General features: G+C 42.7%; 2 protein-coding genes across 2 annotated transcripts; one reads left to right on the top strand and one right to left on the bottom strand.

Moving 5' to 3' along the window:
• Nucleotides 1–117,138: 117,138 nt before the first annotated feature.
• Nucleotides 117,139–239,914, bottom strand: ARAP2 (ArfGAP with RhoGAP domain, ankyrin repeat and PH domain 2). The gene is made up of 33 exons (XM_033159986.1): nucleotides 239,531–239,914; nucleotides 228,480–229,533; nucleotides 220,188–220,258; nucleotides 215,283–215,359; nucleotides 210,522–210,610; nucleotides 206,761–207,108; nucleotides 205,467–205,536; nucleotides 202,452–202,572; nucleotides 197,446–197,624; nucleotides 185,111–185,226; nucleotides 183,737–183,936; nucleotides 180,227–180,312; nucleotides 178,867–179,049; nucleotides 174,605–174,779; nucleotides 173,688–173,816; nucleotides 166,061–166,205; nucleotides 163,121–163,223; nucleotides 159,592–159,790; nucleotides 158,302–158,365; nucleotides 152,981–153,144; nucleotides 149,926–150,138; nucleotides 148,679–148,784; nucleotides 145,713–145,860; nucleotides 141,161–141,229; nucleotides 138,291–138,365; nucleotides 137,282–137,399; nucleotides 134,131–134,259; nucleotides 131,262–131,401; nucleotides 125,917–125,999; nucleotides 123,685–123,720; nucleotides 123,212–123,275; nucleotides 121,342–121,476; nucleotides 117,139–118,454 (listed from the first exon to the last, which is right to left on the bottom strand). Exons 2-33 carry the CDS (start codon nucleotides 229,367–229,369, stop codon nucleotides 118,125–118,127), a joined length of 5,055 nt encoding a protein of 1,684 aa, XP_033015877.1. The 5' UTR covers nucleotides 229,370–229,533; nucleotides 239,531–239,914; the 3' UTR covers nucleotides 117,139–118,124.
• An 8,900-nt stretch (nucleotides 239,915–248,814) lies between these two features.
• On the top strand, nucleotides 248,815–276,950 carry DTHD1 (death domain containing 1). The gene is made up of 10 exons (XM_033160709.1): nucleotides 248,815–249,073; nucleotides 253,314–254,106; nucleotides 254,594–254,927; nucleotides 257,186–257,365; nucleotides 263,538–263,782; nucleotides 269,929–270,093; nucleotides 271,039–271,328; nucleotides 273,025–273,269; nucleotides 274,406–274,463; nucleotides 276,601–276,950. The coding sequence occupies exons 1-10, from the start codon at nucleotides 248,815–248,817 to the stop codon at nucleotides 276,948–276,950; spliced, it is 2,919 nt and encodes a 972-aa protein (XP_033016600.1).
• The last annotated feature ends 11,408 nt before the right edge of the window (nucleotides 276,951–288,358 follow it).

The following is a 288,358-nucleotide window of genomic DNA, read 5'->3' on the forward strand; positions in this document are numbered from 1 at the left end:
AACGTCTGGAACTTTGAGGCTCCAGCAATTATGGACAAACCATATTGAATAATAAAATGCAATGTGTTACTTTAAAAAAAAAAGTGGGAGAAAGCTCAGATGCATAAGCTGCTTTCATTTGTTAGGCAACAAATATGTCAATTAGTATTATAAATGAGGAGAAGGTTAGCCATTTATGTTTAGTGCTGTGCTGTGCAAACCGAGATCATTGAAAAAGCAGCAAAATGCAAACAGATTAACCTAAAAACAATGCGGGGAATCAGTACAGATGCTTCAATGACTGTATTTTCCTAATGGAGCTAGTAGACTAGTCCCAGGGTGAGTTACAGCTATTTAAAATACGATATTATACTCAGTGGTGGGTCTTAAAATATATACATCTCAGATGTCAAAAGGACAGGGAAAGGGGGTGGATCTTCAGTGTGAGAAGAAACTCCATTACGAAGGCGACAGACACAAGTTAAAACTCTTCTTCTTCTTCCTCGCTGCCCATCTGACTGGGCTGCCCCAGCCAATTTGGGCGGCTTCCAACAAATTAAAACACCGTAAGACATCAAATATAAAAACCTCCCTAAACAGGGCGGCCTTCAGCTGTCTTCTAAAAGTCAGATAGTTGTTTATTTCCTTGACATCTGATGGGAGAGCGTTCCACAGGGTGGGCGTCACTACTGAGAAGACCTTCTGCCTGGTTCCCTGTAAACTCACTTCTCACAATGAAGGAACTGGTGGAAGGCCCTCAGAACTGAATCTGAGTGTCCAGGCTGAACGATGGAGGTGGTGACACTCCTTCAGGTATGCAGGGCCAAAGTCCTTTAGGGTTTTAAAGGTCAGCACTAACATGTACTCGGAAACTTACTGCGTACAAAGCCATGCCAGTGAGGGATATGGCCTGGGAGAAAGGGGTGTGGAAATAGGGAAACCTGTAGAACAGGGGTAGGCAACCTACGGCCCATGGGCCAGATGTGGCCCAATCGCCTTCTAAACCCGACCCGCGGATGGTCCGGGAATCAGCGTGTTTTTACATGAGTAGAATGTGTCCTTTTATTTCAAATGCATCTCTAGGTTATTTGTGGGGCCTGCCTAGTGTTTTTACATGAGTAGAATGTGTGCTTTTATTTAAAATGCAACTCTGAGTTATTTATGGGGCATAGGAATTTGTTCATCCCCCCCCCCCCAAAAAATAGTCCGGCCCACCACATGGTCTGAGGGATGGTGGACTGGCCCACGGCTGAAAAAGGTTGCTGACCACAGCTGTAGAACCACATGTAGCATCCAGGCCTGAGGTTCCCCACCTCCTACTTTAAGGAGATAGAAGTTAACAGACCTGATGTCCATTTGAATGCACATCTCCATCTGCCTTGTGGTGCTCACTTGAGCCCCCTGAATGTATATTTTGATGCAAGTGATGTCATACCCTCCAACATTTCTCCAATGAAAATAGGGACGGCCCATTCCATAATGATAATTTTACTATTTATACCCCACACAACTGTTAGGATCGTCCTACTCGTGTGTAGGACCCTGGCAGAGACACATGCCAGTTCTTTCCCTTCTGGTCGTTCGTTCAGGAGCTTCAAAAGCTTTCTCCAGCCCAAACATCACAGTGACTGATACCAAAAGACATCAGCACACTTAGGAACCTGCAGAGTATTAGCAGTTCGCATAACAAACTCAGTAGCACAGCATTTTGGCTAATCTACTTTATTTACATATAATACACTCGGAGCATTTTGACTTAGCTCCTTCCTCTTTCTCATCCGACAGCAAAGAGAAAACAAAGGACAATAGTCCTACATCACGGAACACAGTAATACCAAAACATCCTGTCTCCGTCACTTCCCACTATGTGGAATGAAAACGTACATCGTCATGTGATAGACAACAATCCCATGACAGCAAGCACAGAGCAGGAATCCTAACAACAAGCTTCCAACATATATAAAGACATAATAAACATTAACCATTTTTTTTAAAAAAAGCTTCCCCATACAAGATTGCATTCAGACTGCTTGGGGGTATGATAACTCCATACCCTCCAACATTTCTCCAATGAAAATAGTGATAGCCTAAGGAAAAGTGGGACATTCCAAGATCAAATCAGAAATCTGAATGGCTTCTCTAAATCAGGGACGTCCCAGGAAAATAGGGACACTTGGAGGGTCTGTGATGTGCATTTGGGGCCTCCAGCCCTTACGCATGACTAGTTGGTCACAGTGATGGCTGAAGCAAGAATGTTGTTCTTGCTTCTTTTTTCAAAATAGAGACCCACACTAATTTTCTTTGACCCCCAAAGGGTCTTCTTTAATTAGCTGATATTTTTAGCCTTGCAATGCCTTACATATATACATATGTAAGCCTTTGCACTGGAATTCTTTATTCAAATTAATTAATTCAAAGCAACCCTCTTTAGTTATTTTTGCTGCAAAGCCAAGGACTGCACTAATGACTCTTTCTAGGGCAATGTATCAGCTTTAAAGTCCATTAACTTTCTATGACTTTTCTGCATGCTAATGCTAATTATTATATTATTCCCACTGTTCTTGGAAAGCAATTGAAATTCGAGCCCTGAAATGCTGGGGGTGTAACATTGCGTTTAATTGTTCTATCTTTACTGTGCTGATTTGGTTGCTGCAGGTCTGAGATAAAACAGATATGAAAGTCGATTGTTGGTGGTGGGGTTTTTTTCCCTTCGTTTTCTTGTTTTTGTTTACACAAGCACAATACATTCCAATAGTGCTAGGATGTTCTTGAAACTGGCCCAGAGTTCAATCCTGCTTCTGCCATAGCATTTGAAAATACATAAGAAAGTATCCAGAACAGTTATCATTGGAATTGACTGTTGGCAAGGCCAGATGAGAATATGAAATGAACATTTTTCAAGTGCACGGCATGTTTTCCAAGGTTATATATATATATATATATATATATATATATATATATATATATATATATTTCTGGGTTACATCTGACCACTCTGAAATTGCTCAGACCAACGTTTCCTTTGCCATTTTCTGGATGCTTCCCATAAAATCCTTTCAAAGCACTGCTACCCATGAGAAAGGGTAGAGGGGTTTTACAGTCAGTCTCACATTTTTGTTCAAAGGTATTGTTGATAACGTTTGTTCAAAGCTACTACGGGGAATCTGCTTGCAGAAGGAGAAGATGAAAACTTTTTTTTTTTTTGCACAGAGTTTGTAATATACTAAGATTTGATTGCAAGAAAAGCATAACTGGGTTTCCAATCCTCAAGGCAGCTGTGAGAAATTGGCAATTTAAGCTCCATGATTGATTAGCAGCCGTCAACGTTACAAAAAAAAAAAACACAAAAAAACCCAGTCCATTTGGCTATAATGAGTTCCTTGTTGGCAATCTCAGAAGAGTGGTTTGGGTATGGAGATTGAGGCATGTATTTCATCATGGGATTTTGTCTTTTCTCTCTTTTCTTTGAGATTCATTAATTGAATGGGGGAGGAAATAAGCCATCAGCTGTAATTACACCTTCAGAACCAACTGTCCAGTTGATATTAAAAACAAATCATGTTACTCTGGATGAAATTCCGGGATTTCTGAACTCCGAGACCAGAGGGAGGAAGTGGTGCAAGAAGATTAGAAGAAATTCAGAGACTATATGAAAAAAACGTGAAAAGATAGATATTTGAACTGGAAATCAGTTGAATTAATGCCGACAGCATAAATTGTTTTTAGAAAAAGTAGGATATAATTGATAGAATTGTTGATTTGTATAGGCATGATATAAGTTTATAAAGGTAGAGATAAGATGATATATAAGGAATAGATTAATCGTTTATGATGATTTAAAGGTGTTATAAAGTTACTAAAGTAAATTTGAAATGAACGCAGCACAGAGGATGGGAGGAAGTCCATTAAGTAAGAATCAAACAAGTTTGAGGATGCTAAAGAATTTATTTGTTGTATTTTTGATGTTTTGATTTTTGTTGTTTAGTCAAGTGTTTTTATATGTATTTTTTCTTTTTTCTTTTCTTTTTTGGTTTGTAGTATGTGTAGTTTTTGTATTTTGTTCTTTTCTATATGAAATATAATAAATTTTCTTAAAAAAAGAAAAGAAAGAAATTCCGGAATTTCTGGAATCAGTGAGGAGCTATCATGAAGCTTTCTACCCCCCCCCCCCCAAAAAAAATGTATACCGCCTATTTTGATTCATATAAAAACATTTGTAGCCCACCTCTCCATAAGATGAAGAGGTGTCACAACAATCATAGAATCATTGAGTTGGAAGGAACCACGAGGGTCATCAAGCCCGGTCCCCTGCAATGCTCTAACAACTGAGCTATCCCAATGGCAATGCAAATCAGTGGTTTTTTAATGAGAGGCATCACATGATCAGAGCAATAAGACGGGTGAATGACTTTGGCAGCAAGTTGGATGTGGGTAGATAAAGCTGAGATAATGAAAATCCAAAGTCTTGTTGATAGCAGAGGAAGAAAAATAAGGATGGCGGGTTGAAGATCTGCATGCAAAATCTGTGGTTTTGCTCACCATGGTTAACTCAATCCACAGTCTACGAACCTGCTTCTAAGCCTGGTTGCTTTGGAGTTGCTCACAGTTACCCAAAACGAAGGTGCATACTAACCAGAGTTAGAGGCAAGAATGAAGCTGGGGGAATTGCTCACAAAGGCAATAGATCTGTATAAGCCTATGTGGCGTTGCAGGAAACAGAGATTCCCAGCTTGGATCCCCTTACCATAGTTAGGAAATCAGACTGTGCTACATCTTGCCAAAACACTGCTGAGGTCATTTCCAGCTTAGATGGTAATTTTTTTAATTTATTTTTTTACAATGCTGTGTCATCTTTCTTTTAATTAAATTCTCGAACTGCTGCTCTGAAATTAAAGCTGGAAAAATATTATCTAAATATGTCGGTTGCTATTAAAGTTGCAAGGCAGCACCACAATCAGATTCACTTCAGGGTGAGAATCGCTAAGGACAATGTTCTGCAACAGCATAGGTTTGCTAGTAGATGGAGCCCTATCAACTGTCAGCCCTTTCACCTTTCTTTTTAATAATGATAATAATTTATTATTTATACCCTGCCCATCTGGCTGGGTTTCCCCAGCCACTCTGGGCGGCTTCCAACAGAATGTTAAAATACAACAATCTATTAAATATTAAAAGCTTCCCTAAACAGGGCTGCTTTCAGAAGTCTCCTAAAAGTCTGGTAGTTGGTTTTCTCTTTGACATCTGGTGGGAGGGTGTTCCACAGGGTGGGTGCCACTACTGAGAAGGCCCTCTGCCTGGTTCCCTGTAGCTTGGCTTCTCGCAGTGAGGGAACCGCCAGAAGGCCCTTGGCACTGGACCTCAGTGTCCAGGCAGAATGATGGGGGTGGAAACGCTCCTTCAGGCATACAGGACCGAGGCCGTTTAGGGCTTTAAAGGTCAGCACCAACACTTTGAATTGTGCTCGGAAATGCACTGGGAGCCAATGTAGGTCTTTCAAGACCGGTGTTATGTGGTCTCGGCGGCCGCTTCCAGTCACTGGTCTTGCTGCTGCATTCTGGATTAGTTGTAGTTTCCGGGTCACCTTCAAAGGTAGCCCCACATGGAGCGCATTGCAGTAATCCAAGTGAGAGATAACTAGAGCATGCACCACTCTGGCAAGACAGTTAGTGGGCAGGTAGGGTCTCAGCCTGCATACCAGATGGAGCTGGTAGACAGCTGCCCTGGACACAGAATTAACCTGAGCCTCCATGGACAGCTGTGAGTCCAAAATGACTCCCAGGCTGAACACCTGGTCCTTCAGGGGCACAGTTATGCCATTCAGGACCAGGGAATCCTCCACACCTGCCCGCCTCCTGTCCCCCAAGAACAGTACTTCTGTCTTGTCAGGATTCAACCTCAATCTCAGAGGTTGTACTCAGATGACACATTTTAAGCTGGATGAAGTTTTTGGGTTCTTTCTTCTCCTTAAAACTCCTTGTATCCCCTGACAAGCTGCTATGGAAGGTTGAGTGGGAAGTAGGAGTCTCTCAGGGTGCTTCCAAATGGAGGTCATTCCAAATGGATGTTGAGGGTGTGACCGGCGTTCCTCAGGCATGCAAGCTTTTTGCAGTATCCACATGGCAGCACCTCACTTTACAAAGGTTACCGTAGAGCTGGGGATGGTTCAGAAAAGGGCAACAAAAGTGTTTAAGGGGGTGGAGCAACTTCCCTATGAAGAAAGGTTATGAGCTTTGGGGCTTTTTAGTTTAGGGAAAAGGTAAGCGGGGACAGAATAAGAGGCGCATAAAATTATGTGTGATGTGAGAAATGTGGATAAAGAACTCAGAGACATCCAACGAAGGTGAATATGAGGCAAAAGCAGGCAAAAGGAGGTCCTTCTTCTCACAGCACATAGTTCAGGCATGGCCAGACTTGGCCTTCCAGATGTTTTGGGACTACAGTCCCCATCATCCCTGACCACTGGTCCTGTTAGCTAGGTATGATGGGAGTTGTAGTCCCAAAACAGCTGGAGGGCCTGGAGGGCCAAGTTTGCCCATGCCTGAGATAGTTAAACTATGGAATTCACTCACACAAGAGGTTGTGATGGCCACCAACATGTATTAGGATTAGATTTAAAAGAAGGCTGGACAAATTTATGGAGGATATCATTGGCCACTATCCAAGATAGATGTATTCCACTGCTGGTGTGCAGGATTCCCCTGAAGACCAGTTGTTGGGAACTGCAGCAAGGAAGGGCTTAGTTGTGCTTGGGTTCTGTTTTCAGGCTTCATATGGGCATCTGGTTGAACACTATGAGAAAAGAATGCAGGATGGGATGGGTCTGTGGACTGATCCAGCAGAGCTCTATGTTCTTATGCTGTTATCAAATTGCCAGCCGTTAGGCCCATTTAATCTGGATTTACACTTCCCATGGGAAATTAGATAAATTAACCAAGCAACATCTTGCCAATGACCCCTTTGTGATATCTCAATGACCCTTTAATGGCGTTAAGCCTCTGTCTGGAAGCTTCTTCAATCCTTCCCACAACTGGAAGGCAGCCTCTTGAGCCAACAGATGGAGTGTTAGAGACAAATAGATATGGATATAGAGGCATTGCTTGTTGAACTGTAAGGTGATCATTTCTCAAGATGTACTTCTGTGGTTTATTTTAACAAGCATTTCATAGTTTAGGCGAAAAGAGTGCTTATTTTAAACAAGTTCACACTTTCCTTACAGCAGCCTCATTAAAAAGGAAGAAAATGGAAGTGGTTTCAGTAATGGGGCTTAAGTGTTAGATAATACTATCAATTATTGAAATTCATTAATTAAGCAAAATATTTGCTGGAAGTTGCTACATAGCTCTCTCATTCTGAAGGTTTTGCTATCAAAACAGAGTCTCATTAAAATTTTACATGCTAATCAGCATGTTTACAATTTCCTTTCTCCCAGCTACAGTTCTTTTGCACCGTGGGTTGAATTTTATTGCCTTCTACCAATTAACTCACAGGAGGAAATGTAATTTACAGGTTGTCCAGATGCTCAGATGGAAGAGAGGCCAGGGCAGAAAAAAGGACATTGGGTTTGGAAACCTTATTGTTTTTAACAGTGTGGGTGATTGATATTTGTCAGATGGCCTGGTTATTATTTTTATAACAAAATTAAAAAAAAAATCCTTCCAGTAGCACCTTAGAGACCAACTAAGTTTGTTATTGGTATGGGCTTTCGTGTGCATGCAAACTTCTTCAGATACCTTATTTTTATAGCACTGATTTTGAAAGTGGGTTTTGATGGACACGTAAGTCTGGAAATAATTATGGGTATGGGTTGTGCCCAGTTATCCTAACACAATAACTGGGTGTGTAATTATTCATTGCTGGATCTGGCACCAATACACCAAACGTAACTGGCTGAAAAAAGTATCAATATTGCATCATTTTTATCGTAACCTACATATATTTACTCACACCAATAATATAATCTAGAATGAAACAAAATGAATCTGCAAAACATGCAGGAGGATACTCCTTCTACTAGAAGTCCATAACACAAGAGTTCAGCAAGTCCTGTGTAGATCATATGATTCAGATGTGGTCGTGGATAACCTTGTCTACTGTTGGGAGTGGTGAAACTACTCTCTATCGCCAGACTCCTTAGTGTTTCGTACACCCGTCGAGACAACAACATCCCTACATATTTAATTGGCACGACCACAGCAACCATCTCCATATCCAGCACTGCCGGTCTTTGGGATCTTCATCTGAATCATATGGTCTACACAGGACTTGCAGAACTCTTGTGTTATGGACTTCTAGTAGAAGGAGTATCCTCCTGCATGTTTTGAAAGATTCATTTTGTTTCATTCTAGATTATATTATTGGTGTGAGTAAATATATGTAGGTTACGATAAAAATGATGCAATATTGATACTATTTTCAGATACTATTTATGTTTGGTGTATGGTTATTATGTGTAATACGTAACCTAGGTTTTTTTGGTGTTTGATATTGGATCTGGCACCAATACAGTATAATTTCAACTACAGAATCACATGGGTCAAGCAAATTCTGTTGGATTTAGGGAATGGGCCATAGCTCAGTAGGGCCATAGCTCAGTAAGGATCTTGCATCCAAAGGATTGTAGTCATTGTGTTTTAAGATATGGGTGCACATAAATGACACATCAGTGTATGTGATGGCGCTTGTGGTATCTACCGGTATGTAGGTATGAAGGATGGGACCAGGTGAGTGCATGGGTATCTGTGCGGGCATGGCTTTTTTGGATGCAAAGAACAGATATAAGACCGTAAGAAGCTGTTTATACATTGGTCCATTGCTTCCTCTAGCTCAGCATTACCTTCACTTACTGACACAGGTCTCTGGGGTTTCAAACATGAATTGTTTCCCAGCCCTACCTGGAACTTTCTGCATGCACTGAGCTATGGCCGTTCACCAGGTAACAGTCCATTCTGATGATTTCAGAATCCATCATTGTCTTTAGGCACTTCAAGTTTTTATACTTACTTATTTTGGTTCAGGTCTTCGTCACCTAACATTGAAGACCAAACAGACAAATAAACCCAACTACCCAGACCTGCAGGAGCTTACTTTATCCTTCCTGTCATCATTTAATTGAAGAAATATTTCAGCTCATACATCTTTTTCTCCTCTCCAGCTTTTCTCTTTTCTCTCCTTTCCTTGTTCAGCTCTGGAATATAGATAAAGCGAAGTGTTTTATTTCGCCCAGACTCTAAGAAGATCTACACCTCCTGATCCTTTTTTTCAGATGTGATGTGATTGTTCAAAATGAAATAAGCACCAGTACCCATACAGAACTTTGTCTTGACTTTCCTTCCCTAATCCAATTTGCTAATCTTTTCCTCTGTGTCATATTAAAAGTGGTACACCCATTGAACATTTTGGTGTTCTTCACAAGGAAATGGTTTTAAAATCAGGCAACACTGAAATAATCAGAGCTACACTAAATGGATATTTCTTACTGTTTTTCTCTGTGCTTTAGTTTCCTCATCTACTAAAACTCTTCAGTATGTTTTCTGTTTTACTTTGGAATACATACGAACATGTCCGATAGAATCAGACTATTTGTCCACCTAGATCAGTAGTGGAGATCCTTATACAGTCTGAGGGCCACATTCCTTTATTTGCAACTTTCCCGAGACCACTTGCCAGGGCTCACATTCAAAAGGAGGTTTCTTCACATACATCTCTACCCTTCATCAGAGGCATTATCACGGTTCAAGTGCACATTCCAGCTGGGGAAAAACACTCATTGAGAGTACACAACAGGGCTAGCAAGAAACATAGCCTGGGGAAAAAGGGCATAGCCTGTACAAATTCCAACAGCCAGATAGAGAGATTTGGACCCTGGACCTGAGGTTCCCCATCTTGATCTAGATTCTAGGCATTATCTACTCTGAAGGGTAGCAGTTTTTTAAAAACTTCAGAACAAGCAGTTCCCTAGCCCTTCTGCTTGAGGACACTTTCAATGGAAATGCCAGGAATTCACTTTTGCAAGGAAAAGCATACAGTCTACCTCCTAAGTGATAGTTTCTCCCTATTGCCATAACCCATAGAAGCTATATGGTGTCAGGGACTGGCGGGATGAGGAAGAGTGGTGGAATCCATCTAACCAAGAGCCCCCACCCCACCCCCCTGGGAAGGCACAGAGAAAGAGGATTTTGAGCCTGGGGACTCTGGCTACACCTCAGAGGAGTGGATGAATTGGGAAATGCTAGAAACAGGGAGCTTGAGGGATAGCCAAGAGACAGAACAGGGTGAGGAGATTTCCAGGCTGGATGTGGGTGCCGACAGCGATGACAGAGGGGGACAGAGCCCCTCTGACAGCTTCTCTGTTGGCAGCTTGCAGCCCCCCCCCCAAGGTGTTTATTGCATGGTGCCAAGCAGCAAGCCAGGCAGACACAGAGGGAGTCCCTTGGGGTGGAAAAGCACACAGGGAGGGTCCTGAGAGAGAGGGCTAGGGAGTGAAGGAGAGGCTACAAGACAGTTCAGCCAACTACTTCATCAAGACAGGATTGCCCTTTAAAAGTCTCTGTGCATTCTTTGTTTTGCTTTCCTTAATAAAGAAACTAACTGCAAATTAGCCAAGCCTCTCTCTCACACACACCTGTGAATGACCTGCTCTCCCTGACATGACATATGGTCAATCATGGCTAGTGCCCTTTGGAACTGGTAGGGCAGAAGACACAGAGACCAAGAGTAGGTGGTGCCAGAGCTAATGACAGATGGAGTCAACTAATTCTCGAGTTCTACAAGTGGCAACACTGAGACAAAGGAGGAGGAAGCTGACAAGCATTGCCACCCTCTAGACAGGTTATGAGTAAGGAGGCAGGCAGGTGGAGACTGACAAAGATCAACTGAGGTCGGTGGGCAGCAGTGCCCCATTCACTCAAATGGACTTGCCTCCACTGGATGTGCTGCAACATATTAAGCTAAGGCTGAGTTCATAGCTTTGCATCATGTGGATAATTTCCAGGAACCCAAGCCCTGATACCTCTCAGCCTTGCAAGGCTACAGCCCCATGATTATCCCATTGCTACTTTCTTATTTAGGTCTTTTATTTTTCAAGTAAATAAATAAGGCCAAGTTAGTTACTTCCTTGTTCTTGCTAGCAACTACTGCACTGCCACAAGGCCAGCTGTAAATGCAGTGGCATCTGGGACCAACACCTTGGGTTGGCACTTCTGGGCACTTTCCAAGGCCCATGCCCAAGCAGGGCAACCACAGCGAACTCCCTGGCCCATGCTGTTCTTCCTCCTTGCTGTTGCTGCCTGTTCACCTTCAAGTATATGAGTGTGAGAAGAAAGGAGCAGTAGCTTCTCTTTCCGGGCCAATGTAAAGACTGGGTCCCAATGGAAGGGGCAATTGACAGAGGCAAGGAAGATGGGGACCATTCGGGGATGGCAGCCAACTGAGGGCATCTTGCTTGATGGCCCACAAAATCTGCAGCTGACACTGGAGCTAACTGGCTGAATGGAGGACTAGCAGCCAACATAGTCCCTGGGGAGTTCTTTCCAGAACACTACACCCAGAACCAATTGTATGAATTGGGGCTTAGTTGTCAGACAAACGGTTCCACTCAAGGAATCCTGCTTTAAAACGAGATGTGGGCTACACACACACACACACACACACACACACACCATACAATCCTCGTTTCAAAAAATGAATCACAATTTCCTCCTAATGTGTAATTACGGTTTGTAGTCTGGACAGTAAAGCCCTGATTGCCATTGTAAATGTTTTGAATCCTAGTGTCACTTAGCAACCAACATAATTTTGTTTTAAGGGTTTCAATCAGTAGTTGGTGGCAGGATCTGAAGTCTGGAATTTTAATGAGAGAAAGATCAATAGCTGTATTTTGGCACTGCCAGTGAGTTTAAGTTTATCTGTACTAAGTGGATTTTTCTATTGCTTTGAAAAATTAAATTATGGTGTTTGGGAGCAAAGGTTATCTCTTTAAAAGAAGTCAAGGGGCAGGATGGGTCACAAAGGCCAATATGGATAGACTCGAACGTGACTGGCTGCTATGAATGCCACAGGTTGCACAGGCAGTGAAATGTTGTAGTACTCCCTGACATGAACAAAGGGCTGTATTGTTTTAACACTTGATTGGGAGCCGCCCAGAGTGGCTGGGAAAACTCAGCCAGATGGGCGGGGTATTAATAATAATAATAATAATAATAATAATAATAATAATAATAATAATTATTATTATTATTATTATTATTCTTTCTAGATCCATCCAGGATGTGGGAAAGGGATCCCTGTCTTCCGATTCCCAGCAACAAAGAAACAACACATGTGACACAAAGATAGTCTTCCTGGAAAAGCACTGAAGATGAAGTGAGTTCTGAAAGCGAAGAAAAGACAAGTGTGTCGGTTTGTCAGCCAGTCACTGCAGCAGGACATGTGTGCCTTTGGCAGGTAGAATCCAGAAAACAGAGTAGTAGTAGCCTCAGCTCCATGCCTGGCACGTTGTCTCCTGGTGCACAGTTGCCTGTTATGGAGTCTGCAAGGACTTCTGTCATGTGCCCCTACCTATATAGAGCATACATCTTGGGATCTTTAATCATGAGTCACAAAGCGCCATAGCGGAAGCTGGTACTTTTAGGAGGGTGAATGAGCATCAAGGCAACCAGCTGAAGCATAGAATACTCAAATATGTGGTTTTCTTACAAATAAATTAATAATAAACAGGCAGCACTCATATTGGCCAGGCAACTGTTTGGTTAGTTAGCAGGATATGGGGAAGATCGGGGCTTTTTAGTTTAGAGAAAAGGTGAGTAAATGGTGACACCATAGATGCACCCCACCATAGATGGGGTTCTTCAACTGTTAGAACCCCAGGTTATCCAATGCAGCTGAATGTTGGTAGATTCAGGAGTGATAAAAGGAGCTGTGAACCAATCTGAGTGACTAGTTCTACCTGTGGTGAGACACAACTCTTCAGTCAAAAGGATTAGCCTAACAGAAGAAGTGAAACTATGGTCTCCTTGGACTTGGGCTGAAGTCCTCAGAGTCAGGGGAGGGCAAGGTAACCTCTTCAGTCCAGCAGGGGTTTTTCTTGGAGTTCCTCAAGAGGAAAATGGCTTTCTCTTACACTGGAGCTTCCAGGGCAAAGAGACATCTGGGGCTTGCTCTCAGGGCAGTTTCCTCTTCCACTCCAAAACCCAATCACACCCAGTGCAAAGATGCAGAAAAATTGCCCCCCTTCCACATCAAAAGCTAGGAAAGAGACAAGGCTGGCACACTGAATCATGCAAGCACATAGCAGGGAGCAAAATGAACTTGGGGTTCACAGGAGCTTTTAATTAATTTCTAGCAGCACATTTGGGATTCTCTCCTGGCACACAGTTTGGTATTCCTTTTCTACCTTATTGAAGATCTAGGAGTATATATGCACCCGTGTTGCACTACACCAGGAAAAACAACAACTATCCTTTGGTTTTAGAAGTTGAATGCATATATATATTACTTTCCAGTGTTTGGTTTGTTTTTTTTCTTGTTCTTAAAGTTTTCAGAAGATATCAAAGAGGAGAAAGATTGAGTTTCTCGCTGCTGGAAATGGCAAGCCCAAATACATCAATTGAATTGATCACAAACTCCAGGGTATAAACAAATTGATTGTAGCTCTGATGGTCTAGGCTGGGATCTATTGAAGAAGATGAAATGAGACTATTATTCAGGTAAATCAGTTGCTTGGCCTCTGTTAGTAAGAAAAGAGAATACTGGATTTAGAATCAAAGGGAATAACAGAGAAGCTCTGCACAGAAGGATAACCAGGGAGCTTTATTAGCCGAATTTGCACTCCCAGGTCATTTACACTTCATGAGCCTCCTGAACCAACAGAGAAATATTCCTAAAGTTATCCTGGCTCTGATGAACCTTGTAGGAGTTTACACAAAACTGTGTGATATCCAGTACTATGTGTGGACTTCGGCTTGAAAATATAGATACAGAAAGTTCACCTGTACATATAAATGAGCATATAAACTTTATGCCAACTCAGTTGCACTAAGCATAAGTTTTTACATGCTTGTTCCTCACCCAACTCCTTGAACATATGACTCTGTGAATATTGATTCCATGCCGTGTGCAGAATGCCCACACTGCTGTGCACCAGCTCCAACAAAATGCATTTACGTTGCATGAGTTTGTGAGACCAGGACACATCTAGAATGGTAGGCTTCAATATGGGCCTCCAGAATTTCTGTCAGAAGTGCTGAATCCTGAAACCTGGATCTGTTATATCAGGGGTGGTGACAGTAGATTGCTAGTTATTTTATTGATTCCTATTGTATTTTTACTGCCAAGGAGTGGGAGAGGTATTTGCAGGAGTTTCTGCCTCAGGTGCCAACTTAACTTGCACAGCGTTGTGTGCTTGGGAAATGCAGGGCACTAGTTGCTCCTCTGAGGCAGCAAAATGTTTATACCAACCTTGCAGCTAGGCCTATGCTCCTGCTTGTGCATCCCATAATGCACTTTCTTTGGTGATATACTAGAGGGGAAACTAGAGGCTGTGTGTGTGCTGCAGCATGCCCCAGAAGGCCATTATATCATATTTTGGCCTTGACTTATGACACATTTGTCACACACACAAAAAGGATTGGCAATCACTATTATAGATACATATATCAGGCTGACAGTCTGAACAGCTGAGCTTCCAGTGTATTTGAAAGGGAAATGGATCTGTAGCTCTCTTTTCAAAAGACTTGATCGACTTTTCCACTTCCTTTGATGCAAACTTCATTGTACTCCATCACTTTATAGCAAGTTGCTACAGCTCTAACCTCTCCCCCCTCCTTGCAAAATCCAGTTGTTTGTTCTAAAATCTTTCCTCTTTCAGAACTTTGACAGCACATCAACCAACAAATCTCACTCATGACAAGCCCTAATGATTGGATCACGCCTCTTGATTTCTCCCAGTATCTCAATCTGTTTCTGATTCAATACAGACTTTAGCATTATTAGCTTGCCTTGCTTTTTACTGTCTCCTTTCATCCATCAAGCACAAAATACATGTCACCTTTAGAGGCATCTGAACTGAAAAAGTTCAGGGAAGAAAGGGGGATAAAAATGAAAATAGCAAACAGAAAAAGAGCGTTTCATCTCAGGACTCTGCATACACAAAATCAACTTCTGCTGATTGACTGGAAAATGGTCAGTTAGCTGTCCAAAAGAGACAGTGCTAATTTTATTATCTGTACCTTTAAAAGTAATAATAATGAGGTCATGGCCTTTGGGGAGAAAAACCATCAAAGGAGCCTTAGCAATACGGAGCCTAGGCAAGGTGTGATCATCAAAATATTGAAACTGAGAGAATAAAACACTTGTTGTGCCTATCAAAGTGACCTTACATTATGATCTTGTTTGGTGCCATAGGTTGTCAAAGTTTCTTTCTTTCTTTCTTTCTTTCTTTCTTTCTTTCTTTCTTTCTTTCTTTCTTTCTTTCCTTCCTTCCTTCCTTCCTTCCTTCCTTCCTTCCTTCCTTCTTTCGCAGGGTTCCTTTTGCTTTGTTTTTGGTAGAAAACAAGTATGCGTCATCACTGAGACAAAACTACTTAAAAACAAAAATCGCTATTCAAATAGTTACTGCAGATGGTTGCAGTTTATCTACTCACATCTGAATTCCACACGTGTGTGTGTGTGTGTGTGTGTACACACAACACACAGACATATATGACCAATAGGTAGGTAGATAATATAGATTAATAGAGTTGACAAAGTACAGTCAACATTTAAAAAATTCACTCATAATTCACACAAAGGCCTAACACAGAAATACAAAAGAATGGTCCAAAGAGCAGCAGTCCAAACCTAAATGTGGATCTCAGCAACCAACTGATATAATATCTCATTCTGATGTTCTCTAGGTGCCTTGAGTAGCAGAATTCTGACCTTGTCTGAAATGAACTACACCAGAGCTTTCCAAACTGTGTGTTGTGACACGTTAGTGTGTCGGCTGCAGTGTGTAGGTGTGTCATGTGAATGCTCCGTGTGCCCCTCCTGGGGCAGGAATGAGGTTAGTTTAATCTCCAGTTTACTAGTAAAACTGAATTACTGTTTCAAAAATGATGCATGTCTAAAACGTGTCATCAACACAGTGCTGGATTTACGTATAAGCTAAACAAGCTATAGCTTAGGGCCCCACTCTCTTGCCCCCCCCCCAAAAAAAAAACTAAGGAAAAGAGCCTGGATGTACATTTCCAAAATATAAGATGAAAAACAAATAAAATAAAACCTACATAAAGCAAGTGTTTTGTGTTGTGTAGGCTCCTATTTGTTATGTGCAAATGGCTTTAGATATCTATTAGGTTCATAAATTACCATATAGCATATATTCAACACAAAAAACAGCGACAATTTGTTGTTGACAAAGGACCGCTGGACATAAAAGGGCCCCATTACCTTCAGTAGCTTGGGGCCTCATCAAACCTAAATCCAGCCCTGCATCAACGTGAACAGTTTGGAAAGCTCTGAACTAAACAGAGAGCATGGATGAGGTCTGTTGCAATTTGTACCTAGACAGACTACCAAAAATGTGTTCCACTGTTCACATAGATGGGAGTATTTGGAGTCATTAAAAAAGCCGTGGGCTGTACTGTGCAGATTCACCCGCGCCTCCAGGAAAACTCAGTGGGAGTGGCTTTGAGGGCCCAATCCATGCAGCACCATTCTTAAGTATCAAAAGACTTTACTGTAGTGAGCTTTTCTGCACAATATATATTCATTTTGTTTTACCAACAGCATCCATTCACTTCTAATATGACCCGCAGAAGTGCTGCTTATATTAATTAAAAATAGTAAGCCGGTTTTAAGGACCCAGCCTTGGCAAATAAAATCTACTTGAAATGTAACACTCCTGCTCAGGCCGTTATTTACATTCACTAAAAGACGATAAAAATTAGACATTATAATGGGATTTAAATATGCAATAGTTCCTCAGCCCACAATTTAACTAGTTTGGGAATTATTATTTTTTTCTCAATTATTTAACCATAAGTCTTCTAAATTTCTCTTTTTTAGGGCTGCTTGGTTCCTTATAAATATTTCAAGGGCATGAATGGGGTGCTATAAAATTCATGTAGTTCACTCAAGAGACTGGAAGAGCTCTGTCAGCATCCTGGCATTCTGTTGGGAAGTCGGTATTTACACATTCTTGATAAAATGTGTATTATATTCCAATGCCTGGGCTATGTCTTTGCTGTAAATACAGAACACAAAGCAGTTCAGCTGCTCATTATATTTAGCACTGTAAGTAGATATGGCTGCTACATACACAGAACTCTATACAAAGCACAATGGATTAAAAAAGGGGGGCAATTTGTTTGTTTTTCCTGTAATCTCGTTTGAATGTTCAGTGGCTTCCATATTAGGTGTGTTGGTCCACCTGGGCTATTGTTTGACTCATCCCCTGACATCCAAATGGAATAAGGGTGACATATTCTGTGCATCTGCATCAAATAAAGAGGTCATAATGTTCAGTTGTAATATAGGGTATCAATTATGGAAACTCACAGGGCTAGTTGTCATCATCTAATTTTCAGAAGGACAGCCAAAGTGTATACATCCTACAGGACATTAGGAACTAATTCATATTGTTGTTGTTCAGTCGTTCAGTCGTGTCCGACTCTTCGTGACCCCATGGACCAGAGCACGCCAGGCACGCCTATCCTTCACTGCCTCTCGCAGTTTGGCCAAACTCATGTTAGTAGCTTTGAGAACACTGTCCAACCATCTCATCCTCTGTCGTCCCCTTCTCCTTGTGCCCTCCATCTTTCCCAACATCAGGGTCTTTTCTAGGGAGTCTTCTCTTCTCTTGAGGTGGCCAAAGTACTGGAGCCTCAACTTCAGGATCTGTCCTTCTAGTGAGCACTCAGGGCTGATTTCTTTGAGAATGGATAGGTTTGATCTTCTTGCAGTCCATGGGACTCTCAAGAGTCTCCTCCAGCACCATAATTCAAAAGCATCAATTCTTCGGCGATCAGCCTTCTTTATGGTCCAGCTCTCACTTCCGTACATTACTACTGGGAAAACCATAGCTTTAACTATACGGACCTTTGTCGGCAAGGTGATGTCTTTGCTTTTTAAGATGCTGTCTAGGTTTGTCATTGCTTTTCTCCCAAGAAGCAGGCGTCTTCTAATTTCGTGACTGCTGTCACCATCTGCAGTGATCATGGAATCTAATTCATAGAATCATAGAATTGTAGAGTTCGAAGGGACCCCAAGGATCATCAAGTCCAACCTCCTGCAATACAGGAATATGCAGCTGTCCCATATGGGGATCAAACCTGCAACCTTGGCATTATAAAATGCTCAAAATAACTGAAGGGATGCGGGTTGCGCTGTGGTCTAAACCACTGAGCCTCTTAGGCTTGCTGATCAGAAGCATAGCTGTCAAGTTTCGGATTTGAAAATAAGGGATCAGCAGCCTCGCCTATCCCGGGGACAGTCACATGGCAGTGGTGGGAGGAGCCAGAAGCAAAAGTGGGCGGCACTGGTGTGAACGCGCGCAGTAGGCTTACTGTATTTTGGAAACGCTGCCCGTGGACTATGACGCCTGTAAGCACAGGAAATGGCTCCTGCTTGCTTTGAGGCTGCAAGTAGGCGAGGTCTTCCCAGTCCCTGGCCAGCAGGGGGAGGGAGAGGAGCTGCTTCCTTTGAAAAAACGGGAAATTAAAGGGATATAAAAAATAAGGGATAGCAGTGGGAAACTGCTTGAAATAAGGGAGATTCCCGGGGGAAATGGGATACTTGACAGCAGTGATCAGAAGGTCGGCGGTTCGAATCCCCGCAATGGGGTGAGCTCCCTTTGCTCTGTCCCAGCTCCTGCCAACCTAGCAGTTTGAAAGCACACCGGTGTAGGTAGATAAATAGATACCACTGTGGCGGGAAGGTAAACAGTGTTTCCATGCGCTCTGGTTTCTGTCAAGGTGTTCCATTGTGCCAGAAGCGGTTTAGTCACATGACCCATAAAGCTGGCTGTGGACAAACACCAGCTCCCTTGGCTTGAAAGCGAGATGAGTGCCACAATACTATAGTTTTTATTTATTTATTTTTATTTTTACCAAATAACTGAACTATCAAAGCACAATGCCATTACTCAGTATTTGGTGGTTGAGCGGCATTTTAATCTGATGTAAGATCCATTATCTGAATAGGACACAAGAGTGATGGAAAATGGCTCTCGTGGAAAAATGCAGGTGGGTCACTTGCCTCATGCTGGCAGTTATTTTGTAGGTGAAGTTACATTGGTGGGACTGCTAAATTAGGGTGGAATCATGAGCAGGATGCGTGCAGAAGAAGTGTACATTTATTCCAAATCATAGACAGGACCATTCCCTTCCCATGGCCCAATAAATTGCCCTCCCATTTATGTAAATGGGAGAGAAGATAAGCTTGCAAATGATACTGCCTCCTGTGGTGGAATTTCACCGAAACTAGCTGTGAGAATGACAGTTGTAAAGTTTCTCAGCTAAAACAATTCAGAAACGATGAAGCAAAGGCAATGTGAGATCGGATTCCGATCTGCTTTGCCGTGACTGCACAAAGGCAAACTCAGACATGGAGATGAGGAGCCTTATTGTCCCCTAGAGTAAGAGTAGGGTGGCATGAATGTCAGATGCCTTTTACACAAGCACGCTTGGATTCACATGAGTTAGACTCTGCAGTGTAGGGACAACCTTTTTGACAAGTTGTTTCTAGTCATTTTGTCAAGGCCAGTACTCTCACAAGGTAAATGACTGAAGATTTTGCAGCGCCAGCCAAGAGCCCCCCGGAGATATTGCTCTCTTGTACCACACATCCAGAAGTTTAATTTCAATTATTATAACTTCATAATTCCAAGTTAATATGAACCTTTCAGCCTTTGCCAAACAGTTGCAAAATCTGTTTAAAGCCAACATGGTACCCTACAGGTGTAGACCCCCAACTCCAACTGTCCCAACCAGCATGACCAATGGACAGGAAACATGAAAGCTTGTTATCCATAACATCTGGATGGCACAACATTGGTTAACCCTTTTTAAAAAGAAGTTACAGATCCAACAGCATTAGCATCAATTGCATTGCATGACCAGGCGGCGACAGCCCCAGCCCTCAGGGATCCATAAGGAAAGAATAAAGACTCTGACAACGTTATATGGAATTAAAATTAGGCCACAACTTTATTAAACTTCTAAATGTAGGAAGACCTTGGCTTAGGCCTTGGGCGTGTATTCCTCCCAGCCGCCCAGCTGGGGGAACTGGGGCTCATCAGGGTAAATGGGATATGGGGGTGCACTGTGAGATGTAAGTGTAGCAAGAAGCCCAGCCCATAACCCCGCATGCAGGGTAGTTCACTGATGACCTTTAAGTGTATGGCCAGTGACACCCATTATATAACCCCTTTTAAGAGGGGACCCTGGAATCACCACTGCAGGGGGGGGTGAGTCACCACTTCACGCCCCCCATAGGGAAGAAAAGACTAAAGGATTCCACCCAAGACCATAACCGCCAAAGTTGCGCCGAATTGCTACGGGGAAGACAAAACCTGCCAATGCAGGGAAATTTCTTCCCGGTCCTTCAACCGCAACCAGCCATAGACCGTAGCAGCGTCCTCTAAACAGGTAGAAAAAGTTAACCTGCAAACAAGAAACATTAAACAAAGGGAAGGTGGGGAGGGTGAATCTCCTAAGACGACTGCCTGGATACTGTTGGCTCCACCCCCTATATATAATTGGGACTGGCCCCACCTCCCAGCAATGAAACTTGATTACTGAGGCTGGGCGTGAACCTCCAAAAATTAACACTGAGAGGCAAGCCAGCCCTTGTTTGCCAGTAAGCCCCTGGGAACTGTAGCACCGCGCGTGATCCCGCAAAGGGCACCCACAATGTAAAGTGTGAGTGCTCCCATGAAGCTCAATAGAAATCTGTTTACGAGAATACCTTGAATGTTGCAGAAACGAAGGACTGGAGAAATACGTAAGACCTGCAATTCCCTCTCAAGCTTCCTGAGCAGGTAGGAGAATCATGCATGAGCCAGTACAGGAAAGGGAAACAGAGCTCTGTGTAATCTCCCGCATGCAAGTGCTATGGCCATACTTGGGCTTGATCAAATCCATGGCTAGAAGTCTGATTGGTTTCTGATTATAAGGCCAAATGTGGCTAGGCAATAAGTCTCATGTGCCCGTTTCTTTCTGATGGCAATTCAATTTCATGCAAGAGCTTTTGAACTGAAGATACTATTCTTTTCCAGCTCTATTCGTATGTAGCCCCAATCAGATACACTGAACGAAGTTAATCAGCTCCTCATAGAGAAGGGTAAATGGTATGGCTCAATCCAGCCCATGTTGAACAGCTGAACTAGCTCACAGAGCAATGTGCACAAGGTGGGAACGAATGAAACTTGCAAGATTACCAGATGTGAACTTTGCATCCCCTATTCATCAAGAGACCATGGGGATCTTGAGTTATGGGGTTGCCTGAGATAAGAATGAAGAATGAATCAGAATGCTGCTTTTGTCAAATGATAATTGTTTCAGCGAATGGCCCGAAACTCATTTCCGAAGGACTGTGCAAATATTCATCACATTTGCAAAGGCTGAAATTATTCTTCCTCATGCATATTGATACATGCAGATGCACATTGAAGCCTCATTAAAGCAGATTGCAAAGGTTTTCACAACAAACACCACACTTCCAATGTTTTTAACAAATGCTAAGCACAACTTATTAAAGGATTCTAACAGCACAAACCCCAATGAAATGAAGAGAAGACTATCAATGGCTACTGTTTGTAAGGGCCATGTTTCACCTTCACTGTCAGAGCCAGTATACCAGTTGCTGTAGATCGCAAGCAGGAAAGGGACATTGCACTTAGATTGTGTTTGGGGGTTTCCCATAAGTATCTGGCTGGCCACGGAGTGTTGGACAGGATGTTCCTTTGCCTTGATCCAGCAGGGCTCTTCCTATCTTCTTACAGTATGTGCAAGAAGTTTTTTTTCCTGGGGCAGACTTCTGATGTTGCAGCCCTGCTAACATCAGAATTGATCTCACAAACTATTTATGATGCACCCAAGATAAGTAACATCAAACAAGGTGTGGGTGCAAGGAACCAGGCTGTACTGCAAGCTTGTACATCTTGTGATCTACAAAGATGAATGTCGTCCACCAACCATGTACTGTAATCTAGTTATGTTTGCTGAAATCCTAAGGTGTTTTTTAAAAAAAGGTAAAGAGATTATGTCACTGCACAGAATATGATGTTAGTTTAAATCTATTTTTGAATAAATGCTGGAAACTAATCACAGCATAGAGGTAAGGAAATTCCCCTGAACTGTGACAAGAAGAAGAAGAAGAAGAAGAAGAAGAAGAAGAAGAAGAAGAAGAAGAAGAAGAAGTGAGAGCAGAACATAGGAAACTCTGGAGGTCTGAGGGGAAAGAAAGCAACAGAGCCTCCATGCTTCTCCAATCCAAATGGTTTATAACTCAATCAAAAGCCTTTTATATAATCTTTGTTATATATTATCTGTTTCAGGGAACTTGTAGGCATCTAGAAGTTATACAACCATAGAATTGTAGAGTTGGAAGGGACCCTTAGGGTCATCTAGATCAGGGATATCCAACAGGTAGATTGTGATCTACTGGTAGATCGCGGTGTGTCCCTGGTAGATCTGCCCCCCCCTCCCCACCAGTGGGAGTAGATCTCAGTCTCTTGAAAGTTAGGCACACATGCCTGATCTAGATCAACCCCCTGCAATGCAGGAATCTCAACGAAAGTGTCAAAGACAGTTGATCCAAGTTGCTGGACTCCTATCAGCCTCAGTCAGCATCACAAATATTCAGAGATGATGGAAATTGGAGTCCAACAACATATTGGGGGGCGGCGCAAGTTTTGTACCCCTGTTTGGATGAAATTCACATTAAGAGTCAATTTAGACTCCTTGAGAACACTTAGATATTAATGTATTTACGGTATTCATTGTTAGGATTTTCCAAGATGGAGCAGATTCTATTCATTAACAGAAATCGGAAGGGTATGACAGACTGATGCTTGACCCTTTATTTGGTTGGTGTTGAACCCCTTTGGCAGTGGTAAAGCCTTACAAAGCCTAAAACTTTCAGTGGAGCAACATTTTTGAATGATATCATTGAATGATATCAGAATATTAAAGACTGCTCCTAAATATAAATGTGCTTTGCTCCTGAGAGAATCACTAGTTATATACCTATATATTGATTTCCTTTTAATATATAATATGGTGTTAGGACAAAAAAAAGGAAAAAAGTTTCTGCACCTTTAATAGTTGTGTAGAAGGGAGGATTTTAGCAGGCACAGCTGGATACGCACCTACCCTTTTCTGACATTGTCTCCTCAAAATGGTTTTCGGAGCCACCATAATACAGAAAGCAATGGCTGAGTTCAATCAATGCACTTAAACAGTAATGGTAGATCAGAACCTTACAGCAGAAAGTACCACTTTAATATGATGCCTTCTGGTTTAGGGAGGTGTCTTCCTACTTAGAGATGGGTGGTGAATTCAATTCGATTCATGTTTAAAGGTAGAGCTACCTAAAGCACACTTTCTGAACCAAAACACAGCCATCCTCCAAAATTCACGCTTCTGCAGATCTTGTAATGCAGTTCTCCAACCAAATAATGTGCCTACAAATGCATATGCTAGGATAAAATGCATAGAAATTGTGTATATTTGTGGAAATAGAATTCCAAAATGCATTATATACGAGAAGATCGCTTTGCAAAAAATGTGCATATTAAGTGAAATTGCATACAAATGCACACCAGAATGCTGATTTTTTTTTTTTTAAATGCAAACTGATGAGGAAATGTAGAAAACTGAGCTTACGATTGGAAAGAAGAAAAACCATATGGAACTCGCAGAACTGACCAGGAAACTCCGAGACCAGAGGGACGAGGCGGTACAGAAAGACTGGAAGAAATTTAAAGAATATTTGAAAACTTATGCTAAGATTAGTATTTAAGAATTGAACTAGAAGACTAGATAGGCTACAGATATGGAAAGTAGATAAGACAAAGAAAGACAGAAGTATGATAATGAAAATAGATTTAGAATAAGATTAGATACAAATGATGATTATATAATGTTAAGAATTTACTAACGATGAAATACAGTGAACGCAGAAGGAGAGGATGTGAGGAAGTCAATTAACAATGTTAAGGAATATGATGGTTATTGCTATTTTTGGTATTTTTCTTTTTTGTGTTTTGTGTTTTGTATTTTTTGTATTTTGTATTGTTTTTGTATTTTTTTGTCATTGTGTGTAGTGTTTATTTGTAATGTTTGTGTTTTTTATTGTTTGAAAATTGAATAAAAATTCTTTTTTTAAAAAAAAAGGAAAGATGAAAAACCGAGAGAAACTGAAATTGACATATTTGCCCATCCTTACTTCTTCCTCATATCACCCCTAGCTTCATCAGGACTGACGCACAGCCAGAGATCTGAACAAACCTCAATAATTTGTCAGAAGCCAGTGTATCTTGATAGTAGCTTTACTGGAAATGTTCGAGTGTCAGACTTGACTCTTGTTCTGCAAAGTGGAACATGGTGATTAGTGAGAAGTTGCTCAGCAGTCAAACTGAGATTGCTGTTATTACCTTGTAGATCATCAGCAGATTAATTATGCATAACAAAGAGAAAGTGCACCTTATAAATAAAATATTAATAAACAAAATACTGCAGCATTTTATTGATAGAAGCGACAAGGGAAATTTCATCATTTAGATTCAAGCAGTAATCAAACCCATCAAAGATTAACGGTACTATATTGGATTAAAATATTAAAGACTGCTAAATATAAATGCTTTCCCCCCCCTCCCAAGAGAACAATGTCTTGACTTCTGTCAGGGTAGAAGTGACTTTGAAAGATAACAGAAGTTACAGAACATAAGCTGTTAAGATATTTGTCTCTCTTTCTCTAAGAGATTATGAATTTCAAATCAAGTTTGCTTCCACAAATTGCACTCTCTAGAAAGACTTATTTGATTAATAGAAGAAAAACACCTGGATCTTTCTATCTTGCTTTTTTCCCTTGCTTGCTCCCCCCTCCCCCCCCCACATGTATGCTCAGATATTGGGGGGGGGAATAAAAAATGTTTTGAAAAGGGGAAAGTCTTTAAATTTGTAACATTTTAACATTTTAAAATTTGTAAGATGGCTGGACGGGTTCCTCCTCAAATGGGGGACAACACAGAGTATTTCTCCTTCGGGGGGCATTTGGGGGCAAGGACTGCACCCCTATGAAAATTCAAGATACGTATGTGGTGGAGTGAGGTTAAGACAAGTGGAGCTCTCCAAGGTGAAAGACTGGGAGAGGAAAAGAAAGGAAAGCTCCCAGGTGAGAGCTGAGAAGACCTGCCATTTTCTGTGTGCAAGAAGTGGAAGGGGATATGCAGTAGTACACACTTTTTCCACTTTAGATATACTGCCGCTCATTGCTCTTCCCTTTGTTGTTTGTTATTAGAACTTTAAGGTCTTATATATATAAAATAGATCTTCATAAACGTGCCAAGCAAACACATACAAATATGTAAACCACATCTCAGAAACCCACAGAAAAGTCATGAAACCATTTTCTCTCTCCCAAAATGATCTCAAATATTTCTCTGCAAGGTGGAAGGAAATGGGAAATCTCCCCATTGTCTCTTTCACAAATCATGTCTTAAGGGCACATTTAAGAGATGAATAGGGTGTGAGCCTGTGACCTGTGACCTGTGACCTGGATTTAGGAATTAAGTAGTTATCATAACAAAAGAGTGGCCAGGATGCCCAGGTAATCCAATCAGGTAACCTGGCAGACAGGAAGAAACAACACACCCAGATTTCTGCCCCTTCTCTGGTGTATTAAGGGGGTAGTCTTGGGCCACACCCCTTCTGTGATGTATGTATGATGTTTCTGGGGGTGGTCTTGGACTCCAGGGCGGGCAATTTAAAATGTCTATATAAGGTAAGGGCTTGTGCTTAAATAAAGATCAGGCTTACTAGCTGCTTTGCTTCTCAATATTCTCTGGTTGGCCTCTGTTATTTTCTCCTACCAATAGGAAACCCGCTTGAGGACTCTATATGGGCTCTTGGGTACCCCATAAGGGGAAAGGAGCAGTTTCCCCCCCTCATAACATGTTATTATGCTCTATAGACACACCCTAGATAAGTAGGTAACAACCTGCTATGAGACTATGGTGGAATCTACAAACATATATAAAAAAAAAAACTCTGTGAAAATGCCTTTAAAAAAATGTTTTGAAAAATACATTGAATTTGGCATAGCTAACTGTGAATATAGTGACCAAGCCACAGTTCTATCTTCTGAAATGTTCTCTCAGCCTCTGTCCTGAGAGCTAACCCCAGAGTCCAGCAGGCTTCTAGACTGAATTGGGTCAGAAGCAAAACAAAAGCCTCTAATGCCCCGCATTAACTGAAAACTGAACTCTAGTGTTATTAATCCTAAAGGATTGCATTTACTTTGTCTATGAAATTTTGCAACCAAAAAGGAATAAACACATTTCATACACACAGCCTTTGTTCTTAGCAAAGGCAAACTCTCTGTACTCAGCCATTAAAGCACAAAGATGGGGAGAAAATAATTTCTAAAGTAAAACCTCCTAAGGCAGCAATAGTTATACTCCACATCTTTTTTTTTTTTTTTAAAGGAAAAAATCTGGATAATGATTGAAATATACACATAGCCATTTTTGGTCCTTCCAGAATGATTCTAATTAAAACTTTTATTAACTACTTTATATTCTGTTGAATGCAAATGTGGTGGCCAAACATCCACCACAGAGAAGCATCTATTGTGCTGTTTCCAAAGCCTTTTTCAAACAATTTATCTTCTCAGTTAGAAACATGAAACAAAGTGATTTGTAATCTCCCCGTATTTTAGTGATTTATCGAGATCCTCATTGCTATTAATTACAGATGGGTCTTAAGTTCACATTTTAAGTATCTCATTTAATTTTTCAAAGCCAGAAACCTCGGAGATGTTTGGATCCGTTACCATAGCATACTGGTATTGCTATCCTGGTGATTATGAACTTTCAGTACCTTTCGCTATGGTTTTGCGTAGCCTAGCCCCAAGTGGTAGACAAAATAGATTTTAATGGCTGGAAATCTCTCTTTTGCCTATTGAATGCCATACACTTTAGAGTGTATAAATGTTGCACTCATATCCCATGGTTCCTTCAAGGAGGTGAATGTGGTCCACATCCCCATTTCACCTTGTGACATGAATCCACACCTTTGATCTAAAGTGCTTCAACCCGGGCTCATTCTTCTTAACCTTATCTCCTTTGTTTTCTCTTGTTCTGGCAAAAAGCACCTACCGGTAGCTCTCTGAAGTGAGTTTTCCCCTCCTTTGAAAGTTTTCTGTCACCTTCGTTTTGAGATCAGCACACAAATTGTCTAACTTCATTTTTTTATTGTCCTTACAGTAAGTAGAAGCTGACTGGGTGGCGAAGAAGATCCACTCTGAAACTAACAGCCCAGTCCATTTTGGTTATTACAGACACAGCAGGCTCTCACTCTGCTGCTGACATTTATTTTGAGACCTGTTCCATTTTGGCATGGACTTAGCAGGGCATTGACATTTACTAACACCAGCAGTGCATTGTTTAAAAAATTGTGTGGAAATTGGTTGAAGGAAGCAAAAAAATAAACAACAAAGACCTCAAAACACAATTGGTCCATTTGCAAAATGCAATAGTTAAAATGAATAGGAAAATGAGTTTTGCTTGAAAGATTTCTTCCTTTTCTTCCAAATTTACTTCTCCAAGCCATTGCCTAAGGAACATTCCAGTTTGCTTTCTCACAAATGATGAGGATCCTGCTTCCCATATACAAGAAATCACTTTTATTTTTTATGCGGCTTAGGTATGCGGATTAGGACCCTCATACCTAAGGGACCGCCTCTCCTGGTATGTCCCGGGTAGGACCTTAAGGTCCTCAAATAATAATTTGTTGGAGGTCCCGAGCCACAAGGATGCTAGGTTGGCTTCAACTAGGGCCAGGGCCTTCTCAGTACTGGCCCCGACTTGGTGGAACAGTCTGGCACAAGAGACCAGGGCCCTGCGGGATTTGGCATCTTTCCGCAGGGCCTGCAAGACGGAGCTGTCCCACCAGGCCTTTGGGTTGGTTTCAGTTTAACCCTGATGTTTCATTCCTTTGGTGTGATTGGTGGGCTACTTAAAAATGAGGCTGCAGTTTAGATTTAATTTTAAATTGTATTTTAATCTGTATTTTAATGAATTGTTTTATGTTTTTGTTGTGATTTTATTGGTGTTAGCCGACCTGAGCCCGGTTTGGCGGGGAAGGGTGGGGTATAAATAAAAAAAATATTATTATTTATATTATTATTATAAAAAAACTGCTCAATTCTTCTCATTTATGGAACTGGTTTACATAGACTTGTCTACAAATGCTGGGTTCCTTTCATTTCCTGGTTTGGGGATTAAAGTGCTGGGTCATGTTATTTCAGTATGGAGAATGGAGATGACTCAAAACCAATATACCTGGGTGTAGCAGCAGCTGTACCCTGACACTGGGTTTCACCAGAATTCTTCCTCCACCTGACAGTACAGGCTGCCACACCCACCTCAATCTTAATTCCTCCAAACCCACCTGTCTTGTTATTTACAACCGGTCCCAGGCTATCAGCTTCCTTCTCCTTAGTCTTGGTGTTGCCCTTGTTGAACTCAGCAGGGAGAAGGATGGGGACGAGAATAGAATTAGCTTCCTCTATCTGTCATTGGCTCTACCAAATAAAATAATAATAATAATAATAATAATAATAATAATAATAATAATAATCATATACTATTTATACCTCGCCCATCTGGCTGGGTTTCCCCAGCCACTCTGGGCGGCTCCCAACAGAATATATAAAACATCAAACATTAAAAACTTCTCTGAACAGAGCTGCCTTCAGATGTCTTCAAAAAGTCAGATACAGTGGTACCTCGGGTTAAGAACTTAATTCGTTCTGGGGGTCCATTCTTAACCTGACACTGTTCTTAACCTGAGGTACCACTTTAGCTAATGGGGCCTCCTGCTGCCACCGCACCGCCGCTGCACGATTTCTGTTCTCATCCTGAAGCAAAGATCTTAACCTGAGGTACTATTTCTGGGTTAGCGGAGTCTGTAACCTGAAGTGTCTGTAACCTGTGGTACCACTGTAGTTGTTTATTTCCTTGACATCTGATGGGAGGGCGTTCCACAGGGTGGGCACCACTACCGAGAAGTCCCTCTGCCTGGTTCCCTGTAACATCACTTCTTGCAGTGAGGGAACCGCCAGAAGGCCCACAGGGCTGGACCTCAGGCTGAACGATGGGGTTGAAATGCTGCTTCAGATATACTGAAGGTTCGTCTACCTGCAGTTGGTCACTCTACCAGTCCTAATGGGTGCCATTGGCTATGAGCCTGAAAATCTTTGGTTCAATTTTCACCTGCTTCCCCAAATACATTGATAAATGTAGGGCACAAGAGCTTCTCCAAAGGCACCCACAAATGCGATGTGTTCAAAGAGGAGCCATGGGATGAGAATTTCAAATCCCAGTCTCTGAAATTGCTTCTCTCTGTGCAAAGAAAGTATACTGCAAATGTTGCATTTCCAAAACATCTCTCTCTCTCTCTCTCTCTCTCTCTCTCTCTCTCTCTCTCTCTCTCGTGTTTTGTTTTTTTTAAAGTACAAAAAAGCAAAGGAAAAGAAACATATTTAACACCTTGGAAAGGTTAGCCAGCTATTTTGTCAAGTGCATTCCTCCGAGCCCTCCAAAACAACTGGGCCAATTCAGCGTGGAAACAAGGCACAGATGATATAAAGGGAAGAGACTCCTTTGAACCAGCAGCTGCACTGACTGCTGTTCTCTGTGACGAGCAGGCCAATTCCATGTGGAAAGGGAATGAGCACAAGGTATAAAAAGGATCAAAACTGTTTGAACCAGCAGCTGTGCTACCTGCAGCCCTTAATCTTTCCTGGCAATCTGTCTGAGACACACATTCCTTCAGTTAAGAGGACTAAGAGGCTTTTGCTGACTGCTGATCCTATGAGAGAAGCCGGTCCAATTCTCCCACCATATTTATTGGAATGCTCAGATATATTTGGAATGAGGAGGGGTGGTGGTGGAGAGAAGTAACTTTTCTTTTGGTTGGGATGAAACCGAAATTGGATTTGGATCAGCTGGCTTGGATGAGCAACACATAGGTAGCTTGTACTGAACCGGACTCTAGTATAGAGTCTTTCTTTTCTTTTCAGTTACCAAGTGGTGAAAAGGCTTGTGTAGTTCATGGTAATGAGAGAGAACTATACTGAAATCTGGCACTTCAGGCCAGAAGGAAAGACAATCTCTGCAGAGAGAAGAAGGGGGGCTGCTGAATACTGCCAAGGAAAAAGATTGCAATTTATCCTTGAGTAGAAAAACAGGTGTATTGTTCCATTTCAAGCTGCAATCCGTCTCACACTCTCCATAGGCAAGCTATCTCAGTAACCACCCCTTTTTTTTGCTTTCTATCACAAATGCCCCCTCCTATAACCCTAACATTCTTATCTTCTGTAGTCCTCTCACCGCTTGTCCAGACTTGCATGCAAGTGACTTTTCCCACGTTTTCAAGGGTGGGGAACCATTTCTAAGTCTAAGTCTCTATTCCCTTGGGGGCAAATGACTGAGGCCACATGCCAGAGGTGGTCAGAGGCAGAGCTGTGGGTGGATGGTTAGGGTCAAAGCCAAAAATACCATATTGGCCCGAATATAAGCCACACTCGTTTCCAAATTCTGATTGTGAAAAGTTAAAGTGTGGTTTATATTCGTGACCTTACACCACCAGCAAAGTGGCGTGGTTCCCCCCCCCCCGGGAAGCAGCCCAGGAGCATGGAGCAACGGCGCCCAGCCCAGCCACCGCTCCCAAGCCTCCCCTGAGCCATCGGAAAAAAGGGAGAAGGAGGGAGGCCGGCAGCAAAGTGGCATGGCTCCCGCCCCCAGAACAGCCCAGGAGCACGGGGCAATGACGCCCATCCCGTCCCAAGCCTCCCTCCCCCAAGCCGCCAGATTTTAAAGGTGCACCTTATTTGCAGGTGTGCCTTATATTTGGGCCAATACGATAGGTGGAGATATCCCTTTTCTCACAGACACTTTCTATTACCTCAATCACTGCCACCCATTCTTTCTCCTCTTCATTGCCATTCATTCTCTGGTGCTCACAAACTGCATATCAAGCCACCCCCATACACACACAAACAAGGGTTCATCCGTCCATCCATCATCTGTTCATTCTTTCATTCCCTCTCACCAATCAACTCTTAGCACGCCACTTCCAGCTATGTGCTGAAAACTTCTGCCTTTGCCACCAGCAGTGATCCCAGCCTATACTCTCCTGCCCTTGGGGCGAACCAGGATGTCTGCCACTACACAATGAGCAAGGGGTCCATTTAACTGTCTGCCTCCCATAGGTTACACCAAAGCTTAAAATTATGGCACACCGAACTTCCGGCGGCGACGCCATTGCGGAGCGGTCGTGGGTTGCCTCGGCTGCGAGGCGACCCAGTCCGTCCCGGGGGTTGGAGCCCCGCTACCGCAAAGCGGGGCTCCGGTGGGGTGCGGGAAGAGCGTCCCGCACCCTGGGCTCCCTGGCTGTGCCCATTAGTGCTCCAAACCCTTCCCTCGCTCCCCCTGTAAAGGGGGAGTGGGGGTGAAGGGACAACGGAGCCGGGCTATAGGGGACATGCCCCAACCGGGATGTAAATGCGGCGGTCACCCCCGCGACGAGCGTCAAAGTTCTACCTGTGATTTTTGGAATTAAAGAAACCCGGTGGTCGTGAGTATTCGATTGGATTAGATTTTATGCTTTTCGGACGATCCGGGGGGAAGTGGAAAGGAAGCCTGCCTCCCTCCCTTCGGGGGAAAGAAATTAACCAGCTTAAGTGACTGCTGCTACAAAATTGGCTACAAAGTATTCGAACTTTGATAAATGAGGCTGTTAAAATCTCCCTTTGGGGAGTAAGTTTGCGGAAAATATCTCCGTTTAAAGTTTTGGTCTTTGCGCTCTGGCTTCAGGAAAAATGGCGATGAAAAGTCTGAATCGACGTGGAAAATAACTGCTATAAAAGGAAGAACATAGAGATAGGAACTGAAATTTGATATCCATCCCCTCTCTCAATATGCTGGACTTTGTGTTTGAACTTGTTTTGAACTCTGGACTAACGGATGAACAAAGGCTTATTGTTTTGAAGCTGGAACTGCTTAATCGGAAAGTGAAAGTCTTGAGTGGGAGTATGAAAAAAAAATTACTTCCCACAGAGGAGGCTTTTCAAATCTTTGATACGATGGAAGGAAACCTTGGCAAAGAGCTGAAAGGGATGTTTGAAGGATGGAGAGAAATGACAGGGCGACTCCGGGAAAAGGATCCGTTCTTTGGGGGTGGCAGCCCCGGGACGGTAAGATTTGCTATATCCAGACCCCGAGGTGTGAGCTCGGGGGTAAGGGACAAAGAATTAAGATATTTACAAAAAGAAGAAGAATGGTACAAAGAAGAGGAGCAGCCGAAAGAAGATGAGATGGGTACCCTGAAGCTCGATGCAAGGTCTGTTGCGAACTGTGCCTGGATCTGTGGACATATGGGAAAAGAGGACAATTGGAAGATGGGTTCCGGTGATAGACGGAGAAGGATAATGGACAGAGGGGGAGTAGGGTGAAGTATTAAGTTTAAAATTTAAATGGTCTGTTATGATATTCTGAAATCGGAGGGTGAAGATTGTTAGTTTTATTTGGTTTTTTTTATATAAGAAAGGAGATATTTGAAATTTTATAGTATTAGCAGCAGGATAAAGGACAGAAGAAGTTAGTATAGATTTGATAAGAATAATTTGTTATGATTATGGTGTATTATTAGTCAATATAGACTAAGATGATTAAGATGATTGTTTTCTTTTTAACTGAGTTTAATCTTTAGAGGGAAGTTGTTAAAAAAGTAGATTATGGATATGAAACCGAAGGTGAAAAGGCAGGGGAAGTCAACCGTCAAGATTCGGAAATAGGAATTTTTTTTTTTTATGTATATAAACAAGAAGAAGAATCCTGGCAATATTTGTATTTGTTCTATAATTGTATTTGTTTATAATTGTATAATTGTAGGTGTGGGTGTGGGTGTATGTTTTGTTATAAAAATGCCAATAAATTCTTTATAAAAAAAATAAAAAAATTATGGCACACCGTATCCTAGATCATCCCTAACAGGTGAGGCATTGCTCAGTGGTAGAGCATCTGGATTCTGGATTCAGTCCCTGGCATCTCCTGGTAGTCCTAGGGATGAGATAGATAGATAGATAGATAGATAGATAGATAGATAGATAGATAGATAGATAAGACTTATTGCCCACCATTCACCACAAGGTCCCAGTGCAGGTTAAAAAAATAGAAACTACAACAATGAAACCGTTACAATTATACAATACAGTGGTACCTCAGTTTAAGAACAGCCTTTTTACGAACTATTTGGTATACGAATGCCGCAAAACTGGAAGTAGTGTTCTGGTTAGCGAACTTTACCTCAGTCTATGAACAGAAGCTGAATGGTGGAAGGGCACCGGCAGTGGGAGGCCTCATTAGGGAAAGTGCGCCTTTAAGAACGGTTTAAGAACGGACTTCTGGAATGGATTAAGTTCGTAAACCGAGGTACCACTGTACATAAAACTATTCAAAACGGAACAAACAGTCTACTCCCCTGCCTGAAGCTCTTGAGATTGTCCACCAGTCAATGCAGACTTGGGATGCTTAACATCTGAGGGAAGTAGCAGATCTGGCTTTGCATGCCAGAGATCCTGGGTTCAATCCCAAGCATCTGCAGATAGGGCTGGGAGAGTCATCCTTCTTAAACCCTGGAGAGATGCTCCAAGTCAGTGAAGACAAGACCAAGCTAGATGTACTAATGGCCTGGCTCAACATAAGGTAGCTGCCTATGTTCCTGTCCCTTTTCTAAGCTTGCTGTACTGCTCAACTCCTCTTACAAGTGTTCAATTTTATATCTATATATTTTGAGAGATGCAAGCGGAGTAACAATAGAGAACTACCACCTATGGTGATAGGAATGCTGGATAATTCTACAGCATTCATAATGTTTATTGTGCCGAATTTCTCATTCATATATATATATATATATATATATATATATATATATATATATATGGGGGGGGGGGTCCAGAAAGACTGAGGGGATAAAGCTTATTCTATTTCGCTGACACCATTAATCTATTTCAAGCTTTAAAAAATAGCTTCTGCTTCAGCCTCACATGATAGTGCTGCTCTCTCAGCAGAACCCAAGAGAATATTCAGCCCTTCAATTTGTGGTGCTTAAATATTGATTTTAGTAATCAAAGAAACAAATTTTACTATTAACAAACATAAATTCTTCATTTTTGAAGGAGAGGGGGTGGTAAAATCAGCTGCCAAGATTACCTGTTTCACAGCCATTCCCTCTAAGCCTGTTATTCAGGTGGACTTTGCTGTCACTTCATTGGTACAAACTTCATCAATGACTAAGTGCAATTTCTCTCAAGAGATGAATGCACAGAATAAAGTAATACCATGGCCCTTCTCATCAAGAGTATGCCGCAGAGAAGCTCAGATTAGAGTGTGGGGACCACAGACCATTTTTGGCTAGTGTACAAACTGCATTGTCTTCCAGGCAGAGATAGTTTGGCTAGGGCAAATCACACTCCAGGAACATCCTGTGACACTGCAGATGTGTGATTCCAATGAGAATTTTGATTGGCACAGGCCACTCATATGTCACCAGTCTTGAAAGAACCTTACTGGTTGTCCATTTACTCCAGGGCTTAACTCGAAGTTTTGGTGCCTACGCTCAAAACAATCACTGGTTGGAGCCCAAGCAAATGATCATATGCTAAGGCCATCATCTGATGCCTTTCTCCACATATTAACTTGGTTTGAAGTTTGCATCTGCTACATTTGATACAGTATATGACCTAGATGCAGTGACACCAAAAAGTGTGTGTGTATTCTTCTTGACCACATCCTTTGCTAGCTGCCCATGATAATCCCTTCTTTATTGTCCATAATTCAAAGAGTGCTTTAAGTTTCAGGTACTGGACATTTGTGAAGTGCTAATCTTACATTATTGGACCAGACATTAAACTGGCATTTAGATGAAACATTAAGCATTTTCACCAAAAAGAAAGCATTTGTAGTGTGTCTTCTCTTTTCAGGGAACAAAGACCATGTTGTTTGAATTTACCCAGTTCCATCAATAAATACAGTTAATCAAGCCAGTTAACAAATGGTAACAGGCAAGAAGCAAGATAGAAATTATTCATTAATATGCAAGCTAGGGATGCCGCATTTCAAAAAGTAAAAACCATGACACCCTTAAAGGTGTTGATCTTTTTTATATAGAAAGGCCCCCAAATTGTTGAGCTTGCTTTCTTTCTTTTTATGAAAACACCACCAAAAAACGTGATTTTTCTATTGACTGTCCATAAATATTCGGACACATGGCAGCTCTAATGTAAGCAATTTCTTTTTCTTAAGAGAGAGAGAGAGAGAGTCCAAATAAATTGTTGGTTTTACAGTTTATGGGATTTGTAGTTCCTATGTGAATTACTAGAACCGTGGAAGGGGTGCAATCAGATCAGAGCCATAACGGGGGACAGACTGTTAAGGACTTTTGCTCCTTTGCTCATGAAAACCCAAAATGATGTGCAGGGCCCTCAAGCAACACCAGGAACAAAGCAGGAGTTGAAATACTACTGACTTTTCTAAAATCCCCCCCCTCCCTAATACGATGCCACTGACAAATCTTTGGTGATGGGGAGGAGAAACAAAGGCCTATGTGGCCTGTGAGCCATGGAATATTCCTCCCCCAATATATTCAGGGAAGATAGAGAACTATCTTTCTTTTAGAAAGTAGACAGAAGCAGGGGTAAAATATCAAAGTCACAGATGATGAATATGACTCAATGACTAACTATTGTATCAAAAAGCCTGCAGTAACCAAAAAAAAAAAAAAAATCAAATAGTGACATATTTAACTGGTTTATGGTAGTAACATTAGATGCAATGAGTCAAAAGAGCTAAGAGTTCAAGTCATATATAGCTATAATCATACATACAAAAAAAAAATCCAGAAGGTTGTTAGCTCTCCAGCCGAGAATTTGCTGAGGGATATCTCATGCCATTTTTCAAATCCTAGCACTGTGAAGTTGCAATGATCTGAGTGAAATCTGTGGGGATAGGTGAATCTGTCTGTTTCAGTTTCCCTCTGTTCCTCATTTTTCCAGTATTAAAATCAGTTCAACACATCGTATTGTGCTCTCTCTCTCTTTCCCTCCCTGCTTCTCTCTCCCTCTCTATGAAAACCTTTATGAAAAGTTGTCAGCATTTTAGTGCAAAATTCTCCTAATCTACACAAGTTTGTATGCAATTTAGCCTGACAAAATGCATTTTTGTATGTTATTTTCATTTCTATCAACATTTTAGCCTGGCAAATGCATTCTTGTACACATCATATGGCCGGAGAACTGCATTGCAAGATTCGGAGAATTGCAAATTCAAGGGAAGCTGTGTTTCAGTTTTTGTATTGTTATGGAAAGTGAAAATTAGGTAGGTTTGCCTTGAAATGTAACGTCGATCCCCCATCCCTCGTAATCTGGTCCAGTTCCTGGCTTCAAGTGAGTATTCCTTCTCATCAAGCACTCCAAATCAGTGAATTAGTTCATACCATTCCGAATATGAAGAAAGGAAGCAACTGAATCTAATATGGTGAACATTTGCCAGAGGTGCTGTAGGGCATATAATGTTAGTAAAATCCATCTGTTGATTCAAAGAAAGAAGCAGTGCCTCGGGGACTTGCAGAACTCCTAGGGGAATTTCGCTTGAGGGAACTTGGTTCTCAAACCAACTTACACTCCCAAACGAAAGAAAAGCCCAGGAGGATTGAGATAACTAAACAATGCATCTGATATAAATATTTTGAGGGTTAAGGTAGATATAGCCTAATGCAAATGGATCTCTGCAGGGTGACGAGTGTCATCTATTGTATTTTCTATAAATAGCCCTGCCTACAATATGAACATTAAAAGGAGGGATGCTATTTTGCTAGACTATTTGTAAGCCCTTAATATCAGAGGATTATCAGGTTTCTAAATCAGTTTTCAACTGCAGGGAGAACAGTAATTACTGTAATTATGAACTGCTGATAAATGCCACATTTTCATTTAAATAGTTCAAACTCACCAAGGTAATCTGCATGCATAATTCGACCTCATCAGCACCTGTACTTGTTTCTGATTAACTGAGATCAGTGACTCTCTCTCTCTCCCCCCCCCCTCTATATAATGGTTGCATTCTTTTGTATAATACTATAGCATGGCCTTTGGATGCAACATCACAAAAATGGCAGGAGGGAATTCAAACTGAGCTTAAATTATGATTGAAATCTCATTGGTAGGACAAGTGCATGGATTTGATTAAATAGAGATATGCCAGCCCTTACTTTTTCACCCTTTGCTCACTGAAAGGCAAAGATGCTTTGAGTATAAAGGAATTCCTCATTTGTCCCCTCACCACCCCCCAGGATTATTGTTTATAAATCCACTCTGCCTTCTCTCCATTTTATCAAGCTTCAGAGAGTAGCTTAAATCCTGAACCAAACAATAGGCCCCTGGGGCCAACTTGCTCACATAATTGTCTTCATCTCTTGGTCTCAGACAAATCTCGAGAGAGAGAGAGAGAGATAAGCAAAAAAGTAATATGGAGTATTTCCCAAATTAATAAACAAATTTCAATGTGAAAAATGGCCAGGTATTTTGTCGGAGCAGTATATAAACAAAGTTAACAGGATCACATACCAGATTCAAATGCTTTCGATTGCCAATGTAGAATGAATTACCCATGGAAAAATCACCATTAGAACATCCACTGTAGTGTCGTAGTTACAGTGCTGGACTAGGACCTCAGAGACCAGGGTTCAAGTCTCCACCTTGCCATGAATCTCACCCAAGTGACCTTGGGCTATTCATTGCCTTTCAATCTGACCTATCTTACACCATTGTGAGAATAAAATGGGAGAAGAGAAAAACCGCATGTGTCATAGAATCATAGAGTTGGAAGAGACCACAAGGGCCATCCAGTCCAACCCCCCAACCACCTTGAGCTCTTTGGGGGAAATGGTGGGATATAAATACAACAAACAAACAAACATGTCCCCCCAAAAAAACAGACTCTGTCAACTACTGCCTTATGACTTATTCACAGAGGATAGGAATATCAATTACCGTAGATCTTATAATGTGAAGGGAAACAAAAGGTACTTTAATCACCATGGACAGCTAAAGTGCTACTGAGACTTTTAAAGGTGCCTTTGCCTCTAATTAAATACCACCTGTTTGAAGGGTCATTGTTTTATTGCTTAATGAGTGCAGGTGGAGGATTAGTGATGCGCATCTCGTCAATTGCCCCTTGAACACCTTCTCTTAATTGTACCCCCATCAATTTCTGCTCCCGTGGAGCAAGAGGTTTAATCAATGGGTTCCTCTTATTCTATAAAAAAATTAAATAAATGCAAATCAGTGTTATTTCCCTACTTCAAAAATAAGAAAGAAGTCAGTGCCCTCTTTGGGGACAGAAACTGGCATTGCAACAATTATCAGGAAGGACTAAAATGGGTCAGAACTAGCAAGGAAGAAACTTCTGTTAAGCTGTTGGGAACTGCTACAGAACAGAACTTGTGTGTGTTTAAACATGCTTGTTAGCAAACTCTATACCGTTAGCTAATACAGCTCTGTATTAATTGATTGCATGGAACTTCCATTTTAATTCTGCTTCCAATTAATGTGGAAAAGCAATGCTTCTGCAGAACATTAAAGATCTAATGTGAAAAGAAGTACCAGGTCCCCATGTATGAACTCTGGGGCAAGGCAGAATGGAGCAATAAAGGAGACCCTTTCTCTGGGGTGCAGCTGTTTGTCTGTCTGCACAGAGGCTGCAAGGCAACACTGTGACTCAGGCCCTGCCCCAGAAGCCAATCAGACTAGCCAAGTGCCTTCTGGAGTATGGGAGATCTTTTTTTCCTCTGGTCCACTCCTAGGGTATACAGCATTAAATCCTGCACACCACAGAATTTATAACAACCGAATTCTAGCCTTGCATTTGGATCAGTGATTTAAGCACTTTGAGTTTATGGAATAAACTATTATACTTCAAATTGCCCCTTGCTGTTGCTGGTGACTGATTTGAAAAGTGTCATTTAATCTCCGGTAGCATTATTCTGTCACTTTCCAGAAATCTCCTTTTATTAATGAAATCTATACAGCCCATTTCAGCAGACCAAGAGGCCATGTGTATTTCAAAAAGACACCACACAGCTCTTTAGTGTCAGATACAAAGCACTAATAATAGGATCCATTTGCCTATTCAGTGCACCAGACTCTTAATACTAGAAGGTATTATCTTCAAATATCTAACAAATCTCCATGGAGCATAAAATAAACCAGGCCAGCACAATTTGTGACTCATCAAGCTACTTCCCCCACTCCAGACTTTACACAGCCATTTTAATTATTTTACATTGATGTTTACTCTCTTACTTTTAACTGCCCTGTGATCATCTTTGGTGAAAGGCAGTGGTGTGAGGTGACATTATTTGTAGGGGAACAGTTGGTGAGAGAAGAAGAAGAAGAAGAAGAGTTTGGATTTGATATCCCGCTTTTCACTACCCGAAGGAGTCTCAAAGCGGCTAACATTCTCCTTTCCCTTCCTCCCCCACAACAAACACTCTGTGAGGTGAGTGGGGCTGAGAGACTTCAAAGAAGTGTGACTAGCCCAAGGTCACCCAGCAGCTGCATGTGGAGGAGTGGAGACACGAACCCGGTTCCCCAGATTACGAGTCTACCGCTCTTAACCACTACACCACACTGGCTCTCACCACACTGCAGCGGTGTAGCTTGCGCCAGAGTTGTTGAGCTTTTCTTAGAAAGACCCCCCCCCAATTGTTTACTTTTTAAATACCTTTTTTTTAAAAAAAAAAAGAGATCGCTTTCTTCTGCTACCCTTTGACCAAAAAAAAGAGGACGGAGGAGGGCTGGTGCGGTGGTGGTACAGGAGAAATTGAGCACGTCAGAGATACCACACATTCCCATTGAAACGAAAGACCCTGGATTCTGAGTAAATATGGTTAAGATTGCAAGGCACCTTCCTGAATTTGCACCATGCATTTGAGGGGAGTCCTAACCAAGCCCCCCACCCCCTGGTTCAATGGGGCTGAAACTCTACCCCCCACCCCCAGTCCGGTTTCCTTTCCCCACTTTCAGCTATTCTACAGCATACAGTACACAGGAAATCACAGGGAGAGATGTTTCAAACATCCCCTCCCATGATCCCAGTTTACCTTATCCCGGATTTTCGCTGGTCAGAAACATCTTCTATATTCACAAAACCTTTCCTAAACTGGTTAACTCTTCCCCCCACTGTGATCCTGATTATAATTAACCCCATGCTGCTATAAAGCCCCCTCCATCTCCCTAAGATTAATAGTGGCAGAGAGAGGGGCAATTTCCATCTGATTGGTGAGTGGGATCATGATGCTGAGAAAGTTTGGGAAGCAGGAGTATCACACAGGAGCCAAGCCATTTACCACCCACCTGAGTTCACCATTTGGTGACCAATTCTGACAGAACTTCCTGTGGTATTTTCTTCCATTTCCATAGCAAGGGCCAATGTGATAACCTTCCCAAGATGGTTTTGTACAGTTGTTTCGAGTCGGAGTAAAATGCAAAAGCTTTCAAAATAAGTGATATGGATAAGTGACATGAATCCGTATCTTCACATGATATGGCGTGTTGTCCACATGTAAGCTTCCCTCACATCTTTAAGAGCAGCTTGGTTTGGAGATGATAACATTGATTTCCATGTTTTGAAAAGCCTCATCTGCTAATTTCCATATTTCAAGCTTCCTGTTTAGAGGACAAGAGCAAGTCAGGTATGTTTTGTTTCTAAGCAGTTTGCAATTTTAACTGCAAGTGGAAGACACCTTACATAAGTTTCACAGTATTCTGGCCTTCATTTCTTTACCAGTAATGAGCCCCAGTTCAAGGAAAGCCCAAGCTAATCATATAATAAGATACCATTTAGTAGGGTTATAGACCCAGTCCAAGCTTAGCCTCCATTACAGAATTATTTTATTTCAAGATTACATATTAGTGCCCCTAATTAATGGGAAAGCTAATAGATAGGAGCAAATTGATATTAAACATCGGATGCAACATTACTAAACATATCAGAAAATGTGATAGCAATTATCAGAGATTGTTTAATCTCTTCCTGATTATTTTAGTTATTTGTCTATATGATAGCTAAAATCACTTCACCCTAATGCATTTTCTCTCCCTGCACTTTACATCATTAATATTTACAAGCTAACGGAACATGATAGGCGAGGAAGAGAAAACAAGATGTGGTTGAATCTAATTTTAATAGATTTAATAATGAAGAGTTACATAGGAAATGTTGGTGAGTTTCTGCGTGTTCACACCTGCTGCTTCTTGCACTCAAATTTACTCTGTTGAGAATTGATCAGAGAAAAATTCCTGTCCCGTATATTGTGCACCATATATTGTGTTCATAGGATAAGTCATAGGAACTTGCCTTACACTGAGTTAGAATCATCATCATCACCATCATAAATTTTATTTATATCCCGCCTTCCCCGGCCAGAACCAAGCTCAGGACGGCGAACATCAAAGTATATAATACATTAAAACATAAAATCAAACAAACAATTAAAATACAGCTTAAAATCAAATTAAGATCAAAATAAAATCTGATGGCAACCCACGAACCATAACTATAGGGGTTGGGAACATTGAGTGCTCACCAGGCCCAATTATTTGTACTGGTCTTAAATGAGCTGGTGGGAAGAGTTAGCGAGGCCACCTACATGCAGGGTCTTGTAGAAAGAGTGGGGTCAGACTGGGCCCTGACCAAATGCCTAGAAAACTAGTCCATTTAGTGCGATATATTGACTGAAAATGTCTAGTAAACAAGATCAGTAGTTGGGTTCCTCTTTGGTGAGCCAATATGACAGTGATGTAGGACTGAGGATTGGAGCGGTCATTCTGTGATACTATGGCAGTGGACAAAGCTGTATTGTAACTATCAAATAAATGTGTGTTTTTGTCAGAGACTGGGCAGAGGAGGAGCGGTGGGGACTGCCTCCCCTTCCAGAGAAGAAGGAGACAGTTCAGAATTACAACAGGGGTTTGAGGGAGGTCCCAGCTCAGAGGCAGATGAGGGGGGAAACTGGGAAATAATTGGAAATAATGGGAGAGGGGGGGAGGAAGAAGAAGCACTAGGAGGGCAACAGCTGATGGACTCAGTGTTTTTAGAAAGCATTCCAGACCCCCCCCCCCTCTCCCAGAACCCGGTGAGCATTGAAAGTAGGAGAGGCAGAGAGGAGCTCAGAGGCAGAAGGCCACTGTAGTGATGGTGAATAATGGGAGAGACGGAGGGAGTAGGGTTTCACTTGGAGCAACACCATTACTCCAAGAGGCTGCATTTCTAAGCCTCTCTCTGTAAATATTGAATAAAAGCATCGATAAGAACTTTCCTTGTCTTTTTAAGTGTGTGTGTGTGTGTGTGTAATAGATTTTCCCCAGCCCTACATGGAGATGTGGAGATTGAAACACAGAGCTTCTACATGCAGAGCATTTCCTCTACCACCGAGCAATGGTGGTACCACCTTTTAGCACAAAGCATCTTCAACACAATATTTGTAAACATCTTAAAAACAGCAGAAAATATATCTCAAAAATGATCATATAATACAAGAAGATAAAAATAATCACACAGCCATAATAAAACACCTAATTAAACCAGCATAGACCCATTTATACCCAGATGATCTTTTAAAAAATCCTCTCCAGGATTTGTAGAGGGGTTCATTTCCAGGACTACCTAGACATCTCAAGGACTAAACAAAAGCCAACTCCATATTTTGCTTCCACTATGTTTGCCTTGGAGCGTATGGAGGTGGGGATTGTATTTCAGAATCCTGTTAATGTTAGTTGCTATAGCTCTCATACTTCAAGCTTCTGGTCCTTGGTTCTGTAGAAGGTAAGCAGCTTTTGTGAAATTGTGGGAGGGGGAAAGTTCTGCCATTTGTTGACGATTATTTTGAGTTCTTCAGAATATTTTTCACAAAAATCTTTTCCCTCACTCTCCTCGATTTATTTGCCTATGCATCCATGAAAAACATGGTTGGTTGTGGCAACTCTTTTTATTTAGTTTGCAAGCGTCAGAGAAATCCCCATGTCAATGAGGGCATCATCAACACATTGCCACTCACAAAACTATCCACAACTTGCCAACGCCAACCAAATGAAATGTCATTCTCGGTCCTGAATGAAGGAGCGTCTCCACCCCCATCATTCAGCCCGGACACTGAGATCCAGCGCCGAGGACCTTCTGGCGGTTCCCTCACTGCGAGAAGCAAAGCTACAGGGAACCAGGCAGAGGGCCTTCTCGGTAGTGGCGCCCGTCCTGTGGAACTCCCTCCCTTCAGATGTCAAAGAGATAGACAACTACCAGACATTTAGAGGACATATGAAGGCAGCCCTGTTTAGGGAAGCTTTTAATGTGTGATATTTTAATGTATTTGATTTTTGTTGGAAGCCGCCCAGAGTGGCTGGGGAAATCCAGCCAGATGGGCGGGGTACAAATAATAAATATTATTATTATTATTTATTCTGGTCCAGTGAGTCTGTGGACCACAAGGAAACAGTGGAGAGAAAGCAAAGAGGCATAAAATGAGTTCTTGAAATTAGGGGGAACAGAAGGTACTTTTTGAAATACACAGTGGCTCTCAGCTTTTGATAGAACCTACATTAGGAAAGCAGAAAGAGATTGAAAGAGATCTTAAAATCTCAATATTAAAGATGTTGCAAAAAAAAAAAAAAAACTTCAAGTGAGCCTTCTGTTCATACATCTAGAGATGGGAACCTTTCTATTTTCTTGTGAGGGAAGCATTTCCTCAACAAAGGGGGTGGTGCCCCATGCTAGTGATAGGTAGGAACAGAACCAGAGGTTGGGGGGGGACTGCAGCAGAAAATGGGTGAGAAAGGTCATTCACTCTCTCATATCCTCTCCAACCTTATCTTGCCATCCACATTAATTTAGGCCAATAACATTCGATTCTGCCATGTCCTAGATAAAATGAGGACTTTCAATATCACAATCCTACACATGTTTTCCTGGGAGTAAGCCCCACTGTTTCTGGGTAAACATGGCACAGGTTTGTTCCGCATGTCTCCTCTTAACTTTCTGCTTGGGAGGAGGTCCGTTTAATTGCTCACAAAGTGTCTCAGAGGGCACAAAGTTTGACAGTGAATTAGAAGCAGCGAAAGGATGTTTCACTGATGCTGAGAAGGGGGAATAATGTTTAAGCTAGACGTGTTCTCATTCCTAATTGAGAAGATGTCAACCTCACTCCTGACCCCTTAATTCCTGAGAGAATGGGATGTGACTTGGCCACAGAAATGGTTCTATGTAGGGGGTTTTTTCTTCTCCTCGGTCACCTACAGCTGACCTAGCAATATGGAGAACAGACAGAACTTTTTAAAAGTGGGTTTTGTCTAGCTTTGGCTTAGTTCCTCTTGAACGCACTTCCTTTTGCTTCACTGTGAATATTCGCCAGTGTCACTGCATCTGGATTGTAGACTCGGCTTGTTTTTAATTAACTCCTCAAGATGATTTAAAAAAATAAAAATAAGTAAAATCTTTAGAACAAGGTATAAAGGCTACAATCCTTATCCTTCCTACTCATGAATAAGCAATGTGCATTGATGGCACAGTGTTAATAATTAATTAAAAAAATAAGTCCTCTTGATGCTTGTGAGGGTTGCTCTTGAGGAAGCACGTTGAGGAGCTCATCAAAACTTGTTCAAAAGGATACCAAAGCCCCAGAGAGACTTCTGCCAACTTTGAGACTCTTTCTATTTGGCCCTAAAAAATAATAAGATCTCATTAAGCTGACTGATGGGGATCATTTTTCTGTATTTCATGTTGCTCATTTCTATTGCTTTGTTATTTCTTAAGTGGGCCTAGCACAATTCCAAGTCCAAGGAGGATGCATCGCATCCTGAGAGCACTATTTCACTGCAACCCCTGTTTAAAAGACTACAAAATGAATGCAGTCAGTGGGTTCCTTGACAACACGAGCTTCTTGCTCAAGACGTTGCAGCAAAATGTTTATCCATCTTTGAGATATGCCAGAATGTACCGTTGCAACATTCGGGCTTTAAATGTCTAATCCAAACATGCATTTGGTATGACAGATTTTAGTTTCAAAATTAAAATTCTTTAGACTTATTTGGTTTGGATGTTGTTGTTTTTTTTGGGGGGGGAGGCAGAATCTGTTAAGAAATATCAGCACTTCTTAACTGTAGTATAATAATGGCAATTGGTAGTTATCTTATTAGTTGCTGTCATCTACTGAACGCCACCCCCTGCAAACTATCAAATATGATCAAATGTTAAATGATGTCATATGTCACCTATCAGCAGCTGTCAGTTACTAAAATCATTGCTTGCCAGCTATGAAACACAGTCAACTTACAGTGCAATTCTATTTGTGTCTGCTTGGAAATAAGTCCCACTGACTTTACACTGAAATTAATTCAAATGAAATGAGTAGTATTTCATATCTCATTTCAGTTTAGATGCACATATTGTAGATTTTAGATACATTATTGTAAGTATTAGATATATTAAAAAATCATGCCATCAAATTTATAATTGCCTATTTAATTTTTCCCAAAGTTGAAAAGTGGATGAGAATTCTTTCTCATGAAATGAAAATTCTGTACATGTTACAAGCAAAGCTACAACTGGTTACAAGCAAAGGGAAGGAAGGGAAGAAACCATCAGGCTCTTCCCTCTGTCACCTGTCACTTGATACCATCCATCACAACAGACTACAAGAAGAGAGAGGGAGGGAAAGCAGGGTTACTCCTTTTGACTCTGCTGAGAGTCCAGCGGCTTCTGACTCCTCCTTTCCTTGAGCAGATTCCATTCCAGCTGATCATTCTTTGAAGTTCATAACCAAGAAGTAGCGTCTGAGTTTTTTTTCCTTCTTCCTCCCAATCCTTTTTTGTTAATTGTGTGTCATGTATTTTAGATTGGCATTACAAACTTCTTATAGATATTCATCATTTGCTCTGAGACCTGAGGTCAAAATGCTTTGAATAAATAAATACTACCGGTAAAGCAGTTTTGAACCCAATATCAAACATCTTGGACCCTGTGATTTGAAGAACCCTACAATCTTGATGATGATGCCACCGGGGGCTGCCCAGTTGGCATTTGATCCCCTGACAGGGCCTACTCAGTGGTGGTTCCCAATTTGTGTAATGCCATTCCTGGTGAGGTGCATCCACCTCCCCTCTTTACAGGCTCCCAGGAAGAATGTTAAAACATCCCTGTTTCCCCAGGCATTTGATGGCTGACAGATGTCCTGAAAACATTGGCTGAGGAAATGTGGATTAGAACATTTTTAATGGTATTGTTATTGATCTGTTTGCTGCCCTGAACTCCTTTGAGAGGAAGGGTGGGTTGTAAATTTAATAATAATAATAATAATAATAATAATAATAATAATAATAATAATTTATTTAAGCACCATCAGTGTACGTGGTGGTTAAAACAAGAAAGACAGATCCCTTGTGGCTTATGTTTAAACTACATACAACTAAATAAATCAGGTTACTCAACTGTTAATAAAATGCAGTGCCAAAGATGGTGACAAAATACCATGAGCATTTCATGGTCCACTTTGTTTCCTGGTGGTCTGAGCAGCTGACGTATGTCAGGAAAGTTTCCTGCTGTTAAAATTCTCTATCTACTTGAGCGTTCCACTTCTCTCCCCATACACCATCTGTCTCCTTCCCTTCCTTTCAAGATTCAAAGTGTAAACACTGAGAGCTAAAGAGCAGGGAAACCAAGAATAGAAGATGTGAAACCTAAGCAGTTTCTGAGCTCTTTGAAGGGTCCCCATAGATATCCACGTACAGGGAGCCCCCAATGGAGAACTTCATCGAAAAGGCGATCCTCCACCTTGAGCCTCTCCACCAACACAAACAAGTGGAAGCAGCATGCCATTCTTTCCACAGTGAGAGATGAAAGTGATGGCTGAATACAAAAAGAAGATGCATATGCTACTAAGGCAACTAAATCATAAGTAAGCAGACAAATGGGCTCTAAAAAACGCTACCATAGGAGGCACAGCTGCTCGACAAGACAGAGAGAGCATCTTCCAACACAGATTAAATTCTGTGTTGCAAATCACATTCATATTCAAAACATTAAGACCAAAAAGAAGAGAGAGAGAGAGAGAGAGAGAGAGAGAGAGAGAGAGAGAGAGAGAGAGAGAGAGAAGTGATGGAAAGCATTGCTTTCATAAGTGCACACAAACCAATTAAATGAAAACATAATTTTGAGGGAAAGCAGTGGCAGTTTTGCCTCCCAAACAATTTTGATTGGCTGCCTTTTGATGTGCAAATCAATGGTGCTGGGTTAGCTACCCGCAGGGCAGAAATGACCAAAATGTTTTGCTGTTTGAGGCAGGACAGTAGGTGGAGTTCTCTTCCCCTGCACCCCAATTTCAAGAGACTAAACACTCAAGAGGAGAGAAGTAATCAGATGGTGTGTGTGTGTTCACGGTACCCAGTCAAAATTCCAAATGTGCCAAGGAGACTCAAATCGTTGGTGACCCTTGCTCTAGGATTTGGGCAACACTTACCGTATATTGCAGTGTATGAGACGACTGGGCATATAAGACGACCCCCAACTTTTCCAGTTAAAATACAGAGTTTGAGATATACTCAACCACAGATTTTCCACCCGGCATATAAGACGACCCCCGACTTTTGAGAAGATTTTCCTGGATTAAAAAGTAGTCTTATACGCCAGAATATAATGTATTCAAACTTTATTCAGGACCATTTCCACATGGACACATGGAATCCCGAGGCATTGGAGAATATGTTTGGATGCACTGTAGTGTATGCTGCCATTCTGTGTGAGGTGTTTGTCAGACCAGATGTGCTTAATTATTGTCTGTCCAAATAGAGGGTTTCCGAGAAGGTTCTCGGCATTCCCATGTGGCACATCTCAGGGCAAAATTAGGACATCAGGTTTTCAAAATAATAAAAAAAAACCTCCACAGTAGTTTGAGGGATCCCACAATCCATTCCAACTTCTAAGTTGCCTTCATGTTTGCACAGAGGCACATAAGGCAACAATGTGGAGTGTTTTGGCAGATCATGAATGACAACATTCCCTTCAGGGCCAATGTCATTGGTGGGCAAGACCAGGGACAAAAGTGGTTGGAGCAACAAATGTAAATTTACCTTTGTACAATAGGCTCGTTTCTACACACACTCATGACACCCTTCTCTCTATCCTCTATGCAGGAAAGGAAGAACTACCCAAGTTCGGGGACAAATTCTACCTGTGTATAGTAGGCTAGTTTCACTGTCTCCCATTAACTCTCCCTCCCATATACAGGCAAGCAAGAAACATTATCAGGGTTCAAGGGCACATTCTAGCCAATCATAATAATAATAATAATTAATAATAATTTATTATTTATACCCTGCCCATTTGGCTGGGTTTCCCCAGCCATTCTAGGTGGCTCCCAATGGAATACTAAAACATGATAAAACATTAAACATTAAAAACATCCCTAAACAGGGCTGCCGTCAGATATCTTCTGAAAGTCAGATAGTTGTTTACTTCTTTGACATCTGATGGGAGGGCATTTCACAGGCAGGTGCCACTACCGAGAAGGCCCTCCTCTGCCTGGTTCCCTGCAAACTCACTTCTCGCAGGGAGGGAACCTGCAGAAGGCCCTCAGAGCTGGACCTCAGTGTCCAGGTGAACGATGGGGCTGGGGACACTCCTTCAGGTATACTGGGCTGAGGCTGTTAATGCCTTTAAATGTCAGCACCAACCCTTTGAATTGTGCTTGGAAACATACTGGGAGTGTTATGTGGTCTCGGCAGCCACCCCCAGTCACCAGTCTAGCTGCCACATTCTGGATTGGTTGTCGTTTCCGAGTCACCTTCAAAGGTAGCCCCTCACAGAGCACATTGCAGTAGCCAATCCAACACACTTCAGGAGGACTGATTAAGGATGCAGCCTGGGGAGAGACTAGCAGAGAGGTATAGTCAGGGTAAGAGGCCTAGAGACCAACACGCATCCCTTCTCCCTGATGTGCTACTAGTCTTGTATGCATGGGTTTGTTGTATAGCTATGGAAGAATATCCAAATCTGCAGCTGAAGTGTTACAGCTCAGGACAAAAAGCTTTGCCCCCGTATCTACCGTTTGTGTGGACTTAAGGTAACATTCTGTCATGTTTTTTCTTTTTGCACCGAGATCCAGTAGAATAAATTCTACCGTACTTTATGAGCTTGTACTGTGTACTACCGGCAACTGGAAATACGGCTCTTAAGGTACACATGTACAATCTAAATGATTGTAGCTCGGATATCCTCACCTGTGCAGTTGTATTTATAGGACGAAAAAGCTTCAAATAAATTGTGTGCATTTCTACTGTGGGAAGTAGCCGCAGGATGTGAAGTTCAATAGATCACCAGGCCAATCCCCCGAACATGCCAAAATCTATTATACTGCTGTCTCTTTTAACAATTCCCAAAGTTCTTGTGCTATATTTAACAGGCTTAAAAAAAAAAAAAATCCTCAAATATACGGCCAAGATCCATGTGCACAGAAAAAGCATTTCCTTTGTTTATGACTTTTGGAGGTGGGTGAGGGAAACATACCCGATGGATCTGCTTTGATTCATTTCCTTCCAAACCTCCACCACCCCCAAAGCTGTTTCAAAATCATTATCCTCCCGTTTAGCTCGATTTTAAGCTCTGCCCTTGATCTATTTTTAAGTGGCCGTGATTTTTCTGGAGTTTAACTCACCACATCAATTTTAAGAAACAAGCATTCCTTCTGGTTTCCCTTAGAGATTTCAGAATCTCAAAGCAATTTGTCCCCCAAATTATTATGAACTCTCCCTCTCCTACTCCTCTACTACAGTGCCCCCAATTGAGTTTCAGCTTTTAAGACGCAGAGCCTGTTTCATCTTGTAGAAACTTTTATTCCCTCAGCTCTGTGTCAGAGGCTCATCTTCCTGGACATTTTAAAGGGTTTTCTCTCCCCTGCCTCTCGTTGTCAAAAATAGGAAGTCATGGTTTTCAATAGATAAGCCTTGGTTTATTGATACAAAAGCTTGGAGTTTTATTTCTCCTCTGCTGCTGTGCAACCTGCCTCATATGGAGTTAGTTTTTCTTATCAGCATTGTATCTTGCAAAAAGGCATTTTCTTCCAAGAGATTTTCTGAGCACTCCAATGCTTACGCTGTAGTATTCTGAACAGGGTACATTATTTAGGAAGGAACCAGTGAAATCTATTGGATCTCCCCCCCCCTCTCCTTGAACTTGGATTTCAGTAATAGAAATAGAGTTTATAGAGAACAAAAAATGCTGCCAGAGCCAACCTTCAGGCAGATTATCTTTCCAAGTGGTTTAGAAGTAGATCTGTGAATCTCATGGTCTGAGGCTGGGCCTAACCCAACGAAAAAAGCTACAGTTATCTGTGTTTAAGTCCCAGAACCCTATTCAACACACAGCATATTAGGGATATGTAACCACAGAAGGTAAAAGTTGTAGAATGGGCACTACAGATTTTGACAGCCCTGCTCAGTGCTTGGAATGAACTAGTTCAGTTTAAATAAGTTCACTGAATTAGCTCAGAAATCTCTGAACTGCACCTCACAGTAGCTCCCATAACTGCCAGGTGAATTGAACACGAATTAGGTTCATTTGGGGGTAGAATTCTGAACGGTTTCTAGTTCCTCTTCAATTTCATTCTCTTACCTGTATTTTATTTTTAATTTTTAATCTTTCCTCTCTTTGGACTTTCACGTTTAACCATTGTAATTGTTGGGAAATATAAATAAAGCCATTCACATGCCACTATGAGTTTTTAAGGGTGTTGTTGTTTTTTGGTCTTTTGGGGAGGGGTCTTTTAAGTGTATTCTGTACTTCAGCACAGTAGCTTCATTTGGATGGACTTGATCTGAACTGTGTACTGAATAGGAACCTAACTGATAAGAATTATTTCCCCATTTTGGACATATTGAACTTGAACTAAAAGTAGTTCCTTTTAAAAATGATCATTCCAAGTTCTGAATCTGACACACCCACCCACCAGCTTTCCTCAGCTCTACGTTTGCCACCACATGGCCTGAGTTAGTCACCCCTTCTCAGCATCATTTTTTCAACCAGGAATGTGGAAAATGCCAAGTACATTGGTACCTTGGTTGTCAAATGGCTTGGTTCCCAAACTAATCTGTTCCCAAATGCCGCAAACACAAAAGTGAGTGTTACGGTTTGCAAATGTTTTTCAGAAACAACACGGCTCATGCGGCTTCTGATTGAGTGCAGGAAGCTCCTGCAGCCAATCGTAAGCCACGCCTTGGTTTTTGAATGGTTCCAGGAGTTGAACGGACTCCCAGAATGGAATAAGTTCGACAACCAAGGTACCAACCAAGGTGAGGGCTAATGATGAGTGGACTGCGAAAAGATCAAACTCATCCATCCTTAAAGAAATCAGCCCGGAGTGCTCACTGGAAGGACAGATCCTGAAGTTGAGGCTCCAGTACTTTGGAGAAGGGAACGACAGAGGATGAGATGGTTGGACAATGATGTTGAAATATAATTTTGTTAAGAAACCTGAAGCCTTTTTACTATGTATTGTAGGTACAGACATTGAAAAAAAGGACATTAAGCTTTTCCAATACGCAGTGACTGCAGCTAGGATTTTGCTAGCACAAAGGTGGAAACAAGGAGAATTACCGACGAAAGAAGAATGGACAGTGAAATTGATGGAATATGCAGAACTGGATAAAATGACGGGAAGAATCCGGGAACAGTGGGACCAGAAATTCATCAAAGACTGGTTAAAGTTTTCGAACTATTTGAAAGACAATTTGCAACTGAATAAGCTAATAGGACTTCAAGTTTTGTAGTTAATGTGTAGAAATATTATTATAAGTATGGTAGTTAGAGTATGCATGAGACTTATGATAATGGAAGCAATGGTTGATTAAGGAAGTATAATACTAAGATATAATTTTGAAAGCCATGTGGAAGGTCTGAGGGAAGTCACAGCTATGTTAGCCAAAACTGGAAAATGTATGTGAATGTATGTTTGATTTTCTTGTAGTAGTATAGTATAAAATAATAAAAATTATTATAAAAATAGAAAAGAGATGGTTGGACAGTGTTCTTGAAGCGACTAGCATGAGTTTGGCCAAACTGCGGGAGGCAGTGGAGGATAGGGGTGCTTGGCGTGCTCTGGTCCACGGGGTCACAAAGAGTCGGACACGACTGAATAACTGAACAACAACAAATGATGAGTGCCACAAAGATATGTGCATTGAACTCTTGAACAGAAATAACTGGACCAGTGGATATTCGTTATGTAGACAATATGTCGGGTACACATACATGTTACTGTACACACCCATTATTTTGGCATCTTTCCCTCCTAACCTCAGCAGGAATAATTGGGATGAAAGTTTCTTTGAGACATCACATAGGAGCCAGCTAAAGAGGTCAGAGAAACAGTTGACCAGCTCAACAGTAGACCCGTTAGCTTCTTAATAATAAATCAATAGGACCACTCCACAGTGAGGACTAAAATGTCTGCTAGTGATGGGTCCATGTCAAAGCTCTGACTTTGCCATAGATCTAGGTTCTATCCCTCTTAGCTCCATGCACTGTAAAGGTTTATTTCATTTCATTGGAAGTCTCAGCTGTGATGTACTTTCTGCTTTTGTGCTTTTCTCCTCTTCAATGCTTGGTTGAATTTAAAAGCTCTAAGCAACCAGCTTTGCTGGTTACCGCAGCACAGGATCAAAAGCACTGATGCTTGACTGCTGTCTAACAGAATCTTTTCAAGTTTTTCAAGTGCAAGTTCAGTGTAATAGCTCCCCATCACCACCGGAGCATTTCTTCATTCATGGCATTAGTGTCACTGAGGAGAAGGAGCAAATTATCCAGGGAGACCGAGACTTGCAGCTTTGAAATATGTTGCCTGTTTGCATACTTTCACAGGAAGAGGGCAAGACCAGGTTAAGCGATGAAAGCAATACAGACATCTTGTCTGATAAGGTTTGATGTTAGATTGATGAGCAACTCTGATAAAAAAAAAATATGTTTACTTAACTTGGTGACTTAAAAGTCATGCTAAGCAATCGGAAGAATTGTTTAGTGTGGCTCTTCCTCCCGATTCCAATTGCAGTCTGAAGAGACCAGAGAGAGCCATATGACATGCTTCTGTTGATCATCTAGCTTGGCACCAAAGCTGCTTTCATGTGACATGCTTAAGGAGGAAGCCCATGTTCTCTAGGAGGGCATACACTCCAAAATTTCTCTGATGAAAATAGGGATGTCCTATTCCATCCCTCTAACATTTCTCCAGTGAAAATAGAGACGTCCCCTCCAGCATTTCTCCAATGAAAGCAGGGACATCCTAAGGAAAAGCAGGACATTCTGGGATCAAATCAGAAACCAGGGACAGCTTCTGTAAATCCGGGACTATCCCTGGAAAATAGGGACACTTGGAGAAGGGCAGCTAAAAGGCCATAGGTTGCAGCAGAAGGCTTCCCCAGTGGCTGAAAGGGAGCTCCTGTGCAGCGGCTAAAAGCTCCATTGCTTTCTTGCCAGGGGTGTTCTGCAGGCAACGGGGGCAAAACCAGGACATTCTATGGGCAGGTTGCAAACAGGTGAGGAGAGTCTTTGGATGCACGAGATTTTAAGCCCCCTGGTGCTCTCAGCCTACAACCAAACAGGTTTCAAGACTAGATGAGCCTTTGAGCTAGTGTACTTAATTCCCACCTGTTGTCAGTGGAAAGGGGTGGTGGAAGAGAAGAAACAGAACGGTAGAGGAAGCAGTGGAGGCTTATCCACTGGGGCGAATGGAGCCCTACCCTCACTTGTCTGCCTTCTAACTTACAACCAGCCCAGAGGATGGCACTATCTGGGGCAGGTTTGTTCCCCTTAGACTCAAACGTTGCCTTTGTTGAACAGGAGAATGGTGCCAAAATTAGAATTAGATAGCTTTGTCTGTCATTGGCTCTGATTACATCAATTGTTGGGGTCTTTGCCCTACCAGTTCCAATGGGCAACACCCACCAAAGCAGAAAGGGGTGGGGACTGCTCCCACCTTCGAATCTGGATGGGATGTTTGCTCTAACATGAATTCTTCTCTCTCTCTCTCTCTCTCTCTCTCACACACACACACACACACACACACAAACACACTATACCTCCATAGGATTCCTCTGTAAATTGAGCTTTGCATTTCCTATACTGTATCTCCATTGTGAAACAACAGCAAACAACATAATGGCACGGGTCAAATGTTAATATCTATCTCCCTCTTAGGAGCATGATCACGATCACTTTCCAATATCTCCCCACAAGAAGAGATGTCAGAGGCATTGCTTCTCTGTGGCAAAAATTAAAATGCCATTCAGTGACCAGTTATGCACATATTTGACACCATGTCCGATCATGCAAATAGGTCCAAATTAATCCTCCTCCAAATCATTTAGCTTCAGTAACCCAATTCTAGGTAATATAATTTATACTTAAAATGGCAATTTCCTGTACTTTTTTTTTTGAGGGGGGGGCAGTGCCTCACATGACTGAATGTTCTACTAAAACAGCCAAAAATCCCTACTCGTAGATAATTAGCATGTGGAGGAGAATGCTAAGCTATAATGCTTTTCCAGACATCTACTCTTCTATGTTCAGGGAATAATAATGAGTCTCGGATAGTAACCCCCTATTGTTCATAAGCATGACTTGCGACTACTAGAAGCTGTGCATCATCAGCCTGGATAGCTCAGTTGGTTATAGCATGGTGCTGACCACTGGTGGAACAAGAGGGGGCAGGGGAGCGCACCGCCCCCTGCAGCATGATCCCGGTGGGGTGCTATCGCGGTTGCCCTCCCTGCCCGTGATGCACCACACCCCCAGGATGCGCACCAGCCACGCCCCCACCAGAGCATGAAGCTCCACCACCGGTGCTGATAATGCCAAGGTTGCAGATTCAGTTCCCATATGGGATAGCTGCACATTTCTGCATTTCAGGGGTTTGGACTAGATGATCCTCAGGGTCCCCTCCAACTCTACAATTCTATGATTTTTATTGTGACCCCAATCCTGTGGAAATCCTTCCTAATTAAGATTAGGCAGATCCGCAGTCATTTTGAGGCACTTTTCTGTTTATAGGATTAAAATTAATTCTTCTTCTTTGTATCTGTAAACATTTTATGTACAATTGGAGATTCTGGGTATCAAGCCATATGCAGATACAGTTGTACCTTTGTTTTTGAACAGCTTCGTTCTCAAATGTTTTGGCTCCCAAATGCCACAAACCCGGAAGTGACTGTTCCGGTTTGCAAACTTTCTTTTGGAACCCGAACATCTGACGGGGCTTCCACGGCTTCTGATTGGCTGCAGGAACTTCCTGCAGCCAATCAGAAGCCGTGCTTTGGTTTCCGAATGTGAGCAGTCACCTACCCTCTGAACTGGCACAGCCCAGACATTTCTTTGCCCCCATGGTGAGGTCTTATCTAAGCACAAGATGGAAGGTCTTTGACTCATATCTCTTGTTTGGTTTATTTTTTGTTTGGGGGGCGGGGAGGCTTTGTAAACCCTTATGGGGAAATGGCACACAGGGGTTAGGATGTAAGAGGAAGGAATCCTCCTGATCTTCCAAGCAGTTTTGTGATATTACTAATTAGTAAATAAATAAATTTAGAGGATCCTGATTATGAATTTCCCATTCACATCTAGTTTGGACCAGAGAAATAAGGGGGAAAGTCTTCGTTGTGTTGCTTGTGAGCATTCCCTAATTCCAAGCAATGATCTGATATACAGGGCTTTTTCTAAAAAAAAGGAAAAAGGAAAAGCCCTTTGCTGACTCAATGGAATAAAGCAAGGTATGAAAAGGCAATCAACTTTCACTAGAGGATTCTTCCCAATTGCAAAATTGCCTCATTTATTTCACTAAGCTGCTACACATTACAGGTTTGAAGAGTAAATCATAAGGATCCCAATAACAGGAATTACTCCAGAAGTGAAAATTCTTCACTTGGCTCTAACAAATGATCTAAAAGGAAGGGCAAGGTAATGCATCTCAGATTGAAAGGGTTGCTCAGCTAGAGAAGGGGTGAAGCAGTAGCCTGGCAGATGGACACAGAAAATGAACAAGCCAGATTTACTATTACGATAATGGGCAATGACTGCACCCAAATTGCTTTTCATTTTCTAACCAGTAGCCTTTCAGAACTTCTACGGCCTACTAATTTCAATTATATATTAACTGATGGGTATTTTTTTTTTGCATGCTTTAAAGACAGACAGAGTGCTATCTTAACATAGGCTCAAATTAGGGTGAGTGGAGCTGTCCGTTTCTCTTGGTTTCTCATATTTCCAATCTTAATTTCAGTTCTCCACATTAGATTGTGTTTTCTTTCTTCTTCTTTTTTAAAAAAGGTCATCATGAAAATCCATCAGAAGCAGACAAAGCATGAAAAGGATGGAGGAGAGCTTGGCTTCTTGCAAGTGCACTCTCCGATCGTTTGGGGAAAGCCCTGGAGAGGAGGGGACTTAGAAGATTGTGGGGAGTCAGGGATTTTCGATTTCAGCAACTGATCCAAGGGGGCAAGACCTACCAGGGATGAGCTGCTATGTTCATTAGGCCTCACACCCCACCTAGTCTGTGCAGATTGTGTTCACACACACACACACAGACACAGACACACACAGACACACACACACACACACACACACACACACACATAATTAAATTTTCAAATTAAACAAATTAAACAAGCATAAACATACAAAACCACATATATCCTTGCTCCATCGAGCTGCAACTTCCCTCCCTCCTGGCAACAGGTTTTCTAGTCCATTCTAAACACACAGTTCCTTATTTCCAACCTTTAAACCATGTGTTCTTGGTAATAAAGAGTTAAGTCCAGCTTACACAGTGTGATTTATTGCCAGCTCGCTCATGACCTAGGCGCGCCTCTCCTCTGTCAAGAGGCTTTGGCAGACTTATGTGGCTACAGTGCTGGTGCTCCAAACAATACAGGTTGACTGGATCGTGCAATTCTTTTCATTTCCAACAATGGCAATGTCACATGAAATGTATTGCAGTAAATTAAAAGGGTAGCTAGATCTATCCACCTAGTACATGTCAAAGTGCCAAACTGGGGTCAGGTGGGGAGATTAAGTGAGGACCAATCAGACATCAGCTGTGGGGGTCTACCCAGGAGTTGGAGCCCTAGAAAATTTCCAAGGATGTCAGGCAGTGGCACTGACCTTGGTCCATTTCACTTGTTCCCCATTCCACAACAGAGGCAGAAGCATAATGCAGATTTGAATCACTGTTGTACAAGTCATCAGATGTAACATTTCATTTACGTAATGCGTAAAAGCCTGTCTAATTAAACACCTCTCACTTGCACCCGTGTAAGCATGTGTACCAAAAAACATATTTGCAAGCCTGCTGCTTGTTTGGAACATAATGCCAAAGCTGCAGTTTTCACTTTAGGAGCAGACTATATAATGTATTCATTGCACCCCTATCTTGTAATTATCTTAATTAGATGGTAAGATTTCCAGTTTATCTGGTTTCACAGTGACTAGCATCTTGCCATTTTAGTTGGTGTCAAGGAAGGCCGAACAGACACAAAATTGGGAAGCTAGACAATAACTTTATTATCTCTCTCAAACAAGAACAGAACAGGAACAGGAAACTCGTAATTGTACCCAGATTCGAACTGAGTCCACTGCCACCTAGTACTGAAACTAAATAATCACACTGCCCGCATAACTGGGATCTCTAAGCTCTGCTTCTCATATAAACAATAGCAGATTGTCCCATTCCTGAATTATAACAGTTTAAAATAGCCAAATGTCATCCATGTGGAGTATTAGCAGTTAGTCTGGCTTGGATCTGTCTAACAGCACTACTGAAAATTTAAAAGAATGGCGCCATGGGAACATTTTAAAAGCTTAGAGTACATTTTGCACTCACTTAGCTGAAGGGAGTTCAAAATGTTCTCAATTATGTGTTCCTAAAGTCTTTTCTTGTAAATATACCTGCTTCTTTGTGAGTAATAAAATTCCTCCAGGCTTCTAAGTGAGCAGACTTCCAAACAAGAGAAAAAGAAATGTTTCTATTATTATTTTTTAACGCTTCCCTTAAGATGATTAAAGTGATGGTGATTTTCTTCTTCTTCTATAGGTGACAAACTATATGGAATTTCAAATAGATGGGAAAACGTGCATATTTTTTTAAAAGTGCCGTGTGCATCTGAGTTAGCAGCATTAAAAATGAACCCCCTGTGACTCTCCTGTATAATTCCATATACATTGTAGACACTTGGAGCCTCATCATTGTTCATGTTAAGCAATAAAATATATGTCACACAATAATAGAATACTGTGCGAGTTGCACATTAACGAAACACTGCCAGAAGCCAGTAGATTATTTGGTATGCACGATGTAAAGACAGAAGAGAGCTAAAAAATAATGCTTGGACACTGTGAAAAAACTAGTGTCACTGGAATACAAAAAAAGGATATTATTCTATGCTGCAAGTGCTACTTTATGGCCATCTGGATCTCCAACCAACCAAACTGCATCTACTGCAACAAAGGAAACAGAGAGGCTCCTATACCTTTGGAGATCATGGCATTAAACCTCTGTTTAGTGTTCCCCTTTCTAAGAAAGCTATCGCTGATGAGTCAACTGTTCACTTTCCAAAGACTTTGCTGATTATTAGAGGTTACCCAAAGAGTGCAAGAAATGAACGTCTTCTTATGTCAATGTAGTGATGATAGGGGTGTTCAACTAAGTGCTACTCAGAGCAGATTCACTGAAAATAATGGACATGACTATAAGCAGGATACCTTAATTTCAGTAAGTCTACTCTGAGTAAAACTTTGCTCCAAACGGGAACAAAACTGCTGCTTCCACAAGAATGTGAGGCTCTGCAAAGGAGGGTATGCAGAGCATTGCATGTCTGTATTTAAATAAATCTTACATCATAGAAAATGCCAACAGCATCCCATGGCCTTTATTCTGAGAAAATCAAGGTATGCACTGGGAACTTTGTGATCTCTTCCTGCTTGGAGAATATACAGGTATATATTTCTGAACCTCTTCTGTTGTTGCTTTTCAACCTCACATACCCCACAAACCTTTCAGACGTCCCCTCCCATTTCTTATCCTGTAAAACAGCCATTCACACATTGCAGTTGTGGTTCCATTGCTTTCCTATATCTCCAAGATATCTGCAAGACCTCCAAGCAGGTCACCGCTTCTTACCGAGAAGTGTGTGTGTGTGTGTGTGTGTGTGTGTGTGTATGTGTGTGTGTGTGTGAGGGGGAGATGTGGGAAGCATGGTGGTGGTGGCAGGGTCAATCTGACACTTCTGCTGTGCACGCCATGCCAAGGTCCCCACACCTCACCTCTCATTGTTTTAGTAAGCAGCAGTGACCCATGGTGCTGGGAAGCCAGAAGAGCTCCACCCATGCTGTGTAACTGGCCTCTACTTCTCAGCTCCCCTTAACACACAGCCCCTCAGTGATGGAAGGTAAGGAGTAGGGAAGTGATAAGCATAGCAGGACTGGGAAGCAGTTAATAGATAACTGCCTTATTCTGTTTTGAATGTTCCTCTGTGGCTCACCTGGGACTGCTCCCCTGCCTCCTGCTCACCAACAAGGGGTGGGTTTGGGGGTGAGATGTCATCATGCTGTAGTTTGCAGTGCCACCTGTCCATTACCAAGCAAACTGCAATGTGACAACACCATTGCATTCTTAGTATACAGTAAGATATACAGTTGTACCTTGGTTCTCGAATGGAACCCGTTCCGGAAGTCCGTTCGACTTCCAAAAACATTAAAAAACCAAGGTGCTGCTTCCGATTGGCTGCAGGAGCTTCCTGCACTCAATCGGAAGCCGCAGAAGCCTTGTCGGATGTTCGGGTTCCAAAGAATTTTCGCAAACTGGAACACTCACCAAGGTACGACTGTATATGTATCAGCTTAACTGTTTGGGCTCTCTTCCCACCCTAAGAATCATGAGAGCTATGTCTTGGTGATGATTATACTAGAGATCCCTAACTGAGCTACAGTTACCAGGTCTCTGAGAAGAAATAACAATTAGCCAGTTTTACGTCTGTGGGGTAGATGTTCTCAGTAATATATAAATGAATAAATACACAGACATAGCCTACAGATTATTAGTGCATCCTTATATAAACCCAAAGCAGTTTCATAGTTTTATATTTGCTCTGCTTCCATGCAGAAAAGGTGTTTTGTTTTGGATTTCTTATAAAGTCCTGCATGACTCTTGGCTGTACTTCTCAACCATATCTCTCAGCTTAATTAAGTTGGTTTCTTCACGCTACAAATACCCTTCCTTGTTCAGCAGCTAGAATAAGAGGTAAAAAAAAAAAATCAAAATCAAGGGACATTCACTGAGCCATGAAGCTGTCAGTCCATCATAACTTGAATATTGATTATTATGAGCTGGTGACATTCCCTAGGCTCACATATCATAGTTGTTGACTGAGAGCTTTAGACTTAATTGAATGTGGTGCTGGTGTGGGAAGTGATGAACAATGCAGTGGATGTACAAGCTAAGCTTCCCAGCAGCCCGAGATGCACCAGAAAGTTATGAGGTGCTACGCACTTTCCAAAGCTCTGAAAAAGTTTTCTACTTTTAAGCAGAAGAAGGCATTATAGAAAATCGAAAATAAAAAGCGGGACTGTCCCCTCCAACCTATCAACCCTGTGTTGTTGTGTGTCCCCCCACACTAAACTGTATAGTTCAGGGGTGACTTCCATCAGCATCAGCCATCAGGGCTAAGGATCAAGCATGATGGGAGTTGTAGTTTACAGCATCTGGAGGCAAATCCTTGGTCTACTTCATCAAACCTCAGTCATCCACACACACACACACACACACACACACACACACACACACACACACATATCCATTTGGGGGTACCTAAGGGAAAAGTGTTTCCGTGCACTGCTCTGGTTCGCCAGAAGCGGCTTAGTCATGCTGGCCACATGACCCGGAAGTTGTACACCGGCTCCCTCGGCCAGTAAAGCGAGATGAGCTCCGCAACCCCAGAGTCGTCTGTGACTGGACCTAATGGTCAGGGGTTCCTTTACCTTTGCCTAGAGGGAAAGATACCATCAATCATCATTGCTCCCTTCTCCGAAGGAGCTTCATAAACCTTATGAAGGCTGCTTGGGGCCTCCTAGTCCTCATTTATTTGGTTCCATTTATGAATTGCTTCCTCTAAAATACCTCAGATTTTGGGGGGGGGGGAGAGAACAACAACAGCAGAAGTAATGCCCTATGGAAAAAACAATTAAAAACCATGCCATGTATAACCATTTAACGTATAAAAACTATTTCAAATCCAACACAGATATAAAGATAAAGATCTCCACTTAAAAGGCTTGTAGAGAAAGGAAAGTATTCAAAAGGCACCAGGAAGACAATGGAAATAGGGCCTGTCTGATATTAAATGGGAAGTAGTTCCAAAAGGTAGGTGCCACAGTACTAAAGGCCCGACTCCTCAATCGTACAGAGCAGACGTCCTGGTGAGATGGTATCTGCAGGAAACCATCTCCTGCAGAGTGCAGAGTGAAGCAATCAGTTGGGTGCATTAGGGGTGAGAGGATATTTTAGGTCTCATGTGCCCAAGCTGTATAGGGCTTTGTATGTGAGGCAAAAAAGTGTGGAAGAATCAGCTATTGAACGCAAGGTAGGGAGACACTGCAGAAAGCAGAACAATTCTCTTGATAGCCTTAATCTTCTTATCATGATACTGCAAAGCAAAGCAAAATGGGAAGGGGTTTTCAGTCCTTTTTATCATTGGGTGGGAACCCACAGAGAAAATCCAACTCTTTGCATAGAACCCTGAGATTATCCTGACTCCAGTTGTTCAACAGGAGCAAATTCAGCAAAGCTCCTTGTTGCATTGACAACAGAAAACTTAACAACTAGCTTGTGGTGTTCAGCAATGAACTCAGTAGGACTATTACACTTAAGTCTTAGTACTTCCATTGAAAGGCACTGTGAGTTGGTCTAAAGCAGTGGCTTTCAGACTTCCTCCCTTCAGGGTAGGAAGTGGGCATTGACTCCTCGGCTGATCAGTTCTTGAGTATCAGGAAGTCCCAAATGTTGAACAAACAATCCTACATTCTAGCCGTCATGCACAGGTAACAATCCTTAAGAGGCATACCCTCTGTGGATATATCTGATCCTTTTGTAAAGCCATCTACCAGGAGAAAACACCATAGAGACTTGGTTCAGATGACATGTTAAACTTCTGCTGTAACCACAACTTTGTGGTTAAATTGTTTGTAGTGTTGCACGCCACCCTAATCTCTGAGTGGTGTGAGATTCCAGGGGTTCCAAGCACTTACCCATGGTCCATGCTCTCCTTGGGAAATGAGGCAAAGTGGAGACTGTAGTGTCTTCAAGATATATGGTTTACTTACATAAATATATGAGATGGAGGGGTTTACAGCATTTACACCCCAAGATGGTCTTGCTACTCCCAATGGATTCCAACAAAAATCAGTCATGCACCTGACTCCCAACTGCCCAGCCTGCAGCCTTGCTTCTATCTTCTAGCTCACATAACTCAACTCTCCACTCAGGCCCCTGTCTTTCTAACTACCAGTGAGTTGAGGGAGGGAGGCCCACTCATAATACCATCAGGCACAGAGCCACTTCCTTTTTTTCAGCCCATATTCTGTTGCTGAGATAAGCCCTTTTGCTCTATTTGAAGGCTGAGGTTGCAGATAGGCAATCAGTCTAGAGTCTGCTGACCTTTCGTCACACTGTGAATTTAAACCCATCTACACTTTGGCCACCTCATGAGAAGAGAAGACTCCCTGGAAAAGACCCTGATGTTGGGAAAGATGAAGGGGACAACAGTGGATGAGATGGTTGGACAGTGTTCTCGAAGCGACTGGCATGAGTTTGGCCAAACTGCGGGAAGCAGTGGAAGATAGGGGTGCCTGGTGTGCTCTGGTCCATGTGGTCACGAAGAGTCGGACACGACTGAACAACAACAACAAAAACAACACACTTTCAAGTCACTGTCAGATAAAATATGGTAAAAGCATAACTCTACTGCTGATTACTTGGCATAATGGCCAATGACAGAACTTTTGCTAGTTTCTTTCAGTTTCTTTCTGCTGTTGCTGCAGTTCATTCCGTCTCATAATTTAGTCCTCTGTGTCTAGCTTTCTTGATCTCCTCTATTATTTCCTCCTCTTCTCCCTCAGTTTCGCTCCCTGTTGCTTCTTCTCCTCATTGCACCTCAGCTGCTCTTCTGCTGCCACTTAAACTCCTCCACGCCTGTCTCCTCCATTTCCCTAGATTTCCTGACATTTTCCTCTCCACTTTCTATGCCCTCCCCTCTCTAGAGTTCCATATAATGGACTTTCACGAGGGAGAATTATGCACCAACTCTGCAAAGTTACGGAGACTGGTGGCAACATTTCCCAAACTTTTTGGACTTTCTATTAGGGATCCAATTTGTAAAGCTTTCCCTTCCTGTCATTGCTTCAAACCATCTGACATTTAACAGAAAAACAACGTCTTTCACAACACTACATATTTTTAGACCCATTTAAAGCACTTTGTGAGTTCAAGAAATGTCATAATGCCATTAATTCACATTTTGGAGATATGTAATTTTTGCTCTATTACAGAAGACTGCAGCCAGCAGAGTGATTGCATGAACACAGGGGAAAAATCTGCAGGGGACTTGTTTGGAAAGCATTTTTTTTTAGAAAAATGAAAAATAATCAATAGTAAATGCTGTCAGATCTTTGATTTGTGAACCTGGGGATGTGTGTTCAATAGGTCTGTGAGGTAAATCCTCTTTTACAAAATAAAGCCTAAATAGTGAAGGAAAACTAATCCCTAGCCATTAGAAGCTTTTTAAGGTTGGATACAGCAGAAGATGTTAAGTTCAAAGCAGGAGGAAATAATTAATGAAGTTTGTGTTTTTCTTTTGACTGTGTGTGTGTGTGTGTGTGTGTGTGTGTGTAATAAAGGCACCAGGTGAACTTCCCTGGGGAGAGCATTCCATAGATGGGGAGCCACTGCAGAGAAGGCCCCATTCTTGTGTTGCCACCCTGCGGACCTCTCAAAGAGGCGACACATGAAGGAGGGCCTCAGAAGATGATCTCAGGGTCCAGGTAGGTTCATATGGGAAGGGTCAGTCTTTGAGGTATTGCAATCCTAAGCCATTTAAGGCTTTATAGGTCAACACCAGCACTTTGAATTGGGCCCGGAAACTAATGAGTAGCCAGTGCAGTCAGACCAGGGTGGATGTAGTATGCTCAAACCGTCTTGCTTTGGTGAGCAACCTGGCCATTGAATTCTGCACCAGCTGAAGTTTCTGAACCGTCTTCAGAGGCAGCCCTACATATAACTGTTATGTACTGAGTTGAATAGGATCCAAAATGCAGCAGTCTGATTGGTCCTAGAACAATAGGATTCAGAATGCAGCAGTCTGATTGGTCCTAGAACAATAGGATCCAGAATGCAGCAGTCTGGTTGGTCCGCAGGAGCCACCCAATCCAGCTCCAGGTGGAAGTGAATCCGCAACCCGATTGGCATACAGGAGTATCCCGGAATTAGCCAATCACGTGGGGCCCATTGTGTAAATAGTGTATATAAGGCAAACGTTTTGGGGGAACTGCATTCCTCACTACTATGAGGTGAATAAAGAGCCTGAAATTCACACTTGACTCTGAGTATATTTCACTGGCGACGAGGATGGGATCCCGCTGAGCTGACCACCACACACAGCACCACAGCACCGCCACCTGCCGCACAGCTGCCTCGCAATGTGTATCCAGGCTTCAGCTCCGGGTCCCAAGGAACTCAAGATGGCAACTGACAGCAGCTTCTCGCCGTTCAACCCAGCATCAGGAGACTGGGAAGGGTACGCCACCCATTTCACCTTCCTTCTAGAAGCTAAAGGGGTCACCAACGATGCCAGGAAGAGGGCGATATTCTTCAGCGTCTGTGGAGAGGAGACGTTCGAAATCGCCCGGGCTCTCCTTGCGCCTGATGATGTCGCTACCATTCCTTACAAAACAATAGTGGAACGGCTGAAGGGGCACTTCTCGCCGCAGCCCTCGGTGGTAATCTACAGTGGTCAACAAGTTACCTGTAAGAAGCAAACAAGCAGGGCATGAGCACAACAGCAGTCTCCCCTTCTGTATTTGATTTCAAACAATACCTAAAAGATGTAAGAATAAAACTGGCAATGAGCAATAAAGCAGGCTACCTGTTATCCAGATATTTCCATGCTCGACTTCCCACAGTTCCTAAGCATCCATAAAGGGGAAAAAGGAGTCACCCACTTAATGATGTTTAAATCTACAACCCAGCGCTAATATGCTGCATTCCCTGCTGGGGTTGTGGGTTATCTGAAGGCACGTTGATCTTTGCCGGTCATCAAATGGACTACATAAACATGTTGATTTGGCATGCAATACAGGCCTGGGCCTTCAGGTAAAAAGAAGAAGAAGAAGACAGCATTAGCAAATAAGTCATAATAAGTAATGTTCACAAACCTTTTTCTAAAAAAAAAGAAAAAAAAGAAAAGCGCCTTGTGCTATATGAAGAATAACAGGTATTAGAACGAGGTCCCGTTATCTCTGGAAAACACATTTGTTAGGCATATAAACAAGATATAAATTATGTATACCTTTGCTGCACCAACAAAAATATAACCCTTACGTTAAAAAAAAAATCATTAAATTTTAAATAAACTGCAGCATTAGCTCGTGAGAAAATTGTTTATTTCAAGACATTTCTGCACCCATCAAAGGGCAAGTGGTGCTATTTGTTATTCCTGGTGGAAGAAATGTTGAATCACCGGGAAGGCAGTGCTTAATTGCATAACTTTGGGTTAAAAGTTTAGGTAATGGGAAGGTGACACTAATTGCTACATTGAAACCTGACCTAGGGAGTCAGTGACAAAATGCAGCTGAATAAAAAATCTGGCTATCAGGTAGGAGGCTGTCAGGGTGTGGCTGGATGAGGTAGAGTGGTGGAAACTGCCTGATGAAGAACCCCACAGGGAAAGCACAGAGAGAGAGAATTTGGATCCTGGAACCTGGTGGTGGGAATCCGGCCACACCCCAGAGGAGGGGAAGAACTGGGAAGTACTGAAAGTGTCAGGAATGTGGCCCCCCTGGGACCCAACGGAAGGGTCAGGAAGTGAACAAAAGGATAACTCTTCTGATGAGGGAGAAAGGTTAAACTTCAGAGCTGACAGACCACAGCCCTCCCTTCCGAGGCCGGGTGCTCCTAGCTCAGATGAAGAGGGAGAGTCGGAAGGCGGCCAAGACTCTCAGTCCTCAATCTCGGCATTGGGAAGGCCTCAAGGAGGAGCGGAAGAGGAGGGGGGAAATACGAGGTTCTCGCATCGTTCCTGTTGGAGGCGGAGCATCAGATTAGAGCATCTATCGTTGACTGGGGGCTCTCTGTAGACAGAGGGAAGGACCTGACACAGAGGGACAGGGAGTGGAGGGGGAGTTACAAGCCAGTCCCTTCAATTGCTTCATCTAGACAGGAACAACCCTTAGAAGTCTCTGTGTGTTCTCTGTTCTGCTTCCTTAGTAAAGACACTAACTGTAAGCAGTGGCGAAGCTGCATGCTCCGGCACTGGGGGCAGAGAGCAGGCATGGGCATGGCTGGCTGGCGTGCGTGTGTGCGTCCCATGGGGCGTGGGGCACATCCCAAGGCGTGGTATGCCACCCCATGGGGCATAGCGCATGTCCTGGGGGTGTGGCACTTTGCCCACGGGGGCATGGCGCCTGTCCGGGGGAGTGGCCACAATGGTACCCCCCTCGCCGGTTGTGTGTTCCCCCTGCCCCTCCGCCAGTGACTGCAAGTTATCCAGTGTTTCACTGTTTTTCTCTGATCTGCAGATGGCCAGTTCTCCTTGTTAGCTCCCTGAAAGAGGCTCACATACGCAAACACCACACAATGAAATGTACCTTCTGGTACAGGGGTAGTCAACATGGTGCCCCCAAGCAACATGACCGAAGATTAGGGATGATGGAAGTTGTAGTCCACAAAATCTGGAAGGCACCATGTTGGCGACCCCAATCTGGTTTATCTTGAAGTATATGGGGTGCTCTGTTTTGAAGTCACTAGAGACAGGTAAGAAAAGGTACTGTTGCCCTTCGTCATTGTTAAGTAGAATGCCTGAAGATGCATCTGGGTTTCTCAATTTTTCTCTGAGCAGATCCACCAATGGTAGAATTATTATCTAGGCATTCATGTACAGTACATTTTTTTTTTCAAATACTACTTGTGCCTCAGAAATTGACACTGTTTTATAAATCCATTCAAAGGCAATGCAATCTTATTTCCCCAATAAGATGACCCTGCCGCCACACACAAAAATCACACTCATTTGGAAATAGGAATGTTTGAGGATTTTGATTTGTCTCATTCTGATGCAAACTGACCTGATCTGCAACTTCCAGGCTCAGAATGTAATGATCTTTTGGATTTTGTACTTCTATGAGTTCTTCAACATATTTCTTGGTCCAGAAAATGTTCCAAAAGGCATTTAAAATGCCTTTTAAAATCTCAAATACTATTAGAAATAAAATTGTATTTAAAGACATATGTCATGATAAAATATGCAATTAAGTAAATGCATATTTAAATATGAATTTTATGTAGAATATTTTTCCCCAAGTTACAGATAAATGCAGAAACAGGCAGAACAGACTTACGACTGGACACATGTAAAATTGAAATGTACCGGAAATAGAATGATACATCCATCCCTAATTGGAGCTCCAAAGTAAGGCTTGTTAAAACAAATGGAGGCTGTGCAGTAATAGCTCTTATTGGATTACATCCTAGGACTGAACTGTGTCTTCCCAGCAGTCAAGAGACTAAGTATCTGCACAGCTTTCATCACAATCATATTTTTTTTAATGGGCAAATAGATTCAAGACCCTGGGTAGAGAATGCAATGCTGAATCCCAGGTTGGCAGAATATTGTCTCAGACGTTATACTCCCTTCATCAAACTACATTTACTCCTGATCCATACTTGCGTACATGATTTCAGCTATGGATGGGTGAATCATTTTTTTCCACTCTTAAGTTCAGTTCCCCATCAGTTTGCAAATTTAAAAAGAAAAACAAATCCTCGTGGAAATCCAGCGGAGTTTTAGTCTGAATTTCTCCTAATGTAAACATTTTGTAGACAATTTTGTCTATTTTCCACAAAGCAATTTAACCTTTTACAACACAGTTCTGTGCGCTAGTTTCACTAATACTGATGCAGTTTACTCTGGTGTGTGTGTGTGTGAGAGAGAGAGAGAGGGGGGGAGAGGGAGAGGGAGAGGGAGAGGGAGAGAGAGAGAGAGAGAGAGAGAGAGAGAGAGAGAGAGAGAATATGTACACAGTTCTTGCCAATGCAAAATTCAGAGAAGCGAGAATTTCAAAGGACGGCTATGTTTTGGTCCTCATTATTTCAGTTAAATTTGTCTGTAAATCTGAACCAAAATGAATGTCTCACCCACCCCTAATCATCTTCTTCCCATGATGGCAGTCTCCGCGCACTAAGTGACTTCCAGCTGGTCACCATGCAAGTTTATTTTGGGGAGGCGGGGAAAGTAAGAGAGCAGGTGGAAGAGCAGACAGGGATGGGCATGCATACCAATGGAGCCAATTCAGTGGCCCTGCATCAGTTCAGCTCCGACCCCACCGCAGCAGCACCTCACTGCCCCAGCTGCTCCTCTCTCTGTGTATTGATTGACCAAGTTATGAGGGGAAAGGCTTTGGAGAACTAGATCTCTCCTCCCTTCAAGATAGGATGGTCCTTAGGTAGCCCTGTGGTGACAGTTGGAGTGGGATGAGAGACCTTGTTAAAATTCCCTCTTCTATCCCCTGTTGAAGACCCAGGAGCACAGTCTTCTTTTTCACCTGGCCACCTGAATTCCTGGGCTGACCTCAAAGCCAATGGGAGAATGCTTTCTCTAGGGCAATGATGGACAAACTTGGCCCTCCAGCTGTTTTGGGACTACAATTCCCATCATCCCTGACCACTGGTCCTGTTAGCTAGGGATGATGGGAGTTGTAGTCCAAAAACAGCTGGAGGGCCAAGTTTGCCCATCACTGCTCTAGGGTATGCATGGTTGGAAAGAGAACTCTGAGTAGCCCCACATTTTATGTGTGGCAATACAATATTGTGAATTGGTGTCACACACACACACACACACACACACACACACACAGCTTTTAGTGAAAATGTCCTTTAATTCAGCAAAGGAAAAAATACTGAAGTAGGTTTTGAGAGAGAGAGGTATTAGAATAGCTAAGCCTACCTCATGGAATAGGGGAATTAAATCTAATTTTCAGTATGACCAAGCAGTGCTCTCACCAGCTACATTTTCTATATTCATAATATGCATGATGTTGCCTTGAAATGCTGTGGGGATTAAAAAGAAATATATATATTTGAGAGTGTCAGCAATCTGCAGGCAGGACCACTATTGTCTAGTTAATAGGTTTAAAAATCAGGAGACATGCAAAATACCAATTTAATGTGCCCACATTTAACCATCTCCTATTCTCCTACTTACAGAAAGGTTACTTTGGAAGAACAATGATTCCTAAATCCTTAACTGTGAGAGGACTTATTATGTCTGAGTCCATCAAGATTCATATAAAACCCTATGACCTTGAAAGACAGGCTTTTGCTATGAGCCACCATTCAGTTAAGCAGTAGAACATCAGAAATTGAGCTCTGATTTCAGACATGAGGATGGTGTCATTTCTTTCTCATTCTAGCTCCATCCCATCCCAGTAGCAAATAACCATTTCTACTACATTTACCTACTCAGCATAGCAGCAGCAGCTCCCATGGATATTGCTAGGGAGCTAAAAGAATGTCTAAAAATTATGTTTATGTGGGTTGCTTTATTGATGTGGATTGTAAACATGCAGGTGAGGCATCACCAGGAAGACTGGGTACCATCTTCATAGCTGCTGACTGCATCACTGCAGCAACCCACTTTACTAGATTCTGTTGTGGAAGCTACAATTGCAACCATGCTAGTTAGTGCTGAGCCAAAATATTGCCCTGCTTTTCTTTTTAGTGATCATTCTCCATCAGTTAATGGAAAACAGCAACACTGCATTTGAAAATTACCCAAGGAGAATATTTTCATTGACATTTTCATGGGTGAGGTGGAGGGCTTTGTCCTGCTCACCTTACCTTTGAGGTGGCCGAGAGATGTTTGTGAGGGTCCTTTCTTAAATTCTGCCAGTCATATCACAGCACTCTTCGTGGCAAGCGAGCAAGTAAAAGCAGCCTTAAACCACATCAAAGAAGCAGGGTGACATAAAAAAGAGAACTGTGGCAAATTCTCAGAGTGTCTGGAGACATGAACACTTTGTTTTGCATTATGAACATGGTGCAGGAGAGGGATTACTCATTTACCCTTGTTTTTGTACAATCTTGCTTGTTCTCAGTAACAAAAATTATATTACCAACATATACAAGCAGAAAAGTTGTTTTCCTTCATTTGCAAGGAATCGTACAACACAAAGTGGCACTAAGAAAGAAAAGTTCCAGGGTGGCAACAGAAAGCAAACAAAAAATGCTTTTGCAGTTCATCTAAACTATTCCAGCAATATCAAGTTATTGGAAAACTGGTGCTATTAACAGTAATCCTTCTAGTGTGGTGTAGTGGTTAAGAGCGGTAGACTCGTAATCTGGGGAACCCGGTTCGCGTCTCCACTCCCCCACATGCAGCTGCTGGGTGACCTTGGGCTAGTCACACTGGTGATCCAATAACAAAGACATACTTTAGTCCAGATTAAAATGTAGCACATGTTCTCACATTGCCGGAAAGAGGTGAAAGAGCAAAGAAGAAGTGCCTGACCACGTGCATAGATTATATATGGCCACATTCATGTGTCTATCTAGCAAACGTGCATTATTGGATTGACTGCATTGTATATATCCTACAGCTGTGTTCTGTCCACTTGCAGGATTGGTAGCACCTACTTAAGTGAAAAAAAAGCTACAGGGCCGCTGGACAGTTAAGTCCAGTCAAAGGCAACTATGGGGTTGCGGCGCTCATCTCGCTTCAGGCTGAGGGAGCTGGTGTTTGTTCACAGACAGCTTTCCGGGTCATGTGGCCAGCAGGACTAAACCACTTCTGGTGCAATGGGACACCATGACAGAAACCAGAGCGCACGGAAACGCCATTTACCTTCCCGCCACAGCGGTACCTATTTATCTACTTACACTGGTGTGCTTTAAAACAGCTAGGTTGGCAAGAGCTGGGGCAAAGCAACGGGAGCTCACCCCATCATGGGGATTTGAACCGCCGACCTTCCAATTGGCAAGCCCAATATGCTCAGTGGTTTAGACTACTTAAGTACTGCAATGAGAAGGCCAGCAGTTCCCTTTTCTGGTAAGGTGTCAGGGTGACACATGCGAGTGAGACTAGAGTGCTAGGATTTGGTTGTTTGAATCCCGGAGTGCCTTACTTTGCAGCCTCTTAGCGGAGTTTACTTTTTGTGAAATTGAAAACATCTGGCTCTTGCATGGTCCTGCTTAAAGGCGCAGGCTACCAATACATCCTGGGAAAAGATTCATTAATTACATTTACCCACCAAGTCCTATCTCTTGCAGCAAAGTGCTGCAACGGCTGACTCTAATTCAGTCAATATTTGTTTCTGTTCCCTCAACATGGTGTTATTTAAGAGTTTATTTACTCTTCCACTTATGGCTGTAAACAGAGATAATAAAGACAACACTTGGCAATAAACGGACACCTGGAGGGAGAGAGATTGCTTTCAGTGTGGTTAGATGGCTTTGGATCATCTAACTCACATGCTGTTCATTTTAAAAAACTATCAGATATTTTCATCCAAGCTACTTTCCTGTCCAAACAAAGCAGCTTTCAGGGAGACCCATTGCCCTCTTTGCACATGGAAGAGTTGATACAGTATTGGATCATTTAGCTAGATTCCTAGAAGTGGGCTATGGAATGAAGGAGGAATACATATATTCACAACGGATGTTTGACCCCTTCAGGCTCTGGAGGGCGAAGGCTTTATATATACCTGCTGAGATTGACAAGGCATCTGACCCTCACCTGAATTTCATAGCTCTCCTGACAGGTGATTTGGTCTGCAGCCACAGTGTGGAAATAAAGGATGAGATTGCCCACCAGATACCAGGCACTATACTATTCAAATTAGGCCTCAGTGTTTTTGTTACAATACCCTTCTCAATTAAGTAATCAATTTTAATCTAGAATTTAAATTCTCAAAAAGTTCTTATTTGTTAATTAGAGCAAGTAAACTACTGCTCTCACTTCATTACAAACAGTATTTCTACCTTCTACACACTTGAGCAAACCTGCTCCTCTCCCTTTCACAGATTGATTTTTTTTGTCATTTGCAACTGTAGCTGCCTCTGATTAGTTATCATTTAACTCTTGGGGAAAATAATTAGCATCACATGTCATGTGCATGGAAGTTGCCGAACCAATTAACCAACTAAGAAGAAGAAGAAGAAGAAGAAGAAGAGTTTGGATTTGATATCCCGCTTTATCACTACCCGAAGGAGTCTCAAAGCGGCTAACAATCTCCTTTCCCTTCCTCCCCCACAACAAACACTTTGTGATGTGAGTGGGGCTGAGAGACTTCGAAGAAGTGTGACTAGCCCAAGGTCACCCAGCAGCTGCATGTGGAGGAGCGGGGATGCGAAGCCGGTTCACCAGATTACGAGTCTACCGCTCTTAACCACTACACCACACTGGCTATTCACAATTCCTACGACAGCTACGCCATCCACACTGTCAAGTGACCCAATAATGTTCCACATGGACCTAGAAACATGTTTCGGTCTGGCTCTTCTCCTAAATTCAGTCATAATCTAAGGGTGTCTTCAGACTGTTAGCATTTGGCGGAAGAAACTGGAACAGAGCTATAAGTTTGTGCATTAAATGCAGGTTGAAGTGCTCTGTCATCCTTGCACAACCCACTTTTTTAAAATGACTTTTGTGATTTGGAAAGTGTCAGGGAGATGCAGGCAAATTTTGGGGGTGAATGGATTATTTCTGGCAGAGCCAGCCCAGCCATAAGGCAGGTGAGGCCCCTGCTCCAGGTGGCAGAAACCCCCACCAGTCAGCACACCAGCGGGTGCCCTGCCTACCCCACCAACTCCACCAGTGGCGGAGAAGAGCCACTGACATCAGCACCGATTTGGGGGCAAAAACGCTGCTGAAATTGGTGTGATGTTGCCCCAAATCAGGACCAATTGTGGTGCTGCTTCTCCACCAGCAGCAGATGGGACAGAGCAGACAGTAGTGGCAGGATGTCATGGACTGCTGGGATGCAGAGGAATGTTGGGAGGAACCAGCTGGGGAACTCCCAAAGGAAGAAGGCTCAGAGCCTGGGGATTGGTGGTGGGACAATGATGAGTGGTGAGAAGGAAAAGGAGGGAGAAGACTGAAGGGGTTGTGTCAGAAACTGGAGGCAAGAGGGCTTAGTGAGTGGAAGAATCTGTGGCAGAATTGAAATATTAACTGGCATACACAGACCAATTGGAAATGTAATATTTACAAAATGGTCTGGCACTACTTCCATTCCCTTGCTTTATTTTCGTAAAAAAGCAGGCACACATTCCAACAATTAATCACGACCAGATTATCAAGATAAGATGTGTCCACTACCATACAAAAATAGAAGAAATCTAATAGTTTATTTCTTGTGGGGGGGAATGTTGGGGTGTGCAAGAGTGCCATTTGTATGCGAGGTTAGTTAAAAGAATAAGTGTTCCCTTTTTGAAGTGCCTTCAATCACAATTGGACATTTTCCCTACAGGAATTTTGAGTCAAGAAAATATCTCCTGTTTTTTCCAAAGAAACATTTCTGCTGCCAAAGAACCTGTGCTTGGTAGTAGGCTTTGTGGGCCAACAGTGGCACCCAGTGGAGAATCAATTTATCAAAGAAACATATTTACTGTTGCTGTGTTTCTTCATATTTCTCTCTGCTATTGTGCTTTGGGCCTGAAAGGGACAGCTCTCAAGTCTGCTACAGGCATATAGCATTAGCATCTCCCCGTTACCGTTTTATAATGCGGTGTGAACAGTATAACAATGCAGTCTATTGAATAATGGATATCATAAAATTGCAAGGGGATTTTATGCTATATCAGAGCGAGAGCTTTTTTTTTGTGCGTGCAGCAAAGTCATCGGAAACATATTGAGAATTGCTGAGTAGATGCTCTAAACCAGGTCCAGTGCATGCCCCCTAAAATTTCACAGATGCAAAGAACATTCTTTTGTACTCAAAACACCCCTGCTCTCACAAATAAAGATTACTGCCTGCATTCCTCCATCTGAAATGCATTTCAGCCCTATCCAAGTATTACATGAAAATCCATATGTGCGGGTGTGGTGGCATTACAAGAATCACAGAATCATACAATCTTAGAGTTGGAAGGGACCCTGAGGGTCATCTAGTCCAACCCCCTGCAATGCAGGAATCTCAGCTAAAGCATCCATGACAGATGGTCATCCAACCTCTGCTTTAAAACCTCCAAGTAAGGAGAGTCCACCACCTCTCGTGGAAGTCTGCTCCACTGCCAAACAGCTCTTACTGTCAGAAAGTTTTTCTGAATGTTTAGTGGGAATGTCCTTTCTTGCAACTTGAAGCCACTGCCTTGAGTCCTACCCTCAAGAGCAGGAGAAAGCAAGCATGCTCCCTCTTCCATGTGACAGTCCTTAAGATATTTGAAGATGGTTATCATATCTCCTCTTAGTCTCCTCTTTTCCAGGCTAAACATACCCAGCACCTTCAAGCGTTCCTCATAAGGCTTAGTTTCCAGACCCCTGATCATCTTGGTCACCCTGCTCTGCATGCGTTCCAGCTTGTCAACATCCTTCTTAAATTGTGGTGTCCAGAATTGGACACAGCATTCAAGGCAAAATGGAGTGGTACTATTACTTCCATTGATCTGGACACTGTACTTCTGTTGATTAGACAAATCCTTGGAGGATAAGGCTCTCAGCAGATATGGCATTGCTCCAAACTGGGCTCCTCCTTCCTCTTTCCTAGCAACAGCATCATCCCTTACGGTGGCCCCCAATGGTCAAATGTCTCTGATTCCGTTGCTCCTGCACTCTTAACGAACGCCGAGTCTTCGGAGAAGGGGGATCAGAAATACTTTCCAGTGACAATGTGTCATCTGGCTGCCCTGCCACAGTTTCCCTCCCTCTTCTTCTAACACTGCCCAACTTCCCTGTTCGTTTATCTCTGAGTTATGACTTTCCTCAAACCCCTCAAAGCCCTGCTGTAAATCAAGACTTCCTCCCTCTTCTCCTGCAGTGTCAGGAGAAAGGGTGGGTGATCTCCACCATTCCTCCTCCTCCATCTCGCCCTCTTGAATCCAATCCCAGACAAATAAGGAACAGAGCTCGTGTGAGAGTAGCTGCCCCTCCCCTTCTTGTATAGAATTTCTGTGTGACATATTAGCCTCTTGTTGGAGGCTATCCATCTAAGGTAAAAGGTAGAAGGTAAAGGACCCCTGAAGGGTTAAGTCCAGTCAAAGGTGACTATGGGGTTGCGGTGCTCATCTCGCTTTCAGGCCAAGGGAGCCGGCCTTGTCCACAGACAGCTTTCTGGGTCATGTGGCCAGCATAACTAAACTGCTCCTGGCACAACAGGACACCATGACGTAAGCCAGAGCGCACAGAAACAGCGTTTACCTTCCTGCCACAGTGGTACCTATTTATCTATTTGCACTGGCGTGCTTTCAAACTGCTAGGTTGGCAGGAGCTGGGACAGAGCAATGGTATCCATCTACACTGCAAGAGCCTGTCCTAACCAACATCACAAGTTACCTCTTAGCACAGCAGGGGAAATATCTTCTTTTTCCATTTGCTCCTCCTGAAATCCCACACTCCTTCCATGTTGCCTGAACCATATAAAGAAAGGCCCCTGCTCCTATTGGAAACAATTGGTTATTGTTTTGTGTTTTTGGTTTAGGTGTATTTCAACTTGCATTTTAATCTGTGAACCGCCCTGAGATATTTTGATGCAGGGTGGTTTATAAATAAATAAGCAAAATAAAATTGAAGCCGAAGGGCCAAACTACATGTGATATGAAATGTGCCTTTGCATCGGAGCACGACATGGTTGTTGGCTTTTAATTGATCAGTCAGAACAGGTATGGGGAGAAGGGGCAAGCAGAGGGCAGGCCTGCCCTGGGTGGGAAGATAGGGGGAGCAGAGAGGAGAGGGAGGAGCACAAGGAGTCTCGAATATATGTGTGTGTGTGTGTGTGTGTGTGTGTGTGTGTGTGTGTGTGTGTATATATATATATATATATAGCGCTTTGTGCCCCTTTCTAAAATTTATTTCTTGGTGTGCATTTTTCTTTTTGTAAATATACCAAAGGGAAAAAAATAAATTTGAGATTAAACTGTTTTCCCAGGAAGGTGGAGGGTCTGTGTGCTGTGTCCCATTGGTAGAGTGGTGGTGGCACTCACCCTTCCTCTGGTAGAAAATGCTCGGGGGCGGGGGCGGGCAAGGGGTGACAGAAAAAAGTGGGGGTCAATGAGGGTCATTTGTGCGGGAGTGTTAATTCCTGGTGGGGCAGAAGAAGCACAGATGCCAAAGGTGTAGCCAACCCTCCCTCCAACATTCCTCATCTGAAAATGTCCCTACTTTTATCCGAGGAATGTTGGAGGGTATTGAACTCAGGAATTGTAAATGTGCTTTAAATGTGCATTGTGTACACAGCCCAAGCCACATTGTCTCTCACAATGGCCTATTCCGCCTGCAGAAGCCACTTCAGTCAAGCACTCATACACAAAAACTAGGAAAGGCAGCTTGAACTTTTGAAGACTGACTAGCTCCAGCACACTGTCAGCATTAGATAGGACAAGTTGTCAGGCTGAAAGAAATTCAAATCACAAGGTAAGAGTTTTTAAAGCTAAGTAGTCCTACTCCTGTCCCCCCTCACACACAAAGTTTCTGAAATGCAACTGATGTTTCTGTGGGGACGAGTCAAGATAGAATAATAGATTTGAGAAGGGAAGATGCATTTAAGAAACAAAAGATCGCAGCTGACTGCACAATTTCTCTCCAAATGACATGGAATACCTTTCTTTATAATGTGATCCCCATAAAAACAGAATGCCCTGCAGCAGGGAAGCTAAACCGTGGTCACCATTATGGCACATCTGCCCTGGGATGAGTCCAAGATAATGACATGGGGTCACTCTAGTGTGAAATTATGGTACATATATTTATTGGTACAGAGCACTTGAACCCCGCTTTTTAGCTGAAAATCTTCCCAAGGTGGTTGTCATTACAATCAATTTAAACTAGACAATCCCTGCCCACAGGCTCACAATATTTTATTTTTTTTAAAAATGACACGCAAGGAAATATGAACAGGGAGGGAAGAGGAAAAAATAATCTCAGGCACTAATTCTTATATAGTAGTTATTATAACAACCAGGTGGCATAGAAATGGTTCTAGAGCAGGTAGTGCCTAATGGAACTGGTCTTTCAGCACAGCTGATGGAACAATGCAACTCTCCATGGCCCTGGTCTACTGAGCTGGGAAGTTTGCACCACTGCGCATTGGATAGATATGCCACCACAAGGACTATGAGCCCTTGTGCTCTTCCCACATCTTGCCACAATTCCTGATGCCTTTAGGGTGGCATCAGGAACTGTTTTACAGAGAGAGTGTGAAGGGTTGTCACAACAGTCCTCTACATGAAGGGCTATCTGGTACAATTCTAGTTTGTTAATTTCTTTATTATGGGTAATGAGAATTCTAGGTTAAAGATAAGGACCAATCAAAAGGGAGAGTCAACACTAGGGTCACCGATGTGAACCTGGATGAGACTGGGGTGGGGTGGTGGCCAAGCCAGGGCTGTGCAATTTTATGCTCCCATGGGTGCTCCTCTGTAGCTGAGGTCTCCCCATCACTGCACCCCAGCTGTGTCGATGTAAGGAGCAGCAGTACCAAGGTAACAGGGCAATCCTGTTCCACCCCATGCACTGCTACTGTATACAGGTATACAGGGCCAAGGCTGTTTAGGGCTTCAAAGGTCAGCACCAACACTTTGAATTGTGCCTGGAAACATACTGTGAGTCAATGTAGGCCTTTTAGGGTTGGTGTTATATGGTCACCCCCAGTCAGGGAGGCAAAGCAGTATCTTCTCTTCTTTGATGCAGCAGAAGTGGCAAGATGCCTACGTCCCTGCTATTTTTTATTTTTTATTTTGTAATAGTTAATGTATCTCAGCACAAATAGGATTTGATTGTATTTGGTTATTTTTAAGGCTGTTTAGTTCTTGGGGAAAGGTTAGTTGATTCGTAATTAAAAAGAAAGGAGATGCACTGGAACAGAAATATGGAACCATTTCTCTTTCACTTTATATACTTTTAAAGTTACAAATCAGGTCCACACATGGCAACATATATGTGTTGTACATGAACAGGCAGTGGTAGAACACCTTTCCCCACCAGGTAGGGAAACTTGAAGGTGAAATGGAGTCTACCTGACTAAATTCCTTTACAATAAATCTCCTGCTTGTGGTCCTCTTCTTTCTCCCTTTTTCACAACTGTCAGATCACATGAGCAGGGCTTGCTAACAGAAGTAACATCAATAGGCACTGGTTGACACTCAAAGCTCTGGGCACAGTAGGACAAGTAGGATGAGTGTTCCCATCATGTGTAAAGAAGGAACAGACTAGACCAAACTTCTCCAACTCTTGGGTCTCTGGGTGTCATTGGAATATAACCACATCAATCTCAGTCAGACTAGTGGTCAGTAGGGTCAGGAATAATGGTGGTCGAAGTGCAACAGCATCTAGAGAGTCACAGCTGGGGAAGGCTGCTCTAGAGCTATGCATGGACCACATTTTTCAAAAATCTTACTTAAGTCTCACAATTTCCTAGGCACAGGTATAGCTGCTACAAAGCTTTGCCTCACTCCAGTCCAGAGGCATACGAAGGGGGGAGGTGGGGGTGGTCCGTCCCATGTGCCATGGCAGTGGGAGTGACAAAATCCCCCCTGGGTGGATCGCACCACCACACTGGGATCACCCCCTTCCATGAGGATCGCACCGGCACGCCGCAATGGGGACCCCCCAGGATCACGCCGCCGCACCAATTGCCCCACCCATGAGCAGTTTGCACTGCCCCTTGGGAAGATCACTCCACCCCGCTGCTCCGGGTGCAGGAGTGGCTAGTTCCACCACCGCTCTAGCCCCTTCTGCACAAGGTCAAGGTCAATATCACCTTTGTTTGCCTGCTTTCTAATTTCGATCTGAGGACAGGCCAAACCTACTTCAGAGTTTCCGTCAAATGCCTCAAGTCAGTTGTCGATTATATTTCTTCACAGCCTCCAGGTCTTCCTTAAATGCTAAGCAACCCATTCTCAGCAGCATTAGGGACACCCAAAACATCTCATCTGTCTACGATATGCAAACGCTGACCTTACGAGGGGTGTCAGCGCTTCTACTGAACTCTCAATAAACCATTTCTCAATTTGCAAATGCCTTGTCTTTGCCACCACTCATCTGGCATGCTTAATTACCTCCCCTGCATGGCGGCAGGAATCTCACAGCTAATATTAAACATCTCTTAATATTTTCAGAAATGAGATTCTGACAGAATGTGGTTAACGTAAGAGGGAGGTACACTGATTTAGAACCAAGGACAGTTAGAGTGTAACTTCAAAATACGTTTCTTGAGCTGTAAGAGCCACTTCATGCGTTGGGGTAGGTGGAGAAAACATCTTCTGGTACTGGTATGTTCATGGGGAGTTGAGAGAAACAAAACCAAAGTTGGTTTCTCTCACTTATGGGATGAGGCCCAAACTCTCAAACAACTTCTAGGCTACTCATGCTGCCAGATCTAAGGGGAAAAGGGATACATTTATTGCCACTCTACCCTGCTGTTCCCTTGTCATCTTCTCAGCCTCACTAAAGTTGAAGGTAAAGTCCAGCCAAAGGTGACTATGGGGTGCAGCGCTCCTCTTGCTGTCGGGCCAAGGCAGCCAGCGTTTGTCCACAGACAGCTTTCTGAGTCATGTGGCCAGCATGACTAAACCGCTTCTGGCACAACGGAACAACTTGATGGAAACCAGAGCGCACGGAAACACCATTTACCTTCCCGCTGCAGTGGTACCTATTTATCTACTTGCACTGGCGTGCTTTCGAACTGCTAGGTTGGAAGCTGGGACAGAGCAACGGGAGCTCACCCTGTCGTGGGGATTCTTTACCCTCCCCCCCTTTTTTTTACCTTTGGTGGATCTGGATGGCTGCTTGTAGTTGATACCCCTAATCCCACCAATTAAAATATTTGCAATGGGCTTGAGCTCTGACACCTGCTTATCCAGGACATATCAGTGTTATTCATAACAGTCCATAATCTTAATGACAAATAGATCTCTCTCTCTCTCTCTCTCTCTGAAATCAAAGGATACATTTCATACAAGTTGAAGTCGTATGCACAGCTGGCTGGAAGGAAGGCATGTTCCAGGAGAAGGTGCCACAGAAGTGTTCAGTGTGTGAATGAATGATAAGATCTGTTTATCACATTGCAGGGTGCTGCAACATAACCATTCACAGAAATTATGCAGAGGACTACCCAGCACAGCAGACTGAATACTGGAGCATTTCAGCCACAAAATATGAGAGCAGCAGGACCTGACAAGCAGCAAGGCTCAATATCACCACTGTATCATCTGGTGTTCCCGTAACAGCCCTCATATAGATAATGACAACAAAGAAACTGCTTAAATGGGAGGGTTTTTTTTTCATAAAGAAACACGTCCATTTCTTGAAGCATTTTTGACAATCTCAGGAGAAGCAGCATTTTCTTTTTGACAGTTACAGCAACTTTCCTGAGTTCGGCTTTCAGGAGATTGCTGTACTGCTCACCATGAGGAGGGCTTTGGATCCAGGATAAAATCTAGACAAAACAAGTTTTAAGGTTTACATAATTCACCCTTGTGAGGATAGGGTTATACACAACAAAGTACTTACACGAGTGGAATGAATTCTACTTGAGCAATGGAACTTTCCTCTCAATGTGGCATGTAACTCCATGCCCCCAATCTGTTCTGGTGGTTCCCTCAACCACCAGAAGTTTCAGACTACAAGTGAAAGTTGTACCACTTCCATAATAACTTCATTGGATTCTGTGGGGATGTTAGGGGTAGTAGGAAAGGATATATTGAATAATTATTATCCTTCTTTCACTCACGCTAGTGAGTGATGTAGCAGAGCAAATTCCCCTCAATATAGCTGGAAGCTAGTTTGCAGATTCGTCTGAATCTCTTAGTTAAGATTATTTCCTGGTGTCTCCTTTAATCCCTCTTAAAAGAATAAAGACACAAGAGTCTTTCTGAGTAAAGCAACAAAAAGTTTACTCACGCAGGGGCGTAGCAAGGTAAATTGGTACCCGGGGGCAAAACAATTTTTGTCACACACCCCCCCCCCAAGGCATGGGAAGGTCAGGTTGTACCCGGTGAGGAAAATTTCTTGTCAACCCCCCCATTGATTCCCCCCTCAAAGATTGTTTTACGTTATTTCATATTTTCTTACAAAGGAATAATAGCAAGTAATAATAAAAAAACTTGTATTTATATCCCACCCTCCCCGGCCGAAGTCAGGCTCAGGGTGGCTAACATCAGATGCATAACACTGGTATAAAATCAAACAATAATTAAATTACCTCCTAAAAACATCTCAAAATCAAATTAAAGTCTAATTAGATGGCTTTCCACAGGGTTAGGGTTGGGAACAGTAAGTGTTCTCTGAACTGAAATTTCAGCCTTCATGACATAGGAAAACAGCCAAGTGAACTGCTATTTTGGTGGAGGAGGGTCAAGATATTAACTGATATGCATGAAATTTCATATATAGCTATATAATCCCTAGTATAGTAATATAAGACCTTTGGAGCAGGTCCAAAAAATTTAAAAAAAAAAATTCAATTTTTTTCCCCTTCAAAAACAATTGTTCCTTGATAATTTGTCACCCCCTCCATTATGGAACCCAGGGCGGCCCGTCCCACTCGCCCCCCTTGCTACGCCCCTGCTCACGTTTCAGTTCACAATATGATCCCTGAAAGGCAGGCTTTACTTAATAGTTACACAAAGAAACTGTGAGTTCATCTCATATGGAGACTGAACTGAGAGCCAGCAGAGCAAAATTACATTAAAAGAACAAAATGACTGCAGGAGAGCAGCATGGCAGCAAGAGATAGAACAAGACAACACTGGAGCAAGACAACTTCAAGACGAGCAAAACTAGACTGAGAAAATGGCTGCATGACTCGGCTCTTTTATAGAGTTAGCCAGAGCCACGCCCATCTCCCAGGTCACATGCAGGGGGAGGAACAGGAAGTTACACTGACTGGATGTTCTTCTGCCTGTGACCATTCTAGGGAAATAAGGAATGTTGCATTTGACAGCACCAATTGATTATATCCCATAGATTCAACAACTCATTCCGCCCTCATAGGCCCTTTCCTGAGTTTGACTCTTAGGAGGTTGCTGTACTGCACCCCGTTTACAAGGCTTTGCATCCAGGAAAAAATCTAGCATAATGTATCAGTGTTTACATCATTGGTGTATTTATTTTCTGGTTGGGGGGACACTAGGAGTGCAATAAAAGTTGGATGCTCATGACAATTCTGTTCAATCCTGTTTAAAAAGCCCTTTTGTTCTTTATGCAGGTAAAAAGTAGTAGTGGGTAGTCTTTGCGGTTCACCTGTCATAGCTGGTGTGGTTCAAGGGTTCCTCCTGCCACAATGCAACAACCAATTCAGGAAGATGTTGAAGGAGACAAGCAGGATAAAAGGAAAATGAAGAGGCTACTGTCTGGGTTTACTGAAGTCATGTAAGGCTATATAGCTAGCTGAGATATGAACAAGTTTTATAAATGCATGCTGCTTTGTATTTTGTTGTTGTTGTTGTTAGCTTTTCCATGCCATCAGTCCTCCCACTACCAGAGAAGATGGAAATACGCAACACCATTATGTACTGCAGAGAGTTGTGTTGTAGTAGGCCAGGCATAGGGAACCTTCGGCTCTCCAGATGTTTCGGACTACAATTCCCATCATCCCTGACCACTGGTCCTGTTAGCTAGGGATCATGGGAGTTGTAGGCCAAAACATCTGGAGAGCCGAAGGTTCCCTATGCCTGTAGTAGGCAAAAGACTGGCTCTTGGTTTCTGTAGCACCCAGTCAAGAGACCTTTGCTGGCCTTTCTGCAGCCCTGTGCAATTACTACCACCACCAGTCTGGATCATGTGTGTGGGATTACTTCCCCTCTCTTTGTGGGAATGTTGTGGATAGTAGGAGAGGTTATATTGATTAAATATTATCCTTCCTCACTCACGCTAGTGAGTCAAGTAGCAGAGCACATTCCCCTTATACGGCTGGAAGCTAGTTTGCAGATTCATTTGAAACTCTTTGTTAAGCAATCCAGTCTGTCTTACCCAGGTTGGATTATTCCTGGTAAATCCCCCTTTGATCCCTCTCAAAAGAATAAAGACACAACAGTCTTTCCTTAAAAGTAACAAGAAGTTTACTTACATTCAGTTCACAGTATGATCCCTGAAGGCAGACTTTGGCTTGTAGTTACAGTTACAGAGATAGCTGTGGATTCATCCCATATGGGGATTCATCCCATATGAGAGCCAGCAGTGCAGCCCAAGGGAGTCAAAATGGAAGAAGAGACCAAAAGAGAAAGATGGCTGCATGACTGGACCTTTTGTTGGGTCTACCAGGGTTGCGCCCACCTACCTGGTCACATGCAGGGGGAGGATGCTCCAGACCAGGTGTAACAAGAAGTTATACTCGCTGAAGTAACATCCCCCTGTGTCCACTCTAGGAAAACAAGGAATGTTGTATTTGACTGCTCCAATGGATTGCATCCCACCCTCTTCTGCTTCGGCATTCCTAGAACCAGCTTCCACTTTCTCTCAGGGACCTGCCTAGTCCAGTACCAGAGACCTAGGCATGTAGCATAGTTCCTTCCTGCCCCTTCTTTGCTGCTGTTCACTATTTGAGTGCTGCAGAGCTCGTCTGACTTCTGACTCCTCTATTGTTGACCACAGGCACCAGGCTCTGGACTGACTGAAAACCAACCTCTGGGCTATCCTAAACATTGTCGTGTATGCCATGGTGGGCATCTTCAGTTTGAATCACATTGGATGCCTCTGTATCAGCCTCCCCAACCTGGTGCCCTTGCTGTGCTGATGGGAGTTCAAAACACGTGGGGTGTACCAGGTTGGGAGGGAATGCTCTCTAGCAATGTTGAACAAAGCCACCATCTGCACTACCTTACAACTAGGCACCTCTTTACACAAGAGGTAAAGTGTGTGTGTGTGTGTGTGTGTGTGTGTGTGTAGACAGACAGACAGACAGATGATAGATAGATAGATAGATAGACTAATCAGAATTTTCTGTCTCATCTCTACTGACTACTCATCTATTTTCCACACTGATATTGTGTGGAAAATATATGCCTTTTGTCCAATTCCATGCAGCTTTAATTGTTCCCCAGTTTTATTTTCTAATATAGGTGGTATTAAATATTAAGCTTGGATGAGTGAAGGTAGCATGTAGAATCGAGTATAACTTTAAGCTTGATGAACATCAACATTAGCAAAAGAAGATAGTTCAAAGAGAGCATTGTGGGTGCAAAAATGTCAAATAAAACAATCAGAATAATTCTGACTCTGAAGCTTTGTGTTGAGTGCAGGTAGTTGCTGCTTACCAAAATAGGACCCAGTCTGGGGAAAGGTAATCTTGTTTATGTCCTACTCAAATAAATAGACTTCAGTTGGGACTAACTTATCTCGTTGATTTCAGTGAGACTGAAATGTACAGTTTTTTATTTGGACTATGGTCTTTAAAGCGGTATTCACCAAAACACATCCAAGATATCCCCCCCCCCCCGCTCTGCAACTGATCTTATTAAACATTTATGTATTCAGACAATGAAAAAGGTTCTGGAAACCAAGTGTGAATTAGAGGACTCTTTCCGAGCCCTGCTTCTAAAGGACAATGAAATGGCTACATGTTTAGGGAATGCAAATCGAAAGAGAGATTTTGATAATTTTCAAGTTCAAGTCAAAGTCATATCCATTGCAATCTTTAATAGTAACCCAAAGGCAAAATGGGGGAGGGGATTAAAAAAAAATTCATGTGCTGATGAAAAAAAGAGCAACTAAATCCAGCTGCGACCTTCAGGTATATTCCTGCATAAGCTGACAGCAAAATGTCCCACAAAAGGTGTCCCAATGGGTACCAATATCAAATAGATTGTCCTTTTCATCTGCGAACTCAGAATTCTCCCACGTGTTTGAGTCTTCTTGCCGCCAGAGTCCCTAATCTTTTGACAGAGTCATTGACAACCTTTTTATCTGTTCAAACACACTTCCCTGATGATCTGAACAGTTAAGGGCTATCTTATCTTCTGCAAGAACACATGCAAGAATAACTAATGCTGTAATCTGTGAGCTGGTTTACACATTACTTTTTGAAAATAGAAGCGCATTTGCCCAGGCAGTAGCAATCTGTGACCCTGCAAGGGTGTGATGAAATAATGGATACAGGACACAGGCATTGGGTGAAATCAGGCAATTATTGATTACGGTGGGAAGCGGGGTTGGCATGGCCATGGGGCAAGGATTATTTCCTTTGCCTGCACAGCCCCTCCTGGCAGATTAGCACTCTATCAGGCTTGTAAAGTACCTAACCCCACTTGCATATGAATCAGCCAGCATGGTGCAAGCCAAGCACCCAGAATATCACTGGGTGACTGGACGAGAGATTCTAGCTAAGCAGAGGCACTAACCAGAGCTTAGGGGAGCTCCACCCCACTCTCTGCCCATGTCCCACAATAACTCTCGCTCTCAATCTTGGGTCTCCTCATGGAATCACCCGCTGCCCACAAAAAAACTCCCACTCCTGCTCTCGCTCTCTTCCTCCCACTGGACAAATCCTCTTCCTTAAACAGGTTTGAGAAGAGGAATGAGCTTGAACACTTGAAAAGGGCATCCCGTTTTTCCAAACAGGATAGGGAGCACTTTTCTCCAAAAAACCCCAGGATGGTTACATTTTTCTAGGGACGGGTGGCAACCCTACTGTTCACACATGTATACTATGGTTGTGCCAAAAAATAAATAAATCCTGTTTTGTTTTGATTTTTTAAAATCATTCCTCATCAATGAATGAGAAAAGGTTTGGGTTCAAAAAATCATCCAAAGAGAGAGATTTCATTGAAATTCTCATGGGTGGGGTGCAGAGATTTTGATGCAATTGCCTTATTTTTAAGGGGCCCAAGGGGTGTTTGTGAGTATCCTTTCATTCTACAAATCATCTTAACAGTGGTCTGTGCCCTGCAACCTCCCAAGGTGCCCTCATTCAAATCATAGCCCAGGCAGTGGCATCACAAGATAACTCGCCCCGTGGTGCTTCTTCAGATCAGTAAATGGAGGCACCCAGGGAGGCTGCAGAGCACTGAGAAGGGAAAATACAATGCATACAACACCCTATGGCATCTCACAATGGTAAGGTAAGATAAGAATTTTTTTCCCTTACATTTTTTTTAATTTGGGTTTTCAGATTAAAACTTTACATTCCCATATCAAACATTCTACAACATAGAAACAAGATTCCAAAGAATATCTAGGACTTCCGTCCTCCGCTTTGTAGGTCCTATTGTTAATCATTTCACCCTGCATCTTTTATGATAATCCACATCTTTTATATCTCCATTGTGTCCAAAATTCACCATTAAACTACAAGTGATATTCCAATCCTACTAACGATTTTGACTGTTTACAATGGTTTTTTAAGATAAGGAATGGGGAAAATTTATAAACTATTAAATTTTTGGTCTTCCTTATTTCTGATTTTTTTCGGTCACTTTTGTCTTTTGAGAAGCAGAAGAATGGGTTTCAGCACAGAAATAATCTGTAATCGTCATTCAAATGCCATTTCAAACCATCAACCACAGGTAGAATTTTAATGCCGTCTGAATACTTTCCACAGGAGTCAGTGCATACATTCAACACAGTGATCAGGTGTTCCACATTCTTCGCCTGCAATAAGTTGTTTCTGTTTACTTTCCAATATTCACAGAAGACTGTGAGAACCACAAAAAGCAAGGCAGCTTCTCTTGATGCAATCTGTGTTTTCGCATAATGACTTTCTCAAATTAAACTGAAATTAGGCACTTTAATTCTGTCAATTGCCAGAAACTGCAAATACCTAAGAAGTGGGACAGAATAGATGTCTTTACCAATAGGACTGTTAATGTGCCCCAATTCTAATGCAAAGGCCTTTGGATTATAGAATTGTAATTTAAAATGAAATCCAAAATTTCCCAAGTGATTTGATCAGTATTCCATGGCTGCAAATAAGAATGTGTTCCATTTTTAATAAGCAAGTGTCCCCAAAAGAGGGGGAAAGGCATTGCCTATTAAAAAATAAATAGAATCAAAATTGACATGGTTTCTTCATACTGTTATTAGAAGGCAAAACTGTTTTTAATTCATGGGGATAATACTAAGTTTAATGTCCTACCATTTCAACATTTCCCTGCATTTATTATGAGTTTAACAGATTGCTTTTGCTTATCACTACTCTGTATGCATTAGAACTTTCACTTGTAACTTTTGCTAAAGTATTTTAATTAAAATGAGACTGTTTACATTTGTTTATGGCACATTAATATTCCAGTGTGCATAAAATTTTTACTAAATAATATTAAATAATTAAGAAGTCATGCATTATTTATTGGTCCCGAAGAGTTTCCTATAACAATGTAAACCATGGTGCTACTCAGTTATTGCAAAGTCAAGTTGGTGACAGAAAATGAATTTGCCTCATATATGCAGAGCAAATGTAAAATGACTAGGATAAAATAAGAGAAAGATGACTAGGTTACATTAGTGTTAAAATGTTCCCTAAAGGTAGCATGCCTTTGAATTCCAGAAAAATAAACGTGGAGTACGGCAAAAAGAAGGAAAGCAAAACAGCACCTGTAAAACACCTGGCTTCTTGTCAGCATTTTATTTCAGAAAGCTGTGAAGTGTTTATTGAAAAGTACCATACCTTTGAGAAGCAACAATCATGCTCACAGCTTTCTGCAAGAGCATCCTGATGAGAAACCAGTTTTTGATGGAATCACAATTAGTGGTCATTAAGCCATTTTGTTCCAAAGACCTAGTTCATATGTTCAGCTGGAAAACTTGCAAAATCCCATACTGCACAGGGAGGGAGACGTGAGAAATAAAAGGAAGAGCCAGCTAATAAAGCCTAGTTTTCTCTCCCCTCCCCCAATGATTGGCTCTTCCATCCACATGGTTTTCTCCAACTCCTCCCTTGGGAAAAACCATGCAAAGTCTTCGTCCCAGGGGAGTTGGGGTGTGGCAAAGATTCCTCCAATAAAAGGTGTGAGCAGCAATCTCTAAACCAACAAACTGTACTGTGCATGTGTGTGTCTGTTGCTCAGTTGGACAATCTGTGTGTATTTTACAAAAAAAGTTATATACCACTTAATTGTAAACAATAAACATGTCATTAAGTGAAAAGAAATTGTACCGAGCGAACGATGCTGGCCTTAAAACTACAATCAATTCAATTCAAGATGCCCCATAGGGTTGATTAGATGTTTCTACATGCTCATGTTCTACATGCTCATTTCATGCTGTGATCATGAAAAATTATTATTTTTTTCTTTTCTAGAAAGAGATCACAAGACATTGATTCATACTTGTTTTCTAGCCCCAATTCTGGAGCATGGAAACTCAGGGACAGGGGCAAGCAAGAGGCAAAGTGCTGAATACACACCCTCAACGGAGACATAACTCTTGCAGTTGATAGGCTGCAAATGGGTGAAAAGGTAACTTTTGAAAAAGGGGGCACATTTTGAGATTCTGAGGTTCATTTATGGTGGGTTGGGGAGGGAATAAAAGCGTTCTTTTCTTCTTCCTTAATGAAGAATGCAACCCCAGAGTCGTCCATGGCTGGACCTAATGGTCAGGGGTACCTTTACCTTTACCTTTAGCCTTTTCTTCTCCCAAAGATATCCTGCAAGGGAGTGGAGCTTTGGGATCAGATTTTTCCCTCTCCTATATGGACTACCTTCCCAGGTTTGATGAGCCCCATTTGCCCCTCATTTCCCACTACAGCACATGCAGAAACCACCTTCTTGATCATTAGATGATATATTAATGCAGGGCTTTTTTCAGTCGGAACTCACCAGAACTCAGTTCCAGCACCTCTCAGGTGGGCGCCATTGCCAATATAAGAGAACAAGGGAGGTGTTCATGGTGAGTTCCGGCACCTCTTTTTTTAAAAAAAAAAGAAAAGAAAGAAATAGCACTGCATGTATGGCAAAACTTGCTCTCTGTTCACAGCAAAGTGCCGTATCTGTTTCATGGGTTTATAATTTTTTGAAAAAAATCCACACGGAAATGTGAGTCCATCCTTGTGCAGCATGAAACACAGAAATGGGGCAAAACTATTTTTGAGTGATACATTCATCTGTTTTCCAGACCTTTGACAGTTGCCCTGGATCCCCATCTATGTATTGGCAAATCTGTCAGTTTTGCTTTTCTCACTTTTTCATTTTATCAATTTTGCATTCAGGTCTCCATATTTCCATTATCAGTTGTTGCTGTTGCTGTTGCTGTTGCTGTTGCTGTTGCTGTTGCTGTTGCTGTTGCTGTTGCTGTTGCTGTTAAGTCCTTATGAAAATTCATCCAAATTTTAGGGTGAATTTCTCATAATACACATAATTTTGCAAATCAATTTCCCCCGATGCAGTTTCGTGTGCTTTTTTCACTCACATATGCATTCTTATGCACACTTTACTTTAGTCTATGCTTTTTTGCACATTCGACTTGAACAGAGAAGTAGATTGAAAAATTCGGAGAAGTGTGAATTTCGAAGGATGGCCCCGTTTCAGTTTGCCTATTTTTTCAGAAAGCATAGATTTGATGAGCTCACCTTTAAATGTGAACAGAATTGAATTTATCTTGCATCAAAGGGTGCCCCTGCTTGCATCTTCCCTCCTGGGAAGGGGGTCTTCTGGATTTATTTAATTCCCCCCCCCCTTTTTAATGGGGAGGAAATAATTGGAACCTGCCTAAACAGCAATTTGTAGTTGCGGGAGATCTCATTATGAACTGCTCTGAAGCAAAATGAGCAAAGTATTCTTTGCTATCAGATGGCACAGCACAAGTGCAAGGTGGGTGTTGTGGGTGTGACGTCTCTTCTGAAGCAACATTTGCACATTACAAACCTGGCAAGTTAGCTCATTAGGATTCATCTCTATATGAAATGAACATGTTTTGCATAAAGAGGGAAATGAATGAGTAAAAAGAGCTCATTACTGATTTCACAGGAATTGCTATGCAGGCTTTCAATGCAACCCACAAAAGCTTTTTATATAGCCTGTATTCCTTTGATATTAATAAAGAGTCCATTCCTTTCATACTTAGGATTGTGAAGTAGTTTGAAGACAAAAGGCCCACTCTCCACCACACGCCTAATTGAACTTGGGAATAATGTCTGAGTTTCAAAACTTATGACACAGGCAATATGTGTGGCAAGTCGTTATCATGAATAACCTCAAAACAAACATGGATACCAGTATTAGAAGGGTATTATACTGTAGATAGGTATAATAATTAGCAGTGTGTCTCAAGGATGAAGATTCAGTTCATACCCCCATTTTAGTGCTTTGGAAAATTGGTCTGGTTTAGCTGAAATTGCTTCAGAGCAGGGCTGAAGTATGCCACATCAGAAACAGAATATTGTTTTACAAAACTTTGTGTATTCCCATTAAATATCATGAGGAAATGACAGGGGAGGTGGCTACCCACTACCTGTTAGCAGGAGCATCCTACTCTCGTGTAGGACACTGGCAGAGACACATGCATGGCTGGCATGTTCTCTCCCTCCTGGTTGGTCGTTCGGGTGCTTCAAAAGTTTTCTTCTGCCTTAACATCACAGCGACTGATACCAAGAAGCATCAGCACACTTAGGGATCCGCAGAGTCTTCGCAGCATGCATAAACAGACCTCAGCAACTCAGCATTTTGGCTAATCTACTTTATTTACATATAAACACACACGGAGCACTGCAGCATGGCTCCCTCTCTCTCTAGCATCAAACAGCAAAGAAAGAAAGAATACAGGACAATAGTCCCACTTCACGGAACACAGTAACACAAACATCCTGTCTCCATCTCTTCCCACTTTGTGGAATGAAAACATATACCGCCATGTGATAGATAACAATCGCATGACTGCAGACACGGGGAATGAATCTCCAACTCTACCATTGACATTTTGGGCAACTCCTTAAAGGGGGCTTAATCACACCCCAGTCATTTTGAGGGCTGGATGTATGTTCGTCCAACGCAAACCAAGAATGTTCACATACATTGCATTCAAAAAGTACAACTGTTTTGTGCCTGTGTACACATGTAACTGAGCTGTAGGCTTGCACAGTTACTCACATGCAATGTTTGATGTTTGTGTGGTCTGTGTGTACCATAGTTGATCTGTATAAATCAATCAGTGTGCACTTTTTCACACAAACACTTGTACAAGTGTAGAGATAGCTTGTGCCTGCCTTTAGTATAGTGTGTGAACAAGCCAACTGAGGTCTCTTGCTTGTTTGAATTGTGGGCAGGGGGGCTGGAAAATGACTTAATGGGAGCACAGGACATTGCTTTCAAAGTGTCACTCCTTGCACCAAGCGTAATGGTTAGAATTTCACTTCCTAACAGCCATTACCTCTCCCCAGTACGACACTGAGGCATGGCTGCCTCACTTACTTGCTCTGGGTAGAAGAAAACCTTTGCATCCCTGAAAAGCAGCATGGGGAGGAGAGATAAAGTGCTTCTTCAACAAAGACTGCAACACCAAGCTACCAAACTCTAACCACTATCATCCAGCTGCTATAGCAAGCAGTAAGAAGAACGTGGTGATAATATTTCTTTATTTGCTTAGATGTATATGTGGCGTAGGAGAGACCCAGGTGGTGCTGTGGGTTAAACCACAGATCCTAGGGCTTGCTGATCAGAAGGTCGGCGGTTCGAATCCCTGCGACGGGGTGAGTTCCTGTTGCTCAGTCCCAGTTCCTGCCAACCTAGCAGTTCAAAAGCACGTCAAAGTGCAAGTAGATAAATAGGTACCGCTCCGGTGGGAAGGTAAATGGCATTTCCGTGTGCTGCTCTGGTTCACCAGAAGCGGCTTTATCATGCTGGCCACATGACCCAGAAGCTGTATGCCGGCTCCCTCGGCCAGTAACACGAGATGAGCGCCGCAACCCCAGAGTCGGACACAACTGGACCTAATGGTCAGGGGTCCCTTAACCTTTATATGTGGCTTAATAAATGAATAAATAATACACCCATACTAATACATGAATTAGTAAAAAAAAATTAAATACCGATATTTGCAGCTTTGAAGATTGAGTAGATGCAATAAACATTCTGAAATACAGATAATATCAGCAGAGTTAAAGAACAAATATGCACAACGTAATTACAGGTCTGGGTAAGCTTGCCTAAGGAAAAGAACATTCTTAGCAGGCATCCAAAACAACAGCCTGAGAGAACAAGGGATACTTAAGGCCTGTCTACCCTGAAGGAAGGCAGAAGCCCAGTCCAGCATCTCAGGCCATCAGCTCCCAAAGGGATGCTCAGCCAGTCTGAGAAAACTGTTGCTCTGAATTTTGTTTGTTTGGTTTCACAGTTTCATACTGCAAACTGCCTTAATAGCAGAGAGGTGGTGTTGGCATGAAGTAGGCAAATAGATTTAATCCATTCTCATTCCAACAGAAGTCTCCGCTGGCATCCAATGGGAGCTTCCGTTGAAATGCAAATTGCAGCTTGAAAGTTGGGGGGGGGGGTTGTCAGGATTGTAGGCAGGAGGGAAAGAGAAACTCTGCCTCCTCACCCAACCCATGGTCACACAAGGTTTCTCAACTTCCATGGAGCTTCTATTTGCATAACAAAAAAGTATGTATGAAATGTGATGCTAATTGTGCATCTCTGTGCTGATTTTGAGTATCATTGCTGGGATTAAACGTCATACATTATTCACTGCGGATCTTTCCCTTTGGAATTTCCCCGAACGAAAAGGGAGACGGTCTTGTACCCTTGCAATACTTCTCATACTCAAAAGGATCAATATCTGAGCCCCAGTTCACACACCCACACACCCATTGCAGTAGATTATTCTCCATTTTCTGTCTATTTACTGTGCTAGAGCCTGCCTACCTTAGGCTTGCAAAAGAAGGATATGTTAGCAAACATTGCTCAGTTGTGTTTTTGAGTTGCGGCAGTTCTATAAGTACAACCAGATCCATTGTAAGATTGAAATATTCTATTAAATATTCATAGTTGTAAGCCAACTGTTGTGATCAGCTTGCTATCTGGATATGCAGTTATGAAAGGATGGAAGAGAAGAAATACTCTAGCACCGAGTGTCCAAGTGCTTGCTGGCACATGCATGTACAGTCATACCTCGGGTTGCGTACTTTTGGGTTGCGTACTTTTGGGTTGTGTACTCCGCAAACCCGGAAGTAAAGATCATCGTGTAGTGCACGCACAAAATGGAAACTCGGGTTGCGTACTTTTCAGGGTGTAAACGGCACCCCGGAACGGATCAGGTACGTAACCTGAGGTACCACTGTATACTCATTCACAGCCATGCCATGCATTGAAGGACATTCAATGCATGTTTAAAGCACATGGTTTCCCCCCAGAAAATCCTAAGAGCTCTAGTTTATCTTTCACACAGCTACAGTTCCTGACAGTCCCCATGATTATGGGATGGATGATATGAATGCCACCCCAGAGTCAAGATGTTCGCCATTTTGGAAACCTATGTGTGTGGGTTGGCAATACATTATGTGTTGCTAGAGATTCCATGGCCCTTGCTTTTCCTGAAGTTGATACATTGATATCAATGTATCAATGGTTAAGGTGAGCGAGCGTGTCAAGGGTGGATTGGGAGATGTATTAGATTTGAAAGATCCAATACTCTCCCATTCCTGCCAGACTGGAGAGGGGAATGTATAACAACTCTGGAGTCTTCCCAGACTTTGAGAAGAGAAGAAGCAGCCAGGAATAGAGGAGCTCAGGGATATTCTTTTAAAAAAAAAATGGTATAATTTGTGTGTTCTTGTTTCTCAATTTGATCCTTTTACGTTGTTTTGTATGTTTTGTGGTATTTGGTGCAATGTGATTTGCAAGGTCCCCTGGCTTCTGTAAGCACTCAAAGAGAATGCACACACAACCTCAATCACATCAGTTTTGAGTCTGACATGGAGATATTTGTGCCTCCTTATGTGTGTTGTTTTAAAAATGCTTCCCATTTTCTCTTAAAATTCCCAATGGAGTGCTTTGGCAACATTTATGGGGGGTTTTGGGGGGTGGAAGGGAATCAAAGCTCCTGTATCTGTAATTAAAAGTCTAGAACTTGATTTCAGTGGTGTGCTACTCTTCAGTGAAACGTTCAGGCAGAATCAATAGGCTCATTATGACCCATCATTCCTCTAGGACTCTCATTTGCCCCTGAGCTTTATATCGCCTTTCATTTCCCTCACGAGGTCAGCTCGTTCGCCATCATCCACTTTTGCTGTGCGTAGGAGCTGGAAAAGAGCTGTTACTATATATACTGCATGTGCTGTCATTTGTTTGCTCCCAAACTGCCTGTAGTAGCCAGGCGCCACACAATGGAACTGAGCGAGAAAGTTAGAAGGGCTGTTGAGAAGAGAAACGAAGAGACATAGATCACGATTCTGGCTTAAAGGTCAGGGATGATGAACAGGAAAGGTTTTTTGCACAACAAGGGACGCAGAAAAGTGGAAGAGGTGCAAAGCAGAGCGGCATAAACCATCCAGGTACATATCTGTGTGCATTCACACTCACACGTGCAAAAGCCCGTGTCTCATTATTTAAGAGATGTGTCTACTGCCCTTTGTCAGAAAGACCGCAGGGCAGTTTACAGCATAATAAACATAGACAACACAGTATAAATCCATATTACACTCAAATATAAAAGAACTAAAAGTTATACAAGTGCAATTCGTAATAATAAGCAAAACAGGATACTAGATGAAATAAATAAACAACGAGCAATACTCAGTAAGCAATGGTCAAATTATTTGTGGTGTCAACCCAGCAATGAACACCAAAGCTCAACCTTCTTGAAATACCAGAGTCTAATCATGTACAGGTGAAACTCGAAAAATTAGAATATCATGGAAAGGTTCATTTCTTTCAGTAATTCAACTTAAATGGTGAAACTAATATATGAGATAGACTCATGACGTGCAAAGCGAGATATGTCAAGCCTTTATTTGTTATAAGTGTGATGATTATGGCATACAGTTGATGAGAACCCCAAATTAACAATTTCAACTTTGGGGTTTTCATCAGCTGCATGCCATAATCATCACAATTATAACAAGCAAAGGCTTGACATATCTCGCTTTGCATGTCATGAGTCTATCTCATATATTAAACTCCAGTAGCTAATGAAAACAATTGCTTACCTAAATGGATTTTTCCACAATATTCTAATTTTTTGAGTTTCACCTGTACATTATTATCTATTCATCTCAGGTGTAACTATAAAACAGAATACATTTTTAACAACAGCTGTGCTATGGAAAATTGGGGGGGGGGAATCAGTGTCAACAGTCATATACTTCTCTCGTTGCAAAAGTAGCCCTTAAACATTGTCCTCAGATAAAAGAAAAATGAAAAAATTCCTTCCAGTAGCACCTTAGAGACCAACTAAGTTTGTTCTTGGTATGAGCTTTCGTGTGCATGCACACTTTGGTGCTACTGGAAGGAATTTTTTATTTTTTATTTTGTTTTGACTATGGCAGACCAACACGGCTACCTACCTGTAACTGGTGCTCAGATAAAAGGTTTTGAATAACTTCTGCAATGATATATTCTACCAAAAATAGGGACAATTAACAATAAGTTTAAAAAATGTATGCAAATACGCAGTCAACAAGGTAATGAGGGACCCATATTGAGGATGACGCAAGTCCCAATATATGGAAGAGTTTTATTTTCTATGTAAAAAATTCTTTGTATGTGAGGTGATTTGTTTTCTTTTTTATTCTTTTGTGGTGGTGGGATTTAATACCTAAAATCAATAAAGATTAAATTTCAAAACAAGCAGCAGCAAAAGTAGCCCTTAATACACACACACACACACACACACACACACACACACAATGGCAGACCCTCCCAGTGCTTGTTTGAGCATTTTCCTTTCCGCTCCCAAGCTCTCAGCCTGGGAGATCTCCACTTCCCAGTCACTCACTCAAGGTGTTTCCATCTCCTATGTGCCACTTTTAGTAGGGTGCTGTTCCTAATTTCCAATAGTGGTGAGAAGGGGAGACAGGAAAGGGATAATTTGTAAGCTGCGTTTTTTGATTGAAGAGTAAAGGTAAAGGGACCCCTGACCATTAGGTCCAGTCGCAGACGACTCTGGGGTTGTGGCACTCATCTCGCTTTACTGGCCGAGGGAACCGGCGTACAGCTTCCGGGTCATGTGGCCAGCATGACGAAGCCGCTTCTGGCGAACCAGAGCAGCGCACGAAAATGCCGTTTACCTTCCCCCCGGAGCGGTATCTATTTATCTACTTGCATTTTGACGTGCTTTCGAACTGCTAGGTTGGCAGGAGCAGGGACCGAGCAATGGGAGCTCACCCCGTAACGGGGATTTGAACCACCAACCTTCTGATCGGCAAGCCCTAGGCTCTATGGTTTAACCCACAGCGCCACCTGCATCCCTGATTGAAGAGTAGGATTTATATTAAGTGGGGGACACCACTAGATAAATAAATAATACCTTGCAGGTCTTTTTTGGGGGGTAGCAGGATAAATTTATTTCTCACCCTGCTTTCCATGGGGAGTGGCGGAAGTGGAGATAAATGGCCAGTGCCAAATTTACTAGCTTTCCTTTTTTTATATAAGAATTTATTGGTTTTTCCATAACAAACAACACTCCAACACCTTCACCAACATTAACCCCAACACTTACCCACCACTATACATACATACAAATACACCAACAATTTTCTTCTTGTTCCAAAAAAAAAAATTTCTTGTTCGAATCATCATTATTGACTTCCCCTGCTTTCTCTCCTTCGGCTCCTATTCCAAATTTTACTTTAATAACTTCATGTCTCTGAAATTAAATTCATTTAAAAATTCAAAACTAAAAATTCTCCTTAAAATCTTGTTTTTTAGTTTACAATAATATTTCACTTCTTATCTTAAATAAAATCAAATCATATAGTAACTTCATATAGCTAATAACAAAACTACGTATCTTAACATATTATTCTTCCTCTCTAAACATATTGTTAACATATCTTAACATATTATTCATCATATCTTAACATATTATTCTTAAATCAAATCATATCTATCATCTTCTTTCCCTGAAACTGCTGCTAATAAAAGAAAAACAAAATATCTCTTTTATAGTCCAAAAACGTAAAAGAAACTTGACACACCGGCTTCAGGATACCAATACAGTTCATCCTATCCCACTTCTAACCATTTTCCCTTTCCGTCTTACGTCGGATCCACTCCTCAAATTGTCCTCTTTTCTTGTACAACCACAGATCCAGACACAGTTCACAGCCATCCTTGCATAGAGTATCAGGGTACACAGTTCTTCACCTTCCGGCTTCTCCATTTCGACATTCCATTCTTCTTTAATTTGTAGACTTAATAGTTTCTTTGCCATCACTTCCGAGCTCTCACCCCAGAAGTTGGATATATATAACCTCCTCGTCCTGGGTCTGCCACCCTCACAGGACTTTTCTTGTTCCTCTCGGAGATGCCAAACCATTTTACTCTGTTCTTCCAAAATCCCCTTCAACTCTTTGCCAAGGTTCTCTTCAATTGCAGTCATTTCCTGAAATGTCTCCTCTGTGGGTAGAACTTTTTCTGACATGTCCCGGTTCAACAACACCAGTCTCTGATTAAGTAGCTCCAACCTCAAAAAAATAATCCTTTGTTCATCAGTCAGTCCAGAGTCCAAGATCAGCTCAAAAACGAAACTCAGCATGGCTGAAGTGGGCATAGGTGTCAGATTTCAATGTTTTTCTAACTTAGTGCCAGTACATTTCCACTCAGTCTCAAACCTTCGCAGCCATTTTTTCTGGAGCCAGGGCGCAAGAATTATAATTTCAAAAGAAGATATTCTTCACCATCTTACCCCCCAAAGGGAGATCTAAACAGTCTCACTTGTCAAAATTCAAAACAAAGTAACCATCACTGTAACAGCAGTCTGTCAAAACAGTTATTTTCTTTCCACCGAGGGGAGGGAAACAGGCGTCCTTTCTGTAATGCCTCCCGGGTCGTTAAAAGTCAGAAATAAGTCCAATCCGATACTCACGACCACCGGGCTTCCTTTTTTTCAACTTCTGCAGGGAGAACGATGTCGCTCACTGCGAGCGGCGGCCGCCGCTTCGCCGTCCCAGTTGGGGCATTTCCCCTATAGCCCGGCTCCGTCGTCCCTTCACCCCCACTCCCCCTTTACAGGGGGAACGGGGGAAGGGTTCGGAGCCATAATGGGCCCGCCGGGGAGCCCGAGGCGTGGGACGCTCTTCCCGCGCCTCACCGGAGCCCCGCTTTGCGGTAGCGGGGCTCCAACCCCCGGGACAGCCTGGGTCGCCTCGCTGCCGAGGCAACCCACGGCCGCCCGCAATGGCGTCGCCGCCGGAAGTCCAAATTTACTAGCTTTCCATCTCTGATTTATTCTTTAGACATACCTGTCAATTGCTAAGTTATATATATATATATATATATATATATATATATATATATATACACACACACACTTTAGTTTGGCTTTAGTTTTTGTGCACCCTTTATGCTTTTGAAATAGCCTTTGCTTTCCTCAATCCTGTCAATTCCCATGCCATAAGCTGCATTTTTTCCTGCCGATAAAATGATTTTTGTTTAATGCTACCTGCGTTTGAGGGGAGTGATTCATCATACTACTAGGTAGCCATTAAGCTGGTACACAAGGGAGTTCCACTGATCCATGTTTCTCCATTTAAAAAAGGCTGTAAAATAGCCAATGAAAAGAGATTGTCCTGAAAGTATGCAGAGCAATTTGTATACTATTATGGGTTATTCTTTTTAAATATCTAAATTACACCCCCCCCAAGTCATTCAGGAAATATGCAACTTCCTCTGATTTCCAACTGATTAATCTACAGGCTAACTATTGAAAATGCTATTCTCCTTGTGAGTTTAGGCAATAACAGAAGCAAATTTTCTTTGGGTTTACCTGCTGGTGATGCAATACATATTTCAGGAAATATGTGATTTCTTCCTTATTGAGGTTATAGAGGTTTCAGAAGGAATTACTTCTGTTTTATTCCTTAGTCTATAAACTAAATGGAAATCTGTCAATTGCTGAATTTGGCTTTTTCCATCCATCATCAGAACAACAAAAGCTTCGATCACACCCAAATGTATCTACCAAATCCTGTTACCAACAGCAACAGCTGAAAGCCATCATTACTTTTCATTCCAGAAGTGCACTGTTGTTTATTTTAAACAACATAAAATTACAGCATCTATGACATACATAGAAGATACACAAATAATAGAAACTGATGAATGCAAAAGGTACATCACACCATTTATGCCACTACACAAAAATGTACGTAAAGTTTCCGTATCTACCAGCTGAGGGTGTGTTTTTCTGGCTGCTAAACTGCCTTATTAAAATGCAAATTTTGACCTTCCACCTAGTATTAACCAGAAGCTTGCCTCCCCTGAAATCCTTTGGGAAAGATATACTGTATTTGAAAGAAAGGAATGATTATCTTGCCGGATTGCAAGTGTTTATTTTAATTTTCTTTCCTCCTGGCCTTATTGGCATTTGAAGGTACTTCAGCAAAATAAAACAGGGAAACTAGTTTGGAACTGTCATCATTTCAAGAAGGGATGCTTAAAAATAGAAGTCAGAAGTCTAATGAGAACAGAGCAATGCCTCTTCTCAACTCAGGGAACGTTTTATTTCTGAGCAAATCCTAAGGGACGACTCAAAATAGCTGCGAGGGCTTTTCCTCCCCAGGAGATGGCAAGTTTATTCGAACCACCTGGAATGCAAGGCAATGGGGGGGGGGGAGAGAATAAAGAATTGGGAGTGCAATCTTGTATGTGTGTCCATCGTTTGGTGACCACAACATTCAAATATGCAATCACACACTGCCGAAAGAACTTTAGTTATCACTTCATATTGCTCTGAAATGTAATCGTTTTCAGTTGCCATAGGTTGGGCATGGAAACACCAACAAGGCAATCCTCTTCATGTCTGCTCATCTCTACTGAGTTCAGTAGGACTTATTTCCAGGTAAGTCTGTATGGGACTGCACCCTTAAAGTTTTTCATTCTGCCTCTTTCCGTAAGTCTGCTGTATGGACAGTGATACTTACAGATGACACTGAAATGCTTCATTGTTAAGCTCAGAGGCTGAATCAGATCCTCTCGCGTTTGTTTCCCTCTGCCATCACTTTTCACAAGCCTCCAGCTTCATTCAAACTATATACACAAACACCCCTGGCTACTGAGAATCTTGCTCACCGCATCTGATGAAGGGAACTTTAGCTCATGAAATCTTGTGCCATAATAAATGTCTCAGTATTTAAAGTGCCACAAAGCTCTTGGTTGTATTTGCTGCTGTAGTGCACTGACATGGCTACCCTTCTGGTGGTAACCATTGCAGGGCCTGCAGGCTACAAAATAATTTATAATAATAATTCATTATTTATACCCCGCCCATCCGGCTGGGTTTCCCCAGCCACTCTGGGCAGCTCCCAGCAGAATATTAAAAACATCAAACATCAAAAACTTCCCAAAACAGGGTTGCCTTCAGATGTCTTCTAAAAGTCAGATAGCTCTTTCTTTGCTTGACATTTTATGGGAGGGAGTTCCACAGGGCAGGTGCCACTACCAAGAAGGCCCTTGGCCTGGTTCCCTGTAACCTCAATTCTCACCGTGAGGGAACTGACATTAGGTGGTGGACCTCAAGTGTTCCACAGGGTGGGTGCAACTGCCGAAAAGGCCCTCTGTCTGGTTCCCTGTAACCTCACCTCTTGCAATGAGGGAACCACCAGAAGGCCCTTGGCGCTGGATCTCAGTGTCCTGGCTGAATGATGGGGGTAGAGACACTCCTTCAGGTATACAGGGTCAAGGCCGTTTAGGGCTTTGAAGGTCAACACCAACACTTTGAATTGTGCTCAGAAACGTACTGGGAGCCAATGTAGATCTCTCAGGACCGGTGTTATGTGGTCCCGGCGGCAACTCCCAGTCACCAGTCTTGCTGCCGCATTCTGGATTAGTTGTAGTTTCCGGGTCACCTTCAAAGGTAGCCCCACATAGAGCGCATTGCAGTAATCCAAGCGGGAGATAACCAGAGCATGCACCACTCTGGCGAGACAGTCCGTGGGCAGGTAGGGTCTCAGCCTGCATACCAGATGGAGCTGGTAGACAGCTGCCCTGGACACAGAATTAACCTGCGCCTCCATGGACAGCTGTGAGTCCAAAATGACTCCCAGGCTGCGCACCTGGTCCTTCAGGGGCACAGTTACCCCATTCAGGACCAGGGGGTCCCCCACACCCGCCTGCCCCCTGTCTCCCAAAAACAGTACTTCTGTCTTGTCAGGATTCAACTTCAATCTGTTAGCCGCCATCTATCCTCCAACCGCCTCCAGACACTCACACAGGACCTTCACTGCCTTCACTGGTTCTGATTTAAACGAGAGGTAGAGCTGGGTGTCATCTGCAAGACATCTAGCAAGACAAGATAAACACATTTTAATTTGAAATTATATTATATATTGTGACTCCATCTCTCTCTCTCTCTCTCTCTCTCTCTCTCTCTCTCTCTCTCTCTCTCTCTCCCTCCCTCCCTCTCTTCCTTTACATGTTTTTATCCTTTTAAAAATAGGGACAATTAACACCCAATTTCTGACTTATGTTGGCAATATAAGAAAATAACTTAACTGGGCAGGGGAATGAATGGTGAAATCAGATGTTGGCAGTACAGCCCCAAAGAAGTCTATGCTTTTTATGTTCTATAAAGAACAATGGGACCAGGCCAAGTGTTCTGAACATTGGAAAAATGTTGACTTTATATGCACTGTTGCCAGTGTTTGGCATCCACAAATGCATAATTCCAAGAGAAAGCAGAATTTCTTTTGTGCAAATGAAAACTCAACATGGTCATTACTTTAAATGTCATTGGCTATCTGTCAGTGGGTTCATGAGAAGGTCTGCACAGAAAACTATAAAAACAACAGGATGATGATTCATTCACTTATTTATTCATATGCTGCTCTACTACTAAAAAGTAACTAGAGAGGCATGAAACATAACAATAAAACCTTATAGGGTAATCAATAAAAAGTACAACTATTTTTTAAAGCGACAACAAACTACAACCGGCACAAGGAAGCAGAACATGAATCTGATAGTAGCTGGAAGAAAAGATGTTGCATGTTAAAACTTGAAACTTTAGAACTGCTAGGTTGGCAGGAGCTGGAACCGAGCAATGGGAGCTCACCCTATCGCAGGGATTCGAACCGCCAACCTTTTGATCGTCAAGCCCTAGGCTCTGTGGTTTAACCCACAGCGCCACCCACATCCCATGCAACAGGTAATGCAGTGCAAAAGGAACATTAGAAGTTTGGTTAGAAGCACATTATAATAGGAAAACTTACACAACAATTCCCACATCTGAATGTACCCACAAAGAAGGAGAGGGCATTCTAGAGTTGGGGCATTTCCACAGAAAAGGCTGCCCCTCTCATGCTAACCAGCTGACCCTCCCAGTATAGTACTGATAGCAAGGCCTTCAACGTTGCTCTAAATTTCCATGCAGTTTTAGATGGGAGCAATCAGTCTCTAAGCCTTTCAGAGCTTTAAAGGCTAGAACCAGCAGTTTGAACTGGGGAGCTGACATAAGACTGGTTTTACATGCTCTGAACCAAAAGCACCTGACAGAAGTCAGGCTGCTGCATTTTGCACCAGCTGAAGTGTCCAGACTTATCTTCAGAGGCACCCCCCATGTAGAGTACATTACAATGAGGCAGGATGGATGGCTGAAACCAAGTCTATCTTCTCCAGGTTAGGTTGCAGCTGACACAAGCTGAAGCTGTTAAAAGGCACTGATAGGAACGTGCATTGCCAAAGGATTCACGGGAAGCCATGGATCAAAGCCAATGACACACCTGCTTCTTCACGGGGAGTGCAACCCTACCCAGGACTGCTCCATTTAGATTACCAGTGTCTTAACCTAATAGTACTTGAACAGTATACTGACCTGAACGGAACACTAAATCTTGTGTTAGCCCAGTTAAGTGCATCAGACCAGGTAACATCTGAGATCTGAACCATGAAGATCTGAGCTGCTTCCAACAAAGGACCTTGGCATAGACCACATGTTAATGTACCCCAACTTAGTTGACAGCAGCGTGGATATTATTCGTCCAGAGATGGAAAGAAGACAAAGTCCCGACCGGAGACGAATGGCTGATAAAGATGATGGATTATGCCGAAATGGCGAAAATGATTGGAAAGATTAGAAACCGAGAAGGTAGAAACTTTAACAAGGAATGGGGGGGAATTATAAGTTACCTAAGAGAACCACTGAAAACTTTGGCAGGGTTATAACAACACTTGTAATGTAACAAGAACTAAGGTAAAAATGGATTTTTAAGTAAAAATGAAGAAACTATATGATGCAGTAGAAAAAGATTGGCAATGGAACCCATGAAGGGGTGGGGGGAAGTATAAAGATGCAGTGAATCCTATATGCTCATGTTTATGATGATTATTCAAATATAAATGTAAATTAAAAAATTGAATACACACACACACACACATATATGTATGTATGTATGTATGTATATGTATGTATATGTATATATTAAAATAAAAACAATAAAAAGTACCGTAACTCATGTGGTCCTCCTCATCCTCTACCTCTTTTGTAGCTTTAACCAAACAGGCTGCAAGTTCCATCTGAATGCTACCCATGTACATATTCCATTTCTGTAATAAATCTGACACCTGAGGACTCTGGCTTATTGTCTTGCAGCTTATTCCCTGCCCTGTAAACACCAGGTTTTGCCACGGACCTTGGTTCCAGCATATGTTCCAAGGGTGTCCATGTGTACATAAGAACATGTAGTATCTAACCACTCCCAAGAGCGATAGTGAGTCAAGCCACCATGCACCACGATAGAACAGAGGCTACATAAGTTGCCATAACAACATGCAGTGACACAATGCGTGGATTACTTTCTGTGCCTGCTACCCCAGCCATAGCAGGGAACTGTTTTGCATGTTTAGACCTTTAACCCCCCCCCCCAAAAAAGTAAATTCACACAAGAGACAGATATTTGGTTTGGTTTTTGGCAGAATTTAGGCCTCAAGTTTATTGATTACAACCAAGTGAGTGGTTGCATAGGTTCTGGTTTGACTATCTCCCTGCACCCTTGCAGGCAGCCCTGTCCCAGAGCCACATTCGTAGGACAGACAAGGTTGAACACCAGGGACAGCTGCTGGTAGGGGTACCTATCAGCCGCCCTGATGTCCCCTGGACTCGGGCACGGGCAGGACCCCATTCGGGGAATGCCAAACGAATGAGTGCCTGGATTCCTTTACCGGAATATCCTGCGTTTGCATAGGCGTGGCCACATCATGTGCCACACCTATCACCTGAACCAGAGCCTATCTGCAACTTACAAGTTGTGACTAATTGCTACGCGGCAGGCAAAACCCAAATGGCACCAGCCAATCAGCCAAGTGGGGAAAATTCCTGCTGTGCCCCTGTCCCAACGACAGACGACACACGACGGCATAGCAAAGTCAAGCGCAAGCCCTAAATCTAGGGTGAGGTGGGTTTGTGTTCTGATGCAAAAGGCCCCAAAGAGGAAGCTCAGCAGCCTCGCATGGGCTTAAATAGGTCCCACGTTGCTGCATTTTACGACGCCCCATTAGTCAGATTTCACCCCAGCAACACAGGACTTACTGGCTTGGGGAAGGCTTGGGAGACGTGGTCAGTATGGGAGCCATTGTCCTGCACCCCCGACAGCCTCGTGGGAGGCTGTTTCAGCAGTGATACCGTAAGGTCATGAATACGAGCCACACTTCAACTTTTCACAATCGGAATTTGGGGTGTGTGTGGCTTATATTCGGGCCAATATGGTTGTGGTTGTTGTTGTTGTTGTTGTTTCTACTACTACCACTACTACTACCACTACTACTACTACTACTCAGGTAATAATAATTACCTAGGCCTGACCTAGAGGCATTTATAGTTGTTCAAGACCAGGAGGAACTCAATGGGCTATCTGGGGCTGGGATGAGCTACAGCTATGAGCATTAAGTGGCTCATTTTGGAATGTACAGACCAAGAGGCTCCTGGTTCAGGAACTATTTCCTCCTTGCACACATATCACTAGCTTCTGGATTTCTTGGCCTCAGATATTTATGAACCACAGGAAACTATAGGAAACTTATCTGTCTATAGTTCTGGGCCCAGTAACAGTTGTCATATTCCAACTGCACTTGCCAATGGAAATCACATGCCATTTATCACTGCTGAGCATCATATGCTATTTCTCAACTATGTCTGAGCTTCTTTCCATCACCAGAAATTCTTTTCCAAAAATGTCTCTAGTGGGGTCTTCCCGTTGCTACTTCTCTTTAACAGATCATGCGCTATTTTAACTAGGTAACCAAGTGTCTAGATGCATCATTTCTACTTAAAGAGAAAATGTTGCTTTTCGGGTAGCTTCATTCCCTTTCACTCTGAAGTTTGGTGCTCTCTGTAATTTCTTTCATATCTGGGCACTTCTGGATATGCTTCTATTATGGACTTTACACGGTGCTGGTTAGCAAATAATTTTTAAAGGGGGATCAAGAGGATTGGCTCCGCTGTCCCTCAGAAACAATACTTCTATCTTGTCGGGATTAAACCTCAATCTGTTAACCGCCATCTATCCTCCATCCTGCCTAGCAGCCATTGAGACATTGCTCTGAATTTGAAATGCAGGGGGTTGTTTTGTAGACCTCCCATCTGAAAGAGACACGCAAAAACAATTGGCTGGGTCACACATGATGATAAGCCAAACCATGACTTACTGGGACCATGTAAATGTGCAGAATTTCAGGGGAAAGCGCCTAGCCAGTATGCTCCCCCCCCCCCCCCCCCGGTCTCTCTCTCTCTCTCTCTCCTTCTGCACCACACCTTGTCTTCTGAATCTGGGCTTGTAATTAAGCTGTCTTCTGAATCTGGGCTTGTAATTAAGCTGTCTTGTAATTATGCTATCTCCACACTAACCATAATCTGTAGTCCACATTCATACGGTCCTGGGAAGCCATGGCTTCGCTTTCCGTGACATACAGACCATATCAATCAATGTGAAAGCCATTTGAGAGCTTGTACAAAATCCTAAAAAGAGAGAATGCTGCTAGAGATCTCCAGCATTGTGCAAAAATATGATGCCAATGTGATGTCAGATCATTGTAAGCTACTCCAAAGGAAATCATTTGCCAGATCCAGGAAAAGCAATGGGAACGCAATTTTACAAAATAGTTACAAAAATATAACTTCTGCGCCAGCAACAGGAGGTGATTCAGCTCGCTAGCTGGCAATAAAGGTTGTTTACCAGGTTCTGGACTCCTAATTGGGTTGTTGAGCTTGCTAAGTAGCAGCTGGTCTTTAATTAGTTGAAAAATTATTACCACTAAAAGTTGCCACCAAAAAAGAAGGAAAAGGAAAAGGAGAATATAATTAACATGTTACAATCCATATGGTGAGACACTTGTCTCCACTTGTTCTTGCTTTCCTTTCCCCTCCTCTTGCTCAGCATTAACAACAGTCAAAAGAGGTGATTTCGGTTTCTCTCTCTACGATTTTTTTTGTCAGAGAAAATATGTAGCAACCCCCGAGTGCTCCAAAATATTAAATGCATTGAGAGACCAAAGCTCAAATATACTAACTCTCTGACTATGAAATTATCTGTGTTGCTAGCTTCTAAGTATGAAGTGGAATTATGTTAGTGCATCAAACATAAAGTCCTATAACAGAACATCACAACCCATTTTTCTCTTTTGGAGGGGGGCGTTTAACAAAAACTAAAGAAAAAAATAATATAGCCTAGACATTTCTTGCTTTGGGACAGGAAGACAACATTGTGGATGAGCTGCTTTCAATAATAAAATAAAACCATTTTTACAGAGAGCCAGTGTGGTGTAGTGGTTAAGAGCGGTAGACTCGTTATCTGGGGAACCGGGTTCGCGTCTCGGCTCCTCCACATGCAGCTGCTGGGTGACCTTGGGCTAGTCACACTTCTCTGAAGTCTCTCAGCCTCACTCACCTCACAGAGTGTTTGTTGTGGGGGAGGAAGGGAAAGGAGAATGTTAGCCGCTTTGAGACTCCTTCGGGTAGTGAAAAGCGGGATATCTCTTCTTCTTCTACAACAACAACCCGTGCCTACACTGTCATTAACAACGTTAACAAATAAAATCCTATGTGAAACTATTTACAACCATAAACAAACCATGTGAGCACCCAGATGAGGCTGCAGAATCAGACCTAGAGCAGTTTCTGTCAAATTGAAGCCTTCCAAATATTGTAGGAATGCAACTGTCAACGGACAGCACATAGCTCAGTTAGTAGAGCATGAGACTCTTAATCCCTGGGTTGTGGGTTTGAGACCTGTGTTCGGCAAAATATTTCTGCATTGCAGGGGGTTGGATTAGATCAGGGTTTGCCAAGCTTGGGTCTCCAGCTGTTTTGGACTACAATTCCCATCATCCCTGACCAATGGTCTTACTAGCTAGGGATGATGGGAATTGCAGTCCAAAAACAGCTGGATACTCAAGTTTGTGAAACCCAGGACTAGATGGTCTTCATGTTCCCTTCCAACTGTACAATTCCATGATTCTATGATTCTTCAGACCTAGCCAGCATGGTGGAAGGTTGACCTAACATATTCTCTAACCCAGAGCCCCTGAACTTTGCTTCTCCAGCTGTAGGTGATAGTGAAGGGATGGGGAACCCTCAACCATCCAGATGTTGTAGGTCTACAACTTTGATTATCCCTGATCACTGGCCATTTTGAGTGAAGCTAATGGGATCCAATAACTGAAGGGTCATAGGTTCCTAAGCCCTGTTATAGCTGTAGACACAAATTACTTCTCTGTTGATCAGGCAAGGCTGAAGACCAGGCAACCATTATAATGAACAAGAGAGGGATGGAAGCAGCTGCAGAAGAAGGGCCAGACATGAAAAAGGCAAGAAAGAGAATTTCCTTTTCAAGAGAACCTATAGATGTTCTATTTAGTAGAAAAGAAACAAAAGGACACACTTAAAAATACTTGATTACGAAAGTGCATGCTCTAAATTAAAAGAAAACACTCAAGAAATGCTTAATACAATGCTCAACCATTACACACACATACATTTCCACCCCATGAGACGTGGCCCTTATGAAAAGCAATATGGTAATATCACAAAGCCAGTTCTGAGTGAGAGCAAGAAGAACTTAATTGGAATTGGTGTCAGGGAGTGAGTTGAGCTCCAAATACAGCGATACCTTGGTTAGTTTATGAACAACTTGGATTAAGAATGCTGCAAACCTGGAAGTAAGTGTTTTGGTTTGTGAACTTTGCCTTGGAATAAGAACATGTTTCACTTCCTGTTGAAAGCACGCCTTGGTTTAAGAACGCTTTGGTTTAAGAATGGACTTCCGGAATGGATTAAAGTTCGTAAACCAAGGTACCACTGTACAGCCCTCTAGACTCTCGTTCCAAGTGAGGTCAGTGCTTCTTGCCTTCACCCCAAATTGTGATTCCCAATTGGCTGGTATCTGAAATTCTGCAGACCGTCCCATGCATTTATGGCACCATTTAATTAAATACTACTTTTGGGGAAATTGTGAATACAAAACAATATGCAAAAGATAACCACGTGAATATTAAGCTGACATTGATAAAATTAAGATTTGGGTACATTTAGTTTGTAATTCTTCATTCATTCTGGATAGATGTCATGTGTTTCATCTGTTTCATCACACCCTGTTATGTGTGTTCATCAAAGCCAGTCTAGGAAAAGGGATTTTTCAGGCATTTTATGCCTGGAACCTGGAAGGGATAGAAGTAAGTCATGTTTATTAGCATCCTTATTTTATCCAATGCACAGTATAGAATTGGAAAGCCTTTACGTGGTTCATTTTTCATGCACATTAATTATGTGAAATTAGAGCCACAGAGAGTGGGCTATTAAGTGCTGATTAGACCATAATATCAAGAACTCTACCAGAGCTGGTAATGATGTACCTAATTTTACTTCCAAAGGGAACAGAGTTCATTACAATTTTAATTTGTTTCCCCACAGTTCAATTATAACATGCTTAATGTGCTACATATTAACCTTCAGGGGCCTCAACATAAGTATAGCCCCAACCAAAATTACCTTTCTCACTTGCTTTATGTGAACAAAACAGCCCCGGCTAGAGCCAAATCTTTGTTTTCTATCTCAACCATCAGTCATTTGCCTACATTTTCCCCATGGTTAAAGCCACATACAATTCATAAGGTTAGAAGGTAGATAGAGGGACAAAGGCTTAGTTCTCACTCAGAAAATAAGCCCATGTTTGACTTGAACCACTTCAGACTGCAGCTGAGGTCTCTCATGGTGAAATTCTCTCCCACCAACAAAAATGATTCCTACACAGAGCAGGCAAAGCATGCCATGAAAAACAACACTAAACAGGAATCTTGATATGTTTTATATATACATATGAAGAGAAGTTTCATGGTAGAACAGCATTCAGTCATGTGATCCCCCACCTGCAGCCTGAAGTGATACAGCCCCAAATTCAGGTTTCCTATTTCAATGAAAGATGTAGTACCTCTGGTGCGGGGGTTGCATCGTGGTATTTCTGGGGTAATAATAATAATTTATTATTTATACCCTGCCCACCTGGCTGGGTTTCCCCAGCCACTCTGGGCAGCTCCCAGCAGAAGATTAATAATTATTTAAAAAGTGATAAAACATCAAACATTAAAAACTTCCCTAAACAGGGCTGCCTTCAGATGTCTTCTAAAAGTCAGGTAGTTGTTTATTTCCTTGACATCTGATGGGAGGGTGTTCCACAGGGTGGGCGCCACCACTGAGAAGGCCCTCTGCCTGGTTCCTTGTAACCTCACTTCCCGCAAGGAGGGAACCTCTAGAAGGCCCTCGGAGCTGGACCTCAGAGTCTGGGTTGAACGATGGGGGTAGAGACGCTCCTTCAGGTATACAGGGCTGAGGCCATTTAGAGCTTTAAAGGTTAGCTTAGTGACCTTAAAGGAGAGTTTGTGCACCTTTGGTCCCCAGACTGCACTCAGCTGTCACCTGTGGCTCCTAGAAGATGTCAGCATGTGACAGAAGCTACACCCTGGGAACAGCTTCAATTGGCTGGCTAAGCCAGGTGTGGGTAGCCAATGGGTCTCAAACCTTCAGTGAGTTACGGACTTTCCATACATGCAAAGACAAGCTCCGGTGGATTGTCTGGATGAGACCAATAGTGGGTCCAATGGTTAATAAGGCAGTTTATGCATGTGCTGCAGAGGGAATGAGGGGCAGATGGGGCTCATCAACCTGGGAAGGCTTCCACCCCAAGGAGGTCACTTTGGTGCTGCTAACACAGTGGCTTAACGCCATCTGCAGAGATGCACTCTTGAGTCAGACAGATGCTGACAACGAATTTCTGTGAGAATTAGACCAACAGTGGAAAGAAGACCAGATGCTGACAACGAATTTCTGTGAGAATTAGACCAACAGTGGAAAGAAGACCAGTCTTTTAGCAAAACTGCACACAAGAGGCTTGGGTTGCAATGCCTGTTTGCATCACAGCACAGGGACCCGATTTGGGCCACATAGTCAGGCAGCTCCATTCACTTTCATTGGGTTGGTACCTCAGTTTTTGGATGTCTTGGACGTTTTGGCTTTTGAACGCCGAAAACCCGGAAGTAACTGCTTTGGTTTTTAGGTGCTTTTCGGAAGCCAAATGTGCTACGCTGCTTCTCTATTGAGTTTTCCGGACATAAATGCTTCCGGAAATGCCTGCTTTGGTTTTCGAACATTTCGGAATTCGACCTTCTAGAACGGATTACGTTTGAAAACCGAGGTTCCACTGTACTAGTTGAATGGTGCATAAAAGGGTAAGCATGCACACTCTACCGTGGCGCCATAAACGTCAGGACAATGATGTCAGCTATATAAAAGGCTCCCTAACACTCTCCAATGCATGGAAGATAAAGGAAAGGCAATCACATATCTCTAGGCGTGGTCAATGCCTTAGTGACGTTGGAGAAATACAGAGAGCCATGTGGACATGCAATCACCACAGCACAGAGTTCAAACAAAGGTTATAGAGGTCTGATCATGACCACACAAGCCATCTTGAGCTATTTATGAAGAGATTTTATAGAGTGATGTGTGAGACCTCCTAGTGACACATTGTACACAGATTTGCATTTCTGATATACAAGCTTTTCTGATGAACATAGGTTGGGCTTGATGCGCTAGCAACCTTTCAAATTTAATATTCAGGTAAGTAGCCATGTTGGAACACGAAAGCTTATACCAAGAACAACCTCAAATTTAATGTTTTTACGATCAGCGGCATAGTATAATTTGCCAAAATTGCTATCGCACAGTGGGACAGTCAGGGACTAAACATAGGATTGAACTATTTATTTGCTTGGCCATTCATGTGCTGTTTTCCTGCCCTCAGTGTGGCTCACAATGTGGATTCATATACTAAGCTCTGCCTCTTGCCTACTGAATCCCTTATTTAGCTTGGGGTATTCTAGATCTTCTGTAATTTGGTTTGAAATCAAATGTTCCTTCTTTAGTTTCATTCTGACAGTTCCGACATCCATTTTAAGCACCGCAGAGCTTGACTTTATGTCAATGTCACTTTAACCCAAGACACAATGCACGCCAATTTCATGCCAGTTTTATTCAGAAGAACTCACTCCTTTAGAAAACTCCAGTATCAGTGAACTGAAATTGACATGAAACTGACGCATCTAACCATTCCAGAGTGACTTCAACAACCTTAGAAGAGTTCTCCCAAGATCCATGTGGACATGATGGAATGCCAGATGCAACACTAAGTGCAATAAATTCTATGCCCCAGTCAATCATGCTGGCTTTCTTTCAATGTGATTTTCTGAAGGTCTGGAATGCTTTGCTTTCAGGATAAAACCTTCAGTGCTGCTACCTAAATACATCCATACACCTTGTGGATCAGAGGTCGGCAAAGTTTTTGTGGCTTGGGCCAGTTCACGGTCCTGCAGATGCCATGGTGGGCTAGAGTGTGCATGCGCAAACACTATTTCAGGTGTTCGTTCCGGCATGGAGGAGGTGTGTGCAGCTTCCCATTGGCTGCAGGAGCTTTCTGCAGCCAATGGGAAGCCAGTCAGTGTCAGGGAAGGCAGTCCAGGCTGTGCTCCGTGCCAGTTTAGCGTGGCACATGGGAGCTCACCGAGTGGGTGGTGGGGGTCCATGGGCTGGTTAAATGACCCCTATGGGCCGCTTGTGGTCCATGAGCCCTAGGTTGCTGACCCCTGTTGTGGATAAAGATAATGGAATGCAATGCAACTAGATGGAACTCCCAGCATTCAATATGATTCTTAGTAAGTACGTGTAGGAAAGAGTCCCAATAATATTGAGCCAAGCAAATAATAAATAGTTAGATTAACAACTCTGAAATAGCTTTCTTACAATAATTGAAATATGTAAATAGAAATAGAAAATACTATTCAAACCCTAGCACGATTAGCCCTTAATTGGCACATATTGGAAATAAAGAAAACAGGTCATTAAACGTATTCATACACGGAATGAACCAACCCCAATTTACTCCTAATGGGTAGTGAAAAAAATTGCAGCTCTTGGTGAATTAATGCTAAGATTTAAAAGCAGGGGAAAGGAATTATATTCTATGTTACAATTGGTAAAATATTGTATTAACATAAACAGTGCTCATTACAAAGTCAGAATGACTTAAGGAAGAAGAAGAAAAAAGGTAAATCTCACTTCAGAATAGAAATTGGAATAATTAACAGCAGAAGCTCTTTTAAAGGGATGAAGCCTGCATCCAAAGCACTCCGCGACTCAATCTGCACATCAAGGGAGCTTTGGACTGATCACAGGAATCAGTTAAAAAGCGCTAACAAGTGTACTGGGAACACCCAAATCCTTGGCCATGTTGAAAGTAGTTCTTTGGAGTCCAGCCACTGTCTGCTAATAGCTAGGAGGGGGACTTGATCAGATTGTCAGTACTAGTGAATTATTTACTTGGCAAGACACCACAATTGCCCTTTCTTCTTCATAGCAGCCACCTTTGCATAGCTATAGAACCCAGATTTTAATAACTGACTGAAAATAGCTAAAGGGTTGCTGACATCTGACCAAGAGAGTCAGGGATGCGGGTGGCACTGTGGTCTAAACCACTGAGCCTCTTGGGCTTGCTGATCAGAAGGTCGGTGGTTCAAATCCCTGCAACGGGGTGAGGTCCTGTTGACCTGTCTCACCTCCTGCCAACCTAGCAGTTCGAAAGCATGCCAGTGCAAGTAGATAAATAGGTACTGCTGCAGGGGGGAAGGTAAACGGCGTTTCCATGCGTTCTGGTTCCCGTCAAGGTGTTCTGTTGTGACAGAAGCAGTTTAGTCATGCTGGCCACATGAGCCAGAAAGCTGTCTGTGGACAAATGCCAGCTCCCTTGGCCTGAAAGTGAGATGATCGCCGCAACCTCATAGTCACCTTTGACTGGACTTTACCATTAAGGGGTCCTTTACCTTTTTACCTGCACGCAGCTCTCACCTGTGAGTACTAGAAGCTGTCAGCATTAAATGGCAGCCACACCCCAGGAAACGGCTTCTACTGGTCGGCTAAACCAAGTGAGACTGGCTGATGTGTCTCAAACCTTTGAGAAGTTAGAAACTTCCCGTGCGTATGTAGATAGGCTCTGGTGGAATGAGTGGACGAGACCAATAGTGGGTCCAATGGTCAAGATGGCGGTTTCTGCATGTACTGGAGGGGGGGGGGAGAGATGGGACTCATTGACCTGGGAAGGTAGCCCATCTGAAAGAAGGAAAACTCTGATCCCAAACCTCCGCTGCTTTGTGGAATATCTTCAGGAGAAGAAAAGGCCAAGGAGCAAACCCTACACTCTTCTGGCAACTCCTGTAGCCAAGCTGTTGCCAAATGTATTGCTCTTTTTTCCTTTGGACCACATAACGCCGGTCTCGAAAGACCTACATTGGCTCCCAGTATGTTTCCGAGCACAATTCTAAGTGTTGGTGTTGACCTTTAAAGCCCTAAACAGCCTTGGCCCAGTATACCTGAAGGAGCATCTCCACCCCCATTGTTCTGTCCGGACACTGAGGTCTAGCGCCGAGGGCCTTCTGGCGGTTCCCTCACTGCGAGAAGCCAAGTTACAGGGAACCAAGCAGAGGGCCTTCTCGGTAGTGGCACCCACCCTGTGGAATGCCCTTCCATAAGATGTCAAAGAGAAAAACAACTACCAGATTTAGAAGACATCTGAAGGCAGCCCTGTTTAGGGATGTTTTTTAATGTTTAACAGACTATTGTATTTTAATATTTTGTTGGAAGCCGCCCAGAGTCGCTGGGGAAACCCAGCCTGATGGGCTGTGTTTGTGTGTGTGTGTGTGTGTGTGTAATTAAAATGGAAGTGTGGCACTCAAATCAGAAGGTAACACTCAAAACAGAAGTATGGCATTCAAAATGGAGCATGTTCGGCTTCCCAAAAAAAGTTTGCAAACCAGAGCATTTACTTCCGGGTTTGCAGTGTTTGGGTTCCAAGCTGTTTGAGTACCCAGGCGTTTGAGAACCATGGTACCACTGTAGGGAGGAAGAAGATTGTCTTCCTGGGCAGTTACTTAAATGTTTTTAAAATTTATTATTAGCTAGGTCAAAATTAGATGATAAGAGGGATCTGTGGCTGCTGCATATTATTGTCAGCCCAACCCAAATTCTTGTCAGCAAAGCAAGTGGACTTGCAACAAAATGTTGCAGTTTGATGGGCTCCTGTTTGAGAGATTCATTTGAAGCTCCCGTTCAGTTCTCCATGCCCACTGAGCATCCCTAGTAGTCATTGAGATTTATTTATTTTTAGGAGGGGGCATCTTCTTGGGGCTTCTCTGACTTACACTATAAACATTAGGAATAGAAGGAATGATGTGTCGACATTATTATTACAAAAGGCAATAAAAAGGATAAAAGGCATGCAATGCCAAAAACCAAAATAAAACAGTATAAAATACAGGTCGAACTTCACAGTGACCCATCAGATACAATAAAATGCATGACAGCAGCTACTCCAGCAAGGCTGGGATGTAAAAGTGAGAGGAATCTTTAGGATGTGCTGAAAATATAAGATTGTCGGTGCACGCCTTACTTCGAGGGGAAGAGTGTTCCACATTGCAGATGCCGTTACAGTATACTAAAGGAACAAAATAGTATTTGAAATTCAAATTCATTCTCTAAAATAAGTGGTATCAATGAATTTGCAACGGAATGGGAGCTATGAGGGCAATGGCATCACATCACTGCCTCGACAGCATGGTGGAGAAAGATGTGGCATTGCTTTCTTTTCTTGGCACAGCCATGCATGTCTTGAAATGTCTATTTGTGCTCCAACAGACTGTGGAACTTTACTTTCGCAATTCAACAACCAGATAGGTTGATCAGTAAAATAGGGAGAAACAAGGAACTTTCTGGACTTTTTGCTCTTAAACTAAAGCAACCCTTCCTGCAGACATTTTGAAAGTTTAAGATATTTTAAATAATAATTAATAATAATAATAATAATAATAATAGCAGATTTTGTTTATATAAATGCCAGCTTTCATTTTTCGCAATGAATTGATTCAGTGCTAACCAGTATGAGAAACAAGTGGAATAACAGTGATGGTAGAACAGTTGGCTTATCAGAAATTAAATATAGGTACAGTAGACTGATTTTTATTTATTTTTACTCACTGAGCTATTGAAGAGGGGGGAAAATGCAACAGCAATTCACCATTGGCTGCAGTCTGAACCTCTGCAGGGATTGGATGTGCAAACAGAGCTCCTTTGGAGAATGTTTTTCTCCAGCACTGGGGAGAGTGGGGTCAAAATTTGTATGTGCACCACAGATGCTGAATCACACCAATAATCCTGTCTGCCTTTAGCTGGCCCTGCACATGATATATATTTTTTCCATGAAGATTGAGGCAGCTTGGGGCATTGCTGAACAAGCCAGAAAGCCCTGGGCCTGGGATCCATTACTGTCCTAACAAAGTGCTAATACAGTCTACCATTTTGTTTTCATCTAAAATGTGTTTTTATGGTCTGTATTATTTTGTTAATAATATAATCTAATACAAGTTTGCCATGGCCTTTGTCTAGAACAATAAACTTATGAACTTGAACTAAAAGAAAATCAGTTTAAGGTTCATGATACTTTAATGACAACAAAAAGTTCATTAAATGGACTGTCGAGACACCCAAGAATTTTCGGGGGTCCAAGGTGCAGAAATATGTCAGAACTGCTCCTCTGCACTTATTATATTTACATCAGTTACATTTAGAACTAACAGTGTTAAGATGACTCCGTATTCACTGCCAAATCCCATTAATCTTTCCCTTCTCTTCCAATTGCCTATAAAATCTGTTACATGCAATGACACAGCTTGGATTCGCAAGTGAAAAATGATGGCCAGTATCACTTTATTCTTCAGTATCTTAGCAGCAGCAAGTTGTACATAAATAGTTATAAATCCACTTTTTAAAAAATGATGACGCAGTATATTACATTCAAGAGTTTGGGTAAGGTGACTTAGTATCCTTGTCAAAATACTGGTCTGTTCTGCGCATACGGCAGAATGTGAGGTGAGAATGAGATTGTTGCACCCCATCAAGATGGAGTGGACTATTTATGGACTATTCCAATTCAGACTGCAGATGCGGGAGGATTTTAATGCTATTGTTTGTTTAAAAAGTAAAATAAAATAAATTCCATGCTCATGGAAAACTAGCACTGGGGAAAATAGTACGAAATCAATGACTTCTGAATTCTGTGTGATTTTTCTTTCAGAAACTGCCAGTGTGGTGAGTGGCAGAATTCTGATTGGGAACCTGGTTTGCGATGATATGGGGATTTAGCCATCTCTCCCTCCTGTTGTCTGGATCAGTTCCTCACACACCTCCCAATGTGTAGGTGGGGGGGGGGAAGCTCCCATTTCTCAAAGAAAGAAAAAATGAACTCAGGGGAAATCCATGTGCTTAAAGTCATGTAACTTGGCTCTTAGTGAAAATTCTGCAGTCTGGTGTTCTCAGCCTTGCCTATGGGCAAGTTTGCAACCTATGCCATTGATAGAATTCTAGAACATCATGTATTTTCCTTGAATTGACAAATCACATTTCAAACTCCTCAAAGGTTTTAAAAGAACGCTCCATGCTTTGGGAAGCACTATACGTCATACAACGAAGATAACAATGTAGTTGTAATATACAGATGAGTTGTTCATTCTTGGCACCACACAGTCAAGGCCCACGGATTGGTAGTCAACACCCATTTTCTCTTAGATCATCTATAAATACATTTGATAAGTCTGCACACTGTACATGGACAACATATTGTGTTTCCTAGAATATTTAAGTCTCTGATATGCAAATCTGAAGAATTGATTCTAAGTGTCTTCATGGACAATTCTTTGCCTCTGCAGGACACTGTTGAGTTCCTGAATAACATTTGCTGGAAGCTGCTTATCAGATTCCTGATGGGTTTGGCTAGTCTTGCTCTCATTTTTCTTTGGTGACTTGCATTCTTTGTAGGGTCTTTGGGGTAAGTCAACAACATCTGTCCCCATGTCATCCAAACAGATGAGGCTCCGGTGTTTTCTCGCACGGGTTCGGGCTTTTTCCTCCTTGCGTTCCAAACACTGAGCCACCAATGTTGCTTTTTGTTTTAAACCTTTCCTGTCTTCAGTTAAGTAGCTTTCAAGTTCCAGTTTTGAATTCTGAATAAAGAGGAGCACAAGTTGAAATGCACGCTCAATACACCCCCGAATAATTATCTGTTGCTCATTTAGTTTTAAAGCAATTGTGGCCATTGCTTGCGAAGCAGACAATAATTTTTATATAACTTTCCCTTACAAGCAAGGCTTTCTGCTCCTACCCTGGGATTGCTATATCACCAAATGTGAAAATCCAGACAAAGTTGTTGACCTTTTTTTGGCTGAAGTTGTTGAATAAGCTTTTGGGGGATTTTAAAGCATTTAAAAACAAACAAACCCCGCCCTAGTTGCCATACATCCAGGCTTTCCCAGACCTTTTGCTGATTCAGCAGAAATCTGCCCAGACGCCATTTTGACATCCCAATTCCAGGCCGTGTCTGGGAAAACCGGGACGTATGGCAGCCCTACTTCTGAGACACATGGTTTGAGACAACACATAAGACTGATGTTGTCTCCCTCATGGTGCCCTCTCTCTGCAGCTCCCTGCCTCAAGAGGTTTGGTAATCTCTTTTCTGTGTTCCATGGGAATGGACAACTTTCCTTTTTAAACAAACCTTTGATTTTGTTGCTGCTTAATGTACTGAGTTCTTGGTTTCTGTGTTTTTTGCTGCTGCTATTGCATTACATTAATTTAATTCCATCTATATTTATTTATTTTACTTTATTAAATACTGTTGTTGTTTTTTTAAAAAAATCATTCAATTCTAACCAGCACTTCATCAGTTGATCAGTTTTAATATATTTTTGGGAGCCGTCCAGAGTGGGTGGGGCAACCCAGTTGGAAGGACAGCATATAAATAAATAAAAAATATATTATTATCTCAGGGTGAATCCAATACAAGCAAATATGTGTTTTGATAGCTGAAGAAGAAGAAGAAGAAGAAGAAGAGTTTGGATTTGATATCCCGCTTTATCACTACCCAAAGGAGTCTCAAAGCGGCTAACATTCTCCTTTCCCTTCCTCCCCCACAACAAACACTCTGTGAGGTGAGTGGGGCTGAGAGACTTCAGAAAAGTGTGACTAGCCCAAGGTCACCCAGCAGCTGCATGTGGAGGAGTGGAGACGCGAACCCGGTTCACCAGATTACAAGTCTACCGCTCTTAACCACTACACCACACTGGCTCTCTGGATCACATTATGATGGTTTGTAAGCCACTTTATGGAGAGGAGCAACAGGGTATACTTTTAAAAAAATAAGTAAAAAAATAAGTTAAATATTGAGATGAGCTCCATTGCATGCTACTTCCTATTCTGCCCTACTGAGGCAAAACAGAAAAGGAGGTCATTGTATCATTAGCATTACAAATTTCTAAAGTGCTTAGAGCCGGGAGGAGGAACACTTGTGTCCCTTCAGATGTGGTCTAACCACAATTCCTATCATCCCTGACAATTGCCCCAATGCCAGCTGGGGCTGATGAGAGTTGGAGTATAACATCATTAATCTCAGGGTTGTGGATTCGAGCCCCATGTTGGGCAAAAGATTCCTGCACTGCAGGAGGTTGGACTAGATGATCCTCACAGTCCCTTCCAACTCCACAATTTTATGATTCTAAGATCATCTGTGGGGGCCCAGAAGAAGCCACAGACCCTTCTCCCCAAGGCTTGTAACTTGAGAGACTGAGCACATAAAAGAAAAAAGGGAGAGAGAAAGTTCTGCTTGAAGATGCCAGAATGAAAAACTGTAGTTTGAAACGAATTTTGAGAACAGTAGAATTTGAGCCAGCTGAGCATCAGGAGGTCCTGAGTTCTAATGCAGTAAGTGAGAATGGATGTAGGAAGAGAAGATATAATTTAAGGTTCATAAAGTGGAAGGACATAAGAACACTGAAGGATTTGAGGAGGGACATGGAGAAAGAAAAAGAGAAATCAGAACAATAAAGTCGTTAGAAAGTCAACAGAAGATTATCATCATTATCATCCGTTGTGTATGAAAAGTTTCTTTTGTACTCCCAAACTGATAACTCAAAAATGAATCATATCCACATAGGCAAACCATCTGTTATGCCCCCATGTGTATATGCAGTGATTTTCAGTCAAGTTGGATGGCTAAGTTAGAGCTATAAATTTTATTTTCTCCCTACCTCACCTAGAAACAGAACTAAACACTCATACCCAAAAGACACAACTGCACTCCTTGTGGGAGCACACGATTCATCTTTCAAGGCACATATGCTGAAGAGACAAATCCCAACAGACCCTAAATGTCTGCTGCTATACGAGGAGGCCTCAGTTGCTATGGTTCCAGCCAATTTCTTCTTCAATTTGAACAACATTATAATGGAAATATATGGCTGCTAAGTTCCAGATGAGGCTTAATTTACTATTTCAGCTGTTTAGTGCAATTCTAGATACACATTTTTGAGAACTTCCCTGCTTTTGGGGGAAGAAGCAGTGAAATGGCACAGGAAAAAAAGTGAAATTATTCTTTGATGGATGCATTAGAGCTCTTGAAGTGCAATAATTTTTCATTTAATTCAAATGGATATTTTGTCCCCTAGATAAGACTTCTATTTAATGAAAAATTAATCTGACAGAAAAAAATAAATAGAATTATTTATGAGTGCCAATGCAGTTACATGAATCTCACAAAATGCATCACAAATCTTTAACATCAACATGTTATTATGACATAAATTCAAATATTTAATATACAGAACTAATTCCATACAAAAGAGAGGGTGTATATTATCCTTTGCCTTCAGTTTATGGATGCTATTTTTAAAACTGTTAAATTTCTTTCTTTAATATAGGCTGGAGTGAGCTATTTTTGGGCACCTCCAAAGGTCTCTGCATTAGGAATATCTACTGTTCTAATTATCACTGGACTAGAACACCTACAAAAAGTGGAGCAATATAAATGCTAATAACCAGATATATCCAGCAACCCACCTCTGATGTGTTGACTTTGGCTTTGGGCACACTTCTTTCGTGTTGGATTGGTATTAAAGGCAAGCCACCAATTTTTGGATTTTTAGTAACAGATTGCTTTCTTGTCTTCCCATCTGGTGGCCAGATATTACTGTGCTGTGGAAAATTTGTCAAGTCAGAGACATTAGTACTGAAAAGTGCAATCTCTTTAGTATACAAAATTAAAGCAGTAATTTTAGAACGCAGTGGGGTTCTCAAATGTGAAAAAGATCAATGTGTGACCTTTGGTGACCAATGCATGCAGAGACTATTGAGAGTAGGTCAGTCAGCACCCCAGCTACAAATTAGCCAAACGCCCAGCAAATCCACGATCACCGCCAATCAGAAGAAGGCCACATTCTCAATATTGCCTTCATGCATTCTCTACTGTTGGCTTGCGCTTGATATAAACAAGACTGCAGAACATCTTTTAAACTGACTCTTGTGGGAAAGTTGTCAGGAGCTGAGGAACAGCTAGATCATCCCTAGAAACCACCTGATATTTGGCAGGCTTCATCCCCTCAGAAGGGGGAACCATGTCTGCAATTTGCATCCAATTCTGGAAGACTATTAAGAAGTTACAGACTTAAAAATATGTAAACGTTCCCAACATGAAAACTCCTATATGTATCTGCCAAATCGGGGAGAGGGGAGAGGCAGCTTTGCCTGTAAATTTCATTCACCTTTGTAAAAAGGAGTGTGTGTATAGATAGATAGATCAGGAATAGACAAACTTGGCCCTCCAGATGTTTTGGGACTACAATTCCCATCATCCCTGACCACTGGGTCCTGTTAGCTAGGGATGATGGGAGTTGTAGTCCCAAAACATCTGGATGGCCGAGTTTGCCTATGCCTGAGATAGATAGATAGATAGATAGATAGATAGATAGATAGATAGATAGACAGACAGACAGATAGATGCAGGACCCCTGGACAGTTAAGTCCAGTCAAAGGTGACTATGAGGTTGCAGCACTCATCTCGCTTTCAGGCTGAAGGAGTCGGCGTGTGTCCACACACAGCTTTCCGGGTCATGTGGTCAGCATGACAATACCGCTTCTGGCACAACGGGACACCATGACAAGTGCCAGAGCACACAGAAACGCCATCTACCTTCCCGCCGCAGTGGTACCTATTTATCTACTTGCACTGGCGTACTTTTAAACTGCTAGGTTGGGAGGAGCTGGGACAGAGCAACGGGAGCTCAACACTGTTGCATGGATTCGAACCACCGATCTTTCAATTGGCAAGCCCAAGAGGCTCAGATAGATAGATAGATAGATAGATAGATAGATAGATAGAGTCATTTTTTATTCCCCATTGACTAATGGAATGAAACAGATTTTTGGATAGACTAGATAAGATTTGAACCTGAATATTGATTTGAAGCAGATGATGCCAAATAGATCTGAAACAGACCAGACTGCTTCCAAAGGGTTCCTGTGCACCCCAAGAGTGGGGTAGTGTCGCTCAGTATATCAAAGAGGCCATTAAGTGAACTAAATTAGAAATCTCAAATGATGTGAACAGGGTAGAAATACCAGGCCCTCAAAATAATTCAGTATTGGGAAGATATGCCGCCCACGACCAAAATGCTGAGAGCAACCTTGACATGCAGAATGAAATCAGAGAGGTATCTAAAATGAGAAAGGTTTTATTGAGGAAAGATGTCATGTGTAGTTTACAATTTATGTTGATAAGGTAGATTTTTGCTTAAATGAGTGTGTGGGTGTGTATGCATACAGACAAATGCATTAATACATACCTAACAAATACATTAAAATGCAAAATTGTTTTAAAGAATCCAGGGAGGTTTTTTTTTCCTTTTGAATAATGAGATAAAAGAACTAATACCTGTGCGATAAAAATGCTGCTTAGCCAATCCAATTGGGAATCCTGCCCATCACAACACAAATGCCTAGAAGACACACATTCATTAGCGTGAATTCAGTTGCAGTGACATAATATACTACACAAGCAATGCTAATCAGGTTGGCACTATAATTGTTTGCAATACTTCATAAAAATCTAAGCAATAATGGAGAAGACATGGATCATATCTGAAGATACATTACTATGCCTGCTTAGCGGACAGATTCTGGCATTGGTAAAACTCATACTTTCAGTACTTCAGTGTCTAGGGAAGAGGCAGTCAGTGTGCTATAGTAAAACAAGCGTTAGTCTTGAGTTTGGGGTATCTGGTCTCAGATTCAGGCAAGAATCTCTTTGGATGTGTCATTCTCCTCATTTAATTAAAAACAAAAAAACAGCCATACCTTTCCAGATGCAATGAAAAATGGGGAATTGTTTTAGTGCCAATCACTTACCAGTGATGTTTTTCAGAATACAATGTTAGACCCCAACTGCAAAAAACAATAAAGCAATTAACACATATTATTGTGTGTATGTGTGTGGAGAGAGAGAGAGAAGTACACAGTGGAGTTTAGCCAACATTATGTAAGCGGGTGGCGCTGTGGTCTAAACCACAGAGCCTAGGGCTTGAAGAGGAAGAAGAGTTTGGATTTGATATCCCGCTTTTCACTACCCGAAGGAGTCTCAAAGCGGCTAACATTCTCCTTTCCCTTCCTCCCCCACAACAAACACTCAGAAGGTCGGCAGTTCGAATCCCAGGGACAGGGTGAGCTCCTGTTGCTCAATCCCTGCTCCTGCCAACCTAGCAGTTTGAAAGCACGTCAAAGTGCAAGTAGATAAATAGGTACCGCTCCAGTGGGAAGGTAAACAGCGTTTCGTCCGCTGCTCTAGTTCACCAGAAATGGCTTAGTCATGCTGGCCACATGATCCGGAAAAACTGTCTGTGGACAAACATCGGCTCCCTCGGCCAGTAAAGCGAGATGAGTGCCACAACCCCAGTCTTCTGTGACTGGACCTAATGGTCAGGGGTCCCTTTACCTTTACCTTTATGTAAGCGAAAGATCTTCAACTATGGATACCTAAATGCTGTGGGACCACAACTCTCACCATCTCAGACTTTTGGCTAAGAATAATGTGAGTTGCAGTCCAGCAACATCTGAGGCACAGCCATAGCTATTGGGGGGGGCTAGTTGTGTCCCCCCCAAGCCTCCAGAAGGGCCCCATTGAGGATCCTGGCCTGTGTACACAAATGTGCTAAGGGAGGGTGTCAAGCTGGGTCTTTGAGTCGGGTGAAATAAAGCTTAGTTCTGCCCTGAGGTTGAAAAACACTGCAGCATAAGTCATGGGTTGTATCAAACAATGCAGAATATTGTGGACACTGTGTAATGGGGCAGTGGGACTGCATGTTACAGGCAACAACCCCAAGTGGATCGTAGGTGGGCCCTGATTCCAGTGGTGGAAAACACTGATCAACACTGATCAGGGCAGGGTCTCTCAGAAAATAATTTCCAGGCAATTTTATGAGGATTTCTGTGCTGTCTGTACATGCTTAAGTAAGGTAAAGGAAAAAGTAAAGGACCCCTGGATGGTTCAGTCCAGTCAAAGGTGACTATGGGGTTGCAGCGTTCATCTCACTTCTCAGGCCAAGGAAGCCGGTGTTTGTCCACAGACAGCTTTCCGGGTCATGTGGCCAGCATGACTGGTGCAACGGGACACCGTGACAGAAGTCAGAGCACACAGAAATGCCACTTACCTTCCTGCCACAGTGATACCTATTTATCTACTTGCACTGGTGTGCTTTCAAACTGCTAGGTTGGCAGGAGCTGGGACAGAGCAATGGGAGCTCACCCCATCATGGGGATTCGAACCGCCGACCTTCTGATCAGCAAGCCCAAGAGGCTTACAGGTTTAGACCACAGTGCCACCCATGTCCCAACACATGCACAGAAGTATGCACCCAGTTCTTGCCAGTATTTACCCCAAGTATGTGGCCTATAGAAAGTTAGCAAAGGGTGGTTGTCATCGTTTAGTCACTCCCAGTTTAAGTTTTTCATCCAGCGCTTTGAAATTTTGTTGAGTTAAATACAATAAACCAATGAAGAAAATAAGCTTCAATTTGCCAGCCTGCTGGGAATTATGGTCAAACTGTGGTTTGGTGCTTAGTAAGGTTAGTGAAAAATGCCAGTGCTGAGGTAACAATAGCTGAAGCAGTGGCGAGTCTGCAGGATTTGGCAATTGTGCAGTACTGTGCCTGCACCGAGTCAAAGTTGTACTTCAGGGAAAGCAAATGTTTCTTCTCTGGATCTGAGCTTGACGCCGAGATGATCAAATTAGTGTGTTTTACTGCCTTCCACATTGAATATCTGCCTATCACTAGAATTCAGGTCAGAGGATCGGAGACAATTTAAGCACATAACCAATACAACCCACAAGAGACAGCACGCTGAGATAGAAAAGGATGGTCAATAATGCAATTTCTTAGCACAGAAGCATTAGGACCACTTGGGTAAAAGAGCAACTAATATTATGGGGATGCAATTTAAGAGCAGGACAAAACGATGGGTATAGATTAGCTTCCTTGTTTTCGTTGGTTGTTAAAAGTTTTGTGTCCCTGTCTTGTCAATAATGCAGCATGCCTGGGCTAGAAAGAAACCAACACAGCCTTTTATTTCATCTTCTTTTCTTACTTTGTTGGGGGCTTCAGTTTCTTCTTCACTCCAAGATACAGTTTCAGTGATTTGACCGGCAGCACTTTCTCAGGCTTGCTACTCTGTTGAGATCAATGGAATAGAAATGTACTAACTGGAATGCTGGAATATAGATATAGATATAGATATAGATATAGATATATAGATATAGATAGATATCGCCCATTATCAGCTTTTCTTCTAGCTCTCCTTCCTTGCCATTTCATTACAGGCCAATTTACTCCAAATCGTTCTCCCTTTCAATTAGCATGTAAATGGATTGCAGTTGTCCCTGAGGTACATTTAAGATGCAATCCAGAAACCTGGTTAATTTTACTTATTTGGCTATGCTGTTTGTGGAAAGTAACGACCAAGCATAGTGAAAAACATTACAAAAGGGAAGAAGCGGAAACCCTTGAAATATGAAAAATACTACGGTTGTACCTCAGCTCCTGAACGCCTTGGGAGTCGAACCTTCCCAAACGATCGAAAACTGGAAGTGACTGTTCCGGTTTTCGAACATTCTTTTGGAAGCCGAACGTCTGACGGGTGTTCCATGGCTTCCAATTGGCTACAGGAGCTTCCTGCAGCCAATCAGAAGCTACACTTTGGTTTCCAAACGTTTCGGAAGTTGAACAGACTTCCAGAACGGATTCCGTTCGACTTCCAAGGTACGACTGTATCAACTTCTATTCAATGTTCTGTAAATCATAGGATGTGCATAGAAATACAGTAAAATGACAGCTGTTGTGCTCTACAAATGCATTCACTGAGTTCTTCTTCTTCTTCTTCTTCTTCTTCTTCTTCTTCTTCTTATTATTATTATTATTATTTATTGAATTTATATACCGCCCTATACCCAGAGGTCTCAGGGAGGTTCACAGAACAAAATCAATATATAAAACCACAAAATATATAATCAAAATAAAAACAATAACTGAATACCCCCCCAAAAAACCCACATTTTAAAAGTGCATAGGATGTCAATCAAATAAACCAAAGGCCTGGTTAAAAAGGAATGTTTTTGAGACACCCATCTAATTTTACATGGCCGATTCCATGAAAAAACCAGATTTGCTGGTTTGCAGTGAAGCAAGCTAAACAAAGCACTGATTGGTTGGCAGGTAAGGTAAAAGGTTAAGAACCCCTGGGCGGTTAAGTCCAGTCAAAGGTGACTATGGTGCTGCAGTGCTCATCTTGGTTTCAAGCCGAGGGAGTTGGTGTTTGTCCACAGACAGCTCTCCGGGTCATGTGGGCAGCATCCATTGAAATAAAGTTATTCGTGGTGTTTTTTGAAGCACTAAATTATGAAAGACTGATTCCAAAGCAAGCATTAGGATTGCAGGTATGTAGAACTCCACTCAGGCATTCTTCATGTATAAGACACTCCTGGCCCTCTCTGCATTGCACTGGCCATATTCTTACAGAAAATGTCCGAATGAGGCTTCTGCCTGGCTTGTATTAGGCAAAAGTAAGAGGAAGCCACATTTTATCAGCATGTGAAAACACCCCACCAAAACTGTTCTTCATACACCTGTACATACCCCACAAGAAATACTGTGAAAACATTTCCCTCTAAGGCAAGTTCCTGTACCTTGGTTCTCGAACGGTTTAGAAGTTGAACAACTTGGAACCCGAACGCTGCAAACCCGGAAGGAAGTGTTCCGGTTTGCGAACTTTTTTCGGAAGCTGAACTTGCTCCCTTTTGAGTGTTGCACTTCCGATTTGAGTGCCACACTTCCGTTTTGAGTGTTATGCTGAAGTCTGTCTCTCTTTGCTACTTATTTTGCGTTTTTGTGGCTCTTTTTTCTTTTGTTTTTGTGACTATGTGGAACCCAGTTCAGCTACTGATTGATTATGTGACTGCAGTACATTGTTGATTGCTTTCATTTTATGGATCAATGGTCTCATTAGTAAAATTCATGTTAAACTGCTGTTTTAGGGGTTGTTTTTAAAAGTCTGGAACGGATTAATCCATTTTGCATTGCTTTCTATGGGAAAGCATGCCTTGGTTTTGGAACGCTTTGGTTTTGGAACGGACTTCCGGAACGGATTAAGTTTGAGAACCAAAATACCACTGTACTGGGAAAATACCATTAGAAAAGGAGAAGAGACCTTCACTGACCTATTTCTAAGGATATGACAAGCTAAAACCCCACCATAAATCATTACCCAGCTTTCTTTTTGGAGATGGATCCACCAGGAATCCAGAAAAGCTGAACCTAGTTTCATAGGAGTCCCTCTACATCCTCTTAACTTCCCCAAGCTCGAGATGGCACACATGTAGCATCCTACGACTTTCTGGCAAATTCAACTGACTGCTGAGCTCTCTCTTTTCCTTCGTATTTTGTGGCTAATGGGCCTTGCAATGTTTCAAAAATAATTTTTAATCCAATTCTGCCACAGTAATAAAAGCAGCCATTCATGCAAAAGAAATGTACTTATTAATCTAGGTATGCACAAGTGAATAAGTTTTTAAATGATAGCTTAGCAGTGTAATATAACATTTTCAGGCAACTGATTGGTAATATTGCACATAATGAAATAAACACATCTGTGCTGACATCATCTGATTTAGAGGACTTGCACTGGCATGTTTGAAAGAAGGCATTAATTACAGGGTAAATAAAGGAGCATTAAAACAAAGAAAGGGGGAGGAGGGGTAGGGCAGCAGAAGGGGAAAGGTGGGGCAAAATCGGAAATGGGAAAGGGATTTTTTTGCTGGAGCATTTTAGACTTCTCGTCAATTAATGGCATGTAATGTACTTGAAATTAAAAACTGCAGAATGACATCCACATTAGACTTCTTAGTGCAGAACCACAAAGAATTTTGTATTGCCAAATAATTCTTTCTTGCAAAGAATTTGGTAGTGATGCCACCAAAAAAGAAGAAGAAGAAGGTTGCCCAGTATTGAGATTGCTCACCTGTCCTATCGAGTTCAGAACAGACTACTCACTTATCCTGACGTCACAAAGCACAGCAGCAGAGTGGACCCTCCAGATATGAACTTAATTCATTCCGGGGGGTCCGTGCATACCCTGAAAAGTCCGCATCTAGAGGTGCAGCTTCTGTGCACATGCACAGCGCGATAGAGCGTGTCTGCACATGCGCGCACAGCGAAACCCGGAAGTATACACTTCTGGGTTTGCTGCGTTCACAACCTGAAAGTTACGTTACCTGAAGGTAACGTAACGCGAGGGTCCACTGTAATGTTGATCCAGAGCACAGAATTATAAAGCAGACCAACATCGGGACAATGGGGTAAGTTAAAGGAGAGGTGGGGGGGGAGACTTGACAAGAGGGTAGTTAGACACACAAGTTCTTTGCAACGTTTTGTCCTGAAAATAAATGATTCAGACATTATATCAAGGGAATATTTTATGCTATTTTTAAAAACATGTTTCCGTTCCTTTATAACAAATAATATGCCTTTCTGCCTTTCTTTTTCTTATGTACACATCACCACGAGAAGTGAAATGTTAAGGGAAAAGTTATGAACGGGAGTAGTTTAATGGTATGAAATGCAAAGTTTAAGGCAACTTATTAAATCAACCCAGTGATAAACACTTGCCAAGTGCTAATTAAGACTTCAGTCATGCCCAGTTACATGTGCACAAGTTTTAAAGGTGCCAATTTGTACTCACAAATGTGCCAATTTTAGATTGTAGCCCTAAATAATTAGACATCTTTTTTTTAAAAAAAAAAAAAACATAGCAGCCATGCCAATTAAAGGACAGTTTAAGGTTTTTAGAAAAAAAAAATATTTATGCTTAATACCATCATAATATTAACACATACTTTACTGGTCAGCTAAAAAGAAAAAAAAGTTCCATTTTTTCATTAGGAAACACAGAAGCTGAGAAAGGAATTTCACTTTCTCCCTTAACATTTTATGAAAGGACCATAAATCAAGATGTTCTGATGAAACATTGCTAACCAATTAATTAAAACACTTGAGAAAGCCAAGATAATACTAATAGTATAACTCTATATGTATCTATTAAGAAGTGGGCCCTTTTGAGTTCAATGGCATTCACTCCCAAGTAGGTGTGTTTGGGATTTCAGCCGTAAATATGTTAATCGTCTTCCTGAACAATGGAATGTACGTATAAGGATAAAAAATGTGATGGGCTAGTAAAAGGAGACCTCAGACTTTGGAGTCTGCCTTGCCTAGTCAACAGAGCATCCTTAATGCACTCTGCTTTCGAGACCAAGCCTAACTTCTAATTTCATCTCTTGTTTCAACGTTAACACCCCATTCCAGGTTCTGACTCATAATTTATCAGAGCCAGGGTTCAGATCACACAATGGAACAGTTGTCTACCATTCAGGCAACATGTGGTGTTAACCGGAGCCACATAAACAGCCAAAAACAGGGTGACCATGTTCACATCTCCTTTTCACATGTTAGACAGTTGGAAGCTTGTCCAAACCAAGCACCCATCGCAATCAGCGCATGTCTGGTTCCGCCATGGCTTCTGCTTGGCCCTGAAAGGTACCAGTGTTAAGTCCATTCAATGGCATGAACAATGTATGGATGTGAAAGGTTAGGTACTTGTGCCCTTTTGGATTCAGGATTCCCTATCACGAAAACATCCCATCTCCAAAGAAGAGCAGATAACTAAAGAAAATTTGTCCCTTTGTTGTTCAGTCGTTCAGTCGTGTCCGACTCTTCGTGACCCCATGGACCAGAGCACGCCAGGCACGCCTATCCTTCACTGCCTCCTGCAGTTTGGCCAAACTCATGTTAGTAGCAAATTTGTCCCTAGAGCCTGTTATTTTACAACCTTGAACTTCATCCCTCCTGCATTATTCAAAGCACCCTTTCCCAATCTTGACTTTTCTCCTGCTATCATTTTTCCTCTTGTCTGGATCCAGCGTCATAATTTACTCAGATTAGGTCCTCTCGCCTGTCTCATGCTTTCACTCGGACAGACTCACTGATGGTGATAATACAGAGAGAATGGAACAAAATAATTTTTCCTTGCCATATGATTCTTTTTTAAAAAACAAACAAACAGACTACTCAAGCGCCACAAATCAGTGAGGTGCCTATTAAAAGTGTTGGCAACACATTCCACATTCACTCAAGTGTGTTTGAATTAAATGTTACATTAATCTTCACTCTTGTGCAAAGCAGAATAAATTCCTTTTGAAACTCCGACTTTTTTTTTTTTTTTTGTTATACTGCATTGTATTGGCAAAACCCAGAATGTCTTCCGACTTTTCACGTCAGCAAGCAGAACAAAAAGCGTCTAATGTCAGTTGTCAAACCCAACGTGAAAAGAAGGATTTTAAGCATAATTGCTCATGATTTAAAAGGACTCAGTGCAGGCATTTATACCTTCATATCCTTGTAAAGGAAAAGATTTCCTTCCCGCAAAACAAAATAACGCTCCTGAAACTTATTTCCAGACAGTAATTTGGATGGTTCTTCTTTGGATTTCAGATAGCTAGCTTTTACGGTGCCTTCTGCCTTCTTTTCTGTCAAGATGATAAAAAGAGCACAGTATTATATTTTACTTTTGAAATAAACACTCTGCAGAGTACCGAATTTCATAAATCCTTAACATTAATCTCCACAAACAGAATACAGAAAAAAATAAATATCCTTTGACTGCCTCAATTTATTTTAAACACGGTTGCCCTGGGCAGATGGAAGGCTTATGCACAGTTTGATTACTTTAACTATGGTTACGTATTACACCTTGAATACCGGATTTAAAGTATTGGCCAACAAATCAGGATGTGAAGCCCATTTTCATTCAACAGGAGTTAACTGCTCTTCCTGGATCAAGCGAACAAAGGTGAAGACAATTTCCTCTTCAGAACATGAAATGAGAAGCAGGTGTCTTCTTATACCTTACATAACTTTTAAAGGAAAGTGACGTATTCATTTTTCAAACATATGGGCATGGATTAGTTCAACAAGTTAAGCCATGGTTTTGCTGGGTGCTTGGAATCTTAACCAGGGTCAGGCAACAAACGGTGGTCAGCAGGGTTAAACTACAGCAAATGACCGATCTCTGGACACATCACCACCACTTTGCAATAGGAGGTCTAAAGGGAGGAGGCCTTTATGATGAGGTCTACGGGAAATGGGAGGGGTGTTGGAAGATTTGGCAAGATCCAGGGGGTGGACCGCTTGGTGAGGACAATTGCACTGTTCCCACCTGCTATTCCCAGCAATTGGAAATTCTCGGTAGTGGGCCTTCTCAGTAATGGCACCAGCCCTGTGGAACGCCCTCCCATCAGATGACAAGGAAATAAACAACTATCTGACTTTTAGAAGATATCTGAAGTCAGCCCTGTTTAGGGATGTTTTTAATGTTTGATGTTTTTAATAATCTGTTGGGAGCCGTCCAGAGTGGCTGGGGAATAAATACATTATTATTATTATTATTATTATTATTATTATTATTATTATTCAGAAGAATGGTGAAGGTAGAACTTAAGTATCAGAGTTAGTAGCCATTAATAGCCTTGCCCTCCATGAATGTGTCTAATTCTCTTTTAAAACCTTCCAACATTTCATTTTTGAAATTTCCAAACCTTTCGTTTTTATCAGCCCCTGACTGAAGGAATATAAATATGTCTATATTAGATGGGAACCACAAAGAATTGGGGGGTGGGGGTGTTGTATGAGAAGGGTGAACTGACCTTCAAGGGTACATGCCCACAGAGTTCAATCCTCCACTTCTTTGTGATTTGGAGTAGTCTCCCTTTCTGGACTTTGATATGGATTATAACTAGTCACTGCATTTGGAGTCGGGGATAAATTTTTCCCCTCAAGTAAATTGGCCAAACTGCAGTTTTTTTGCCTGCCTCATGACAACTGTCACAACTTTGGAGGGTAAGGCATTGGGTGATGCCTTAGTCGTGTTTGGAGGGGAAGCTGTGAGCCTCTGCCTGCACCTCCAAGGAAATGGGGTACAGTGGTACCTCTGGTTACATACTTAATTCGTTCCGGAGGTCTGTTCTTAACCTGAAACTGCTCTTAACCTGAAGCACCACTTTAGCTAATGGGGCCTCCCGCTGCTGCTGTGCCACCAGAGCACGATTTCTGTTCTTATCCTGAAGCAAAGTTCTTAACCTGAAACGTTATTTCTGGGTTAGCGGAGTATGTAACCTGAAGCGTATGTAACCTGAAGCGTATGTAACCCGAGGTACCACTGTATTCTGTTAAAGGGATCTTGGAGGAGCTGCTAGTGTCCAAATGACCAGACGGGGGCTAGGGCCACAACTATCCTCCAAAAGTTGAACCAAGTATTGTAGCACCTATTTGATGTACAGTCGTACCTTAGAAGTCGAACGGAATCCATTTCAGAAGTCTGTTCAACTTCCAAAACCAAATCGTAGCTTCTGATTGGCTGCAGGAAGCTCCTGCAGCCAATTGGAAGCTGCAGAACACCCGTCAAGACGTTTGGCTTCCAAAAGAACATTTGAAAACCATAACATTCACTTCTGGGTTTGCAGTGCTAAGGAGCCAAAATGTCCGAGTTCCAGGGTGTCCAGGATCCAAGGTACGACTGTATGTCATAGGACTTCCTCACGGTTGGTTCGACCTCTGGGCAGGCTGGTTTATATAGGTTACACCCAGGGCTTGTTTTTCAGGGGGAACTCACCAGAAGTCAGTTCCGGCACCTCTCAGGTGGGTAACATTGCCATTCTAAGAGAATGAGGGAGGTGTTCATCGTGAGTTCCAGCCCCTCTCTTTCTAGAAAAATAGCACTGGTTATTTCCAGTGCCTAAGCCAAAACTCCTTATATCCACAATCAATAAAGCTGTAGCCTAATTTGAACCAAAGGATTGTTGCCAATAGCAGCCATTCAATTGCACTGCACACAGTGGGGTGGCAGGATCATATCGTCTGGGCACACAGTTCCCTTGGTTTATTTTATTCCAATAACATTTGGCTCTTTCCAAGACTGAGACTTATTTTCCTGCTGCCTATGATAGCAAGATAAGGGGCCGCTCTCTATTTTTCAAAAGAAACCTTTTGTAAGCACACTGCAGTTAATCTATCAGTCTTGGGAAATTATAGGGCAAGGTGATGGCTGCACTCCAATGGCCCCATACGACACTTATCTCACAGAAACCTCTTTGAAACTTGAAAGCTCAGCCAAGATTAACATATGAAAGTCTTTGTTGGGAAGTGACATGGAACATGACATTCTTTTTTTAAAAAAAAATTGAGTTTCTCTCATACATACCGTTGTATAGCTTCATTGTGTCTGCTGTCAGAAACTTCTTTATGACAAGATATGCACTGCTGGGGTTAGGCAAAGAACTCCAATGGAGAATTTGCTCTAGAACATTCTCAGTATAATGCAAAGGTCGTTCTGGGAGGGGAGAGGGACAGAAAAAGTCGTAACTAAATAAGATTACATTCTTACTTTCCATTTACCATAGCTTCCGTTGTGGATCTTGCTATATTACAGAAGTCAAATTACGTATTCTGGCCGGCACAAATATGTCAACACAACTCTTACATCTGTCTATGCATAACATCTGAGCTATTTGTACATAAAATATACAGCCCTCTTCTCTGTTTAAATAATATCTACAGCAGTGTACAAATGTAAAACAAGGAAGGCTAATAACAGTGCATTTTAAAAATGATTCAGCATGAAATACATTCAGTCCTGCCTTCATAGATTACGTAGACCAGCTGTGATAGAGAGAATCACACAGCTACAATGTTGACTTAACGGAGCAAGGGGCATAGAAACTGTATCCTAAAAATGAGAAGGTGTTGACATAAGGGTTGCAGAAAGAAAGAAGGGGGCCATAATATAGCAAAAAAAAATTTCCCTTGCTACTTGCTCCCCCTCCTAGAAATCACCGTTATTTCTTAGATTTGAGGACACTTATGCGTGCAGCTGCCCATGCAATCGAGGACCAGAGCTGAAGATGGGATCCTGTTTTACATGCAGAGCTTGTCTAAGTAATTAAGAGGCCTTATTAGAATTAAGTGTTGGGCCTACACATTCTGCTGCTACTCTGAGCTAAGCCACAGTTTGGTTTAATGTGTTGTCGGATCCTGGGCAAATCACGACATATCAGACAAATCACGAACTGCAAACCATACGACAAATCTCGGTTGTCGAATGCCTTGATACTCGTCCATTTTGGTTCCCAAACGCCGCAAACCCGGAAGTGAGTGTTCCGGTTTGCAAATGTTCTTTGGAAGCCAAATGTCTGATGCGGCTTCTGCAGCTTCCAATTGGGTGCAGGAAGCTCCTGCAGCCCATCGGAAGCCGTGCCTTGGTTTTCGAACGTTTTCAGAAGTCGAACCGACTTCCAGAACAGATTCCTTTTGAACCTGTATTTGGAAAGAGCCAAACCACAAGTCCAGGACAACATGCTAAGCCAAGCCATGCCTTAACTCAGCACAGAGCTCCAACTGGGAAGGAGCAAAGCAGTTGTGATTTTATTTCCATGAGCCCACACACTGTGCTAAACCATAGTCTGGCTTAACATGAAACGTGAACCAGGCTACATCCCAGTCTTGAGCTGGGATGCCACCAAACATGGCAATTGTCCAATGAGTTCTTCAGTATTTACAGGTCTTTACAACATGAAACACACACTCCCTTGTTGGCAGTGCAGAAATCTCATTATGGAATGAATTGTTGCATGTTTACACAGTAAAAGCTTCTGGAAAATTATAGCAGTTTTTGGAAGGGGGGGTACTGCCTTAGGAGGAGTTAAAAAAAAGAACAAATAAAGGGTTTTATTTAACCCTTACAGCAGCTGTCTTCCAAAACCAGTTAAACTTAATGACAATTAACTCTCACACAAATATAACATCTTATCTTCAGTTCCACCTTAAAGCAAAAGCTTCAGTAGAAAAAAAGCACTGAAACAAGAAACATCCACCAAGAATGTGTGTGCTCCCAGAGCAAACACCTACTGCTTTATTTATAGTTGCGTTGAAGACCATCTGTCATAATGGATTATATGGTACATAAATCATCCTATTGAAATGCATTAGTTATTTTACTGGCAACACACCTCATTTGCAAACTATCCATCATATAGAAATTACTGCAGAAAAAAAATAAAAATAAATTATATACTAGAGATCCCATTCTTTTACAGCAATCCCTCTGTATAAGACCAGATAATTTTGCCAATTATTTCTGCTGGTATGTATGTAAATAATTCAGTTTATCTTTAATATTTCAGTTCCAATATTTCAGACATCTAAGCTGTCAAACTTACATATACCATTATTCTGCTCCCAAGGTCATTATGTGTCTTCCGGTAAACAGAGAGAGAGCTATTTGTTCCAACCCAACAATAAATATCAGACAGAAATTGCTTTCTTGAAAATGTAAGGTTTTTAATATACTTCTCTTCTCAGAATTTGGTTTCAGCCAGTTAAACAAATTCTAATTTGAAGTGAGATTTTTTTTTCTCTCCCCCCCCCCCCGTTTTTAATATTTAACTCCCCACAGAGCTGAATTACACCTGATGGTCGTTTTGCTTGGTTCAAGGTCCTATTGAGATGCGTCAAGGTGGTATCACTTCAGAATGCAGATAGAGGAATGGCTGAGGTCTGAGATTACATGTATACAGTGTTGTTGTTTTTTTGGGACCTCAGCATTCCTCTATCTGCATTCTGAAGTGACACCCTTAAGTACCCCCTGAAAAAAAGCACTGCATGTATATCATAGAAGTCATAGAGAAGTCAAGATGATATGGCCAAGGTAGCCCTCAGCACTGTACGCCCTTAAAATAGCTCTGGGTAATCCAATTAGATTTAATATTTGCATTTATTAAAAAAATAATAATAATGTTAAAAACAAACTACCACAGCTGTAAGGACGTTCAGTGGTTAATCATGAGAAATCAGCCAAATGCAGAACTTCTAAAAACTAAGTTCTTTATTGTGCAGATATTTACAGTGGAGCAAAAGTTCAAACGTCCATCTCATCCCTCTGCCGAGTCTGGGAATGAACCCTTCTGGTTCTTTGTCCAGCAAAAGAGGCACGGGATCCTGAACCCCCGCCTCCCCCTTCCACGTCTTTTCTGTCTGCGAATTCGGGGCGTGGGAAACTGTCCCTGTTCCCCGCTTCCCCCTTGGTGCTCAGGCTCTGCAATCTCTTCACAGCCCCTGCGGAGACTTCCTGCCTCTAACTCCCCCTCCCCACTGGAGGAATGGTCGCTTCCTTCAGAGGAGGGGGATGACGAACTGGTGAACAAAGGGGGTGGTTCCCTGTACTGCAAGCTCTCCCGGGATGCTACCTGTCGTGGGGAGGGGGGTTTCCTGACAACAGCCTTTTATACAATGAAAACATCACAGAACGAATAAATACAGATATACAAAGACAACACCAAAATAGGGAAGTCACAAACCTAGCTCTCCACTTTCAATCACTTCAAATGTAGCCCACATATCATCTTTATGGGGTGTGATGTTTTTTATTCCCAATATGTCATTTGTCAGTTCTTCTGCTTCCATTATTGGCGATACCTGCATGGAAGACCACAAATAGTCCTGAAATCATTAAAAATAGGTTCTAAGACCGTAAATTGTGCTGGAGGTTTATGCTCTCAGTCACAGGACAAAGACCTGCCCAACTTCTACGGCAAGGGCAACTGCAAAACAAGGTTGATACATTTATCAATTTTTTAGTCAATTCATCATTAACTGGGTAACAAAATATTGGAAAGGACTCATTGTTTTAGAAAAACAGAGAGGGGGGTCCTGATAGCATTCTTACAATAGCATTCTTACTTAATTAAACGTTTCTCAAAGTCTAGAAGAAAAATTCTATCATAGGATTTCTGCTCATTTACTGCTTATTTATCCAGGCATTTAAAACCAATTTCCCTCCTTTATTCTATATGCTTACAGAATAATGGAAAGCAACAATATTTCAATTGATATAAATAAAATGGTTGAATTTTTGTTTTTTAAAAAAATTCCTGGTTGTATGGCTTGGGGAAATGACATTTGGTTCACCATATGAGAACAAACTGGTATGCTTTTGCTATGTGCGCACATCTACACTAAAGTCAGAAAGAAATACATTTATTTTGCTTTCCAAAAGAGGAACTGTATTTTTTCTTTAAATCCTCTGTGTTGGGGTTTGAGAGCAACCCCAACAAACCCTCGAATCTTGCTTCTGAGTAGATATGGTTAGGCTTGGTCATTTTAATCGGACGTTAGCCATGGCGAAAACTGAAGCACGTCAGTCTTTAATCAAGATTAGTTAATGCTGAACAGTTTTGTCTCTGCTCCTCATTGGGTCTCACCTGTGCCACACACACCCCAACAGATTACCCATGAGTAAAGCAGTCCTTGGCAGAAAAAGGGTGCCACCCCCGGTTGAAAGAGTATAGAAAAATAAACGATCCAAACCCGTATTATAATGCTGCAGTCCGGCTCCTTTCTTTCCACATAAACCTCAATTAGCATGTCTCCTGCCTGGGAAACCTAGAATAATAGGTAGTTTACAAAAATGGAAATGTTAAGGAGATAATCCAGATTTGCGCAGCTACAATGTCATGCTTTCCTCTTGCATGCAAATCTGAGGGGGGCACAGGGTATTCCCAAACAACCAAACTCCCACTGTTGTAGGTGTGTTTTGCGATGGGGAGTTTCATTCACGCAAGCAGTTTTTGAGCTCTGGGTGCAGTACTGCGCCAAAGATTTCAGATTACCGGTAAAACGGCAGAGTGGAAGGAAAGGAGGACCCTTTTCTGTCTCCCCACTTGCAGCTACTCTCTGAAGACTGGAGAAGAGACCCTCTTAAGAATATTAGGGGGTTGGGATGGGGCATGGGAAGGACTAGACCATGTGAAAAATGAACATAATATTTTAGCTACAGTTCATTCATTTTCAGCTTTGTATTGAGAGCCCATGCACTATCCCCCCCCCCCCCGCTGAGAATAAGGAGACACCACACAATGGTGTATGGGATAAATTAGGCCACAACTTTATTGATTTCAGATGTAGGAAATCTTGTCTTAGGCACTAGACGGCATCCCTCTCATCCCCATTTGGGTCTGACGATGTGCTGGGTATACAGGTGTTGTGGGGGACAATGCAAAATGTGAATTTTATACAGCATGCCCCCCCCCATTTCGCCGATGCTGGGAGTCTGACCTTACGCCACTGCTCAGGGCCAGTGACTCCCATGACCACCCTTTAATGGGCCCTGCAAACGCCACCACATGGGGGTGCATAATAATGCTACCCCCCCATTCCGAAGATAGACTATAGGATACCGTCCAATGCCTAAAACCGCCACCCAAGACCGCGAATGAGGGGACAGTCGGCAGGAGCCTGCCCTTACCTGGCCCTCGCTCTGCCCCCCCCCAGCCAGCCACCGATTGGTCAGCCGAGTAGAGGGGTGGAGCGACGGCCAGCCCAAAGGTGGGGGTGTCACTCAGGCTTGGGGGAAGCCCCGCGCTGGGTCACAAACCCCGCCGACTGCTTGATTGGTGAGCGGTAATTCTTGAAATAAAAAGTCTGCCTAGACATTCCGTTGTTGCACCCGTAACCTAGGTTTAAGGTGCTATTCAGCTCCGAGCTTTCATATCTCAGTTTCTAACACTGCTCCATACTCAATGTTCCTTTCTTATACATGGTGAACTGAGCTCATGTGACTACACCTGTTGCCAAATTTGGGGCACAGATTTGATATAGGCCATAGACTACCCTTCCCCAGATGTGGTTTACCCTTAGATGGACTTCCAGCAAATGGGATGGAGCGGAACAGCAATGGATCTACCCAATGCCTTTGCCAAACCGTTCTCTACTGTAACTAATGACGTTGTGGCCATATTCAAGCCCAAACCCAATATGCTGTTGTCCTGTGTGGTTATTCATCTCCTTAGGGAACTGTGGGGTCACACAAGACCCTCATCACCAAAAACCTGAAGAAGGAGGAAGTCTGTTCCTGACAGGAGGTAGAATTTCACCAGGGAGTAAATCAAACTACACATGCAAAAGAACGGAGGAAGACAGGATTTCCTATTCACACACTTGGAACAGTTCAGATTGCCAGGGGTGCTCATTTGGTAGATTGTGCAGGAATGTTAAGTCTGACCCCCCAAAAAACTGCACACACGTAACAAATTTTGGGTGTTGCCTGACATGGGGGTGGGGGATTGTTACAGTGCATGAACTGGGGATGGTAAATTTCCCATGGTATGGAGAAATATATCTGTGCTTCTAGGATTCTAACTGCATCTATTGGAAACAATGAGACTTTATTTAGAGGAATTTTCTGTAGAAATACTGCATTTTCTGCAGCTAAAGCCCACAACATCACTATGTTTGAAAGAGTCACATAATGGAGAAATTAGGACTTTAAGGTCACGGCGCCGTCTGAGAATTGAAACTAATGGAATCATTTGCGGGGGGGGGGGACACATTACAAAGCGACTTTGAAGAAAGCTTCTTAATTATACTGGCAACGATTCAGAAAAACCCTATTTCCTGGTGAAATTTGCTTTTTAGATGATATTACGGGGGGGGGGGGGGAAAGGTTGGAGGAAAGAATGAAGTTGACATTTGATTTCCACTGGGCGTATGTAAACAACTGAGCATTCGAGGAAGGGGGGGGGAAATGTGTTGCAAATTACAGCAGCAAACAAAAACAGCTGGCAAAGTGTTTGGTGGGCAGGGGAAAAAAATGAAGAACCGTTAACGAAGTGCCAACTGGAACGGAAAACAAGGTCATCGTAAGTGACATGAGAAGTAGGAGATTTTTCTTTGAGTTGAAATAGAAGTTTGGGCTAAATGAGTTTTATTTTTAATTTGGCTTTCTATTTTTAATCACTCTGAAGATAGATTTACTGCTCCTACCAGACCAAAAAAAACCCGCTGTTAATTTTTGTATTGCCAGCTGCCTTTCACTTCTATACGGATAGGTGCTGTATAAAATGTACTGTAACATCTATATACTTTTATTCTTGACTTTTGAAGGTTAACAGAAGGTTGGCTCATGAAACCAACAGCCAGATGCATCACCTGAATGGTTTGCGTAAAACAGCTGGATATTGGCTCCACTTAGCGGATTCTGGCTTTCTTTTTAAAAATAGATAATGCCACATACAGAGGCAGATCACTGCTCCATCTAGCTCCGTATTCTTGAAACTGACCATCAGGGTTTGAGTCAAAAGTCAGTCCCAACCCTACCTGCCTTTCCACTTACAAAATATTTGCCTTACTGCTGAGTGACCGCTCTTCCCCTGAACAAGGAAGCAAACATAATTACTCACCTGAGTATCCTTCCATTTGGTAATAAAGCTATTTTCAATATCCATTTGCTTCACTTGATCTTCATGCACCTGTTCATTAAAAAAATGGCAACATTGGTGCCTCTATCATCATCATTACAATTTGTATGCCACCCTTCATCCGTAGATCTCAGGGAAGTTCACAACACAAAAATACAATTAAACAAACACATAATAAAAATAAGAGCAGAAATAAACCAATAATAACCCCCCAAAAAAAAAACAAATTTAAGGGTATCGGGTGTCAAAGGCCTGGCTGAAGAAGAACGTTTTCACCTGGGCCCTAAAAGTGTATAATGAAGACGCCGGCCAAACCTCGCTGAGGAGAGCATTTCAGAAATGGGGAGCCACTGCAGAAAAGGCCTGTTCTCATGTTGCCACCTTCCTCTCCTGGAGGAAGCACACAAAGAAGGGCCTCAGATGGTGATTTCAGGGTCTGGGTCAGTTCAGATGGAGAGAGGCAGCCCTTGGGGTATTGTGGTACTGAGGTGTTTAAGGTTTTATAGGTCAAAACCAGCACTTTGAATTCGGCTCAGAAACTAATGGGCAGCCAGCGCAGTTGGGCCAGGACTGGTATCAGATGCTCAAACTTTCTTGCCGTCAGGTCTGCGTTAGGTTGCTCACGAGTAAGCAGGCATGAGTTTGAAACTGTCTTTTAACAGTTTTATTGTGCAAACTATTTACAATGCAGGGTGCTGAAAAACATGGCCGTATCAGTCGCTAGCAGAATCCGGGAGTGGCCCCTTCCGGCTGGGACCCCAACATAAGAGTTTCGGTATACGAAATCTCTGCCTCCCCTCCTTGCGTTTCAACCCTCTGCGCACTTGGGGTGATGGAAACGGTGTGTTTCCCTTCTCGCCCGCTGAGCGAGGGGGGTGGTGCAGGGTCTCTCCAACATCCCCAGAGCCTTTGCTCTCAAGCCCCTGAGCTACATGCCCTTCCCCACTAGAGACATCGCTGCTTCCTCCGCTGGAAGAGGAGGTGCTGCTGGTCAGGTGAGGCCGGGGCTCTCTGTAGCATCCCGAGAGCCCTTCCACCACCCTGCACTGAGCCGGGGACAGTTCCCTGACACTTGCCATAGTGAGCAATGTGGCCACCAACTTCTGCATCAGCTAAGCTTCCTGAACTCCCTTCAGAGGCAGCACTATGTATAATGCATTGCCCGCACACTGTCTCGCCAGAGTGCTGCATGCTCTAGATATCTCCCGCTTGGACTACTGCAATGCGCTCTACATGGGGCTACCTTTGAAGGTGAATCGGAAACTGCAACCAATCCAGAATGCGGCAGCTGGTGACTGGGAGTGGCCGCCGAGACCATATAACACTGGTCCTGAAAGACCTACAATGGCTCCCAGTACATTTCTGAGCACAATTCAAAGTGTTGATGCTGACCTTTAAAGCCCTAAATGGCCTTGGCCCTGTATACCTGAAGGAGCATCTCCACCCCCAATTGAACTTGCTGCCGAAACATTTCACACAGTTTAAATATACATAATTCTAAAATGCACACCTGTGTGTATTTGATACGTTTAACCACACCACATTAAAAAAATATATAATAATGACAATACCTTTCAGGGAGTGAAGAGCCGATCCCAGGTGAGCTAAGGGTTTGTTCCCAGCTGTGAGTGTTTTTACACATTTTGGGCAGAATCTCTACCAGGAAATTTTCAGAAATAATGCGCATGAAAACAAATGGCAGCTATGCCACGAGCACAGCTAATAGTACTTTTGCACAGCTCTCATTCATTTTCATAGGAATTGCACAAGCAAATATCCTGGTGAATTGCGCACCCTGTGCTTACGCATTTGATTTTTATTGCTGCCTGTTTTGCTGTGATCTTGCGTTCCAGTGTTTATATTAGAACATTAATGTGGCCCATAGGTCATCTCGCTGGTGTAATTAAAGTGCAGAGGAAAATCTGTTTATCCCCCTCCAGGCATTTCAAATTGACACGCAGGTATTTTAGCTGTTGCCTTTTTTTTTTTTTTTAGTACGGTTTTATCGCTGCTGCTTTTATTGTTGTTTTATGGCGTCTATAAGTTATATATCACTTTGAGTACCTTGCCCAGAGGCAGAAAGGGAATTAACAAATTTTCTAAATAATAGATTTTTATTCCTATTTCACAGTGAAACAATCTGAGGGCCCTATCAGACCCAAATGCAGATGATGATGATGATGATAATGATTCGGAAAATAAACAGAGTAAAATTGATGGTCATGCTAAAGGATTTACAGTGCAGTTTTGACCTCCTGCTGAAGCACAGCGGAAGGGAATTAGGGTGGAACATACATGCAACTCCAGCACTTCCACTCCACAGAGTCTGGAAAACTCTGCAGGTGTCGATCTACCAACACTAATGTTCCCTTGTTCCCATAGCACATCCACGGACTGGGTCTCCAACCACCATAGGTATTCTAACTCCCTTTGTTGGTGTCAGTGGAAGGAATAGTATTAAAAATGAATTAGTAACTGATGGGGGTGGAGGGAGAGGAATTAAAAAGCTACCACCCCAACTTCTGCCCTGGCCTATGTAATTAATAATAATAATAATAATAATAATAATAATAATAATAATACCATGCCCATCTGACTGGCCTGCCCCAGTTGGGTGGTTTCCAACGTACCGTATTGGTCTGAATATAAGCCTCACTTTCCCCCCAAATTCCGACAGTGAAAAGTTAAAATGTGGCTTATATTATATGCAGCCAGGAACACAGAGAAGCATCGCCCACCCCGTGCATAGTCCCCCGTCCTCTCCTCCAAGGCCAGAAAGTAAGAGAGCGAGGAAAGTGAAAGGCCGCTGGTAATGTAATGTGCCCCCCCCCCCGGTATGCAGCCAGGAGCAGCGAGGAATGGAGTGGCTTGCATTCGGGTATTTTTTTCTTATTTTTCTTTCCCCCCCACTCCAATTTTAAAGGTGCGGCTTATATTTGGGTGCAGCTTGTATTCGGGCCAATACGGTATGTTGTTGTTCAGTCGTTCAGTCGTGTCCGACTCTTCAAGACCCAATGGACGAGAGCACGCCAGGCACGCCTATATTTCACAGCCTCCCACAGTTTGGCCAAACTCATGCTAGTCGCTTCGAGAACACTGCCCAACCATCTCATCCTCTGTCGTCCCCTTCTCCATCTTTCCCAACATCAGGGTCATTTCCAGGGAGTCTTCTCTTTTCATGAGGTGGCCAAAGTACTGGAGCCTCAACTTCAGGATCTGTCCTTCCAGTGAGCACTCAGGGCTGATTTCTTTAAGGATGGATAAGTTTGATCTTTTTGCAGTCCACAGGACTCTCAAGAGTCTACTCCAGCACCATAATTCATAAAAACATAATAAAGCCTTACACATTCAAAAGCTTCCCTATACAGGGCTTCCTTCAGATGTCTTCTAAAGGTTGTTTAGTTACTTATCTCCTTGACATCGGATGGGACGGCATTCCACAGGGTGGGTGCCGCTACAAAGAAAGCTCTCTGCCTGGTTCTCTGTAGCTTCACTTCTTGCAGTGATGGAACCACAAGAAGGCCCTTGGAGGAGGACCTCAGTGTCCAGGCTGAATGATGGGAGTGGAGATGCTCCTTCAGGTATACAGGGCTGAGGCCATTTAGGGCTTTAAAGGTCAGCACCAACACTTTGAATTGTGCTCAGAAACATACTGGGAGCCAATGTAGGTCTTTCAGGACCGGTGTTATATGGTCTTGGGGGCCACTCCCAGTCACCAGTCTGGCTGCCGCATTCTGGATTAGTTGCAGTTTCCAGGTCACCTTCAAAGATAGCCTCATGTAGAGCGCATTGCAGCAGTCCAAGAGGGAGATAACCAGGGTGTGTACCGCTCTGGTGAGACAGTGTGCAGACAGGGAGAGTCTCAGCCGGTGTACCAAATGGAGCTGGTAGAAAGCCAACTTGGACACAGAACTGGCAGGGCTCCCTGTGCGCAGAATTGGTTCCACTGCATACCTTTCAACGGACCACACAGGCACTTAAGATTTTTCTTTTAGTACTTAAAAAAAAATATCTTCATCATGCTTTTTAAAGATATACAATAATATTCCTTAAAAGAGAATAATGAACTTAAAAAAACACGCCTAACCCTCAGTTTTAAGCAGCTGTGGTTTGTTTCTGTCCATGTTCTTTAACTCTCTCTTTCCCTCCTTCTGCTGTCTCCGCTACTACTACTCTCAGAGCGCTAACTATATCATGGACAACAAGATATATCTGCATACAGGTAATCTAAGATGACCATTGATGGTTTTTCCTCCCTCAAAGGAGGACACTGGGTGCAATGAAAATATTCACAGCAACCCATATGTTTAGGTTTAGCTGCTCTGAGTAGGTCTAGCTTCAAAAGGAAAATGCTAAAGTCGAAATCCTTCAGATTGAAAATCAAAGAGAGAGATATACTGGAAACGGTGTTTTCCAGGCCTGCTGAAAGCATTTCTGAACAAGAGACAAAATGGTGTATGATGCCCCATTGCTGTTTTCAGCCATTTGCTAAATTATATTATTGGAGAAATCTGATAAATGTGCTGTTACTTACGTCAAAGAGATGCACATAATTTATAATCAGGTCTTCAATCACATCGACTTCTTCGCTGGTTTGCCCTTTGGTCTGAAACAAGCACGATGAAAACGCCATGGCTAGATTGTGAGGATCCATGTGATTGATTTCCGAACACTTTTGTACCCTGCGCAAAGTTAATAAATCCATTTAGAAGGCTTCAGTAGGCATTGGCTTGTGTAAGGGAAGAATCCCCCAACCCAACCCCATGACACAGCATGCATTTCCAACACAGCAGCTCAACTTAAAAGCAGGCATCCATTAAAATGAAATTATGCATCTCATTTTTTTCCTAGATCATTAACTCACAATTCTCTTGCCACCTGTTTTTACACAAACAGATTGTTCTGCCTTTACACAAACAGATTGTTAGAGTATGGTGAAGTTGCTCCCTCCAGCTAGGCCAGGGTACAGGACTGTTTAAAACAGTGAACAAGCCAGCTGCCTTGGGAAGGTCAGAAGCAGAGCAATATTATAGAAAACACAAAACCTAGTTACTTCTTCTCCCCATCTGGCAATCAGGGATATACTCTGGAGGGACGTAAAGTCCACCTTCTGACCACTGGCTATCTTATTCAGCAAACGGGACAGGGGTGGCACTGTGGTCTAAACAATTGAACCTCTTGGACTTGCCGATCAGAAGGTTGGTGGTTCGAATCCCCGCGATGGGGTGAGCTCCCATTGCTCTGTCCCAGCTCCTGCCAACCCAGCAGTTTGAAAGCAAGCCAGTGCAAGTAGATAAATAGGTACCACTGTGGTGGGAATGTAAACGGCATTTCCAGGTGGCTCTTGTTTCTGTCACGGTGTTCCTCTGCACCAGAAGTGGTTTTGTCCTGCTGGCCACATGACCCAAAAAGCTGTCTGTGGACAAACGCCAGCTCCCTCGGCCTGAAAGTGAGATGAGCGCCGCAACCCCATAGTTGCCTTTGACTAGACCTAACTGTCCAGAGGTAACTTCACCTTTACCTTTTTTAAAAAAAAACTTATTTCACACCTTCACAGCCAGAAGGGCTAGGAACACATTTTTGTAAATAAAAATAATGAGGAAATCTCAGAAAGTGGACTTTTCCCCATTCAATAGTGCATTGTATGAAATTACTTCATACATAGTCCTGGACTTGTAGAATATTAATGGTGACACAGATTGAAATTCCCAATTCCCAGACAGCTAACTCATGTGAATCCAATATTTGGCTAGCGATTCGGCTACCGAGAAGCAGTATATGTGGGTCTGCCACCGAAGACAGTTTGGGAAATGGTGGTTAGTTCAAAATACAGCTGTTCAGGCATTGTGAATAAACACAGATCCATCACCAAGTGAAATGCAGCAGCATCTGGAAGTTATCAGTTGCTATGGATTGGATTGTCATGGCTAGCAGTGGCAGAGTATAGTGCCTAAGAGCTGCAAACCAGGAAGCCACCAGGTTAAAATCTTGCCTCACCCTAGATGGCTTTTTGCAAAGCACTATTCTCATCCTTCAGGGGTGACTGCCATTGTTTATGTAGCCCAAACATCACAGCTGTGCACAAGAGAAAGGCGCTCTGGCAGAAATGGAGGGTCTGACTGACAGCTAATTATTACTTATTACACTTAATAAAATATTATATATGTTATATAATACATTGTGCAATATATTCACACCACTGCTTAAGGGCTGTTGTAAGAATTCTAAGGTCTCAAATATAAATTAAACGTTCATAAATGTACAAGGCAAACACATACATAAGTATGTAAACCATGTGTCTGAAATAGTACAGGAGAACAATCCTGAAGCCGTTTTGACTCTCCCAAATTGACCTCAAATATTTCTCTGCAAGGAGGAAGGAAATGCGAAAGCCTCCCCATTGTCTTTTGCTTACAAATCCTGTCTTAAGGCGTATTTGTGTATGAATAGGGTGAGCCTGTGACCTGGATGCAGGAACTAATGTATTTACCATCACAAAAGAATGGCCTGGCTGCCCAGGTAAAGTAATCAGTGACCATTGTCAGGTATCCTGGCAGACAGGATTTCTGCTGTAGACCGCCTCCTTCTGTTATGTATGTATGATGTTTTGGGGGGTGGTCTTGGGCTACAGAGTGGGCAATTTCAAAAGTCTATATAAGGCTTGAGCACCATCGTTCAGGGTTCTCTCCTCCCTCCTGCGTGTGATGAGTGGGGACCCTGTTGCAACAGTTCTTTGAATAAAGATCAGGGCTTTGCTTCTCAATATACTCTGGTTGGCCTCTGTTATTTTCTCCTACCGATAGGGACTCTACATGGGCTCTTGTATACCCCATCAGGGAAAAGGAGCAGTTTTTTTTCTCCTTATAACAGGGCCATCAGCTGCCAACTGGCTTGTGCTGATCCTCATCTTTAGTTGTCATCTAGTGATCCTGATGTTTTGAGATTGCTTCTTGTGATTTTATTAACATATTTTGATGTTACATGCAAGCCCACCTGGAAAGATTTGCATTCTGCAAAGGAGGGGAAATGGCAACTGTGATTATGCCCTGAAGAAGAAGAAGAAGAAGAAGAAGAAGAAGAAGAAGAAGAAGAGGAGGAGGAGGAGGAGTTTGGATTTGATATCCCGCTTTATCACTACCCGAAGGAGTCTCAAAGCGGCTAACATTCTCCTTTCCCTTCCTCCCCCACAACAAATGCTCTGTGAGGTGAGTGGGGCTGAGAGACTTCAAAGAAGTGTGACTAGCCCAAGGTGCTGCATGTGGAGGAGCGGAGACACGAACCCGGTTCCCCAGATTACGAGTCTACCGCTCTTAACCAACTACAGCACACTGGCTCTCATTCCAAGGATTCCTGAGATAGTATATAAATAAAAATTTGGAAGTTATCTGTTATATCCAACATTCATCTCTCCCCACAGACCTTTGACAAAGTTAAAAGAAGATGTATAGAGAGCTTTCTGATATGAGACCTTCCTTTCAGTAGATTTACCAACACACTGACCTGTAAAGGTGTTCCATTAAAGCTGCCAACGTCGCCCTATTGACTGGTGGAAGTGTTCGAATAAAAGTGCTGTACTTTTTCACTCTCCTTTTCTCATCCAGTGTATCTGATAGAGAAGTGAGAGGGGGGGGGGAAATTAAATTACCCAGCATTAACAGCAGTGCAATCCGAAAGAGAAGGATATTGATCCGCCATACTAGCAGCATCTAGTCATTTAAGATTACTATTCAGCCAATCCGCCCCGACACAATATTGGTAAATTCTCTTTCGTTGTTTGAAGGAAAACAATTGTGAGAACAAGGAGGTTACGCCTTGCAACTTTTGTATTCTTGTACCGCCTGCAATGAGTCGCAGGCTAAGTATCCATAAAGCAGATTCCTCTGTTTGCTCATGGATGCACTTAATGGGCAGAACTGATTAAAATACAAATGGACAAGACATACAAATAGGTAGAATGGAAAAAAAACTGAGTCTTTCATTGCTCAGAGCAGGTTACTCGGAGGTCACAGTATTGGTTGGAATACATCCCTCTTGAGTGACACCATTAACAACTCAGATAGTCTAGTCCGCAGTCTGAAAAATATGCTTTTTCCTCCTCAGCTCAGTGTTTGCCCCACTGTGCTTCTTTCAACAACCTGATGTTCTAATGTGTGTTATAGCCACTCGTCCCCAAGTTCTGTTTCCTGATAACCATATTTAATTAGAACCCATCCTTCTCCAGAGCTTAGGTAAAGGTAAAGGGACCACTGACCATTAGGTCCAGTCGTGTCCGACTCTGGGGTTGCGGCGCTCATCTCGCTTTACTGGCCGAGGGAGCCGGTGTACAGCTTCCGGGTCATGTGGTCAGCATGACTAAGCCAGAGCAGCACATAGAAATGCCGTTTACCTTCCTGCCGGAGCGGTACCTATTTATCTACTTGCACTTTGACGTGCTTTTGAACTGCTGGGTGGGCAGGAGCTGGGACCGAGCAACAGGAGCTCACCCCATCACGGGGATTCGAACCGCCGACCTTCTGATCAGCAAGTCCTAGGCTCAGTGGTTTAACCCACAGCGCCACCCGTGTCCAGAGCTTAGAGAGGGGTAACGGCACTTATAAACCCTGTGATGACTTGGAAATGAATGAGACATTTCAGCACAACATCAGAGAGAGCTCCTCAAAAAAATTCAGGCTTGGAAGGATGAAAGGGAGGCTCAGAAAACAGATCCAATATCTCTACGGCTTCATAGAAAACATGCAGCACATTACCTAATGCAGAAACCCAAAATGGATAAAGTTCTTTGGTAAGCAGTGCATCATCTATTTCAGACAGAAAGCATTTCAGTGCATCAGTGACATCTTCCAGCTGATTTGTCCCAGCCCTCAACTTAACACTTCTCGCATCTTTTTTGAAGCACTCCAGAAGTTCGTTCACACGAGAAGGATCCCCTCCTTTCAGGTAGATGTGTTTGCTACCCAGACCTTAGAGAAAAGAATACAAAATCACATTACAAAAAAAATCAATTATGCCTTAAATAGACCAATACTTCAATATAAAAATATTGTGCAGTTAGGGGGGGGGCACAATTTGAACAAATGGCAATACTTCAGGTTGCTCTGTATAATCATGATTTTAACACTGTATCACAGATGCAGTTAAGAGGCAGGAACACAGATGAAGCTTTTACTGCGTGTATACTCAGTGGTAAGGGAGGGGGGAAGCAGGAATCCTAGGCTAACTGAGAGATTCTCCTTCTCCTTACTCTAGTGGGGGGTGGGGTGGAAGTCTGTCACTTTCTGTTTCTCAATTTCCCACCACACAGTACAGTTGTACCTTTGATCCTGAACGCCCTGGCTCCCGAACAAATCGGCTCCTGAACAATTGAAACCCGGAAGTGAGTGTTACGGTTTTTTAACGATTTTCGGAAGCCGAATGTCCGGCCTGGCTTCCGATTGGCTGCAGGACAGTCCTGCAGCCAATCGCAAGTCACGCCTTGGTTTTTGAATGGTTCTGGGAGTCCTGGAACGCATTCTGTTCAAGAACCAAGGTACGACTGTACATGGTATCTCAACTTTTCTCAGATGTTTTGCCATTCCAGGACTGCTTGCAATCCTTTAAACTTTCAGATTATTCTCTGTACATCTGCTTGTATGACACAGTACCCCAGTGGGGTGGCCTACGGACATTTCTTCGTTTCTTACATATCTTTTATGTGCCATACAAAAACATTCCAAGGGTTTGGGCTAATTAAACAATCTATGTTCATTTAAACTGTATTGTTTTTTCTTTGCTACCATGGTATGTATTTTTTGTGTTTTCATATGGTAAACTGCCCTGTGATCCTTGGATTAAACCTGGTATAGAAATTTAAGTAATAAATAATAATTCAAGGACCACTTCTCCCCACATAAACTGTCCCAGATTCTGTGTTCAGCAACTGAAGGCCTTCTTCGTGTGCCTCCGCCACGTGAGGTGCAGAGGGTGGCTACACAAGAATGGGCCTTCTCTGTAGTAGCTCTCTGTTTGTGGAATGATCTCCGCAGGAAGGCTTGCCTGGTGTCATAGAATCATAGAGTTGGAAGAGACCACAAGGGCCATCCAGTCCAACCCCCTGCCAAGCATCATCATTATACACCTTTAGGCACCAGGTGAAAACGTTCCCCTTCAACCAGGCCTTTGGCTGATGAATATTCTACAGCCTTTTAAATGTGTGGGGAGGGCGAGGCTATTGTTGTTGCTGTTTTTGCTTTAATTATTTACTTGTGTTTTGTTCTGTGAACCACCCAGAGATCTTGTGGTGAAGGGCAGTATACAAATTTAATAAAATAAAATAAAATAAAATAAAATAAAAAATTTCCATGGAAGCAACTCTTACGCAGCTAGGGGGGCTTTTAAATAATCCAACTTTGTGAATGAGAGCCAGTCAAGTGGACGTTTCCCATGCAGTGGATATTACAACACATCCTGTCAGGGGACTGCCCTCGCAAGCAGGCAAGGAGTTGCCAGGCCTTTATCAGTATCGTGAGCCCCCGCCTCAGTTGCTGAGCAATTCCTCTTCCTCCGGTGATCCCTCTAGTGGGGAGGGGGAGATGGGAATGGGAAGTAGGAGTGAGGGCTCTGGCAGGCTAAGAGAGCCCTCGCACCGAGAAGAGCTGGGAGGAGAGGCACCTCTTCCGTCTCCCCACTTGCGCAGGGGGGAAGGGCGCAGAGGGGGGAGGCGGGGGTTCCGCATCCCGCGCCTTTTATGCTGGGCAGAGAACCGGAAGGGGTCATTCCCGGACTCTGCCGAAGGAGGAGCTGGACGACTTTTTTGTAGCTGTATATATCTGCACAATAAAGAAATTTAGTTTCAGAAATTTCTGAGTCAGCCTGGTTACTCATGAGCAGCCTCTGAAAACCTTACACATCCAATGTTATTTTGTGGGAGATCAGCAGAGCAACCTTCCTCAACATGGCAGGTTCTAGCAGTTTTAGCCTTCTGGCTTTCAAACACCTTTTGAAAGCCATGGCCTGATAAGCTGTTGGCATCACAGCATGGCAGCAGTTCTTAAACTAGGTACCAAAACAAAAACACGCTGCTTTTTGGCCAGATAGATCTTCATCTTTCAGTGAATAAGATCCTGCTTCCAACAAAAATAAATGGACCTCGAATATTACTGGCCCAGAGATGGAAAGAGGACAGAGTTCTGGCCAGAGACGAATGACTGATGAAGATGGTGGGCTCCGCCAAAATGGCGAAATTGACAGGGAAAATCAGAAACCAGGAAGAGAAGAACTTTAAGAAGGAATGGGAAAAATTTACAATGGATTTAAGAGAACACTGTAAACAACTGAAATCTTTGGCAGGATTTGAGTAATGCTTGTAATATACAAAAACTATGGTAAAAATGGATGGTTGTTATTTTAAAAAATAGAGAAAATAAGAGAGCAGTTGGAAAAAAGATTGATAATGGTAACCATGGAAGGGTGGAGGGGTGTCGAAGAATTCAGAGAATCCTAAATGACAATGTTGATGTTCAATGTTTGAATTCAAATTTGTTATGTAAAACTACACACACACACACACACACACACACACAGGACCACAAGAAGCTCCTTGTAAGGAGATGCTCTCTCCCTTGACTTGTACATTTTAGACACACACACACACACACAGCCATGCAAATAACACAGTGCAACAGTGTGAACCTGTGACAAAGTGTGGTCTTTGCAAATAGCAGTTCAAGCCCAGCTAATGTGATCTGATATAGACGCTTCTTAAGTACTCTATCCGGATGCAAGTCCAATTTTCAGGAACTTGAACAAATGCTCTGCTCCACTTACCATACTGCGTAACAAATGCAATACAGCTGTTCACTATAATCGGGACGTCATTTCTGCTGAGCTGCTGATCTTCCAACACGTTGCCATCTGTACCTGCTGCTTTTTCAATTGCGCTGTGCCAGACTGTGAAATCCAACTTTGTGTGGCCGTGGAGGTATAATGTTCTGCAAAATAAAATAAAATAAAAAAGTTTTGGGAAAATATTTTGAAAGGAGCAATAAGAGGGTGAGTGGAGAAAGCGATTTTTATTGTAGTGAAAAAGAGCAAGATGGATATCATATGGATAGGTGAGGGCAGACCAGCTGAACAGCTGGCAATAACCTAAGGCTGAAAACAGCCACAATGCTGCTTCTCTTGAAACACTCTCACTTTTGAGAGAATATTCAAAGAGAACATGGATATTTCTCCTCAGGGTTGAACTTGAGGGTGGGTGATGGGGAGGGCGGAGTGAAATCACATATGGTTTGATCCTCTTCAAAATTTGTCAGCTTCTTTGTGCAAATTTCTCCCAATAAACACATAAGCAGTGTTGATTAATAGGCATATTGCTGCAAGCAATTCCCCCTATTGTAATGGATTTTGGAAGGTTGTTTTCACAAATGTATGCATTTTTATGGAGATTTCCCTCTGGTATGATTTTAAAAGTTAACAGTTTGGTTCACAAAGGTTAACAATTTGGTTCACATACCAGTTCGAGGATTGTGAAAAAGGTAGTCTCCCATGAAAAGGCAAAATAATTTTGATTTCCCCCTCCATCCCTACTTGACATGGAAATTTGCATGAATGACAAAATACAGTTTAGACAACAAAAACTCTAAAAATTCATGCATTTGATCGCCCTTCATTAAAAATGTACTATTTCCACATCATCTGCATATAGGGGCTATTTAAGCCTTTTGAATCATAGTACCTCCTGTAATCTTGCTGAATTTCTCAATATCTATAGAGGCGCAAGACGAAATTTCTGCTATACGACAGCACTCGTGGAAAGAATTAATTTCGCCTTGCGAGGCACCACTGTATAATAAATATCCATCAAACAACTGAGGAAGTGAACACATAGAACTTTATTTTCTTTTTTCCTCTGCCAATGTGTTTTCTGAGGAAATTCACCACTTAGGGTCAGGAAATAGAATCAACAATGGATTTATTCCTGTGAGAGGGTAGGTGGGTGTGTAAAAGAGAGAGAGCTATTCAAGATGTATGTGATTATTTATAAAGCTCTTGTATCCAACTTACTCACAATGTGATTCCAGCAACCAGTATAACTCTCTTCAGCTGAACAATGCCTCCAGCTGCTTTGAATTCTGACAAGAAGTGTCAGGTGTCAGAAACAGTATAACCTCCGGAGAGCCTCTGTCTGCTATAACTCCAATCCCCTCTGTGAAGTCTCTCCTCAGATTCTCCACCCCAGTCAAACTGGTTCATTGAAAAAAGTATTTCTCAGTATAACCAGCCAAGAGATGTGCTCGGTTCTAGATATGCAAGACCTTTTCTCTACATGCACATCAATATGGAAAGGGTACAGAAAACCTGACCAAGCTACCACATAAACCCCAGTACTACTCTTTCCAAAGCACCCATGTGTTGTAGTCTGCAAACAGCTTCTACAGTCAAACCTTGGTTCTTGAATGGCTTCATTTTTCAACTTTTTGTTTCCCGAAAACCCAGAAGCAAAATGCTCCGGTTTTCGAACGTTCCTCAAAACTCGAACATCCAATGCGGCTTCCTCTTGAGTGCAAGAAGCTCTTGCAACCGATTGGAAGCCGCGCCTCAGTTGTCGAACGTTTTGGAAGTCGAACGGTCTTCCGGAATGGATTACGTTCGGCAACCAAGGTTTGACTGTATAGCTCAGTGAATAGCACTCTTGAACTGCATGAGAAACTGTTAGGCTGGCTGGTCACACAGCGGACATAGGGAGAGGAAAAGTTTTTCAGGGGGGAAAAATACAGTTAGACTCCCAAGGCAGCCGCTGAAGTCAGTTAACACTTATTTCTTTGCAAGGCTTTCCTTGCAAAGGGTTTCAGAAGGTTACTGAAGTGTTAGAGGAGCTTCTCTCTGAATTTCCAGCATAATGCGCTGTTCCTCTCTTTCAAAGTCAAGTGTATGCAGTGTGAAAAGAAAAAGGGAAAATGCAGGGGGAAAAACCAGGAGGATTTATTTTATGGGTTAAGAAAGAACTGAACAGAAACCTCAAATTACACTTTTCAGATGCCCAACATTCACAGGAAAAAGAGGGTCAGAAGAATTGCAATTTCTGACCAGAAAACTGCTATGTATATGAAGAGAACATTGGTAGTTCATTTTTTTGCAGTAAGAGATTTAGGCTGCTTACATAATGTACATTTACATCACATATGCACCCAACAAATCCTAGGAGATGAGCTTTGCTAGGTTACTGGGAGTTGTAGCTTTGTCAGGGATACGCTTCAGTTCCCAGAACGGGAAGGTTTGCTTTAAATGTATGATGTGTATGCAACCTTTTAGGTGTGGGAAGGATTTAAAGTGCTGAAGAAAGGTCTATATATTTATATCCCACCTTTCCTTCAAGGAACTCAAGGTGGCAAATATTTCTCTCCCCAATGCACACACACACACACACACACACACACACCAGATATTCTCACAGCAACCTTGTGTTAGATTGAGAGAGAGGTGTCAGCTAGTGAACTTCATGGCTACTTGGGGATTTGAACCAGTGTCTCTATCAGACACTTTAGCTACACAACAACAACAGCTCTCAAGAAACCATTTTGTAGCAATAAAGCAATTTGGTCCACCTTTCCCCCCCCCCCCCAAAGTTATCCAAAATATACAGCTCAGCCAATACACGTTCCATGCATTATACCCACTGAGTTCAATACCCATTCCAGCAACACCTTCATAGTTCCAAAACGAAAAGCTATAAAGCCTCCACACACACACACACACCTCCTAATAATTAGACTGGCTGCAGCAGCGAGAAGTTGGTTTTCATTTTGCTAGGCTCACAAAAACAGACATTACAATTTGCATAGCAAAGAAGTGCAGATGAACACAAGACAAATCTCAGCAAAGTCTACCTCAGGGCAGCATTTTAGAATTTCGCTTGCCCCAGCGGGACTCATTAACACCAGACTTGCTCCTGATGTAGGTTTACCATGCTCTGTCCTTGAGCAGAAAATACCAGGACACCTATAAAGTAGCTACATATGTTCACATGTAAGGGCTGCAGAGAATATCTTCAAAAGAAGGATGGGGAACCTCTGCCCCTGTGTCCTTCAACATTGTCATTTCTCACTATTGGTGGCCTGGTGGGAGTTGAAGTCCAACCATTTCTGGATGGTCTCAGGTTCCCATTCCTACTTTAGAGGCCAAAAACCCAGAAGGAGAGCACCTAAGTTGGCATGCAATAGGTCCAGGCTTCAATCTCTGCCATCTTCGGTTCAATAGAGCTTGAGGAGTAAGGCTGGGACCTTGGAGAGTTGGTATCACAAAGTTGGAGCAGACCATGCTAGCTAGATCAAGGGCCTGACTTCACTTAATGATTTCTTTCTTTCTTTCTTAAAAAAAAAGAATCTAGAAAATTGCAATCCAGAATATTTATTTTGTTAAGCTGCATTTTAATGCAGTATTTACATAGTATGGATAAGCAACTTTCTAAGTATTCCCAACACATTTACGCAGCTGATTATTTCAGAACAGTCTGGCCAACAACCAAGGAAAATATCAGAAACGAGTTGCACCTCAAAGACTAACAAAATTATAATGGGATAAGCTTCATCAGACGAATGAAGTATTAGTCTGAGTTGCAGGGTTCTCTCTCTCTCTCTCTCTCTCTGTGTGTGTGTGTGTGTGTATGAGAGAGAGAGAGAGAGAGAGAGAGAGAGAGAGAGAGAGAGAGAGAGAGATGATGATGATAGATAGATAGATAGATAGATAGATGCAGGGGCGGAGCAAAAAAAGCCACTGCGCTCCCGGAGCGGAGCCGGCAGGGAAAGGAGAGGGGCAGGCCAGCGAGGGGAGTGACACCCCCCTCACTGGCCCAACCCCTCGCCATGCCCCAGGACGGCTCTGCTCAGGGAGCGCAGTGGCAAAAAAAGCTGCTGCGCTCCCTGAGCGGAGCCCGCGGGGAATGGAGAGGAGCGGGCCAGCTGGCCCGGGCGGAGGCGTCGCTCCATGCACATGCGTCATGATGTCATGCGCACGGAGCGACGCCCTGCCCCCAGTGGTGCCGTTTGGCTTGCTGCCCCCGGCAGCCCAGAGGCTCACTACGCCCCTGGATAGATGGATAGATAGATAGATGTAGCTAGACAGACAGACAGACACTGGTATCAGGAGAGAGAGAGAGAGAGAGAGAGAGAGAGAGAGAGAGTGTGTGTTGGGGCCAGGATAAACAGTTAACAGGGAGGTCAGAAAGAAAGCAAATGCAAAAAATGCAGAAATGCTCAGTGATAATTAAAAGCGCAAAAACCACATTAGATGATTACACAGACATCCTAGCATTGATTAGCTAATTAATACTTTAGAGTCAGGCAAAAATTTCATTCATCCTTGAACTTCAGCTTGCAAAGTCCAGAACCAGCCTTTTTTAAATCAAACTTTCATACATGCTCATAATACCATATCAATAATAAGCAGAAGGTAAAGGGATTAATAGTTTGGGGCTAACTACTATAATAATGATTGATGATGCAAGAATTGCTTTATAGTCCTATTCATGCATGCGGGACATTATGTGGACCCTGCTGCATGAGCCCTGCCCTCCCAACATCTGGACATTGTGCAGGAAAGGTGAAAAGGAGGAACTTACATGAACACTGGTGGTGCACCCATAAGCAGTTCATGAGATGTGTATTTCTGCTTCTGTTCACAAATCTTACAACAATGCATGGGTGTTGGGTGTTATAGCAAACCGATGGCTGGGGGTGGGGTCTTAACCCATCACCTCCACATTAACATTAATTATGTGATGCGTGTGAAAACAGAGTTGAAGGCTGAGAGCATCATTTTCACATATGAAAATATAACATACCCAAATTCTTTCTTCCAGACATGCATGGAAGATAATATGTCTGCCCCACTGGATTTTAGAATACTGTGTGTGTACGTGTGCGTGCACTTGGGAGATGATAGATAGATGATAGATAGATAGATAGATAGACAGATGATAGATAGATAGATGATAGATAAATAGATATAGATAGATATATATATAGATAATAGATGATGGATAGATAGATAGATAGATAGATAGAGATATAGATATAGAAAAGCAATTATGAATCTGGAATAAGATTTGGTATATAGGAGATACACATTTTTGCCTAACCATCCCTTACCTTCCTTTCTCAACCAAAAGCAGGACATCTATTTTTTCTCCGTTTTGGATTATGCTGCTGATTGCTGAAAAATGGACAAAGAAACCAAACCATTTACAATTGCCTAATGGAAGTTTAAAACAGACACCCAGCATTTAAAAAAGCAGAATCAATCTTTTGGAAGTTATACTGCAAAACAGCAACAGCAGCTGAGCCTGGGAATCTGCTTTAATAATCATTAGTCTCTGGGTAAGCATTAAATGGAAACCGGCATCTAGTAAAAGTGAAACAGGCAGCCCTCTCTGTGAGTAATAATGAAGACAAGTAAAGCAATGAATATGTTTCCTATTAAGGACAGTCAGGTGAAGTCAACAGAAATATTTCAGCTCTTGAGTTGGGAACTATATACAAGGGTATAAAAGGGGAGGGGGGCACATAAAGGTTGGGGGTCTATGGCAGTGGAATTCAAAAAGTACACCCTGTGGCAATTCAACTGGAGCCCAAATGTACGCAAACTTCCTCTTCGTAGCAGGAACAATTGGTGATAATGCAATCATTTAGACCAGCTGAGCAAATTAATATTTCTATAGTGGGACAAGAAACCGTTAAGTCCCTTGGAATTTGGTGAACTCTCCTTCATTGGAGGTTTTTAAGCAGAGGTTGGATGGCCATCTGTAATGGGTGCTTTAGTTGAGATTTGTGCATTGCAGGGGGTTGGACTAGATGAAATAATGTCTCTTCATTCATGATACCAAAATGTGTGTGTGTGTGTGTATGTGTGTGTGTGTATCAATCTATTAATATATCTACTATCTATCTATCACCTATCTATCAATCTATCAATCAACCAATCAATCATCTATCTATCAATCTATCAATCAACCAATCAATCATCTATCTATCATCTATCTATCTATCTATCTATCTATCTATCTATCTATCATCTATCTATCTATCTCATACCGTTCACCCATTACCGTATCAGTGTGGGAGTCACTTTGTCATAGTTTGGAAATTTGGGTATTATTGTAATCAGTTCCTTCTCATGTGAATGTTGCTCAATACTCTGAGGATGACATCGTGCAGGAAGAAGCTATGTCATTCGCCTTGCCCACATTTCCTTTATCCATGCATTGCTCAGGAAGAGTGGGAAGAAGTTACAGAGAAGTGACTTACTGCATACATAGCTATGGAAGTTTATTACGCCAACACACAGAGAGAGAGACACACAGCATCTCTGTGTGTCTTGCCCTTCAAGCAAGTAAAGTTCTACGAACTAGCTCTTAACCCATGATGTTTCCAAAGTCTTACTTAACTCCTGGAGCCTCCGTAGATACATGGAATCCTCCTGAGAGTTTTCTGGTTCCAGGCAAAAATACAGGCTTGACTTCTCTACGGCAAACCAGCCTTTCTTCCAGTTATCAAGGTTCTGGCAATCTTTGTAGTACAGCTGGCCAATCAGATCGTAGTCCCTCTCCAAAAGACATTTGCCAACGATGGGTACAAAGTGCTATTCCAAATGAAAATAAAGAAAATAAGCGAGCATAAAAATCAATATGAGAAACTAAATCAGTGCCAGATTTATGTATAAGCTAAACAAGCTATAGCTTAGGGCCCCACTCTCTTGCTGCACCCCCCCCCCCCCAAATATACTTCTTAATTGTATTTCAGTTCAACAATTACTTTGATAAAATACGTATTTTGTTATGTGCAAATGGATACCTATTATATATAGATACCTTTTAGATATTAAAGATAGATACCTATTAGGTCCATAAATTATCATATAGCATATATTCAATACAAAAGACAGTGACAATTTGTTGTTGACAAAGGACAGCTGGACATATAAAGGGCCCCATTACCTTCAGTAGCTTAGGGCCTCATCAAACCTAAATCCAGCACTGCACTAAATGTCGTATGACCTGCTGAGTTTTAAGTAAAATTCAGATTGACTTTACTTCCCAAATATTGAAATGGTACATGGCCTATTTCTTAACTTTAAAATAATTATATCTTGACTTTACGTCACATATATCAGAGGCTCAAGGTTGCTTAAAAATAAAAATGACACACAACAGAATTTTTCAAAGCAAAGTAAAAACCAGCATAGAAAAACAATTAGCAGAACTATACGGATGACACTGCAACTCAATCTTTAGATGACCTTGACCAGAGGACTTGGGCATTTGTTAAACAGCAGGGTTTGTTTGTTTTCAAGCAATGAGGGTTGGAGGAAATCAATATTTTGAGACATCAGAAATCAGTGCCTCCCCAACCTGATCCCCCTTAATGTTCCAGTTATAGGTAGGTAGCCGTGTTGGCCTGCCATAGTCAATAATAATAATAATAATAATATTTATTATTTATACCCCGCCCATCTGGCTGGATTTCCCCAGCCACTCTGGGCGGCTTCCAACAGAAATCAAATACAAAAATATCAAACATTAAAAACTTCCCTAAAAAGGGCTGCCTTCAGGTTTTTTCTGAATGTCAGGTAGTTGTTTATTTCCCTGACCTGTGATGGGAGGGTGTTCCACAGGGCGGGCGCCACTACCGAGAAGGCCCTCTGCCTGGTTCCCTGTAGTTTTGCTTCTCGCAGTGAGGGAACCGACAGAAGGCCCTCGGCGCTGGATCTCAGTGTCCGGGCTGAATGATGGGGGTGGAGACGCTCCTTCAGGTATACAGGACCGAGGCCGTTTAGGGCTTTAAAGGTCAGCACCAACACTTTGAATTGTGCTCGGAAACGTACTGGGAGCCAATGCAGATCTCTCAGGACCGGTGTTATGTGGTCCCGGCGGCCACTCCCAGTCACCAGTCTAGCTGCCGCATTTTGGATTAATTGCAGTTTCCGGGTCACCTTCAAAGGTAGCCCCACATAGAGCGCATTGCAGTAGTCCAAGCGGGAGATAACCAGAGCATGCACCACCCTGGTGAGACAGTCCGCGGGCAGGTAGGGTCTCAGCCTGCGTACCAGGTGGAGCTGGTAGACAGCTGCCCTGGATACAGAATTAACCTGCGCTTCCATGGACAGCTGTGAGTCCAAAATGACTCCCAGGCTGCGCACCTGGTCCTTCAGGGGCACAGTTACCCCATTCAGGACCAGGGAATCCTCCACACCTGCCCTCCTCCTGTCCCCCAAAAACAGTACTTCTGTCTTGTCAGGATTCAACCTCAATCTGTTAGCCGCCATCCATCCTCCAACCGCCTCCAGGCACTCACACAGGACCTTCACGGCCTTCACTGGTTCTGATTTGAAAGAGAGGTAGAGCTGGGTATCATCTGCATACTGATGAACACCCAGCCCAAACCCCCTGATGATCTCTCCCAGCGGCTTCATATAGATATTAAAAAGCATGGGGGAGAGGACAGAACCCTGAGGCACCCCACAAGTGAGAGCCCAGGGGTCTGAACACTCATCCCCCACCACCACTTTCTGAACACGGCCCAGGAGGAAGGAGCGGAACCACTGTATAACAGTGCCTCCAGCTCCCAACCCCTCTAGCCGGTCTAGAAGGATGTTATGGTCGATGGTGTCAAAGGCCGCTGAGAGATCCAGCAGAACTAGGAAACAGCTCTCACCTTTGTCCCTAGCCCGCCGGAGATCATCGACCAGCGCGACCAAGGCGGTTTCAGTCCCATGGTGAGGCCTGAATCCCGATTGGAAGGGATCCAAATGGTCCGCTTCTTCCAGGCGTGCCTGGAGTTGTTCAGCAACCACCCGCTCAATCACCTTGCCCAAGAATGGTAAATTTGAGACTGGGCGATAGTTGGCCATATTGGCCGGGTCTAAAGATGTTTTTTTAAGAAGCGGTTTAATGACCGCCTCTTTCAGCGGGGCTGGGAAGGCTCCCTCACAGAGGGAAGCATTCACCACCCCGCGCAGCCCATCGCCCAGCCCCTCCCGGCTAGCTTTTATAAGCCAGGATGGGCAGGGATCAAGGAGACAGGTGGTTGGTTTCACTCGTCCAAGCAGCCTGTCCACATCCTCGGAGGTAACAGACTGAAATTGATCCCACGCAACTGGACTAGACAGGACTCTGGCACTCTCCCGCCCTGGCCCTGCTCCCACGGTGGAGTCTATCTCTTTCCGAATCTGAGCAATTTTATCCGCAAAAAACTTTGCAAACGCATTGCAGGAGATCTTGGGGTCCCTACCAGGCCCTGATGACGAAGGTGGCTCCGATAGATTCCGAACCACCTGAAAGAGTCTCCTGCTGCTATTTTCCGCAGATGCAATAGAGGCGGTGAAGAAAGTCTTCTTTGCCGTCGCTATCGCCACTTGGTAGGCTCGACGTTGAGCTCTAACCTGTGTTCGGTCGGATTCAGAATGGGTTTTCTGTCAAAACAAAATAAAACAAAAAATTCCTTCCAGTAGCACCTTAGAGACCAACTAAGTTTGTTCTTGGTATGAGCTTTCGTGTGCATGCACACTTCTTCAGATACCACACGAAAGCTCATACCAAGAACAAACTAAGTTGGTCTCTAAGGTGCTACTGGAAGGAATTTTTTGTTTTATTTCCCCTTAATGTGTTCAACCAGTGCTTTTGAATATAGTTATTACCTTAAAATTCAATATATATATATATATATATAGAGAGAGAGAGAGAGAGAGAGAGAGAGAGCGCTTGAATTCTGATCTATGTTTTATGCCTGCTTCAGAAGCAATTGTAACAACAGATATTTTCCATTAAGAAGTTGTGGGGGGCAACACATTTCCACATTCTCAAGATCCAAATTCACCTGTGTAGAAACCTGGTTTCTCCCAAGATTCTACACTAATAGTGCCAACTTCACCCGGAATGCAAACGCTCTTGACTTATCTGGAATAGATAATTACCTTAGCAATTGCCCGAGTCCATTTTCTTTGAGTATGTGCAGCTTCAGCACAGAAGAGAAACATACGTTCTGACAGTAAGTAGATTTCAAAGGCAAATATAGCTCTAAAACCACCAAGGACAAGGAGAGTCAATTCTATTTAGTATAATCCTTATAAAAAACGAAGTAACAAATGTTTCAACTATTCCCCCAGATTCCCCTGCATTATACTCATAATTGAAAAAGGAAAAAGCAGGTTGTAAGAGTGACACCAACTAAAACGTTTTCTTTGTGGTTTATGTGTTTTTAAACGATATAAAATTAATCGCTCATCTGACTGTTTAACGAAGAGGGAATGGAAGACAGGTAAATGGTAGGAGGATATGCAAGTTTAAAAGAGAGAGAAAAGATGGGACTAATGGGTTGTGGGTGTGTGAAGTTCAGTATTCAGTATATTCGTTAATTTAACTGCCACTCGGGTCATTTCAAGTTGAAGGTAGACCAAAATTTCTTGAATCCCCTGGGGTAGCTCAGTTGATAGAGCATGAGACTCTCAGGGCTGTGGGACCAAGCCCCATGTTGGGCAAAAATATTCCTGCATTTCAGGGGGAAGGACTAGATGACCCTTGATGTCCCTTCCAGCTCTACAATTCCGATTCTGAATCGTAAAGGGGCATGTCAAGACACTGCCTAGCCTTCGGGAAGCTATTCCTCCCCCGGTTGCAGCAAGAGCAGAGAAAACAAGGAGAGGCCTTTTTTAATGAGTTTTATTCACTCCTAATAGCGAGAGACAAAAGAACGTGACAAGCCTTAACATGGCATTGCCCAAACTGGACTCCTCCCCACTTTTTCCTAGCAACAGCACCTTGCCTGAGACGGTGGCTCCTTGTGGTCAAATGCCTTTGAGTCCTTTGTTCCTGTACTCTTAAACAAACATTGCGTTATGGGAGAAGGGGGATCAGAAATACTTTCCAGTGACACGTCAGCTGGCTGCCCTGCCGCAATTCCTTTACCCCTTCTTCTAACACTGCCCAGCTCCTTTGTTCGCCTATCTCTGAGCTGGGACTTCCCTCAGGCTCCTCAAATTCCTGCTGTAAATCAAAGCTGCATTCCTCTTCTCCTGCAGTGTCAGGAGAAGGGAAGGGTGATCTACACCAAGGGAGGCTTCTAATGTTCAATAGATTATTGCATTTTAATGTTCTGTTGGAAGCCGCCCAGAGTGGAGGGGAAAACCCAGCCAGATGGGTGGGGTATAAATGTTGTTATTATTATTATTATTATTATTATTATTATTATTATTATTATTATTATTATCATCATCATCCTCTCTCTCACCCTCCTGGAGTCCAATCCCCGACAGGGTACATGGTGGTTTTACTGTGGGATTCTGTCAGGGAACAGTCAGTGCCCAACGGGGCGGTGCAGGGGCTGTCAAGGGATGGAGAGCCCCAGCTCTGCGGGGATAGCAGGGGGACTTCCAGTGGGAGCGACACGAAGGAAAGCAGCCCAGCGGAGAGAGGGCTGGGGGGTGCTCCAGAGACCCAACGCCCACTCAGCGGATCCAGCCAAGAGGGAGCAACGACAGTTCCGTCGCCCCAATTACGCAGGGGTGTGAAACATAAGGAAGGAAGGAGGAGACCAGGGATGCCCAAATTCTTATGTTGGGGGCTCTCCGGAAAAGCGCAACTTCTGGGATCTGAAAGTGACTAAGCTGGTCATGGACTTTTGAGCACTGCACTGTACATACCTGAACAATAAAACCTGTAAATATACGGGACTTGAGTCGAGCCTTTTTACTTGTGAGGAACCACAGCAGTAACCTTACAAATTCCCTTAGCCTCTTTTGCAAGTTCTTGCGCTTTCAGCCCACCTGCACACAACATGGACCCACCGAGACCACATAACACCGGTACTGAAAGACCTACATTGGCTCCCAGTACGTTTCCGAGCACAATTCAAAGTGTTGGTGCTGACCTTTAAAGCCCTAAACGGCCCTGGTCCTGTATACCTGAAGGAGCGTCTCCACCCCCATCATTCACTGCGGTCCAGCTCTGAGGGCCTTCTGGCAGTTCCCTCCCTATGAAAAGTGAGGTTACAGGGAACCAGGCAGGGGGTCTTCTTAGTAGTGGCACCCACACTGTGGAACTTCCTCCCATCAGATGTCAAGGAAATAAACAACTATCTGACTTTTAGAAGACACCTGAAGGCAGCCCTGCCTAGGGAAGCTTTTAATGTTTGATGTTTTATTGTTTTTTAAATATTCTGTTGGAAGCCACCTAGAGTGGCTGGGGAGGCCCGGCCAGATGGGCAGGGTATGAATACATTATTATTATTATTATTATTATTATTATTATTATTATTATTTGCAAGGGAAACAAATACAGAAGTGGGAACACACTCAGGGGACGTGGTGGATGGGTGTATTATTCTAAGTATTATTCTGCCTGCATATTCTCTCCCATAAACATTCCCCAGACCACTTTCTTTCTCCAGCTAAGTTCCGAAAGCTGAAGTAAGCAAGAAAGGGTGTTTCTTACATTGGAGGGGGGGGGGTCATTTTGCAGGTGGCAAAGAGTTAAATAACTCTTGCCAATTCTTCTCTGCAACTGTCCCTCCATGCCGCCCCTACAAACACATTATCTTCTATGTTTTGGAATAGGTGTCTGCATCATAGCTCTGCATTCTGCTTCCCCATCTGGAGAGAGCAGCGTTAGGCTATCTCAGCTGCCAGTTCTGGTTTTAAAAGGCCTGGAGGGATCTCGGGAAAAGCAAAGGAGAATGTAGTCACAGCAGATTTTGAAGCCAGCAGCAGCAATAGATGGGAGGGAAGCGGCACATGCAACAAGAGCGGGGGATAAATATTTGTTTTCCAAGTCCCCAAACCGACCGTGCTTTGGGGAGGACATATTTCAAATAAGATTATTTAAGAGGGTTTACATTTTGGGGATGATCCAGAACTTACCCCATGTGCGAAAAGGAGTTTGCTTTGTGAATGACAAGGCAGATGACTTCATTAAGGTCAATCATCCCATTGGGGGAGGCGGTCTTCTCATTTTCATAGTAGCTCAAATAGCGACTTTCCAAAGCACACCATCTCTTGTTGCAGTCTGCATTTATGTTAAAAAGGAAAAAGGGGGAGATGCGTGAGTCTGCTGATCAAGGAAATGGCGCACAGCAAAGTTAATACTGAACTCTTGGCAAAACTTAAGGCTTTCGTTTTCTTTTGCCAACTAATATCCGCGATACTAGTTCTATAAAAGGCAGTTTTCAAAGGAGGAGGAGACGCACGTTAAGAAACACAATTTGGGAAACATAATTTGGTTTTCTTTGCAGAGAGTATCTCCCAAAGTAGAATTAAATAAAGCAACAGCAAATGTGCAGACAGGGTTTTATCTTCTTAATAACAGGGAAAAGTACCGTGTACAGGGGTAGAGCTACTCAAATGTTATTCAACATAGCTCCACTCTGGTATACATGCAGATAGTTCAATGCACACACAGGTCTAGCCCACATATGCAGCAGAATGATGTGAGAATGAGGTAGAAGAACAACATACCCCTAGATTGGTATCCTTCAGATTTTTTTTCAGACTACAACTCCCTTCAGCCCCAACCAGCATGGCTAATGGTCAGGGATGCTGGGAATTGGGAGTTCAATGGCTTCTGGAAGGCCCCAGGTCGAGGAACTCTGCGGCAGAGTCATGAGCTGGTAGATTTGACCAGGCCAATTCAGACGCCAGAAGAGGACTGCATTTTTGAATGCTCTGTGTCTTAAGAGGATGTCTGCAAATACAAACTACTACAAGATGGGGCTGGCTAGGCTGGAACATTTCTACTGTATTTGTAGTTATTATTTGAAAAGCGGTTTATTTTTATGTGCAGTCTCAGCCAGCTCCCATCGTCGCTCCTGCACATCACAAAAGGGAGAGGAAAAATGCATGCCCACATCTGACAGGGTTGAGTATTCAGTTCTACTCCGATATCATTCATATCAGCTCTCAGGTAAATTCTGTCCACGTCAACTTTCAATATACTATAAAGGGCTTCAATTGTTTTCCTCTTACCAAAATAGCAACAACATAATGTATGACATTATGCTACTACAAAAGAGGAGGCCTTATCTGTGGTGGCACCCATTTGGATTGCCCTCCCAAGGAGACATGCATTGTGCTAGCGTTACAATTAAGACTTTCCTATATTGAATACAGGAGGGTTGCCATGTGTCCTCTTTTTTTCTAGGACACGCCGTCTTTTTCATCATAGTGATCCATAGCTAAAAGTGTTGTTGTTTAGTCATTTATTCATGTCCGACTCTTTGTGACCCCGTGGACCAGAGCACGCCAGGCACTCCTGTCTTCCATTGCCTCCTGCAGTTTGGTCAGACTCATGTTGGTAGCTTCAAGCACACTGTCCAACCATCTTGTCCTCTGTCGTCCCCTTCTCCTTGTGCCCTCCATCTTTCCCAACATCAGGGTCTTTTCCAGGGAGTCTTCTCTTCTCATGAGGTGGACAAAGTATTGGAGCCTCAGCTTCAGGATCTGTCCTTCTAGTGAGCACTCAGGGCTGATTTCTTTGAGAATGGATAGGTTTGATCTTCTGGCAGTCCATGGGACTCTCAAGAGTCTCCTCTAGCATCATATTCAAAAGCATCAATTCTTCTGCGATCAGTCTTCTTTATGGTCCAGCTCTAACTTCCATACATCACTACTGGGAAAACCTTAGCTTTAACTATACGGACCTTTGTGGGCAAGGTGATGTCTCTGCTTTTTAAGATGCTAAAAGTAGCAGTAGGCAAATGTGTCCACTTTTTTGCTCTTCAAAATATGGCAGCCCTACATATAGTCCCAAGCATTTTTTATATGGTTTTAGTCGGAACTGTGCTGTTCTTTAAGCTTTTCGTTTTTAACCAGCTCTTTGTTTTATTGCTTGTTGTGTTTGCTAGTGAAGGGGTTCATTTTTTTGGTTTGTTACTATGTTACGTATTGTTGTGTTTTTATATTGTAAACTGCCCTGTGCTTCCTCGGATGCAGGATGGTATAGAAATTTAATAAATAAAATAACAAATAGATATGCAAAATACAGGTGGAAACCTTTGGAAAATAAGTTGTATTTTCTGCACTCTGCAGTCTTTGAGAAGGGTGTGATTCAGACTTGGGATCAAAAATATTAATAATAGTGGAAATTGTGAGGGCTTCAATAGTACCAAAAGCTTGAAACAAAAGCAAAAATCCACAAAATGCATTAAATAAGACACTAATGCGGTTCCCAGTTGCATAAGCACACACAGAGAGAAGTCAACAAAATGCATTTGAGCTTCCTAGACATACATCTTTTCTTTCTTTCTTTTTTAGCAAACAGCTTCAAAGTCTGGTCTTGCCACAATCTCAGTGCACATTACAACTAAACAAGGATGTCTTGGAGAACAGACTTATGTAGACTGCTTGTTACATTTAGGCCTTTAGCAAATAAATATTACAGCTTTAAAGGACAAAGTAGCTGTACACAGTAGTAAACTGCCCTCGCAATTCTTCAAGAGAACATAAAGGTAACATTCATTTATGTTTGCGCCACGTGAAGTGCACCATTTCTTGCTTTAACCATCACCCAGGTAACAAAACATTGTGGTTTTTAAGGACTCATTTGAACTGCATCTCGTATTTAAAAAGTGTGTAGCTTCTCAAATAGCCATGAATAATTTTCCATAGGTGCTGGTTTGCATGCTGAAAAGCTAATAGTCTCTATAGTAGTGCTATTCAAATAAGCCCCCGACACATGTATAAGCAACGGAAAATCTCCCCCCCCCCTTTCAGCCCTCTCTGCACCCCCCTTCCCAAAAAATGGCACTTCTGGGCAGGTATTGGGGGTACATAGGAGGCTGCAGAGGGGAAACTAGGAACAGGAAATCCCACCATGTGAGAAGTCCACCCAGTAAGTAAGCTGATGTTCTTGAATGACATCCAACACATGGAAGGAGCAGTGGGACCATCCCTGCTGACTCCACCCCCAATGTCCATCCATGCAACCCCCCAATCTACTTTATGGAACTGAATGTCAACTGAAGAAGGGACACAGCTTAAATTTTGGTGACTGCAGGAGGGGGAAAGGCAAGCTGATGTTCAGATGATCTCGTGGCCACACCTTGCTTTCCCCCCCCCCCAATAAAAACAGTGGCGGATTCAAAAAGATGAATTCAAGTAATCATGAGTTAACCCTTTTCCAATTGAGGAATTTAGCACACAGGCTGCCCTCCTGGTTCTGTGGCTTCTCCCATGACAGAACAAAAGGGTAGGCAAAAAATGCACAGTGTTGGGGAAAGTCAAAGTTATGTAACAGGATTGCAGGGAAGCTAAGAGCAAAGTGACCCAGTCAGAGCTATAGAAAACTAGGGCACAGCAAAGACAAAGTTTTATTTTTATTTATTTATACCCACCCATCTGCCTGGGTTTCCCCAGACACTCTGGGCGGCTCCCAACAGAATATTAAAAACACAATAAAACATAAACAACGCTAACACCAAACCCTACTCATATCAAGTAAAAAAGAAACATTGTCACCCCACCCCACCTATCTCCCCGTCCCACCCACCTATCTTCCCCTTTTCTTCCTAATGTCTCAACAACAAAAACTGATTTGTAAAAATGTTCTATGGAAAAATACGAGAAAGACATTTCACTACCTTGGTAAATCAAGAAAATATTTAATAATTAAAAAAAAAAAAAACCAAAAAAAACCCCACAATAAAACATCAACCATTCAAAAGTTCCCTGTACAGGGCTGCCTTCAGATGTCTTCTAAAGGTTGTTTAGTTTCTTATCTGTTTGACATCTGATGGGAGGGTATTCCACAGGACGGACACCACTAGCAAGAAGGCCCTCTGCCTCGTTCCCTGTAACCTCACTTCCCACAGGGAGGGAACCACTAGAAGGCTCTCAGAGCTGGACTTCAGTGTCCGGGCTGAACGATGGGTGTGGAGACGCTCCTTCAGGTATACTGGACCGAGGCTGTTTAGGGCTTTAAAGGTCAGCACCAACACTTGTGCTCAGAAACGTACCGGGACCCAATGTAGGTCTTTCAGGACCAGTTATATGGTCTCAGCAGCCACTCCCAGTCACCAGTCCAGCTGCCGCATTCTGGATTAATTCTAGTTTCCAGGTCACCTTCAAAGGTAGCCCCACATAGAGCGCATTGCATTAGTCCATCATAGAAAGGACAGACAGCTCTAAGTGGAACCAGCCTGACATACAGAGCAATTAAATGAAGAACAAATAGACTAAAAAACCAGTTTTTATCCAAGAACTATAACTATTTTAAATGTTGTAACCAAATGATATGATCTTTGGGGAGTCGTGATGGATGGTATGTATGTGTATGTGTGGTTGTAAATGTCTAAATGCGTATATGTGGCTGTAAATGTGGGGTGGCATTCAATTTCGTTGTGCTACATACAATGACAATAAAGTATCTATCTATCTATCTATCTATCTATCTATCTATCTATCTATCTATCTGCCTCCATCTGCTTCTATAAATAGTGGCTGTAGGAAGGCAGGCACTAAGGAAACAAAGGTATTCCCAGGTGCACGGGCATTCCAAAGCAGGGAGATGCTTTATGGGAAATTCAAGGTTGCATCTTGTGAAATTGGCATAGGCTCCCGCAATGGTTTTGTTCCCATCTAGGGCTGTGGAAATATGTAGAAATATGTGCCTTGTCTACAAATACAGACAGATGCAAGCATCCACTCCCATCAGGGATCTACAGATTTGCAACTAATTGCCTTGCTCTCATCTCCCAGATCATCTGGATATCCAAGTCCAATCGGTGTCTATTTTGACCAAGGCTTCCAATAAATCGATGGTTTACACAGCTTGTTTATAGATCAAAAGTAGACGAAGCAATGTTTTCTGAAACAGCCTCCTTTTAACACTTGTCACAACCTCGCTGGGTTTCCAAATAAGAAGATCTTTTTAAAGCAGAATATTGTATTTTGACAATTTCAGGTTTACTGAAACGATACAGACACGGATAGAAGAAAGAAAAACCTAAGTGGCAAAGGGGGGGGGACCCTCTGAACTTAGAAGAATTGAAAGCTGCAGGGGAAAAACATGTAGCCTGACAGGAGCTGATTGCAAAATGAACAGTTGAATCATAGCATGCAATAGCTAAAAGGTGGTGCTCTTATTTCCCATGAACACTGGAAATAGAGGCCAAGACAGAGTCAATCTATTTTACGCTGGCTGAGGTGATGGTAGAAAGCCCACTCAGTGTTGTGGGGCTATAGCTTTCACAAAAACACACACACAAAAATCAGGCTTTACCTGAAGATATATGTGTAACAGATTTGTAACAAATAGGAGAAAAAGCCAAGGAACGCTATAATATTCTATAGCTTACCAATGCTATTCTTCAAAGAAAACACTACATATCAAAATTTGAGAGCTCATCCTATGAAAATATATACCTATCATTGTCATGTACAACTATTATGGTGCCTGTTATCTTAAGATGAGCAGTGAGGGAAAACAGAGGGCTCTTGATTATTCCTTCCTTCACCCCACAACACCGCAGGTCCTTCACCTCTTTCCCCTTGGCCTTCCAACCAACTCTTCCCTTTCCCCACTGTGAAATCCTTTGTCCAAGCCTCAGTCATCAGCACTACAAAATGACTGAGAGGGTCATTTGCGTAACTCTCCTTGTCTCTTTGTCGCAAGGGAATGTGACCAAGACATCATCTGCATTAATAGAAGGTACACAGAGCTGCTTTGGTTTGGCATTTTAGTGACCAAGCACCTCCTTAAAGCAATGTGTTATGACCCTGCAACATCAAGAAGCAATTCTGCAGTAACTGTTGTCCTGTGGGATGATTAAATAGGACAATGGTTTCGTATACAGTGGTACCTCTACTTATGGACGCGATCTGTTCCGGGGTGCTGTTCGCACCCCGAAAAGTCTGTAAGTAGAGCGCTGCTTCTGCACGTGACGCAATAGAGTGCTCCTGCGCATGTGCAAAGCGGTGAACCCGGAAGAAAACGCTGAAAAAACACAACGTGAAGCAAACACAACTCGAGGTATGACTGTAGTGGTGAATTACTCATCTTTCCTGAATCAAGCTTCCATGTTAGCGCCATACATCCTAGGCATTGTTTCAAAAGGGTGTCAGCTATCTCCACTCTATGGGGCAGGGAAAAGGAATCCTTGCAGCAGGGCAACACATTTCATTCTACCCCTGAAAACTGCAAGCCTCTATGTTGTGCGACAGCATTGAAACTCCTCTCCATTTTTGCCATGTGGTAACCTGATGTTCAAGAATTACAAATCTCCTGTGGGCAGATGAAATTAATCCCACAATATATTTAAACTCAGGCTCTAATAAAAGGCATAGGACCCAACCAGGGGCGTAGCAAGGGGATGGTCCGCCCCGGGTTCCATAATGGAGGGGGTGACAAATTATCAAGGAACAATTTTGTTTGGGAATTTTTTTTTAAATTTTTTTAAAAAAAAGTAAAAAAAAATTTAATGCCTGCTCCGAATGTCTTATCTTACTATACTAGGGATTATATAGCTATATATGAAATTTCATGCATATTGGTTAAAAACTTGACCTTCCTCCACCAAAATAGCTGTTCACTTGGCTGTTTTCCTATGTCATGAAGGCTGGAATTTCAGTTCAGAGAACACTTACTGTTCCCAACCCTAACCCTGTGGAAAGCCATCTAATTAGACTTTAATTTGATTTTGAGATGTTTTTAGGAGGTAATTTAATTATTGTTTGATTTTATACCAATGTTATGTATCTGATGTTAGCCACCCTGAGCCTGACTTTGTAAGAAAATATGAAATAATGTAAAACCATTTTTGCGAAGGCGGGGGGACAAAGGGGGGGTTGACAAGAATTTTTTTGCCCCGGGTACCAATTTACCTTGCTACGTCCCTGGACCCAACTCCACACCTAAACGCTACCGCTTTGTGTTACACCATTTGGTACCCTTGCAATAGAGGTTCCCATAAAAGGCTTTCAGAAAAACACATCTTTACAACCCAATTTTCCTTCTCTAGGAACCACAAAGAAGCGAATAATATAGAACTGAATTATAAATACAAATGTTTGGAATTAAGTAATTTCAAGAGGAGCATGCTTTGTTTTGACTTAAACTGAATGGCATGTTTAATCCTAAGGAGTTTTCCCCCCCCAGAAAGCAAGCTTGAATATGATGACCATTATCTATTAAACTAATTTGTCATGATTTAGGCATTTTTTTAAAAAAATATGAAAAAAAATTATTGATTTATTCTCCTTTGGAACTATTGCACAACTAAAACCTAATGGGTCTCTTACAATGTACGCATGGAATTCATTAGGGTAAGCAATATTTTAAAAGAAATCAAGTTTGTAGGAACCATAATACTTGCTTTACGTATTCGGGAAAATTTCTGTCTCTTTGCATACACATCATTTCACAAACACATTCCCCTCCCCCCTTGTATTACCTTTAACATCCTAAAATAAAACGGGAAAGGCCTGCAATCTGATCAATGTTCTAAAAAACAAGTCAAGCATTGGGGTGAGCGGGATAGGAAAGAGACTGCATTACCTTCTTTTAGTTTCTTCTCTGTAAATGCCTTTGTTGCATTGAAGGAAACCTTGTATAAATAGTCACAAAGGAAGGAAGAAGAATCTCGATAGGAAACATTGTCTGAATGAATTTCATAGTTAGGGAAATCTGTAAAAGTCACAAAAAGTATAATGAAAAGAGCCTGTTTCAGTGACTATGAAGCATGTATTGATAAAACAAAAAAATGGAATTTTATGTGAAATTTGTGGAAATTTAATAAAATATATTTTAAAAAGGTGTATACCTCAATTTCTTTCTCCATCCAGGCCCTCTGCCCCTTCCTTTTTTCTCTTTCTTCCTCTCTCTCTCTCTCTCTCCCTCCCTCTCCCCCCTCTCTCTCTCACACACACACAAACAAACACACACACACACACACCACACACATGTCCCAAGGCAGCAAGGTGCCAAAACCAGGAAAGTACAGTCGTACTTAGAAGTAAAACAGAATCTGTTCCAGAACTCCGTTTGACTACCAAAATGTTTGAAAACCAAAGCAGGGCTTCTGATTGGCTGCAGGGAGCTCCCACAGCCAATCAGAAGCCGCGGAAGCTCCGTCAGATGTTTGGCTTCCAAAAATAGTTCACAAACCGGAACAGTCACTTCCAGGTTTCGATCGTTCGGGAGCCAAAACATTCAGGAACTAAACTGTTCGAAAACCAAGGTACGACTGTAAAAGGGAATTTACCTGCAAGCGTAGAGGATTCATGATTTTTATCTAGCTTACAAAAATCCAGTAACAGCATCCAAGATACATCAAAGAGTTTTGCCAGTGGTGCTTTGACTTAGTGCAGCCACATTCTCTCTGTTTTGTCATTATTTGATCTTTTTAAATCAGTATGAATTTAAAATACATTGCACCATGCCATTACACACAAACACACACTTCAGGTCTGTACCTGAAAACTTATTGTGGTGGAGAAATTCCATCTGCAGCCTTTGTCCTGATTTCTTGGCCAACAAGTATGGGGTACTGTAGATAGGATCTCCGGTAGCGCACATCACATCTGCACCGCTAAACAACAACATCATTGTTTCCAATACGTCCTGCTTAACTACCGCAGCACACAGGGCCTGATCATAAAGATGAAAAGCATGAGCTACAAGCAGAACACCAAATAGGAAGGAATTGATGACTCTTAATGTAATGGGCAATCTCAGCGGTCTCATCACACTGTAGCCAATGCATTCAGTTGAAATTCACGAACCAAGGTCAAAGCTCGCCACATTTCACAGGCAACTAACATAAGGTTATTAAATCACAATGTGCTACAATAATTGGGAGATTTGTAGGTCTGGACCAACGTCCATTATTTAAGTTACAGGTAGGTAGCCGTGTTGGTCTGCCATAGACAAAACAAAATAAAAAATAAAAATATTCCAGTAGCACCTTAGAGGCCAACTAAGTTTGTTCTTGGTATGAGCTTTCGTGTGCATGCACACTTCTTCATGCACACGAAAGCTCATACCAAGAACAAACTTAGTTGGTCTCTAAGGTGCTACTGGAAGGATTTTTTTCCCATTTTTTAAGACAGCTTACCTTGTACAGGAACTATTACTCGCCCTGTTCAGTAGGTGAATGGGTTATAAAAGGTAAAGGTAAAGGACCCCTGGATGGTTAAGTCCAGTCAAAGGCGACTATGGGGTTGTGGCGCTCATCTCGCTTTCAGGTCAAGGGAACTGGCATTTGTCCACAGACAGCTTTCCGGGTCATGTGGCTAACATGACTAAACCGCTTCTGGTGCAATGGAACACCGTGACGGAAACCAGAGCGTATGGAAATGCTGTTTACCTTCCCACCTATTTATCTAATTGCACAGGTGTACTTTCAAACTGCTAGGTTGGCAGGAGCTGGGACAGAGCAACGAGAGCTCACCCCGCTGCGGGAATTTGAACCGCCAACTTTCTGATGGGCAAGCCCAAGAGGCTCGGTGGTTTAGACCACAGTGCTACCTGCATCCATTATACTGAATGTATATGTACATGTACACACCTAACTTTAATAATAATAATAATAATAACAACAACAACAACAACAATAATAATAATAATAATAATAATAATAATAATAATAATAATTTATTTGTACCCGCCCATCTGGCTGGGTTTCCCCAGCCACTCTGGGCAGCTTCCAACAGAGATTAAAAATACATTAAAATGTCACACATTAAAAACTTCCCTAAACAGGGCTGCCTTCAGATGTCTTCTAAATGTCAGGTTGTTGTTGTTGTTGTTGTTGTTGTTGTTGTTGTTGTTGTTGTTAAATTTGTATACTGCCCCATACCCGCAGGTCTCAGGGCGGTTCACAGTGTAACATCACAATGTAAAACCACAAAATGTGTAACAAAAATGAAAACAAGAACCATCCAATAAACCACCCCCACTCCAACACATTTTTAAAGGGCATTAGATGTCAATCAGCCAAAGGTACTTGTTTGCCTGGTGGCTAAACGTGCATAATGAAGACCCCAGAATCCAGCCACAATTTCCACACATTCAGCTAGACTGCTGAGCAGAGCACAGGGTCTCTCTTTCTTAGTGTCCCTGATCATGCATGCAAGACCCACATGTGTAGGCATTCTACAGGGATTTGAGCTAGTATGTGGATGCCAGCAAGGCACCATAATACCACCTCTTCTCTGTATTTGCCATCTGAGCAGGGCTTCCATCATCCATGGATGGAGGAAAATGCATGACACTTGGGTTCAGCCAGAAATGTAGGTCACAAATTTATGGGGTTATGCAAATACGTATTTTTCTTTTTCCCCTTTTTGAGCAACATTAACTGGGCTCTGACTTCTCAAGGCAGATACAGTAGGAAAACCTCATAAGGCATTATTAAAAAAATGCTACACAGGAAGCACAATCATTTTACTATTTGTTTCAGCAACACTGGTGACACATCGATGCCTCTAGAGGATACTCTAGCTCAACTGAATATTTTGCTTTTCCTTTTCTACCTCTGCAGATCAAAACAAAATCCTTTATGAACACTTACATTCAGAAGTCACAGAACAGATGGAACCAACTGAAATATCTTCATTTAACCCTAGCAGTGTAACTACCGTCACTTGGCATTACGGAATAAAATTGTTTAAGTGCTGCATGCCCTACATATAAAATACAGAGCTCTCTTAGGTGAAGCCAAGGTCTTCCTTGAAGTTTAACGTTCCTCCCCTCTTTGAACAACAGAACTTCATGCCATATAACAAGCTATCTTTAAATCTCAACTCCATTTCAAAAGCAATTTGTCATACAGATCATGAAGACCAATGGAAAATTACAAGTTCAAAGCTCCCTTGGAGGTATAGCACTAGCTATGTGATTCTCTGGATTCTGGCCTTCATAAATTGCAAACAGCAAAATTAACAATTAATTGAACTATTAATGTGAGTTCATCAACATACCTAACAAAAGCCAGAAATAATTGAGGGTGTGTGTGTGTGATTGTATCTATTATTAGTCCTGGTCTGACCCTCTGGCTCTGCAATGCTTCTGCCTGTGGGATTTCCTGGAGGGGGTGGGTCGGCCACTGGAATCATGACTTGTGTTTGATCAGAGATGTTTCTTAGGATTTGGGGTCCACCCAGGGACAGTTGTGAGCAAAGGCTTCCTGCACTGCAGGGGGTTGGACTAGATGACCCTTGTGATCCCTACCAACTCTACAATTCTATGAGTCTATGAGCTGTGGTCGATATATGGGCTATATACCAAAACGCCATTTGGCATCAGTTGAAGTTTGGAAGGGCATGATGTATCTATTTGCTCACTTTGGCAATAAAGACTTTGGCTAGTCATTTTTATTGCTGTGCCTTTTTTTTAAACACCTTCCTGTAATCTTTCTTCTCCTGGGTGTCAGTTGAGTTGTGACAGAGAGCATCAACAGAGGACAGTCCAGTTGTGTGTTCAATTAGTTTAGGCTACTTATCCTGTGTGAGTGTCTGGAGGCGGTGGGAGGATGGATGGCGGCTAACAGATTAAGGTTGAATCCTGACAAGACAGAAGTACTGTTTTGGGGGGACAGGAGGCAAGCAGGTGTGGAGGACTCCCTGGTCCTGAATGGGGTAACTGTGCCTCTGAAGGACCAGGAGCGCAGCCTGGGAGTCATTTTGGACTCACAGCTGTCCATGGAGGCGCAGGTCAATTCTGTGTCCAGGGCAGCTGTTTATCAGCGCCATCTAGTATGCAGGCTGAGGCCCTACCTGCCCGCGGACTGTCTTGCCAGAGTGCTGCATGCTCTGGTTATCTCTCTCTTGGATTACTGCAATGAGCTCTATGTGGGGCTACCTTTGAAGGTGACCCAGAAACTGCAACTAATCCAGAATGCGGCAGCTAGACTGGTGACTGGGAGCGGCTGCCGAGACCATATAACATTGGTCTTGAAAGACCTACATTGGCTCCCAGTACGTTTCCGAGCACAATTCAAAGTGTTGGTGCTGACCTTTAAAGCCCTAAATGGCCTCGGTCCAGTATATCTGAAGGAGCGTCTCCACCCCCATTGTTCTTCCCAGACACTGAGGTCCAGCACCGAGGGCCTTCTGGCGGTTCCCTCACTGCGAGAAGCAAAGCTACAGGGAACCAGGCAGAGGGCATTCTCGGTAGTGGCACCTGGCCTGTGGAATGCCCTCCCACCAGATGTCAAAGAGAACAACAACTACCAGACTTTTAGAAGACATCTGAAGGCAGCCCTGTTTAGGGAAGTTTTTAATGTTTGATGAATTATTGTATTTTAATATTTTGTTGGAAGCCACCCAGAGTGGCTGGGAAAGCCGAGCCAGATGGGTGGGGTATAAATAAATTATTATTATTATTATTATTATTATTATTATTATTATTATTATTCCTTTCTTTACATTGAGATGACCATTTAATAAAGTTGTGGCCTATTTAACCCCACAATTCCTCTAATCTTTTCACAGACTGGACTCTAATCTACAAAAGCTTATGCCACCCCTCCCCAGCACAATGTTATCCAGATTTTTTGAACCACAGGCCAATAGTGAGGGGTGAGGGGAGTTATGGTTCAAAGCAAAATTGGTGTTAGTCTTTCTTATGCCCAGATTCTTTGTTATTTATATATAACCAAACAACGAAAAGAGACAGACAGTTCGCCACCTCAAAAAAGACTAGCCCCATACCCCAACATTTCTGCCAGATTTACCTGGTTTAATTCTTCTTTGGTTTTGTACAGCAAAGTGCTTTTTCTGAATCTTCCCTCTTTATATTTCTGTGTAATAAAAGTTAACCTCCGGTCTGTTGGGGCATCCATACGCAACTCCTCATCGGGCTGAATGTTTCCTTCCCAAAAGCTATTCGCCCTCTTATTCCCTATCACAATAAAAAGCTGCAGAAGGAAGAAAACAAACTTAGTAAACATCTAACACTTTGCTGCCTTTCCATGACACCCAAAATCAGCTGCATGAGGCGGCCGTTTCACTCTTTCTAAACATGGGACTTGCTCTGCTGCTTCTCCTAGCCAAAGGGACTGTAACGGAGCCAAACGTCATCCTTGAGGATGGGGAAAGGGTTGTAGATGAGTGGTAGAACATGCAGACAGTCCTGGGTAAATTTGCAACATTTCCAAGTGGGGCTAAGAGATAATCCCAACTGAAATCCTGGAGAACCACTACCAGTCATTATTGACAACCCAGAGCTATATGGAACAGTGTTCTGACTCTGTGTAAAGGCAGCTTTCCCTTGCTTTCTTAACATCTTATTCAACAAAATCTTGTTCAGCAGTTCATGTGACTTCAGCAGGCATCATCAAGCACATCAGCAGAGCCATATGGCCTAGATACACACTTTTTAAAAATAAAACTCCCAGGAAGCTGAATTCTGTGCTGCGCCACACATTCTGCAGCTTTCCTGTGCTCCTATCGAACCACATCATACACATAGCCCTAGCAATATCCCAACACAGGATCCAAGGAAAATGATGAAATACTTAGAAGGTACAGATGAATTAAGGGGCATCCATAGAAAACCAATTATGTACCCCAGGATTCCCTACAGACTGACATTTTGCCATTCTGGAAACTGGAAAATGTGGGGAAATAAATTGAAATATTATGTCAGTGAATTTCTTTAGAAAACAACAGCAAGCTGTAATAACTTGGCATTAAGGAGAACCTTTCAAAGTACTGAGGTCACTTAAGAAAATTAAAAGAGCGTGTTTTATTTAATATGTGGTGACAATGAGCTTCTATTTCCACAGTAAAACGTAAAACAGCCTTCCTTTTTATGTTAATGTATTTATCCCACACACTTTCTATTCTAAGAAACCCTGCAACATGGAAAAAAAAACCCCACTATCATGGATCAATAAAAAGCATTAAAAAGATTAAAAAATCAGCACGAAACAATGAAGCACAGCAGCATTTGTATCAAGTGGAAAGGGATTTCAAATTAATAGAGAAATTCCTCAGGAGCATCATTACATGCCACGAAACTTCACAGTAAATGTTTACTTTTCCCACTGATAAGGCTCGTCTCTCCTATACTTCCACCCTACTCTTACCTACCTCAATGAGTTCATTACTCCAAATGCTGGCATCCATTTTGAGGCTTCGGACCTTCGAATCTCTGGGTCCTAATGATCTGTGTTGCCCTGGGTCAAAATAACAAGATGTAGCACGTTTCAGGGTTAGAAATTAGGGATAGTAATTTGATAAACAGATAAAGGAAATGAAAGGGGTGGGCCTACATTATGTTGCTTACGATATATGGCTGGTGGGCTAGATCCTGAACTCCTTCACCTTCTGTGGATCATTTTAACAAGTAGATTGGATCATCCACTTGTCTATTACCTGGTCATCAAATAACCTATTTTTCCTTCACAACCTAGCTTGGAATCAAGCCATGCTGGAAAGGAACATTTGTCCTCCGCAAAGTGGACTGATTCAAGCTGGGATGTGAAGGAAAAATGGTCCTCTGAAGGGATTGATTGGATTAAAAAAACAACAACAACAACTCAGCAGTGGCTTCAAGCTCCATTTTCAGCAGGGGGCAGCCACACTGTATACAGTTCCCAATCAGGAAGCCCAGAGTAGCAAATCCTGTTGTTGTTTAGTCGTTTAGTCATTTCCTACTCTTCGTGACCCCATGGACCAGAGCACGCCAGGCACTCCTGTCTTCCACTGCCTCCTGCAGTTTGGTCAGACTCATGTTGGTAGCTTCAAGAACACTGTCCAACCATCTCGTCCTCTGTCGCCCCCTTCTCCTTGTACCCTCCATCTTTCCCAACATCAGGGTCTTTTCCAGGGAGTCTTCTCTGCTCATGAGGTGACCAAAGTATTGGAGCCTCAGCTTCAGGATCTGTCCTTCCAGTGAGCACTCAGGGCTGATTTCCTTAAGAATGGATAGGTTTGATCTTCTTGCAGTCCATGGGACTCTCAAGATAGGTTTGATCTTCTTGCAGCCCATGGGATTCTCAAGAGTCCATGGCCAATCCTAGGGAGTGCCCAATTTTGTTGTTGTTCAGTCGTTCAGTCGTGTCCGACTCTTCGTGACCCCATGGACCAGAGCACGCCAGGCACGCCTATCCTTCACTGCCTCCCGCAGTTTGGCCAAACTCATGTTAGTAGCTTCGAGAATACTGTCCAACCATCTCATCCTCTGTCGTCCCCTTCTCCTTGTGCCCTCAATCTTTCCCAACATCAGGGTCTTTTCCAGGGAGTCTTCTCTTCTCATGAGGTGGCCAAAGTACTGGAGCCTCAACTTCAGGATCTGTCCTTCTAGTGAGCACTCAGGGCCGATTTCCTTGAGAATGGATAGGTTTGATCTTCTTGCAGTCCATGGGACTCTCAAGAGTCTCCTCCAGCACCATAATTCAAAAGCATCAATTCTTCGGCGATCAGCCTTCTTGATGGTCCAGCTCTCAGTTCCGTACATTACTACTGGGAAAACCATAGCTTTAACTATACGGACCTTTGTTGGCAAGGTGATGTCTTTGCTTTTTAAGATGCTGTCTAGGTTTGTCATTGCTTTTCTCCCAAGAAGCAGGCGTCTTCTAATTTCGTGACTGCTGTCACCATCTGCAGTGATCATGGAACCCAAGAAAGTGAAATCTCTCACTGCCTCCATTTCTTCCCCTTCTATTTGCCAGGAGGTGATGGGACCAGTGGCCATGATCTTAGTTTTTTTGATGTTGAGCTTCAGACCATATTTTGCGCTTTCCTCTTTCACCCTCATTAAAAGGTTCTTTAGTTCCTCCTCACTTTCTGCCATCAAGGTAGTATCATCAGCATATCTGAGGTTGTTGATATTTTTTCCGGCAATCTTAATTCCGGTTTGGGATTCATCCAGCCCAGCCTTTCGCATGATGAATTCTGCATATAAGTTAAATAAGCAGGGGGACAATATACAGCCTTGTCGTAATCCTTTCCCAATTTTGAACCAATCAGTTATTCCATATCCAGTTCTAACTGTAGCTTCTTGTCCCACATACAGATTTCTCAGGAGACGGATGAGGTGATCAGGCACTCCCATTTCTTTAAGAACTTTCCATAGTTTGCTGTGGTCGACACAGTCAAATGCTTTTGCGTAGTCAATGAAGCAGAAGTAGATGTTTTTCTGGAACTCTCTAGCTTTCTCCATAATCCAGCGCATGTTTGCAATTTGGTCTCTGGTTCCTCTGCCCTTTCGAAATCCAGCTTGCACTTCTGGGAGTTCTCGGTCCACGTACTGCTTAAGCCTGCCTTGTAGAATTTTAAGCATAACCTTGCTAGCGTGTGAAATGAGTGCAATTGTGCGGTAGTTAGAGCATTCTTTGGCACGGCCCTTCTTTGGGATTGGGATGTAAACTGATCTTCTCCAATCCTCTGGCCACTGCTGAGTTTTCCAAACTTGTTGGCATATTGAGTGTAGCACCTTAACAGCATCATCTTTTAGGATTTTAAATAGTTCAGCTGGAATATCATCACTTCCACTGGCCTTGTTGTTAGCAAGGCTTTCTAAGGCCCATTTGACTTCACTCTCCAGGATGTCTGGCTCAAGGTCAGCAACCACACTACCTGGGGTGTATGAGACCTCTATATCTTTCTGGTATAGTTCCTCTGTGTATTCTTGCCACCTCTTCTTGATGTCTTCTGCTTCTGTTAGGTCCTTTCCACTTTTGTCCTTAATTGTGGTAATCTTTGTACACCCAATTTAAAAGGTGCTGAATGCAAGCCCTGCTTGCAAAGGAAAAATCAAGAGCACACATTCCTTTGCAGCCACATCCTTACCTGTTTCACACCTGATGCCAAATATGACATCAGGTTTAGGGCAGGTGGGCTTCATAAAATCGTAGAGTTGGGAGGGACCTTATGGGGAAACTCAACGAAAGCATCTATGACAGATGGCCTTGACTTTGAAAAGCAGTTTTATGGGCCAAACGATAATCCCTACTGGATGTTATTTTGCCCCTTGGTAAAGGACACCTGGACAGTTAAGTCCAGTCAAAGGCGACTCTGGGGTTGTGGCACTCATCTTGCTTCAGGCCAAGGAAGCCGGCGTTTGTCCACAGACAGCTTTCTGGGTCATGTGAGCAGCAGAACTAAACTGCTTCTGGCACAACAGGACACTGTGACAGAAGCCAAAGCGCATGCAAACACCGTTTACCTTCCCGTCGCAGTGGTACCTATTTATCTGCTTGCACTGGTGTGCTTTCAAACTTCTAGGTTGGCAGGAACGGCGACAGAGCAACAGGAGCTCACTTCATCACAGGGACTTGAACCTTTTGATCAGCAAGCCCAAGAGGCCCAGTGGTTTAGACCACAGCACCACCCGCATCCCTGCTCTGGTCTGTAGAACCCTTTAGGAAGTCATTACAGATCCCACATACTATCCCTGCAAAACTGTACAATAATTTCATATGCTACACTTAAAAGGGATTTATGAAATATATCACAATTTTGAAAAATTAAACTGGGCTCTTGAAGCTATAATTGGATTAAAGCCTTTGCACTAAATCAGAAATAAATATGGCTGAGACACACCATGCCCTTTAAGGTGGGCATGTTGTCTGATGGAACACTCAGTTTCTTAATTACCTGCACACTTCTTACAAATGACAACACAGAGATTGATGGATGCCCAGTCAGGATCCGGTTCCTTGCAGTCAGCACAGGACCTGTTTGAGTCATTGAACCAGATCTTCTCAGCTACTTCATAGTCGGAGAGAGTTTCTGCAATAGACTGCTGTAGTGCTTCGATCCACTCCTGCTTCTCTTTTTCAGACTCTGCCGTAAAGCTGAAACCCATTGACAAAGGGTCTTCCGATTAAATACAAAACAGATCAGGCCTATTTGTTTCGCCAGCTATTAAGAGATGTTAGCTGCATGAAGATGAGAGCTGAGCATCAAGATAATCAAATTAATGCACATTAAATGAACCTTAAAATAAAAACCCTGCTTTGCTTTCTTACCTCAGTTAATATTTGCCAACTTACACTCATCACCCTTATATATCATGCTTATGATAATATTTTATTCTCTTGTTAATTATGCTGTTTTAAATGTGCATTTTATATTTCACTTCAAGGAAGTCCGTTCAATTTCCAAAATGTCCAGAAGCCGCGGAAGCCGCGTCGAATATTCAGGTTCCAAAGAACGTTTGCAATCCAGAACACTCACTTCTGGGTTTGCAGTGTTCAGGAGCCAAAACGTTCGACTTGCAAGGCATTCAGGATCCAAGGTACAACTGTACCTCTATCCTCTTCTATATCTAGGTTTTGCACAAAGTGAAGTTGTCTAAAATATTGCCTGTACACTTAGGACTTCTGAAATTATTTCCTTTTGTCAAAATATAGCAGAGGACTTAAACAAACAAACAAAAAGTCAAAAGATTCATTTAAGTTTTTTGTTAAAAATATTAATTCCTATCCTGCCGTTTCAACAAAAGCAACAAAAAAAGAGCAAAAAGCAAAAAAGCAAAACAGAGTTCTGAATTCTACAGGCAGCATCCTAGACAGCCTCGTGCTGTAAGTCTCATTGGAAGCCTACCAGAGGACACAAAGCAAGGGGACCAACAAACCAATGAGTCCCTGGATTCCTGTACTGGAATACCCTGCATTTGCAGGATAATTTAGAGGGACAAAATATTTAGAGGGACAAAATATTTGGAAAATGAATATTTGGATAATGAATTGGTAGGCAGGTGTAAATATTAGCATTAGGACCCATGGAGGGGGTGGGGGGAAGTCGCGACATTCAGAGTAATCCCTGTATATGGACTTATAAATGATTTTGCTATATGTTGTTTTTCAAAAATCAAATAAAAATTATTATTTTTTAAAAAAAAGAAATATGGCAACCACACTATAGAATTATAATAATACTTCACGTAGGTGGGTTCAAAGGTTCTCAAAAATGGTTTCCACAATTATTTACATTTGCATTATCAAAACAAGTGTTCCAGGGACTTACCTAAAGCTCTTGTAAGGTGTAATTATTTCGAAAGATTGTTTGGCTGTGCGGTCTACCTGTCTCACGTTCGCCACATTCATGGGGATTATAGTGATGCCATATCCAAGTTTAAAGTCCTAGACATGGGTGTGGAGAAGGAACACATAATTATGAAATGGCACGTAATAGCTTTTAACAACAGTGATTTACAAAGAATGAGGGAAGACAGTATTTGCCCGCCCAGCTCCAGGTGACCTTGATTGCCTTCCTGGGAAACACCTGTATCAAAGATCAATTCATTGGGAAGGCAAGGAAGAAGTTGCTGTGATTCCTATCTGTATCCATTGAGCTATAAAACTAGGGTTGCAATACGTGCAGAATTTCTTGGAAATTCATCCTTCGCAAACAGCGTCCGGGCGGAAATCGCTGGAGTGTCTGGGAAAATCTGGTCGCAGCCCATGTCGGTAGTACGGATTTTGGCAATTTTCCTTTAAAATAGCTCAGAAACCTTTTTTGCTCAACAACTTTGCCAAAAAAAAAAAAAGCTCAAAAACGTTTGTGTCCAGGTTTTCACTTTTTGAAATATGGCAACCCGAATAAAACACCCAGCTCTGATAGTGTGCCAGGCCAACATGGGTGAGCCAATCTCAGCTTGTTGACCCTGAAAGACCACATCAGGTCTCCTCTCTGGAGTCACCATTCTTTGAGCTTAATTTGAGTACATCTATTTAATATATTCATATACTGTGTAATACTTAAGACAGCCTGTAGCTGGTTTACAAAATAACAGAGGCTATATGTACAATATAACAAGCAATGAAACAGAGAAACTCTAATATAATATATTTCAATAAAACAATAACCCCCCAAACAAACAAACAAACAAGAAACCACCATAGCAGAACATTCTGAAACATATTTTGAGTCGGGGACTTTTTGCATTCTTGTTCTTAAAAAGAAAAAGGGGGGAAAGCCACGGTCTAATGTCGGGAGGTTGGGTAGCCTGATGGTTGATTTTGCTATTGCTTCGATGCATTTTTTGTACTTTTATTGAATGCTTCGTTTCGTATTAGGAAGCATTTTCATTTGCTAATGACTTGTTATTGACATGAGGTGCTTTGAGATCAACTTGGTTGCTGGAGAAGCTGCATATAAATATTAAATCAACTCAGGTGTATCACAGTTGCCAAGCTATCCTTTTCTAGGTATGACTGCAGCTAGGTATAGGCACTAGCAGCCACTGAGGCCACCTGGGCCTCACGTGTCAATGCAGAATTAAAAAGTACCCTCATATTAAACACTTGATCCCTCAATGAGAGTGTAGTCCCATCTAGAACAGACTGTCTACCCACATCTTACACACCCCTATAAAACTTTTGTGCTCAAAGGAAATTCAGAGAATTAAGGACATGGCGTCCTGGGAAGCTTATGTAAACTAGGTTTCAGACCATAAGACTCCTAAGGTTGATGTTCTTCAACCCCCAACAATTGTTGCAAAATAGGTATGCAAAATTTTCAGTCTGGGAATGCTCTTCGTTACCTCCATTCATCACTTTGGGTGGCTCATTTTTCCATTTCCTTTTCTGTGTTGCTAGTCCTCACTCACTTTTATGACTCCAATAAAACTACCGGTATCTCCTTTTGCCTTCATTTATTTCTTAAATCAATGGCTATCTACCTGATGTATCTGCTCTGGTGCAACACAACGATTTCTCTGGAGACTCCATAGAGGCTTATTAATCCACTCCTATCAGTCGTATGGGTGGAGAATCAGCACTATAATCACCTGTCAGCTTGGGCTTGGCAGCACATTATGTAGCAACAATGTGCACGCTAAGAGGAGGGTAAACCAGACATAATATATAGACTTGATCAAACTAGAAAGTATGAAGAAAGGCAGAATGTTACTGGGAAATTTAACCACAATCTAAGCCAGTGGTGGCCAAACTTGGCCCTCCAGCTGTTTTGGGACTACAATTCCCATCATCCCTGACCACTGGTCCTGTTAGCTAGGGATGGTGGGAGTTGTAGTCCCAAAACAGCTGGAGGACCAAGTTTGGCCACCACTGATCTAAGTCATGGGTGGTGGTATCTGAAGAAGTGTGCATGCGCACGAAAGCTCATACCAACAACAAACTTAGTTGGTCTCTAAGGTGCTACTGGAAGGAATTCTTTTATTTTGTTTTGACCGTGGGTGATGGTTAATATTACATCAGAGATGAGGAACCTATAGCATTTCAGCTGTTGTGGGGCTCCAATTTCCATCTTCCAAGCCAGAAAAGCAAATGGTTTGGGGTGATGGGAGATTTAGTCTGAAGTGCCACATTATTGCAAAGGCAAGATAAGACAGACAAAAGTAAACTATATAAGATAGCTGAATACATTAGCTGGAGATCACTAAAAGACTTCTAACCGTCAAAGGAACTGGAAATTGTTAAGTTATATCATCATTTATTTCCTCTGCTTTTCTGGCACACTGCAACATGAATGATCACAGGATTTTATCCCTTTGCATTTATGATCTGGCACAGGGCTGACCTACTGGTTCCCTGTAGACCAGAACCAGCCTCTGCAATAATCTTATCAAGTCCCTGCAACTCACTCCAAGTTTGGATCAAGATAAACAGTAAACATCTCTCCACAGTTTGCCAAGAACTATCAATCACTGTCTCTGGCTCCACTTACCATTGACCTCCTTGTCTGCCAAACTCAATGGGGACCAGCTACCATAGTAGACCAATTAGAAGCAATTTCAGTTGTCTTTAAGCAATCTCTTCTTTATACTATTATTATGCATTTATTTCACAGACTAATGCTACTAAATTATCTACAAGATTAAACTGTATCCAGAGCATGGGACTTGAAACCACAGTTGTGGAGGCCATTCCAAGAAAACAACACCCACCCTATGCTGAGATCTCACTTTCATAGGCTCAGTTTTCTTTTTCCCCCTTGTTTTTTCCAATATACAGCAAGAAAACAACACATTTTATCTCACTACTCACATCTCAGGGTGCAGAGAGCTGCAAACTTTGGCTTTAAAAAGCCAGATCTATGGCATATTTTCTGTAATTCCTTTTTAAAAAAACACACGTTAACTTTGCAGTTTATACTTTTTTAGCCAGGGCTTTTTATTTAGCCAGAACTCACTGTAACTCAGTTCCAGCACCTCTCAGGTGGGTACCATTGCCATTATAAGAGAACGGGAGAGGCATTCATGGCGTGTTCCGGAACCTATTTTTTTGAGGAAAAATAGCACTGCTTTTAACTCTAACACTGCAGTGTCTTTTAGATTTTGACCACCAGTAGTAACCATTGCACAAATCTGATGCAACTCTGAGATCAAATTAGAACTAGAGGTTTTCCAGTACACAGGTCACACATTTAAACAGTACCCTAAACCAGCTATCAGGAGCAAGCCAGAAGTTAAGGTTATAAGTGAACAGAATTCTCTGGAGTGATGAGGATACCAAACAATAACAGAGGAAACACAAACATACAGAACATAGTAATCATGTTTACTTCAAAAATAACAGTCGTACCTTGAAAGTCAAACGGAAGCAGTTCTGGAAGTCCATTCGACTTCCAAAATGTTCAAAAACCAAAGTGCAGCTTCTGATTGGCTGCAGGAAGCTCCTGCAGCCAATCGGAAGCTGTGGAAGCCCCGTTGGACGTTCGGCTTCCAAAAGAACATTTGAAAACTGGAACACTCACTTCCGGGTTTCGATCATTCGGGAGCCGGTTTGTTTAGGAGCCAAGGCATTCAAGATCCAAGGTATGACTGTATTTCAAGAAGTTTGTTCCCACAAGCTTTCAAGGAAGATGCAATACATTCCAATGCCAGGTGGGTGTCATAGGCAAGAGACAGATCCGTGCATCAAGAGGCACACTTGACAATCCGCAGATCAAGTACACAGTTCAGTTGTCTTGCAAACATCCCAAATAATCTCACAGAAGCAATGAGCAGAAGAGGATAACAATAGCCAAAGTAGATAGCACGCAGCAAGAAGGGCAACATACCGATGCAATCGAACAATCCCCATTTGCACGACAAGAGTGCAATTCCCTCTCAGCTGGGCTTCTCTAGTACAGGAGCTGAACACCATAATAATTAAATGGAGCTTATTCAGAATTTCACACTCTGGTGACTAATGTACTCCAGCAATTGTGATCACATTACGTCCCCAGCTCTGTTCATTTATATTCAGATGTCTGAAGAGTCAATATCAATGACTGGCATTTGCTTAACAGCTAGCAATAATGAAAAGATTACGGAATCAAAGACCCATGAAAAGAGTCATTCCAGCCCCGTCATTTTGACAAACCCCAAGATGTTCATCCCACTGGGCATTCATGCTGGTTGTTTAGAACAACCTCAATCATGGTCATGGTCTCTTTGGGTATGTCAGGGGGGAAAGGGAAATAAGCTCTCTGACACTCCTGTGAAACTTTCAGATAACCGCAAACAGTGCTGCAACAAATTTGTTTTATGTCTGAGCTGCCTTTAGCCATTTCATTATTCCAGTTCCATCTCTCTTGGAAACAAACCTCTGTTTCATGGACGGAACCATCAATAAATCTCCATAGGGCATTTCAGCTGCCTCCTTCCAGCAGCACCCCAGAAAATCACCCCAGGATTCAGGGGAAATACAAGGGGATGGCAACAGAAGAGGAAATTTGCACCCTTTTCTCAATGCTTCTGTAGAAAAGCTGTGTGTCCTGCTCCTCCTTGGATCCCTGGCAGACTCTAGCAGCCTTGTTCATCTGTTTACCAATTAGCATTCCCTTAACGAAACTATTATATCAGTCTCATAGCAACATGAGTCATGAAATCAGTTCCTTCAGGCCTCATTTGCTTGGTTCCTCTTCATCAAAACTCCTCAAATTTCTCTTAATCACCTGCTAATGTTGTCCTCAAAAACAAGCCCAAGGTCTAAAATTGGACCAAACAGAATGGGATTTGCCACTTCTGAAAATGTATCAAACTCCACTTGTCCTTCCTCCTCCCAGGATTGTAACCCTCAAAATGCATCTGGCTAAGCTGTCATTTTGATTATTCCATGCATCTCCTGCCTGGCCTCTACCCCTGATGCCTCTCTAGTCGATCAAGTACACAGCTGCTAATGGCAAGTCCCTGTCCTCCTCTCCCCATTCACTTGCTCCCTGCTTCTTTTTCCTGCTGCCAATCAAATGCAGGCTTCTCACTCTCAAGAACCTCGTCAAATCTCCATTTCTATCACACCCTATTGTGGGGAGAGGAAGGGAGAGTTTTAAGATGGCAGTGCTTTATTTTAAAAAAGAAAGGTTTATCACTATTTGAACATTAAGAGAACTTTCTTAGTCAGCTTAATCAACAAGCACAAATTGAACGAAATCTTGTGGCACTTTAAACCTCTGGAGCTTCAGAGGTTGTTGGACTCCATCTCCCATGAGCCCCAGTCGGCAAAACCAACACTCAAGAGATGATGGGGCCACTGAAGTCCAACAACATATGCAGGGCCATCCATAGCTTCCTCATCCCACAAATTGATTGTGACATTTGACTTTATGGGTCAGAGCCCACCTAAGTAGTGGCCAAAAACAAGAAAGTTACACTTGGCATAATATTACAAGGCATTACTTTTTAGCATGAGAACCCTTTAACAACACTGTTAGTAAAAGCCAAACTAAAAATCTCAGTGAATGGTTAGGTCTGTATGGGAAAACATAGTCACTTAGGTAAGTCAGTCCCATGTTTTTCAGGGCTTTATATGTCAGCAACATCACCTTGAACATGACCCAGTAGCGAGTTGGTAGCCAGTGCAATGCTTTAAGCAGCAGCATCACATGTTTTGTGGGGATGTTTAGGGAGGCAGGAGAGGATCTATTATTTTATGATATCCTTCCTAACTTGCACCAGCAAGTTCTATAACTTAGCAGAGTTCTTAAACAATCCCTCTTTTATATTACACAGCAGTTAGCTAGTTGCGGGTGCGTCTGAGCCTCACTATTTAGGATTCCTGGTACGATCCCTTTTTATATCCCGCCTAAAAGAATAGACACGACTATCTGATTAAAGTTAACTCAAAACTAGTTTACTTACAATCATCCAATTCACAATAAGATCCCTGAAGGCAGACTTAATTCACAGAACACATACTCACAAAATTACACGTCACTTGGGAAAACCAGTGAACAAATGCCAGTGTACTGGAAGAAGCAAAGATCACCAGTGTTGAAGCAATGATTCTTCAACATCAACTTCGTTCGATTGGTCATGTTGTTCGGATGCCTGATTATCATCTTCCAAAGCAACTACTCTATACTGAACTTAAAAATGGAAAGCATAATGCTGGTGGTCAACAAAAGAGGTTTAAAGACTTTCTCAAGGCAAATCTTTAAAAATGTAGTATAAACACTGGCAATTGGGAAACACTGGCCTGCGAGTGCTCCAGTTGGAGAACAGCCTTTACCAAAGGTGTCGTGGGTTTTGAAGACGCTTGAACTCAGGACGAAAGGGAGAAACGAGCTAAGAGGAAGGCATGTTTCGCAAATCCTCACCGTGATCAAGTCCTGCCCGGAAACCTATGTCTTCACTGTGGAAGGACGTGTGGATCCAGAATTGGCCTCCACAGTCACTTACGGACTCACTGTTAAGATTGTGTTCATGGAAGACAATCTTACTCAGCTACGAGTGATCGCCAAAGAAGAAGATTTCTGATGTTGCCAATTTTCAAGTGCAGGTATTATCAGAACAGCTAAGAGTGGGAAGACACACACACAGAGGATATTATGTGCTCCTAACACATTGAGAATATATGGGTCAGTTTGTTCTGCCTGAGATAATTGGTCAAAGTGACTTCCCGGGGGAGGTAAGTGTCATCTTGCAAAGTAAGCAACACCCTCACCTAGTCAGCTGTGACAAGCACTCCAGGCCTTGTGGGGCTTCCTTGCAGTGGGAATTAATGGCTATATATATACAGGCCATGCTTTTGAAGAGACTTGGAAGGGACCTTAAAGCTAGGACTGTGCCCTCTGCAAACTGCCTCCACTCAGAGGAAAGTCAGGTCATTCTGGCAGTGAAAATTTGGTCTAAGGGGACTCCAAGTTATCTTGTCATTTTAGCCTATGTGCTTCCACTTGGCATTTTCTTCTTTTAAAGAGGAATCCATCTCGGTTTGATGGAAAATTTTCATTTAGGGCAGTACTACCAGAATAGGGTGTGCACCCAAATTTCCCTGCTGTAGTCGAAAAAGACTATAGTCCCCATCCACAAAGCTAAATATTGGTTTGTCATGAATGTTATATATGGCTTAACTCCAGAGAAGTGTACTCACATCCGAATCCCAAAATCAACAGTTAGTCAACACCTTCATTAGGACCAACCAAAAGAGCACAAGATTTTGAGGAAAACTGAGTTCTCCAAAAAAAAAAAAAAAAAAAAAAAAAATCTCTGTCAGGCTTGATGTTTTGCAAAGCAGTGAGGAAAGGGGAGACATCAAAAGAAGAATATGATGGTTTCATTGATAGCCATAAGGTCACAAATCTAGATTCAGTCACAAGATAGAGATTGCATAAATTCCTCTGGGTGTTGCAGTTTTGTTATACATAGGATTCAGAAAAAAAGAGCGATGGGCGATCCCCATTTTTGGAAGCAAATCTCAGAGGTTCTTAAAAAAAAATACTAAAGTTTTCTAGTTTACAAAAGTACATGCATTGTCTTCTTTTCAGGTTGTGTTTTCTACAGATCTATTATATTTGTTGTGAGACATTAGTGTTATATGTGGTATAAGATTGGGAAGAAGAAGAAGAGGAGGAGGAGAATTTGGATTTGATATCCCGCTTTATCACTACCCGAAGGAGTCTCAAAGCGGCTAACATTCTCCTTTCCCTTCCTCCCCCACAACAAACACTCTGTGAGGTGAGTGGGGCTGAGAGACTTCAAAGAAGTGTGACTAGCCCAAGGTCACCCAGCAGATGCATTTGGAGGAGCGGAGACACAAACCCCGTTCACCAGATTACAAGTCTACCACTCTTATCCACTACACCACACAGGCTCTCCAGAGAGGTTCTTTGCTAGGCAGAAAGCCAGCATGATGCTCCCTCCTTTATTTCTTACCTTCCCATGCCAAGAATAGAAACTTTTGATCTCAGTATCTCATAGCTGTTTGCTTTGTCCAAACTCAACAAAGGATGATTTCCACAAACCCACTGTACTCTCACAAACCAGAAGGGCAAATCATAAACCATGGATTGCATTACTGCTGCTATAAATTTACACAAACCATAGACTGCCTGTTTTGGACAAAACAATTAGGTCTGTCTGGAAATGAAGATTAGAAGTTTATGACCTTAGCTTACGAGGAGAGGAAAAAGACAGGGGGAAAGCTTGAGAGTTCAGTGTTTTGTAGTACATGTGAATAGCCTTAAACACAGATTGTATACCTTTGTTCACGTAATATAGCATGAGGAGGTAAAAGTGGCTTTTATTTGCCCCTGGTTGGGAAGAGTATCCAAAACAATTGTGCTTCATCCAGACAACACAGAATAAAGGGTAAATTGCTCTATGATTTTTAGATTCTCTTTCCTTGCTATGGCATCAATGAGATAATTTTCATTTATCTCTTATAGATTGAATGTGGCTAAAATCAAAACCTCTTTAATGCCATTTGATATATATTTAAGTTACATAAGCATTTTCAATATATTCATGTGATTTTACTTGCCTCAACTCATTTACTTTCAGAGCTTGATATGAAATAACCTTGCTTCCTTCTATGCTAAGCATGGAGGGGTTACAGTCATGTGATCATTTATGTTTATGAAAACCTATTTTTTTTCAAATCCTATATCTGGCCTGCTCACACAGACAAGAACTAAGCATGCATCGTTTAGCCACATCGCAATATAAAAATTATTTTAATGTACGTATATAATTTTAATAGAGCATTTTGCTTTCTTTTCTTATTTAATGAGACCTTTTGTTTTTGTGTCAGTTCCATTTTTAGCTCTGGAAAGTGACTAATAAATTCATAAGGTACGTAACAGAATGTGTTCAGATTAGAAATCTCTCTGTGTCGGAAGATTTTACCCTATCAAAAACTTTGAAGTTTGAAATTATCCTCAGATATGAAGTTGCACTATCAATAAACTTCAGAATGGGCATGGGATTATGTTTAGCTTCATACTTTTTTTAAAAAAAATGCTGCAATATACTTTTGGACTTTCACCTATCAGATTTAAAAGCCATCAGTATATCAACTTGACCTCTTCTGCTTTCAACACTGTTATTAGTCTAGACGGATGTCTTAACGCTACCATTAAAATAAACCTATGGGAGACACCATGGGAATAGTTCCCAGATAGATGAGGATTTCAGCACTCTCGCAACACTCAGTGTACTTGCCCAAGTATCAATCACCAGAATATACTACCTCTTTCTAGGAGAAAAATAAATAAAAATGCTACAGTAGATACCTCTAATGGCATCTAAGATATATTCCAGGGATGGCAGTATTTGGTTCTCCAGTTATTGTATGGGTACAACTCCAATCATCCCTAGCTATGGACCATGCTAGCTGGGGCTGATGGGAGTTGAGAAGAAGGAGGAGAAGGAGGAGAAGGAGAAGGAGAAGGAGAAGGAGAAGGAGAAGGAGGAGAAGGAGAAGGAGAAGGAGAAGGAGAAGGAGAAGAAGGAGAAGAAATATTTCTATTCCCAAACTAATGAGATGTTGATAAACTCCATTCTCCCTCTCCAACATGGGCAATGGTCAGGGATAAGGGAAGTTGCAGTCCAGCATCAAAGAGAGGTCACGGGTTCCCCATCCCTGCCTCAGAATTTGGCCAAGGAAGCATTTGGCCAATATCTACTGATGTACGGAAAACAAAAAATCAGAGAACAGGCTAGGATGACGCTTACCTTATTAAGCTAACAACTCCTCTTGTGTGAATCTGCCTGTCCTTTAACACCAGTCATTGTGCTCCTCTATTGTGGGTGACTGTGTTCTGAGGCAAGGTTGATGGCAGCGCATGAGAGGGCTTTCTCAGTTCCGATGCCCCTTAATGAGGAACTCCTTGCCACAAGAGGTTCAATTCCTCTTTACGTGCGTTCCAGCATAAAATACTGGAAAATTTTCCTACTTAAATCAAGCTTTGGATTCAGTTGCTGCTTAACATAGTAACTGAGAGCGCTGGGAGTGTTGCTCTTTGTGGCCTTGTTTCTATGCCGCTGTTTTTAGTCTGATGATCTGTGTTTTAATGTCTGTTTTTTTAAAAAAAATAAGCCATTTTGAGGTACACCTTTGTGGAAGGGGACAGCAGGACATGGGTTTAATCAGGGGTGCCCAAACATTTTTCAAAGAGGATCAGATTTGATGAAGTGAACATGCGTGAGGGCCGACCAAAGTTGCCGAGGCTTGTGTTTTTGTTTTTCGTTTTTGGGGGTTTTTTTGGATTTTACCCCAAGACATATACTGCCATGGGGACTGGATTAAATCAACCAGAAGGCCGGATTAGGCCCCCAAAATGGACTTTGGGCATGCCCGATTTAAGTAATAGATAAATAAAGGCCTCACTCATAATGCAATCAGTGGGAAGAAAGCAGTGTTTAAAAGGACCTTACTGCATGAACCCCACCTAGCAGCTGCATGCCATTACTTTAGGACTGCAAAGGCTACATTACACCAGGTCAGACCAGGGTCTTGGGCTGTAGTCTTCCCTAGCATCTCTGTGTGGGTTTTTTTTTTCCCCTGGGCGTGCTGGAGATTGAACCTACAACCTTCTGTGTTCAAAGCATATGCTGTGTCACAAAGCTGAGTGCCTTCCTCCAGATATATATAGTGGGTGCTGCTGTGGTCTAAACCACTGAGCCTCTTGGGCTTACCCAAGGCTGGCGGTTTGAATCTCCATGACGGGGTGAGCTCCCATTGCTCTGTCCCAGCTCCTGCCAACCTAGCAGTTCAAAAGCACGCCAGTGCAAGTAGATACCGTATTTTCCGGCGTATAAGACGACTGGGAGTACAAGACGACCCCCCAACTTTTCCAGTTAAAATATAGAGGTTGAGATATACTCGACCGCAGATTCTCCACCTGGCGTATAAGACGACCCCCGACTTTTGAGAAGATTTTCCTGGATTTAAAAGTAGTCTTATAGGCCAGAATATACAGTAAATAGGTATTGCTGCGGCAGGGAAGATAAACGGCGTTTCCGTGCGCTCTGGTTTCCGTCATGTTTCGTTGTGCCAGAAGCAATTTAGTCATGCTGGCCACATGATCCGGAAAGCTGTCTATGGACAAATGCTGGCTCCCTCGGCCTGAAAGCGAGATGAGTACCGCAACTCCAGAGTCACCTTTGACTGAACTGTCCGGGGGTCCTTTACCTTTTTACATTGAGATTTATATATACACACAGAACTTCTAATATTGCAGTTGCATTTGAATTCTTATCTTCTTCATTCATCAAAAATACATCGATAGAAACCTTTCCTGGCCTTATCAGAATTATCCTCATTCTAAGGTATGGTGGTGTTGCAGGCTGGCAGCACCTCTCCCTGGCCCTCCCCGGCAGGAACTGCCTAGCAGCTGGTGGAATTCCTGGCTGGAAGGCCACACAGCCCTCCCAATGGCCGGGGAATTCTGCCCAACTGCTGAATTGGCCAATAGCAGGCAGGCATAGAAGGGACGCGGGTGGCACTGTGGGTTAAACCACAGAGCCTAGGGCTTGCTGATCAGAAGGTCGGCGGTTCAAATCCCCACGACGGGGTGAGCTCCCGTTGCTCGGCCCCAGCTCCTGCCCACCTAGCAGTCGAAAGCACGTCAAAGTGCAAGTAGATAAATAGGTACCGCTCCGGCGGGAACGTAAACGGCATTTCCGTGCACTGCTCTGGATCGCCAGAAGCGGCTTTGTCATGCTGGCTACATGACCCGGAAGCTGTACGCCGGCTCCCTCGGCCAGTAACGCGAGATGAGCACCGCAGCCCCAGAGTCGGACACGACTGGACCTAACGATCAGGGGTCCCTTTACCTTTACCTTTAGGCAGGCATAGGGGCAGGAACCTGGAAGAGTGGTGGACCTGACTGGGCTTGAGGGCTTCACTCAGGACCACTCGTCCTGTATTTAAACAGGCCACCTCTTCTGCTGGCACGCAGTTCTTCACCAGATTATCAAAATTTCACATATGGAGTAGTGGAAAACAGGTTTATCTAAGGGCCTCCCCCCCCACCACCATATTTTCTCATAAGAAGCACAATGCCACTGTCATTCTGCATATGCTTCATACCTGTAAAGTTTGAGAAATACCATTTTCATCTGGAGCACTAATACGATTACAGATTACGATTCAGGTTGGGGAAAAAAGAAAGAAAAGCCAGACATTTACCTGATCATTTTTGCAGATCCACACATTGTTTCCTTGCAGCAAGGTGAATATTTTGGCTTTGTATCCTTTCAGTTCCAGATACCCGCTTTTCTCAGGAGGAACAGCGGTTCTCACTCGAGAGATTTCAGGTTGCGACTGCATAGCTCTGAGTATTGTAGCAATCCAGTCATTTCTTTCATCTAAAAAAAAAAGAAAGGAAGAAAGGAAAGAAGAGAATGGCACAAAAACTACTCATTGCAAGCAACTATTCAACGCAATTTTAATGTTGAATTTTTTTAATGTTTTGCTTATGACTTTGTTTCATAACACTGACATAAGCTTTGGGGACACAATGTTGAAAGGCAGAACATTAATCTGATAATAAGGTGGGGAAATGAACTTGAAACATAAGTAATCCTACAGAAGTATTGTGTTCTTTGAACTAGGCATGTGAGACACAATCCATTCCATAATATACTGGTATGTTGCAATAAATGCCACTTAGATGAGTATGTATCTCCTCTACAGAAATAACTTTTCATAGTAGTGGTCTACTTGCGTGACCAGCACAATGTCAGAGGGTAAGATTTATGAATAAGGACTTTGTCTTCCATGAATAGAGCCATATTGTGGTGTGTGTTTTCTCCTAATCACAGGAGATATATGCTTCTGAGTCCCCATTCTCCATGTTTCTATTGTCCATATCAATAGGGCACTTTCACAGTTGCAATTTTCATAGACCATCTGGTTGCAACAAAGAAGGATAGGCCAATAAGGCCTGCACTGACTCCAGCTACAAAAGCTGAGGCTTCTGAAGAGGCCAGAGATCTGTCTGGCTGTCTCTTAGTGCAGACTCAGGTCATCAATCCTGAGCTTCCGCAGCCACCATTGGCAGGATCGACAGCAACAGCAGCTTAGGATAATATTTTAATGTCTTGCTAATTGTGCTGTTTTAAATGTACACTCTTTATTCCTTTAGTAATGTTTTCTTCTGAAATGTTTAAGATAAAAAATTAATTTTGCTCAGTTAAATGTGCATTCTGTAGCCGACTGCCCTCTTTTTAATGTTTTACGTTGAAATCTTTAGTATAATACTTTATTTCCCCCATTAATTATGCTCCTTTGAATGTATACTTTATATTTGACTTTCTTCACTAACGTTTTATTCTAGATAGCTTAGTTTGATGTTTTCATGTAGGTTGTATACCACTTTGATGTTTTATTCTTAAATATGAAGCAGTATAGAAATTAAATTAAATTAATAATACTAATAATAGTATTAACAGATTTGTGGATACTGTAATAAACATTAACCAATTGTGCTTCTTTGTTTTTAATAGCATATTTAACTGTAAATCATTTGGCTTAAATGGCTATAAACACTAAGGAAATTATGACCACCTTTAACAAACAAACAAACAATTCCACTTTTGGACAAAAGTGATATGGGTGCCAGCACATATTAGCTACTTTGGGTAGCAAAAAAAGAAGTGGTGGTATTGCAACAACAACAACAACAACAAACAAACAAACAAACAAACACTAACTGCAACTATCATTGCAAAAAGGCCATAGCACACAACACATCTTAATGAGGAAGACACAACACTCCAATTCTATAGCTAACTTAATGGGCAAAGGAAAAATTCTGCATGCATCCAATCAATGAGAAGAAATGCCTTCTGGAAAAGCTAAGTTTATACTTGACAATGAAAGTCCTCAGCCAGGGGCCAGGCAAACTCAACAGGGAGGCATTCAGCAATGTTGGGTTGTAAGACTGCCTTCTCCCCCAGTGGCTCTGCCAGGTATCAGTAGACTGGAAACCTCTATGAGAAGGCTTCTTTAAAGAAAAGGTTAGGGGGGGGGGGAAGAGAACAATCCCTTCCTCATTGCCTGCCTGGTCAGTCATCCAGTTTCCTTTCTCCAACTCACCAGGCAAACCACTACAGCAGCAATTCTCATCGAGGAGGGAGCATGCTTGTTTTCTCCTCCTAGAGGGTAGGACTCAAACCAATGGCTTCAAGTTGCAAGAAAGGAGATTCTGACTAAACATGCGGAAAAACTTTCTGACAGTAAGAGCTGTTCAGCAGCGGAACAGACTCCCACGAGAGGTGGTGGGCTCTCCTTCCTTGGAGGTTGGATGGCCATCTGCCATGAATGCTTTAGCTGAGATTCCTGCATTGCAGGGACTTGGACTAAATGACCCTTGGGTCCCTTCCAACTCTAAGATTCTACGATACTTATTCTAGCCTCTGGCATCCAGAGGGGGACCTTTAAAACAATACAATAAAACAATGCTTCATATAAACACAGTCTGTAAGAGTTGTTTGACAGTAGAATGGTCTCCCCAAGGAGGTTGTGGACTCTCCTTCCTTGGAGGTTTTTAAGAAGAGGTTGGATGGTCATCTGCCATGGATGCTTTAGCTGAGATTCCTGCGTTGCAGGGGGTTGGACTAGATGACCCTTGGGGTACCTCCCAACTCTAAGATTCTATGATTCTATGATTCATAGGGCCTTTGTGCACTGCTATAAACATAGTAAAGCCCCAGTCAGTCACATCCAGCCTCCTCAGTTCTCTGGACCCAAATGGTACTCCAGTACGCTGACCTTACATGTGATTTCCACGAATGAATTCACATCCAAGTAGTGCTTAGGTTAATGGCTCCTCCATCTTCCTGTGTGATTCACCTTTTGCCAGTAGAATGTTCAAGAGGTAACTAGCTGAAATGTTTCAACTCTTGTTCCCCTCTTAATACTCGGCGGCCATCGGATTTCGCACACACACTCCATAAATAATTCAACCTGTACAATCATCTCCCATATTGATTCTGCGCCACACACGCGAAAGGTTAATAAATGAACAGAAAAGAAATTGCTCAGCCCTCCTTTGCTGAGCTTAAGCCCTGTTTCAGTATCTAAAATTTTTTGCTGGAAACACAGCCAAAAAATGACAGCGTATTATCTGTATTTATCTATCTATATGTCTGTAAGTCACAAGAAAACCTAAACCAGATTTTCTTCGATCTTCACACCCAAGCCATCAACTTCACATTGCTCTTTGTCAGTTCTGCACTGAACGGTGACTCACACCAGATGGCAGAAAGCACAGCTTTTAAGTGGTGTTAATACGTGCTAAAGAAGGTCCCTGGAAACTAAAACCATTTCATAAAAAGTCTTGAAAATGCTACTTTACTTTTCTATCGTGACTACACACTAGAGTTTTGCAAATTGTTAGTTCTCTCGTGTATATTTTTCCTTGTTCCTCATTCTTATATTGCAGTGAAAAAATATTATTCAGACTTTACATGCCAAGAGATGATTATTTGCAGTTTCCAGATTGTCCTCTTCCCAGCCCTGGAGGAGCCAACGGCTATAAAATAAGGCAAGGACCCTTTACCAGCCAACCAGCTCCTATGGAGAGACAGTGAACATATACAGTGGTGCCTTGGTTCTCAAATGCCTTGGTTTTCAAACGCCTTTGTTCCCAAACACAGAAAACCCAGAAGTAAGTCCGATGTGGCTGTCGGCTATTGTTTCCAGGGCACCTGCACCAATCAGAAGCCGCCCCTTGGTTTTCAAACATTTCAGAAGTCAAATGGATTTCCAGAACGGATTAAGTTCGAGAACCAAGGTACCATTGTATTTGGTGCTTTTGTTATTTGCTATTTATTTTGCTTTTTTGTTTTTGAGGCTTTTTTCAGTTAACTTGTTTTTGTGACTGTGTGGAACCCAATTCACCTACTGGTTGACTGATTGTGTGACTGTGGAAATGGCTAAAAGCCCCCCATCCAAACAATGACTATCATCAGCGCAGGTAAGAAAAAATAATATTTTTTATTTTTATTTATCATTTACAATACTGTCTTATTTATTTTCTACTACAGTACATTGATTATTGCTTTCATTTTATGGATCAATGCTCTCGTTAGATAGTAGAATTCATTTTAAATTGCTGTTTTAGGGGTTGTTTTTAAAAGTCTGGAACGGATTAATCTGTTTTGCATCACTTTCTTTGGGAAAGCGGGCCTTGGTTTTGGAATGGACTTCCAGAAAGGATTAAGTTTGAGAACCAAGGTACCACTGATCTAAGCTCTTGCAGTGACCACAACTTGGATAGATGCTTCAGCAGAACCCTGTGAACTGTCCAAGGTCCTGCAAGTGCTCCTGACTCAGAGGACCCATTTGACCTCTTTGCTACTGCCAACTTTGACCTCTCACAGAAAAGGACAGTGAACAGACAGGAAGGTGTACTGCCAGAAGGGTTTGGGGGCTCTGGGACTTGGCAATGAGCCTCTTGCTGAGGCCTGGGCCTTAGCAGATGTCCAACGACAAGCCCTAACACTACTTTTATCATCTTCATTTTCCCCTCTTGCTTTGTAACATGTTATCAAGGGAGATGAGGAGGAGATGCAAAGCTACTGTTTTCAGTTACAGCCACATGTTTCAGGTAGCGCCCAGTTTTTGCAATATTATTCACACCATTGCAGCACAGCACTTACTAAAGTATCATCTGCGTTCACCAATATTCCTATGGTCTTTATCCAACCCAAGTTAGAATGTTGACAACTGTCAAATTTATAAAGATGTCTTAAAATAACTATTGGGCTATGGGAAAATCCCTCAAAGACAGAGGTCAACTGTACAGTAGCTGTATAGTAGATCCAGATCTGTTGGGACTCATAAGACAAGCTACCCAAAGGTTTGGTGACAAATTGCGTGTGTCTTTTCCTGAAAGATACAAAACCCAATATGACCAGAATCTCTCGAATTCTTTACAGGAATAAATGTTATAGAGTTATACAGAGCAAGCATCTCAAACACATCACCTAAGGAAATCACCAATCGACTGCTCCCATTTTGTTCTGGACTTCAGAGAAAGTTGTAATCCTTGAACTGGAATAAAAGCCTCCTTAGCTTCTTAAGAAGTATCATCCACAAAATATGCAACCCTGCACATGGAACACTTGGAACCAAACAGAAAAACAGAATGAACCAGCTATGGCCCTTATTAAATACATGCATCTTACCTTCCTTTTCAGCCCTGAAGACAAATACCCTGTGCGCTGTAACAACTTCAAGTTTGTTGTCCCCATGGGCTCTGACTGTAGACATAGCAGAGAGGAGGATTATTCCCTTAGAGTACACTTCCTGTATCAAATGCAATAAAAAGAGTCTATGAAGGTACAAGTTAGACTCACTTGAAAAGCCCCATTTGAACTAATGGCACCAATGGCAAAGTGTAATTTTGATACAGCCTGCAAAAAGGTGAGTCTCCAATCATAATCAGCCTAGCCCCCTTCAGGGTGTTGTTCATATGCTGTACCTACATGTGAGTAGGCCACACCAACAGGTTTATGTTCACACTGTATGTGTGGATGCCAGGGGTTTGGGCTAGTTGACCTTGCCCCATTCCCTACTCATTCATGCTACAATGTGCATGGAACACTTCTGAAGCGGCTTCTATGTGCTTTAAATGTCCAAACAAGCTACTGATGTTGTACAGCAGAAGAGATGAGAAGAAGAAGAAGAAGAAGAAGAAGAAGAAGAAGAAGAAGAGGAGGAGGAGGAGGAGGAGGAGGAGGAGGAGGAGGAGGAGGAGTTTGGATTTGATATCCCACTTTATCACTACCTGAAGAAGTCTCAAAGCAGCTAACATTCTCCTTTCCCTTCCTCCCCCACAACAAACGCTCTGTGAGGTGAGTGGGGCTGAGAGACTTCAGAGAAGTGTGACTAGCCCAAGGTCACCCAGCAGCTGCATGTGGAGGAGTGGGGAAGCGAACCCAGTTCACCAGATTACAAATCTACCGCTCTTAACCACTACACCACACTGGCTCTCAAGTGCAGTAGAAAAATTGCAGCAGAAAGGCTGTTTTGTCTCACAGTGGAAGTAGTTGCATGAGCAGAGCTAGCAGCCTGAACTCAGCATTTCCTACCAGCAATAACAGCACCCGTTATGTATGTGGGGGTTATTGTCCACCACATGTACTTTGTTTTTTTCTCAGGGTAAAATTGGTTGCCTTACATGAAGCATCATTGCTGTGTGTTTCACCATAGTGGACTAGCTTGATTATAAAATTTCTGGCAGCTCTCCTTCCAGAAATTATATACTGGTGTCTGCAGGCATCTACTGTCTGGATTTGGTACTGCTGCTGCATTACAGTCACAGTGAAAATATCCAGCACAGGTATGCGTAAGCTACTGAGGATTCCACAATATCTCCCCTTCCCCATTACACACAAACACACACACACTTAAAATCACATCAGTGTCTCAGCTGCTACAGAAAAATGCTTTCAACTAGGCTTTAAAATGAAATAATAAGAGAGGTTCCTTTTCCAACATGTGAATAACTAATGAGACTAAACAAAATAAAAAAAATAAAAAATCCTTCCAGTAGCACCTTAAAAAGGTAAAGGGACCCCTGACCATTAAGTCCAGTCGCAGACAACTCTGGGGTTGCGGCGCTCATCTCGCTTTATTGGCCGAGGGAGCTGGCATACAGCTTTCTGGTCATGTGGCCAGCATGACTAAGCCGCTTCTGGCGAAGCAGCGCAGCGCACAGAAATGCCGTTTATCTTCCCACCAGAGTGGTACCTATTTACCTACTTGCACTTTGTCGTGCTTTCGAACTGCTAGGTTGACAGGAGCAGGGACCAAGCAACGGGAGCTCACCCCGTCATGGGGATTCGAACCGCTGACCTTCTGATCGACAAGCCCTAGGCTCTGTGGTTTAACCCACAGCGCCACCCATGTCCCAAGTAACACCTTAGAGACCAACTAAGTTTGTTCTTGGTATGAGCTTTCGTGTGCATGAAGTGTATCTGAAGAAGTGTGCATGCACATGAAAGCTCATACCAAAAACAAACTTAGTTGGTCTATAAGGTGCTACTGGAAGGATTTTTATTTATTTATTTTGTTTCGACTTCAGCAGACCAACACGGCTACCGACCTGTAACTAAGAATGAGGCTGTTACAATTAATAGTAGGGCAGAAAATCCTACAGCCCAGGATTGTATTGTAGTGCTGTTTTTACGGTGTTTTTCTTTTTTATTATATTTATTAAGTTTACATTTTTATCATATCACATTCCATCAATTATTCATATTACCAAAGCATTACTCATACTGAGCTTTGACTTCCCCCCTTCCCATTCTCTGAATATGATATATAATGAATTTACAGTGTTTTTCTTAATAACCATGTGTGTGATTTTGCAATTGTAAGCTAGCATCTGGAGTCTCCTCAAGCAGATGGGTATAAATGTTTTAAATGAACAAAAAAACGTAGGTTTATGGGGCTGCCACCCACTATGGCAGAGGTGGGGAACCTCAAGCCCAAGAGCAAAGTCCCTCAAGTCCAGACCTCTCTAGTCAGCCCTCCAAACTTTCCCCAGCTTGAGTGCTTTGGCTGAAAAATGCCCTTGAACTCCGATAGTGCTTCCTGCTTGCATGGACAGAGGGAGGTGTGTGTAGAAGCCTCTGTCCTTTGTGTGGCTGGAGTATGGCCTAATCTACTGAAGTTAAAAGTCATCTCTTTGGCTGGATCTTCTTTGGCCAGTGCTCACACACCACTGGAATACAGCTGCCGCAAAGTTGCCCATTAGGAAGTGGGCTGAAAAAGGTTTCCCACTGCTGTGTTATGGCAACTGCTTCTTTCGTCCTTCAGTGCATATTTAGCAGAATTGGAAGGTGTGCAACATTCCCCTAAGTTTGCACAACCAGTAAGCTGCAACTAAGTACATTCGTACCTTGGATCTCAAACGCATTGGCTCCCGAACAAATCGGCTCCCGAACAATCGAAACCTGGAAGTGAGTGTTGTGGTTTTCGAATATTATTTTGGAAGCTGAACGTCCAGCGTAATTTCCGCAGCTTCCGATTGCCTGCAGGAGCTTCCTGCAACCAATCAGAAGCCGCGCTTTCGTTTCCAACTGTTTTGGAAGTCGAACGGACTTCCGGAACGGATTCTGTTTGACTTTCAAGGTACGACTGTACACACTAACAGATCTAACCGAGTACATATTATCTGACCAGTGCAAACTTACCTTGTCATTATTGTAATAAGAAATGCTGTCACCATCAAATTTTACCCAGCGCTTCTGAAACACATGCTTTCTGCGTGCAAATCAAGAAAAAGAAAAAGAAAAGTTATTTGGGGAGGTGCAGATGAATCATCATCACCATCATTTTATTTGTATGCTGCCTTTCCATCGTTAAAACCATGTTCAAGGAGGCTTACAACATTAAAAGATTTACATAATTACAAACATAAAAAGGCATAAAAATAAAACATCAGAAAAGTACACAACCAAATCAAAACAATTTCCACGTAAATCATAAGATGATCTAAAAATAAAGATACAAGAATTGTTTTAAAAAGGGCTATCTAAGGTATCTAACTGTTGGAGATGCAATAGGGATAATGCTTCTCTAAAACATACGTATTTTCGCTGTCCTATATTGAAAGAGTTTTTGGCAGAAGGTACCTGAGACCATCAACAGAACTGTATGGAACAACTTTACCTTTACAGAGCAAAATATCCTCTTGAATTATATACCCAGCACATGGAACCTTACAAAAGGACAATACAAGTGGACTCTCCGTGTCCTTACCACAGCAAAAAGACTGATACTGATGAATTGGAAAAATTAAAATGCATCTCCCTTCCACGATTGGATTGAAGACTTATACAAACTCACAACATACAGACAACTTGCAAATAAACAGAGACTTGCCATGGGCAAATTCAATGATATTTGGAATCCATTCTTACAAATACTGTAATAGGTCAAGATCTGGTGAAGTACAATAACAACCTTGTAAAATATACAGTTTGGGGTTCCCCTCTTCCCCCTTTGTTTTTCCTTCTGCACGGGTTCTGCTTCTCTTTTTCCTTTTCTCTTTTTTGCTTGCGTCTCACCATGTTTGGTGCATATATAGTTATGCACTTTTTGAACTTTCAATAAAGATGTTACAAAAAAGAGAGAGAATTAATATCAACAACAACAATCAGCTGCAATGCTTTGCACACTGTTGGACACTGACCACAGTGGGGCGTATTTCTGAGCAAGCACGAAGTGGAGTCTTCTCATAGGCTGCAATCCTAGCCCCAGTTACTTGGGATCATACCCCATTGGATTCAATTGGATTTATTCCTGAGGAGACATGGTTAGGGTTGTGCTGTTTGTCCACCATTTCTTACAAAGCTATTGCTGCCCATTAACCTATCAGGCTTTTCAGAAGACAAAAAGGAGAGCAAGCAGGACCAGTCACCTACTGTTTACATGTTACAAAGTCCCATTAAGAAAGAAACATTCTCAAAGTTAAAGATGACATACCCCTGAGGAGACAACTTATCCAGCCATCCTTCTTTAGCCTTCTTTCCTGCAGGACCATAAAAGCAAGCGTAGGGTGATATTGAGTCTTTGGGGCTACTGGCCAACTCATCAACAACGCCATGGTGGGAAGAAGATGTCTGCTCCTTAGCACTGAGGTCGAGCTTCCCACGTCCGAGCCTTTTTGATGTTTTGTATTTTCCTTTCCGTGTATATCGACCATATTCTTTCACGGAAGAGTATTCCGACTCCCCGGCAAATCTGTTTGGCGGTACAAACGTATCCTCCTGGGGTACTAATTCATTGTTCGCCACATCTTCAGCGGTTTTCTGTTTATGATTATTAAGAGTACTGAAAGCAAACACACAAAGTAACGCTACTTCAGACAATCAATCTCCCTCTTTTGCCACAGGGCGTTGCAATTTAATTCGGAACAACAAGCATATGAAAACAACAAAACATACCACACAAATGTCGTAAAGAGACCTGCTGAAGTCCACTGTGTTTTTGAAAGATAAAGAGAACCTTTTTTTTTCAGGATGAGGGCTAAACTCCAGAGCCAGAGGCACAAGTGACCACAACAATAAATCTAAATTTTACCTTTTCTCAGTGGGCTGGTTTCAACACACACAAACACACACGCATATGCCTCTATCCAGTCAAACAATGTCACATTTCCAAGAAACATTCCAGCTAGGCAAAAAACACTCAAGGGGGGTTGGGGGTGCAAAGCAGAACTGGCAAGGGGTGTCAACTGGGGAGGGGAGTTGTGGTTGGAGAGGTAGGTTAGCCTGGGAAGACTCCACATTACAGCTGTAATGGATGGTGCCTCCAGCTGAAAGATATAGGCAGTGCCATGCAAACATGTTTCCTCCTGTAGGTATAAAGGTAAAGGACCTCTGGACAGTTAAGTCCAGTCAAAGGCGACTATGGGGTTGTGGCGCTCATCTCACTTTCTGGCCAAGGGAGCCGGCGTTTGTCCACAGGCAGCTTTTTGGGTCATGCGGCCAGCAGCGGTGTAGGAAGCCTCTTCGCAGCCCAGGGCAGTGGCGCAGAAGCACCCCCCTGGGGCGGGGCATCACGACGCGTCTGCTGCGAGCTGGTGAGCGAGCGGTGGGTCGTCAGGCTGCCCCGTCCAGACGGGGTGCTGGGCAGCAGGGGAGGGGCCGGGGAGTGTCACCCCCTCCCCTGGAACTGAGCGCCCCCTACGCCCCACCCTTCCTACGCCACTGGTGGCCTGCATGACTAAACCACTTCTGGTGCAGCGGAACACCGTGATGGAAACCAGAGCGCACGGAAACGCCGTTTACCTTCCTGCCACAGCAGTACCTATTTATCTACTTGCACTGGCGTGCTTTTGAACTGCTAGGCTGGCAGGAGCTGGCACAGAGCAACGGGAGCTCACCCCGTCACAGGGATTTGAACCACCGACCTTCCAATTGGCAAGCCCAAGAGGCTCAGTGGTTTAGATCAGAGTGCCACTCGCGTCCTGTAGGAGAAGCTACCCACCACCACCCAGACCAAACTGGAAGTAGTAGACAAGCCTTGAAGCCCAACTGGAGCTATAAAACAAGACCCAGGCTGCTCTGAGATACCTATAGGGTTGTACAATCAATTTCAGTCAAAAATAGGAACTGGAATGACAGTTAAAAAAAAAAAAAGGACAGGGTGGGGGTGGCCATATTTCTGCTCAGGTCTATGATTCTACATCCCTACTAGGTCTTGCATTTAGAACTTTGGCAACCCATTGTTTGTCTCTGCTGTCTAATATAATGTCTAATGTTTTAAGATTACGTAAGGTTTCTATTTTTATATCGTTTTATATATTGTTGCTTTTCAAATGAAGGTCAGCCTAGAAAGAAACTAAACAGTGCTACTAAACAGTTCCACTAGCGCAAGTACTTTTGGCTGTGCAGTGGAACTTCTTATGCCTCTTCCCATTCTGTGAACCCCTTAACTATGTTCTGGGGGTTCTCCCAACCCTCTGGAGCAGATTTAGGGGGCACACAAGGAGGAGAAGAAGTCCCTTTGCAGAGTGAAAAGTGCTTGGGCTAGCAGAATTGTTTAGTTGGATATCGCCCAATGATAATAAATACAGGGCCTATTTTATGGGTGCTCGTACCAGTGACTGCGATCATGGATTATCGATGTGCGTTTTTAAAACCCTATTTACTACTATTTTGGACCTAAATAAATAAATAAATGATGAAATCAATAACGCCAAGTGAATGTTTTCCTCTTGTAAACACTTAGATCTGCTCCTAATCATATTTACTGTAACATAAGCCCCACAGAATTTGGTGGAAACTACATCCTAGTAAGTGTGCTCGGGAGGACAGGCACTTTGTACAGGGAAGCGGGGGAAACACAGTCAAAGATAATAGTATTTGCAGTGGGAGGATATTAATCTGAAATATACAACTAGCAGAGTTCTGGAGAGCCAGTCTTTCTCGCGGCACAATTTTCCTCTGACCATTCCATTATTAAAGACGTGTGCCATGGGCCATTTTATCGCTGCTTCGCTAGGCACATCTTAAAGAGGCAAACAGAATAATAATAATAATAATAATTGAAATAGCCCTAATCCTCACTTCCACACCAGGTTTACCAGCTCCAAGGTGCCTCCCTTGGCTGGTAGTGATTCCCTAGAGCAGCGTTTCCCAAAGTGGGTGATACTGCCCTCTGGGGGTCACTGCAATGATCGGGGGCGGTAGTATCCTCAGATGCAATTGGGAGGCATTGAATAAAAATAAGGGGCTGGAGGAAGCAAAACGAAAGGTAAGAAAATGGGCTTCACCCAGGCCCAGGAAGTGCATCGCAGCTTGCCTGTGCACAAGGCTCATCCTTCTCATTAGGATTATTTTTAATCATGGGTAAGAAAACTAAGGCCCAGGGGCCAGGTCCGGCCCAATCGCCTTCTAAACCCGGCCCTCAGACGGTCCAGGAATCAGCATGTTTTTACATGAGTAGAATGTGTGCTTTTATTTAAAATGCATCTCTGGGTTGTTTGTGGGGCATAGGAATTCGTTCTCCCCCCCCCCCAAAAAAAAAATGCAGTCCGGCCCCCCACAAGGTCTGAGGGACAGTGGACTGGCCCCCTGCTGAAAAAGTTTGCTGACCCCTGTAATTTTAATGTTATCCTTCGTTATCTTAATTTTCTGTACGTAATGCAAATGTTACTACAGTTGAGCTTAATAAATACCGTAATTTTATAACTTCAAGCTTCAAGGTGTCTTATTTACAACAACATCTTTCTTTACTATGGAAATACAAAAAATAACAAATTTGTCACTGCATCTTTCTGTTTCCGGGGGGGGGGGGGGGGGGGGCGGTGAGTAATTATTATTTTATTCTGAAAAGGGGGCAGTAGGCCAAATCAAGTTGGAGCACCTATGCAGCTGAACACTTTTGATCATTGTCAGCTTCTTATGTAAAACCAGGCCTCCACTTTAGCACAAAGAATGGAAAAAAACTGAGATTTCTGAAAGAACTCTAGAAGAAGGGAGCAGCAGCAGCACAGGGGTATGTGAGAACCAGACCATGTTGGCTTCCTGTGGCTATTGCCATACAAGACAAAAAGAAACTCATTGAAACAGTGATAAAAAAAAAATAATGTATACAGGTTGCGAGCATGATGCAATTTCTCAGTATTAAAAAAAAAAAAACCACCACGAAAGCCTGATTCTGATACACATGTTCTAATTCCAAGCATTTGAATCAAGAGAGGGATGGGTGATGTTTAACCAAAAGTTATAATCCAATACCGTGTTTTGTTCAGAAGGCTCTCCCTGTGAGTGTTTTCATCGTCTCTGTTCTCTTCCGGTGTGCTTGAAGGTTCTTTGACGTAGTTTTCCTGCAAATAGAGATTCCAAAGCTGAATAGTTAAATGGGTAATTTTTGGAGAGCCAAAAGGCTTTCAGTTGCATCCAGAGATGTCCATGCACAAAAAGAAGAGACTTCCAGTAACTCAACAGGATTTCATCCTTCCTTCCTGTGTACCCTCAAAATCTGCTTCTAAGGAACCTTCCAAGGAATATTTTTTTTTGGGGGGGGGAGGATGGAAAACTTCAAGGAACGGGAGAGGAGTACAAGGTGAAGTCCACTCATGCAACATTGGATTCCACCCTTTAAAAACCCTGCCCAAATCTTTATGTTATATCTATCCACCAGTCTTATTTTGGGTAGATACCTATGTAAAATGAGCTTTCTGATATATACGTTTTCCTAGTAAAATAGAAAGTTCTTGTTTCAGACAATTTTAGAACTATGTCAGGTTTCTATCCCATGAAACACAAACAGGGGGCAGGCAGGTGTGGTCCTGAATGGGGTAACTGTGCCCCTGAAGGACCAGGTGCGCAGCCTGGGAGTCATTTTGGACTCACAGCTGTCCATGGAGGCGCAGGTTAATTCTGTGTCCAGGGCGGCTGTCTACCAGCTCCATCTGGTACGCAGGCTGAGACCCTACCTGCCCGCAGACTGTCTCACCAGAGTGGTGCATGCTCTAGATATCTCCACCTTGGACAACTGCAATGCACTCTGCATGGGACTACCTTTGAAGGTGACCCGGAAACTACAACTAATCCAGAATGTGGCAGCTAGACTGGTGACTGGGAGTGGCTGCCGAGACCACATAACACCGGTCTTGAAAGACCTACATTGGCTCTCAGTACGTTTCCAAGCACAATTCAAAGTGTTGGTGCTGACCTTTAAAGCCCTAAATGGCCTCGGTCCAGTATATCTGAAGGAGTGTCTCCACCCCCATTGATCTACCCGGACACTGAGGTCCAGCACCGAGGGCCTTTTGGCAGTTCCCTCACTGCGAGAAGCCAAGCTACAGGGAACCAGGCAGAGGGCCTTCTTCGTAGTGGCACCCGCCCTGTGGAATGCCCTCCCACCAGATGTCAAAGAGAACAACAACTACCAGACTTTTAGAAGACATCTGAAGGCAGCCCTGTTTAGGGAAGCTTTTAATGTTTTATTGTGCTTTTAATTCCGTTAGGAGCTGCCCAGAGTGGCTGGGGAAACCCAGCTGGATGGGCGGGGTATAAATAAATTATTATTATTATTATTATTATTATTATTATTATTATTATTAAACAAGTTTCTGAACCCAAGTGGACCAGCTTAGCTTGTGAAATGTACAGTTCTTGGCCCTCCAAGATTTAACACAGTTGGGAAATTTGGATCTATCTGGAGCTGTGCCTGTTTGGACACCCCTGTCCTGAAGATTGATAACTGGCACAACTGAAGAAATTACAGCATCTTTCTTACCAGAAAATCTTTCTCCGGTTTATCATAGCACTGCTTTCTTTAACTGATGAGTACTCGGGGGGGGGGGGGTAGGTTGTTATTGACGTATTATTATTTTTGTGTGAGAGAGTCTTTGTTTATACTACTGTGATATAGATTTCTTTAATAAGCTTGCTGTGTAAACCACCTAGAGGTAGGTAGGTAGGTTTATTTCGGCCATGTGGCCCATATCACATCGCAAAACACATTCATTATAATACACACAGAGTAAAACAATTTAACAAATTTAAACAATAAAATATGAAACCAATTTTAAAACAACCCATTTACACCCTTCCATCTAAGTCACACTGAGATCTGAGTAGTCCAACTGAACTAGGTTTTTTTTAATTAAAATAAAAATCTGTTAAAATTAATTTATCACCTATTTTATCACCCCAATAATAGGTCTTAATTATTTTCTGCATTGTCATAAATGGGAAGAGAACCATTCCTCTTCTTTGTAAATAGCACATTAGTCAAAAACCTAGCGACCATATGGGTTCTATTTGGTTCCTCGTCATTTAATAAGTAGAGATCTTGCATATTAATCAGTATATAAGAATTATAAATGAATAAGTGTGAAGTCATGAGGGTGCACTGTACACCCACTCTACAAAAATAAGGCCGTGCAGTTAAACCACAATAGGAAATGCAGAAGAGGAACCATCCTCCACCTAGCCTCACATCAGCCCAATCACATTCGCAGTGACAACCAGCTTTAATTCCCTGTTTTCTATTCATAGTACTGACTGTTTCCCACTAAGTGATCCTTCATACATGCAGGTCACTACCCGGTAAGAGGTCCCCATATGCAAAAATAGCTAAGCAATGCAATTATCCCAGTGTTTCACAAATTAACTGAAGCAGCTATAAAACGGTTGGATATTTACTTATTTTAAGGATCCATTAAAAAAAATAAAATCTGAGGGTATCTCAGAGTTGTAGTCATGAAGCTCCAGCTAAAAATGTAGCTCTGCTGGTCCAATATTGTAATTATTTATTGGCTATTAAACAATGCCTTTACTGTTGAGGACATTGTCACTTAGGTTGCTATCCTATGCATATTTTTTCCCTGGGATTAAGTCCCACGGAGCACAGTGGGATTTACTTCTGAGTAAATATGCATATGATTTTGCTGACAGTCAGGTTGTGTAGGAGCAGCACAGAGAGAAGAAACGCCATAGTGCCTCTGAAGCAGTAAAACCAGACGCCTTCATCTGCCCCAGCTGCAGCAAAACATGTCTCTCCCATATCAGTCTCTTCAGCCACAGTAACTCTCCAGTGGTTTGACTTTACCCCCAAGGCACACTCTTCCATTGTCTCCTGGGACAGACGGATGCGAACGACAACAATATATATAACTGCTAAACTAGTTCTACACACCCAAGTGCGGGGATTTTGAGACTGCGTCAAATGAGGCAGCAAACCTCTGAGGGATATTTCCAAAACCAGTCTGAAATAAAGCCAACATGATGCCCTCCAGATGTTGATGAACTATAACTCCCATCATCTCTGACCACTGGCAATGCCAGCTAATGGGAACTGTAGTCCAACAACATCTGGAAGGCACCACATTGGCTAACTCTATAATAAAAGGGTGAGAGGGTTTGCACTTCCGAACAGAGGGTGGGGGAATAATAATAATAATAAAAACTAGGCAAATCCTATCTCAAGTAATGCTTTAGAACACGTGAATTGATCACTTTAAAGGGCAGCATGTTAAACAAGAGGGTTTTTGTGACTGTCAACCTTGAGGTGGGGAGTATCACTGCTCACTGATGACTTCTTTCTTGGTTGAAATCACAGCCCAGTATCACTAACATCCAAACTCATTTTTCAGCACAGACAAACGCCTTAAGTTCCAAACATGCACCTTCCTCCTTCAGTTCCCCAGTGTCTCATTAATATGTTTCTCCAGGCATCCCTCCGATAAACTAAAACCTTCTGTTCTCCATGTCTGGCCCAATATCCTTCTTCAATCTTACATCTAACCACACGGAAAGCCTGTCTGTGAATAGGACTGTCTTTTGTCTGCAATGCCATCTTAGTTTCATATCATTTTCCCTGTCATTAATCCTGCAAATGAAACTTGCATAAAGGGATGACTGCATGGGACCTGGGTTTTATGCAAATTCAACAAGGCATCTATTTATTCCTAATGTATGTTTAGGAATACAGTAGAAAACATCAACCTTCAGCGGATATCTTTATCCTTGCTGGGCTGAAACAAGAAGTGAAGGCTAGCCCCAAGAGCAACATGTACCCAGACTGACAAGACAGTAGCTCCTGAGAGCTTCTTCTTCTTCCCCTATCCAGTCTTCTAGATTGTTCCATATAAACAAAGTCAGTCTCTTTAAACTTTGTGGGCCTCATAATAAGTAACGCAATTTATAAGTCCACTCCTGGCATCCCACTCCTTTCTCCCAATATTTTGTCACACTCTTATGTGACCATGAAAAAGAACACAGGCCGGGACTAGATGGGTGTTTGGTAAACAGCCTCGGCCCAGTATAGCTGAAGGAGCGTCTCCATCCCCATTGTTCAGCCTGGACACTGGGATCGAGCACCAAGGGCCTTCTGGCACTTCCCTCCCTGTGAAAAGTGAGGTTACAGGGAACCAGGCAGAGGGCCTTCTTGGTAGTGGCACCCACCCTGTGCAACACCCTCCTATCAGATGTCAAGGAAATAAAAAACTATCTGACTTTTAGAAGACATCTGAAAGCAACCCTGTTTAGGGAAGTTTTATTGTTTGCTGTTTTTTCACTTTTATTATAATTATTATTAATATTCTGTTGGGAGCCACCCAGAGTGGCTGGGGAAACCCAGGCAGGTGGGCTGGGTATGAATTAATAATAATAATAATAATAATAATAATAATAATAATAATAATAATAATAAATGAGCAAGCTTAACACTAACTCCAGTAGTGTTCATGCACAAGCCCCTTTACTTTATTCCATAACAGTGAATGTGCTATCACCACTAACATTTGTTGCCAAAAATGAAGTTCTGCACTTGGCAAAATCTGTTCTGCAGTCTGGCACTGGGTGGCCCAGATGATGATGATGATTTTATTATTTTTTTGAATTTATATACCGCCCTACACCCAGAGGTTACAGGGCGGTTCACAGATCTCACTAACAAAAGTTCCTACAGGGCATATAATGTGCTTTTATTATCTCCTCCCCACCCCATTATAACAAAAGAAATTTTGCTAGTAAACGACAACTCACTGTGTCTTCTGGGCAGCTGGTAAGGAAGGTTTCCCCATACGGAGAGATGGGAGGTGGCTTTTCTTCATCTGATTCTCCTTTAAAAGAAAATAGGGGGTTGCTTCAAATAGGCAGACAGAATTGCTCAATTTCTCTAACATGATAACCTGCACATGCTCTCCCAAGATAAATGCATGTACTCTACGAAGAGAAGAGCACGGAGGTGCTATGAAGTGTACCCGTGATGGCTAATTCCCACTAGATGATACAATTCAAGAATAGCTCATGTGGCGCCTTTCAGGTGCTGTAGACTACAAGTATCATCACCTCTGACCATTGGTCATGCTGGCTGGGGCTGATGAAAGATGTGACACAAAACATCTGGAAGGCAACACATTGGCTAGTCCAAAGACAACCAATAAATTGATGCATGCATGCAACTCCTAAAAAGATTGTCATACAGAACTGTTCAGATTTTTTACATTTCCTATTATCAACTCTTTATTTAAAGCTGACTGAAACACCACCAGTGTACCAATGATACCAATTTAAGCAGATGGTACTTCAAGCCCTTGATCCAGTATTAAGCTGTACAAGTCCCCTTCAATATACACGTTTCAGAAAATAATGTGGGTACCCTAAGCTAATCCCATTTACCTTATTCAACATTCATTTCACTAGAACCTGCTTCTAAGTAAGCCTCAGGGCTGCTGCCAATATTAATTAAAACTTCTGCAAAGGTTCATGTTTAAACTCAGTGCCTCCACTTTCTCAGAAACCTGTTTGTACTATTCAGCACATTTTTTATTACACTCTAGTGAGGCACATAGCAGTCTAAGGTTGTCTATTTTTTTCACAATGTGGTATCAAGGAATTGTTCCCCAGATTACCGCTGTTTAGGCTGGGAATACTGTTGCTAATGTAGCCAGTATGACACACCACACAAGTCAAGTATCAACAGGTTGGGAGAACCACGCAGTTTGGAAAAGTACAAAAAAATAGAGGGGGAAATCTAAAAAGGGAGAAGAACACCCAAATAGCCTAATGCTATTTGGGGGGACATGGCAGAAAGACAGTGGGAAAGGAATGGAATGGAGTAATGTAGAGGAAGATCTGGGTAGCTGACTGAAACACCAGTATGGGGTCTTGTGATGAACTACTATATTCTGATTTAGACTGGGCGTATGGGAATCTGGACCACTAAAGAGGAATCCTATGTGGAATCAACAGCTTTGGTTTTATTTCCAATCCACTTTCCAAGTTAAATATCTTATTTTGCAGTAGCCGACTGGCTAGCCCTCTTGTAAAGGAAAAGCAAATCCATCATAAAGGTGAAACCATTGTGAAAGAAAGTATATTTGTGATTAGTTTCCTTGACCTTTCACATCACTGATGGAGCTTCTTGCTTTTTAGGTCCAAGTTCTACGCTCTTTACATAGAAAAGAAACCTGCTTCAACTCATGATAGATTCCATGAATGTGGGCTAGAGCGCTGGTACCTTTGCTTCTTTGAAATCATGCAAGTAAGGTGATCAGAGATGCCATGCAAGGGACTAAGATCATCTTTCCCAAAAGGAACTCTACATCTGCTCTGAAATCCAAGACTCCACAGTACAACAGACCGTGAGTTCATCAGTTCTAAAGTCTACCTCTCCAAAGGGTCCATTTGTGGGTCACTGAAACAAGAACGCAGTAATAGCTTCGCAGTGACACCATAACTTGAACCTGTTGACCTAGGATTCCAAAGATGTGCTACGTCGCTGTGAGAATGTACTGAAAATGCACCCTTTGTATTTAAATGAAGAGCATCTGTCTCTATTTAATCAATAGTTCCATTACAAACTCTTCTTCTCAGCATCTTCTTAACATCTGTATAATCTCAGGGTCATGGGTTCAAGCCCTGCGTTGGACCAGAAGATCATTGTGGTCCCTTCCAGTTTCTACAATTCTATGATTTTATGATTCTATGATTCTTCCTAACACAGGGGTCAGCAACCTTTTTCAGCCGTGGGCCGGTCCACCGTCCCTCAGACCATGTGGTGGGCCGGACTATTTTTTTTTGGGGGGGGGAGGAATGAACAAATTCCTATGCCCCACAAATAACCCAGAGATGCATTTTAAATAAAAGCACACATTCTACTCATGTAAAAACACCAGGCAGACCCACAAATAACCCAGAGATGCATTTTAAATAAAAGGACACATTCTACTCATGTAAAAACACGCTGATTCCCGGACCGTCCGCGGGTCGGATTGAGAAGGCGATTGGGCCACATCCGGCCCATGGGCCTTAGGTTGCCTACCCCTGTCCTAACATCATGTTGACTGAATGAAGCTGAAGCTTTCCAGTCATTACTATTTGAAGCCAGAAAGCTGTGGGTGCAAACTTTAAAAAAAAAAAAAACCAAAAAGAAGATAAAAAAATATAAAACAAAACCCACTGCCTTCAAAGTCGTCTCATCGTTTCCAGGGTGCAAAGGGGAGGGAGGGGAGGGAAAGTTGTTTCGTGGTTTTTAAATGCCTAGAGCTGACAGCAGGGTTATTTTGCAGAGCACAAAATGTGCCTGAACATGTCCAGGTTAAGACTTAAATATGAGCAGGCAGAGTTCACTTCAAGCAGTTGTTTAGCCATCTTCAAAAGGGGGGGGGGGAGAGAGAGAGTTGGAAGGCTATTAACTGTCCTTAATCCTTTGCCCTCAGGGAGAGTGTCAGCTATTCAATTAAACACCAGAGCAAGGATTCAAACAGCCATGTGACTAGTTCCGCACACCCAAGAGAGATTCAGACTTCCCTTTGAAAACCAAGAAGAGTCTCAAAAAAAAAAAAAAAAACCACAAACCAGAGTGTCCTACGGAATAGGAAGGTTAAAGAATAAATGTCTGTAGGGGTGTGAGAGGGTGAACGAGGTGGGGGGGGGCTTTGATCCTATGGGAGGTCCCATCGTGTCAATCATTCTCTCAGTCTGGGCTCAGGAACCCTCTTGACTTTAAACAGCATTTTCCGATTGATGAGAATATATCCCTGCTGCTCTTCTTGTTTTGTCATTTCCACTGTGAAACTTAGCTTTGATCTCGTGTTATTTGGATAGCTGGTTCAACACCGGAACATTTCGTAGGTGCAGTCCTCTGTGCACCTTGGACTGAGGACTGTGTGAGAATGCTAAGGATCAGGGAAATGAGTCAAGAGAAAACCCTCTTTCTCTCTGTCTCCTTTCATTCACACACACACACACACACACCAATTGAAACACATCTCAGTTTTTTCCTCTGTTAAACACACGTCCTTTTGTCCCATCTAGTCACAGTCCAAGAGGTTCTTTTTGTATATATAATAGATTCTCATTCGGTTTTTAAAACCTCAACACATTAACCTCAAATTCAATATTCTTGCAAAACAAACAAGGCTATCTCCCACCCTGACATCTGTGGTGTTTTCATTTCAACCCATATTTTGCTGCTTTATATGTCAAACTATATCCAATACCTATTTTCCTCTATTACATTTACTGTCATCCTCAATCCGCTGCTCACAATTCAAATCCTGCCTGCACAATTTGACTACACAAATTATTCCTTTTTGTTTGTTTTTTGGTCCCGTTCTTTTCCACAGGAAAAGCCACTGTTTACAAGCGTTCATCGGATTTTCTGCAGGTAAACAACGGGTTTTCCCCAGAGAAAGTGGTGGGATATTTTTTTGAGACCTCTTGGATCTGTGACTAGAAATCAAGGGATATACAGAAGAGATCATGGGACAAATAGAATGAGCCCCAAGTTTGCTCCTTCGCTCTGCCCTGCCTGTATCACACTTTACTTTAATTTGTGGTGACAACATTATGACCTGCATGTTTAAAATGTCAGCTGCTCAGAAGAAGTTTGAAGCAAAGTTTTCTCCTGAAACTAGTTCCAGAAGCAAGCCCTGACTGAAGAAAAAATAGGACGAAGAAGAAGCTTTGAGAAGAGAAACTGGGGAGCAGAACAGTTTGGCACCCCCCCACACACCTCTTTGTATGAATTATCCCCAACTGCCTGCCTGCCTGCCTATGTCTGTCTGGTGGCACACATTTTTCTGAGAATAGATCCTGCTACCGTCACAAATACTTCGTCTATACATACACTCCCCTAGCATATATCAAAGAAGGAAGTGATCAAAGGTTACTGATAAGTGCATAGGGTACGAATAATACATCGCAAGTGGCTTTGTGAAGTGCGATGAGAAGGCAGCGTCAAAGAATGCACATGTGACTCACATATCCTGTTTCTGTGCTTCTTGGGTTTCACACCTGAAATGAACCTTGCACATGTCCTCCACGGAAGAACAGTAACAGTGAGCACATTTCTCCCGGGGGGAGTTACGAGACATTTGAGCTATGCTCAAGCATTTTTCCTTCATTGCAATCGAAGCAAATCTACGCTATCCGAAAAAAGAAAGATATTAAGTAAAGCTAGCATATTTTCTTTATTTGAAAGAAATAAGTAATTCAAGAAATGTAAGATGTCCCTAGGAAAGACCCTGATGTTGGGAAAGATGGAGGGCACAAGGAGAAGGGGACGACAGAGGATGAGATGGTTGGACAGTGTTCTCGAAGCAACTAGCATGAGTTTGGCCAAACTGCAGGAGGCAGTGAAGGATAGGCGTGCCTGGCATGCTCTGGTCCATGGGGTCACGAAGAGTCGGACACGACTGAACGTCTGAACAATAACAACAAGATGTGCCAACTTATCATCTATAAAGATATTTTATTTATTAAGATGGCCTTCTCAACGTTATCGATGTAGAGTGGCTGGGGAAACCCAGCCAGATGGGCGGGGTATAAATAATAATTAATAAATAATAATTATCATGCTATATTTCCCAAAGAAGAAATTCAGTCATTACCTTGTTTTCTTCTTACATTTTCCAATAACTCAGTATAATTTGCTCAACTTACTTCTTTGTGAAATGTGGGTCTCGGAACAAGGGATACTTAAACCATTCACGTTTCTTCGTTCCTGAAGGGAGCTGAAAAAAACACCAACATGAAGAGATAAATATAAGGCAGAACATGCATGTAATTACTCTGGTGGAAATATAGACTTTAAATGAACAGATTTTTTAAAAATGCTAGCACTAACGTTATGCGCAGCTTTCCATTTTTCAGCATGGTTAATATTTTGCCCTAGGGCTTGTCCACACTTCATAGGTCCATCAGTAGAGCATGAGACTCTTAATCTCAGGGTTGTGAGTTTGATCTCCATGTTGGGCAAAAGATTCCTGCATTGCAGAGGGTTGGACTAGATGACCCTTGTGATCCCTTCCAAGTCCAACTCTACAATTCTATGATTCTAATATTCTGCTTGTCCTAGGCAAAGGTCTTAGCAGTTTTGCCTTTGTCCCACTGCTTTTTGCTGGATTCAGGTAGGTAGCAATTAAAAAATTGTCCAGTAGCACCTTAGAGATCAACAAAATTTGTTCTGGGTATAAGCTTTCGTGTGCATGCACACTTCTTCAGATAGTGCTCAATTGGAGCAAATCCTGAGAAAACCCAACTGAAGTTTTCTCCTATTTAGTGGTAAATATCAGGTTTTTCTACTATTAGGGTAGGTGGAAGTGTAGGCGAGCCACATTTGCACTTCACACTAAATCAGGGTTTAATAGGAAGTTCACAAGCCTCAATGGAAGCTGGGTTTGTGTGCTGCCATTTCCTCTCCTTCCCCCATACAGCTGGGAAGAGAAATTTGGGCACTTCTGCATATAATTAAGCACAGCTTGCCACAATGTCTCCAGCCAGAACTGTGGTCAATACCAACTATACTGGGGTTTTTAAAAAGCGCTTTCTAACCCATTGCTTGAAGTTGGTTTGTTTGAAATTAAGCACTGTTAGTACTGGTCAAAATACGTCACTGGGGGCAACAGGACAAACCATGGCTAGCCAAAAGAAAAAGTTTCTGAACTCCTTCTGGCTATATGGGAGAAGTAATAACAACAACAACAACAACAACAACAACAATTTATTATTTATACCAGGCCCATCTGGCTGGGTTCCCCCTGCCACTCTGGGCGGCTTCCAACAGAATATTAAAAACACAATAAAACATCAAACATTAAAAACTTCCCTAAACAGGAAGTAGGGAACGAGGGGCATTCGTGTACCTTCTCCCTCCTGCATGTCATGCTATGGTTCAGTATGATATGCAAAGTGTCAATAGAATATTAACAGCTATTGATACATGTGCTGAACAAGGGATAAGGGCTGGATCTAGACATGTCAAAGAAGTGCTAAACGCGTTGTAAACATTGTATGAGAAATCGGGTTGGCAAAAATGGAACTCCACAGCGCCATCTGGTGTCACAGGGTTACAATGCACATAAGGTAAAGGTAAAGGGACTCCTGACCATTAGGTCCAGTCGCGGACGACTCTGGGGTTGCGGCGCTCATCTCGCTTTATTGGCCGAGGGAGCCGGCGTGGAGCTTCCGGGTCACGACTAAGCCACTTCCGGTGAACCAGAGCAGCGCACGGAAACACCGTTACATTTGTTACATATGTTTGTATGTGCACGGAAACGCACGCACAAAGCATATAAAGCGTTTTTTCTTTGCCAATGTCTCCGAGTCCAAGGTCTCCAAACACTTGTCACACATCCACTAAAAAGCAAGTGTTTTGCTACATAGTTAAGTCTATGGCATAGAATGAATAACAATGTAGAATAAAAAAAGTCTTATTCAAAGGCTCCTGACTGTGCGCAGAAATCAGCCAGTTGCTTTGACAGGAAACATGATAAGCATCATCTCAACATCAAATGCAACGGCAAACTGATCAGCACTTCGGATGCAGAACAATGTATTTATGCAAAGCTGCAAACCAACCATTTCGAAAATCCATTTTTTAAAAATGGCATGTCTGTTTTTGTGTGTATATATAATGTCCCAAACATGCTATGTTAATTTTCAGGTGGAGGTACGTTCTGAATAATGGAAGCAGCATTATTCCTCAGCAATACATATTGAAAATTGAGATCCAGGCCAAGAATATAGAAAGATAGACAAGGATATAAATCTTGTCAACAACAACAACAGCAAAGGTTTTTTTAAAAAATTGAAAAGCAGTTTAAAACCCAAAACATATGCTTCGACATATGTAATGGGATGAGTGGAGGAAACCATGTGCAAGTTGCCCTTACTTCCTTGAAAGAAATGCAGAATAAAATCTGTGATAAAATAAAAAAGCTGGGTTCCCAGAAAAGTCTTCACGTAAAACTTGTGAACTTCTTTATAACCCCCCAAAGAGTATGATTCTCCAGAATTACACTGATAAAAGTCCACACAGAATGGGCATTAATTGATTAACTTTTAGCTTGCTCTTTCTTCCAAAAGGTGCCAAGGTATCTTAACTTATCCCCTTGTGGATAGTGGGGACAAAATGGACTAAAAAATATGTGTATCTCTAGTTTCAAACTAGAATTCCCATCAGCCTCTTCATGCTGACTGGAGTGGATGGCAATTGCTGTCCAAAACATCTGGAAGCTGGGGAACGCTAACTATGGAGTTTAGAGTATAAATTTGGTCATAATCACAGCTGTTGTGCAAGTGAATCAACTGTGGCCTTTCTCTGTTCCCATAAACTAAAAGGCTTTTAAAACATCTTCAAAAATTGCAAAATAAATGTCTTCATGTAGGCAGCATGTCACTTTGATATTATCTCAATTAGGTTTCTCAGACAAGGAAAGTGTGACTCATTACTTTTATTAAAATTACAAAACAAAGTCTCTCTGAATCTTGTTAGGAAACAAAGGCAACACTCACATCATGTCAAACTACTCGTGTCTTGTAACATAACCGAGTACAACATGACGCTCTTGAAATTCTGAGAGCTATCAATTTGCTCTTTTCAAAACACCGCATTAGAGTTTCTGGGAGATTTAAAATCAAGAAGTGTTGTAATGCAGAAATGAGAGAGGATCTCTTTACAAAAACACCGAAGGAAGCTTTTCCACCACTGGGTAATTTTCCCGGTCTCAAATTCCTATAATCCGCCCAGTGGCGTAGTGTGGGGAGGGGCATAGGGCCCCTGGCCCCGGGTGCAGATTTTTGAAGGGGTGCAATGGGGTGCAACCAAGCGCCACAACGACAGGCTCCCTCATCAAATCCAGAGCTGTGAGGAGGCATGCCAAGCCTTGTCCAGGACAGCTAAACTGGTGTGCAAAAAATAAAAATTCATCACATTCACAGGTCTTAAGGTTCCTTCTCCAAAAGCGGGGGGGGGGGGGGGCACATGAACTGAAGGACTGTATTGGCCTGAATATAAGCCGCACTTTCCCCCCAGATTCCGATGGTGAAAAGTGAAAGTGCGGCTTATATTCGCAACCTAACGTTATCGCTGCTGAAACAGATGCCCATGAGGGCTGTTGGGGGTGCGGGACAATGGCGCGCGTCCTGACCACATCTCCCAAGCCTCCCCCGAGCCACTGTAAGGGAGGGGGGAGGGGGGAGGCCACCGTCAAAGTGGCGTGCCTCCCCCCTCCCCCAAGGAGCCCGGGGCAGCGGGGCAGCGGGGCAGCGGCACGCAGCCCGCCCACTATTCCCAAGTCCTTAATATTGAACAAGTTACTTGTCGTGTTGTTCTCGGCTAGAGCAAGTTCCTGTGCTAAGCTCATAGAATAACTTGTTTTGTAAGTCTTTGCATTGGATTGACCAATCCAGTGCTGAGGGGGTGACTTCTTTTAAAGTGGGCTCACTCTGGGCGCTCTTGTTCCCTTCATTGTGGGAGAAATAATTGGTGATTTTACTTTGCCTCTTTTGGGGCCCCTTCTCACCCTGGGGCGATGTTAACACAATTCCCATATCCTTACAGTGCTTTCTGGTGAGGACCATCTTGGGTAGGGGGCGGAGGGTGGGGAACAGAGTAGATAATTTGTAGCAATTGCTGGGGTCTCTTTATTTCAGATTTACACAGTTTTAAGGCTTTGGCCGTGATACTGTTGGTTGTCTTATTAAAGGGTATCTCTCCACCCGATCCGGCTTTCTCACCTTTGACGGTGCGGAGGCTTCTGTAAGTCTTTCTCCCCAGTGCCGGCTTGGGGAGGTAGTGCCAGGAGACAGTAGTGTTGGGAGGTGGGTGCGCAGAGTGCTCAGAGCCGAGCGCCGTCACCAGCTTGGGGAGTGGGGTGCCGGCTGTTCCTGGTTCAGGGCAGTAGTGGCAGGAGGCAGGCCACACCTGCAAATAAGCCTTGAATTTTAAAGGTGCAGGTGCGCCTTATATTCGGGCCAATGTGATATTTAAGGCATTAATAACATCAGAACCTGCTAGACCAGGCAATAGGGAAACTCGGCCCTCCAGATGTTTTGGGACTACAGCTCCCATCATCCCTAGCTAACAGGACCAGTGGTCAGGGATGATGGGAGTTGTAGTCCCAAAACATCTGGAGAGCCGAGTTTGCCTATGCCTGTGCTAGACTATCCAGTCCAGCATCCTGTTTTCACGGGTGCCTATGGGAAGCAAAAACTGAGCACAACACAACAGCACTCTGTGTGAGTTGCTGTGAAAATGTACTTTGTTTTGCCTGTCTTTCAACATCCAGGGTGTCCCCCAGGTTCTAGTATTAAGAGACAAAAAGAAAGACTTTTTTCTCTCTCTCAATCCACTTTTTCCATAAATATTGTTTCCATTTTGCCTTGTCTCTAACCTAAAAATCCCCAAATGCTGTAACCTTCCCAAGGCATCCAAGCTACAAAGTAACAGTCAGCTGGAATGCAGCATTGCAAGTAACTTATTTTGTTAAGTAATAAGACAACAATTAAACAATACAGTCCAGGACCTAGAATAGAAGTGGGAGAGGACACACACAGAGTTATTTGCTCAGTGCAGCTACTCTGCAAGACAGATTTAGTATTAAAATTTCAGTGAGGACATATATATATATATATATATATATATATATATATATATATATATATATATATATCTGCAGCACACTTTAAATAAGAGGTGATAAAACATTAGCTCTCTGCAGAATTCACAGCCATGCTGCTAGCACCGCTGTGCTGCTCCATATCCCCAGAAGTTCCTTTACATTTCTAAGGACACACAGACTTCTATAATCTGCGCTTAACAAGCTAGAGGCAATTTTCAAAGACAGGTAAAGGTCTCAGGGAGACGGGGAGAGAATCTGTCCCTTAGCCATATGTAAGGAGAATAGTAATATAGAAAATTTCTTTTGAAAATCCAGGCATGAAAGAGCACTAGTTAAGTGCACCACACAAGGACACTAAACTTTTTCGGAGCTTGGGGAGGAGGAATCTAAGCACTAACAGACAAGCAGCAGCATTAACTATAAAGACCTCAGCTTCAAATTCAGCAGTCTGCATCTCTTAACAAATCTCAGTCTCTGTGCATGTCATTTAATACAATTAATTGAAAAACAAAGGGTGGCCACAGTTTTGTGGCTTGTGCACCTTGACCACAAAATTGAGGGCTGCCTGTTTCAGGGCAGAGGTGAATAGAGCGGCTTGCAAAAATGGTTTGAATGCAGTTCTGGTCTTCCCCTTTGAAATGTCTAGTTCCTCCCATATACTGAAATTATTGCAACGAGCATTGCCCATTCCCTCACTTCATGCCACTGGCAGCTGCTGAATGGGCATGGAAACATATCTGAGATGATGTCAGAGCACATCATCTCTTTGAAGGTGACCCGGAAACTACAACTAATCCAGAATGCAGCAGCTAGACTGGTGACTGGGAGTGACCGCCGAGACCATATAACACCGGACCTGAAAGACCTACATTGGCTCCCAGTACGTTTCTGAGCACAATTCAAAGTGTTGGTGCAGACCTTTAAAGCCCTAAACGGCCTCGGCCCAGTATACCCGAAGGAGCATCTCCACCCGCATCATTCTGTCTAGACACTGAGGTCCAGCTCCGAGGGCCTTCTGGTGGTTCCCTCACTGAGGGAAGTGAGGTTACAGGGAACCAGACAGACGGCCTTCTCAGTGGTGGCACCCACTCTGTGGACCTCCCTCCCATCAGGTGTCAAGGAAATAAACAACTATCCGACTTTTAGAAGACATCTGAAGGCAGCCACGTTTAGGGAAGTTTTCGATGTTTGATGTTTTATTGTAATTTTAATATTTTGCTGGAAGCTGCTCAGAGTGGCTGGGTGGGGTACAATATATATACAAATATATTATTATTATTATTATTAGTAGTAGTAGTAGTAGTAGTAGTAGTATACTAGAAGTTAAGGGGAGCAGGGATTCAGGACATGTCTGCAGTTTTCAATGCCAAGCCCACATGTCTCATAAAATGGAGTTATGTTCTGAAGTGTATTGCTTTGTGATAGTTTTTTTTAAAAAAGGAGGAAGCTGGTCATTTTTAAATTATGTGATAATCTATTTTTGACGAGTTTCTGTAGAATGCCTTCTACTGCTTCTGAGACTGACTTTGGGCATCAAATACCTCATTGTAAGGAGGCAAACTTGGATGTTACATCAGTAGAGTGATCAGAAGTGGTCATAAAGGAGACACTATACTGTTACTGATTGAGTAACATTATACGGTTACCCCAATCTCTGTGGGATGGTAGCAAGATATTCCAGGGTTCTGAGCACTTAACCAGGGTTTGTGTTTCCTTGGGAAAATAACAACAACAACAACAACAACAACATCCGACAATGGAGGTGTGGCTTCCGATTGGTTGCAAGAGCGTCCTGCACTCAAGCGGAAGCCACGTTGGATGTTCGGCTTCCGAAAAACATTCAAAAGCCGGAGCATTTGTACTTGCGGGTTTTTGGCATTCAGGCGCCAAAACGTTTGAAAACGAAGCTGTTCAGGAGCTGAGGTTTGAATGTAACTTAAAGCAGTGCCATGCCATTTAAACAGTCATGGCTTCCTCCAGAGAATCCTGAGAACTGTAGTTGTTAGGAGACACCTATTCCCCTCGTAGAACCACTATTCCCAGCATTCCCTGGGAAGAGGAATTGGTTGTTAAGCCATTCTGGGAAATGTAGCTCAGAGAGGACGCAGGGACTGGCAGTCACTGATGCAGGAGGCAACCCAGACCGGAGGGCACCTTCGAGCCTGAAAGTGCAAACTGCAGCAGAGGCAAGCACAGTTTTCATGCAGGAATGAGAAAGGCTACCCCTGCTAACACTCCAGGTTCTCTAATCACACATATTAATAGTTACCGAAGCCTCCCTTCCCTTATACCTAGGCTTGCCATACGTCAGGAAAACTCCTGACATGTCCTGGTTTTCAGATGTAAGAATGGCGTCAGCAGCGGAAATAGCTCCAAAAGCTTAAAATCACTATTTTGGGTAAAGCTCAATAGTTTTGGGGTCTTCCTGAAAAAAAAAAAGCTCAACAACTTTGCGGGTGTCAGAAACTTTACTTTTGAAATATGGCAACCCTACTGGAAGGTCCTTGGATGGTTGCTCCTGAGAAACCAGGCCAAACTCCAGTCATTTCTTTAGTAGTTTTATTGTGCATACTATGTACAGTGCAGAGCTTAAAAGTTCATGTCTGTATCAACAGTCTGCAGAATCCAGGAGTGGCCCCTTCCGGTTCTGACCCCAACATAAGAGTTTCGGTATACGAAATCTCCGCCTCCCCTCTTTTCGTTTCACCCCTCTGCGTACTTGGGTCGACAGAAATAGCGTGTCTCCCTCCTTGCCCACTTAGCGAGAGGAGTGTAGGGTCTCTTCACCATCCCCAGAGCCTCGGCTCTCCAGCTCCTGAGCTGCCTGCCCCTCCCCACTGGAGACCTCGCTGCTCCCTCCGATGGACGAGGACTGGTCAGGTGGGGCTGAGGCTCTCTGTAGCATCCCGAGAGCCCTTCCACCACCCTGCGCTGAGCCAGGGAAAGTTCCCTGGCACCTACTTATGTTCTCCCAAGTTTATCCGCATTTGTGCAATAAGCCACACTGGCCCCATCACCATCCCTGTTCTTCAACTCAAGAGCTCAGTCAAGAGATGGAGTTGCAAAGCAAGAAATTCCTGGTTATTGAATCAGCCCTGGACTCACTGTAGGACCATAGGCCTCGGCCTCTCTTGTCTGGAAATACACAGATGATGATGATGATGATGATGATTTATAACCCGCCCATCTGGCTTGGTTTCCCCAGCCACTCTGGGGAATAAAACTGACTAACCTTTAAAAATTGTAAGAATTGCTGAAACAGTATACAGCACATGAAGCACACTGAGCACTCTAAAAGCACCACAAAACATAGACATTTATTAAAGTTTACCTCATCAAAGACTTCACCGCTGAGGAAGAGCCAGGTATTTCGGGAACAGGACGGTGCCTGAGCATGAAGGAGCGTGTTGGCCTAGGAGTTCCCTTTGTAGTCCGAGTACAAGTGCGGTACAAATCGTTCTCTACCATTTCGCCTTTAAACTCAAAGAGTGGGGAGTCTGGTGGAGTATCGGACAAGCTTTCCAGCTCTGAAAACTTCAAGCGCTCATCTCTGCCAGACTTCATTTCAGATGAAGAAAAGCCAGAGGACAGAAATGATGTTTCTTCCGGTGTGTTACCTGGCTGAAAATCGATGGCTTCTGAGTGCACTTTTTCGCTGAGTGAAAGGGGTATCTTTTTGGACATCACATTTTTCGCTGCATTCCTCGGAACAGAGGCAACATCTGTTGAGCATTTCAAGTCCTGACAGGATGAACTAGGAGAATCCAAACCTGAAGACACGTTGTCTTTGACTTCTAATGACTCATGGTCTGAAAGTTTGCTATTATTTTCATACGTGTAATTACTGCCACAAGCTTTATCGGCCCATTCGCTGGGTATCCAGCTTGTTTCACCGCCGTTTGGATTTAGGATGTGTGTGCTGGAACTGCAGCAAAATGACTGTGAGCAGCTATTTCCCAACTCTTCGGCATCATCAGTTTTCTGGCTTTCAACAGGCACAGATTTTTCGAGCATTTTTGCAAACATGACCTCCAACTGCTTGAGAATCCTTCTGCGGTGCCCAGTAGGAGTTATTCCAATTTGTTGAAGCACACTGTTGTTTATCCCCACGCAGTCTCGCAAAGCGTTATAGCCGAAGTCTTGGAAGTTCTGAAAGTATTGCCCCAGGTTGATGCTCACTAGGAATTCTTTTATATCCACATCAATGTCCCTGAATGACATACTGGCAACTTCATTCCTCACTTTCAGAGCTCCAAAACAGCATATAGTGCTATCCACACATATTCAGAAGTGAGATAAAATTCTTCTTTAAGCCCCCTGGACAGAATGAAATGTCTTCCACAAGCAGGAACGGCATATATAAATTCAACACACGCCTTCAAATCCTACAGCGCGCAGGGAGGAAAAGAATATATGTATTAGAAATGGTACTTCATAGTCCAAGTTCAGCACTTTTTTATTGCTATAAATAAAGAACAATCTCTTGAAGCCCTTTGAATGCTTTGGTTGTGGAGTACCTATCATTTATTTTGTGCCATTAGAATTTAAAAACAGATATCGGATATGTGCTACTTTTCCTCTTAACATTGGCTCCCAAAAGCTTGCACAATTATTGAAGAAAGCAACAAGAATGGAGTGAACGCTTGCAATTAACCATTCACCTGGTTGCCTGTGGCAAGGAGTTACCCTCTCCAAGCATTTCTAAATTGGAAGAAACTGAGTTCTCTTTTTCTTCCGACAGGCCCAGTCTTAAACAAACATATATTAAGCAGGGAGGCCAAGATGTGGAGAGGGAGTCTTTCGGAGATTTCTTAGATGGTTGCAACTAAGCAAAAGCTCACACAACCAAAAGAGCTGTACAGTGGTATCTCTGGTTACGAACTAAATTCGTTCCAGAGGTCCGTTCTTAACCTGAAACCGTTCTTAACCTGATGTGTTTTAATATTTGTTGGAAGCTGCCCAGAGTGACTGGGGAGACCCAGCCAGATGCATGGGGTACAAATAAATAAATAAATAAATAAATAATACCATTTTAGCTAATGGGGCCTCCCGCTGCCGCCGCACGATTTCTGTTCTCATCCTGAGGTAAAGTTCTTAATCCAAAATACTACTTCTGGGTTAGCGGAGTCTGTAACCCAAGGTGTTTGTAACCTGAGGTGTTTGTAACCCGAGGTACCATTGTATATGGCTTTCCTGTTCTCCTTGACTCCACTTCCTCTTAATATTATTATGAATTTGTTGATGCCAGACCAGTTTGTAGGTTGTGTGGGGGGTGGGGATTAAGCTGCATCTTCACAGATTCCATTGCTGTAATAGCCAGGATAGCTGGAGTGATGGGCCATTAAGAGAACAGAGAAAAGGGGGCTCTGTGCCAGGTGGTAAATGGGTGGGGGGAAGTACCTGAAATTTGTGTCTCCCCCCACCCAATATATATATATTATTTAAACCATGGGTAGGCAAACTAAGGCCCGGGGGCCGCATCCAGCCCTTCTAAATCCGGCCCACAGACGGTCTGGGAATCAGTGTGTTTTTGCATGAGTAGAATGTGTCCTTTTATTTAAAATGCATCTCTGAGTTATTTGTGGGGCCTTCCTGGTGTTTTTACATGAGTAGAATGTGTGCTTTTATTTAAAATGCATCTCTGGGTTATTTGTGTATCTGGTTGCTTTTTCTGCATCCTGATAACCGGATACAGTATATAGATGCTGTTGAGGAATGAAATGAAAATGCAGTAAACCATTAAAAATAACGAACAATCAGAGCACTATGTAAACACGACTGGTAGAGAAGCACTGTTGCACAACCTAGTGATGATAAACCAGGATGCTTTGATGTTGTTAGCTATCCGTCGTCAGCTGATAATTTCAATCCCATTGATAAACTTTCCTAGGCTACATAACCTCTTCACCCTGGCAGTGTGCAACTCCATCATACACATATGATAATGTCTTGTGCAAGGCCTCTTTGTGTGATTCTTAGTTAAAAAAAAAAATGAGGAAGGAGAGCTGTGCAGATCACAAAACACTGTTTCCTTGAAACATAGCTTTAATATACCCAAGAGTATACTTCTCAACTTTGCAAGGAATCTTATCCCACAACTGAAATGGCATCACTAGTTTAACATGAGACGCATATAACAAAAACCGCAGCTTATGTTTATATCTTGGCTTTCCACTAAAAAATTCAAGCTGGTGTTATTTCATTCTCCTATTTCATACCCTCCAACGTTTCTCCAATGAAAATAGGCAGTGCCTTTTTTCGTATTAAAAATGTTTAGGGGTACTCTCATTTTGACTCTAGAAAACCACCATTTTATAGTTCAAATCGGGGGAAATAGAAACAGTAAATGGTCAAAAGTACAAAGATTCACAAAATGTTTAGGGGTATGCATAGCCCCAGAAGAAAGCACTGAAAATAGGAATGTCCTATTCAACAACAACAACAACAACAACAATTTTATTATTTATACCCTGCCCATCTGACTGGGTTGCCCCAGCCACTCTGGGAGGCTTCCAACAGATATAAAAACATAATAAAACATTAAACATTTTTTTTATAAAAAGAAAACCCTTCCCTAGTATACAGAGCTGCCTTCAGATGCCTTCTAATGGTTGTATAGTTACTTATCTCGTTTAGAAGAAATCTGAAGGCAGCCTTGTATAGCGAAGGTTTTTATTTTTAATGTTTAATGTTTCATTATATCTCCATACCCTCCAGCACTTCTCTGCTGAAAATAGGGATGTCATAAGGAAAAGCAATGACAAACCTAGACAGCATTTTAAAAAGCAAAGACATCACCTTGCCGACAAAGGTCCGTATAGTTAAAGCTATGGTTTTCCCAGTAGTAATGTACAGAAGTGAGAGCTGGACCATAAAGAAGGCTGATCGCCAAAGAATTGATGCTTTTGAATTATGGTGCTGGAGGAGACTCTTGAGAGTCCCATGGACTGCAAGAAGATCAAACCTATCCATTCTTAAAGAAATCAGCCCTGAGTGCTCACTGGAAGGGCAGATCCTGAAGTTGAGGCTCCAGTACTTTGGCCACCTCATGAGAAGAGAAGACTCCCTGGAAAAGACCCTGATGTTGGGAAAGATATAGGGCACAAGGAGAAGGGGACGACAGAGGATGAGATGGTTGGACAGTGTTCTCAAAGCTACTAACATGAGTTTGGCCAAACTGCGAGAGGCAGTGAAGGATAGGCGTGCCTGGCGTGCTCTGGTCCATGGGGTCACGAAGAGTCGGACATGACTGAACGATTGAACAACAACAAGGAAAAGCAGGACATTCCAGGATCAAATCAGAAACTGGGATGGCTTCTGTAAATCCGGGACTCTTACTGGAAAATAGGGACACTGGGAGGTCTGCTATTTTATCCTCACAGCAACCCTGGGAGGGGTAGATTAGGCAGATAGAGGCTCAAGAATACCCAGTGAGCTTCACGCCAGAGTGAGAACGTGAAGCTGGGCATACATACATAAAAGGTAAAGGGACCCCTGATCGTTAGGTCCAGTCGCGGATAACTCTGGGGTTGCCATGTTCATCTTGCTTTACTGGCCGAGGGAGCAGGCATTTGTCCGCAACAGGTTCCGGGTCATGTGGCCAGCATGACTAAGCCGCTTCTGGTGAACCAGAGCAGTGCACAGAAATGCCGTTTACCTTCCCGCCGGAGTGGTATCTATTTATCTACTTGTACTTTGACGTGCTTTCGAACTGCTAGGTTGGCAGGAGCTGGGACCGAGCAACAGGAGCTCACCCCATTGTGGGGATTCAAACCACTAACCTTCTGATTGGCAAGCCCTAGGCTCTGTGGTTTAACCCACAGCACCACCAGCGTCCCATCATACATACATAGTCCTAGTCTAACACGCTGGCCTCTGATGACAGCCATGTGAAGCAACTTAGGCAGCACACACACACATGCTATCAAGGACCGACATGAATGTGCAAATGAGCTAGTTACAGGTAGGTAGCTGTGTTGGCTTTGCCAGTCGAAACAAAATAAAAAATAAAAAAAATCCTTCCAGTAGCACCTTAGAGACCAACAAAGTTTGTTCTGGGTATGAGCTTTTGTGTGGATGCAAGAACAAACTTAGTGCTACTGGAATTTTTTTATTTTTTTTATTTTGGTGCACATGAGCTATCATGAATCTAACACAACAGGCAGAACATGCTCCGAATTCACCTTCCACACAATGCCCTGTAAGGAGGGAGCAGATCTGAGTCACCAAATATTGTACGCGCATGTGTGAACCAGCTCTGCGTCTCCACTGAGGATGAGGCATAGGTGCCAGAGGCTGCCATACACCCACCTAAGAAACATTAAAAATATTACTCAGCAAGATTGCTGCTCCACCCATCTAACACACACACACACACACACACAAACATTTATAGAGTTCCTGGCACTAGTGCAGGAAAGGAATGACTTTATCAGTCCTTCCGGTGGAACTCAATTTCACACCATCCCACCCATGTAACTGAAGAGCATTTTATTCCCCTGGAAACATTTAGGACATTGCTTGCATAACGTATTTGCCAGCTCTGATAATCAGAGTCATTTGATTGGTAACCATGGCACCCGCCTTCTTTTCACCTCAGCCCCTCCCTAAGAAGAAAGCAAGTATTCAGCCTGCACTAATTCTCCTTCCCATGTTTTCAAGCTCAGCAAGCCGGCATCTTACTCATTACTTTTTTATAATGGATTTAAGAAAGTCGTGGAAAGAAGGCTACTGACTGAAATTAACCCAGCTTTACAGCTCTCAGTACGGCCTGCAGAGTTCCTAATGGCACCGTCTTGTCTGGCGATGCTTCGAAGAAAAGTTCAACGGTCCTTGAAAACATAGGGAAATGTGCTTCTCCAGTTGTGGGGTTCCCACAATATATAGGAACTCCCTATATATACGCAGGCAGGCAAACAGGCAGACTCGGCCCATTGTAAATTGCAATAATTTAACTAACAGAAGAAGAAGAAGAAGAAGAAGAAGAAGAAGAAGAAGAAGAAGAAGAGGAGGAGGAGGAGGAGGAGGAGTTCGGATTTGATATCCCGCTTTTCACTACCCGAAGGAGTCTCAAAGCGGGTAACATTCTCCTTTCCCTTCCTCCCCCACAACAAACACTCTGTGAGGTGAGTGGGGCTGAGAGACTTCAAAGAAGTGTGACTAGCCCAAGGTCACCCAGCAGCTGGATGTGGAGGAGCGGAGACACAAACCCGGTTCCCCAGATTACGAGTCTACCGCTCTTAACCACTACACCACACTGGCTCTGTTAATATAATGTTAACAGTGACAGGCAATGCAGCGTGAGATAAGGACATCCAACAGTCATGAGAAGGAAAAAAAAGGGAAATGTAACGTCTTATAAAGTGGAGAAGTCTTTCAACACAGATGAAAGCTAGATTTCACTTAAATGCGCTCAGGGGCCCTCAAACACAACAATACAGCTTTCAAAGCTGAAATTTATGTTCCTGCACCTATTCACATGAACAGGTTGAGGCCTGCTCCCAAGAGGTGCTAAAACCTGACTGTTGAAAGGTCCTTGCCAATAAGGTGAAGTTAGCAACCAGAAACTTTTTTAAAAAAAAGAAGAAAAGAAACAGTGTCAGTTATGCTTTGGAATGTGCCGTCCATTGGCAAGTAACACTTGAATGCAGAAGATGCTCCCAGACGTCAGCTAGAAACTCCCACTATACTTCTGCTGGTCTGATTCCTTGGTGATTGTGCAATGCAATGTGCATCATCTAGTTCTCATGTTGAGAAAATAAAGAGGAGCACAGTGCTCTCTATGCCAGCGGTACCACCACACATTATCTCTGACCACCACCATTTTCTTAAAACAAAAGCAAGAGGGAAAGGATTGGAAGATCTTCCATTTCAGCCCATTACCTGGAGCAGTGCAAGTACATACAGTGTTATGTTTTTGTATATGCTGGAAGCTGCCAAGAGTGGCTGGGGCAACCCAAACAGATGGGCGGGGTACAAAGAATAATAATAATAATAATAATAATAATAATAATAATAATAATAATAATTAAACTTCTGCCAGCCACACAAGGGCAATGACTTAAGACTCCACCATTCGTTCCATGTTACATTAAAGTAAGGTAGATGTCTCTAGGATAATCTGCAATGTGCATTTGACTATCTGACTTTTAGAAGGCATCTGAAGGCAACCTTGTTTGGGGAAGTTTTTAATGTTTGATGTTTTATTGTGTTTTTTAATATTTTGTTGGGAGCTGCCCAGAGTGGCTGGGGAAACCCAGTCAGATGGGTTGGGTATAAACAATAAATTATTATTATTATTATTATTATTATTATTATTATTATTATTATTGGTGAGGCAGCTTTATATTGCTTTGCTTAATTCTCCGAGAAAGGCTTTTGCTTCCAGGGTTTCCCAAACATGGGACTCCAGCTCTTTTTGGACTACAACTCCCATCATCCCTATCTAGCAGGACCAGTGATCAGGGATGGTGGGATTTGCAGCTCAAAAACAGCTGGAGACCCAAGTTTGGGAAACCCTGCTTTAGCCTAACAGAGCTGCTCCGCTGCCCTTAGACCACCCAACAAAACACCCTCCACCACCCATCGCAAGTCCTTGGGCCAACAGCTATCAGTGAGTGAAGCAACACTTGGGCTTCTATCAGTCCTCACTTGGTCACAGTGTTGGCAACTATCTGGGGACGTGTTAGTCACGCAGGTGACATTCAAATGCTGGCAGAGTGACTAACTCCCATGTCCATGTGACAAGTACACGAAGTAGAAAGGGAGTTAGGCAATCAGTCCAGAGAGCGACCCAAGCAGTTGACTGAGGGGGTCTAGTAGATTTTAGAGTTGCATACCATGCCATTGCAATCAGCTCTCCAAAATCACCCGGTTTAGCAGTATCCTATGTACAGTTGTTGAAAATTAGGACTGCTCAGTAAAACACACACAAGACTGGGAGCAGCCACCAGGACCATGTAACACCGGTCCTGAAAGACCTACCGGTACATTGGCTCCCAGTACGTTTCTGAGCACAATTCAATGTGTTGGTGCTGACCTTTAAATCCCTAAATGGCCTCGGCCAAGTATACCTGAAGGAGCAGGTAGGTAAAAACAATAAAGGACCCCTGGATAGCTAAGTCCAGTCAAAGGGGACGATGGGGTTGTGGTGCTCTTCTCACTTTCAGGCCAAGGGAGCCGGCGTTTGTCCACACACAGCTTTCCGGGTCACATGGCCAGCATGACTAAACCGCTTCTGGCACAACCGAACACCGTGATGGAAACCAGAGTGCACAGAAACACCATTTACCTTCCCACCACAGCATTACCTATTTATCTACTTGCACTGGCGTGCTTTTGAACTGCTAGGTTGGCAGGAGCTGGGACAGAGCAACGGGAACTCACTCCAACACGGGGATTCGAACCGCCAACCTTCCAATCGGCAAGCCCAAGGGGCTCAGTGGTTTAGACCACAGTAGCACCCGCATCCCTCTATACCTGAAGGAGCATCTCCACCCTGTCATTCAACCCGGACACCGAGATCCAGCACTGAGGGTCTCCTGTCTCTTCCCTCACTGTGAGAAATGAAGTTTTGTATATGTTGGAAGCTGCCCAGAGTGGTTGGGGCAACCCAGTCAGACGGGTGGGGGTACAAATAATAAATTACGATTATGATTATACTCTGGATAAGCAGTTCCCATTTCACATGTGTGGCCCCAGTAGTGAGGAGAAGAAAATGGGTGAATTCTTGGTTCAAACACCACAGAGACATCTATAGCATGGAATGATGCAGCCAGGAAAAGAGAAGAAGAAGAAGAAGAAGAAGAAGAAGAAGAAGAAGAAGAAGAAGAAGAAGAAGAAGAAGAAGAAGAAGAGTTTGGATTTGATATCCCGCTTTTCACTACCCGAAGGAGTCTCAAAGCGGCTAACATTCTCCTTTCCCTTCCTCCCCCACAACAAACACTCTGTGAGGTGAGTGGGGCTGAGAGACTTCAGAGAAGTGTGACTAGCCCAAGGTCACCCAGCAGCTGCATGTGGAGGAGTGGAGACGCGAACCCGGTTCCCCAGATAACGAGTCTACCGCTCTTAACCACTACACCAAGACACAAACTTCCCTGTTATCTCTGCTTAATGCCTTACAACATGGGCAGCAAATCTTTATATGCTGGCCACATGACCCAGAAAGCTCTCTGTGGACAAATGCCGGCTCCCTTGGCCTGAAGCAAGATGGGCATCACAACCCCATAAGTCGCCTTTGACTGGACTTAACCCTAGAGGAACATCTGCAAAGGGGTTGCTCCACTGGTCTCAGGACTGTCAGCAACCCAAAATATACACCTTTATTAAGGTGTTTATTAATAAAGGTCTTATTTTTCCCAAGAGAAAGAGCTTACAAGAACCACACGTTGCTGCAAGCTAAATACTGAGGTGTATTTCTCAATGAACAGGGTGCCTACAACAACGATGTGGGAGTTTTACCTACGTACCTGGGAATAAGCCTCATTCAGCTCAATGGGGCTTTATTCAGAGAAGAGCTGCCATGTGTACGGTTGCACTGTTAAGCATTTCCTCCGACTTTCAAAACAAGTCAAGGGGGCTGATATTTGTGGCCTCTGAGCAGGGCAACATGTGGAAGGAAATCCCAGGGAAACTAATCCCTGAAGAGGAACGAACAAGAATTAAAGAGACAGCTCCCTGTGAACAAGCAGCAACTCATCTCAAGAGTGGAGATTGCTTAAGGGCTGCCACAGTGTGCAGCAAAACTATAGGCTGAGCTCTCTATGTCCACTAATGAATGGTACAGGTTGACATACAAGTAAAAAGCTTTTTACTTCCCCTCCTCAAAGATAAGAAGAAGAATTTGGATTTGATATCCCTCTTTATCTCTACCCAAAGGAGTCTCAAAGCGGCTAACATTTTCCTTTTCCCTTCCTCCCCCACAACAAACACTCCGTGAGGTGAGTGGGGCTGAGAGACTTCAGAGAAGTGTAACTAGCCCAAGGTAACCCAGCAGTTGCATGTGGAAGAGCGGGGAAGCGAACCCAGTTCCCCAGATTACGAGCCTACCTCTCTTAACCACTACACCACATTGGCTCTACATAGATAGGATGTAGAAACAGCAATGCGGGGACTCAATAAAAAATATCACTCTGCACCATAGCTCTCAACTTTTCCCTTTTCTTGCGAGGAATCCTATTTGGAATAAGGGAATTTCCCTTTAAAAAAGGGGAAAGTTGACAGCTATGCTCTGCACATGCTCAAGAACACTTTCATATGTCCATACTGTATTCTTGCAGTGCCATAAGCAGGTGCCATGGCTGAGCCCTGGAGAACCACAAAATAAATTAAGCCCAGGCCACCATTAGCCAGTCAGAGCAGAACTGCGTTCACCTTTCAGATATACCAATTGCAACAAGTCTCCAAGAAGGCTGGAGAGACATGCTGCAACTTGCAAATCCTATTTGTTGTTACCTCACTGTCCAACGTGCAAATACCAGAAGCAGGAGCCGCCAACTTATTTTAATTGCCCCCGTTCCTCTATCTTTACCTTCACATAAGGAAAAGCTTCACCTGTTAGATTCCCAAAAGAAAGGTGGAAAATTCTACACATGAAGGGGCTCAATAAAAGTATATTTTAAGAAGGAAGCAGCTCTAGAAATCATTAAAATCTTGCTTTACAGTGCCTTTGAACTAAGCCATGAACTCTCAAGCTGCTTTCTTAACTTCAGCTTTTCCCTACAGTTTGGGGATAATCACAGCATCCTTCCTACCTTACAGGCTTGTTGTAAAACGTACTGATATTAGGTATGCAAAGAGCTTGAACTTTCTAAATCAAGCAGCTGTACTCCAAGCACAGTCAATAAAAGTAAACAGAGGACTCATTAGTGCGTGCAAATTTTGAGGGGGGAAATCCAGATTTTTATGTAGAAATCTAAATTTCCTATATTGCCCAATGGCTGCTAATCTATGGCTCATTTAACACTAATGGTTTTGCAATTCCGCACCACAAGAGTTGACTGAATCCCTCAGCCGTGCCCTAAATTAGACCATCTGCAACGACACTGTAAACAAGCTGCCGCTTCTCATTAACTGTGGCATTCGTCTCGTTAAAGTGAGCCACTTTTCACACCTTCCAACGAAAACGTAAGAATGTAAACGAGAAACGGAGGGGTTAGGTGAATGTTTTCCTCTGCGGCAATCCCACACGGGTTAAACGCAAGTCAGCATTTCCCGGGACAGAGGTTAAGGAAGTGGGTCGGATTCCAAGAAAACTCCCCAAACATGGGGGGGGGGGGCGAAGACTCGCTGCCAGAACAACCTGGCAGTGGTTTTTTGTTTTTCATTTCCCCTTTTTTCTTTCTTTTTAACTCAAGTTCACCCGCCCCTTTTTGGCAAACTTACCCCAAGAATTCGGATCCGGCAGGAAGCGAGGAGCTGAACTTTACGCTCGCTTTCTCTTCTTTCTTTTCCTTCTCTCCGCCACTCCTTCCTTCTGATTTGCTAGCTGGGCTTGGAGAGGCGCTCCTGCAAAGGGCTGGCTGGCCGGCCAGGCACGCAGGAGGTAGGCAGGCAGGTGAAGGCGGAAGAGGCACCTGGAGCAGCCGGACTGGAAGCGCAAAGGCTGCAGCGTCGCCAGGGCGCTCTCCTGCCCGCAGGGCCCGGAGGAGGCGGCGGGAGCAGCAGTGGCTCCTCCGCGGGGCGGTCTCGCTCGGCGGCGGAGGGAGGAAGCAGAGGGAAAGCGGAGGTTTTGCAAGCTGCAGAAAGTGTGCTTGTCCTGCCGCTTTCTTGCTGGCCCTGCTTCTGTTGTTCCAGCAGAATTTCTGCCTAGATACCAGGCAGAAATTCAATAGGTGAAGTCCCTAACCTTTTAGGTGAAGCGAGAAACTTTCTAACGCGGAGTAGGTGAACTTGACTAAATTATTAATTTTTTCAATTTAATCTTTATTGGTTTATAAACAGCATAGCTGTCAACTTTCCCCCTTTTTTAAAAGGAAATTCCCTTATTCCGAATAGGATTCCTCGCAAGAAAAGGGAAAAGTTGACAGCTATGAAATACATCTAGTCCACTTACAACACCAAAGCATTACAAGCAGACCACCACCTATACCAAAAAGGAGAGTATGTATCTCGAAAAGGAAACAATAAAGTTATTTTCTTCTCCGCCTGATGACTTCCGACCTCCTCTGCCCTCGGTCCTTTATTTCCTTGTTAACTGCATCTGTTTCTCAATAAACTTAACCAATATTTCATGCTGTTTATATTCTTTTTAACTTGAATTATTACAAGAGGCAGTCAAAGCATATTAAAGATTTGACGTGGGGACAATGTTCTTTTAGATAATAGGAACTTGACTAAATTAGGTCCTTTTATGTTCAAGAGGACTGCATCCAGTTCTGGGTGCCACAATTTAAAAAGGATATGGAAAAAGGCTCGAGTCAAGGTTTCAGTGTATCTGAAGAAGTGTGCATGCACACGAAAGCTCATACCAAGAACAAACTTAGTTGGTCTTTAAGGTGTTACTGGAAGGATTTTTTTTTTTCCTTTCTGGCTTGAGTCAAGGGTCTGCGAACCAAGCCTTTTGAGGAATGGTTGAGGGAGCTGGGCATATTTAGCCTGGCAAAGAAGAGACTTACGTGAGATATTCTTCTGGGAATTATAGGGATAGAACTACCTAAACTGTACAGAAACTTAATTCATGTATGCTACCAAAGCGGCAAGAATGTTACTTGCCCCAAAACAGAAAGAAGCAGCAAAGGAAGAATGGATACAAAAACTTATGGAATATGCAGAAATGGCGAAACTTACCGGAACAGACTGATCACCGAAGAATTGAGGCTTTTGAATTATGGTGCTGGAGGAGACTCTTGAGAGTCCCATGGACTGCAAAAATATCAAACTTATCCATCCTTAAAGAAATCAGCCCTGGGTGCTCACTGGAAGGGCAGATCCTGAAGTTGAGGCTCCAGTACTTTGGCCACCTCATGAGAAGAGAAGACTCCCTAGAAAAGATCCTGATGTTGGGAAAGATGGAGGGCACAAGGAGAAGAGGACGACAGAGGATGAGATGGTTGGACAGTGTTCTCGAAGCGACTGGCATGAGTTTGGCCAAACTGCGGGAGGCAGTGGAGGATAGGGGTGCCTGGCGTGCTCTGGTCCATGGGGTCATGAAAAGTCGGACACGACTGAACGACTGAACAACTACAACAACCGGAACAGTAAGAAATCAAGATGACAAACTTTTTATAAAAGAATGGAAATGGTTTATTGAATATTTGCAGATAAATTGTAAAGAGCATTGGCAGGATTGTTGTAATAACCTGCAGTTGATAAGAGTATATATTTAAAGAAGATGAACAAATGAGTAAACTAAGTTAATTTGGATATGCAGAATATATTAAAAATAAATTTAAGGAACCGCAGAAAAAGGGGGAAGGAAGTCAAGTTTTGAAATGTCAAGATGATTGTAAAATCAGTGAAATGTATAAACCTGAAAAGTATTTTTTTTAAATGAAATCATATTTTATACACATTTGGATGAATGAATGAATCTGTATGGTCACAAACCAATACAATTATGATGCAAACATTTTTTTTAAAGAGATGATAGCGATCTTCAAATATCTAAAGAACTTTCACATGGAAAATGGAGCAATTTTGTTTTCTCCAGCTCTGGAGGCTAGGGCTTGAACCAAGAGCTCCAAGGTTTTAAGGCACAAGAAAGGAGATTCCGACTAAACATCAGGAAAAACTTTCTGACATTAAGAGGTGTTTGACAGTAGAACAGACTCCCATGAGAAGTGGTAGACTCTCCTTCCTTTTTAAGCAGAGGTTGGATGGCCACCTGTCTGTCATATTCCTACATTGCAGGGGGTTACAACCAGTGTTTTCTTCTGGGAGGATGCAGGGGGATGCATATCCCTAAACATTTTGTGAATCTAAGTTTGGCCTCATTGAGGGGCAGTAGTTCAATATTAGTAGGAAAATGAGAGTACCCCTAAATATATTTTTTTAAAGAAAAAAGCACTGGTTATGATCCTCGGGGTCCCTTTCAATTCTACAGTTCTGTGAATACCCTTCCTTTACTTCTTGGATTTTGGTGTGCCAAAAGCTGCTGATTAAAACTGCAATCCTAAATCATGCTCAGTTTAGGCTGTGGTTGTCACCAGTGGTGGAGAGCAGGCGGGGACAGGGCTGGTGCGCACATGTGGTTGTTACTTTACAAACCTAGGAGTAAGCCCCATTGAATTTAATAGGGTTTTGCTTCTGAGTAGACGGTGTTAGGATTCTGCTGATAGTAATGTGGCTAGGTAAGTTTAGACGCTGAGCTAAATGGTCTTAACAGGCCTCCTTTCTCTTTAGATGGTGATGTGTATTACTCCACTTGCTTCAAAATATGATATGCCAGCCCTGCTGTGTTTTGAACCCTCTTGCTCATTCTGCTCAGTGGGACCTGGGACATCTTCCCCGAAGTCCTTCCCTGATAAGGTAAGGTTACACTTCAAGGCCTTGAGGTAAGCTTTATCAGGAGCCAAATGTGGTGATCACACAACTATGGGGGAAACTCAGAAGCTGGCAATTCTAAATGCAATCTCGGAGTGAAAGCAATAAAGCAAAATCCGAGACACAGGAATGTGTGGACAGCAAAACCCATAAAACACATACGGGTCATAGGATTGTAGAGTTGTAAAGGACCCCAAGCAGCATCTAGTTCAACCCTCTGAAATGCAGGAATCTTTTGCCCAGTGTGGGGCTCGAACCCACGATCCTGGGATTAAGTGTTCCGTGTGTATATTAAAATAGAGGAAGTTTCACCAAACAAGCCTATACTCATGTTGAGACCAGGTCCAGTGTTGCCATTAATTCAACATAGGACGCAGTTTACATATAACGAGAAAATGCTAAAGGGAGAGGAGGATGGCAACACTACCAACATCCATTAAATAATTGCAAACAGCACAACCAATCAGGGGCTCCACCAGTGAGAGTGATCACATGCCACCCACAGATAGAAGTGGCTAGCAAGCTCACAATGAATTTATACAAAGCCCTACACTTCATGAAGTTTTTGGGGAAAGTACTAGATTGTATAAATATTACTTGGGGGGCGGGGAGCTAGTATCGTCGTAGGATAATATTATTTTAAATTATCTACCTGCTGAATGGAATTTGACAACGGGTCAATGTCAATGGATTCTCAGTGCCCTCATTATGGCTAAAAGACTGATATTGATTCCCTGGAAAGAAAAATCTATGGACCCCTTTATTCAATGGGTGGAAGATATAACAACTCTTGCAACATACAAACGGTTAGCTTATAGATGTAAATTGTGTAGGGACAAATATATTGACATTTGGAGTGCATTCATAAAAAACGGAGTAGGTTATAAGTAAACAAACATATAAGTATTAGAATAATAGTTTCACTTCCATACCTTTGTATTAAACAAATATGCATGGAATTATTATGGCTTTCCCCACTTCCTTTTCTTTTTTTCTTTCTTGTATTTTTAAGCACTTTTTGTTTATTTTATATTTTTTCACTTAATTTTGTTATATATACAGGTGAAACTCAAAAAATTAGAATATTGTGGAACGGTTCATTTCTTTCAGTAATTCAACTTAAAAGGTGAAACTAATATATGAGATAGACTCATGACATGCAAAGAGAGATATGTCAAGCCTTTATTGGTTACAATTGTGAGGATTATGGCGTACAGCTGATGAGAACCCCAAATTAACAATCTCAACTTCGGGGTTTTCATCAGCTGTGTGCCATAATCATCACAATTATAACAAATAAAGGCTTGACGTATCTCGCTTTGCATGTCATGAGTCTAACTCATATATTAAACTCCAGTAGCTAATGAAAACAATCTCAACATGTACACTACACTCAAATGCCCCAACTCCATTGTACTTTTTCTCCCTATTTTCTCACACCAACACTCTGGTCAGTGACCGAAATAAATCGATTCATTCATTCTCACATCAGAGCTCCCCCCGGGTGAACTCTCAGTGTACACAACTTTTTTATCTCCATAGCAGAAGAGGTTGTGAATTCCTGTGTGGAATTTGTATACTGATGGAGATGTGTTGCATTTGGTTGATGAGCCCATCTAGGACACCTCAGTCAGCAGAGCACGAGACTCTTAATCTCAGGGTTGTGGGTTCGAGCCCCACGTTGGGCAAAAGGTTCCTGCATTGGATGAGGTTGGACTAGATGACCCTAGTCGTCTCTTCCAATTCTACAGTTCTGTGATCTGTGATAATGTAGATGGAGCAGTTGTCGGCATGGAGGCAGGCAGGTTCTCTCTCTCTCTCTCTCTCTCTCTTGTGGGTACCTTGGTTTGCATACCTGTACATTTTGGATTACAAACATGTCAAACCCGGAAGTGCGTGTCCTGGTTTGCAACCTTTTTTTTGGATTACAACCCATTTTGGGGGGGATTACGAACAAAAATTTTTTGGAGGCCCCATTGGCGAAAGCGCGCCTTGGGTTACAACCTGTTTTGGTTTACAAATGGACCTCCAGAACGGATTATGGTTGTAAACCAAGGTACCACTGTATATATAATCAGTCTTCCCATCATAGTCAGTGAGAAGGAAATTAATTGAGTCAGGTCCAGGGCAGGTTTAAGTAATGGTGTTAATGGGAGTATGGTGTTAGTCCAGATGAGTATGATACAGTCTGCCCCATTTTAGCTGTTCTTCCAGACTGTCTTCACCAGTGGAGAAGCTGGGCCAGAGATCTGCACATTTCTATCTGAATCTGGTACCAACTCACGCAACAGCCTTCAATAATTTTTGTGCTTCTATTATGCACATTTTCTCATGTAGCCAAGCTCATTTGTGAAGGAAGTTGTCTGCGGAAGGTTATTTTATAGTTTGGCTCCTTGCACAATAGCTTATATGTATTTCCTCCCATGTTATAGAAAGGAGAAAGCACAGTTTATCAGATTCTATAAGACATCATTCCTTGTTGTCACTGAACAAAAGTTTCAGCACCCTGCAAATTCCCTTACATTGCAGTAAAGCGGAGTCAAAAAGAACCTTACAAAAACCAGAAAGGAAATTGCAGTCTGTGAACCTGATGCAATGCTTATATTGCATGGAGGACAAGACAACATTATTCTATGAGCTAACAATGCTCGCAGCCTACTGTCGGTTTGCAAATGTCAGCTGACAGCTTTGAACACGCCAGAGATTTTATTATCTGATATTGTCCTTCCTTTCTGAGCTTCCCGGTTAGCATCATTGGAAAGATTTCTCTCTCTCTCTCTCTCTCTCTCTCTCTCTCTCTCTCTCTCTCTCTCTCTCTCTCTCTCTCTCTCAGAAAATACCATTGCCCATTTGAAAAGTGATTTGAAATGGCACTTGGAAATTCTCTGCAAGGAGCATTTTATTTAGCATTTGTCAATCTGCTAACATTGCATGCTGAACAAATGAAACAGAAGAAGCACAATTCTGTAAGGGACCGTTGATCTGTTTGAGCGTTGTCTCCAAATGTCTGCCATTTCGTCTGCTTAACCATACTGGTTCGTACATCAATCCCATATACGGACACAACTTAAAGGTACAGTGGTACCTTAGTTCTCAAATGCCTTGGTACTCAAACACCTTGGTTCCCAAATGTCGAAAACCCACAAGTAAGCGTTCTGTTTTTCGAACATTTTTCGGAAGCCAAACATCCAATGCGGCTGTCAGCTATTGTTTCTGGGGTGCCTGCACCAGTCAGAAGCTGCGCCTTGGTTTTTGAATATTTCAGAAGTCAAACAGGCTTCCGGAACGGATTAAGTTTGGCGCTTTTGTTTTTGCTATTTATTTTGCATTTTTGTTTTGGGGTTTTTTTTCGGTTAATTTGTTTTTGTGACTGTGTGGAACCCAGTTCAGCTACTGATTGATTGATTTATTGTGTGATGGCTGAAATGGATAAAAGCCCCTCATCCAAACAATGACTATAATCAGAGCAGGTAAGAAAAAGAATTAATTTTAACTTATATCATCTACAATACTGTCTTACTTACTTTATAGTACCGTACATTGATTATTAGGGACACGAGTGGTGCTGTGGGTTAAACCACTGAGCCTAGGGCTTGCCGATCGGAAAGTCGGTGCTTCGAATCCCCGTGACGGGATGAGCTCCCATTGTTCGGTCCCAGCTCCTGCCCACCTAGCAGTATGAAAGGACGTTAAAGTGCAAGTGGATAAATATTGTAGGTAACGCTCCGGTGGGAAGGTAAACAGCGTTTCTGTGCACTGCTCTGGTTCACCAGAAGTGGCTTAGTCATGCTGGCCACATGACTCGGAAGCTGTACAGTAAAGCGAGAAGAGCGCCACAGCCCCAGACTAGTCCGCAACTGGACCTAATGGTCAGGGGTCCCTTTACCTTTACCCTTTACATTGATTATTGCTTTCATTTTATGGATCAATGGTCTCGTTAGATGGTAAAATTCATGTTAAATTGCTGTTTTAGGGGTTGTTATTTAAAGTCTGGATTGGATTAATCCATTTTGCATTACTTTCTGTGGGAAAGTGTTCCTTGGTTGGGAACACTTTGGTTTTGGAACGGACTTCTGGAACTGATTAAGTTTGAGAACCAAGTTACCACTGTAGATGAAACATCTTAATTATTTATATAACACTGGGGATGGGCTAACTTCAACTCAGTGGTAGAGTAAGGTTATCAGATATTTTTTTCAATGAATCTGGGGACACTTTTAAACTTCAATGGATTTTGTATGGGGACTACTTTGTAAATCTGGGGACTGTCCCCGGGAAACGGGGACATCTGGTAGCCTTATGGTAGAGCCATTCATCACTGCCCTTAACATATTTGAAGATGGCTATCATATCTCCTCTCACTCTCCTCTTTACCAGGTTAAACATACCCAGCTTCTTCAACCGTCCCTAATATGTAAGAGTTGGTTTCCATACCCTTTGCTATCTTGGTCGCCCTCCTGTATTCAAGGTGACACAACTTCTGTGGCTAGGTGAATAGTCCAAAGAATCAGTAAACACACCAACAAGCATGAGAAGAACCAAAAGAGTCTTCTGATTAAACACGCTTGGGCTTTTGTTGTGTGCTTCTGTAACCGATTGCCCCCCCCTTGCCCTTTTAAAATGTGCTGTGGAAGGGGGGGGTTATTCGGTTGTCTTCGTTTTCTTCCATTATGTACTTTGTGTTTTTTGATATTGTGATTTTATGTTCTGAACGGCCCTGAGATCCATGAGTATGGGGCAGTATAATGAATTTAATTAATTAAATTTAATTAATTATAATAATAATTGAAGTGACATGGACCTGTGGACTAAAAATTCAGCAGTGCTTGAAACACAATGGACAGCATTTGTCACCAACCTCAGAAGAACAGAAGAAGATCCCAATGGTCATGTTGCTGTTCTCACTGTTGGCTCAACCAGAAGCTCATGGGAAAACTATAAGCAGAACCTGAGTGCAACAGCACTCTCTGTGCCTGATATTCCCAGTAACTAGTATTCAAAATAGAGTGCCTCTTGACAATGAAGACAGAACATAGCCATCTATCTCCAGTAGTAGCTAGGGTATCCTTAATATATAGACTCCATGAATTTGTCTAAAACCCTTTTCCCTATAATTTTTATTAAATTTTCTGTTTTACATTTTCAAATATTCATTTAAACAACCTTAAAATATCAGTGACTTCCTTTCTTCTCTTTCCAGGGTTCCTTTTGCATAGCATAAATCCCTGATTATCTTACATAAACCAAACCCTTCAGTATTCCATTATTACATCCATCAAAACTTATTTACACTGTTGAATTTATCTGAATGCTGCCAACTTTTTCAAGTGTACACAATTTCCCCCCATATATTCAATAAACATTTCCCAATCTTCTTTAAACATGTGTTCTTCTTGTTCTCTTATTCTATATGTTAGGTCCGCAAGCTGTGCATATTCCATCAATTTAAGTTGCCAATCTTCTTTAGTTGGGACCTCGCTCGTTTTCCATTTTGGGGCAAAGCCCCAATGTACAAAGTTGTACAAAATGTACAAAATGTACAAGTTGGTGACCCCTCACTACATCTTGTGATATCAAATTCCACAGTTTTACTGCACGCTATGTGAATAAATACTTCTTTTTGCCTTTCCTGAATCTTCAAACATCCACCTTCCTTAGATAACCCCGGGCTCTAGAATGATGGGTGTAGAAGGAAAAAGAAATCTCTATTCACTCTCCCTACACGATGCATAATCTTCTACACCCTTTTTATAAACTAAAAAGCCCTAAATGTTCTCATTTTTTTTTCCTCAGAGGAGTTGCGCCATCCCCTTGATAATTTTGGCTGTCCTTATCTGAACCTTCTCCAATTCCATTCACCCATTTTGAGGTGAATCAACCACAATGCTGTACACAGTATTCAAAATGTGGTTTCACCATAGATTTGTGTAATGGAGTTATGATACTTGCTCTTAACCCATTAGATTTCTAATCATGTATTAGTCTTTTGCACGCCAGTTCTCTTTATTCCAGGAAGGCCACACCTATTTGTCACCTAGTAACTCCTTTTACATTGTCAACAGTAAGTCAATGTTTCCTTGCCAGCTGCTTATTTTTGCTATAGGGCAAGTGTACACTGTTTCTTAGGCTTAGCAATAAATACTAGAGGAGGAACTCTCTTCAAAAAACTGTTCTACGGGGAAACCATGGAAGCTGTTACTAATAATCCAGATCAAATACTGGAAGAGATCAAGCACCAAAACTTCAATTTAGGAGAACTTCTTAAAGGTGGCGGTAAGGACAATGAGAAGATAGCAGAATTCCTTCCAAAACTGACTCCTCTCCTTCTAGAGCTCATGAAAGCCTTCAGCCGGCAACTGGAAGACACTTCTAAGATTCTTCAAAATACCCATCAGCTGCTGGATGCTGTTCATGACAAAGGCTGGAAACAAGCTTCAATTAAAGGCAAGTAAAGCTAAATATGTAAATCAAGGACTATGTAGCAGCCAATTGCTGAAATGCACTCATAGGTTCAAGACGCAGTATACATAATTGTATGCATTTTTAGAAGTTGGATTTCTCCTACAAACGTTCTGGAGAGAACAGCAAACAGATGCCATTTACTTAAGGCTTCAATCAGACCTGTAGTTGAGTAGATCTTAAGGGATGCACAGGGAGCATCATAAATAAATATGAAAAGGCAAAAAAAAAAAACCCCACTAAAAACAAGCAGCCTTAAAATTCTTTAATTTACCAAATAATTTAAATAACATTATATTCAAAAATGGAAAACATGTCAAGCAAGATTGCCAACTTTAGAAACACACTCTGCTCTTGTGGCTTTAGCAACCCCTCAATCTGAAGAGATTAGGAGGTGAACATGATTGTCTCTATGCTGTGACAAACATTCATTCCTGCAGCTCATAAAGGCACCCCCCTGGGGGTGGTTTATAATCACCTAAACATATATAGACAACAATAAAAAGATTTTGTTTTAAAAAATGTCCCTTGCATGTAAGTCTAAACACAAAAAGAAAATTCACATAAGGGATCTGTGCCTCCTTCTCTATTTTGGGTACTAGTGTGTTACCAAGAAGTAACAAGGGATGTGGGTGGCGCTGTGGTCTAAGCAACTGAGCCTTTTGGGCTTGCCAATCAGAAGGCTGGTAGTTTGAATCCCTGTGACGGGGTGAGCTCCCATTGTTCTGTCTCAGCTCCTGCCAACAAAGCAGTTCAAAAGTACACCAGTGCAAGTAGATAAATAGGTATCGCTGCGGCGGGAAGGTAAATGGCATTTCCATGCACTGTGGCTTCCGTCGTGGTGTCCCGTTGTGCTAGAAGCAGTCACATGACCCGGAAAGCTGTCTGTGGACAAACATCAGCTCCCTCTGACTGGACTCAACCATCCAGGGGTCCTTTACCTTTACCAAGAAGTATCTAGAAAGCTTTAATCTGATACATATTATATACTTTAGGCAAAGAGTTAGTATGCTCACTCCAACCCTTTGGAGTTCCTTTTACTGTGTCACAGAAGGAACCTCCAGAAGGTTCTTGGATCTGGACCTCAGTGTCCAGGCTGAATGATGGGGGTGGAGATGCTCCTTCAGGTATACTGGGCCGGGGTTGTTTAGGTCTTTAAAGGTCAGTACCAACACTTTGAAATTTGGTCAGAAACATATCGAGAGCCAGTGTAGATCATTTTGGACTGGTGTTATGGGGTCCTGGCAGCAGCTCTCAGTCACTAGTTTGGCAGCCACATTCTGGATTAGTTGTAGTTTCTAAGTCACCTTCAAAGGTGTAGAACACATTGCAGCAGTCCAAGCAGGACATAAGCAGTGCATGTACCTCTCTGGCGAGACAGCGCTCAGGTCGGTAGTGTCTCAGTCTGTGTATCAGATGGAGCTGGTAGACAGTTGTGAGTCCAAAATGACCCCCAGGTTGTGCACCTGGTCCTTCAGGGGTACAGTTACCCCATTCTAGACCAGGGAGTTCCCTACACCTGCTTGCCCCCTGTCCCCCCAGAAACAGTACTTCTGTCTTGTCAGGATTCAACCTCAATCCATTCGCCACCATCCATCCTCCAACTGCCTCCAGACACTCACACAGGACATTTACTGCCTTCACTGGTTTGATTTGAAAGAGAGGTAGAGCTGGGTATCATCTGCATACTGATGAACACCCAGCCCAAACCCCCTGATGATCTCTCCCAGATGATCTCTCCCTATATGATGATATAGATGTTAAAAAACAGGGGGGGGGGAGAAGATGGAGCCCTGAGGCACCCTACAAGTGAGGGCCCAGAGGTCCAAACACTCACTCCAGAACACTACTTTCTGGACGCAGCCCAGGAGGAAGGAACTGAACCGCTGCATAACAGTGCTTCCAGCTCCCAACCCCTCTAGAAGGATACTATATTCAATGGTATCGAAAGCCATTGTGAGATCCAGCAGAACAAGGAAACATTTTTCACCTTTGTCCCTAGCCTGCTGGAGATCATCAGCCAGCATGACCAAGGCAGCTTCAGTCCCATGATGGGGCGTAATCCTGACTCAAAGGGATCCAAATTGTCTGGACTGAGATCATTAATCATGTGAAATCAGTTCCAGAATTTTGCACATCAAATAATATTTAGGTTTAGATTCAAAATGCAATAGGCTTTGAAGTAAAGGTTAAGTAAACTAGACTGTAATGCACAGAAGACTGGGCTGTAAAAAATGTGTTGCTTTTGCTACAACCAGACAAACATCATTGCCCCTCTGGAAGTTTGGCAAAAAGAAACTGAGAAAGCAACAATTTGTAAAATATAAATGAAAGGCTATTGTTTCATAGTCCCCACTTCCGCAAATTACAGGAAGTTGTAGGTGTGGGCATTGCAAGGTCAGATTCCTTCTGAGAGCACAGAAGGGAGGGAAAGAGGCAACTTGTAATAAATTGACTATTTGCAAATGCACAGGTTGAGCAACAGAGAAGCAATATACAGGCGCACAAGCTAAGTTCCTGAATGACATCAATTCAGCTTGCCAGTATCTTGAAAGATGCTTTCAGAAGTCAGGGACCTTTCACTATTTTGCCTCCCTCCTCCACCCAGAGCTAAATCCAAATTGAGACCGCTTTTTCTCCTTCCCTTTATCTATGTGCAATGCTTGTTTTTTCCCCATTTCCATTCAGACAGGTAAGGTCATATTCCAGTTGGGATAGCAAGGGACCATCAAAATGAGAGAGAGAGAGAGAGAGAGAGAGAGAGAGAGATCTTGCTTACAACCTAATATCCATAATTTAATAGACAAAAATGTTTACCTAACTCAAAAGTTCTTTTATGCCTTGGCTTCTGAGTCATGAGCCTAAAGAAAGCATCAAAAGGAGCTTTCTTTTGAGAAAATGGTGGATTAGATCCACCTTAATGTAGATGTTTGATCTGCATCAGTTTCTTTTTAGATTCTTCTCCAATAAAGTACTCTTCTTCTCCAATAAAGTACTCCTGGACAAAAGCCCCTGTCCTCCTTTCTTCCCTCCCTCCCTCCCTGCCTCTCTTTTGTATAAAATACTCCACAAGAAAAGAGGAGATGAGAGATGAGAACAGAGTCTGCCATTGTGTTATGAAACTGGGCATTCAAGGTCGGAGAGGGAAAGAAAGCAGAGGCCTGAAAGGAGTTCACATGATTCTGAAGAATAAAAAGTACTTTGCTTGCTTAACTCTATAAAGAGTGACATATTGAAAGTGTTGCTGTGTTGGCAGACGGAAGCGACAGGGAAAGGTCTGATTGAAAAGGCATACATTCTGTAAAACTTAGATTTCCAAAACAGGTGGGTTTCTTCCTTGGGGAAGGCTGTCACTACTGCCAATGACAGTCGTACCTTGGTTCTCAAACACCTTGGTACTCAAACAACTTGGAACCCAAACACTGAAAACCTGGAAGCACGTGTTCCAGTTTGCAAACTTTTTTGGGAAGCCGAACATGCTCCGTTTTGAGTGCTATGGTTCCAATTTGAGTACCACACTTCCGTTTTGAAGTCTGTCTGTTTTTGTTATTTATTTTGTGTTTTTGAGGGGTTTGTATTTTTGTGTTTTTGTTTTTGCGGGGTTTTTTGTGTGACTGTGTGGAACCCAGTTCAGCTACGGATTGATTGATTGTGTGACTGCAGCACATTGTTTATTGCTTTCATTTTATGGATCAGTAGTCTCGTTAGACGGTAAAATTCATGTTAAATTGCTGTTTTAGGGGTTGTTTTTAAAAGTCTGGAACGGATTTAATCCATTTTGCATTGCTTTCTATGGGAAAGCGCGCCTTGGTTTTGGAACGCTTTGGTTTGGGAACGGACTTTCGGAACGGATTAAATTTGAGAACCAAGGTTCCACTATATTTGCAAGTTGTCAACATTCAATCTCCTGAACTCTTCTAGCCCGCCCAAGTAACAGAACGGGGGGTGGCTTTGCAGATTAAGATAAAGTTAGGGGACTGAAGCAATCTTGCTGAGCAATCTTCTGTTAATCATAGGTAAAGGTGGGGGGGGGGCTTGAATAAACCCACCTTTTCTGCAGCCTCCTAAAAAAAAAAAAGCCAAAGGGCTGTAGAAAATAGATAAGGGAACCAAGTTGGGCAATGATAACAGTGTATAAAAATGGAAGGACATGCTTAACCTTTTCACCCGAACAAATCACAAATAATGTATTACCCGTCACATATATTTCTGTTTGCTTCTTCAGAGGGGAGCGGCCTTGCAGACTGGCTTCAGAAATTAAACAAGCTCATCTTACATGTTGCCAAATACTTTGGAGACTTACAAAACAAGCTGCTTGAAATGAGCTGCAGAAAATCGGATGATGTGCCGTTTGTTCCGTGTATCCCTTGGAAATCTGTGCGTGATGCTAATAAAGAGAAAGCAAATGGCAGGCAGTTATTGGCAGGCGCCAGTCAGCCCTTTCATGAACCGTCATCCGTACGCAGAGGGGGAAACGGAACCCAGATGACGGAAGACAAAACAGTGGAAAGTGAAACGGGTTCATCCTCAAATGAAAATATAGCTGGCAAAGAACAGGAATTTCCAGTACTTGTGAAAAATGAAGATGAGCAACAAAAATGCATTGCAGTGGCAAATCAGGACAATGGAATAGGTTCTCAATCAGTGCTATCTTCCACTCATAAAATTTCAGAAAACAGAGATTTGGAAGACAGTTCAGGAAACAATGGGGGAAATGTAACTGTGTCCAGAAAGCTGGAAAACAGCAGTGTAGAGCATCTGCAGACGTGTCCTAATCAGGAAAAACAGACAGAGATAAAAGAAGCCCCGAAGCAGATGGGAAATGGGAATTACAGGCTGATAGCCGAGCCAGGCAGGAGTGACAAAGATGTCAATCAAAAGGAGACAAGTAATGAAATTGCCCAAAGCTACCAAGAAAATTGTTCAAGGTCAGGAGACTTGCATAAAAAGAGTTCCATGCATCTGTCTTCCGGTGAGCTGGAAAGAAAGGATGATCAAAGTGACTGGATGACTAAAGAGTAAGAGCAAGTGGTCTTTTGGGGGAGACTCAAGAGTAGCCTTCAGGAAATATTCCGGGGGGGGGGGGGTCATTGTTAGTCTGTTGCAGCAAAAGCAGCTAATAATAATAATAATAATAATAATAATAATAATAATAATAATAATAATTTTTTATACCCCACCCACCTGGCTGGGTTTCCCCAGCCACTCTGGGCGGCTCCCAACAGAATATTAAAAACACAATAAAACATCAAATATTAAAAAATATTTCGGCCTTGGGAGCCAAACATTCCAGCTCCCGGACGGTTGAAAACCGGAAGTGATTGTTCCGCTTTTCAAACTTCCTTCGGAAGCCGAATGTACGGCGCGGCTTCCGATTGGCTGCAGGAAGCTCCTGAAGCCAATCGGAAGCCGCACCTTGGTTTTGGGAGTTCAGCAGTTGCAAATCGATTCTAGCTATTGGTCTCCATTGCAGAAAATATGGATACTGTTGTATTTTGTCTGCAGGTTTCTTGTGAAAGCGAATGACCTGAGTGAACCTGAAATAGCCTGTTGCATTAGAGCCCCTTTCAGTGTGCTGGACAATCTAGTCATCCGAGTTGTCAACGATTTGAGTTCATTGGTGGTAGATGGTTCAGAAGAGCTGGTCAGCAACGTCATCCATGCTGAGTGCTGCTCTTCCGTTCACCCACCCACCATTCACTCCATCACCATCGCGATCCCGTTTATTTCACGTTACAGAGGAATGTACAAAGACATTCTGGTGAAGGTGACTGACGTGAATTTTCGGTCACGTTATTTGACTCCTGTCTCCTTGGAAGGGCACCAAGGAAACCAGAAGGTTAGTAAATTGTTGTCAAGGTTTGGTGCTCAATCAATCAATCAAATCTTTATTACGGTCATAGACCAGCATATGTAGGGTGGGATACAATCATTTACAATCTGTAAAACATTTTGGAAAGCTAAAATTATTAAAACGGAAGGTATATATCAAAGACTGTAAGAATCTAAAAGAGCTAAAATAATCTAAAAGAAGGGTTAGGAGGATTAAACGGATGTGGAAGAGCGTAAAAGGTTAGTATATAAAAGGCCATGACTATCAATTTACAAAGCACGCTCATATGGGTGTTCATTAAATCTAGTTTGTGGCACACAACATCAACCAACAAATTTTGAATGCTGCTATGCAGAACCTGGCAACATTGTATGTTGTAGCAGGGTTGGTATCTGAAAGCTACCAGGGAGACATATCGTCGAGATCATGGCTCAGCTACTGAAAGTTGTCCCCCAATGAATTAGCCACACCACCAATGCCAATTCCCACCCCCAAGACGCCGAAAACAACTGAACATTGTTACCCTATAAACAAAGCAAATGGGAGTGTTTTTTAAGACATGAATGGGCTGATGGACAGGGTGGAATGGGCGAACCAGTATCACTGAGGGACAGCTGCCTGAAGTTGCTATCCTGGAATATTGCTGGATGGCGGAATAAGAAAAACAACCAGCAGTTAATATCCTATTTCAAACAGTTTGATATCATTCTCCTTCAGGAGACATGGCGCCGCGACTCTATATTGCTCAATGGTTATAGTAGCCATTCCCTACCCGCCAGTCCGTCTCAGAGAGGAGGCAGACCTTGTGGAGGTTTAGCCTGCTTTATTTCCACAAACTTAGAACACTCTGTATCACCTCTTCCTAGCTGTAAGTCATTAGCAATGGCTGTTTTACTCAAACATAAGAGAGCCTCCTTGGTGTTGGTCAACGTTTACCTTCCCCCCTGCCAAAAAAATCTGCTATTAAGGCCGCATGGGCAGGGATATATAGAATTGTCCTGTGCGTCCTGGTACTTATGGAGTAGTGGGGAGATGAGATTAATACAGATGTCTCTATAATATAGGTACTGGAGAAGCACATGCTCTATTGTTTTTATTTGTCCAGAATCACAGGGGACACCGGAAGGCTTTAGATGAAATCACTTTCCGTTTTTAATTCATTGGAAGAAAACAGAGGTATCACACACCCTGAACCACATGCAATGGAGCTCACACGAAGCAGGCAATTTGTGGAGGTCCTCCACCCCCTCTGGCCACATGTAGCTTATTTTATCACAAAGGTCTTCTACAGCATGTGCAGAGTATTGGTGCCGTCACTGAAATCCTCCAAAAGCTCAGCAAGAAACAAGCAATTAGTCATGCTACAAATTACAGCAGCAAAGTGGGGAAACGCCACAAAGGTGCTATTTAAGGTAGTAGGGGATGCGGGTGGCGCTGTGGTCTAAACCACTGAGCCTCTTGGGCTTGCCAATCAGAAGGTCGGCAGTTCAAATCCCCGTGACCGAGTGAGCTCCCGTTGGAACCTAGGTTCTTCTCCATTCCACCCCTGGGTCAGACCCAGCAGAGCTGCCACTCGGAGCCAGGTAACAATGAGGGAGCTACACACGCCGTAGGCATGCTGTGCATGGCCCCAGGCACCCAGGGTCCCAGGGTCAAGTCGGCGGGCCTGGTCCCCAGATGTCATTGGACTACAACTCCCATCATCCCTGATCACCGCTGCTAGGGATGGTGGGACTTGTAGTCCAACAACATCTGGGGACTCAAGTTTGAGAAAGGCTGGTCTAGAATAAGAGATATCTTTAAATAATGTAAATATTGACCAACCAGGGACTGCCATTAGTGTCACTTCAAAGCAGTGGGGAAATTAGAATGGAGGTTCACAGACCCCACTAGCAGGGCAGGGATCCTCACTCGTGACTCTACTGGGTCTCAAACAATTGCCCCAGGATGCCAGTTGCTGCTGCCGAGTCTGGGCAGCCCCCAACAGAATTGCTCCTTATTTGATATATTACCAAAGTAGTGAGGGAAGAGACCACAGGAAGTGATACCCATATCTCTGCAGTAGCTAAAACTGCAAACCAGCTACATTACTGTGGCTTTCAGACAAAGTTGCCCGGAAACACAACGGAGAAAGCGATCTTTCTCTGTGGTTGTTAACTCTCGAGTTACTTTCCTTTAATACCTCTGATTCATGCTGGCTTCCCAGGTTAGAATCCGTTTATCATTATCCACTTCAGCATCTTTCACTGATTTCTGTCACGCAGGGGACTTTTGCGGAGGTGAAAACCAGCCAGCTTGGTCTTTTTTCGGTGGTTTCATGCTTAAAGACGGAAACAGTCACCATTCCAAAGAAAGGACTTTCACGAAAGCTAAGTATGGATCCCAGAATTTCATTTTGCTGGCCTCCATCAACTTTTACTTCTCGAGTAACAATGCACCTAAAGGTATGCTTTTTAAAAAAAATAATCATTTGCTGGGGACAAAAGGAGATAAACACCTTGCTTTATTAGCAGAGATAGGTTGCAATTAGGGAATGGATATAGGAGAAGCTGGGCTTGGGTAAGAGTAGCTCATGGGCAAAATGGTTCCAAAGGTGGAATGGCTCATGGCTGCCCTATCCACCTAAAGCCCCCATGAGATCCCTCATCCTCCTATGGGATCTTGTGAGAGCCAGCTGGGAGGATCGAACCCCCTATTTCCACCCCACCCCCCCACCCAGAGTAGAGAAATGGTGCCCAACACTCAGGGCACACAGAGCTGTGACTTTTCAGAACATATTGGCAGGCTACCATTCAAGAAACAAACTCAAGCAATGTAGAACTAATTGTGCATTTCTTTCAACTTCGGCCAACATCTCAAGGAATTCATAAAGGCAACTGTCAATATGTTTCTCGTCCTCCTTTTAGTACAGTGGCTAGGAGCCTATGTTGTTGCTGTTCCTGTTAAGGGATTCTTGATATTGAGAAACAGAGGCTGTCATTCACTTCATCCCTGGGTGGCAGTAAAAGCTTGGGAAAGAACTGCTCGACATTCACCATTGCATATTTATCCTGCAATGTTAAATATGTAGTTCGTTGTTCAGCTCCTGCTTGGATGCATTTTTCCTGGGAGGTATTTTGGGTTTGTCTATCGTCTTTATCATTCGATCATCTTCTTTCATCATGCCCTACATTTCTGGGAGCCTGTCTGTGTGCTGCTTGCTTTCTCCTCTTGGGAAACCTTTCTGATGTTGGCTGGACAGGTACCGCCGGAGCGGGCAAGCAGCATGATGTACTGTGTTTGGATAACCTACAGGTGAAATAGCTCTTCATGTCCATTGTTCCCTAAGGACTCGTACTTGGAAAGAGCTCTGACAAATAGCTATGTTGCTCCCTGTTTCGGGGAGCCATCAATTGCACCAACAGTCGCCGCAGCAACCCACACCCTCCTATCATACCTATTTCCATGTTTGCCCAGCAACTCTAACTAAATAAAGTGAGGAAAGACTGCCAAGGAGGGCCGGCCCAAGATATTTTGGCGCCTGAGGCAGACCCCAAAATGGCACCTCTTCTTCCCGCCATCGGTGATGGAAGAACTATATCGGGAACAAGGAGGGTATAAAGATCTACACTGTTTAGTCAAGCAGAGGATATCCAGAGGAACATTTGAATGCATAGATGTGGACCTCCAATCCAAACCCTGTCCCCCCCCCCCCATGTTTATGATATGGTACGGGTCAACCCGGATGTGATGGCCCAGAACTCCTGGCTGAGGTATTGCAAATTAGCTCCAAACGAGATATCTACCCCCCCTCCCAAGAACCGAGGGGCATACCAGCACTGCTGAATGGGCTTCCACTGATGGAATGAATGGGAGTAATTTTTTTAGACAAGACAGGGCTTCTAGACAAGGTGGAAGCGAAGGGTATAGAGCCCTGAGGGAACAGGGGTTAAAGCTGATGTCTTGGAACATTGCAGACTGGCACTCAAAGCAGAACACCTAATGTTCTACTTTGAGCAATTTGACATGATTCTCCTGCAAAGAGACATGGCACAGTCAATGGTTATAAATGCCATTCATTGACAGCTGAGGGGTGGAAGCCCCAGTTGGGGGGGGGGGCGGGTCTTGCTTGCTTCATCTCTACAGCACTAAATGCTACCAGAACATCTATGACCCCATGCGATCCATTCACAACTGCTGTCCTGATTAAAGTACGGAGAGCTTGTCTAATGCTGATTAACGTTTACATACCACCTTGTAAAAAAAAAATCTACTATAAATGCTATTTGGACAGAATTAGAGAATTACATAGAATCCCTCGAATCCACTTACCCTGCAGCACTGCTTATCATTGGAGGGGCCTTCAACACACATACCGTGTTTCCCCTAAAATAAGACATAGTCATAAAATAAGCCGCAGCAGGATTTTTTTGCATTTGCGAAATATACCCCGAAAATAAGCCATAGTGATAGGCGCAGTTTTGGAGGGCACCTCCCTTAAGACGGCCCTGGATGGAGCTCCGGAAGGCAGGCAGCGTTCCTAGTGCTGCTGGACCCGCTCCAGAGCCGCTGGAACCACTGCTGCAACCGCGCGGGTACTGGGGGTGCTCCAGAGGAGGAAGGAGGGAAACCTGACCTCACTACTGCCACACACACACACACACACACACACCCCGAGGAAGAGGAGAGGGGAAGAAGGACCTCTTGCAGCCCCGATCTCGCTGAGAAGGGGAGAAGGACCTTTTGTGGCCCCGGTCTCGCTGCGCCGCCACACCGGGGAGGAGGAAAGAGACACCCGGCCATCCGCTCCGAGAGGGACCCAGGAGCGAGCAAGGAAGGGGAAAAAAGAGAAGCCTGACCTTACTGCCCCACCACCACGCTGCCGCCACCGCTGAAGGAAAAGAGAGGTATGTGAGCAGACAGAGGCCGTGAGGAAACACACAGCTAAACCCAGGCCCAGGTGCGCTACCGGTAGAAGAAGAAGAGGAGGAGGAGGAGGAGGAGGAGGAGGAGGAGGAGGAGGAGTTTGGATTTGATATCCCGCTTTTCACTACCCGAAGGAGTCTCAAAGCAGCTAACATTCTCCTCTCCCTTCCTCCCCCACAACAAACACTCTGTGGGGTGAGTGGGGCTGAGAGACTTCAAGGAAGTGTGACTAGCCCAAGGTCACCCAGCAGCTGCATGTGGAGGAGCGGAGACGCGAACCCGGTTCCCCAGATTACGAGTCTATTGGTCTTAACCACTACACCACACTGGCCCAGAAACAGGTCAAAGCCCAGAGAGAGGTACTGGAGAAGACCTCACCTTTTCTATTTTTAAAAGCCTTTAAAACCTCCCCCCCCCCTCTTCTATGCTGTACCATACTGACGTACCATTTTTGAGGGAAAAGAAATATAAGAATGTGTCTTATTTTAGGGAAAACACGGTATGGGTGTTAATGACGTTACCTTATACACCCAATATAATCAGTTTCTGGAATCTGATACCTATTTAGATGGAGTTACCTCCTGCCTATCTAAAGATCACAGATATAAATACTCAGATCTTTGTGTAGCCTAGGCTATAAGGCGGAGGGATCTCTGCCCCTGTGGATTCTGCCGCCTGAGGCAGTTGCCTAACTTTGCCTCATAGATGGGCTAGGCCTGCTGCCATTATTAACGGAAGTGGAACAAAGGGTCGATGATAATTTTTATAAGGAAGGGAGCAACAACTAGTGCAGCTGCTCTGCAGATATTCCAACCATTTGGTGTGTATTTCATTAGTAAACCAATAAGAGATAATTTGACTCAAATGAATTCCTTATATTCCACGTGCTTTGGCAGTTGGTTATTCTCTTTTGCCTGTTTTAATCTACATTTCGCTTTACAGTAGGCAGCAAAGAGAGAGCAGAAGTTGTTGCTCATTCCATTCGGCAGATGCCCTCAGGAACTCAGTCCCATCTGCCATAAGTACAAAGGGAAGTTCTCCATGGAGAGACGGGGGATTCCCCTCTGTGCATTCAGGCCATTCATTCGCTTATAGAAAAGGGAAGTTCTTGTATGTACATGAGAGCATTGGGTCATGGCCTGTGGCCATCATTCTCTTCAGTCGGTGAGCTTTCGTCATGCGTAATGGGAGTACAGCCACATGCGTTGCTTCATAGTGGTCTTAAATCAGAGGAAAGGATGGATTTTAAAATGGCAAGTTTCTGGGCTGTTATTTTTAGTGAAATGATGCATCTCAAAATGGAGAACTTGAAAGTAGCCCAAGGGCTGGGGATTGCCACAACCTTACCCTGACCTTCTGAAAGTGCCCTCCCACTGCCAACAAAATGAACTGCTGAACAGGACTTTGGATTGTAGTTGTCTGTGCGACAAGGAGTACTGTTTTGCTGGTGTCACGCTCTATTATTAGATTTTAATTTGATCCTGGCTTGTTTTTAGGAGGTAATTTAATTATTGTTTGATTTTATACCAATGGTATATATTTGATGTGAGACGCCCTGAGCCTGGTTTCAGCCGCGGAGGGCAGAATACAAACAAAAGTATTATTATTATTATTATTATTATTATTATTATTATTATTATTAAGCAGTGGTGTTCAAAGGGTGTGGTGCATCACACTGGTATGGCAGGAGAGGAATGCAAGGGTAGCAGGAGGATTCAAGGACAATCAAACAAACATTTGAACATTTCATTTTACTGTCAAACCTCAGTTGTCAAACATAATCCATTCCAGAAGACCGTTGGACTTCCGAAATGTCTGATAAACGAAAAGTGAAAGCGGAAGCCTCAATACAATAGGGAAATTCAAAATGGAAGCTGCATAGCACGTTCGGCTTCTGAAAATTGTTTGAAAACCAGAGCAGTTACTTCTGGGTTTTCGGTGTTTGGGAGCTGAAACGTTCCAAAACAGAGGCATTCGGAAACCAAGGTTTGACTGTAGTATAGTATAGTATAGTATAGTATAGTATAGTATAGTATAGTATAGTATAGTATAGTTTCAAAATGAGAGCAAGAGCATTAAGTGATACTGAGGACAATCCTAATGTTTTTCAGTGTATTTCTTATCAATAAGAAATTCAGTGTGGTGCGAGCAAATGTTTATTCTGAAAGTGTGGCCCAGAGAAAAAAGTTTGAGAACCACTGTTCTAAAGCATCATACTCATGCAGCAGTATGGTGTTGCGGTTAGAGTGCTAGACTAGGACCTGGGAGACGAGGGCTCAAATCCCCACTCCCAGACCCTCCAAGTGTCCCTATTTTCCAGGGACAGTCCTGGATTTACAGAAACTTGTCCCAGTTTCTGATTTGATCCCAAAATGTCCTGTTTTTCTTTACGGCATCACTATTTTCGCTGGAGGAGTGTATGGGGATATAGTAGGACGTCCCCATTTTCATCAGAGAAATGTTGGAGGGCATGGATAGGACATCCCTATTTTCATTGGAGAAATGTTGGAGGGTATGGGATAGGTAAAGGTAAAGGGACCCCTGACCATTAGGTCCAGTTGTGTCCGACTCTGGGGTTGCGGCGTTCATCTCGCGTTACTGGCTAAGGGAGCTGGCATACAGCTTCCGGCTCATGTGGCCAGCATGACAAAGCCGCTTCTGGCGAACCAGAGCAGCGCACGGAAACACCGTTTACCTTCCCGCCGGAGCGGTACCTATTTATCTACTTGCACTTCATTGGAGAAATGTTGGAGGGTATGCACTGCCATGAAGCTCACTAGGTTAGTCACACACACTCAGCCTAACCAGCCTTGCAGGGTTGTTGGAAGGATAAAGTGTGGAGGAACAGAAAAATATAGGGCACCTTGAGCTCTGCGTAGGAAAGGTGGGGTATGAATGTAATAATACAGGACTGGTGCCAGGTTTGGCAGGGTCCTTCGGCATCCCCCCCCCCCCCCGTGGTGAGGGTAGGCAGGTGCAGCAGCAACAACAACAACAACAACAACAACACCACAGACACACACACGTCAGTCTAGCTGGCCCTGGAGCAACACTGTGCCAGGGCCCCAGAGACATTTTGAAGGGATTAAAATGCTAAGAGTTTTGGACCCAGGATTCTGTAAATCAGCTTGTTGGATTGGCGATGGGAACTCCTGATGGCTTAGATCATCTCAATGGTTCTGCCCACAGATGTTGGGCCTGCTTGACTGTGGAAAATGATCAATATTAATAGTAATAACATGGACAATTCTCTTATTCTCACTCTGTTACACCAATCAGTGCTTTCTGTTGTATTGCTCTTTTAAGCTAGTTTCCCTAATTGTGGTAGATATTTGTTCCACAAATAGGCTGCAGTCCTATATAATCTCAGAACGATGTTCCACTATGTCCAATGGGGATTACTTCCTGGTAAGTGTGTTTAGGATTACAGCTGTAACCTATTGATACTATAACACTGCAACTAATTAAAAGCTACAGACACACTGTGAAGGTTTTATTAAAACATGCTTCATGTTGACTAACTAAATATAGACAGAATGTCATTTAAAAACATCCTGCTGGAAAGAATATTTGTAATAAGATGAATTAAAGAGGGTGAGGAAGCATTTATATTCCACTGGTAATGAAGGCAATTTTCAGAAATGTAGATTTTTTTTTCTGGCAACAAGTGATGCTAACATCATAAATCATAAAAGCACAATATTTATGCAGATACAACCAATTGAGCCATCCCTGATTTCCATGTTAAAAACAAAGAACGACATGTATCATTCAGTGGTGTCAACTAGTCCTCTGGTGCATCTGCAACATCCTTCATCGCGGCCATTCAACAAATCTATCGCAATTATTCTGCCTTGCCCTCCAAATCAAGAAAAGAAGACAGAAGGGAATGAGAAAGACACGGGGAGAGCTATGAGTGCATCCATACCCAGAGTTACAACTGTGCATCAATTTCGGTGAGACAAAACAATTCCATGGAAACTATGCATTTATATATTTTTTTAATTCTTTTAAAATACAAGAGACAATATTCAGTTTCCAAGCTTTTAATGGGTTTTTCATAGCATAATTATTCTTTCCCCCCATGCTGTTTTTTAAGTGATTGTTTTTAAATTTTCTCTTGCTGTCAGTTTTTATTGTATTAAGATGTATGCTTACATCCCAGAGAGCTTTTCTATGCCAAAAGTTGGTATATGAATACAGTGGTAACTTGGTTCTCAAATGTAATCCATTCCGGAAGTCCGTTCCAAAACCAAAGCGTTCCAAAACCAAGGTGTGCTTTCCCATAGAAAGCAATGCAAAACGGATTAATCTGTTCCAGACTTTTAAAAACAACCCCTAAAACAGCAATTTAACATGGGTTTTGCTATCTAACAAGAGTATTGATCCATAAAAGGAAAGCAATAATCAATGTACTGTACTATGAAATAAATAAGACAATATTGTAGATGATAAAAATTAAAATTAATTTTTCTTCTTTCCTGCACTGATGATAGTCATTGTTTGGATGAGGGACTTTTATCCATTTCTGCAGTCACACAATTAATCAATCAGTAGCTGAACTGAACTGAACACACAGTCACGAAGAGAAATTAACCAGAAAAGCCCCCAAAACGCAAAATAAATTTCAAACACAAAAGCGCCAAACTTTATCTGTTCCGGAAGTCCGTTTGACTTCCAAAATGTTTGAAAACAAAGGCACAGCTTCTGATTGGTGCAGGCGCCCAGGAAACAATAGCCGACAGCTGCATCAGACGTTTGGCTTCCGAAAAACGTTTGAAAACCGGAACACTTACTTCCAGGTTTTTGGCGTCTGAGAACCAAGGTACCACCCCCCCCCCATGCTGTTTTTTAAGTGGTGGTTTTTTTTAATTTCTCCTGCTGCCAGTTTTTATTGTATTAAGATGTATCCTTACATCCCGGAGACCTTTCCTATGCCGAAAGCTGGTATATGAATTTTTTTTTAATGAAATATACAAATATTTCTAACCCGTACTACAGGTACTCACTCTGCAGAGAGGGCAATGTTTTGTGCATGACAAAGCATCAGATATTACTGGACCCCAGAGCCAATAAAGGGTGCATGGGGGGTAGGGGGGATAGAACCTTTTGTGCGGGGACAAGTCATGCTTCTTCTGGGGGTAGATTGTCCACTTCTGGTCCCCACCCTGCACTCAGCTCTCACCTGTGGCACCTAGAGGCTGTCAGCATGTGACAGCAGCTACACCCCGGGAATGGTTTTGACTGGCTGGCTAAACCAGGTGAGAGTAGCTGAGGCATCTCAAACCCTGGATGAGTTAGGGTCTTCCCCTGCATGTGAAGACAGGCTCTGGTGGATTGAGTGGAAGAGACCAATACTGGGACCAGTGGTCAAGAAGGCGGTTTCTGCACATGCTGCCGAGGGAAACGAGAAGGGCTCATCAACCTGGGAGTGGAGTACAGCTAGGAAAAGGAAAACTCTGCTCCTAAACTTCCACTGCCTTGCAGGTGTCAGGCTGCAGGGAATTGACTTCCTCCCCCCCCCCCATGGCAGTAGATAAGCAGAACAAAGGAAAAGGAGTCTTCTTACCAGTTAGAAACTTTAATAATCACAGCGAGAGAACAAAAAAACTAATCTCCTAGAAATGGCGGTGCTCCCAATTAAGGATCACACCCCCTTCTGTCCCTATTAATCTATGTCACTTCTACATCTTGTAATCTGAGCTTGTACCCTCTGTGCTTTGTGTGCTTTCTGTTCTGAGACTTTCTGAGCTCTTCTTGACCTTGGTGAGAGTGGATGAATGCTTTCCAGAGACAGTGAATCTGTTAACCCTCTCTCTCCCAGTGTTTCTTCTCCTAGCTGTTCCCCATCCAGTATTTCCCAACTTCTGCCTTCTGAACTATGTCCCTCTGCAAACCGCTGTTCCAAATCTATACTGTCCTCCTGCTCCTGGGAAGATCCAGGATCTGGAGCAGGAGCGGGGGAGGGGGAGGGGGAGGCTCCCACCATTCTTCCTCAGTGCAGCCCTCCTCAGCATGGTCCCTGACACCGAGAACAAAGGAAAGGGGCTGTGATGGCAAATAGGTGTGGCCCTCAACTCATGAATGGTTAGAAGGACAAAGCTAGAGCTGGGAGGTGAGAGGTGCATTGATGTGAGATAGAGGGGATTATTTGGTTGTTTTTGTTTTTGATATGTTCCTGACAGCAGGACATCTTCAGGACCATATCAGTGAGTCTTGTCATCAGGGCAGTTCAGGGCCTACATACAAAGTTCAGCTCCTTAAGAGCTTCAAAAGCCAGCCTGAAATTTCTCAGCAACCTTTCCTAGCTACCTTCCGCATTTGATTTGATTTATTTTTCTGTAATCTACATTCCCCCTCCCTCTAAAAATAGCACCCAACCTGCTAAAAGGTGTGACTTTAGATACATTCCAGAAAGTGGTTTTATTTAAACAAGAGGAACGTACAACAAAACATTGCAATGTGGAATGCTGCTATTCTGCATTCCAGCCACTCTGTTCCATTGCACACTAGCCTCCCAGCTTTCCATTTCCCCAGTCAGCAGTTGGTCATCATTTTAAAGTTCAGTGAATGGTCACAGAAATCGGACAGCGAGAAATATCCGAACATATAACCTTGCAGTCGAGGCCAGATTTAGATGAAGAGAGGCCCTAGGCTACTCCACTTGTGAGCCCCACCCCCCAACTAGAAGAAAATGGAAGAGTGCTATAAACAAAACTGAGTGAAGACAAGGATGATGACGGGTATTTAAAATTCTACAATTCACAATTTCTCCTCAAAAGGACATAATATATTATTGTTAAATGCCATGGTGATTTTTTTAAAAAATGCACAAAATTTACACTGAAAAACTTTTACAATAACTGAACTTTGTAAACCTTTTGTGGCCTGGGGGGCCTGGAACTAGTTCCCAGGTCTTGTTCCTCTCTAAGGAATCAAGTTCAGCCTTCATGGCATTTAACCATGGCTCAGCATCCTCTGAGGTTAAACTTTTGGACTTCTAGGAAGCTTGGAGGTTCCCAAACCTTCTCTGAGTTACTAACAACAGCTGAATCTGCTTTGACTATTTTAGCAAACTCTTTAGCATACCTTTTGGGTGGTTTACCCTTTGTGGCCCTTTCAGATCTGCGTACTATACATAAGTATTCCATGCTAGGCTTCTCCTCTTTAGGAGAATGGTGGGCAGGCCGTTCGTCCTCTTATATACCTGCTGGGATTGACACGGCATCTGACCCTCACCTGAACCTCATAGCTCTCCTGTAGCTGCCTCTGATTGGTTATCATTTAACTCTTGGGGGAAATAATTAGCATCACACGTCATGTGCATGGAAGTTGCCGAACCAATTAACCAACTAGAAGGATTACTGTTAATAGCACCAGTTTTCCTATAACTTGATATTGCTGGATAGTTTTGATGAACTGCAAAAGAATTTTTAGTTTGCTTTCTGTTGCCACCCTGGAACTTTTCTTTATTGGTGCCACTTTGTTTTGTACGATTCCTTGCAAATGAAGGAAAACAACTTTTCTGCTTGTATATGTTGATAATATAATTTTGGTTACTGAGGACAAACAAGATTGTACAAAAACAAGATTGGGTGCAGGCCTGGCCAGGACATAGGCGTCCTGACTGTGACAAAGGTGACCTATGTGTTTGCTTGCTTGCTTGCTTGCTTGATTAACAGCTGTTGGAAACTTCAAGGTCCCTGCTCTCCCTTCTTATGGTCTTTGTACTGGACCTGGAGACTCCAATAGAGAGTATTCCATGTCAAGAAGGAGGGCAAGTGGGCACTCTATCAAATGACAGGGCAGGAGCTAGATGGAGCAGGGCCTTTTCACTGGTGGTGCCCATTGTATGCCTTACACTTCCCAGACCTGCTCTCTTTTGGCATGTATTTTGGAGCTTTATAATTTAGGAAGACTTTGGAAGAACTGATTGGCAAGTCTTATCAGTCGCTGACGGATGAGCGGATTTTATTTGCTGCTCTTCTGGGCTTCTGGTGCACCAGGGTTTACACCAGCATAATAGAGTTGGCCAGGATGCCAGAAGGGATACAATTTATAAGCTTTCTCCATTATCAGCACAGCAGGGGGTATTCAGTCAACAGGCTGAGCTGAAGTATTCCCTGCTGGTTACCTGCTTTCAGCAATAGGGGTCGCTGTTTGGTAGTACCCAATTGGTTAGCTGTCAGATTCTAGAGCTCCCTATTGGTGGCTCTTAGGTAATTCACAAAATACAGAGTCCATTCATAAAACACAGTGTTCATTCATAAAGCAGTAACATAAATCTCCATGGCTACATATTGGGTGTATATTTCAGCGGTTGAACGTGCAGGTTTATGGCCATGCTATAGTGTAGTGCTTATGCAACTGTGAATAAAAAGTGGCTGGGCTCATTGTCTCGGGGGGTTTTTTTGGGGGGGGAAGAGGTGACAAAACTGATTTCCAATAAGTGCCCCCTCCTTTATTTCCATAACAAGTCCTTGAGTCTGTACTCTGAATAGTGACACCAGGGACCTAGAAGGTGCAGGGTTTGTCAGTCCAACTCTGATACAATGCACCGTTGACAACATTCGTAGAACTGTTGGAAAGTTCTGGAGAAGTCCTCTTTCCATACTGCTTTCAGTTCCCTCGTCACAGCAGCTTGGATTTGTGAAATGTTGGAAAACCTGTGCCTTTTCAGTTTTGGAAATCCAGTAAGGCCAGATCAGGGGAATATGGACAGTGGGACAACTCAGAAACCTCAGTAATGATTTCACGTGGCATATGCAATTCTTCCACCATCATTTGGACGGACAAACGCCGATCCTGCATCAATAACTCACGAACTCTGTTGACATTTGCCTCCGTTCCGCTCGTTGACAGTCTGCCATCTTCGATGATTTTCCTCCCTTTACGGAAATGCTTAAACCACTCATACACTGTCTTTCGAGTTACAGCTTCAACTCCGTACACAATTGTGAGCATTTTGTGGGTTTCTGACGCCGATTGTATGTTCAAAAATTTCTCACTGTCCGATTTCTGTGACCATTTACTGAACTTTCTGGTCACACCTTGTACATTCACTGAGCACATTCAGTCTCCACTGAGCTGCTGCTGCTGCTGTTGTTGTTGTTGTTGTTGTTGTTGTTGTTGTGTGTTTTGGGGAGGGGCAAGTCTCTTCTACTTAACATTTTTTAGAAGTCTTTTTAGTTTGTTTGTTTGTTTGTTTTTGTACTTATGTAAATCTTGGGATTCCTCCAAGCCTCCTGACTCTTGTGCATCGGTGGTGCAATTTTGTCTATCCAAGTACCCAGAACCTGAACACTGGAAATAACGTGAAATGAAAGCTTTTACATCCTCTTCTTCTTTGGCGATCCCTCGTAGCCGAGTAAGATTGTCTTCCATGAACACGGTTTTGACAGTGAGTCCGTAAGTGACTGTGGAGGCCAATTCTGGATCCACACGTCCTTCCACAGTGGGGACATAGGTTTCCGGGCGAGAGTTGATCATGGTGAGGATTTGCCAAGCGTGCCTTCCTCTTAGCTCGTTTCTCCCTTTCGTCCTGAGTTTGAGTGTCTTCAAACCCCTTGACACCTTTGGTAAAGACTGTTCTCCAGTTGGAGTGCTTGCAGGCCAGTGTTTCCCAGTTGTCGGTGTTTATACTACATTTTTAAAGATTTGCTTTGAGAGAGTCTTTAAACCTCTTTTGTTGGCCACCAGCATTAAGCCTTCCATTTTTAAGTTTGGAATAGATAGGCCATTGGTGGCAATCATAGAGACAACCAGTGTTGACTACTTACTAGAAAGGATACAAGGCTCTAAACTGAAAAGGTTAACTTTTCGCTTTGGACAACAGAACTAGCTCAGTTGGTAAACACAATCCTCTTAATCTCAGGGTTACGGGTTCAAATCCCATGTTGGGCAAAAAAAATCCTGCATGGCAGGGGGTTGGATTAGATGACCCTCATGGTCCCTTCCAACTCTACAATTCTATGAACACAGGCTATATAGCAGCTTACGCTATTTTACAGAAAGAGATTTTCAGATTCTGAGAAGTGTTTTTAATTTCCAGCTGTGGTTGCTGTTGTTTTAAAAGTAACTATTGACTCTTGTGGTTCTCCAGAGCGATGAGCGCCTCTCTGAGAAAGCATGGGGAGAATCTCCACGAATCCTTGAAATTACTGGGGTACAGAAGCAGAGAAGAGGAATGGGCCGTATTGGATGGGATTGCGGTGCAAAATGCACGGAATGGCCTGGTGTCGTTTGAACTGGACGAGCCCTTAGACAGGTGAGACAAAATCAAATCCTTTCCATCTGCAGATGTGGCAGTGGATTTGCTGGGAGAAGACATTTGTCCTTGGGAGTGGGGCTAAACCATCATCGCACTGCATCCATCGTCACTTTTGGCTTGGTAATGTCTAAATATGGCTCAGCTCCCATTTGCATAAGAAAGTCACCACTATGAGGCTATAGAAAATGAATGAAGGCATGAGAGAACCAGCCCTGAAATTCACAATGTACCATGTATTGGACACACTTTAGATTTATTTATTTTTAATAATGTTCTTTAATCGAATGATGTCCCTTCTTAATATATTTAAACACGGAGACGGTAGAACGTACAGATATGTATCAGATAATCAAAGTATAGGTTCTAGTTTGTATACGTAGCAGCCGGGGATGCCGGCCTATGAACTAACTCTAAGAATTATAACATGCCATTTGGAGGTACTGTATTTGATTATTGTAAGAATATGTCTAATTTTTAAATGGGATTAAGGATGTCATTTATAAGTGCGCTCCCAAATGATGTAGCTTTCTTCAATGTTAATTCTTGGATCTGATTTACATCCTATGCCCTTCGGAAATGTGGTTTTTTTTGGGGGGGGGGCTATTGGTTGTTGTTTTTATTTTTATTATGTATTTTATGGTTTTATGTTTTGATTTTATTCTGTGAATGGCCCTGAGACCCCTGGTTATAGGGCCATATATAGATGATGATGATGATGATGATGATGATGATGATAATAATAACAACAACAATAACAACAACAACAATAATAATATTGCACCAATGAAATGGTTGAACATAGTGAAACGGTTTTCCTAGTGGCTTGACGCAAATTAAAACTGCATCGATCACAACTGACCGTTTTGTTTGCTTGTTTCAGCCCAAGAACACACACCTTCAGACGCACAGATATTTTCTTTCTCTCTTTTTTTAAAAATGCAGCTTTATTATCCTTCGCCTGTCCTCTTCTGTGGATAACACACATCTGGTGCAGTTTGTTAGAAATATGGAGAAAGACATCTACACCACGATGGTGAAAGTGGTGCTCTATCGGAAAAAAGAAGATCCGTACAAGATCGCTGTCTTGCTCGTTCCATCCAAGGAACTGAACTTGGAGCTGCAGGGTCTGCGGGAGGAGGGTTTCTCTGGCCCCCCTGATCCCTCTCAGCAGTTCAAACTGAAAGAAGGGGAGCAGGTTTATTTTAGATTTAGCGGAAACATTCATGCTTCAGGTAAATCCGTTTTCTGCTGCACAGCTACATTACATATAAATGGCCCGTTCTGAAGGGTATTGGTAAGCACACATATCGAACAAATGAGAGGGGGTGTGTGTAATGGGGCCACACAACTAACCCTGTCCCTATTGCCCTACACGCCTTATGTCTGGGTTGCATGTGAATGGACACAGCACACAAATAGATGGACAGGGGGACAGGGGGCAGGCTGGTTTGAAGGACACCCTGGTCCTGAATGGGGTAACTGTGCCCCTGAAGGACCAGCTGCGCAGCCTGGGAGTCATTTTGGACTCACAGCTGTCCATGGAGGCACAGGTCAATTCTGTGTCCAGGGCAGCTGTCTACCAGCTCCATTGGGTACGCAGGCTGAGACCCTACCTACCCGTGGACTGTCTCACCAGAGGGGTTCATGCTCTAGTTATCTCCCACTTGGACTACTGCAACGCGCTCTACATGGGGCTACCTTTGACGGTAACCCAGAAACTACAATTAATCTAGAATGCGGCAGCTAGTCTGGTGACTGGGAGTGGCCACCGAGACCATATAACACCAGTCCTGAAAGATCTACATTGGCTCCCAGTACATTTCTGAGCACAATTCAAAGTGTTGGTGCTGACCTTTAAAGCCCTAAATGGCCTCGGTCCAGTACTGAAGGAGCGTCTCCACCCCCATTGTTCATCCTGGACACTGAAGTCTAGCTCTGAGGGCCTTCTGGCAGTTCCCTCCCTGCAAGATGTGAGGTTACAGGGAACCAGGCAGAGGGCCTTCTCAGTGGTGGCGCCCGCCCTGTGGAACGCCCTCCCATCAAATGTCCAGGAAATAAACAACTATCTGGCTTTTAGAAGACCTCTGAAGGCAGCCTTGTTTAGGTGTGGTGTAGTGGTTAAGAGCGGTAGACTCGTAATCTGGGGAACTGGGTTCGCTTCCCCGCTCCTCCACATGCAGCTGCTGGGTTACCTTGGGCTAGTCACACTTCTTTGAAGTCTCTCAGCCCCACTCACCTCACAGAGTGTTTGTTGTGGGGGAGGAAGGGAAAGGAGAATGTTAGCCGCTTTGAGACTCCTTCGGGTAGTGAAAAGCGGGATATCAAATCCAAACTCTTCTTCTTCTTTAATTTCTGATGTTTTATTCTGTTTTTAATGTTCTGTTGAAAGCCGCCCAGAGTAGCTGGGAAAACCTAGCCAGATGGGCTGGGTATAAATAAATAAATATTATTATTATTACACCTAGGAAACAGCTATATTAGCAAAGAAACAGCAATTTGAACACACTATAAATACACAACACCAGATGGAGCCAGAGAGCAGGAAATTTCAAAACACGGTTTTCCATAAGGATTTTTTTATTTTGTTAAAACAATCTAATTCCTGACTTATTTATAGCATTTTTTTCCGCCTGTGTTTATATCCACCCATAGAGGTCCTCTAAAGAAGGGAGGAGCTGTAGGTTCATACAACTCCTTCAGAATGTGTGGGTGGTGGTGAAGGAGAGCAGTCATGACGTTTGTCCACCAGGGAGAGAATGATTGAAGGGAGCTACAGCCAATGAGAAAACAATTAATATTTGGGTTTGGGGGAGGTGCATTTTGTGTGCTAACAAATCAAGCATACAACATTTGTAAATACTGATCCGCTGCATCAATTTAATTTTATCTCCTTCCCCCAACTTTCTCTTCCCCGTGGCGTATATTCAGATGATGGGGTGGCCTTTGGAAAAAGCTACAAGCTTACTTTTCATGTGCAGAGAAAGCCACGCCTTGACCTCCAAATCAAGGAGGTGGATGAATTTGGCAATTACAGCTCACCCCATTACAAAGGAACCGCCTTGTTCTACAAAGTGAGCAAAGAAGCGATTGCTAAAAGCTGGGAACAGCCTCTTTTGCCTGAAGACCACCAGAAGGAAGACCTTCTCTGCAAATTGGCTCTAACCTTGCCCAAAGTAAGTTGTTTAACCACATTCTGAATTTATTTATTATTGTTGTTTTTCTTTATTGAATTTATATACCGCCCTATACCCGGGGGTCTCAGGGTGGTTCACAGAATAAAACCAAGCTATACAAACCACAAAATGCTTTATAAAAATAAAAACAACAACCCAATACCCCCCCCCCAAAAAAACATTTTGAAAAGGGCATAGGATGTAAATCAGATCAACCAAAGGCCTGGTTAAAAATGGAATGTTTTTGCCTGGCACCTAAAGGTGTATATATAGTGAAGGCGCTAAGTGAACTTCCCTGGGGAGAGCATTCCTCAGACAGGGAGCCACTGCAGAGAAGGCCCTTTCTCGTGTTGCCACGAAGATGATCTCAGGGTCCAGGTAGCTTCATATGAAAAGAGGCGGTCCTTGAGGTATTGAGGTCCTAAGCCGTTTAAGGCTTTATAGGTAAAAACTGGTACTTTGAATTGGGCCTGGAAACTAATCGGTAGCCGGTGCAGTCGGACCAGGATGGGTGCAATATGCTCAAACCATCCTGCTCCGGTGAGCAACCTGGCCGCTGAATTCTGCACCAGCTGAAGTTTCCGAACCATCTTCAGAGGCAGCCGTACTTATAACGTACTGCAGTAATCTAACCTTGAGGTTAGCAGAACATAGACAACAGTAGTTAGGCTATCCCTGTCCAGATAGGGGTGAAGCAAGTGTTCAGTGTGGTGTAGTGGTAAAGAGCGGTAGACTTGTAATCTGGTGAACCGGGTTCATGTCTCCGCTCCTCCACATGCAGCTGCTGGGTGACCTTGGGCTAGTCACACTTCTTTGAAGTCTCTCAGCCCCACTCACCTCACAGAGTGTTTGTTGTGGGGGAGGAAGGGAAAGGAGAATGTTAGCCGCTTTGAGACTCCTTCGGGTAGTGATAAAGCTGGATATCAAATCCAAACTTTTCTTCTTCTTCTTCTTCTTCTTCTTCTTCTTCTTCTTCTTCTTCTTCTTCTTCTTCTTCTTCATTAGTTTTTTGGTATTTGGCATAGATGCCCCCATCTCCTTTGCTAAAGCAATGCTGACTATTGTTTTCTTCACGTTTGTTCCTCTGATCCCTCAGTAATTATTGTTTCCCTCTCTGAACACCTTTTCTTGTGCAGAGGGAAAAGCTTATCGTTCGTCCGCAGAGCACAAAAATAATCTCAACTGATTCATCAGGTAAGAAGACTCCCTACTCCCATGTAGAGATGGGAAGGCCTGGGGGAAAAAAACCCAGAAAAAATGGAGGGGGGGACAGGACCAGATGCCACCCCCCCCCCCCGGTTTTTTCCCCAAAGCTCTTTTTCTGGAAAAAAATGAAAAAAACCTATATCAAGTTATTGTTTTGTTCTGTTTTTCATTTTTTTCCAGGGAAAAAACGGCTTTGGGGAAAAAATGAAAAAAACCATGTCCGCCCCCTATTTTTCTGGGTGTTTCCCAGGCCTTTCCATCTCTCCTCCCACCCCAGCAAATGGCATGCCGTGTTTTCATGCATGTTTCCTCTGAAATCATAACCTGTGAATTTAAGGACGGTCTGAATACTAGCCGAGTAGCAACAGGATATAATGAAGGGTAGATCACAATTCTGGTTCACATTCCCAGTGTTCATAGTGTTTTAGCCTCAGGGCTGGGTGCCATGTTATTCATTCAGCTTGTGTCGTCAAGTCGTAGGTGGAATCTAGACGCATATAAAAAACGCTGTGAAAACGCTTTTTAAAATAGCGTTTAAAAATATATATGCCGTATTGGCCCTAATATAAGTTGCACTTCCCCCCCAAAATTCCTACTGTGAAAAGTTAAAGTGCAGCTTATATTTGGAACCGATCACTGCACACCCTCCTCCCGGCACTATTTCCCTAAACAGGGGGCAGGGGCAGTTGGTACCAGCTTGGGGAGGTAGTGCCGGGAGGCCGATGTGCAGCACGCTCGGAACTAAGCACTGGCGCTGGTGGGCCCCCCCTGCCCCCATTCAAAGTGGTAGTGCCAGGAGGTGGGCCGCACCCGCAAATAAGCCTTGAATTTTAAAGCTGCGGCTTATTTGCAAGTGAGTCTTATATTCGGGCCAATACGGTATATTGAATTTGCTGTAAGCTCACAATCGCCATCTAGTATCACATTTGTATAATGCACTTAAAACGCACCCAAAGGTGAAGGTAAAGGGACCCCTGACCATTAGGATGAAGGAGCCTGGGGTACAGCTTCCAGGTCATGTGGCCAGCATGACTAAGCCGCTTCTGGCGAACCAGAGCAGCGCCCGGAAACGGCGTTTACCTTCCCGCCGGAGTGGTACCTGTTTATCTACTTGTACTTTGATGTGCTTTCAAACTGCTAGGTTGGCAGGAGCAGGGACCGAGCAACGGGAGCTCACCTTCTGATTGGGAAGCCCTAGGTTCTGTGGTTTAACCCACAGCGCCACCCGCGTCCCTATAAAATGCACCTAAAATGCTTTATTTGCAGCTGTATAGCTGAGTCCCTCATTGCTGCTTCTTAGCTGCAAAATAGCTGCCAGAGGAGGGCATGTTTTACAAAGGAAAAATGGCAGGCAGGAGGTTCCTTCCATTATCCCCTGTTTTTCTTTCTTCCTGTGCGACTTCAAACAGCACTTTGCACAGGTGATGCAGCAGTGGCCCTGAAAACAGAGGTGATGATTGTGCAACTGCCTATTGTGTGATTGTGGTTTGTTTAGTAAATAGCAGCCATGATAGGGCAGGGGGTCAATATGAATCAGGACTACACTGAGGGGAGACAGGGGAACAGGTTTTAACCATTTGTTCCCACTGTGGTCCTGATCTAAGTTAGGTCCACCACAGCAAAGCCGAGCAACCAAAAAAGAATTGTGCAAAAATGCCAGTTGTGCGATTGTCGCTCGCCATGTCGGTTTTGTATATCCGCCTGCTCTGCCCTTTCTTTCAAGAAGCAAAGGGGCTTAATTTCCTTCAAACCTTTTACGCTTATGATTTCTTCAATCCTTTAAAATACGATTCAGTGCCTTTAAAACAAAACAAAAAACAAAACCCTTAGCCACAAGCTAGATTTAATGAACACTAACATCAGACTGCTCTCTAAATTGATATAATCTTTTATTTACTAATCTTTTATGCTCTTCCACATCCGTTTAATGCTTCTAACCCTTCTTTTAGATTCTTTTCGTTTCTTTCATATTCTTATAGTCTTTTATATATACCTTCTGTTTTAGTACTTTTTAGCTTTCCGAAACGTTTTACAGATTGCAAATGATTGTACCCCACCCTACTTATGCTGGTCCATGACCGTAATAAAGATTTGATGATGACTGTCTTAATATTTTTACTCGCAGATGAACTGTGGGACAATTTACTGTACTGGCTGTCACACGAGCTGTCGGAAGATAACGCTTCTTGCCTCGCTCTCTGTCTGCCTCTCCACCGAAGTACTCTTCCGTTTATTAAACTGAAGTGCCCTGATAATCTCACCGAGCAGATCTACGAGTTCCTGTGCTTCTGGAAAAGGAATCTTCCACGATCTGCTGACAAGCTCCAGCTCCTCTCTCGCTATCTCCATAAAAGCGGCAGAAGCGATCTTGTCGAGGATCTCCGGTTCAAATGGGAGAGCAAAGTTTTCTGGAGGAAAAGTCATTGTCACCCTGATTTCTTTAGTAGGCCAGTTGGGGATGGGGAGTCTATGTAATTGTCTCTCCCCCCCTCCCTCTTTCCGAACGACTGATTCATTTCAGTAGTGAAAAATGAAAACCATTCAGGAGGGAGATGTCGATCATTAGATACGTATATTTTAATGCCGCTTCATTTGCTCGGCAGTACATTTCGCCCCCAGGCCTATAGACACAAATTGTACCTATGTGTGGTTTTGATGGGGGCCCAAAAATCCGTGGGGACACTGGGTGCTTGTCAGCAAAGTTTTACTCAGAGCAGACATGTTTTAATTAATGAACGTTACAAAATTAGGCTTCTTAATAGGTCTGAGTAAAACCTAGTTGAATACAGTGGAACCTCAGTTGTCAAACACTTCAGAAGCCAAACAATTCGGAAGCCAAACGCCGGCAATCCAGAAGTGAATGCTTCCGTTTTCGAACGCGCCTCAGAAGTCGAACGGCTTCCAAGGAGTGTTTCTCCATTTTTTAAAAAAGGAATTTGCCGACCAGCCATTGCACCTCAGTTGTCGAAAGTTTCGGAAGTCAAACGGTCTTCTGGAACGGATTATGTTTGACAACTGAGGTACCACTGTACCACTCATTGCAAGTAACCGTAAAAGCAGCTTAATGTATTTACATTAAGGATCCTATACAAACTTACCTGGGAGTAAGCCCCATAGAACTCAGTAAGACTTACTTCTGAACAGTGCTTTTTCAGGGGGGGGACGAAGGGGGGTGCATACCCCTAAACATTTTGTGGATCTTTGTACTTTTGTCCATTTACTGTATTTATTTTTCCCGATTTGAACTCTAAAATGGCGATTTCCTCAAATCAAAATGAAAGTACCCCTAAACATTTTTAAAAGAAAAAAAGCACTGGTTCTGAATGGCCACTTTAAACTGTTGCAGCCCCCCCCCCCAAGAATCTGGGGGGCTGTAAAGTGCTGATAATTCTTAGGGGGGGGCTATTTCCCTTACACAGAGACAATTCCCAGACCTTCTTGGAAAGAAGGACTGGTTATTAAACCATCCTGGGGATTTTAGCTCTGAGTGGGGAATAAGAATCTCCCAACTACTCTCAATGAAGTCCCCAGTATTTGAGCCATTTGTTCCTCAAGTGCCTTTCCTCAAATACCCCACGTACCTTTCAATGAGCCGGGAATTCATCTCATCCTGAGCCCCTCAGCCCAGCAGATTGGAGCTCAGGGTTTCTCCCATAGATGGTGCAGAATGGAGCCCAACCAATCATGAGAAAGGCCATTTAAATGTGGCAAAATACACTTTCAGACCCTAGAATCATAGAGTTGGAAGAGACCACAAGGGCCATCCAGTCCAACCCCCTGCCAAGCAGGAAACACCATCAAAGCATTCCTGACAGATGGCTGTCAAGCCTCTGCTTAAAGACCTCCAAAGAAGGAGACTCCACCACACTCCTTGGCAGCAAATTCCACTGTCGAACAGCTCTTACTGTCAGGAAGTTCTTCCTAATGTTTAGGTGAAATCTTCTTTCTTGTAGTTTGAATCCATTGCCCCGTGTCCGCTTCTCTGGAGCAGCAGAAAACAACCTTTCTCCCTCCTCTATATGACATCCTTTTATATATTTGAACATGGCTATCATATCACTCCTTAACCTATCCGGGAGAATAGAGAAGCCCACAGAAATACAAAAATTGGATTTTAAAATTCAGGTTCAGTTTTCAGCTTTCAATTAGAATTACTCGTTGCTTTTTTTCCTGAGGGGACGCAGGGGTACGCATACCCCTAAACATTTTGTGAGTCTTTGTACTTCTGTCCATTTACTGTATTTATTTTTCCCCGATTTTAACTATATAATAATGATTTTTCTTGAGTCAAAATGAGAGTACCCCTAAACATTTTTTTTTAAAGGGGAAAAACGCACTGGAAGTACTTATGTTTAACCACAAGGTGGCCTCGGTGTCTGCTTTTTCAAAGAAAAATATGGTGCAATGCCCATACAGAAAGCTGAAATAAAAAAGTGACTTTCCTTTAAAAAAAGAAGAAGAAATAAATCCACCAGGATGTTTTCCACAAGTGTTTTGTAAACCAAATGGTCATTTACACTGACAGTGAAACAAGCAATATAAACGAACTTCACAATTGTGGTTTCAGGATTGAAAAGGCTTTTTGTGAGTATATAAAGTGTTTCAGAACTCAACCGTGGTGTTCCTATGTGTGCATAGGCTTTTATCACTTCCATTGGCTGCTGATATTCAGATTTTCCAAAAATGGGTGAGGTGTATCGGCATCTGAAAATAGTCATGGTCCAAACAGCAGACATACCTATTGCTAGTTCTACTTGCTTTCAAAATGAATATGTGCAGATTGTATATTAAAAACACGAAGCAACAGGATGTAGTGGGATAATTATTCAGTCTCTCTGTTTGCATCTTTAACTTTAGGATCATGGTTCACAAAAACATTAGTATATCCTAGGGATTGGCAAATCTACCCATCTCAGTTTCTCTCATTTTTTCCAGTCCTAAGTTCAGTTCTCTACATTTCCACATTCATTTGTGATTTTTTTGAAAGTATTCATAAAAACTCATCAGCATTTTAATCCAAATTTCTCCTAATACACACATTTTTATGCAATTTTACCTGAAATACACATTTTTTTTGCAAGCAATCATCCCTAATATAGGTAGTGCGTTTTTGCAGACATTGCTTAACTGGAGAACTGCATTGCAGAAGAGTGGAGAAGAGCAAATTTTGACGGATGGCTCTGTTTTTGTGCATGTATTGTTTTGAAAAGTATAAATTAGGTAGGTTTGCCTTCAAATGCAAACTTAATTAAATTTTGCCCTATCTCTACCTTCGACTCGCAATCAGTGTGACCAGTTGTCTACTACAGTGTTTTTAAACCACTGTTCCGCGGCACACTAGTGTGCCGCGAGATGTTGCCTGGTGTGCCGTGGGAAAAATTGTGTTTATTTGATTCCTATTCAAGAGAATTACTTTATATATAGTCAATATAGGCACACAGTTAATTTTTTTAACATTTCCTAATGGTGGTGTGCCTCGTGATTTTTTTCATAAAACAAGTGTGCCCTTGCCCAAAAAAGGTTGAAAAACACTGGTCTACTAAACCTGTCCCAGCAATGATATGGGCTCTGTGAACAACAGTGATTTCAATGGCCTGGTTGCTCACCGGAGCAAGATGGTTTGAGCATATTACACCGATCCTGGTCCAACTGAACTGGCTACCAATTAGTTTCTGGGCCCAATTCAAAGTGCTGGTTTTGACCTATAAAGCTTTAAATGGCTCAGGATCGTAATACCTCAAGGACCGCCTCTTTCCATATGAACCTACCTGGACCCTGAGATCATCTTCTGAGGCCCTCCTTTGTGTGCCTCCTCCTCGAGAGGTCTGGAGGTTGGCAATATGAGAACAGGGCCTTCTCTGCAGCGGCTCCCCATCTGTGGAATGCTCTCCCCAGGGAAGTTCGCCTGGTGCCTTCATTATACACCATTAGGCGCCAGGCAAAAACGTTCCTTTTTAACCAGGGGTTGATCTCATTGACATCCAACCCCCTTTTTAGAATGTGGCTTTTTTGGGGGGGTTACTATTGAGATATTGGTTTTGGTTTGATTTTATATGTTGTGGTCTTGTTTGTGATCCGCCCTGAGGCCTCCGGGTACAGGGCGGTGTACAAATTGAATAAATAATAAAATAAAGAATAAATTTACTTCTCAGGAAAGGCAACGTTCACTGAGGAGCACTCAATGGCTTGCCACTTTTTTGTTTTTTTTTAAATAATCTTTATTTCAAAATATTTTAAAAGAATACATTCACACACAAATATACAACAAAGAAAAATGCAAATTATACAATACAAACACAATCACAAAAAAGATAACCAATAACCCCCCAAAAAACAACAAAAAATGAAAAATAAAAACAATGACTCCCCGTCATTTGTATATCGTTTCCCTCTACGTTTTAACATTTCTTACTTTTCCTCACCATACAATACCACCATCTAGCAAATGCATCAATCTGTCATATAATATACTATCCATCTGTATATTCCCTTATGCGTCTCATTCTAGACAAATTGCCAATTCTGTTTTTATACCTTCTTTAATTAATCAAGTAATCCTCCACATATTTCCACTCGCTTTTGATTTTTTGTTTGTTTGGCTTGCCACTTTCTACTCATTCCACTATGGTAAATAGAGGGATGGGGGGGGGGGGGAGAGAGAGATTAGGCAGGCTGCAGGAGTTCCTGCCTGCCAGAGCATATTTCTTTCAGGCCCGGTTTGGCAATCAGAAACTATTACAGGCTTCTCCGTTTCCAAAGTTCCTTCGCCTGTCGATTCACTGGAGGAAGGAGGCAAACAGCCCACGGTGGTTAATGACTGCCACCCCGTGATCAGAAAGGACATGGTGAGCCTACAGTCAGGAAAGGGACGAATCGGTTCGAGGCTTGTGGCTGGACCTGGGAGGTTTGTCCCTGTCCCTCTTGCCCTCTCGCAGGCTTTGCCCGAGGCCATCTTTAGGTCCCTGATGCAGATCTAGAGTGGCACGCTATCATTCGCAGCTGCTAGCGGGCAACATTTCCACACGGGTGCCTCCGCCAACTGATTCACCCCAGCGCTCAAGCTTCGCTGCCAAGTGCAGAGATGAGATGGAATCCCTTTCTTCAAGGGGCTGTTCTGATGACTCAGAGGAGCAAAGAGAGAGAGAGAGAGAGAGCTCACTTTGAAATGACTTCCTTTCGCACTCGAGCTCAGACAAATTTGTGTGGCAAACATGCTCTCTACAGCTCAATGTCAAAAGCAACGGGCGCAAGTTAATACATTACCAGGATTTTTTTTAAAAAAGAAAATAATGTGTAATGTTATAGACAATGTTTAGATACGGAGGTAATTAGAGATGAAGATTTTATTGACATGCATGATTGAAGATAATACAAAAAAGGAGCTAGGGGAGGGAAGTCAATTCAAGTAATCCCATAATGTGGATTTAATATTGACTGTGTATGCAGTTGTTTTAAATGTTTTCTTTTATGTTTTCTTTTCTTTAAGGCAATGATTTTGTTTTTTTGTGAAAATTAATAAAAATACTACACACACACACACACACACCAAAAAATGTCAGATTGTTTCTTCCAGGTGAAACAGGTGCATTGTGTTCTACACACACAAAAGAAGAAAATGCTATTTTGAGATTAAATAGGACCTTCTAACACTGGTTCAGGATAATCCTGGATTAAGATGAATCCTCAATCTGAGAGATCCAAATGGACTCTCCTTGTGTCAATCAAGGACCCTCCAAAAGTTTTGGCCAGCAGCTCCCAGTCAGGATGGGGAAAGGCTAACTTATGTTCTCAACATTGTCCACCTCTATTTAATGAAAACTTCAGGTTTAACAAGGTCGTTGGCACTTTGTGCATCTCCTGATAGCAGATGTGGAGTGATCCACTTCTTTGTGTCAGAGGACCTGAGTGGGAGCTGTTGCCTAGCAACACCAAGTACCAACAAGAGAATATATGCTTCCATCATGGGCTGAACGAGATCCAGCTGATCGCTCCCTCCCATTGCCTTGGAGAACAACACCAAGGAAGGTCAAAGGTGGACCTGAAAAAAACTTGTCACTGTGGGATGTAATCCATTGGTGCAGTCAAATGCAACATTCCTTATTTCCCTAGAGTGGGCACAGGCAGGGGGACATCCAGTCAGTGTAACTTCCTGTTCCTCCCCCTGCATGTGACCTGGGAGATGGGCGTGGCTCTGGCTGACTCCATAAAGGAGCCAAGTCACACAGCCGTTTTCTCAGTCTAGCCCAGCAGACTTGTCTTGTCTTGTCTTGCTCTCTTGTTGCTGCTCTCCTGCAGCCATTTTGTTTTCTCAGTGTAAGTTTTGCTATCTGCTGGCTCTCAAAAAAACTTAGACTGAGTTTTAGCACACATGAAAAATTTAACTAATAAATACTTCCCCCTGATGAATAGCCTTTGGACTATAATGTAACTTAAATAGAAAAGTATCTTTAGAAAGATTCCCCCCCCCCAAAAGCATTTTATTTTAAAAATCTGATTTAAATTTTAAAAAATCCAATTCAAATCAAAACAATCATATATATTGTGCCCCAAATCAAACTGATTAATTCGATTTATAGTTTCCATCAGATGAGACTGGGTAAGGGGTAAGCACAGTTTACAATAAACTGACTCTTTATCTCACAGCATTAAAGGATATAGCAAGCCTTGTTTACTGTGCCTAGTTCTATGAGCTCCTCCACTTGTTAAACACATTGACTGGAAGGTTTGAAATTGACAGGATAAGGTTAATAAATAACAATGGGCAATGTCAGATGGAATAGGCTCTGCACAGATGGCTTAACAACATACTTGTCCTAACTCACTGATGACAAAAATAGTGTTATGAGTTTCTGAGTGCCAGACACTGAACCCCTGGATTCAGCAAATGTTCAGGCCAGTTTCCTGATGAGGTAACCAACTGGGAGATGAGCCATTAGGAGAAAATAGAAAGGTGATGAGCCATTAGGAAAGCCAAAGAGAGGGGGCTCTGTGCCAGATGGCAAATTGGAGGGGCCTTTCCCTGAACTCAGAGTTAGAAGACAAAAGGGGAGTTTCAACAAGAGTTTTAGAGTTGTCTTCAGGATGAGAACAGAAAAAAAGGTGGCAGGCTGGAGAGAGAGTCAGAGCATGATGGCTGATCTCTGTTGGAATCCACTGCTACAGCTATGGGAGAAGCAAGATCGTCTTGAAGTGTCAATGCTGTGAACCCCTCCATCATAGACTCGGTTGTATATGTGTGTAAATAAACCATATATCATAAAGACACCACAGTATCCACTGTGCCTCATTTCCCAAAGGGAACTTGGACCCTGGGTAAGTGCCTGGAACCCCTGGAATCTTGCACCCCTCTGAGATTGGGGTGGGGTGCAACAATAGACTTCACACATACTCATTTTATCACAGAATAATTCTAGCAGTAACACATATATATATATCAGTGGAGGGGCCTTTGATGCTCTATGTATGGTTTATTAAAATTTATGCTTGATGCTAGATGAGTTTTAATTGCTAGATTTATTAATATATAAATATTTATGATATAATCAAATAATAACACATGCAAAAATATTTCCCCACCTGGGACACAACTGTTCTCAACATTTAAAATTGAAAATGACTAATATATTTTTCCCCACATGAGAACTAATTTGGAGCCTGGTTGAAAAGATGCATTTAATTGACTGCTCTTGAAACATAGAGGGTCATATGTTTTGAAGCAGCCTTGCCATACTAATTTGATATATGAATATGGGGAATTGAGTATAACTGATACTGCTTTAATGTATTTTTTCTGTGAAGCTGGTAATGTTGTGAGATGTGTGTCTTTATCTGCAAGGTGGTTAACACTACTCACAATGTGATTTTAAGGACCAACCTGTATTTATCCAAGGTGGTGTTGGGAATGGCTCCTGCCTGAAACCCAAGAATGTTACTGCCGGTCAGTGCAGACCAGGGGTAAAAAGGCAAAGATAAAGGACCCTTGACAGTTAAGTCCAGTCGTGAACGACTCAGGGATTGTGGCGCTCATGTCACTTTACTGACCGAGGGAGCCGACGTTTGTCCACAGACAGTTTTTCCGGGTCATGTGGCCAGCATGACTAAACTGCTTCTGGCGAATCCAGAGCAGCGCACAGAACCACCATTTACCTTCCCACTGGAGCGGTACCTATTTATCTACTTGCACTTTGACATGCTTTCAAACTGCTAGGTTGGCAGGAGCTGGGACTGAGCAGCGGGAGCTCACCCCGTCACAGGGATTCGAACCGCCAACCTTCTGATCAACAAGCCTAAGAGGCTCAGTGGTTTAGACCACAGCACCAACCTTTTTATACCTACCGCCCACTAATGCATCTTTCTTGATGGTAAAATTTCCTTACTGTCCCCCAGTGCTTGACGGAAGGAGGATTCAGCTTGTGCCGTAGAACCCCCTACCGCCCACCTAGAATCCTGAAACGCCCACTAGTGGGCGGTAGGGACCAGGTTGACAACCCCTGGTGTAGACAATACTAAACAATTTCTGACAAATTGTATAAAGGAGTATGAATAGCTTACTGAAAATTCATAGGACAAAGATGGAAACTTAGTAAATGCATCCATAGTTCTCCAAGTGGTGAGTGTCAGGGACTGTCACTGGCCAGAGGAGGAGTGGTGGAGACCACTTTCCTAGCCTAACCCTTCCAAAGAAGAAGAAGACAGTTCAGAATTACAACAGGTGATTGAGAGAGGTCACAGCTCAGAGGCAGATGAGGGGAAAAGCTGGGAAATAATGGGAGGGGGAGAGGACCAAGAAGAAGCACCAGGAGAGACAGCTGATGGACTCAGTGTCTTTAGAAAGCATTCTTGACCCCCCCCCGAAACCCAGCAAGTCTTCAAAGTAGGAGAGCAAAGAGCTCAAAGGCAGAGGGTGCTTCTCAGCACCCATAGGGATGAGGGAGTGGGAGAGGCAGGGGGGGTTCACTTGGAACAGCACCATTACTCCAAGAGGCTGCATTTCTCAGCCTTTCTCTGTGACTGCAGTGGTACCTCGGGTTACAGACGCTTCAGGTTACAGACGCTTCAGATTACAGACTTCGCTAACCCAGAAATAGTACCTCGGGTTAAGAACTTTGCTTCAGGATGAGAACAGAAATCGGGCGGCAGGTGCAGCAGTGTGGCGGCAGCAGGAGACCCCATTAGCTGAAGTGGTACCTCAGGTTAAGAACAGTTTCAGGTTAAGAACGGTCCTCCAGAACGAATTAAGTTCTTAATCCGAGGTACCACTGTATTGAATAAAAAGCATCAGCAAGAACTTTCCTTGTTTTATCTATTCCTGGCAACCTACCATGGGGGCTTGGATCCTCTGACACCTGACAGTGAGAGATTTCAAGGATCCCAGAACATACCTTGGGTTTGGTTTCCTTGGAACGAAGGTCACTGGGGATTGGCGGCATGGCTGTGATAGAACTAGGGTGGCCAATATGGTGCCCCCAAAGTCCTATCCATCCCAGCTACCCTTGCCAATGATTTAAAAATGATGGGAGTTGTAGTCCACAATGTCTGGAGGGCAGCACATTGGCTACCATTGAGCTAGAAGAAGCCTTTGAGGGGCTGGTGATTGGTGCCATAAGCTACTCATTCCAATTCTGAAGTAGGAAGTTGCCTTGCCCTGCATTGACCACAAAGATGTGGGACATAATATGCTAATGATGGATTGGGAAAGGCTTTGGAAGTCAGATATGAAATTTACTGCATGTACTTACTGAAAGAGGATTACATAAAAAATGATGTATCGGTGGTATTTAACCCTGGTTAAATTAGCAAAAATGTATAGAACAAGATCTAATAAGTGTTGGAAATGTAAAGAAACAGAGGGTGTGTTTTATCATATGTGGTGGGAATGTAGGAAGGTTAAAAACTTCCAGGAAATGATTTATAATGAAATGGAAAAAAATGTTTAGAGTCACCTTTGTTAAAACAAACAAACAAACAAACAAAACACAACCCAAAAGCCTTTTTATTAGGAGCAGAGATTCCAAAAGACCAGAAAAAATTGTTTATGTATACTACGAAGGCCGCCCAGATACTATTAGCCCAAAGGTGGAAAGAGGAAGCAGACCCAACCAAAGAAGATTGGCAAGCCAAGTTAATGGACTATGCTGAAATGGCAAAACTAACTGGAAAACTCAGAAATCAAGATGACAAGAAATTTTAAAAAGAATGAGAAATGTTTATTATGTATTTGCAAAAGTATTGTAAACAGGTTAATACATGGGCAGGATTTTAAGAACACTTGGAATTTTAGAAATAGTGATAATAATTTGGAGTAGAAATGAAATGCAGTTGAAAAGAAAATTCAAGGAACTGTGGGGGAGGGGGGAGTCACAGGATTCAGAGAATCCCATTTTATGGGTTTGATATTGTTTTTGTGTATATTTTTCTTTGTTTGTGGTGGTTGTTGTGGTTGTTTCTTTATTTTTTATTTTTGTTGAAAATTTAATAAAAATATTATAAAAAAACACATGTGTAAAAAAGAAACCATCTATCATAAAGACACAACAGTCTCCACTGTGCCTCATTTCCAAAAGAAAACACAAACTCTGGGTAAGTGCCTGGAACCCCTGGAATCTTGCACTGCTTGGAGATTGGGGTGGCATGCAACCATATTTACACTTGAGGATTCATTTATTTCTATGTCAATATTTCCCCTGCGTGGATCATCCACTGTCAGAATGTTTATTTTTCATGCACTTCTGTAGGTTTGGAAACTCCAGTCTAATGTGAATGTTCCTTGTGTTCTGCCTTATTGAATCCCTTCATTATTTCGAACACTTCTGCCAGCGTGCGCCGAGAGCCTCCTTGTTCCCATTCAATATATGCTTCATTGTCTCTGCAAAAAAAGAACCGACTTTGTGGGAAATGACAGGAGCAGGCATCTAATTTGGCCTCGTATTCTCTTTGTGAGGAGCAAAGCATTTGTCCGTGCTTTACATACTTCATCTCCGCTTCGCTAGTTCAAGGTACAGTGTTACTTTTATCGCCACTTTCAGAGGGGGGAAACAGATACAGATGTTGTATAAGAAAACAGATTTCTCCCAGAACCAACACGCCAAGGCAGTGTCACCCCTCTTTTCTCAGTAGTGGTATCTCAGATAAAAAGAGACAGCAGACATATTTTATTTCATGCCTCATGAACAAACAAGGAACACTGTGGGAATTTCTCTTTTGTAACATTCCCTTGCATTGCTTTTTTAAGAACAATGAACAAGCTGCATCTTTACATCACAGTGGGAGAAATTTTTATTCTCTGTGTTAAAACAGATGCACTAGTTCATTTTTACTACTACCGGTATCTGAACTGGTTCCTTTATTATTTTTTTCTCCCTCCGTTTTCCCTTCTATTGTACAATATTTTAAGTAATAATTATTATCGGATCCCTAATGCTATTTATAGTTTGGTTTAAGCAGCATGATAAATGTCGCTAAGAACTTATCAAGATTCTTTCACAATCACACTTAAACATTACTGCCATGATTGGCAATGATGCTGATCATAATTAGCATCTGACTTTTCCATAAGACTCAGAATAGACCCATTGAAATCCATTGGCTCAACTAACTGATGTTAATTAATTTCATGAAGCCTGTTCTGAGTACAACTTAGATACGGTGGAACCTTGGTTCTCGAACATCTCCGTTGACGAACGATTCAGAACCCGAACACCAAAAGCCCAGAAGTAATTGTTAGAGATTTCAAAGTGCCTACGTGCAGAAAGTCAGCTAATCACTTATGTCTATTAACAGTTGGCTGAAAGCCAAGATCTGCTCTCTCTCCAGACCCTTAGCAATGACCTGTGATTGGTCAAGGAGTTCCTAAAGAATGAGCTCTGTGTGAGAGCTGGTGTTGT

This window comes from Lacerta agilis, chromosome 9, assembly GCF_009819535.1.
Source record: "Lacerta agilis isolate rLacAgi1 chromosome 9, rLacAgi1.pri, whole genome shotgun sequence".
Classification (NCBI taxonomy): domain Eukaryota; kingdom Metazoa; phylum Chordata; class Lepidosauria; order Squamata; family Lacertidae; genus Lacerta; species Lacerta agilis.

Coding starts and splice junctions, on each gene's coding strand:
- ARAP2 (XM_033159986.1), bottom strand. CDS start 229,369: ATGTCATTCAGGGACATTGATGTGGATATAAAAGAATTCCTAGTGAGC. Junction 197,625..202,451: donor CTTCAGGGCTGAAAAGGAAG/GTAAGATGCATG, acceptor TTTTTTTTTTAG/ATGAAAGAAATGACTGGATT. Junction 173,817..174,604: donor CCACCACAATAAGTTTTCAG/GTACAGACCTGA, acceptor TGACTTTTACAG/ATTTCCCTAACTATGAAATT.
- DTHD1 (XM_033160709.1), top strand. CDS start 248,815: ATGGAAGCTGTTACTAATAATCCAGATCAAATACTGGAAGAGATCAAG. Junction 254,107..254,593: donor AGTGACTGGATGACTAAAGA/GTAAGAGCAAGT, acceptor TTTTGTCTGCAG/GTTTCTTGTGAAAGCGAATG. Junction 257,366..263,537: donor GAGTAACAATGCACCTAAAG/GTATGCTTTTTA, acceptor ATATTTATGCAG/ATACAACCAATTGAGCCATC.